Source organism: Eulemur rufifrons, chromosome 15, assembly GCF_041146395.1.
Source record: "Eulemur rufifrons isolate Redbay chromosome 15, OSU_ERuf_1, whole genome shotgun sequence".
NCBI classification, from domain to species: domain Eukaryota; kingdom Metazoa; phylum Chordata; class Mammalia; order Primates; family Lemuridae; genus Eulemur; species Eulemur rufifrons.
In genome coordinates this window covers 75,799,266-76,087,623 of record NC_090997.1, presented here as the reverse complement: position 1 = coordinate 76,087,623, position 288,358 = coordinate 75,799,266, and the positions used below count along the sequence as shown (strand labels likewise).

Sequence of the window (288,358 nt, the reverse complement as noted above, 5' to 3'; positions counted from 1 at the left end):
CACATTCAATGGCATTTGAGACCCAGCCATCGATGACTACAGGGGCAATGCCTTCCACAGGGGCACAGGGCTAGAAACCTGCTCCTAGAAATCCTGGTCAGGGGAACACTAGAACTCCTCATGTAGGATCCTCCACAATCTAAGCCCCATAGATTCTATCATTATATTCAACTTTTATGAAGATTTTATGAAAAAGATGGATAATTTGTTCTCCAACTCTGTTGAAATCCTAAGTCACATTGCTATGGACTAAATGTTTGTGTCTATTCCCCAAATTCACACAATGAACTCCAAATGCAATGGTATTTGGAGATGGGAGTCTGTGGGAGGTAATTAGGTTATGATAGTGGAGATTTCATGAATAGAATTAGTACCCTTACAAGAAGAGACATGAGGAAGATGATCTTTGCTCTCTGCCATGTGAGGACACAATAATGTGCAAACCAGGAAGAGGTCTTCACCAGACACCAGATCTGTCAGCCCCCGGATCTTGGACTTTCCAGCCTCCAGAACTGTGAGAAATAAATTTTTGCTGTTTAAGCCACCCAGTCTTTGGTATTCTGTTATAGCAGCCTGAACTGAACTAAGACACACATATAAAGTGTAATTGTTTTTGATTATTTTTATCTACTCAGAGGATACTATTTTCCAGATGAGATCTTGGCACCAAGTTTAAATTTAAAATCCAATGTTTCAACTCAATAAAAATGTAGTGAACACCTACCATACTTAAGACATTCTGTTAGGTGCTATGGAGTACATGAAGACAAGAACACAAGCATGTGACTTTCAGAAATAACAGTGATTTCTTTGCAAAATATAAGTGCTGAAAAAATTATCAGGCCCACACCGTGCTATGCTCAATGTTGGAGCTTCCACATTCTTATGAGGATCAGATGCAGAGACACGTGTTGCATGACCTTATGCTGAAGAATAGGATTAGTTCATCTTCAGAGCTCCCCAGAAACAGAAAATCCCCACTGAGGTTTCAAGCAAAGCAGATTCCACTCCAACTGAAAGGAACAATGAGGTAAATATTTTTATAAGCTGGGCCCCCAGTAGATGCTGTTAGATATATCACAGTGGTGCTCAAAGTGGTTCTTACATCGGCACTGAGTTAGATGCAGGTAACTAAGGAGACAAAGACACCAGGAGGTGCTCTGGTCACACAGCTGGTTAGCACTGGGTTGGGATTGGAAGTCAGATTCTCAAAATTTGGTGGCACCAGCACTAGTATCATCTGAGAACTTAGAAATGCAAATCTCAGGCTCCATCCAAGACCTACTCTGGGTTGGGGCCTAGCAATCTGTGTTATAAAAAAAACTTTCCAGATGATTCTGATACATGCTAAAGTTTGAGAACCATTAATATACCATGACATGGAGGAGATTTTAGTTGAGACTTGATTTTCTGAACCTGTTCTGATGCTATAACTCAACACTAAAAACCAATTATAGTATGGCTTCTAATCCCATATTCTTCTCCCCAACTCTTAGAAGAGTTCACTTTTGCTTCTGAGAAGAAAAGCAAAACCATTTTCTCCCTCACTGATCAGCATGCCAGCTTTTATTCTTAGAACCATGCCTGCATGGAATTATCTGAAAAGATCTCAAAGATCTTTAATATTCTACCAACATATGAGAAAATAAACCACTGAAAATGTGTCAATGCCTTTTTTTTTTTTTTTTTGGCTTAACTTTTCTGTGATTGAGTTACTACAATTCACAGAATTTTGTAATCCTGAGCTCTATGGACTTATAAGAGATCTACTAAAAAGGTCATAAACTCTAAGCAATTTGGTAAATGAAAAAAGAATAAAAAGAATTTAAGCTACGACACGAATGCCAGTGGCCCAAGTGGCTTGTGATTAAAACATGACATTGACTTTTCATGATTTTTACAGCTAATTAGAAAGACTTATCAACATCCAAGAGAAGCCCTCCAGAGGAAACAGGGCTGCATGCAGTGATTAATGTTAACCAGTTTCCACTCCAAGTGGAAATCTACCACACTCCAAAGGTTCATGTATGGTAAGGAGAAGGACGATGGCTTCCAAAAGAACGAATGGATCAGAGTTGAGGACATAATAAGGCCATATATGACACTCATTTGCCTGCTTCTTCCATGCATTCTTCATGACCAGCTAAAGTCCCATCAACTCCGCAAAGCCTCCCTCCCTGGCCTTTCATTTCCTACAATCCAAATCAGGTGGTCTTCCTGGCACAGTATAGTCCTGAACTAGCATAGTGGTTGGGAATCAGACCAGTCACTTAGTAGGTGTACGGGGTTAGGCAAGCTCTTAATCTCTCTATACCTCAGTTTCCCCATCTTTAAAAATATCATGAATAATACTAACATCATAGTAGTTGCTTTGTTTTGTTTTAATGATTAAATGAGATAACACAGATAAGATGCCTATAAGTAAATGTTGAATAAATGGTGCTATTACATTGTCATTATTGTTCAAATTTGGTTTATGTGAGATGGTGTCACTAACTAGAATGTCGTTTCCTGGAAAATAAGCAGTGTAGCTTTGTGACTTTTTTTATAAAAAAAAAAGGAGGAAGGGGGAAAGGGAGGGGAGGAGAGAAAACCATTCAAAACTCTCCCACCAGTTGGCTGATTCCTGGAATTATGTTTATGGAGCTTTCTTTATTCCTTTATTTTAGGTTTCTGATCTCATGAGTCCATCTGGTTTTGCAAACATCTTATCCCTTAGGATGAATGTGAGATCTGAAAGTCACTTTTTATTCAAATTCGGAGAAAGAAAATATGTAAGAGTATCAGGAATATGGGAGAGGGCAAAAAGACGAAAAACAAGAGAAGAGGGTGTCCATGAAGTAAAGACAGGCTGGAGTACTTTCAAAGTTCTCTGAACTCTGCCCACTTGCAGTAAACTGGAAGCTACTATGGGAACCAACTTGTCTCTTAATCCTGATACGAGGAGTCCCAGAGAGAAATCCAAATAAGTGAAAGTTCCTTAGTTCTCTGATGGAAAGCACCTCTCCATCACTGTCTCCAGACACTTCTCTCTTTTTCCTGCAGTTAGCTTCTATTCAGAGAACTCAGAAAAGGAAAGGTAGCCCAGGGCTACTACTTAATGTATCATCTGTGTGTTTGATCTTATTTTGATTCACATCATTCTTCTATTGAGGGACCCTCTATCTGCCCCAAAACCTCCCCAAAGGATCAATTAGAAAGTAGCTATATCTTAACTCCTCATTTGACTCTTCAAAAATAAAGGTGATTTTAATAGAGCATTTCTGACAAATCCTTTTTTGTTTCAATAAAATTAGTAAGAAACCTCCTTCATCTACAGAAACCAAAGGTATCACTTTGTCAATCTCTCACCTCCTGTCCACAGTTACAGCCCTCAAAAACAGAAGGAAAATTGTTTCTCCAAAGTCTCCAATAACCAGAGAAGATGATGCATCTGAAGGCTGGCAGGTCCTAGATGACAAGTTCAGGAAACAGAGACATCCAACTGGCAGCAGCACTGGAGAGTTGCCAACATGAAGCTATTAACAAAAGGGAGGTAAGGTAACAGGCAGCTTCACAGCTTGACGGCTATCTCTAAGTGCAGGGCTCGGACAAGAGTCTAAGCCACTAAACCAGCAAGCATACCAGGTAGAATCCAATATTGGAGTTTTGTTGTTTTGTATGAGAAGTTTACTTCATTTAAGAAAAATAAAACTAGGTAGAAACCAGACATACTCAAATGATTATTGTTTTGGGGATATTTTCAGAATTCTCCCAAAAACAGTAAAAGTAAAGCAAGGCACAGTCAATAGATGTTTGATATTTTGGTGGTTGTTCACAGCTCTGTTTCTCTGGTGTCATGGACAACATGACTGCTCCTAAGGAACTTCCTATCCCTGATCACAAAGTCCCAGGCCATTGGTGTATTGCTGCTTTAGCATGCTGCCTAACATCTACAGCCTAGTTCAGCTGTGTTAGAGCAAAGCAAAGGAAGAGAGGAAGGTACCTTATTCACTGAGCATCTTCTCAGTTTGGGGCTCATAGACCCCCTTTATTCTTTCAATCATCATGAAACCAAAATGATTGGATTTCCTCAGCTTGAAGGTGTATAACTTGATACCATAAATTATGATGACTCCAAGTTCTCACTCCCAAAATTAGCAGACTCTTGTCTTTTCCTGGAGTCACCTTCTCATGTGTCCAAGAATCCCCAAACATGCTGACTGACCTCCTGCATTAGTCCTGGCCCATCTCACAGGCCAGAAACACTGATGGGCCTCGAGCCTAGACAACTCCACAACTGTTGGCCCAGAGGTTGGTTTCTACAGAAACCAATGCCAGGCTGCTATCATGGCCCACAATTCCTGGAGTTCACCTGAGCATGGTAGACCTGGAATATTGTCACCCACAAAGAAGAAATAAGTCTTTTGGGGATTCACTTAAGTAAAATTGGAAAGAAAAGAAAAAGATGAAATGAAGCAAACCTTCCAGTCAAAATTCTAACAGATGTTTTTGTGGGACTTGACAAGGTGATTTTAAAATTTATAGGAAAATGCAGTGAGTTAAAAATAACTAAGATACTCTCAAATAAAAAAGAAAAGGAAAGAAAAGGAAAGGTAGGATGATTTGCTTATACAGATATAAAATAGCAAATCACATTCCAAAGTTATGGTGATTAAAATAGTGTGGTATTGGCACAAAAATGTTCAATTATATTGATAGAATAAGAAAGCAAGCCCCCAAACAAACCCATGCATAAACTGGTACTGATTTATGCCAAAGGTGGCGCTGCAGAGCAGGGAGGCAGGATGACATTGACCTCCCTGACTCACAGCACGTGCTAAAACCACTTCCAAGTGGGCCATAGATCTACACGTGAAAATCAAAACGACGAACTTTCTAGAAAATATAGGAGATTATATATAACTTCATGATCCGGGTCAGGAAAATACAGTATTTCTTAAACAGGACACATAAAGTTCTTAACATAAAGGAAAAAAAAATGTTTAATTTAACTACAACGAAAATGAAAACGTCTGCTTATCAGACAGTACTATTAAATGAGTAAAAAGCTACAAATGGAAGAAAGGGTCATATGCAGAATATTTTTTTAAAACTCCTAGGAAACAATTAAAAAAGGTAGGCAACCCAATAGAAAAATGAGCCAAAGACTTTAAAAGACACGTCACAAAGAAGAAATCCAAACGGCCTATGAACGTGTGAAGAGGTGCTCATCTGCCTCAGGAATCAGGAAAACAAAATAAAATTACAAGTGATAAGTGATGGTTACACAATTCCGTGGATATACCAAATCTACTGAATTGTACACTTTAAATGAGTGAATTGTATAGCATGGAAATTACACCTCAGTAAAGCTGTTATTAAATTTCTTAAAAAACACAAGCAAAATTAGTGTACACCTACCAAAGTGACTAAAATTAAAAAGATCGTGTTGGTGAGAATGTGGAGCAATTAAAATTCTTAACCACTCCCGGTGGGAGTGTAAATTGGTACAACCACTTTGGAAAATAATTTGGCATAACCTGTTGCAGTAGGAAATATGGATATTTATGATCTAACAAGTCATCTCTGAGGTATAAACCCAACCAAACACATGTATATATTCACCAAGACACATGTAAAAGAATGTTCACAGCAGTATTACTGTGAATGCCAAAAATTATAAATAACCTAAATGTCCATCATCACTAGAATTGATGAAAACCATAAACTATAGTAGATTCACACAGAACACTACACAGCACAGAACATAAATAAACTTTAGCTAGATGCAACAATACAGATGAATCTTACGAAACTCCTGCACAACATAAGCAACTAAACTATGTCTAAAGATGCCCTCTTAGGTAGTAACACTATAAAGTCAAGATATTGATTACATTCAGCAGACACAGGTGACTGTGTTTGGGAAGTGGCACTTTGGCAATACTGTATTCTATTTCTTCATCTAAGTGGTGGTTACACGAGATTTACTTTGCGATAATTTATTGAGCAATATACTTACCTTATATGCATTTTATTGTATCTGATGTATTTTGCAAAATAATTCAAAAAAAAAAATAAAGTCATGAAAGAAGTTGTTCAGGCCCCCAGCATCCCAGTCCTCAAGCCATTCACCCTCATTCTTTACCAAGGCTAGTGAAGCCAATGTCCTGGCTGGCTGGGTGCATGGCACTCAGCCAACCCTCATCCCTGCTGTGCCTTGTGCCTTGCCCACTGCCCGGCCCTCAGGACAGGTCTAACAATTCATCTAGGGCTCACCAGCATCTCTAGGCAAGAGAATGGAGTATCCTGACTGCAAGATTGTAACTTAGTCCATGTTAGAGACTCCATGTTCATGTCTCCCCAAAATTCCTGTTAGAACCTGAACCCCCAATGGGATGATATTTAGAGGAGGACCTTTGAGAGGCAATTAGGTTTAGATGAGGTCATGAGTATGAAGACCCCATGAGGAGATTAGTGTCCCTATAAAAGAGAAAAAGATCAGAGCTTTGTCCCTCCGCCCTCTTCTCTCTCCTCTCCTCTGTCTACATACATGCACCAAGGAAGGCCATGTGAGAACACAATTAGGAAGAGAGCCCTCACCAAGAACCCAACCATGCTGGCACCCTAATCTCAGATGTCCAGCCTCTAGAACGGTGAGAAATAAATGTTTGTTGTTTAAGCCACTCAGTCTATGGTATTCTGTTGTAGCAGCCCAAACTGACTGAGACAGTCACATCCAAACAGCCGGGGCAAGATGAATTCTGGCCCCAGAGCACCCTATCACACCGTGGCCTGGGGGTAGAGGCTAGCTTTGGTCCTGGCCTACAAAGTGAGTTTCTTCCAGAGAGCTTCCCTGCTCATCTACTTTTATATCTGGCCTTGATCACTGCTCCTCCCTCCAGCCCTCAAACAAGGGAAAGGGTCTGAACCCTACTAGGTTTCCCTAGGAAGCCTCCACTCCCATATAAACGTAAATGGCTGTGCAGGCACCCAGAGTCTTCCCAACTTGTCCAGCAGCATCTGAGCTCCACCTGTCTACAGAGTCAGAGCATTTGTCTCAACGTTTCCTTTTCTACCCACGATAAAATAGGTACGATTATCTTCTTTGTACACATAAGGGACAACTCCAGAGAAAGAAAGCAACTTGCCCATGACTACACAGCTAAAGAATAATAATAACATAATTTCTGTTATTAGGTATTACCTATCGAATATTTGCTATGTGTCAGGCACTGTTCTAAACACTTTGCATGTATTCATTTTCTAATTCTTCCAACAACTCTATGAGATAGGTACTTCTACTGCTCCCATTTCACAATTAAGAAAATTGAGGCACAGAGAGACTAAGTAATTTTCTCAAGGTGTTATAATTAGTGAACGGAGGAGTGAAGAAATGAACCAAGCTTGCCTAACCACAAACTTTAGCCAGCAGTTGCCCAGAATTAAAGGGGGAGTTATTTGATTTTCAAGTCTGGACTCTCCAGATGTACCAGGAGCAGGTCACTGTCAGTGGAGGAAACACAAAGGGGACATCCTACCTGTTGCCTGAAGGAACGCCTCCATGTGGCCATGGGACCAGTGACAGGAGTTGTGCAGCCTTCTCCCAGTGTCCAGGCTTGGGGACACTGCAATAGAACAAGATTATTTGACCAATTATCTTCTTTTCTTTACACTACTCTAGCTAACATACTCCATTTTTAGTAAGTAGTCTTGATGTTCTTAAGATTTTACTTACTTAACAATTAAAAAAAAAAGCTTCAGGCTGGGCGCGGTGGCTCACGCCTGTAATCCTAGCACTCTGGGAGGCCGAGGCGGGTGGATCGCTCGAGGTCAGGAGTTCGAGACCAGCCTGAGCAAGAGTGAGACCCCTTCTCTACTAAAAATAGAAAGAAAGTATATGGACAACTAAAATATATATATAGAAAAAATTAGCCGGGCCTGGTGGCGCATGCCTGTAGTCCCAGCTACTCGGGAGGCTGAGGCAGGAGGATCGCTTAAGTCCAGGAGTGTGAGGTTGCTGTGAGCTGGGCTGACGCCACGGCACTCACTCTAGCCTGGGCAACAGAGCGAGACTCTGTCTCAAAAAAAAAAAAAAAAAAAGCTTCAAATTTGGTTCTTTGGTTTTTTGGGCTACTTTTCATAGGCAATCAGTTCACATTTTCATGAGTGATCTCCAGCTTTAGGAACTACTCTTCTCTTTTCTCTCTCCTCGGTATTGTCTTGGTCCTCTAGTGTAAGCCATGGCTCTATACAGCTCCGCTGCTACAGATCTCAGCAATGAATCTGAATGTTCCTAGACTCAGGGCAGGAGCCCCATCCTGGCCTGGGGGATCAGCCTACACTTCTGAAGTTGAAGCAATTTCTGTTCTAGTTTCAAGTAATTAGAGCTAATTATTCTTTTTAACTATCCCTGTTCTGGACTGAAGGTACTAACTAAACAAACATAAAACTAGGCTGCTAAACAAATGATTGAGAGGTGGAACATAAGATAAAAACCACCTCTAGTAGGAACAATTTACTATCACAGATTTTTAAAGGAAATAGTGACTTTAGGATAAAGACAGAGTTAACCACCAATTTAAAGGGATCATTAGCCCAGAAGCCTGGCACTCACTCCCCTGCTTCTGGGCCTAATTTACATGAATTTTATTTTATTTTTTATTTATTTACATATATATATATATATATATATATATATATATATATTTTTTTTTTTTGCCTCCAGAAACCATGTTTCTGACCGGTGTTTGCTCTCAAAATAGAATTTGCACTTTGTGGTTAATCGAATGTTACTATCTTGCCAGAAATTGTCACAGTTATTGACACAGTTTCAAAAGACTGTCCCTAATCTTCAATTTGACAGTTATTGTATCTTGGAGACAAATTAAGTTTTTCCTACGAGACTGCCTTTCTAGCTTCAGAATGCAAGTCAATCAGCAAATGTGACTTAATGGCTCCTGCCTCAATTTCCCTTATGCAGCCTCAATCCAGGTGCCCACAGCTCTGAGCTCCCGTGGCAGTCGTGTATTACATTTAACTAATTTCCATTTTGAGAATAGAAGGGACTAATCCTTCTAGAGCTGTTTACAAGTTCTTAAAAGGGATCCACAGAGCTATAATTTAATCCAGGATATCAGTCAGCGCACAGACAGATTTGCAGAGACCCCTGGGCTGCCCTTAGACGCACCAGAGGTCAAGGGTCCCAAATTGTTGCATGTGTCCTTTATCCCTCCACTGCATGCCCACCTCTGCCCACCAGTCAGTGCCAGCATTCAGCCCTCACCACCCCCTTCTCCCTCTCTCCCCGTGTGCTCACGAGCCCACCACCTCTCCTGACTCCTCCTCTCCGAAGGTTGCCGACATCTAGCTCTTTCTCATCCACTGAGTAATGGCATCTGCAGGAATGACATATCAAATAATATTGCAGGACACAGCCAAGCAGTGGCATGGTCTTGCTCCCGAGGTCCCTCCTGGGCCCTCCTCCATATTCTGATCCAGCATCCCCCCCACTACTCCTACTCCTACATCTCCGACCTCAGTTCCACTCTGAGGACACATTCAAGTCCAAGACCAGAAGCCTCGGATCCTCCCAGCTTTCTGCCCTGAGCTGTAAAAGCTTTTGCTCACCGACTGTTTATATTTCCTTGGCTTGGAGTGATTTCCAAAGTCATTAAGAACAACAACTTCTGTCTAGAGACCTTTGTCTCTCGGCTCCTGATCAGCAGCAGCAGCCAGCTTCATCTACAAGAGTGATGGAAACAGACAATCTCAGACCAATCTGCATTTTCACGATCCCCAGGGGATTCATCTGCACGTCCAAATTTGAAAAGCCCTGGTCTAGAAGATAGAAATGTCTGTTATAACACAAAGTTTGATTTATTCTTTTTTTAAATCTCCAACTGTAAGACTTCTTTACAATATCAAACAGAACTGTTACGGAAATATTTTCTTAATTTAAGTTCCATTGAATTTGATAATTAAAAATAAAAACTAACAAGATTTTTCCCACATTCTTAGGGAAATTTAGTATTTCTATACTATTTCTGCATACCACAAAAAGGTTTAGTCTAGATATCTAAACCTTAACACATCTTCCCATATTAATTTATGCACAAAGCCCGCTAGGTCTCTAATTTATTTTTAGCTAAAAATAACCTTTTCCTTTTATTATGTTATAAAAGAAAAACAGGTTTTTTAAAAGAAAAATCAGAAAATATATATCATTGGAATAAAAATAAATCAATAAATCAAAACTACTCAGAGATAACTATTGTAACACATTGAAGTAATACTTCCATGTATATGTAACATTATTATAAATAACAGATTACAACATGTGATCACATGTTACATACCTTTCTTATTTATCTATTATGAAACATCCAATAAATATTAATTTTCAATATTATTTAATGGCCAAAGAGTATTGATTATTTAGGACATTAGCCAATGTTTCACCAGGATCCATCTCTTTTTTTTTCCCAAAGACATTTTGGAATTATCATAGGAGGTATATGCTCGTTTTTCTTGAGCCTTGATTCAAGTGATTTTTTTATAAGGCAGTATTATATATTCATTTAATTAATCTGTATCACCTTCAGTTCTTTAAGTTCACTAATCAAAAAAGAAATACATTTATGGGAAAGGTGCGTGAATTTTTATGCAGCTCTATAAATAGATAAAACTAAAACCTGTCAAATAAGTAATATCCTTTGATAGTAAGTAGATTGGCCTGTCCGAATACTACTGTTTTCCATGTGCTAGAATGATAAGTTATACACGTGTTCTTTCTTGTCCCAGGGAAATTTTTAACTCACTTAGGACCAAAGTCCTAAGTGCAGAAACTAAAACATGCTGAGATTAAGTTTGAAGTTGCCACAAAAGTATGGATTACCTATGTCCTGGTGATTATTAATCAGTATGAATCTTTTCAAAGATATACACATATATAATAAACTATAGCAAGATAAGGGAGAAAAATTATAAATAAAAGTTGAAAAACCTTAAAATCACTTATAGGGGGCTATGGAACACAATAAAAGCAATGAAACAAAGTATAAAGTTGTCATGATACTAAAGTGCCCTCCCTCTTCATTAAGAACAAAATGGTTATTTTTCCATGACATGAACCGTGTTTACTTTGCTCAGCTGAGGTTTTATGGTTTGAATCAACAGAAAGGGACGTTGGCTACCTTAAGCAAATAAAAATGGAATATATCATAGGCATATGGAATAGCAGCAGGAAAACAAACCTGAAGAGCCCGGTCTTGGGCAGGATGTCATCCAGAGGCTTCAGGATCTAGGTGGCAAATTGTCCTTTCAACTACTGTGATAGAACAAATGAACTTGGGTCTCTGTCAGAGAGTGTCCACTTGGAGCCATTTTGGTTACATGCCAACTCCTTGGAGGAGCCACTGGAGGAGGAAGGACTGGAAGGACTGTGAGTGAGAGTGCCACCAAACTGAAGGCTTCTAACAAGCGGGGTGCCATTACCAAACGAAGGAGAAAGCGGTATCTGCGCAGGTAAGACCAACAGCTGCTCACAACGGCCACTATTTTCTAAGTGTTGTCACTAAGCTCTGGTTAAGGCAGCAAGAAAGATGCCGGCATATTCAAATGTTTACAGGTGTCACTAACTAAGAGAATTGACTGATCCTTAGTTCATGCTGAGAATTGTCAAGCAAGTAGAAAATAAGGAAGCCTGTGAATTAAAACAATCAATTTGCTTATAGGCACAATAAATGGTTTCAGAGAAAGCATGCCTTTTTTGCTTAAATAAACAATTGATTAATCTTGATTGCAAAAGTTTTAGAACTCTGTTAATGACTTTAGTTATCATCTTTGCCAGCACACAATAGTTGTAATATATGCGGTATCTTGTTTTGAGTTTGGAGACACGTTTCTCAAATTTTAACGTCCATATAAACCACCTGGGGATCTTGTTAACAAGCAGGTCCTGATGCGGCAGGGCTGAGTGGGGCCTGAGAATCAGCATTTTAACAAGCTCTGGGGCGATGCTGATGATGCCGTTCTCCAGACAACACTCTGAATAGCAAAGCGCTGGAGGACTGAGACTCCCCTCCTGTGCGGATCTGTGATTGTCCCTTTACCTCATATAGTCCCCTCATGCAGCCACTGTACTTCTCACCGGCATTTCCAGTAATAAAAGGACACTTACCTTTTGGCATCTCTTAGAAAGTTTTGGTGGGGAAGGAGGTTGAAACTGCCCACTACAATGACTTTTGTGGATTTTCTTTATCCAAGTGATCCCATGTCCCTGAGCACAAAAACTACACAAAGCATTTGTTCTCTGATCTGAAAGCAAACAACAAGTAGTCTATGTTTCATCCTCAAAATGCTGCTAGACTCAGAAATCTAATATATGGACTTGCCCCCTAGTCCTTCAAACGGGGCATTATCTGTCATCAGAGTTGGGGGATTCATTTCTCAGTCAAAAGAAAAAAGGAGAAACTTTGCAACTAAGCTATTGTGTGCCTGCTGGACAGAGCCCAGGCCTTGTCCTTACCTCTGGCAGTGACTAGCCACATCCTGTGAGCAGGGCCAACCCAGACTCTCTGGGTGCTGTGATGCTCTTTGATCTGCACCTTGTCACAGATGCTGTGAGTGACAGAACCGACTGTGAATGGCCTATTCTCTCTGGAGAGAGGCAGAGGGGACAATGCTCTTAGAGTGCTCTTGGTCTCACTTGCCTAGAGGAGAGATGGGCGGACATCACAGACCCCCTGGGCTTTCACTTCTCTGGTGGACGAGCCAGAGAGCCAGTGATAAGATAAAAATATAAAAGAAACAGCAGATGCCAGATTCTGAGGCAAAACAGTATTTTTAGAGGCTGTAATAGAGTAGTTAATCCTTAGGAGAAAATAATTCCTCATTGTTTACATTTGAGTTCTTGACCCAAGGTCCTGAATTTAAGAAGTATAATATTATAAAAATACTGCAACCAGGTCTAGGTTAGGTCTACAGCATGAAGAAAGGAAGAAGAAAACAGAACCTACTCCTGAAAAGTTACAGTGGTGCTTTTTAAATAACTCTATAGGGCCTATATAATCTTTCCCCGGTTCTTGATGATCTTTGTCAGTTCATTTTCACTACAATGCTGGAGTGTGGAGGACTTGTCAAAACATCCTGGTCACTAGAAACAGTTCTTAACACATTTCCATTGACTGTGATTTTTTCCTTCCTTTCCTCCAGATAAATCCTCTGAATATTTTCTCGGAGCTATTTTTAGACATGATAACATGCAGTTCCATATCAATGGAAGCCTTAGAGTTTTGAGACAGGAGGATTTAATTCGATACAACCAGACACTATGATTAGGTATTAACAACAGCAAGATGAATAGGCCTTATTCTGGGTCCTTATCCTGGAGAAACCTATCATCTGGAGGAGATGAGAGCTAACAGCTATTGAGAGTAGAGCCTAAAGGTCAGAAGCACAGATCTCATCAGCCAGATGTGGGTTCAAATCCTACCTCCAACATTACTCACCATTAAACAGCTCCAGTTGCTTACGCTCTGTGAATTTCAGTTTCCTCATCTGTGAAATAGATATAACAACTTCTACAGCATAAAATGGGTTTGGAAATTAAACATCACATAGAAAGCACAATGTCAGATATTTAGCATATACTAGCAATTATTAACATAAGCACTGCAGCTAATTGAATCTGCTCGCTCCCAGCCTCCACCTTCTGTCCACAAACTGCTTTTCCTACTGTTCCTGTTTTGTTCTGCTAATGAAAGCTGCCATAGATACTCCTTTTAGCCAATGATGCCTGGTGCAAAAAAATATTGGGAGAATAAGGAGGAGCATCCTGAACAGTGTGATTTGCTCTTGGTTTGTACCACCTCTGGGATCTTTCTGGGTCCAGGATCTTAGAAGAAAACAGAAGCAAAAATCTAGTAACTAACTCAATTTATAGCAGAGCTGTTATTTGTCCTGACCTTGGCCATCAACAGGGAGACTGAGTATTCCAATAAAGAGAGCAAAGGAGCCAATTTGTTCTTCCATTCAGTTTCTTGAAGGGCACAAGAGAACAACCTCAAGACCAAGGCAGGCTCTTAGGTGTATGTGAGGTGCAGTAACCAGCTCAGTCATCTCCATGAGCCCTGTCCTTTTGCCATACCTCTAGGGAGACAGAGCTGCCTAGCTAAGCCCCTCAATCATTGCCTGCTCTTTAGCAAAGATGGTCTAATAGAAGACTCTGAAGACCAAGGCAATAGGGAGGTAATCTCTTAGGCCATTAGGTCCTGACCTGGGTCCCTTGAGTTCCACTAGTATCAAAACACTAAAACCATCTCACGTGCAGATGGTGAGTTTGACTGACTGAAGGCAATCGTGTAGATGAGACACTTTCTGTGGCTTTCTGAGGACTAATTGCTGCCTAGGCAGAAGCATTTTAGCTATTTTAATTGTTACCAAACCTATTACAAAGCTGCTGGTGTCAGTGAATTTTTTTTTTTTTTAGTCTATTTTAAATGTGTACGTTTAATAAATCTGCCTTTAACACACACAGCACAGTGTCTGTATGCATAGCCTCATTCAGAAATCAAGTCCAAAGTCTAAATCCAAGGTCCTTTGTGACATGAGCCATGACACACGGGCCTCCTGGTGCATCCCATACAAGGCCCTAGTGGTTATTCCCCTGCTTCCTTCTTGATCACTACACTGATTAAATAGGTGGTTTTCCTTTTTTCAGTAGTAGGTATCGAGAGTGCTCTACTCAACTGCATCATTTGTTGGGCTGAAGAGCAACTTCAATAAGCTGTGTCGGCCTCCATAACTTTTCCAGATACTTCCGAGCAGCCATTTAGAGCAGTGAGCGTACTGTTGAGGCTCCATGAATTCGCTCTCCTGAGATCTGGACTGCTAAGTGCGGTGGAGCGTTGGGCTGGGGGCCAGGGAGAAAAGCAGTCAAACTGGGCTTGTTCATGAAGAATTTGTGGTTCTTCCAGTGCCCTGACACTGGTGAGTGAATGGAAAATCAGACACCGGTCACAGGAAATAGCACAGAACATGACAAAGGGTTTCTTTTGTTTCTGTTCTGGTCAGAGGAAACTAAAGAATCTGGCCACCCTATGCTTTGGGAGGCAATCTGGAATAGCTATGCTTGAAGATGTCCAATTCTGAGTTAAAAGTAGGAGATATTATAGTTTCTTCTTTGTAATTAGACATTTGAAAGAGCATTGTAATACATGCATACCTGTCCACAAGGGAAAGCACAGGTCTAGAAGACCTCAAGTTTTGGTCAGACTTGCAAAATCCTTGTGCATTACGAAAAATGGTACCTGAAATATGAATCAAGGAACCCTGAGCGTTTTCAACATTCCAGAGACCAGCAATCAAGGAAAGGTATGTTATTTCATCTTTGAATCATGAATACCTAGAGTTTCTTTTTTTTTTTTTTATGTTCAAATTGTCAGTGAATTTTAAGAAACTTGCTTAACCAAGCCTTTTGGTTCATTGGATAGTATGATTTCTCCAGAATTACAGTGTTCAGAGCTCTGACTTATATTCAACACTGACCAGAAAGCCACCAATCCCCACCCAGTGGGGTACTCCAAGCTTCTCCAGAGATCCCCTAATAAAGCAGTTAATAGAATCAGGGCCTCTGCCCAGATATTGCAATATAATTCACCAACACCCTCTTCAAACAGTATCTGATTTTTCCCTACCGCAGAAGATAAGTCACCTCAAAGATAACCTGAGACATAAGAATTAATTCCCAGCATCAGAAAGTCAAGATGACCCTAGACACCATCAGACAGTCACCTGTGGAGCCACCTTTACTTCTTGCCATAAAGGACTGGGGAGAGGAAAGAGGGAGACAGGAGAGCTGCAGAGGCTTTTTAACTTTGAACACTCCCCAAAACTCCTAGGGCTTTGCTTAGGCCGCTTTTTAAAGGAAAAACAATGCACAGAACAAGTTTATGACTTATTGAGCCTCTGCAAAGAAATAATTGTCACTTAGAAAAGGAAGAAAACTACAAAGGGCATAAGCTTAGGGTTCCTTTGATAAAACTGCACCTGAGTTCACTGAATAGAAGGACGTCGATCCCTTCCACAGCTCCTGCACCATGAAAGACGCAGTGGGCCTGACCCAGGGCTCCTATCTCGCCAGACACAGCTCTGGGGCCAGGTGCAGGCGCACAGAAGTGAAAGCCTCGTTATCTCTGCTCCTTGCTCCCTATCTTCTGTGGATAAAAAAGGGCTCCAGCCCCCGGCTATCAGGCCGGAGTCCCCTCACACAGGCACATTCAACTGCACATCAGAGTCTGCATTCCTTCCCCAGGCACAGCTTCCTCTGAAGTAAATGGCACTCTTTGCCTCGAGGAGGATGGTGACATCTGTCCCGAAGCAATAGCCCCACAGCAGTCTGTACTGCCTCCCAACTCACACACCTTGACCGTATCTTTACTTGATTGGAAACCACTCTACAAACCAGAAAGGAATCAAGTAGCCCAGGAAATAAGCTTCAGCTGACCCCAGAGGTGGCGGATCAGGCGTCTATAAAAGGAGTCGTATTCTTTGCTTAGTTATGCACCTAAGAGAGGCTACTGCTTCTGGCTAGGTGCTGGGAAAATTTAAGACAGGATTTCAAAACTGACAGGAAATAAATTTACTTTTTATCCTTCCCTATTGGGCCCAATAGCCTCCCCACATGTCTGCAGTAGAAGCTTTGAAATCAAATAAAAGGGCTTCTTGGGCAACATCTTGGACAATTCAACTCCTTACCATAATTCAACTCCTTAGCTTTAGGCTCTAGGTTTTCTCTTCTTTCTCTTTATAACCCTTATAAATTTTTCAAAATGCATTTATACACATCATCTCAATAGAGTCTCATTCCAAGGGACATATCTAAGGAAAGATTATTATTCTTATGTTAACAGCAAGAAATAAGACACAGATGAATTCAGAGCTGTCCTAGTAAGGCTGGGATGGCCTCTAACTCCTGGTCCTTTGTTCTTGCCATTGTTTGATGGCTCACATTGGGACCATTCTGTACTGATTGGCACTGAGCTAAGCCAGCTGTGACAGTGGGCGTCACAAGGCAGGGAGCTGGGGGCTGAGGGACCCGCTGGGAGGGAGAAGAGAGAGAGAGGGAAACTTTTCATTGGGCACACACTTTTGAACTGGTTTGAATTTGAAACCATGCATATTTATTGCCTACTCAAAAAATTTAAGTGAAAATTTAAAAAACGAACTGTAGCACTTTATTAAACACTGAGGAAGCATGAAAAAGATGGCTGTAGAACTTTATAGGAGGAAACATGAACATTTAAAGAAAATGGTTTAGGCATGAAAAGAAATAATATACACTAAAGGAGAAAAACTTTTCAGTTCCTTTAAGATTGAATGTCATAACCTACCTGCCTCCCCTACTGTTCCCAGCCTCACTCAGTATCTCATCCAGACAACAATATATTGAAAGCGGTATAGTCTTGCTTTTTGTTTGGTTTTGCTTTTTTTTTTTTTTTTTAAGTGCCAGAGTTTGAGAATCAGAATAAATGTGATTTTTTAAAAAAACAACTTAACAAAAATTAGTTTAGCCAAAGACTATGCATAGCTCTTTGGCCTAAGAAATGCACCTTTTGTTCATCTCTTGTGCCCACAGTGGTTGGCAGTTGGCATATGCCAGGCGAGAAGTAAATGGTGAAGGAGAAGCAGGCAGGGAGTGAGACAGGGGAGGGGACCAGAAGGACCACAAACAAGGACTAGAGGATTCCATCCCACCCATTAGTCACAGGTTCTTAAAAGGTTATCAGCATAGGGTGACTCAAAAAGGGCTGGTTGCTCTCAGTAGGCCCCTTCAGGAAGAGATGGGAAAGAGAAGTGCTGGCAGTTCTGAGCCATTGTCTTCCAGGGAGTGCTCTGTGTCTTAGCAGACAGCACAGTGGGCTCCAAGGCGAAGTTCTCAAACAGACAACAGTGCTTGACTCACAAACCATTTTTTATCTATGACAGATTCCTTGAGGTTGATCAGTAAAATATTCTTTGTGAATATACTGGGGTTTCAAACTCATGACACTTCAACAGCTCATTTGTCTTGGCGTGGAGAAGCTGCTCCCTGAGACAGTGTTTCTGTTTTTCCTTGGAGATAAGGACAAACACGAGCTGGCAGCCCACAATCTTTATTTTCATCAGCTTGCTCTTCCGCAGGCCTCCACCGTCAGCACTGTGTGAAGAGCGAAGTCAATAAAAATCATCTCCCTCGGTGCAGGAGGCCAACTCGAGACTGTTTCTTGGCTCTGGGGCAAGTATCTGTCAGTCTGGGTCAGGGAGGTTTCTGCTGCATTTATCTGGGAAATCTCTTACACAGGATAACTGGGGACCTAAGGAGGCTTCATAGGTGGAGAAACTGAGGCTCCAGGCAGCCTCAACTATGTGGCTTGCCCAGCACAGAAGAGGTCATTAACGGAGACCTAAACCAAAGAAGAAACAGACCCTAGAGCAAAGGCAAAGACAAACTCCCTGTCCACAGGTAATTAGGCGTTAAGTCAAGGAAGTCAAGCCTTTCAGCCTAGGACACCATTTTGAAAGAAGTTAAAATTTCCTGAAGAGCCTTGACATCACCACAGGGGATGGAACATCGCAGGGAGTGAGCTGCTCCCAGGGTCAAGTCCAGATTCTATAGCACAGTAACAAGTCCTTTTTTTTTTTTTTTTTTTTTTTGAGACAGAGTCTCACTCTGTTGCCCAGGCTAGAGTGAGTGCCGTGGCGTCAGCCTCGCTCACAGCAACCTCAAACTCCTGGGCTCAAGAGATCCTACTGCCTCAGCCTCCCGAGTAGCTGGGACTACAGGCATGTGCCACCATGCCCGGCTAATTTTTTCTATATATATATTTAGCTGTCTATATAATTTCTTTCTATTTTTAGTAGAGATGGGGTCTCGCTCTTGCTCAGGCTGGTCTCGAACTCCTGAGCTCAAACGATCCGCTCACCTCAGCCTCCCAGAGTGCTAGGATTACAGGCGTGAGCCACCTCACCTGGCCAACAAGTCCTTTATGATCTGGCCCTCATGGCCTCCCTAGCTTCATTGCTCCTCTTCGGCCAGCACATATAGCTCCTGGCATAACAGCCACTTGAATTGTTACCCAAATACGCTTTTCCCAATACTGTTCCCTCTTCATGGAATCCGCCTCCCTCCCCTCACCCCTGACATTATTTAGCAACTTTTAGTCCTCCTTCAGGAGTTTGTTTAGATGTCATCTTCTCTCTGAAGTTTTTCTTGACCCAATCTTCTCCCACATCTATGTTTTAAAATGTAGGTTCTATTATTATTCAGGTATGGTGAGACCAACAGATTAGAAGACAATTGCCATTGAAAAGATAGTTTGTTCCTTGCAGTTCCCAAGAGGAGGGCACATGCTCATGGCACCATGGAGGGCACCATGCAGGACCATGGAAGTCCCAGTGTCTTTCGGGAGGCAAGGGGAGTGAGGGGGAAATGTGGGCAAGAGCCTTTATCGTGGTCTCCATAGGGAAAGGTGAGGCTGGGTAAGTAGGCATAGGATTAGCTAGCTGGGATAATTTCGGCAGGCTCTGAGGTGTAGGGGCTGTCCCTAGTTGCCTGGTACCTGGCCCTAGAGTGATTAGGTTGGGGAAATAGTGGCCTGAAGTATAAAAGCTGAATAGAGGGGGTGATGGGGTATGTGGGCTCTAGTCTGGTTAGTTTATATAAAAGACACTCAAAGGCAGGTGAATCCTTTATCTCTAGAAATTGGCTGGCCCTGGGAAAAGCAGCAAAACCCCAGATGTCAAAACATCAGAATCATGTGACAATTCACTCTGCCATTGTCGAAGTGGTTAGGTGCTGCTCTGATCCTCACCCTGGGCTCACCCTAGAGGAAGACCGACCACACTATTTTAATTGACTACTTACCTCTTTGTTTCCCACCACCCCAACCTCCAGATCATAAGCTCATTGAAAACAGGGACTCTGTCTTATTTGTTGTTGAGAGTGGCAGCAAATCACATGGAGATCAACTTGGGCTCCAAGGCCCAGCTCTGGGTCCCGATACATGAGCTGATGTCTCCTCCTGTAGGGCAGGAGGGAGTCTCCTGGGGCACTTACACCTGGTAGAAATGGGTCAGATCTTCCCCAAAAGCCCGATTCATGACACAGCACCATAGTTTTGCCCCTCTTTCCTGAGGAACCCACCTACGACCATGTAGGGTCTTCTCCTTGGGTTCAGAAAGCCAGACTGGAGGCAAAAGCAAGGTTCTACTCTGTTCAGGTTCTTGAACTATTTCTCAAAAACTGAGACAGAAAACAAGCTAACAAACGCAAGATCAAAAACTATTTTATTCATTATGTTGTTCCAAAAGATAAGACTGTAGAATTAAATGTCCAGGGACCTCATGACATTCCTGGCAGCATTTCTGCGTGGTTTTTAACCAGTCAGTGTAATCCAAATTAGTAGGAGCTTCAGAAAAGGCTTTTGGCTAGTCCACAGCTGGAAAGAGGTTGTCATGAACTCTGCCAAATGCATATGAATATATAAAAAGGGGGGCAGAGGGAAATTGGGATTTTTTTTGGCCCAGCATTTTTTTAATAAATGAAAAAACAAACGAAACCCCAAATTTAATTAAAATTTTCCTCATATTCTGGCCTCCCCTGTAATTTTTATGTTGTTACCCAAAAGCCATTATGTAGTTATTTAAATAAGAGAAAGGAAGGGGGAGGATTTTTAATTTTAAAGGATAAAGAGAGGAGAGGAAAACCCTTTGGGTTTTTCTTTGTCCACATCCTGAGCCCAAACAGTAGTGGTCTGTGTATTTCTTTAGCAGGTTTTTCTTAGAGGCAACTAATAACAGCTTATCAGTTTCTTTAAGTCCTTCCTAACTCTTTGATGTAGCACACTAACTTATACAACAAACGCAGTACTTCCACCCATCCAGTTCAGGTAGAAACACATCACCCAAAGCCAGTGTTCTCAGCAGCTTCAAGTGAGACAATGGAGTAATTTCATCTCGTTAAGTAATTCTAGTATAAGTTTCTTGTAATAAACTTGGAATTGCCTGATCCAATCTCATGAGTACTGGGTCATGTCAATTCTCTTTGCCAAACACACATATCATGCAGACGGGAAAAGAAATGCCACAGACAGAATCTTAGAATTACACAGTGTATCTTAACTCAGTGGTTATCTGTCCCGTACAAGGATCTTCCACTCCTCACATAAGCAGCCTGTCTGTTCCCGCAGTGCTCTCTGTATCTTGCTGCACTTGATACATTGCCAGGATCATCTATCTCTACAACTGCTGAAGGTTCCAAGCTTCTTCAGGGCAGGAATTATCATTCCCTATCTTTGACCCTGTAAGTGCCTAGCATGCCAGAGTGGACTAAATGTGTATTGAATGAATGGATAGATGAGTAACATGTCTCCCATCTGTCTCTACTCTTCCATTCCCACTCTAAGTTCATATTCTCACCTGGACTATTCATTTACCTCCTGGCCTGTCTCAAATACATCCTACAGCCCTTTGCCAGAATCACATTTCTAAAACATCACTCCCTGTTCTCAAATCTTTAGTCCCATGCTCACTTTCCATTGTCTACAATTACTGCTACAAATTCCCTGGACTGACATGCCTTGGACTGACTTTCACAATCTGACCTCAGCCTACCTTTTCCAAGGTTCTCTCCCACCATCAAACACACAAACCTTCCCTCCAGTCAGTCTGGTGCACCTATCGTCTCCTGACCTTGACTTGCACGTTGTCACATCTGAACTTTCCTCCCACTGTTCCTACACCCCCCAACCTTAAATGCATGTCTTTCCCCTCTCTACTTAACTGAATTTTTAAAAATTTCTAATGGTCCAGCTTAAACACCACATCTTCTGTGAAACCTTTATTAAATATCCCACTCTAAAGAAAATTATCCTACTTTCGAGCTCTACTGAAGCTTCTCCTGAGTACCTACTTCATCCTGCCTTGTATTAACTAGCTTTTTGCACACAGGCCTCATCACCCCAACCAGACTGTAAATTCCTTTGGGGTTATTTACACCCATGTGTGGAACTCCCCTGCGTATCAACCAATCAAACAATCACCAATAGATAAGACTTACAACATGTATTGCAGGAAAAAGGTAGTATAATATATAACTAATACAGAGGAACAACAGTTGCCATTGAAATAATGTAGAAAAAAATAGCACTTTTGGGAATCCAAAAAATATATAAAGAGAGAAAAAAATAAAAATAACAAATTAACTAGAATATTTATTTGCCTGCTTCAACATCAATGATAAAGCATATCAGGTAAAGTGGTTCTTTTCAACCAGATGTTACAGCTCCCTGTTGGGTGCTGGTTTTAGAAAAGCTGCTCAGCCTGAGGCTCAAGCTACTGGTAATCTCTGCATCAGAAATGTGGAGTGGTTTACTTAGTGCCCTGTATATGACAGTGGATGTGTTGCTATATCCATTACAACGACAGATCCAGGCAATAACGATGGCAATCTGGTGATGGCTCAATCAACAGCTTGATTCTAGTTGGTATCATCAGAGAATAAGACTTCACAATGGATATCTACATAAGTGATCCAGATAGTTCTATCAGCAGCTACAATTTGTTCCACTGTTCAAAGCTCCTGTGAAAGGGTGTCTTTAATCCACCAATCTGTAGTTTCCCAAGTGGCAGATCAAGCCATAGATCATTAGTAACAACCTAACAATCAGTAAAAACATAACAAGGTTCATCAAGAGAGTATCGGCTGGAACTATGAGAACAGCATTGAGTTCTATCCACTGCACAGACCAACTACATCCATTTTCAGTTCTGCATACCTGGCACTGAGGTTGAGCAGCCATAGCAATTCATTCACACGCCACTGGTTTTCAGCTTAGCCAATCTGTTAATGAAATAGGCAACAGACATTTAGAGGAATATCCTAAATGCAACCTATGTTTTTAAACCCCCTAAATGTAACCTTTATGAAATGAAGGTGCCACTGAGGCAGGGGCTTTGTTTCAGGCAGTGGTCCAAGGTACCACTGGGGCTGAGCCTGCTGCATTCTTGCCTATAACAATTCTATTTCACAAGCCAGGCTTGTTGGACCTTCCCACCTTGGATATCATGCATCTGTTTGATCCATTCCAAAAAGGGAATATCAGGCTGGACAGCTCAGGTGTTCAGATTTGACAAGAGCCCAGTAGAAAGTTAATACACAGTTTTTCAGAAGGGGTGTACCTAGTCATGTCAAGGAGTCCAGTCATCCAAAACTCCAAGGGTACCTCTGGATGGGGATGGAGGGGCTGCCTCCATTTACCAGGGGCTCTCACCAGCAAAATCATTAGTCATTGGAGATTCTGTAGCTCAAAGTGATCATTAGGGTTGTGTGGCCTCAAAGATACTAGCACTTATCTAAATGGGGCTCTTTCTGGTTAGAAGAATCCCCTCTGGCACTTATGGGGCAAGAAAGTTCAAGCATATAACAGGTCAATTCCTACTATATATTCAGAAGCAGAAGGAACAATAATACATTGAATTGGTTCAATGGGAAATACTCACAAGGTCATGTTAGCTTCCCTTTCTTACTCTGAACCTTGCCCAAACCCCATCAGTTGAATTTCAGTGTCCCCTTTCCCCACAGAACTGAGTAAGATGGTGAAGTGGGCACCTGTATCCAACAGAGCTATAAAAGTTTGAGTCTGTCCCTTTCTTCCCCAAAGTCTCCCAGCATAACTCAGATGGGCACATTTGGCCTTTGGTCCTCCTTTGGGACAAGGAGACCTTGGCCCCATCCCTAGCCATCGTTCTCCTTAAAGAAGTTGCCATCAGGTTAAAGATGGAGGGAGAAAGCGAGGGTGGGGGTGGGGACTCCATGCTAGTATGCAAGGCTTTACATCTACTTTTAATTTTCAGTAGTATAGTAGCTGCTTGCAGGTCAAACAAATGAAATTCCGATGATTTTGGTCCCAAAAGCAAAGCAAGACCATCTGACTATCTATTTGAGCTTTGGGGAACCCTCTGTCTCAGCAATGGACACATTGCCTGCAGGCTGGGGCCACGGGTTTGTACACTTTGGCTGACTCTAGCTTGACTCACAGATTGACTTTTTTTAGGAGTTCATCTTAATTAGTAGTATCTGCCCCATTACCAAGAAACATCTCTTAAGTTCTTACCTCGTTTTAACATAAAAGAACACTTTTCTAAGGTGGTGAGGCTGACTGCAAGAATTCATCTAGAATTCTCTGGGCCAGTTTCTCATTCTCCAGTAGGCCATCTTTACTGGCATACTGAACTCAATCCAGGGCAGTAAAGAACCAAATACTCGGGCCTGTAGTCCCAGCTACTCGGGAGGCTGAGACAGGAGGATCGCTTGAGCTCAGGAGTTTGAGGTTGCTGTGAGCTAGGCTAACGCCACGGCACTCACTCTAGCCTGGGCAACAGAGTGAGACTCTGTCTCAAAAAAAAAAAAAAAAAGAACCAAATACCTGTCAATACCTCATCATCCCTTCCTACAGTATCTTGTTTCAGGGTTATTTCCTTGAGGGGCCAAAGCTCCCAGATAGCAGCCAAGACCTTGAAAGAAAAATCCTTTACTATTATCTCTGAATGGATTTAAGGTTGGCAGCACAGACTGCCAGAAGATGCTAATAGACCAACTGTTGCCATTCTTGCAACAAGATATGGCATCCTGGCATATCTCCCAAGCAAAACAGCCAAAGTTCTAATAATTCACCCAGTTTCTGCCTACAAAGGTTGCACATTTCCCTCTTTTGTGCTTAGAGTATGTGTGTCTATGTGACTATCACCTAAACAGAACTTGCAGCCCACCCAGGATGTATTTTAATACTAATTGTTACAGTGAGATGGACTCGAAGCTACCTGGCAGATGGGTGAGGAAACTCCTCTCCCCCACCCATAAAAGCGTTAGCCAAAACCAAGGGACCATTTGGTAGCTCTCTCTGGATCTATCTTCCTGAGACTTGGCCTGCAACCATTGCCTCATTTGCTCCTCATTAACAGGCAACAAAGTTGAGGACCATGTATCACAAGGCAGACCTTGAAATTTGGTCAACACGTTTGCTAAAAATTCCTATGGACTTCCTTTAAATCCCATTAATGGGCCACAAAGCCCTCATCCTCTTCCAGAAAGCCATGTCTCTGGCAGCATCCTATCCTCATTACCAAAAACTGTCAAGAACTGTGAAGGGTCTGAGATTTTGCTCTGTGGCAAACTAAGTTATCCTGCCACTTTCATGGACACTAGTAAAAGACATGAGACTCCTGGGTCACATCTAATACAAAGAACTTTATTATTCATGGTACAGCAAGCAGCATGATAATCAGCATATTTTTAATCAGTTCTTCCTTATACCCAAGTCCCAGAGGAGTGACCTGGATGGGCCTAGATGGGTGCCTGTACATACAGTGGGTTGCATTACATGGAAGAAACCTTGAGCTTAGGGAACCCAAATCTTTTATAATGGGCAGTAAGCATGCCTTTTACTCTGGAGGTAAGACACCATTTTCCAAGGCAGTATGCTAACTTGACCTCTGCTCCAGAGTAAAGGGGGAGGGGGAGATAAGGGAGGGGAAGACACTATCTCTATTTTCCAAGGTTGCTCACTATACAAACATCCTCAAAAAGGCAGTCCAGGACAAAGGAAGTCCAGTGCCTTGATTAGAAAGACATACAGAAATGCAAGAGATCTATGGATAATTGCTTCTCAATGGGTATAAATTGTAAAAAAAAAAAAAAAAAAAATTGAAAAAAATGCACAAGAAGTTTTGCTGTTTGTGCTGGAATAACTCAGATTTGTGGTAAAATAGTCCACGATTTATACACAAATAGTAAGGGACTCTTAACAGATTTTTAAAGCTTCCCAATAACAACTCTGACCATCTTGATCCTCTTCACCAACTTACAACACATCAGATAAAATATTTTGGCAATCCATCAAAGCACAACTCCAATATCATAAGTATCATTTACATTTTCAGTTTTAATTTTCTCCTCAGCCTTTTTTTCTTTTCTTTTAATTTGACTAACTTCACACATAAGTCCAGCTAATCTTCACTGCTGAATGTTAGCCAAAATAGAGTTCTTCTGATAAATCCTCCAGAGAGAGTCGGGGGGCTTGATTAAAGGAGAGATTTTAAAGTCAGAGAGGTCAAAGCAGATTCCTTTTTGGGCAATTCAGTTTGGCATGACCGTGATATGATTATCTTAGTAAGAACTTTCAAATTCTAGGACAAAAATATACTAAGCACATCCTAAGATCCCAAAAAATAGGGCTAGCAGTTACAGAAGGGAAGCTGGCTTATCTTAACATTCATCTAGTAAGCCCCATTTTGTTCCATGACTCAGGCTTCCTAAGAAACTGCCATGACAATTAAACCTCCAGCCCCCTAAGAGCCTGTCTACAATGGCTTACAAAGGAAGGGATAAGAGCCAAATTCCAGGTTGGCCTCAGTTATGTCTAAATGTCAATTTGCTTATCCCACACAGTGAAACATATGAACATCCTGAGGCAGACCTCTTTTAAAGGAATAGGGTCACGTTCCTAGTAAGTTTTTTCACCCCAAAGGATAGACAGGAATGTGCTGTCTCTATGATTCTATGGCCAGATAGAATCATGGATGTGTTTATCATTCCATTATAATTCTTCACACTCTAGACCTTATGTTCTCAAACCACTCTGTTTTAGAGAAGATCTCAATGTTTTAGTGAAGTACAGACACCATCAGTCTAGTGTTATTGTGTCCATGTGTATGTTCTGGATTAAGGCACTTTTTTTTGTTTGGATTATAAACCACATTACTTGATAAATATCTGAGAAAAATGGGAGTGTGTGAGTTGGAAATGAAAGTAGACTGCACTTATTCTATGAATACAATCCTTCTAAGAAAAAAGATTCTTCCAAGTGTTTAGTTTGCTAAATAACTTTATAATAGAGCAGGACCATATTCTTGCAAAAAGAGCCAAGGTTCTTATTTTGGAATAATTTATTCTCTTTTGGTCAAACAGATCAACAATAAGGCCATCAATTTCCTTGGCAACACCCACCTCCATTCCCACCCCTACACTGCATTAATGAATTTATTTATTTATGCCCTGTTTTATCTACAAAGGATTTTTTTTCCTATTAGAACTATTAACATCAACTTAGTTCCATTATGCTTTTTCAAGGGAGATTTATTAAAATGGTATGGAAAGATCATGTCTCAAAAAAGTCACCTTCAATTTTCAACAAAGAAACATTATGTTTTATTCCATATCTCTTTGGGTAAGCACTACTTGATAATATTTCCAGCATAAGATGTCAGCAGTTCTTGTAACACCAAATGACTAAGACCTTTTATTTAAGAGCCAGATTTGCTTATATTGGCTTCTAGATAACACAACCTTAACATCTAATTTCCTGATGTTAAAAAAAAAGTCAAATCCCTGCTTCTTTAATTTATGAGCATGAAATATATTACCTTAAAAGCTATTTCCACATCTCAAACTTTTAAAGTATATTTTTTTACCCAATAAAATAAACACACCCACTACAATGTATCCAGTGATGTTAACTCATGCTCTACTTGCCCTTACCAAACTTGAAATACGGTTTTTTAGTTACAATCATTATTCTTCTTAAGTATGTAGGGAATCTCAATTTTTGAGTAATTTTTCTCAACAAGGATATAGTGGCAACACTGACTTACCTCCCAGAGCTTAAAACAGTTTGAAAATGTTTTATCGTTCAATCCTTATATTTAAAAAGTTAGTCATAAGGCAGTTGGTGGCAAGCCAGCCCAAAGCTGGGTCACCCTGGGCAGGAAGTGGCTGAGAAAATTGTAGCAGGTTTTCAACTTTTTAAAAATCTGCTGGCCATTTTGGCTAAACACACCAAAGACCACCTACTCCACTCTTCCTTCTCAGCTATCACAGCAAAAAAGCACTCACCAGAACGGATAGGAAGGAGGCACTTCAATGAAACACCATCAAGGTAACTGTCTGGATGTTATGGATATTTAATATATGCCAGAAACAAAATTATACATTTTGTCATATTACAAACATTAAATAAGCCAGTCCACAGACCACTGAGGGTTCCCTCACAGATGACACTGTAAATTCAAACTACAGGACTATCTGACATGCAGACATTTTGCTAGGACTAGGTGGTATTCCTGCTGGTAAGTGCATGAGGAGTACAGCAGTAGCACATAAAACTAAAGCAATCCTGGAAATGATCTGCTGTAACTTATGCAGAAAGTAATAAGATCCCACTGCCAGAAAAGAAAGTCTCTCTTTTTAAAATAAGAGGGCTTGAGACCTATGCTCTCAAATCAAAATTAGTTGAAAGTGATCAGGTTTCTTTTTCATTTCTGAGTACCAACTTTAAAATAACTACACAACTTTACACTCTGAGCCTAGTGCCATTCCAGGAATGGGAAAGTGAACTTACTGGTAAATATGAAAATAAGCCTCACAATCAGAAGAATTAAAGTTTAGAAGACCTCAACTAGTAGTAATAAGAAACAATTTGAAATTGTTTTTAAAGCGTTAGATAATTTTTAAGGACAAAGTGACTAAAATTAATGTTGCAACTTTCCAGAATTATTTGGACTAATTTTTGTGACAACCCCAAAAGGGGGCTAAGCTCTCATATTCCAAATTGAGTCAGATACAAAGTTTCAAACTTAACCCCCATATAACCTCAAAAAATTTAAAATAAATGGTTTATCACAGAAATACTGAAAATAAATCACCCTTGAATACTTTTAGATTTTCCCCATTGTACCACAAATCACATCAAGAAACCCAAACAAAATAATCACTGAAATGTTTGAGTTCTGCTGCTGAAATCCAGAGCTGCAAGACAAGAAAAGGAGAGAGAGGGACGCAGATAGCCTGATATCTCTTTGCTTGGGCAGCACTGGGCTTCTGGAGGTGCTAAGCCATGCACGTTAATATCGTGAGTCCATAAAAATCAGCAGTAACACTAAAATAATAATAATAACATAAATAAAATAGGCTCTGGTTAGAGAGAGTGGATCCATTTACTGCTGCCCTGCTGAGGTACATTTGACCACCGAAGGCAGGAAAGCTATTAGCATCCTGAATTAATGGGTGTAGTGGTTTTCAAACAAGATATTTTCATGATGGACACAATGTAGACTCAGCAAAGTTTCTCCTTCAAGAAAAATATAGCTTCTATTTCAAAGAGCACTGATTAGGCTTAATACCATTAGGAAACCATCAAGGTTTTGTGTTGTTGTTACTGCTTTTAACTATCAGTTACTTTCTAAACCAAAAATTGTGGGTAGTTAACTTGAGCAACAGTCAAGGTTTAGGAATGCAGGAGCAAATCCAAGGTACAGACGAGCTTCAGATGTGGACAGGCCTTAACGAGTTTGGAATCTTTTTAGGTCGGCAGGTCTTCGCCTTTCCGATCATCACCATTACCATTATTACTTCCTTGTCTGCAATGTCAAAATAAAAATCCATTTCCCTCTTCACATCCCCCCTGGTAAAGCACTACATACTGCATAATTTTAGAAATCCTCAATGAGGTTTATTAGTGGCAAAGTAAATCAAGTATAATCAAAAGCCAAATTAAACAAATCCACCTAATGAATAAATTCTTAACCATTATTAACTGCTTATAGCATATCCAGCAGATATGTTTAAAAAGTCAACAATATTAATTCCTGTTGTAGATTATTTGTAAAAAATATAACTGTTTGAGTCGATCCCCATTAATACTTGAAAGTACAAATATAAATTAAATAAGGTTCAAAAAACTTTATAACACATATAACAAAATAGTTTATAAAACAAAGATAACTTTAAAAGAATTGCTCGATTTACTTTGTAGCATTTATTTTTTTATATAAAATATTTTAAAACAGTACATGTTTTCTGGATCACACATGAAAGTTAACATCCAGATGTCTTTTCTATCAAATACTTATTCTTTCTTCATTGTCAAAAATCTTAATTTTCATTCCTGGCTGGATTTTTCTTCCTTGGCAATTCTTTTTGTTACTCCACTGAAATATTTTTCACGGAAGGAATTATGACCTTGGTATGGCAGAAAATGATCACTCAGTAGATGTGAATACTGGTCCCGGTTCTGTTTGGTTGGAAGATACAAAATACAAAGATGTTAGAGTTGTTTCTTTAGTTAGCCTGCAGCCAAAGCATTCATTTACTCTAAGCAAAATCTCACCCTCTGGTACACATCTTTATTACTTGAATTAGAAATACACAATCATTTTTTTTGTTTGTTTGTCTCATATTGATTTTTGAATGTACTTTTTTTTTTATTTCAGCATATTACGGGGGTACAAATGTTCAAGTTATGTATATTGCCCTTGCCCCACCCAAGTCAGAGCTTCAAGCATGTCCATCCCCCAGATGCTGTGCACCGCACCCATTAGGTGTATATATACCCATCCCCTCCCCCGACATCTGCCCGATACCCAGTGAATATTATTAGTATATACGCACTTAAGTATTGATCAGTTAACAATTTGATGCTGAGTACATGTGGTGCTTGTTTTCCCATTCTTGGGATACTTCACTTAGTAGAATGGGTTCCAGCTCTATTCAGGATAATACAAGAGGTGCTAGATCACCATTGTTTTTTGTGGCTGAGTAGAACTCCATGGTATACATATACCACATTTTATTAATCCACTCATGTATTGATGGGCACTTGGGTTGTTTCCACATCTTTGCAATTGTGAATTGTGCTGCTATAAACATTGTAGTGCAGATTTTTTTTATAGAATGTCTTTTGTTCTTTTGGGTAGATGCCCAGTAATGGGATTGCTGGATCAAATGGTAGTTCTACCTGTATCTCTTTGAGGTATTTCCATATTGCTTTCCACAGAGTTTGGGTAGATGCCCAGTAATGGGATTGTTGGATCAAATGGTAGTTCTACCTGTATCTCTTTGAGGTATTTCCATATTGCTTTCCACAGAGGTTGTACTAGTTTCCAGTCCCACCAGCAGTGTATGAGTGTTGCTATCTCTCCGCATCCACGCCAACATTTATTGTTTTGAGACTTTTTGATAAAGGCCATTCTCACTGGGGATAAGTGATATCTCATTGTGGTTTTGATTTGCATTTTCCTGATAATTAGAGATGTTGAGCATTTTTTCATATGTTTGTCAGCCATTAGACTATCTTCTTTTGAAAAGTTTCTGTTCATGTCCTTTGCCCACTTTTTGATAGGGTTGTTTGATTTTTTTCTTGCTGATTTTCACTTTACATCCACATCATGCTTGGATATCCAAAGTGCTTTCACTTACTTTACTTCATTTGATCCTCACAACAACCCTCTCTGCAGAGAGGACAAAAAACTTTTTGTAGTTCGAGAGAACAAAGAGAATTGTTCCAGGTAGCATAGTTAGGACTATAGCTTTCTTCTGATTCTTAGTTCAGCACACACTGAAATCATCTGTAGCTATGGATAAGAATTATCAAACGAGGAACCTTCTACTCAAGAAAAAGTTGTAACCCAACAAATGATTGCATTTGTATGATATCAAACACGCACAAAAAACTGTTTGGGGGTCTACCCATATTCAGTTAATGAAATAAACAATTCCTGACAACTTTAAATAATCATAGTAGATTAATCATGTAGATGAGTATAAAGGCTAAATAAGAGATTTCTATACTTTCATACTTCACAGACAACTAAGGACTAGTGCTCAGGTTGATATACTTAATGGAAATATCAGTCTGAGTTCGAATGTCAAACATATTTTGACCTAGGAAATTGAGGTTCTTGGCAGGTAACACTGACATCAGCATCTCATCTAATTTCACTAACCATTCCAAATTGTGAAAAAATCTAATTTGAACTAAAAATCTCACTTCCCATGTACTCTTGTAAATTCATATTCAATTACACATGGACTCATGTGATTTTTTTTTTTTTTGGAGACAGGGTCTTGCTCTGTCACCTAGGCTGGAGTACAGTGGAGGGATCGTAGCTCTCTGCTACATCAAACTCCTGGGCTAAAAGTGATCCTCTTGCCTCAGGCTCCTGAGTAGCTAGGACTACAGGCATACGCCATAACACCCAGTTAATTTTTGTAGAGATTATTTTTTCTAGAGATAGGGTCTCCCTGTTGCCCAGGCTAGTCTTGAATTCCTGGCCTCAAGAGATCCTCCTGCCTCAGCCTTCCAAAGAATGTGATTTTGAGAATAGACATGAAGACTCAATCAGAAAACATGAACCCTAATTTTTATATTGATTTCAGTATTAAAATGGTAGCTAAAAATAAAATAAAAATATATCTAGAAGATAATCATCTTCAAAATATTTTGTATTTTTGCTTATTCCTAGGTGAAATAAGTATCTTCATTCTTTCTCATATTTAACATTATCAAAAATCTAGTTTTAGCCAAAATAATGTCAGCAGCTCATTTGTTTATTCAGAAACTATTTTTGTCACACATATTTTTAAAAAATCACACAAAAAAACCCAAATAATTAAAAATTATTAAACATGCCCAGATTTCCTGATTTATCAAAAATAAGTAGGTGGCTACTTAAATTTTATGGCACTATGTATATTACAGTTCCAAATTCCTGCAAGCACATGAAAACATATCAATGGTTACTAACTTCAGACAATACACAATCCCCAAAAGATAAATTTTATAGAGTCAATCCACAGATATACAACTAAAGATATCAAATGAAAGGCAATATTTACTGGATACTTATTACAGACCAAAAATAATAGTAAATGCTTTATATGCACTGTTTAATAAAACTCACTGGCTGTGAGAGATAACTACACTATTATCCCCATTTTACAGATGAGGAATTATTTAAGAGTACAGGTCCAGGATAACACACCTGGTCAGTGGCACAGCCAGAATTTGAGAGCACAGATCTGTCCAACTCCAGAAACTGCACTCTTAATGACAAGGTAATGAGGTTTTCTCCAGAAGAGCTAACTTTTTCCCCAGCTCCAGAAGCAGGAGGAGCTCTGAGAATAAACAGGTGATGGACTAAGGCTTCGACGACTGAGTGGCCCATCAAGAAAGGAACAGAACTAGATATGGAGAATTATTAATATAGTTCTATTAACTGGGAGGATATATTCCAATGACACAAAATTGTCATGTCAAGGGGATGCTGAGGGATATCAAAATCCTAGGACTGGCTGGCCACGGTGGCTCACGCCTATAATCCTAGCACTTTGGGAGGCCAAAGCAGGAGGATCACTTGAGGCCAGGAGTTCAAGATCAGCCTGAGCAACATAACGAGACCTTGTCTTTAGAAAAATTAGCCGGGCATGGTGGCACATGCCTGTAGTCCCAGCTACTGGGGAGGCTGACGCAGGAGGATCACTTGAGCCCAGGAGTTTCAGGCTGCAGTGAGCTACGATGACGCCACTGCACTCTAGCCCAGGCAACACAGCGAGACCCTGTCTCAAAACAAACAAACAAACAAAAAAAACCAAGAAAACCCTAGGCGTACAGCTGACTTCACAGGGGGAGTCAAATTTGGTCCACATCTCAGGACTATACCAGGAAAACAGCAACAGAGAACAACATTCCAGCATTTAAACTCGACTTCTTCATTTCTGCTTTCATCAAGTCTGACTAAAGTCACTGGAAAAGAAGGAACATGCCATTATCTACTCCTCCAGGTATTCTAAATTCTGTCCTTATGTCAATTAAGGTCCCTAGAAAGTTTGTCTACTTCCCGAGCTACATTAATTCTGGCAGAAATGTTTTTCCTTGGTTCCAGTAAATATTTTAAAGCTGTGTCCAAATGCTGTCATCTCTGCTGCTGCCATACTTCTCCTCACAGTTCATGGCATCGTTCTCCACCCGGTCATCAAAACCAGAAACCCGGGTCAAATCCTTCTTCCTCCTTTTCTCACATTTGCCTCTTCTCGCAGTTCTAAAATCTTAGCCTCTGTATCCTAAATCTATTTCTCTTCACCCCCTAACTCTAGTACTTTAATCTAGGCCTTCCTCATCGCTCTTCTTTTTTCCCTAAATGGCCAGTTGCCTTACGTTCAGAGGTTCCTTCTCCAGTCTGTTCTCCATACTGAAACCAAACTCAGTTCATTAAAATGCAAACTTAATATGCTAGCCCCTTGGCTAAAATCTAAATGAGTTTAAATTTTCCCCAAATCTCAGACTTTTCCCTTAACATTTGGGAGTTAGATTCAATTACATATCAGTTTGCTGAATGACATCTCACTTTCCTCTCCTGTACAAGAGAAATCAGAACACAGTCAGGCAATAAAGTCCTTCCCTGGCCTGCCCTCCTGTTCTCTACTCTTCCCATGGCCCCTCTAGGCCAGATCACTCCCCCTCAGAAGGCACTGTGGATGACTTCACGGACTATCCTAGAGCTGCAGTAGTGAGGAGGATGAGGTAGGAGAGAAATGTGTGATTCCAGCACACTGCCTCAGGCCTAGCTGCTAGTGTGCCTGGCTGACCCAAGCTGCTATTACGCAGCTCACAAGAGGGAGGTGTATGTATGGGTCTGGTGCTGGACTGCCCCCTTCCTACAAAATCAATTGTCTTCTGACTGTGAAACAGAACATTTATAACAGAAATTCTGGAAAACCCAGAAGCTCCAAATCCCTTGTGCAGCCAGAGATCCACCAAGAGCCAGTCTATCACCCTGCAGCACAAGTCCTGTTTCACGGTAAACCAGACACTCCAGGGACTGTGGCTACTAGTTTCACATAAGTGAAAAAGCCATAGTTCATAAAATGTTCCTCAGAAACTTTTGGTATATCTATGGTCTAACACATATCATCACATACAATCATATACATAAATATCACATACCTACGAACAAGACACATTTAAAAAATACACAGTCCATATGACTATACTACACACAGCATTCAGAATTTACGATGTCTTAATGCTGAAGAAAATGGCAAACTTAAATTTTTGTTTTCTCTTTTCTCTCTCCCTCTCTTTCATCCTATCTTTAGTTTAGTTTGCCAGGGCCTACACTTGAGATGTTGATATTCAACTCTACATATTTTTCATCACCTTTTCATGGCTCTTCTCTATTCACATTCCCAGCCCATCTCAACCAGGAATATCTGCAGTGTTTTTTTTTTCCAACTCAGTATCTCAAAGGCCAAAGTGTTTTGTTTTGTTTTGTTTTGAACTCAGTATCTAAAGGCCAAAGTGTTTATTTAAAAGGAGAAGAGTATCCTTAAGCAACACAATCTTTGATCTCACTCACTCAAGTTTGCCCCAGTGTTTGAGTCTTGGTTTCTCTAACATTTCCAAGTCTGTCTACCACTATCCATCATGATACCATCTATGTATCATAAAACCTGAGTTCTGCCAATTTTTAGTAAGCAAGAAATACTTGATGGAAAATAAAAATACACAAAGAGTTAGGACATGCCAAGAGAGAATACTATGGTGATAAAAGATTACAGACCACCTTTCTCAAATTTAACTATTGGTAGTAATTAAGGAGATATACATAAAATATTATACTAAGACTGCTGATTATATTAATAACACCATTTTTTATAACCAGAAGTTAAGAATTTCTGTAGGAAAATTTGTGCTAGCCATAAATGGCTACATAAGGGAAATATACAGCTTTCAGACCTATCATTTATCCTTACAAGACAATCAGCAATTGTAAATTTTACAAGAAATAAAGTGTAATTCAAGAAAGAAATTAATATATATTTGCTACCAACTATATGTTTTACATAAGTTATTTAATTTTCTGCATCTTTTCACTGCAGATTATTATCTAAATTTTGCAGATAGGGAAACAGAGGCTAAAAGAGTTTAAATAAGCTACCAATGTCACACAGCTAGTAATAGCATTGCCAGAATCGTAGCCTAAATCAGACTTCAAAGCTCATGCTTTTTCCATTATGCGTCTTTTTTTTTTTTTAAGTAGAAATTACATCAAAACAATAGCTAAAGAGTTAATTTCCCACATGGTGGATTAGTGGGTCATTCAAATGGAGTTTGACATTTAGAGGACATTCCTCACTGAACAGCAACGTTATGGTAGCACATATTTCAGATCTAAACTTTTACACAGAACCCCTTTAACCACTGTCCCACCCAACCAATTTCCTGTCCTATCAGTACTGCTAATTCTAAACATAAACCACTCGAGGAATTTTAACACACTTGCCAAAGAAACCAAAGGAAGGCTTACAAATTGGTAGTTTACTTTTATGTGTACACTACCCTCTGCTGGCTGGAACAGACAAATCCTTCTTTATAGTATTTCCTGATGGGGATTGAAAGAGTTTACAGCAGAGTAGACCATACATCTCGCAGGCGCTGTTGCTCTAGCTATTTGTGAGTCCTAACTGTTGTAAACATCTAGAGTCACACAGCTCCAACATGACCAGGATGGCCTTTTCTGCAAGGAACTTCAGCATTTATTCATACCATTTCATTTTTAAAGAATGAAATAGAAACACACAAATACATATTCACCTCAGTGATTCTAAAGTTCATCATTACCATATGTGTTCACCTAAAATTATAAATTACTCTCTGGAACAACAAAGAAAAAAGTACACGAACTTACCTTATTCAAGTTAATCTTTAATTATTTTTACAACTAACTGTACATCAAAAATACAGTATTAAATAGAACAAAAAAGACTAAAAGAAGAGCACTTCAGTCACTTATAATTTAATAAATTTTAATCTAAAGAGGAATTAATGCTCAAGCAAAGAAAAAAACTGTATAGCTGCATGTTCTGTAGTAACATTTGAAACTGCCATTTTAAATGGAACTAATGATACTCTGGATTGTGCTGTGAGATTACATATATTAAAAAATGTTCCTTAAACTGAGCAGCATAAACAGCTCAAACTTTAACAGAACTAAAGATTATTCATTGAGACCTCCACTTAAGTAAAACCATCCTAATTATTGCCTTTTTCCAGAAATGTGTTATTCTCTTTTATTACTTCCTCCTTAAATAAAGGGAAGGTGTTATGATTTACCACAGTATTTCAATTTGGCTGCTTTTTTGGTTTGCTTCTCATGAGAAATGAGGCCTCGGGATCATAGGATTAAAATGTGTCTGTCCACTGATTTTTGAAGAGTAATGTCAGGGTAATGATAAAATTCATTGTATTTCCAAACAGAAGACTTTGGGCTGGCAATGACTATCTGTTCCTACTCATCCTTCAATGGATGATTTAAATACTGTTGAATATGGCTATTTTTATTCTAGAAAGGCCCAAAGTAATCACAGAGAAGTGACTATTCTTTCCATAAGTATTTATTGAGTGGTGAGCGAAAGATTCAAAGTCTGCGAATTCAGACTGCCATACAGAGCTTGTATGGCAATGGGAAAGACAGACATTAAACAATATACACCCAAACATATAAACTGAGATTAAACACTGGTAAGAAAAGGGTACCATAAGAATATAAGGAGAAACCTATTTAGAGGGGGCGAAGGGAGAAAACAGGAAAGGCTTGCCTAAGGAAGTGACATTTATCTGAAACCTAAAGGATGAATTAAACTTACTCATAAAAAGAGAGGGGAAGAAAACATTCCAAGGACAGGAAACACAATGTGAGAAGACCCTGAGACTAGAAAGAGGTAAGTCCATTCTGGGACGTGAAAGACCAGTTAAGGCTTGGCAAACGAAAGGTGACACAAAATGAAATTGGAGACAGGCGAGGAGTAGATCAGGTTGGCCTGGAGGTTTTATGAAGGATTCTGAATTTTATCCTAAACTCCACAGAAAGTCATTGATAAGAGCTAAGCAGGGGAGTTTCATTATCTATTTACATTCTGAAAGCCACTCTGGCCACTGTGTAGGAAATGGAATGGAGGAAGAAACTACAGAAGCAGGGAGACTATTGCAGTAGTCAGGAAAGTGACACTGCACCGTGGTCCTTGGAGCAAGGGCAGGGAATAAAAATATATGCAAGAAAACTATCATCCACTCAGTTGTTCCAAGGCAGATTTCTGAAAAGTCATCCTTAACTCCTATCTCCCTCACCCCAGTTATCCAGGTCACCCAGTCCTGCCATGTCTACCTCCCCCAAAACTCTCAAGCCCATCATGCCCTCTACAATCTCCACTTCCACTTTTCTTGGTTTACAGCCTCATCACCCTTGCATGATCATGCCAGGAGCCTCCTCACTGGTATCACAGATATCTTTCCACAACTCAAATTCACCTACATATTGAGGCTAGGGTGAAAGTCATAGAACATGAACTTCTGCCACTCTCCTCACTGACATTCCTCATGGATTTGCCTTCTCCAATACAATAAACTTAAAACTCTTGGGTACATAAGGCCCTTCATCACTGGGCATCCCTTTGTTTAGTTTTCCAGGTCATCTCCAGCTGTTCTTCCCACAAATACTTAGTATCCCAGTCATGGTGGAATGCCTAGAGCTCCCTGCGTGTACCACAGCCCCTCTCATGCCTCTGTACCTTGCTTCAAATGTTGGCTTCCCAACCAAATTACTCACCTCTCTTGCCTAAAGCACCATCTACTCTGGTTGGTGCTTTCCTCTCACAGATCACTACAGAACACATTATGCTATTAATAGAATGGTTTGGGTGACTATATTACTCTTGATGTACAAGTTCTCTATGGATAAGCACAAAGCATTATTAATCTGTTCAGCCTTAACACCTGAAACAAATGGTCCCATAAACATGATGAGTGATGACAACCATGCCTTTCTCCTCAGGGAACAGGTAATCAAGTCAGGGAAAGAAAGTATATAAAAGTAGGAAAAGTTCACAAATGTAAAAATTTTTAAATAACAGCTTTCTTTCCTATTTCTCATAGCACTTTTTCTAAAATTTCACCTGTCCACAAATTCGTACATTAATATTGGTTTATTCATTCTCAACAAAAACTTACATCCTTCTTTACAAAGAAAACAGCAGTCATCAGATCTGAATTTCCTCAACTCCCTGCCCCCCACCCCGCCCCGTGCCCGTCCTTTACTACAAATGGCTCCTACTTGCCTAATTCTAAAGCCTCATTTTTTCATATCACTCCCTATACACATTCCGGCCAAAGCCAGAAATCTCTCTCATACTGTCCCTTTACTGCTACGAGTTAATTTTATAGAATCCTTGAAACTTCAGCAAATACCTAAGGATGATCACTGATTTATAAAATTACTGTTCTTTAAAAACAAGGATCTCCCCTTTCTAGGAGATGAAGTTGCAGAGCCCTATAGTCATTCAGCAGAAAACCAAATGGCTTCTATTTTAATTGTAGGTCAGGTTGAATCTGTCCTTTTAGTCACTGACAGTTCCTGATAATGAGATAATGATTTCTTCTACCTCACTAGTATTAACCTTAAGTCATTTATATTCTCAAAGTGACAGTAGTTTATACGAAACAGCAGTTTCATTGCAAACACTTGAGTACAAATGGCTTATGAAACTTACTCTGTGATAAGTGGAAAAACAATGATGTTGTCACTATAGTGAAAGCCGCAAAACTGGTGTTGTTCATCTAATTTTATCAGGAAAGATTTTAGGATTCACGAAACAGATTAAAGCTATGATATACATTGTTAAATAAGGTGCAAGGAAGAAGGCAAAGAGATGGAAGAGAAAAATGGGGTAGATTTACTTCCTTGTAATCAGCAGAGAGTGAAATGAAATGTAAATGACAGTGCTGAATATAATGGGCCTCAGTTCAGCTTCAGGGTAATTACCCATGTCCGGCTTTTGTTTAAAAATCTTGCTCTCCTTATCAAAGCTTCCCACTGTTCTACATCTGGTACTGGACAGTAGCTATAGAAACCACTTGTGCTAAAGTTATACAACTATAAACAGCACTAGGCCATTCCTAAACCAAGGACAAGCAGGTCACAAGTCTGGCATCCAATACTATTAAGAGAAACCTCTAGCATTATTCTTAAGGGGGGAACAAGGTACCAGTGAAAATCTTCATCCGTAAGTTAGGTATTTACATATAATCTATACTTTTAAAAAATTTTATTATTGTGCAAGATATTAAGTTACCTAAAGTCATGACAGTATTTTAATATATTAAAATTTTCATATCTAGAGTTCTGAAAATGAGTGGTAATTAATGATTGAACTTTGACATCTGGCACTCAGCACATAATTTCTGTCTAATTATAAAAAAAGCATTATAGATATTCGTGCTTATCATGATGACATAGAAGTATTAGCACTTTCTATATGCCATCTACTAAAATCTATAACTTTATAAAATTCAAAACTTAATCTCAAATATTAAAAGAATACAAAGTCTATGCACTGGATAAAAATTTAATGACAACTTATTAGTTACTGCATTTAATATTTAATTAAAACTAAGAAGAATCTTGCTTACCTTCTTAAGTATTATTGCGAAGGATGAGTAATAGACCAAAACACGTACTCTCTCACTTTAATTTGGGAACTATTCCTCTCCTAGTGACTTTTTAACATCTTCATAATCCATTAAAAGAAACATTAATAAAAATGTATATGCATTTATATAAATATCAAAAACAGGCAAAATGATTTGGCTTAGGGATGAATACAGTAGTGGTAATATTACAAAGGAAATCAAGAAAATGATTACCATAAAAGTCAGAATAGTGACCATAAGCACACCTTCAGGGGAAGTGCTTATGGTCAGAAATGGTCTCAAAAGGAAGGGTGCTTCTGGGGTGCTACATTTCTCTATAATCTTGACCTTGGTGGTGGTACATGGATATTCACTTTATAGTTATTCATTAAACTGTACATTTATGTTTTGGGTAAAAAAAAATACATGTTAAAATCTTTAGGTTGAATTCTTGGAGGGTCATGGAGTGGGAAGAGCATATAAATTCATGTTTACATTTTAAAAACATCAGAAAGACAATTCTAAGTTAAATAACCATATGATAAATAAAGAAAAATACAAAAAAAAAATGAGAAAAATCTGTTGCTCATACAAGAATTATAAAAGAAGTTCCACATGATTATACTGACTCCACATAGAAACTTTACATTTCCCTAAACCATTCATACTTTGGAATCCTTGAATCATACTTATATTTTGTAATTGACCTATGCCTAAGATTCTCTGGCACTAGGAATTTAAAGACTGCTTTACTATAAAAGTTTAAAAACATGAGCAGAAGACACATGCTCTCTCTGCCTTCAGAGAACTGCTTGTTCCTGTAAATAAAATAGTCGTATCTAAACAGCAACATAAGTTTCAAGATCCAGATATCTTAAATGATTGCCTTCCTGGAGCTGTTGGGGAATAGACTTTTGCTTTTTCTTGGTTTACCAGAAACAATAACTTAAAACAGTTATGATATCATCAATTTAAAAAATCCACTTTGTTTGGCAAAATCATTTAGTTGCAGACATGTAAAAGAAAAAGTCAAATGATGATCCTCCAAGATTTAAATTCAAGAAAAAATACCATCAACAGCAAAAGCAAATTCATTTGGAACTAACTAGATCACATGAACCTGAAAACTGAATTCAAGCAGCATGACATGTAGAATCATCAGGCTCCTGTCTATTTCTATGAGCCTTTTTCAAATACATGAAGTTAAAACCTAACTTATAGATAATACAAATTTGTTTCCTTCTGACTTGCTATGCAAAGTAATTTTTAAAAGGTCTTCTTTCTCTTTCTCACTTTCTCTCTCTTTCTCACACACACACACCTCCACACACACTTTGATGGTAATAAATATTGGATTGTAGTAAGACCTAGACTGAATTTATGTACAATTAGCATGTTCTTATTTAGTGTCACCCTACCTTATTTTTCTCAGCAATACATTACATATCATCTATATCCTACCATTTACATGTTTTAAATACTTCATACTTAATCTCTAATCTTTCATAGTTCTAATCAAAAGGGAAATATCCCCAGTCCTGGCAACAGACAGGCAAAAAAATCAGATAATACATCAGAAGGAAAAGTCAATCAGAAGGGACTACCTTTAATTCAAATAGCTGTCAAAGAAAAACACAACTAACAACATTAATCCTGAGAAAGGATAACGCATAATGGAAATAGGCATCAGTATTATGTCAGCAAAACATGACAGTTTATGATTAGCAACACTAATATTTTAATATGTAAACCACTTCTCATAAAGCCCAATTTTTCCACTTCAAGACATGCATAAGTCATTTTCTCAAGTGGGAACTCAGTGTCTATTCTCTCCCTTACTCATTTAAAAAATACTGTTATAGTGTTGATGGTTAGTCTGTCCTTCACAGCTTCAAAATCTTTCAGTCCTTTAGTCAAAACCCTCACTTTTGGCCACACTCCATTCTGATTAATGCATTCATCAGCTTCATGTTACTGGACCCTTTCATTCAATCCAAAATAAAAAATTACATAAACTTTCATCACCTCCCACTGTGACCTTCTAATATTTCTTCTTTTAAATCATCTGAACTATACTGGGTAGCTATAAAAAATGACAACTAATTTACAAAATATTATAACTTTAGTCTAAATTAATAGCCATTGAATATCTAAAATTAAACTTACCTATACTTCAGTACTTCTCAAACCACTAGGAGTATAAGGTAGCGGGTCAGGTAAACAAGCCACAAAATAAAGAAGGCACATTATGGCCCATTTAATGCAATGGTGATTTAAAATAATTTTTTATAGTTAATCAAGTATCTATTATGGAGTAGACTATAAAAGTTGCATGAAGTTTTAAAAAAGATTTCAAGGTAATTTTGAAAAGAGCTACTTAGGGTACTCTTTCATTTGTCCATATACACTCTGGTAGAAAAGGTTGAAAGAGTATTGTTTTAGGGGACTTTCATTGAAGACACAACTATTATATTCTTATCTGTCCTGGACAACTCTGGGGATCAGCATTTTTATCCCATAAATTTTCTATGAGAAAAATGTTTTGTAGAAGTAACCACTGTGACCACAACCATATACAGCAGCATCAACTACATGTTATGTCAAGAGACAAAATGAGTTCTAGGAAAACAAACCACACTCTACCATGGCCGCATGAGCAACACTTGCTGAACAAAATAGGACAAGGAAATACTATCTTTAAAAGAAGCTAGTAATATGCTACTCAGGAATATTTACCTTTTAATCTTGGCACACTCTAAAGATAGAAATTTATTTTGGTAGAGAGACAACATGATGGAGAAAGGACACAGAATTTCAAGTACAAGGTGGAGTTTTGATCTCAACTCTGTCACTTACTATTTAAGCCTAGGCCACCTCCTCGTCTCTAAAATGGGGAAAGCGTTAATAATAAGGTCAAATAAATAGGAACATTTTGTAAACAATAAAGCATTTTAAAATTTTATGTATCATTTACTTAGCTTTCAGAATATAGCAACAAGGAATAATGCAAAAAACCTAGCTCTTCTTACCAGGTATCTTCGCAATTTTAACATGGTTATCAAGAATTTTCTTCTTTACTATTTATGCACAATAAGCAAGTCTAAAAGCTGTGGCCAATAATGCAAGAATACAAAATTTTATAAAACATCCATATTCTGCAGACAATTTTTGTTACAACTTATGTTTACATTCTAAAAGGAGAGAGAGAGAGCACTTTATAACAACATACCAAGTGGGCCAAAAGTTATGCTGAAGTTAAACCTAACAAGTGACAAATCAAAAATGAAGAGACACAGTATACAAAAGTGTAAAAATCTAAAATTAATAGTCTTGCATTGCCAAAATCAACAATGCTGAACAAGCCAGAGAATAATTTGTTAGACGCGTGTGAGAACTGTTTGACAATTTTATGTCATCACTTGCATTATAAAGGACTGGGATCTTCCTGCAATTATATACACTCCTCTCCATACAAACAAAAGGTATAAATGAAGTAATTAATTAAAAACCAAACATGATTAATTTAACATGACAAAGTATTTTCAGTTATAGTAAATGTCATACTAGTTAAAATTCACTAATTAAACTTGATCTTATAAAATGAAGACCATTTCAAAAAATTATTTGAGCATCAGGCTTTTCCTTGTTTTTTAAAATCAATTTGAAAAGGACAGAGGTAAAATGATAAAAGGAAACTAGACAAAAATTAACACTGCCTTTATAGGTTTAAAAATACCAAAGGTGAATTCCCTTGTTTATCATTTTAATACAGGACAAAAATTCTCAAAAGCCTATTTTTTACTTGAGTTGCAAATAAATTTGCTTAGAGAAATATTATACATCAGAAAAAAATACTGGCCTTTTTAAACAAATAAAACTCAGAGGAAAGCACCTATGAAATTTAGTCCACAATGGGCCTTAATTTTTTCATTTTTCCATTAAAATAGAATGCCTGATTTATTATGAGGCTTGATTAATTTTAGAGTCTTTTCTCCACCTCTTCCTCCTAATTCTTTGGAATACTATTTATGTAGGCCACACAATAAAGAATGCTAATGACATTTACTCTATATCATGACTTAAAATTACAAACTCTACAGGGAAATATTTCTGTGTTTTACATGTAATACATGTGTACCTGGCATATAAATGTTAGTTACTATTATTACTTACTCATATGATTCCATTAAATGCTATGATTTCTAAGAGCTGCAACAGTACTATCTGAATTATCAAATGCCTCACTTTCCTCAAAATATTAAAGATAGACATATACAGGAGAAGTGATGAAGAGAGGAGGGGGAAAAAAACATACTCTAACATACAACAGAAGCCTTTTATTTAACATGATAGATATTGGTAATGGTTACTGTTATGGGCTGACTTATGACTTATGTTATGTCCCACCCTAAAATTCATATGTTGAGGGCTTAACCCTCAATGTGACTGCGTTTGGAGATAGGGCCTTTAAAGAGGTAATTATAGTTAAATGAGGTCTAAGGGTACAGATAAATCCAATAAGATTGGTGTCCTTATAAAAAGAGGAAGAGACACCAAAAAGTGCAGATACACAGAGGAAAGGCCATGTGAAAACGAGAAAGCAGAAGATGCCTGCAAGTCAGAAAGAGAGGTCTCACCAGAAACCAACCCTACTGACACTTTGATCTTGAACTTCTAGTCTCCAGATCTACAAGAAAATAAATTTCTGTTATATTTAAGCCACCCAGACTGTGGCATTCTGTTATGGCAGCCTGAGTAGACTAATATGGTTACTTAATTGAAAAAGCCAGTAAGAGCAGGAAAAAATTAAAATGCTTAAACTTATTTTAACTTAAAAAACTATATATTCATTTGACAATCTTTTGATGTAGAATGAAGACCTATAAAGATTTCCAGTTTTGGCACTTACAAAGAAATCTGGGTACAAAAAACCAGATTAAAATTAACTTTTTTCCAACTCACTTGTTATTCAAGACTCTATTTTAGCAACTCACTTTATTCTTTCTAAAGCGGTCAACTTAGTTTTTACAGAAATGACAACTTTAGTCTTAGACTCATATTTCACTGGTCTAACTAGTATTTAACTAGATTATAAAATTACCATAACAAATATAACTGGCATACACAGCTCTGAGAACAGCATAACTGATTCTTGGTAAACAGACAATTCAGCTTAGGTACAGAATTACTCTATGTAGATACAGCAGAGACCAAGTAACTTGCCAGCTAAAAGTATTCAGCGTATTATAGGCATCAGACAGTGTGTTATAGAGCAGGAATGGCCAGCACGGTTTCATCAAGAGAGTTTGAAATAGATGTTAGATAAGAGGGCTTCTATGTACCACATGAATGTTGGTTATTCAAAATTGTCACTTTGGAAGGTTGTCATTGTGTCTAACAATTTAGAAACCACTTGTGGAATTTCTGAATATGCAACGTTTTAAATGTTTAATGGTAAATCATCATCCTTGGAACAGGATTTAATTTCCAAAAACAAAACAACTTTCATTTAGTGACCTGTCTAGTACAAAATGTGAGCAGCAAAGTCTAATAATATCATTTGAAGAAAAGTGTTACTATAAAGCAAAATAACTGTTCAAATGAACATATTCCTTTAAAAGTAAATCTAAAAGATAAGTTTCAAGAAAATGCTGAATAATTATGAAAGAAATAGAATGATACAAAGATGCCATTCCAAGGATATCAGACATTTGAATATAAGTCTCTAGTACTATTGCTTTAAAAATGACTACCATACATTCTCATTTTAATTATATCACATATACCTATACATCTGTGTGTGTATGTATACGTATACCTCCATATACATATATAGTAGACACCAGTCAACTAATATATACGTAAAGGTTAGCTTCCTGAAATGCCCTGATAGTGAAGCCTGATTACTGAGGACAGTTTATGTCACACTGAAAATTCTGAATATTATTCAGTAATAAAAATGAGTCACTAGAAAATTTTGCCTAAGGCAATTATAACACAATGAATGCAGTGTTTAGGAAGATTCATTCAACAGATAAAACTAGAGGTGTGAAGGAGAGAGATCATTGAGGAGGCTGTCAGCATAAACCAGGTGTATGGTAATACAGGTCTAAATTAGAGACAGCAAATGGAAATAAAAATAAAGAACAAAAACAAGACTGATTTAAAATAATATATGCAAAAGGCACTGAACAAATACTAGTTTTCATTACTGTGAAAGAATCTATAAGGTGTAAATTAGATGAAAACAAGTCAAATCCAGACCAAAGGTGGGTATGACAAAACCTTCAGATATCACCACCTTTCTTTTGCTTGTCCTAAAGATCCAAGGCAAGGATGGGGCTTGTTCAAGTTTCCAGTGAACTTGGGAGAGCTTTAGTTGTCAATCCAGAAAAGTACAGCTCAAAGAACATTTTGTAGATTTAATTAAGCTCCACTATGAGGCGTTATTCATAATCAATTCTGATCTTGACATGAAATAACAGATGTTTTGTTCTTTCCTCTCAAGCTTAAATGAAATGTGTGTGTGTGTGTCTGTGTGTGTATAAGAGAGAAAGAGAGAGAGAACACATGTTGGGCCCTAACAGATGGGGGAAATTTACTTTCTCCCTAATATAAAGCAACATACTCTCTTCTTTATAGTCTGAAATTATGTACTATTTGATTTCTACTTCTGGAGAAAAATGGTAAGTAGGAGATTGCTAATTAGACAATAGTTGTTTAACTAAGAGTACTGTTTTATAACTGAGTTAGCAACAAGTATGTCAAATAAAGTCTGGGAAGTTAGGGTCCACTTCTATTTCTACTCTTCTACCTAACTTCTATGTCCAACTCCTACCCTCCAACCCCAACCAAATGCCACAAACCTCTTCAACTTCTGCCTCTTCTTGAATTCATTTGTAATTTTTTAAAAATCAAAGACTAACATTTCCAAACTCCGTCACTGGAAAACTATTTAGAAAAATACACTTTGGATTCTTTCAGAATTTATCTAAAAATACTAGGGAAATTTACCTCAAATTTCTTCACCTTTTCCATTGTGATCAAGCGCCTTGATGTGTGACTGGAAAGCTTCTGCTCACAGTTGCTAATGAGTTCCAGGCAAGGGTGCCAGGGCACCATCTCTTCAGTGTACCTGAGGAGAGAACAGCTGACTGTTACGAACACTTACGTGTGCTGCCCACACAGAATCATCATGGGGCCATCTGGTGTGGGGCGGGACATCCTCCACTATATGCTGTACCATTTTTTTTTTCCATATATGCTAACTGTTCATATACTTTATAAACAATCTACCTGTACTTTAACAAAGTATTTTAATTTTACCACATCTAAATGTGCAGCTTAATTTTTTACCTGTAGAATGAGAGGGAAGGGAGAGGTAGAGGGAGGGAAGGAGGGAGGGGAAAAGAGAGAGAGAAATAATACAAGTGTGTTTTATTGAAGAATGCCAAACATTTAAACCACAAAAATACAGATACTTCCACCCCACAGAATCCCACAAGAGTAGATAAGACAGACAGAAATATACTCTACAACACCCCTTGACATTTATGAGGGACAGATTCATCTGCAGATTTTTATAAATTCTCAAAGTATAAAGTCCACTATAGCATATACTTTCCCCTATAAGATGAAGTGCCCTTGCAAAATTTTAATGACATCTTGAGACCACTATTAAGTTTGCAAATACAAGACTAAAGTTATTTGTAAAATCGTTCAACTAAACTACATCTAAAGTAAACACTACAGATTACATCAGTCCTTTGGTCATACTGACCAGGAAATAAAACTGAAGCTATGACAATGAGTGGTAGAGACTGCTGCTGTACAGCACATGGAGATGAGGACACTAGAAAGCAGGACAGGTAGGTACAGTAGTTCAGAACCTAGCATCTGACAGGTTGTTGACATCAATCTTGGTAGAAGAAACAGGTGACAGATTTGGGGGAAAGAGCTATGGAACAGAATCTGGAAGAACAGCAGAGGACGGGGGTCACTAGGTATAGGTACCTTTAAAAATGCTGTGATTGCCAGTTTTTATTTTCCCTTTGCAAATCTTTATGCCTTTTTGGGAAGTCTGCATACATTTATTATATGGGCATCTTAAGCCTCTGGTCCAAAATGGGAAAGGTGCTGATTAGTTCTTCATGTAAAGGACCATGATTTTAGATAGCTGTTCTAATGCATCAACATTGTCTTCACCATCACTCTTCTACTGACAGTTCTAGGTCCCTCTGACCTTGGATGAGCTCCCCGTCATTACCTCAACCACATTCTCAAAACCTTCATCACCCACTTACCAAGCAACATTCATAATGCACTTCACTTTATTATCAGTGGAAGGAATTTTCTTGAAGTCATGCTCTGCCTCCTTCCTTAGAGCTGTCCAACAAGTAATGACCACTTCAGATTTCACCTCGTCTAATAATTCTTTAATGTTCACTATATAGCCAGAAACATTATATTTCTTATAACATTAGTTAACATCAGATTTGGAATCTTCATGCAAAGCATTTATGATATGAAGGAACTCATTCTACACCAAGGTTGAGACAAAAATAAAAAGGGGTAACAGAGAGAGGATATACTCTTGACCTTAAGCTTGCAAACAGCAGGATGTATGGTTGTCTGAAACAATGTTTGTCAAACTTAGTAATGTACCCTTTTTTTAAAGAAAAAAAAAACTTTTATTTTCTGGTAGATTGACTTAAAGTATTATTCTTAAAATGTCATTTAAATACGTACAAACATATATTAGAAATTTCTTATTCTTATATCCTAATATAACTATAAAACCCAAAACAAATTTATAAATCAAATCCAAAAGTACAAAACCAATACAATTTTTTTTTTTTTTTGAGACAGAGTCTCGCTCTGTTGCCCAGGCTAGAGTGAGTGCCATGGCGTCAGCCTAGCTCACAGCAAGCTCAAACTCCTGGGCTTAAGTGATCCTACTGCCTCAGCCTCCCGAGTAGCTAGGACTACAGGCAATGTGCCACCATGCCCGGCCAATTTTTTCTTTATATATTTTTAGTTGGCCAGATAATTTCTTTCTATTTTTAGTAGACACAAGGTCTCGCTATTGCTCAGGCTGGTCTCGAACTCCTGACCTTGAGTGATCCACCTACCTCGGCCTCCCAGAGTGCTAGGATTATAGGCATGAGCCACCGTGCCAGGCCACCAATACAATTTTAATTAACATCTGTGACATGAATGATGCTAAACTACTGAAATTAAATTGCTGTGTTTGGCTTAACAGCAGAAAAACATATTTACATGTTTTATGTTATCTTTTCAACTCAATCTTTGATTTTAAGCATAAAGGAACATCTTATCAGTAATCATTATCATTAACAAACTTATTTTTAACCACTAATCTATTATATTAGCAAGCCAATCAATTTAACAGTATTCTCCCAAAATACTATACTAAAAAAAAGATAGCAGTTAAAAAATTATTCACTGTATATATACCAATATATTTCATACCAGTGGACTGTCTGCAAACTGTTAAGTAGAAGATATAAATCTGTACTTTGCCTGAACTATAATGGTGATATAGAATCCTATCTTAATTTCCTGTTTTCATTACTATCTCTCTACAATCCAAGTTGTCTATCATAAAACTAAATGAGCCAGAGTAGGCAAATCCAGAGAGATAGCAAAGTGATCGCCAGAGGCAGGAGGGGTGGTGATTGCTAATCTTTATGGGGTACTTTTGGGGGATGATGAAAACATCCTGGAATTAGATAGTGGTGATGGTTGCACAACTCTGTGGATACACTAAAAACCATGGAGTTGTATAATTTAAAAAGGGTGAATTTGAATTTCAAGGTATACAAATTATCTCTCAATTTGTTCCAAAAAAGCAAAAACAGTTGTGTGTATAGGCCCCTAGGTTTTTCATGAATCAATTTTTAAAGTCACTCATTTTTTCTGTGTGTCTTCATGTCTCAAGCACTTTCCAAATGTCACTAGAATTTCATCTTCCATACAAGAAACAGATTTTACATTGATTTGAACACTTACTGAAAACAGCTTAAGGAATCACGTTTTCCTGTTTCTTAGATAAAAGATGAAAAACATGTTCTCTTTACTGATCTGAGCCACCACCAAGTTCATTTTACTACAGTTAAAATTTATCCCCAAATCCTACTTTGGGTCACATTATTAGGTATCTTTGTCATCTTTTTAAAAAAATTTAATTGACAAATTATAATTATATATATTTATGGTGTATAATGTGATGTTTTGATATAGGTAAGTCATCACCTTTATCATTAACACTAGCAGTTGGATTTCTATTAAAGGTCATCGTTCACAAAGAAACACAGTTCCTAAGCACTTCAAGAGTTATCTATGTGTGTGTAATGAAATTAGATAACAAGCCTATATGGATATCTGGAACCTGGGCAAACAGTTACATTTACTCAGTAGCTTAGCAACTCCTATGAAATCAAACACACATGTGTTGGATTTATGCCCTGTCCATATGAATATAACACAGATCTTCAGGGTCGTTTGCAAGGAGTCAAAATTGTGACTAGTAAACCCACAAATGCCAACAGTCTACAGTAATCGTATGTGGTAAGTCTCTATGAGTGGTAACAACAAACCACTATGAGAGCACAGAGGAAGAACTGATTAATTCTGCTGAGAAGGGTCTGAGAAAGTGTCAGAGAAGTGGTGACAATTACGCCAGACCTTGAAAGATGACTACAGTTTCACCAGATGAGGAAAGAAGAACGGGCATCGCAAGCAATGGGGAAAAAATAAACAAAGGTGAAAAGATAAAGTACACAGAGTATCTTGATGCTGACAAAAAACCTGATATACTAGAGTGGAAACAGTCTAGACTAGAAGAAAAACAGCAGAAGTCTGTGAGTAGCAGTTTCGTCACTGCAATTTAAATTATCAGTGAGAAAGTCCTTTTTTAATCAACAGCTCTAACAATTTTTCACATATCACTAAGCTTCTAGGCAGTATTTTGTTTTTATTATATCTTAAACTTTTCAATAGGTCCTGAGTTTAAATAATACCTGAACTTGGTTATAATGTGTAATTCTTATTTTTAAACTTGAATCATACAATAGGATTTGGCTGTGTAAATAAAATTCAGTAGTAGATCTGAAAGCCTACATTCACTACACTGAAAACACAGAAGTCTTAAAATTAAACTGTCCTAAGGCACAATTTTACATTGAATTCCTTTTTAATTCCTGGTCCAACAAAAAGCTACATTTTCAATAAAACATAATTCTAAACTGTTTAATTCAGAAGCAAGAACATTATTTCAAACTTTTACAGATGGCTTTAGTCTTAAATTCATCTTGATACTTATTATTTTAAAAAGACTAAAGATATTGAATAATATATACTACAAAAGTGGAAATAGTTCATTTCTCTAGCATAAACTCAAGACAGACTAAGTTCACTAATAAGTTAACAATTAATAAGAATTAGTAATTCATTAAGAAGATCACTAGGCTTAAGGAGAGGAGAAGACACAACCGAGGTCTAGTAATGAATATCAGAGGATGTGAAAATAACTCTCTCCAAGGATAAATAGGTCAGGGACGTAAATGCCACAGTAGTCTTTCCATGTGTGTTAACCACATACCTGTAAGAAATCTATTCCTCAAGAAAACATCTAAGACAAAAAAAACAATTGATAAAATGTGTCTCCCTTTTCTACTTCTAAAACATCCCTTTTGTTATTTGTATTTGGAAATTTCTCCTTGTCCAAAATTAGTAAAATAGAGAAGTTACTGAAGAAATATCCAGTGGCTATTTCATAAAGTCTTTAGAAATGTGTTTAAAGTACCTATAATTTTACTTTTTAAAAAGGAATCATAAAAGAACTCCAAAAATAATTCTTAACCACATATAATTTCAGTTGTAATTAAATAATAAGCTACAAAGTAGTGAACAGTCAGATATGTTAGAAGGTAAGGAAGTGCACAACAACTAATGAGCATATTTCAAAAGCACAGAAGAGCCAGCTCAAAGAGATTCCCACTAGTCAAATCTGGGGCAATTTTAGCAACAAAATAAATAATGATAGTAATAAATTACAGCCCAATGGATAATAAAAGAATCCATGACTCCATACCACTATAAATAAATAAATGAATAAATAAATGGAGGAGAAAGGAAAGCTCTTCCTTACAGAATGCCAGCTTACAAATGCAGAAGGAGTGATGGAACGGAAAATTCATCATTTGGCAACCACTAGAGTAGTGGTTACCAACAATGGAGTCATCAATGTGAGTAGTAGTTTGATGAAAAACACAGTATCAGTGTAATCTTGGAATATCTCCCCATAAAATACAAATCAAAGAGGAAAATAGTGATTTGGAGTGGAAAAACCTGACAGAGAACAACATGACCAGATGATCAAGGTTAACATCACCAGTAGAGGTCACTTTGAGTGCCCCACGATGTACTGCATGAAAATCATTTTTGCAGTATTCTTACCAAAAAAGCATTAGTTCAGTCTGGTCATAGGGGAAATATCAGCTAGACCCTGGTTGGGGGTCAGCCCTCAGAATATAAGCTACATACATACCCTCTAAAACTGTTGAGGACATAAAAGATAAGGAAAGACTGAGGAGTATTCCAGACTGGAGGAGACCAAAAGATAAGATAGATGAATGCACAACATTTTCCTGGATGGATTGCAATTGGTAAAATTTGAATGGGGTCCGTGATCTGGATGGCAATATTGTCACCAGTGCTGATTTCCAGACTTGGAGGGTTGATAGTGGTTAGACAGGAATGTTCTTTTTTCTGAGAAATACAATGGAGTATATAGGGGTAACGGTATCACACCTGCAGCTTCTCAATTGGTTTCAAAAAGATTAGTGATAATGGATATGTGTGGGGGGTGGGGGGACATAGGGGCATATATATATTAATATTTGGAATATCTGGATGAGCATAGAAATGGGAGGTTTTGTACTGTATTTGAAATTTTTCTGTAAGTTTGAAGTTATTTCAGGATAAATTTTTTAAATTTTTAGCCCTGTTACTTGAATTAAAACAAAAACTATATAGCTTGCTGCTGAAATTCCGTTTGTCTAAGGCAGGAACCATTTTTGCATAGAAATGAATAAATATGCTCTTCTCTAAAAGTGTTAATAAAATCCCACCTATCGTTTCGCATATCAGGTATACGAGATCTGGCAGGATGTTGAATTAAGTGAGCATAGCACTGGGAATAAGGAAACCAATTAGCTAGCTAGCTTTTAATTTTAGATTAGTCATTTCATTCCTTGGAATTAATTTTCCCCATTCTAAAATGAAGAGGTTAAATGAGATCATCACTGACAACAAAACAAACCCAGTGTTAAGGGATTTAGGCACCAATGTATATTGTCTTGTCAGTTGATAAATACATAACTAAAGTCAGGCCATGATAACTTCTAATACAACATTTGTAAAATAAATAACAAAACCAACATAGCTTCCAACTGCTAAGGAACCAACTATCATTGTGAAAAACAGACGAGGTATCACTGTTTTTTGTAGAATGCTTTTTGTATAATTATATATAATAAATAGGAATTAAAATAATTTTATAAAAAATATTTCTATGGCAGATTGAAGAAATAACCAAATTTTGAGCTTGGTATCATCTTTCAAATCTAAAAATCTCAAATTGTTCAAATCTTTTGTCTTTCACTATTGATGTACATAGCTCTGCTTATACTTAACAGTTATTAAATAATAAAACCCAAACCAGTAACATTGAACATAATCAGGGCTTTAAATATATGCATAGCTTTTATTTTATTTTATTTTTTTTTTGTTGAGACAGAGTCTCACTTTGTTGCCCAGGCTAGAGTGAGTGCCGTGGCGTCAGCTTAGCTCACAGCAACCTCAAACTCCTGGGCTTAAGCGATCCTACTGCCTCAGCCTCCCGAGTAGCTGGGACTACAGGCATGCGCCACTATGCCCGGCTAATTTTTTCTGTATAGATTTTTAGTTGTCCATATAATGTCTTTCTATTTTTAGTAGAGACGGGGTCTCGCTCTTGCTCAGGCTGGTCTCGAACTCCTGACCTCGAGCGATCCACCCGCCTCGGCCTCCCAGAGTGCTAGGATTACAGGCGTGAGCCACCACGCCCGGCCCATAGCTTTTATTTTGGTCTAAGTTTTTAAAAAAGATGTACTTCACTTAAGATAATTATAATAGCCAATATATACTAAAGCTAGGATTAGAAGGTAGTAGATCCATGAATCACTCAGCTAAGTTGCTGAAAATTACCTATGTTTGTAGACTGGCAAAATAGCTACTGAACAGCTGTGATAAACAGGCACTGAGCTAAGTCTGGGTTGGCAACAGGGGTTGGCAAACTTTTCCTGTAAAGGGGCAGAGAGTAAATATTATACACTTTTGGGGGCCATATACTGTATGTTTCTATCACATATTCTTTTATGTGTATGTCTGTGTGTTTTTTAACAACTCCTTAAAACTGTAAAAACCAGTCTTAGCTCAAGGGCCTTACGAAAACAGGCTGAGGACCATATTTGGCCCACAGGTTATGGTTTACCAACCTCTGACAGCAAATAAAAAAGTCAAAACAATTCAGTCAATAAGAGGAAGGAGATGATTTTATATACATATGAAGGTAAACAAAACTATCACACATTAAATACAATGATACCCTGAACACAATTAGAGATAAAAAAAGAAAATTCTGCTAGATATGTAAACATTGTAAGAAAAATGAAATTTAAAATAAAATTAAGATTACATACTCTGGTGTATACACTGGTAACCAATAGACTAGTCTTCCACCTAATACCAGGGTCTCAGCTGCAAAGTTTAACAGGTCGAAATACATATCACTCAGATGATAACTCAAGGAAACAGGAACATGGCTTTCTGGACTACACAAAGAAAGCAAAATTTCAAAATCAGTGAAAAATTTTAAGACTGTTTAAGTTAACTAAAGAAGCAACATGCTTCTCAAAGTTCTAGCGCACCATATTTTTAAATTTCACTTACCATTTTTCTATCCCCTTTGATATTTCCTTTTGTGAACCTGTTCTTCTTGTAGATTCTCTGATACCATATGGAGCTAGACAGAAAACACAGGTAACACAAATGGTCAAAAGTCACCAAATCACCAGTGAAGGGCAGATATATATCATGTGCCTTCAGATGTGACACCCTGAGAACACAACATCACCTATGTATTATTCCAACTGAGAATACAAAGCATAAAAAGTTGGGGGAGGGGCAAATGTCTTCAAATATGTCAATGTCAATGTTTGTACCCCCATAATATCCTGAATTTAAAAAACAAAGTCAATGTCATAAAAGACACGGAGAAGTCTATGGAAATGTTACAAACCAAAGGAGGCCTAAAAGATATCATTGCTAAATGCAGTATCTGACTCTAGAGTGGATGCTGTACCAGAGAGAAAATATATGCTATAAAAGATATTACTGAGTTAACTGACAAAACTGAATGACAAACTATAGACTAAAGTATTCTATGGATTTACTGAAACTGCTAATTGTACTTTGGCTCTCTAAGAAATTCCTAAGAATTTCTCTATTCTTAGGAAATACACACTGAAGTGTAAGGGTAAAAGGCCAACATGAATGCCACTTACTCTCAAGCTGATCAGAAGAAAAAATTACTTATTTTATATAAATAAAGATACAGAGTGGGAGAGCAAATAGTAAAGCAAACTGTTAATTTTTAAAAATCACCCAATTTTCATAAATTATATTCACACTGACATTGTAATGCCTTGGTAATTTTTCTTTTGTTAGATTTGAAATCATTTAAGTTACCAAAGAACTGAAGAGGGCTGAGATAGAAAGGCTCAACTCTGCCACGTTCTATAGATTTACTGTCAAATATTATAAAAAGGGCAGATCTATTCTTAGATAGGCTGCCTAAAAAGTTCAAAACTTCATGAGGCATGGGAAAACAAGTTCTCATGCACATTCCTGAAACTCAGTGGGTTCACAAGCCCAGTGGTTCACAGAACACCAAATTTCTTGTAACTCTAGAAAGGAGACGCCAGGGAAAATAGGCACTACAAAAACACAAATGCTTACACATAGAAAAATGTGTGATATCTGAAACTCTTTTCTTTGAAATTTAATAGCAAACTGCAAGTGACATTTTAGCTCTAGTTGGTATACTAATAACCAATTACAGTCATTATAAAAACAAATATATGCCTCAAAAAAATAAGTTGAAGGGGAAAACAGATGACAAGTTCTATAGATATAAAAATAGATGGCAAGTCAATATATTTGCTTAAAAAAACAAAACAATAAACCATTAATGATTTAGTTAAGTTGGTAACCTGCCCTACGTTCATAATTTTTTTCTTCTCACTATATGAAGAAGTTGAGGGTGGGAGGAAGACCAACACAAGTTGGCATTGTGCGTATATGTTGACAAATTTTGTACTTGAAATAGAAATGACTTTAGGAAACCAATCCTACTAATCCTACTTCTACTTTTGTATAAAAATAAACTTACGATCAGTGATAATTGCATCAAAATAGGTGCCCTTCCTCCAGGAAGGTTTAGATGCATCTGACACCAGGACATCAAGGTAGTATTTCTCTAAACCATACTGACGAAGGTTTGCCCTAATATTTTCATCTGGTCCTCTCCATTTCTGGTTTTTCCTACTGGCCTTTCCTGAAGGGAAAGAATAAGGAAGATAGGAAAATATAAGATGGAACAGCATTCTTACTTCCTGTTGTTAGCTAAAAGTAATGTTTTAACTCATCTAAACCTATATTTACTCAAATAAAATTTGCTTTCATTTAAAATCTTAATTTATGTATACACATAAACAATTATTTTATTTCAACTTATTATAAAAATATATTTTGAACAAGAAAGTACTGATGTCTAACCGATCTTGTTCTGTCACCTTTCAAGTAAAACTGCCTTACAACACTCACTCAATACTTTCTGAGTACAAAGCATTTAGCAGTAAGATACAGAGTTGAATAGAACCTGGCCCCTTTCCTCTGGCAGGAAACAGTCCTGTATAGATACAGTGATGAATCAGATAAATGAAATAGAAATGAAGAGAGCTAACTTGAGGAATGTAGTGGCTATCACCATGAAGAAAGGAGGCAAAACAGAGACATTATTAATGAAGAAACATTAAAGTGGGGACTGAGGGAAGGCTAAAGAAGTTCAAAAGTTTCTAATTTTAGAAGACGTGATAGTTTAGGATGATAATACCAGCGATTAAAATCAGAGAACCAGGAGGAAAAACAAGCATAGGAAAAAAGATGAGATTCAAGTGTGATATATCAATCTTGATATACCTTGAGGTACCTGTGGAACATTCAGAAAGAGACACCCAGCAGGTAGTTGAAGGCTGGAATATATATGCTTGGGAGATATCAATATATAAACTTAAGTTGAATCCATATGAATGAATGACAGTTCTTATTAACCTAGGTGGTAGTTACATAAGTGTTTGCTCTATAATTATTCTTATATGTTATATACTCTTCTGTATTATGATCAACTTCACAAGAAAAAAATCAAAAGAAGAATGACATGACTCTGAACAACAAGCACTGTGATGGGAGAAGGGGTCAAAGACAGATGCTTGGAAAAAACAGTAAGTAAACAGAGATCAGAGAAAGTTGCAAGGTCTTTATGAGACTAAGATGAAACAGTCCCAAATAAATGAGACCGCTGTCTAGGAAATCAAGAGAGGTCTTTTGAAGGTCAACATTGCCAAATGCTGCAGATCTGTGGCCTTAGTAAGTGTTTTCAGCAGAACAGTAGGCACAGAAGCTGGAAAATAATGAGTAGAGGAGAGAGTGAGAGATGAAGAGGAAATAGCAAGTTAATACTAGTTTTTCAAGAAGCAGTTTGGCAAAAAAAAAACAAACAAACAGAAAAACAAAGTGATATCTGGAGGGGCCTATAGGATTGATAGAAAAAGTTTTATACTTTTAAAACCAGAGAAACTTGAGACTATTTTAGAATACAGTAAGAGATTAGAAGTATAGGAAACAGGCCGGGTGCGGGTGGCTCATGCCTATAATCCTAGCACTCTGGGAGGCTGAGGCAGGAGGATTGCTTGAGTTCAGGAGTTTGAGACCAGCCTGAGCAAGAGTGAGACCCCATCTCTACCTAGGAGGCTGAAGCAGGAGGATCACTTGAGCCCAGGAATTGGAGGTTGCATGCAGTGAGCTATGATGATGCTGAGGTGACACAGCAAGACTATCTCCCCTCCCCCCAAAAAAAAAAAAAAATGTAGGAAACAGAGAGCATACCTAACAGCATCTTGGATAAGCTCTGAAGAGACTCTACCTCAATCAGAATTCTACCCAAGTAGACTGAAGGTTATAACTTTTTAAACATAACTTTAATAAATAAAAATTCAAGTAACTTATACAAATCAATTTCCTTAAAGGAAATATACTGCTTCTAAAAGCCAAGTGAAATAATTCTTCTTAGCATTTTGTCTACTTTAACATATTACAGATAAAGAATATCCTTTTCTGGTTAGCCTATTTATGTAAATCTAATAAACTATAACTCATTTTCTTCCTAAGAAATATTACTAAATTCTTTATAGTCAAGGTAGGAAAAAACGTCATCAGTACAATATATCAAATTGCTTCAGGAAAACAAAATATACTACTAATATCATAAATTCACACCCATATAATAACTTATACTGGGTGAAGAAAAGGAAAGGAATGTTTTGAGGGCTGATTCAAGTTACTATAATGGAATACCACCATAAACACAAATAATCTCAAAACCATCAATAAAAACTTGACATTTTTAATACCATTAAGCTATAAGAAAATACTTTTTCAGTTTGATTCAATTCCGTCCAATCACACATCATTATTGACGTTTCTAGAATTTAAAATATTTTCCAAAATTACCTTAAAAGCAAAGCAGATGCTTGTTTCAAGTACCCTTAGTCTAAGGCAGAATCTTTAAAGTTACTGTCAGCTTTAAATGTTTCAAAGATGTTTCGGTCAGTTATGAAATTAAAAACATATATGGTACCTCAAAGACTGGTTAATCTAATATACACAGAATGTATAATTATTGAATAAAATATTGATAGCAATCTTTAAATATAAACTCTATATGTTTTATTAACATGTACATGCTGATTACAAAATGGCCATATCTCTCTCCTACTTCTTCTCTCCCAACCCTTAAGCTCCCAAAAATATAGTTGGCCTACTTCGTTTTTTTTTTTTTTTTTACCTTCCTACTAAGTCTACAAACACCTCTGAGGGGGAGGGCCTTTTCTTATTCATTTTTGTGTTCCTTCAGGAAATCATTTTGTTCACACTGGATGACTTCACAAAATGCAGATACCCAATGAAGTCTTGAAAAAATAAGCAAAATTACATTACAATTTGTATTTTAACATTAAAATAACATCATATAAAACTACAGTTGACCCTTGAACAATGCAGTAGTTACGGGTGCTGACCTGCTGTGCAGTCAAAAACCTACATAGAACTTGTGATTCCCCAAAAACTTAACTACTAATAGCTTATTGTTATATTTACTATAGGTAGTAAAAATATATTTACTATTTATTAAGTGGAAATGGATTATCATAAAGGTCTTCACCCTCATCTTCACACTGAGTAGGCTGAGGAGGAGGAGAAAGAGGAAGGGTTGGTCTTGCTGCTTTAGGGGCAACAGAAGTGAAAGAAAATCCAAATATAAGTGGACCTTGTTGTTCTAGGGTCACCTGTGTTTTATTATTTAATCTCCTTTTCGCTCCTGTTTTTTTTCAGAGACAGGATCTCCCTATGTTGCCCAGGCTAGACCCCAACTCTGGGCTCAAACAATCCTCCTGCCTCAATCTCCAGAGTATATATTTTATTATTTTAAAGGCATTGGTATAACAGCAAAGACTATAACACTGTCTATAACCTCTACTCACCTAAACCGTGAACCGTGTTGTAGTCTATGTCTGTCCCATATACATATGCACCAAAATGAGCAGAAGCTATCAGGAGGCCACCTGAAAAATCACATAATTATGACCTGTTAACCAGAAAGTCCCAGACTCCTGTTTCTTCCTGTAATTAATTTGATCCAGTTTTACAAACTAGCTACAGGCAGAGTACCCTGGAATGACACTGATCCTGGCCATATTTAGCAAGCCTCAGAACTGAAAAAAACAAATCCCCTAAGCTATATTCATTAAATTGGTCACAAGGTAGGTAATTAATATATGTCCTGGCATCATTACTTTAAACAGTACTACTTAGGGAAAATTATTTTTTTTAGTCAAAATAATGTATATTTAGACATTTTCTTCTTATTTTGAGAGGCCTATACAAAAGTATCTTGCTTCTTTCTTAAAAATGAGCACACAACTCTGCTTACACAAAGAGCTGGCAATAAATAAACTCTTACAATTGGGCTCCATTCCCACTGAATCACAGTTTCACATAACTAAAGAGGGCATAATTAATAAGAAAGACATTAGCTCTTACAGAAGTTAAAATATTAGGACATATTTTAACTTTTGTAAGTGTTAACTATTTTATTCTACAGTTACTCCTGTAACCAACCAAGTATCTCCTGTTTTAAACTGTAAATATAAATTTCTGAATTACAATTAACCATACACAAAAATAATTAGTACAATTATTGGTGCTTAATTAGTGCTGTGACCAAAGTAAAAACAATTATCCCAATAAAATTTGACAAAGTAATTTGACAGATGTGACCAGCTCACACATGAAGGAAAACCCTTCAGATTAAAAGGGTTTGCAATATTAAAACTCTAAAGATTAAAATAGCAATTACACTCTTTAAAATAAAAGGTAATGGTATTTTTAAATTGTTTAAGAAAAAAATTTTACAAAGTTAAATAAATTTTTAATAATTGTACTTTTCATTAAATTTCACTTTGTTTAATCATTCAAATTAAAAGGCTTTTAGTGCTTGGGTAAGTCCTAATTAGCTACACTGTAGAAAGGTCTGCCAGTCAAGTTGAAATAATAAATATATTCTTAGACTATAAAATATGCACAGACTTGGCCAAGTAAAAAAAAACTAGGGCTCTTTCCTTACATCCTTTTGAAACCTAATCTCTAAAATTAAGATGGGTAGTGCCTCCAGAGGGTCAAGATCTATAAATTAATGGTGTTCCTTCCATAGCCATTTAAAACATAGTCTGGTAACATGTACTTAAAAATACTTTGCTCATGAATATATTGCAACTTACTAGTTCCTATGGGAGCCCATGAAGAACAGAAATGGAAGACTAAAAGTACAGCAGAAACCAAAACCTAGGTCCTCTCATAATAACTACAAAAAGCATTTATGTGAGAGGGAAGGTTAAAAAAAAAAAAGTCCTCATAACTTTTGCTTTGGAAATGGAACAGTCCATATTTAGGAAAGGCAGTGTATGTGATGACTTCAAATAGTCACAAAGTCACTTCACCCAAATTATGAGGAATTACTACAATTCTGCCAATTAAGGCAGATACTCACCTAGAAGAACTAGTTGTCAAGGGGAACAGAAAAGCTTTCCTGTGCTTCCTTAAACAGAACCTTATCCATTTGGTTAGAGTGAGTTTTGAGAAGACCCAATTTACAGTACACTGCTGAAAGGAGATGAATAATCTGTTAGACTGCATCTGATAGTCAACTTTGTGCCTTTTAAGCTTTTAATTTTTAAAAATAAAATCATAATAAATTAGCTTCTTTGAACTGGTCACTGGGTAATCAATGTTAGTCATCTAGTTGTTCTTTTGATTAAACTGATGCACTTTTTGCATTTAGTTATACCTCAGCTTGAGTTTTCTTGAAAGCTTTTTGGTTGAAAAAGTGGTGCTACAAAAGGAGGGTGAAGTGTCAAGAAGGCAGGTAATGTGACTCACTCATTTCTTTTTATGCCATCAAAAGTAAAAATGTGCGGGTGGATAGCTCGAGGTCAGGAGTTCGAGATCAGCCTGAGCAAGAGCGAGACCCTGTCTCTACTAAAAATAGAAAGAAATTATATGGACAACTAAAAATATATAGAAAAAATTAGCCGGGCATGGTGGCGCATGCCTGTAGTCCCAGCTACTCGGGAGACTGAGGCAGTAGGATCGCTTAAGCCCAGGAGTTTGAGGTTGCTGTGAGCTAGGCTGACGCCACGGCACTCACTCTAGCCCGGGCAACAGAGCGAGACTCTGTCTCAAAAAAAAAAAAAAAAAAAAAAGTAAAAATGCAGCACATGGGATCTAGACCCGTAACTCAGTGTTTCAAATTCTTGTCACTTAAATAGTAACCACTTTAAGGGCAGGGTAATATCTCACAGGCAAAAGGATACAATAATAAGTAGAATTTATTCTATGATATGGAAACTCATGATTTTTATCTTTAGAGAGCTAAGTGGAAAGCTTTGCAAATGTGGAGAAATGAGAGACTGGGCTTTGGTTTTGCTGAGAGAAAGGGAGAAAAGGAAGAAAAATGGCAATAGTATTTCATCCATTTTTTCCTTTTTTAAAAAAGAACTCTACTTAAATAAATTAAACTAGCAGCCTGAGCAAAAGAATACTGCTAAAAAATAGAAATCCTGCTAGACAAACTATGAGACCCAGGAAGAGGGGACTACAAAGAGTACTAGAAAAAAATGGGAAGCGAGGATATTACACAGACCTACAGAGATCCATTAACTCACTCTCCCAGCTTTCTCTTTTCCTCCCCTAGGTCTCCTCCGAGAACCAGGACAGTCAGTTTCCCAGCTCCTGACTCCTGTGTCTACTATTGTGCAAGGACAAAATTTCCAAAGGAGATATACTCCTTTCCTTACACCTATAGGTGACCTGAAGGGAGACAACGTCAAGGAATATACATTAGTCTCCTGGGTGCATTCTCATTACTAGAGGAGCTGACTCACTTGAGAAAGGGCATGAGAAGGAATCAGAGAGCTAAGGCTGCAGAGCTCTAAATTACCTAAGGCAATCAGCATACACTAGTACCAATTATTTTAACTATAAACAAAGAATTAGCCTTGTACAATATTAAGCTTCAATTTCCCTGCCTGCTCCTATAATTTGCCAATAGTTGTAAATTATGACTATCTTGGAAATCAGCCAAAAAAGGGACTAGAAAATAAATTCATGGCCAAATTCTTCAACATCACCATTTAATATTAGCTATATCTAAAAACTTTCACCAAAAAAGCATCTAAGTTTTTATCAAGATGATAATTAAAAAATAATAATGATAGCCATTACAGTTCACTGAATCTCCACCATGTGTCAGGCAACTTCCTAGGAATATTATATACATATATTATTACCTCACTTAATTCTCACAATATATTACTATCACCATTTTACAAATAATGGAATTGAGACCCAGACAAGTTAAGAATCTTGCCCAAATTCATATAGTAATTTGTGAAGATTTAATTCACTCTATTTGTTCTTGCCTTTATACCATACTACCTCCTTTGGAGTCAGCACCAATGGAAGTAAATATACGTTAACTCACCAAATAGATAAACAAAAGGAAGATTTGTTACTAAACAAATTATATGAAGTAAGTAAAGCTGTGCACTCAGTTAATGGCAGTTGTACACCATTCACAAGTCTTATACCATATCACAAGCAGGGCTGTGCCATTTGTATTCAATAAATTCATGCTGATCATTCCTTTAGCCAAACTCCTATGTAAGCAGTAATAATTTCTAAGTACTGAGAGCTGATCGAATAGGAAAGTGGAAATACACAACTTTAAAAAAATCTTACTAAAATGAAAATCAATGTATTTGCTAAACTAAAAAGGAAAGTGTGTTTCTGCAGCTCATGTAGTTCCAAACAACTTAGATAGCAAACTATCTAAAAGAAAAAGGAAAGGAATTTAGGCAGGAAAAGATTATATCTCTCCTTTCAATTTCCCAGAAGCTTTCTACCCTACTCACAAGACATGAGTAGTCAGTGAGTAATACATTTGGGAAACTACATACATTTCAGTTTTGTACCTTGAAAATGGAAAAGGGATTAGATACACCTGAATTAAAAAAAATACAAAAAGGAAACTGCAAGAAAAAACATCAAATACTTTGATAAAAACTATGGCCATGGAGGAGGGCAAACGGCTATGTATTTCTCCAATCCTTCAGAAGGTACTACCCATCAATGAGGCAAAAGGCCCGAGAGAGGATAAACGGTGCTTAAGACTGTGTCTATTCACAATTACTGGTTATTACCAGTTTTACAACAAAAGTATCAAAAACTGATTAATGCCTTAAAGTTATGCTTAAACTACAAACACAAGTTATGAAAATGTATTTTAGCAGCATCTTTGCAAAGATCCTCCTCTCATATATGAACAGTCAGATGATCAAAATACGCAACCACTGTGAGGAGCTGTCCTAATATAAATAGAAGCGGGTCTCCTTACCACTCACCACACTAAAGATTTGCACTGACTTCTGTGAAGTTGGAATTACATATATAGCCAGCCTCATCTACATCAATGGAAAGAAATGTTACCTATACTGGCAACTCTATTTTTAAACTCTATGGTCTAGTCTATGCATGTGTGTACATATTAATCATTTTGTTCATGCATGTATTCTTCTCACTTCACTGAAAAAGTTTTTAAAGTCTAAGAACAAGATTAAGGATTAATAAAGGCATTAGCATTTAGAAAAAGTTAGATCCATTCTTCACATTATATGAAAAAATAATCTCAGCTGGCTCACGCCTGTAATACTAACACTTTTGGAGGCCGAGACAGGAGGATTCCTTGAGGCCAGGAGCTCAAGACCAGCCTGAGCAAGAGCAAGATCCTGTCTCTACAAAAAACTAGAAAAATTAGCCAGGCATGTTGGCATGTGCCTATAGTCCCAGCTACTTGGGAGGCTGAGGCAGAAGGATCACTTGAGCCCAGGAGTTTGAGGTTGCAGTGGGCTATGATGAGACCACCGCACCCTAGTCTGGGTGACAGAGCAAGACCCTGTCTCAAAGAAAAAAAAGAAAAAAGAAAAAGAAAACAATCTCCAAATGGACCAGAGATCTAAAAGGAAAAAACAAAACTACAAAAGTACTAAAAGAAAACATAGCTGAACTCCTTGGGTATAAGGAAAAATTTGCATGGCAAAAAGCAATTACTAGCAAAGTCAAAAAATAAATGACAAGCTGGGAGAAAATATTTGCAACATATATCACAAGGAAAAAAAGGGGGTGAGGGAATAATGTCCTTTACTTACAAAGGACCTTTAAAAATGAAGAGGAAAAAACCAAAAGTTGTATAGCAAATGGGCAAAAGACATGATAGACAATTCAAAAAAAAAGTCATAAAAATGGCCCTTAAAATATAAAAGTTGTTAGACTTCACTCATCATAAAAGAAAGACAAATGAACATTACATTGAGATGCCATTTTTCACCCAATAAATTCGCAAAACTTCAAAAGTTTGACCATATATATTCTGCTAGTGAGACTGTGGGAAAACAGGGACTCTCCTATACTGGCAGGAATCCAAAATAGTATCCTGAAGAGGAATTTGGCAATATGTAACAACTACCTGTGCATATACTCTTCAACTCAGCAATCCTACTTCTAGAAATTTACCCTAGTGCTGTATCTCCAACATTACAAAGGTATGTATTCATATGGTTATTCATTGCAAGCATGATTTCTAACTATAAATTATTGGAAAGTACCAACATACAAGTATAGGAGATTGTTTGAATAAATTACAGTATATACACCCATGGAGCAAAAGTATAAAAAAGAACAATGTCTATGAACTGACAGGCAGGGATTTCCAAGAAATACCATTAAGTTAAAAAAGCAAAGCTAAAGCCAGCGTATACAGTATGCTACCTTTTGCATAAGAAAGAAGTGAAAATAAAAAAATGTATATATCTGCTTATCATTAGAAAAAGAAAGATAGGAAGAATCAACTAGAAAATGATGAAGTTCGTCACCTATTAGAGATGGGGGAACAGGATGGAAGGGATATAAAAGGAAGTGGCACTCCTCTGAGTTCACCTTCTGGTGTAGTTCTGACTTTTGAAAGCAAGTTAATCTTAAATATAGTTAAAAATAAAAGTAAATCAACAAGGAATGTTGAGGCAGGAGATAAAAATCTAAAACTGGCCAGGTGCAGTGGCTCACGCTTGTAATCCTAGCACTTCGGGAGGCCAACGCAGGAGGATCACTTGAGACTGGGAGTTCAAGACCTGTCTAAGCAACATAGTGAGACCACGTCTCCACAAAAAAAATAGAAAAATTATTTTTCTATGGAAAATAGGGCTATGATGGTGCACACCTATAGTTCTAGCTACTCAGGAGGCTGAGGCAGAAAGATTACTTGAACTCAGGTGTATGAAGTTGCAGTGAGCTATGATGATGCCACTGTACTCTAGCCTGAGTAAACAGAGCAAGGCCTTGTTTTGAAAAACAACAACAACAAACTAAAACTGAAGGAAAACTGGAACAAATAAACCCAACAGAATTTTAAAGGAAAGGGAAAAGAGGCAAGCACAGTATTTGACTTTATTTCTCCTTAGGATAGAGAACTGAAAATACATCCTAAACTCTTTTTAACAGGATTTTTTGGAAACAGATGAGCAAAGCAATTTGAAACTATTTTAGAAATATTATAGGAATGAGCAAAAGAGTAAATGTGTTGATGTTGATAGGAACCAGGGTCCTTATTGTGGAAGAAGATGTATATAAATATGGTATGGGATAGGCAAAAAGAAATCCATAAAGTTAGACTGTAATTTGTAGTATATGTGCAAATTCACAATTTCTAAAATATTTGCATACACTCATATGTGCACATATACACACAGTAGTAGGAATACATGCATGTGTACTTGCATATGCACTTATACACATTTTGTATATATACACATATATATATGTTTCCTGGCTTGTCCACTGAGAGGGTCTAGAACCCAGATCTTGGTCTCTAATACCACCTCCCTACTAAAAGAAAGAAGGCTTCCTTGGAGAAATGACTGATGCCACAGCTTGAACAAGTAGAAGAGAAGTCAGAAAGTAAGGAAGTGCTCTAAACAAAATACAGATCCAATGTGAAAGGGCTCTCACTGGGCAAATCTGGGACAATTTGTGCAACCAAATAATTAACGAACATAATCAATTATAGGCCAACGGGGGGGGGAAAGCAGGAACCACTTGTTTATATGAATAATAAGTAGATAAATAAATATGTGGAAGAGAAGAAAGGGCTCTTGCTTACAACACAATAATGAGTATTAACTGGTAACTATAGAGGGAGTGCTAGAATTAGAAAATTATCCCTTTGAAACCATCAAAGTAAAGACTGGTTCAGGCAAGAATCATCAATGGACACCCTGACAGAGGTGAGGGGGGTTTGGATAAGGAACAAAATATTAACATAGTCTTAATGTGTCTCCCTACAGATTGCTTAACAACTGCAAGGGAAAAAAAAAACAGTAATCATACAGTGGAAAAATCAAATACAACCTTGACTAGCCAATCAAAATTATCATTACCAGTGAGGGGTAGAGAGCTATCGTATATATACCATGAGGATACAAAATCACCAATTTTGTCCACCTGGGAATGTTCAACCTACATCAAATCATGAGGATACATCAAATCATGAGGAAACATCAAACAACCCAAAATAAGAAACAAACATTCTAGATAAAAAATAAAGGGAGGAGAGATAGCATTCTTCAAAAGTACAAATTTAATTTAAAAAAAAAGTCTTTGCCTATGTTCCAAATGGAAGAGATCAAAGAAACACTAACAATAAAATATAACACCTGATCCTACACCAGAAAGGGAAAAAGATGCTATCAATGACATCATGGGGCCAACTGACAAAATTAGAATATGAATATAAATATTAAAGTAGTGTATTAATACATTTACTAACATTGAAAACTATACTGTGGTTATATAAGAAAATACATCACTCTTAAGAAACAAGTATTTGAGGAGTAAAGGGAGATGATGGATGTAACTCTCAAATGATACAGCAAAGAAAATATTATGTATATAAATATAAATAGAACAAATGATAAAGCAAATGAGGCCAAACATTAATAATAGCTTAAGCTGGGTTAAAGATACATGGACATTCTTTGTTCTGTTTTTATTCCTGTAACTTTCTATAAGTGTAGCATTATTTCCAATAAAAAGTTTAAAATGTGGGGGGAGACATTCAGGATAATGAGGATGGGAAAGAAAAGATAGTATGTTGGGATGGACGGTATGGAGACACTAGTAGAGTGGGAGAAGAATGACTCACAAATGAATTAATTCAACAGCAACAAACACAAGAAATCGTTTCATCAGCTAGAAATCTCAACCTTGATACTACTTCCTCCTAATCCTGTGTGGTCATATTCCTCAAGTTAGGGTATGGTCTAATAGCTGGCTGGCAGATCCTAAAACAGAGAGAGGCAGCTCCATGACAGCAGTTAGGAGAATGAGCTCTAGAGCTGGACTGCTTGAGTCTGAATCCTATGAAACATATATGGCTGCATAATCTTAGCCAAGCCACTTAACCTCTCTCAGTGCCATAATCTCATCAAGAAAATTTTTAAAAGTATCTCCATGCTAGTTGTTATAAGAATTAAATTAGATAGTAATATTGGAGTACATAGCATAGTACCTGACACATTTACTATTCAACAAATGTTAGCTTTGCATCATCAATGCTTAAAGGGAAATATGGCTATAGGGAGAGGCTCCGACCACAAACTAAGCCACAATGGGTTAGGCCAGACAAACCTAACTGTGAGTACTCCCTGGGTGTCATATGGGCAAGATCAAGCAAAATGAGCTGAAGGAGGGAAAAACATCTTCAGAGTCAGATGAAATAAACTTGGCGTTTTAGGACTTCCACACAAAGTTAATTACAAGGGCATCCCAATCAAGTGCACACAGAATCAAGCTCATTGCCACAGTGGCTTCTAGCCCATATTTCATCACTTTTCTTATTTTCATACCTATTTATAAACCTCCACAAACCAAATCAAAAACAGAATACATTATTTTTCCATCTAAATATATGGTTATTAACTTAAAAGGATGAACCCATTTTTTTTTATCTTATTCCAATCTCTCTTCCCCACCAAGGGTTTTCCTATCCATATAAACTATACAGCTTTACAACATTTCTACAATGTGTAATATTGAAAGTTCTGCTATTTAAAAAATTAGATGTATGCTCCCCCCTAGTGGTTTACTTGGAATAATACCCACAAAATTCTATCTGCATAATCACTGCAGTAGCAAAAGTGTTAAACACTGGCTATTTATTACACAAGTATGTGGTTGTCTCTTAGCCACTATCCAGTGATAATCAAAAGATTATTCTGTACATTTAACCTTTTAGCAAAAATATTGCTATGGGCTTCACTAATACAAAAGCAACATCTCTATACTAGCTTAACAGTTAAATAAAAATACCTGTTCCAACAAATGGATCAAAGACAATATCATTTGCTTTCACTTTTCCATGGTTAGCCATGATGAATGATAAGCCAGCATCCATGCTTGTGTTTCCAATAAAGAGTCTCTTTTTGACACTGTATGACTCAATAAGCTCTCTCTGTCCATCTGCAATCTAGATCAGAGACATTTCTCCAGTTAGTATAACCATACAGATTTGAGATAATCCTTCACAATAAAACCACAGTATCTTGCTGACAAGAATTTCTTTCGACTACCACTCTAAACTTGTTCCTTGAAAATAATGTGCTTGTGGTCGTTATGTACAAAACTTTTTATTTCTTAATGTCTTTCCATTTACTTTGTGTTTCCAAACCAAATATGAATTGAATTTGAATGCAATTATTCCAGGGGTTAGTAAGTAGTAAACTTTGCCCATTTCTTTTTTCTCCTAAATAACAATAGTCTCTAACATAAGTCACAGCTTCCATTCACTCACTCACAGCCTTAGAGAAATGGGCAGAAGTGCTCTACGGTAATTCTATTTATACTCAGAATGGAAGACCTAGATTGGAGATCTCCACAAATGAGACCCCTCAACTATCACAGCATTCTGCCTTTTCTCTGCTTTATCAAAAAAGCAGTCCAGATATCTGAAAAGTCTTGTTTTAATATTTCCGGGTACATCACACACCCTCCCTCAGCCCTGTATCTAACAATCTAGCAAGCCTCTTGTACTTCATAGGAAGCTCTGGGGGAAAAAAAAGCCTATGAACATAATCATGTACTCTAACTGATTTTAATCCATACAGTAGTTCTGACTCTTCAGCTGCTTTAAAGTTCTACATACAAAGAGTCAAAAACAAAGACCTAACATTTAGCTTTTAAAGAAACAAACTAAAATAAGTAGAAAGAATACTTGCTTACCCATCTACCAAAATAAATATTATGTGGATTCTCAGGGATGCGATTTGGGTCCAAACCATAATCCTCCAAAATAGAGAATATATGTTGTGGCTTCTTTAAATTCACTTTTCCTTCAAATGGCAGAAACTCAAGTGCCTAAAAAATAAAAGTAATTCTAATGTTCTATAAAAATTTACAAAGAAAAATAGTGCTCATCTAATAATATCTACCTTGTAAGTTTAATGTCAGCATTAAATGAGATAAAACATGAAAAACACTTAGCACAAAATATGGTACAAAATAAGCACTTAACAGACATTAGGTATTCTTATTATCAACAATGGCTAGACTACATTAATCCTGTAGGTTTTTTGTTTTTGATAAATTCACTTACATCTATTCGTTTGACTTTTTCTTCTTGTGTCAATGTTTTATTAAATGTGTGAATCTTTATTTTATATGTAGAGTCTGAATGTAGAAATGGAACCTAAAAGAAAAGCAAATTAGTTTTTTAAGCTTAATAATTCTACGGAGTCTGCACGTATCCCAATATAAAACTACATTTCACTACGTACCATCTTCTCCACAGGGTAATTTTTAAGAGAACTGTACAGCTCTTCAGGAGATTTTCCATGACCCCATAGCTCAAATATAGACCTAGAAAATAAATGATTATTACTGACTTCCGGAAAGAGCTCAATGCACACAGTAATACATGACAGTTATTTTATTAGTTTGTTGCACCCACTCCACTAAAACAATTATCATCTATGTTTTCTAAGCTATAGATGAAAAATCTGTATCCTGGAAACAAATATATCTTAAATCCAAACCACACAGAGAAATTGAGGAAATTCAATATAAGTCAGGAGTTTTCCAAGTTTTCATCATATTTTTATACTATAACAAATGATGCTATAAAATCACTTAGTTATTTTAATGAAATGGGTAATAAGCCTGCAGAAAATCCAATTTTCCCCTGTGTCTTCTCCATAAAACAAAAAGAACAATGATCAGACTAAAATGTTACTATAATATTAATATTTAGCTATGATTTAGTAACATTTAATAACTAAGTGACTCAAAATATTGAGATCTAACAAGGTAAGTACCCAGGTGCTTGCTATGTTTTTCACTTTTTGTGTTATGCTCAACATATTTCACGTTAAAAATAATTAAAATGAACTTTCAATCCCTAAACTACCACAGAAAAAGTTAAATTTAAGTTAGCTTTGAATCTAAAAAAGTCTATTTCCTTCTAGTACAACTGATGTTACAATTAGATCATGAATTTTATCCTTTGAAAACAAATTCCTCCTTTTCTATCTACTGAATTTATAGAGAGAAGGCCTCTGCAGTAATAGCACTCTTACTTAGCTATCATTGAAGGTATACCTCAGTTACACGAAATATACAGAGAATAAAAAGCAACCAAAGAAATGATTATGTAAGTATTATACAATTATTAATCATACCTTAATCAAATATATGCATCAGAAAATAAGAGCTTTGAAAGAAGTATACAAGTTCTCAGTACTCAAGTAGCTATCTTAAACCTAATAAGCTAGACCTTTGGAATTCAGACACCTCTTAGAGCCATAAATTTTAATATGTAAATCTGAAATAGTAATTATTCAAAGGGTGTTTTTTAGTTATGTTTCTGTTTTCTAGTCATTTTTATTTAATAAGACTTATTAACAAGTTTCAGTTTAAGAGATTAGATTTAGAGCTCCAGGTAGTTCTCAACAGGATGAAGTTAACTAAATATGGGACTGTATCCAATTTAATAATAACAGCAATTACATATGACAATATAAAGCATTACTAACCATGTTAACAAAACTAGATAGATGTAAATTTGTATTGGCATTGCGTTATCAAATATAATTTCTAAGGAAAAGAAAGTTTTCAGCAATCTGCCAAAATGTTCAGGAAAAAAAGCAGCTCAAAGATAACACAAGCTGTTCCATCTTTAAGACGTTAGTTGAAAATGCAGTTTAGTTTTCAAATCTGATGACCGAAAATTTTCCAATAGTGGAAAAAAAAAAGAAATGAAAGAAAAGGAAAAAAAAAGAGCACATACCAATGATAACATCCAGAAACACTCAGGATAAATGATCAACATCATTACATTAATTCATACCAAGATGTGATATTATCAGAATTCCTTTCTCTAACAAATAAAACAGTAAAATATATTTCATGCCAGTCTCCACTTTTTGTCATCTTACACGTCACAAAATGCTCATCCAAATAAAAACCAACTATAAGAAAAGTATTTTCAATACTCTGGTTACAATTAAATGTGGCATATATCCTATGTAAGAACATAGCATTTACATCTCATACTATACTGCTGCGAATAGGGAAGTTTAAAAAAATTATTCTAAAGTGTTTCTGCATTTCCCCCACTGAGATCTCTCACCCTCAGGTTCAGCAGATAAGTCTCCTCTGTTCCCCCACCGCCACCCAGTGGCAGGAGCTTGTAACTGCAACCTAAACTGAGCTCCCAGTACGTGTTCACTCACACAGGAGAACGTAAGTTTCTCTTACTTTGCACACACTGTCCGTTTCATTAAGTTTCTTGCAATTTCTTCAGAGGGAATGCTAAGAATCCAAAATGGTGACTGAAAGAAATAACATACAACTTAATTCTAAGTGGCTACATGGCTTCATATGCTTTTATTCAAGATATGAATAAGGAGAAATTCCAATTTCTACTTTCATGTAAGAATACTTGATTAAGATAATATAGTACAATTAAATTTAAATTTAGGGATTTTTATAGTCAAACTACACCAAAGGAAAAATACAAAATTAACCCTAAATTTAAATTTAATTTGCTGATACTTTCATTTATAGAGTCATTTATAAAAGTGTTCTTAGATTGTACTATATTATCCTAATTTGATTTTTTGCTATGGGAGCAACTTTTATTTTAGTTAAAGTCAGATCAAATATTCTTACATCCATGGTAAGTAACACTACAATAGGAAAAAAAGTACATTAAAAAAAAAAAACTGCAAGGCAGTATCCACAAATTATAAATCATGTCAAGGAGGAAGAACTGTGAATGATTTTTTTTTCTAGTTTCCAAACTTCTCTAATATACTGACAAACTACAAATACAAAATATAAATCTCATAAACTCACAATCTTACACAATGAACAATATCAAATTTTAAAATGTTTCCCAATATAAGTCCAAAATTCAGCTAAATTCTAAATTCTCATTCTAAATACACATCAACAGAAGCCAGCCCTTTTTTCAGTAAAAGGACAGATAAAAATTATGGTACAACTGTTCAATTAAAAACTAATCAAATAAATGAATATTAGAAATATTTTCCAAAACCACATTTTTTTCAAAATAATCCTTTTTACTCCAGTGTCTTTAGAAACAAATACAAGTAAGCACACAAATATGAATTTAAAATAAGCACTTCTCTTCAAATCCAAGGTTCTAATTATAAATATACATATCATCTAATGAAAACTCAACTTACCTTTCCATAAGTTTCCTGACTGCTAGTGAACTGACCTCCAAAAAGTGAAAGCAAAGACTTTATTTCCTATATTGAAAATATTATAGAAAGAATACATTTTAACACAGGTGTAAGATTATTAAAAAATTTTTAAAAAGTGGGCTGATGATCTACCTAAGGCATTTAAGTTTCAACATCAGATAATTATGATTCAGGGTTCTGAAAAACTTTAATAGTAATAACCATGGTTAAACAATTTCTGAGAAATTTTAGATAACAGGAGAGTTGCCAAAGACTTCATCGGAAGAGTCCTGATTTTGAAAAGGGAAAAAATAGGTTACAGAAACTACAGATTAGTAAATCTGACAAGTGATCAATAAAAATGAAATGACTAATTAAACAGATGATTTGAGGATGCTTGGAAATAAATAAATAGGGAGCATCACTTGGATTTAACAAATACATTAACTTAAACTCCCCTTCTTTCTGGATGAAGTTACAGAACTAGAAAGCAAACTAACTCAGTAGATACTTTAAAAGTGTCATGCATGCAAACTTAAAATCTGTTCAGATAGTGTGTGTATATATATATTTGAAGCCATCACTTTATATTGATAAACACAAGATGACTATACAAATTTTATGATTTGTACTACCAACAAATTATCTCCTTAAATAACATAAAGAAAGTAGAATCCCACTCCTCTGTGTAGGTCTTATGGAGGAAGCAACCCAATAATAAGTAAATATCCCCACTATTGGCTGCTGACAACCCTCTTTCCTCCCAACCAGAGGAGTCTTTATTTTAATACCAAGCCCACCATGAGCCACAGCCATTAAAATTTAAATATATACCCAGACCAGGAAGTTCCCCACTCCAAGATCACTTTATATTAAAGTGTGTTGCAGAATCAGCTTTACATTTAATACATCCAACCATAACCAAGTTAAAACACCCAAGTTTGCTGGCTGCATCTGAAATACACTGTTAAAAATCAGCAACAGGTTAGAACACAAAGATCCTAAAAGTGATGGATTATCAGAAGTTGTATGGCATAGCATTAGTTCTACTACCCAAAACTTAAGCAACCACTTAAAATTGAGTATAAGTATGATAACCTCAGTTTCAAATTTAAAAGCAAAACATGTTTCAACTACTCCATCACCAACTTGGCAAAGCAAAACATAAGATTTTCATTAATTGTATGGCAAATTCACTTTCCAGTTAAGAATCTTCCTACATTAGGAACAAAAGAGAATTTATATTGAGCATTGGATATACAAATGTGGCATGATCTGGGGCACATGTGATACATTAACTCCCATGAACTTTTCAGTTATTTCCGCCACTCACTTTTTCAGCCATTTAGGTTATTTCAGGACCAGCAGTAAAATCCAGGTGTCTAAACTTTACTTTTAGTACAATAAGACAGCTGCTAACTAAAATTGGCCCTAATTAAACTCTATCAGAGGTAAAATTGGACCACACATTTCTAATCTCACATTTTAATTCACAAAGGCAGCTTCTCATTACAGCTTTGTTGCCTACCAGTTTTATTACAGTAGATGGGCCCAAACGTACAGACTGTCTGTCCTTTTAACTGCCTTCCTCAGAAGGGATCCTATTTCACTCAACTCAACACATTAAGCAACTAATACGAGCTACATACAAATAAACACATATCTATCCTCAGGAGCTTAAGGTCTAGGAGAAATAAAACATTTAACCTCACAACTGAAGGATGTGAAACAGTACATGTTCTTAAAGAAGTAAAAGCAAAAAAGTATTAGAGTACAAGAGAGGAAAAGATTACTTCAGTTTTAGAAGGGATGTTTCATGGTGACTTAAGCCCTGAAAAACAGGAAGAATCTAAATCAATGACAGAGGACTTCCACTTCCAGGGATGGCAAACTAGGTAATTCAGATTAAGCCTCCTGCTAAGAAGAGCTAGAAAAGCTGGACATCTACTTGAAGGCACAGAAAAATATCAAGAATTACCAAACCACAATCCAGGGCAGAACAGAAATTCCGAGGTGGAGCCACTTTTTCCCTAAGACATTTATCAATTCCAAAAGCAGATATGAGAGTAAACAGCCCTTCTGACAACCTGATGGAGAGAAACAAAAAAAAATGATAGGGCCACACATGGGGGACAAAGGAGACTTGATAAACCACCCAATTCAGATTAGGATCCCAAAAAGCTACAGAGCCTAGGGAGTATGTGGGAATCGGAACACAAACAGAGTTCAATGCCTGAAAATGAGTTAAAGTGATCCTAGATTACTCATGCTCCTATGTGGTCCTATCTTCTTCAAGAAGATGCATATCATCCTAGGCCTTAAATTATTTCTTCAAATACATTTTCAAATACAGCATCTGGCACACATTTCAAAAATAACCCAGAACACATATGAAAAAGAACCAAAAGAAACAATAAACAATAGAAACAGACCAACAGGACCGCTTTTATCAGCCACAAACTTTAACATAACTATGCTTTCTATACTGAAGGGGGTAAAAGACAAAAATTAAGAATTTCATCAGAGGAGGAAAAACTACAAAAAGGAAATTACAGATCTGAAAAAGAATCATGTGGAAAATATAAACCTAAAATAAATACATAGATAAATCTAAATGAATATTGACTATTTAAAGTCAATAGATCAAAGAATGAAAGAGGAAAGACTCCAACCAGACTAACGGGAGCACGGAAAGTAAAGGTCAAAACAGGAAAATGGAGGGCATCGTTCAGGGACTAATGGGGAGTGAGTTGTAGCAGCAATAAGGACTCGGGGGAAGTGGGAGAATGAAGAGAACCATGCAGTGGTGGAGTGGTGGGCCTTGAATGCCAGACTAAGGAGTTGTATACATGGGACAATGAGGACATTAAACAAACTGAGCTTCTGGAAGATTAAACTGGCACTAGGGTAATACAGTAAGAATTTAAGTGGCAAGAACTGGTAAAATCACCACGTGCTAGGGATATGATTCTGGAGAGCACAGCCTAGTCACTCCATTCTCACTGCATTACCTTACTTCAGGCACTCACCCTCCTTGGCTTCTACCAAGTCTCACTCTAGTATAAGTCTACAGTCACAACTCCCACCCCCAACACACACCCCTACTGGTCTGTGGCCTGTAAAGAAAGGGCCACACAGCATGAGGTGAGTAGCAGGTGAGCTGAGCAGAGGGCCAGCAGTCAAGCTTCATTTGTATTTACAGCTGCTCCCCGTCACTCGCATCACTGCATAAGCTCTGCCCTGTCAGATCAGTGGTGGCATTAGATTCTCACAGGAGTGCAAACCCTTACCGTAAACTGCACATACAAGGGATCTAAGTTGCCTGCTCCTGATGAGAATCTAATGCCTAATGATCTGAGGCAGAGCTGAGGTGGTGATGCTAGCACTGGGGAGCGGCTGCACATACAGATTATCATTAGCAGAGAGGTTTGACTGCACAATAAATGTAATGAGCTAAGTCATGCTGAACAGTCCCCCGCCCCTAGGTCCATGGAAAAATTGTCTTCCACAAAACTGGTTCCTGGTGCCAAAAAGGTTGGGGATTGCTGCTCTAAGTGGTATCTTTTCTCTGGTACTCCAGGATTATCATTCTAAAACACAACTGATCTGTCACTTCTTGGCAAAAAAAAAAAAAAAGTCAGTGGCTCCCCATTAAATCTAAAACAAAATCCAAACTCTTTGGAATGATATCAAAAAACTCCCAAATCTGGATCCTACCACCTCTTTAGTCTCACTGCCCACTACTTCATCCTCTGTTGCCAAGCCTCCCAAATTGCCAACCAACCACGCCTCTGTGCCTTTAAGCCTACTTTTGTTTCTCAAAGAAGTGGGCTTTCCTGTCCCCTTCACTAATAGAACATCTTCTTTATCAATTAAGACTTAATTAAGGCCGGGCACAGTGGCTCACACCTAGCACTCTGGGAAGCCAAGGCAGGAGGATCCCTTGAGGTCAGGAGTTCAAGACCAGCTCTGAGCAAGAGCAAGACCCTGTCTCTACTAAAAATAGAAAGAAATTATCTGGACAGCTAAAATTATATACACAGAAAAAATTAGCCAGGCATGGTGGTGCATGCCTGTAGTCCCAGCTACTCAGGAGGCTGAGGTAGAAGGATTGCTTAAGCCCAGGAGTTTGAGGTTGCTGAGAGCTAGGCTGATGCCATGGCACTCTAGCCCAGGCAATAGAGCGAGACTCTGTCTCAAAAAAAAAAAAAAAAAAAATTAATTAAAAATGATTTCCTCCATGAAACTCAAAACATTAATAGTGAATCAATGCTACAATCTTCTTTCATACTCCTTAGGCCAATGAGTTGAGCAATACTGAAGAAAATCACAGAATCTTTGCACAATTATCATATAAATATGTGATCTCCACTTTCAGCTTTGCTCTAATACCTGTATTCTTCTCTACTCAATGGTTTTACTTGGCCTTGACAACTCTCTCCTTTGCTTTCAATGACTATTTTAAATTCTGCCATTTTTCTCAATTTCCCCATTCAACTGCTGGCCTACTATCTCTCAAGAAATAACTTCAACTCATCTGTTACCTAGAAAACAGGCCCTCAGGCAACTACCCCATACCCATCCAAACTCTCCTTTGACCAATCTCCCCTTCTATTGAAAGGGTAACACCTCCCACTGTGCTCTTATATCCATTCTTCCCTTCCCTACAGCCTATAAACACACTCAAGCTCAATCTCTCTGTGGAAGGAGTCCCCCCTAGACCCTAGGTCCCCCTCAAACCGTTAACCAATCTGTTACTTTCCCTTCTATGCTCTAATTAAGAGCAGTCTACTGTATCTCCCCGAGTCAGAGCTTCAAGCGTGTCCATTCCGCAGACAGTGCGCATTGCACTCATCATGTAGTTATACCCCCACCCTTCGGATGGATTAGATTCCCCTTCTATATGCTCTCATATGCTCCTGTGCATCTCTCTATCATTGCATTTAACAACATTATTTTATAATTCTGCGATATGTGCCTGCTCAGCTGTTAGTCTAAACAGTAAGCTCCTTCAAGGAAGACGCTGTTTTTGTCATCGTTATATCCCTAGCGTCCACACATTCGATTACAGGCACACTGAAAATGTTTCTTGAATGAATAAATAAAACACTCTTCCCAACTTCTCTATCATCTAATTCCCACCACCAACCCCTCCACCGAGTTTGACTCGCACATTCTGAGTTAAAACACTACACTGCATTTCTGTCAGATGTCTCTATCCTCCGCTAGACGAAAAGCTCCTGGAGTGAGAGGACCCGTCATATGCAACTGCCTGACTCCGGTACTTGGCGCGCAGACATAGGAATGAATGAAAATGCTTAGCCAGACTTCTCTCTCACACATCCTCTGCCAAGCTCACCCCGCCCAACTGGCCAAAGGATTGCACTGGGGACGCGTGATCTGCCCCGACAAGCACAGATCTCGGAATCCCAGCATCGTCAAGCTCTGCAGGTCACTTCCACCCCCACACCAACTCCACTCCGCTGTCCTCTCCGGTCGGAAGTTGCAGAGGGCGCTACGGGCTCACCGGCAGGCGGAACTCCAGGTGCTCCTGCGCCATGAGCAGCAGATACCTGTTTAGGGTGCACGGCAGCGCCATTGCAGCTGCCCGCCGTGCGCCTGCGCGGCCCGCGCGAGGGCCCACCCTCTTCTCTAAAGAGGCAAGTCTCCGCGGAGACGGAGCCTTAGGACCGGAAACGGAAGCTCGGCGAAGCGAATCCTGTCCCATCGTTCTTCGCGCCCGGAGCCTGAACCCGGGTCGCAGTTGGAGGTGTTCCCTTATCTGCCACGTAGGGGTCTTCAAGAACGAGTAGCTCGTGTGAGCGGCTGCATTGTTTTCAGGACCAGGTTGCGATAAAACATTATAGTTCCTAGTGATCCTTCCACCTGGAATGTGCTTTCAACTTTCTCTACAACTCTTTATATCTGGACTGAAATTTTACCTTTTCCGTGTAGACTTCAACCATCCCAGGTTTCAGGGACTGACTTCTCTGGACCACTCATTTAACATTTAGTATGCTTTTTGTATTTTTGCGACAATTTTTCAAAAGCACATGCCATATACGCCAATTAGAACAAGCTCTTGAGGACCGAGATAATCTCTCATGGTTGACTCTATGCTAACAGAAACCCAAACAGTATCTTTTTCAAAGTAAGTCCGCAAGAAATATTAGGTTGTGTTATTTGTTAGACTCACACGATCAATCAATCCACAGCCAACTGTAAATTAGAGCCATCGATGAAAGTTGTTTCTAACCATTCACACCAGCACAGATTTCACAGTAACAGATAGTTTATAAAACATATTTTCATTGGATATTCTATGTATATATGCTATTGCTTTTGAGAGTACTGAGCCCTTTGCCATGTTGAGACATATTTCTTTTGATTCCACTGTGATATTGCACAAAGTTCAAAAAAGTAAGTATCCGACATATCTCCAGCACCATGTGCCAGGAACATAATTGATGCTTGTAGTTAGTTATTAAGAACATAGGCTGTGGTGTCAATCTTAGATTCAAACCTCAGTTCCATCATTTACATGCTCTTTTTCTTTTTCTTTCTTTCTTTCTTTTTTTTTTTTTTTTTTTTTTTGAGACAGTCTCACTCTCTTGACTGGGCTAGAGTGCCGTGGCATCAGCCTAGCTCACAGCAACCTCAAATTCCTGGGCTCAAGTGATCCTCCTGCCTCAGCCTCCCAGGTAGCTGGGACTACAGGCACGTGCCACCATGCCCGGCTAATTTTTTTCTTTTTAGTTATTTGGCTAATTTCTATTTTTAGTAGAGATGGGGTCTCACTCTTACTCAGGCTGGTCTCGAACTCCTGAGCTCAAGCAGTCCTCCCACCTCAGCCTCCCAGAGTGCTAGGATTACAGGCATGAGCCACCGTGCCCAGCCTCTACCTACATGCTCTTAAGCAAATTTTTTAATCTCTCTGAGCCTCAGTTTTCTTATCAAAAATAGAATAATATCATTTATGGAAAAGGATTGTTAAAAGGATTAGGTGGAATAATGTTTATGAGCTTTTAATATAACACCTGGCATATTGAGTGGGGTAATAAATGGCATTTAGGGAAGACATTTTTCTTCTCTTAAAAAATCGTATGAGAATTCCTATTGGCAAAAGATCTGCCTTTGTTAGGAAAATGTCTTAAGTCCATTTGAGGTGAGTCTCTGAAGAGCATAGAAGTCTCTTGGTCCCAAGGCATCAGAAAGGAGATAAAAGTACTCTGTGAGATAAGAAAAAGTTGTTTACTCTTTGAGAAGAGAAGCCAAGGTGGGATAGAAACCAATGAAATGTTAGGAGAAAGATGGTGCAGTGCAGAACTTGTCAAATCTTCAGGTAAAATTACCAAACGTGAAATTTTGATGGGGCAACTTTTTAGGGAATATCAAAAAGTTGCTGATTTTCATGCATGGATTAATAAGATGCTGTGTAGGGACAGAAAATCAGACAACAGGGCCTAGGAAACTCGGAATTAGGTTTCTCTGATTTTTCACCTGGGATCCTTTGCTGTAAGGATCAGGACTAAATCTATACTCAATCTTCACTCAGGAAATAAGCAGAAGAGCATCTACATCAAGAATCTCAAACTGGCCAGGCGCGGTGGCTCACGCCTGTAATCCTAGCACTCTGGGAGGCCGAGGTGGGTGGATCGTTTGAGCTCAGGAGTTCGAGACCAGCCTGAGCAAGAGCAAGACCCCATCTCTACTAAAAATAGAAAGAAATTATATGGACAGCTAAAAATATATATAGAAAAAATTAGCCGGGCATGGTGGTGCATGCCTGTAGTCCCAGCTACTTGGGAGGTTGAGACAGGAGGATTCCTTGAGCTCAGGAGTTTGAGGTTGCTGTGAGCTAGGCTGACGCCACGGCACTCACTCTAGCCTGGGCAACAGAGTGAGACTGTCTAAAAAAAAAAAAGAATCTCAAACTGTTGGATACATGGTCTGGGAAAGTAGAGATTAACCCTGTGCAGGCCACTAGGGTTAGTGTGGAACTACTCTGAAATCAATTAAATTGCCTTCCAGAGACTCACAGCCAGACCTATTCAAAATTTTTGAATTTAGTAGAATGGTTAAGGAGCAGCAGGAGAGTCAGGACTTTGGAAGTTGGTAGTCAAACTAGCATCTAGAGACTTGCAATTTTTTTTTTTTTTTTAATTTGTACTGTAAGGAACAAGGAGGTTCATGGTCTGATTTCTGGGAAGTGATCTAAAGCCCCATCCATGTTCCATCTTTCTAGGACAGACCTTTTAAGAGACTTGGCTCCTTCTGTGAGGTGGCTATTGTACAAGGACTAAAGCCTCTGGTGTAAGCCACCTATTATTAAAAAACCAGAGGCCATTCCTGGGAAGTAAGAACATGGAATTGGAAAAGATAATTTTGAGCTTTGGTTATAACATGCCACTTCAGTGTTGAGGCTAGTAGGAAATAATCAGAGAAATGAATTCGGACTTAAGTAGCTTGAGTTGATTTAAGTATGACTCAGCTCCTTGAGGTCAAATTTCCAACAAGCAAGATCTCTAGAAGTGGAGAAAAGTAGATCTTATTCTCTGGTCAAAAGGCTGCCCCAAACAAACCTGAAGCCCTAGTTGCAAACTATGCCCTCTACTTTGGTATCTGTGAAGGAGGTTCTGTGCTTAGAAAAATGTGAAAGAAAACAGGCTAGAGATTCAGCATTCTCTCCCTAGGCATCTGCAAACTCTAATGCTGCTATGATTCAAATAATCAAGGGCCATACATTTCCAGGCAAACATAAGATGGCTGCCAGATTGAGCTAAACCAGAAGAGAACTTGCCTCATATCTCAGCAAGTGGCTGAAATACAAAGTTTTCTGAAAGGATCCTAACCTAGGGCCTGCCAAAATTGCCTCTCTGGACCAGTCCTTAGTTTGATTCTTTTGTTTGCAATGACATCAAGATTGCAAGATACCAAAAAGGTTTCATTCTTCTTTTACTCTGCTCCAAATACAGGGCCAAGCCAGACCTGGATTTATCCACTCTGCTCCAGGCTTCAGCTTTGCAGCTTCTGAGGCTTTGCAGCTTCTGAGGCTTTGCATGTCTTTGAATGGGACCCCATTTATTACTTTCCTTGGCAGAAGGTGTGAACCAGAGATAATAAAGGATCACAGCACATTGCCTCATTTGAGCCAGGTCTTTCATCCCCCCTTCCTCCCTCCCTTCCTCCTTCCCTTTTTCTTTCCTAAAATATAAGAAGCAAGAATTATTTCTAAACAAAGAACGGCTTCTGGCAAATAATTTGCAAATATTACATTCTCACTTAAAGTAGGTATGCAGCTTACCTTCTAGATGCTTGTTTAATCACACAGATTCTTATTTAAGCACAATTCCCAGTAATCCCCATCTCTTGCCCCTACTTGCTTTCTATTAGTAGGAAAATTATATGTATCATAGAACATGGCAGGTCCCATAAAAGGGATTTTCTTGAGAGTGTAGCCCCAGAAGGAATTTCATTCAATACCACAGAACACAGATTCTCAAAATTACCTGCACATTGGAATTACCTGAGGAGTTTATTGAAATACTGAGGCCTGGACTCTATCCTGAGATTCAAATTTAATTTGGGGTATGGCCTGGACATAAAGATTTTTAAAAGCTCCTCAGTTGTTGATTTTAATGAGCAGCCAAATTTAAGAATCACTATGGCAGGAATTATCAAAGTGTGGTCCTAGGAGAGAGAGCACCAATATCAACCCAGAAACCATTTAGAAATGCAAAATCCTCCCCCACCTCCAAACCTACTGAAGCAGAAATTCTGGGGGTAGGTCTAGCAGTTGGTTTTAAAGAAGCCCACCAAGTGGTTCTGAAGCACACTAAGGTTTAAGAATAACTGCCTGGGAAAAAGAGGGATGGATAGATGGGCTCTGAATCCCAGGAGGCCTGGGTAACACAGATAAATAGCGTATTTTGTTGTCTTCTTACCCATCTTTGGGGAGAGAATTTACGTGATAAATTTGCAAAGTGCTGCAAATATTTTTCTCAGAGGAACATGTAACAAGAAGAAAATATTTCTCTCTTGCCAACTGGGTTGAGAATCTTGAGGGAACCTCTTTAGCTGAGAAATTATCTAAAATAAGGCTACTTAAGTTGGGTGATTTCCTGTGGGTCAAGCATGTAGGCTAAAACTAAGGCTTCAGAGAAAATTAAAACAAGTCTAATGAGAAAATAAGATAAATGTGTTCCAAAGGTAAGCCGAGAAGCAGTAGAGGAAAAGAGAGAGTCAGCAAGATGGCAGGAGCTATATGATAGCCGTATAAACGTTTGGTTATTAAATGCTTGAAGTGCCTGGTGTGGGTGGTTTCTTCTGAAACACAAAAAAGTTTCACACTTGAGTGTTATTGGTCATGGATACTGCCATGAAGGACATAGGCTAGGAAGATCCAGCTGACCTCTAAATTATACTTTTGGGGTTTGAAAGTTGACTGAAATCAGAGTCTTCCATCATATTTTGATTTGTTATGGTAACATTTTAAAGGACTCAAGGATTAAAATATATTTTCTGTATTTTAATATGAATGATATGAATTAGTCACTGGGCTAAGCCAATGGGAATACAAAGATAAATTTAAAAATTGATCCTCCAGTTCCAAAGGAGCTCAAAATCCAGTGGCAAGAGATATCCTATTACATCTTGGCTAGACTGTATAAGGTCTATGCTAGGAAAATGAAATACCATGGACTGAAGCTGAAGAAACAATATTTCTGCAGTCGGGGATGGGAAGTATCAGAGAAAACTTCACAGAGGAAGTGACATTTGAACTTGGACTTAAGGGTGAACAGATTTTCAAAGGTGTGCTCAGTTTAGCTGTAGTAGTAAAAATGGCTAGCATATTGGGTACAAGTGCAGGAAATAAAGCTGAAAAAGCTGATGAATAATCTTGAGATTAAATGGTGAGCAAGAAAATTTCATGATCAATTAAGCAATTTAGTCAGTTATTTAGAAAGAACTCTGATGAAGGCTATGTTAGAAAGGGAGCAACTAGAGGCATGGAGTCTAGTCAAGAGATTGTAGCAACATTCAAGGCAAGAGAAGATGAGTGTCTGAAAAGGTAGAGACACTGGGCACCGAGAGGAATGAACTGATTTTTGTTTCAGATCCCTTCAAGGTGACACCTGGTGCCTAAACTTTTTGTGTGTATCTGAGGGCAAAGTATTTAGGATCTATGGGCCTGACAGAAGACAGGCATACATATACTGTTTATCCAAAGTGTAAATATTGAGAAGAGACAGTAGGGTGGAAAAGGACAAAAGCAGGGAGATAGTGAGGAAGCTACTCCTATAATCTAGATGAGAGATGATGATGATGACTTGGCCAAGATGACAAGAAGTGGTGAGACATGCTCAAATTCTGAGTAAATTTTGAAGGTACTACTGACAAGATATGAAGTGTGAGAGACAGGAGGCAAGGATGACTCCAAGATTTGTGGCCTGAGTAACAAAAGATTAGATTTGCCATTAAAAGATGGGGAAAACTGAGAAGAATGGATTGGGGAGGAGGAATATTTTAAGCTTGAGATACCTATTTTATATGAGTAGAAAATATACTTACTCAAAAAATATTTGGCTTAGAGATTGGTCTAATTAATGCACCATTGTTGATTATGGATCCATCTCTACCTATGGTGATTTTAAATAACTAATCATACAATGAGGATCTCATTCTCCTTCATCAAAGGTGAACTTAAATATTTTCAGTAAGTTTGATTTAAGCTGAATCAGAGATCTGTTTTTTTGTATTTATACTTCTAAAATAAAAGCTGATTCATAAACAGATAAATCAACAAGTATTAGCTTCAATTCAGTGACTTGGAGTACTTCTACCTAGTATACACTAAAAAATTAATAAAAGTTGGCCAGGCACGGCGGCTCATGCCTGTAATCCTAGCACTCTGGGAGGACAAGGCAGGAGGATCGCTCGAGGTCAGGAGTTCCAGACCAGCCTGAGCAAGAGTAAGACTCCGTCTCTACTAAAAATAGAAAGAAATTATCTGGACAACTAAAAATATATATAGAAAAAGTTAGCCAGGCATGGTGTTGCGTGCCTGTAGTCCCAGCTATTTGAGAGGCTGAGGCAGAAGGATTGCTTGAGCCCAGGAGTTTGAGGTTGCTGTGAACTAGGCTGACGCTATGGCACTCTAGCCTGGGCAACAGAGTGAGACTCTGTCTCAAAAAAAAAAATTAATAAAAGTTGTAGGCATCAAGTAGATGACTTTTTGACATCAAAATCTATATGAGCCAATAATAAAGACTGTGCTCTTAACCTTAAATTCTTTATATGAAAGAAGTGTGTTTACACTTCTCTATAGTGTGAACCTTTCATGCTTTGTAATCAACCAATTTATCAAACACTTTTCATTTGAACTTCTGTTTTTAGTGCTATTAAAAAAGTCCAGACAGGCAAATCTGACATATTTTTCCATTTTTATTTCACTTTCTTCTAGCTAAGTAAGCACAGTTTGAAATGGCTCATCATAAAAATTTTACGATTACATAATTACATAAATAGTATCACAACATGCATAAACAACACTCTCAATACCACTTTAAACATTTTAAGACAGGTTATGAATTAGCTTTGTTTTGAACTAGTGTTATAGATAGCTAGGGAGTTACCAAATTTGTAGACTACTGAAAAGGCTAAGTGGATTTTAATTGTAGTAATTTGATTATTAATTTTTATAAATAAAAGACAACCTCCACTAAAAATGTGTTTCCAAAGGTTTTCTAACAAAGAAAAACTTATATGAGAGGATATCAACCTACATAAATTGGATCAATTGGCTAACCACATTTTTGAAGAGGTTCATAAAGCATTTGAGAATTCCTTAAATACTTTACACGTTATTGTTATAATGTTGTCACTTATATCATTGCAAGTTCACACAGTAAAAGACTCAAAGTTTGAATCTGTTGAAAATTCCTTCCCTGAGGTTAGTCATATTCTGATTTATAGAAACTTGTAACTGTTAATCTGTGTAGGTGGCTCAGTAAGCTATATCACAAAGCAGTGCTGGAGAGCCTCTAAATCAAATTTTGAGAGCCCAAAACTCCTACTTCCAAATCCCTCTCTTCATCTTCAGTGAATGAGATGAAATTTGGACATTTATGTCAATTGTAAAGTAAATAATAAGGGAAGCAGAACTCAAGGAAAGTACGTGTGGGTTTCTTAGCCTACACCGTCACAGTCTACTAGCCTAACATTCAGTCTTGAATACTCAGTTCTACTGCTACCTGCTCTTAGAAGTGTTTCCCCCTCCACAGTTTCTTCTGTGGACATTATGGCACTTAACACATTAAATTCCAGTTACTGATTTTGTCTGACCCTGTATTAGCAATTGCAGGCAGACTTTCCATTTTCATTTCTTTATTTCCTGATCCTGCCAGTGTCTGGTACACATTAAATGTTTAACACAATGTTTGCTAAATGAATAAATTAATGAACAAATGAAACAATATTGATTCCAGATGTTGTAACTAAGCGTTGCGGTATTTTGTTACTTAAAACTATATTTAATGTCATGCCAAAAAAAAAAGAAAACTAGTAATCTCAGCTTATTTCCAACAATACATTAATCCTTATGTTCATTTATATTCATGTACATGTTACTATTGTACACTGGCACAATGTAGGATTAGCTTTCAGTACCTACTCTTCATTCACATTCACTATTGTGACTGTAGATTAGCACCACAAGACAATTCCTAAAGAAATATGCCTCTTCAAATGATTTATCAATAATATTAACATTGTATTATTAAAATAATATTCTTATCTAAGCCTATCTATCTCTACTTTCAAATAAGGCTCTTTTCATGATAAAAGCTAAGTCTTTTAAACCACTTCTTATTCTAATTTCCTTTTGGGGAAAAAAAAAATGCCATAAAGCAACAGTTTCTGCTAGCTTTAATACATTAGAACCACTTTTTGTTTCTTCCCCTTTATGTTATTACAGGCAAAATTCCATTACAGTGACTTCTGATAGCCAATTTGGTTGTTGTTGTAAACTCACTGTTAGAAATTACATATATTATGTAGTTTTCAGGGCCAATTTATTGAAAAGATACAAGGCTTCAAGAAGTGAAGACCAGCATCTGAAATTTGAATAAAAAGTGACATATATATAATTCTTTCCATCTGCAAGATCAGAGATCACTGTGTAGTATGGTATTCTTTATTTTGAAAATTTATGTTTAAAACTGTAGAACTGTCAAGAAATAGCTAAATTCTTTTTCTCCTTCACAGTAATAAAAGTTCCAAAAATGTACTTTCTATGGAATTTTATTCTTCATAAATAAATCACTATTATAATTGATGATTTACTGAGACATGAAAATATTTTGACTTTTTAAAAAATACAGAACCCTTCTCAATTAACAGAATTTGTTTTAAATGGGATTTTATCTATAGCATCATATACATAAAATCCTTAGACAAATAACCATTAAATCAAAGAAGTGAGTGACAAAGTATTCATATAACTAGATCACAGATCTCAGGAAAAAGATATTAAGAAAAGATTTAAGGCTACTCACTAACAGCCTCCCATAAAACACAACAAACCTTAAAATTGCAATTATACTCCAAAGGGACCAAAATATTAGTTAATATTGAGCCAAGATTAGGGAAATCTTCCACTGTTGATATTTTCATGTCCTCAGTTTTTCAATCAAATGGTCAGCCTGTAATTAAAAAATACACACACACTTTTTTATTTCTAGATATTATAGTCTCTATCAAATAATTGTACTGGCATCCCTAGTATAATAAGCCACATCAGAAAATCTAGGTGCTACATACTCTGTTCCTAAAAATATCTTACAAAAATCTCTCAGTATAATAGTTTTATAAATTATAGTAAAGGTATTCTACATTGTATATGAATAGGCTGATCATTAACTACATTGAAAAATCCATTAAAAAGTTTCAGTAAGATAAGGAAAATAAATATAATACTAAAGTTTTAAAAAGTAAAGCAGATATGGAGGAACCTTAAATGCGTATTACTAAATGAAAGGAGCCAATCTGAAAAGGCTACATACTGTATGATTCCAACTATACGACATTCTGGAAAAGGCAAAACTACAAAGACATGAAAAAGATCAGTGTCTGCCAGGAGTTAGAGGAGAGGGAGAGATGAATAGGCATAGCACAGAAGATTTTTAGGGCAGTGAACTATTCTGTATGATACTATCCTGGTGGATACACATCATTATACATTTGTCAAAACCCACAGAATGTACAACCAAGAAGGACTCTTAAGGTAAACTATGGACCCTGAGTGATAACAATTTATCATCGTAGGTTCATCAATTGTAACAAATGTACTACTGTGGTATAGGATGTAATAGTGCAGAAATTGTGCATGTGTGGGAGAAGGGGGTACATAGAAACTCTGTACTTTCCACTCAATTTTGCTGCGAACCTAAATGTATTCTAAAAAAGAAAGTCTATTTTTTAAAAAAAAGTAAACTAAAGTCTTCAAGTTACATCATTTCTGAGTTTTTCTCAATCCTATATAATCTAGAACATTATATAAAAGTTGGAATAAACTTCTATATCTTTCTCTTGATTTTTTTCAAAGTCTCATAATATATACTAACAAAGTCCAAGATTTTAAGAGTTCCAATTCCCAGGTTGAACCATGAATGCATCTCATAATTTTGTACATTCATGTTTTCTAACTAAAGTCTTTCATGTAAGAAATACAGTTAAAAACATTACAAAAATGTATTTTCATTAATTTTTTATTTAAAAATGGCCAATAAGCAAATGAAAAAATGTTCAATGTCTCTAATTATCAGGAAAATGTAAATCAAAACCACAATGAGCTATCACTTAACTCCAGTGAGAATGGCTTTTATCAAAAAGTCCCAAAACAACAGATGCTGGTAGGGAGGTGAAGAGAAAGGAACACGTATACACTGTTGGTGGGACTGCAAACTAGTACAACCTCTATGGAAAGTAGTATGGAGATACCTCAGAAAACTGAAAGCAGACCTACCATTTGATCCAGCAATCCCACTACTGGGTATTTACCCAACGGAAAAAAAAGTCATTTTATAAAAAAAAGACATTTGCACTCTAATGTTTAGAGCAGCACAATTCACAGTTGCAAAGATGTGGAAACAACCCAAGTGCCCATAGATACATTAGTGGATTAATAAAACGTGGTATATGTATACTATGGAGTATTATTCAGCTATAAAAAAGATTAGTGAACTAAGGCCTTTTGTAACAACCTGGATGGAACTGAGACCATCCTTTTAAGTCAAGTATCACAAGAATGGAAAAACAAAAACCACATGAACTCACTAATAAATCAGAACTAATAGATCAACACTCATATGCACATATGGTAGTAAAATTCAATGGAAATCAAGTAGGTGGGAGGGAGGAAGGGAAAATGGGAGAATTCACACCTAATGGGTACAATGCACACTGTCGGGGTGATGGACACACTTATAACTTTGACTTAATCTGTACAAAAGCAATTTATGTAACCAAAACATTTGTACTCCCATAATACTCTGAAATTTTTTAAAATTTTAAAAATTTTAAAAAAGAAAAAAAATTACAAAAATGTATTTTCATTAATTTTTTATTAAAAAGGTATAGATCTTATAGAAAATTAGAAATACAAATAGGAAAAAAATCCCTTTTCCATTACACTGACTTTTTTTTTTTTTTTTTTTTTTTTTTGTTGTTGTTGTTGTTGTTGTTGAGACAGAGTCTCACTTTGTTGCCCAGGCTAGAGTGAGTGCCGTGGCGTCAGCCTAGCTCACAGCAACCTCAAACTCCTGGGCTTAAGCGATCCTACTGCCTCAGCCTCCCGAGTAGCTGGGACTACAGGCATGCGCCACTATGCCCGGCTAATTTTTTCTATATAGATTTTTAGGTGTCCATATAATGTCTTTCTATTTTTAGTAGAGACGGGGTCTCGCTCAGGCTGGTCTCGAACTCCTGACCTTGAGCAATCCACCCGCCTCGGCCTCCCAGAGTGCTAGGATTACAGGCGTGAGCCACCACGCCCGGCCTACACTGACTTTTTAAAGAAACCAAATCAGCTATCCTACAGAATGTCCCACTTTTTAAATTTCAAATACATACACACATATATACACATATACATATATATATACCTTAAATATATATTATTTAAATAAAACCCTCTGGACAAGTTGAAGAGAGGGGTGATATGTTTGAAATATGAAGTTTCTAGAAATCAGATACTTTTTCAATTCTTCTGTACTATGACTAGAATAAGGGTAATTCATTAACTAATGGTAAATAAATACCAACTGATGATTATTCACATACAGCAATTACAGGTCACCTTACCATCATGGACACATAAAGGAACAGCCTAATAAATTACTGGTCAAGTGGCCCTGGAGAGACCGGAGTCACTTAATAACTAAGGCTTAACTTTCAGACCACAGGGATATAAACAGCTGAAGTCTATTCCACTTTTGCCTTAGCAAAGCATAATTCTGCAATATTTTAGGCTCAAAGCTTCATCCTCAGATCTAGCAGTTGATGCCACTACTATAGCCCTTTGCTAAGGTGTTTAAACTGACTATCAAAAAATATAAACACTCAATTTCCACAATGATGTTGATGATTATGATCACAGAGGCAGCAGGTAACATTTATTGAGTAATTACTATTTGCAAGATACTGTCTTAACTGCTTTACACATAAATTATCTCATCAACTCTTTTAAGGAATGTAACTTTTACACCCTTCAAGTAAGCAACGGAGCCAGAATTTAAATCCAGATCTAACTCCATAGTTTCAACTCTGAATACTATGGTTCTTCTATATCATATCCCCTGCTTGCAATGGGGGACACTTACTCATAGCTTCTCTTGCTACAGATCTGATGACCTAGAAAATCCCACAAATTAAAAATATCATTTTGGGTATGTGCAAACAGTATGTTAAAACAGGTGATCAAGCCTATAAGAGCTGTGGGTGCCTACTACTGCCAAGAAAAGAAAAACTACAACAGAAAGGACAATATTTTAAATACTTACTGTAATAAACCAATAGGAATTGACTCTATAAACCAATCTGGATAAGAAGCCAAGCTGATTGACTGGTGCCAGAACATGCAGGTGCAAGTGGGAAATGGAACAGAATGGTGGCAGATGGAAACCCATCCTAAAACAGAAAGGTAAGAGATGATTGAAAAATCAATTCTACAATAGTTTAAAGCCATTTTTCAGATGAAAATACAGAAATATTAAAGATATCCAAAACAGGTATCTAAGGCAGACATATTATTACTCACGAATCTCTTTTACAGTTTTTCTTTATCTACTTCAGAGTGTTCAGACACCTCCTCTTCCTTGCATGCTGAAGTTCACAGTAAAATAAACTTATCATCAAGGAAGGCCTTAATAATATGCCTCAGTATAATCCTTAAGAATTCTGAGTTGGCGTAATGTCTTATCACTTCAGTCCTTATCATATTAAGCTTTAATTCTCCTAAAATATCCTCCAGCAATGAACTTAAAAAAATCACTGGACATCAAGTAGTAGTGTTCCTTTATTCCAAGACGTAGCCAGTAGATGGCATGCTTTTTCCTTTAGGAAAGTGCTCAGGCATTTCCTTACCAATCAACATTTCAGTAGTGAGATTAATTATGTCATCATAAAAAAACTTTATCATCACTTAAGTTTCTTGCTTAATACTGAAAATAAGTTAAATAATAATTATTCATAACTACTTTATAAAAATTTCTAAGAAGATTCCTTTAAATAGTAAAAAAAAAAAAAAAGTTTTAAAAATATGATTTAACCTCTTAAAAATCAGTTTACAATCAGTTTTATAAGTCCAGCTATGCTGAGTGGAGCAAGGTACACCTGTAACAATAATCAAAGCCTAGAAATATTTCCCTGTTCAAACTAAAAGTGAGTGGGAGTGTGGAAAGAAGGCACAGAAGAAGTGCTATATTGCAGCTGTGATCCTCTGGGACTAACCGTGCGGAGTCAGTCAGATATGCCGTACGTACTGAAAAGCTTCCACCACTACCTAGAAGAGGAGACTAGATTTTCCTTCTGTGAAACAGCCATATAATGTAGAATCAAGTTATCTAGAAGCTAGAAGCAACTCACTGCTTCACCCAACCCTTTCATTTTAAAGATGGAGAAAAGCCAAGTTCCAAAAAGTTTAAGATACTTCCCAAGGACACAAAGTTAGTCAGTGGTAGAGTTGGGATTGAACTCGGCTCTTGACTCCTTTTCCAACGTTCATTCTTTTAATGAGCACTCCTATCACTAGGAAAAGAATGTGCTGCTTGTGGCCAAAGGGTCTCAAACACCATCAGTTCCTTGTCATTATCATACTTGGATAATGTTTAGCAGTTTTCAGAGCATTTTCACACACATAATCTCATTTGAGCCTATAAGCAGGCAGAGCAGGTATTATCTTGGAGAGGTTAAATGACTTGTCTAACACAGCCAGTATAAGTAAAGTACACAAGTAGCATGGACAGCATTAGAATTCAGTTCTATTCTGAATTTCAGCTCAAAAGTGCTAGAAGTAATCTCCACTATATCTGCCTTGGTCACAGAAGCAAAGTTAGAAATATTTTAAAAAGAAAAACATTACTTAGATTAATTAAAACAGTTGACAAATTGAATATCATGTGCTTTTGCTCAGACATTGTTGGATGCCAGAGTTCAGTAGATGAATTCAAGTTAATTTCCTACTAGAAGTATAATAATGTATTTTTAAATAACATGAAAGTTTTTCTAAGAAAATTCAACTTACAATTTTATAGGAATGCTCATATTGAACAAAGAAAAGTAGACTTGTAACTATTTTGTCTACTTACTGCACATATATATTAATACTTGTTTGGCTGGGTGCGGCGGTTCATGCCTGTAATCCTAGCACTCTGGGAGGCCAAGGTGGGAGGATCGCTCGAGGTCAGGAGTTCGAGACCAGCCTGAGCAAGAGCAAGACCCCATCTCTACTAAAAACAGAAAGAAATTATCTGGACAACTAAAAATATATAGAGAAAAGTTAGCCGGGCATGGTGGTACATGCCTGTAGTCCCAGCTACTCAGGAGGCTGAGGCAGGAGGATTGCTTGAGCCTAGGAGTTTGAGGTTGCTGTGAGCTAGGCTGATGCCACGGCACTCTAGCCTGGACAACAGAGTGAGACTCTGTCTCAAAAAAAAAAAAAAAAAAAAAAACTTGTTTATCCAAACTGTAAGCAGAGATTATTGGAAGTTATTGAGACATGAGAGGAAGAAATTTTATTAAATTTATACTACCAATGAACTATATTCTCACTTTTAGGAAAACTGTATTTAAACCACAAACTCTGACACTGCTCCTTCCATTTTCCATGAAACATTTCAAAACAGTTTATAATGTATAATATTTGGTTTCTATCTTGAAGTATTCATACCTCACATCTGTGAAGTCAGTGAAATCATTCATTTCAAGAATGGTTTTTCCAACAGTTACCATGCTCTCAACTGTAAAACAGGAAAGAAACTGCATTACTTGCTAGGAGACATTAAGTTCACTAAATTGCTACTAGTCTAATGTTTAGGCTCCTAGTCAAAAGTCTTATCAATGGGTAAACATTTAAAAGACACATTCAAATAGCTCTAGGTTACTGAGAAGTTTGCTGATTTTATCTACAACTGAAATGAAGTTTCAAATTGAGCCCCATTATCAGAAAATATCATAGATAGGCAGACTTTGGACAGCTGTTGAGAAGCATGATCAAGTGGCAATTTAGGACTTCTGGTTATACTGAGGACCAATTCTAATCATAAGGAGACTAAGCATTTAATTAAACAGAAATTGTTTAAATTAATAAGAAAGACAGGAAAACTCTGAATTTGTCTTTGAGCACAAATAAGGATATGATTTCCCTTCAAGTCAGCCTAGCCTTGACTAGCCAAACATTGTATGATGACTTTGGCTTCCAAACTCTATCTGCCTTTCATCTCTTAGTGCTTTATGGCCTACATATGGGAATAAAATTCCCCGTTAGAAAAATTTTGGTAACCCGGGATCTTCAAAGCACAATACCAAACCTTAGGCCTTCTTTGTTTCTGAATGGTGTAATCATGCATTTAAAAAGGGAAGAAGTAAAAGAATCTACAGAAGATGGTTGTTATAGCGAGGCTTATAAAATCATCATTAATGTTTAAGTCAGGCTTCCGCTGAGCGACTGTCAGACTTCCATGACTAGGCCAGTACCATATGGTTCTGATATACTGTATTTTTGTTACCAATCAATTCAAAATATTTTCTTCTTTGTTCTATTTATTTAGATGTTATTTAATTACTGTAATTCTACATTTCATTATTTTTCTAATTTAATTACATTGACTTCAGAAAACATACTTCGTAAGAGTTCAATCATTTGAAATGTTTTGAACCTTATTTTATTGCTCAGAATATGGTCAACCTTGGTAAACATATGCTTTTTAAAAAATGTATATTCTGTAGTTAGATGGAGTTCTATAAATGTCAATTATAGTAATGGTGCTTGATAGTGTTATTGAGCTCTTGCATATGCTTATTATTTCCCCAATTTTATAGACTGTATAAATATTAATTTACCTCTTATCATGAAAATATTCAAATATATACAAAAGCAGAGAGATGTATAATGAAATCCCAAATATCCCACCGGCTGCTTCAAAATTAGTGACATCTGATTTGAACAGTTATAAAAACTAGTTATAACAGCAGCCTCTATATTCTCTACAAACCCACTTCTAATTTGAAGATAAACTGAAAAATTCCCCAAAAGCTACAGTATGATCTCTAGGAAATAATTACAAGAATGAAAATAGGAACTTTTAATAAGAAAGAAGAAATGTTTCAATCATTCAGGTAAATCGAAGTTGGATCTGATCTTTATAAGCTCGAAAGCTACCCTCTAGTTATAAATTATATATGTGCTGAAATGTACTGACAGAACTTCAAATGACTAAAAAGTTTAGCAGTTCAGAATCAACAGTTTAAATACTGTTAGTTAATTCAGTAGCCTATCCACTAATGAACTACACATCAAGGTTTTACATCAAAGAGGTTACTCACCTTTTAAAAATCTGGCCCAATTTATCTGTCTTGTAAGGCTACTTTAAAGTATTAATCAAACTAATCTCAGATGCTGGTGAAAAAGGCTGTCAAAGCAGATTTGAAGTGAACTTAGAAATGTCTCAAAATGATAGGTGACAAGTCACAGATGGCATGAGTAGGAAAATGAGAATAATCCTGCAATAGACAAAATTCAGAATCTCCTTTTCAGAAGCTAAAAGTTCATCACTAAAATCTCATAATTAAATTTTGGTGCTAATTCATCTTTATAGGAGACTACAAGGCAAGCACCAACATGATTTCACTATCAAGCAATACAAGCTCATATGCCATATCATAACTTGTTTACAATTTTTCATAGCACCTTTCATTTCAAAGTCAGGAAAAGCCATCATTTAAAAAATCATAAAGAGGTATTATCTGTCAGAGATTTTAAAGATTAAATAGCATGATGTCTGGGATTTGCTTCAAATCCACTGTGGGAGAAGGTTAATGTATGAAAAAAAAATTGGCCATGAGTTAATAAATGTGGAAGTTGAGTGACAAATACATGGGAATTATACTATTTTCTTTATTTCTATGTAATTTAAAATTTTTTATAATGAACATTTCAGAAATTCATAATGTTCCTTTTATCATAATACCTGGATATACTTTTTCATCTTCACTGCCATCCCTGACGACAATTCAACATGATATATTAATATAATAATGAAGGATATTGCCATCATCTTACCCAGTTCTATATGATCTTTGTTTAGATCTTTGCAGTTTCCAATATGCTTCTTTGGCACTACAAGATAATGATGAGGTGCTGCTGGTCTGATATCTTTGAAGCAAACTAGGTCTTCATTCTAAAGGAAAAACATATTTGTTAGTGAATTTTTAAAAAGAATTTCCCAATGCTGTCTGGCATGACTTAAACAACATAAATCTGTCTGATAGGGAAATGGTACTTACGTTACAACTAAGCCCTACTGGGCAATTTTATAATTATGCATTAAGTTTATAATGCTTTCTTCATGAGATGCTCATTTATTCTAGAGCATAAAAAGATATATGAAGTCAATTTTAAGAAAACAATTATGAGTGAAGTTCATTAAAACTCCATTACCGGCCAGGCGTAGTGGCTCACGCTTATAATCCTAACACTCTGGGAGGCCAAGGCAGGAGGATTGCTTGAGGTCAGGAGTTCGAGACCAGCCTGAGCAAGAGCAAGACCCCATCTCTACTAAAAATAGAAGGAAATTATCTGGACAACTAAAAATATATAGAGAAAAAAAAAATTAGCTGGGCATGGTGGCGCATGCCTGTAGTCCCAGCTACTCGGGAAGCTGAGGCAGAAGGATTGCTTAAGCCCAGGAGTTTGAGGTTGCTAAAAGCTAGGCTGACACCACAGCACTCTAGCCCAGGCAACAGAGCAAGACTCTGTCTCAAAAAAAAAAAAAAAAAACCACTTCATTACAAATAATCCCAGAATTTTTTATTTCATTATACATTTCTCAATCCCTACCCTAAACTAAGGTTTTTTTTACTCTTAATATGTACTTTTAGACTATAGAATTACAGCAAGATAGATAAATTCCTTTTTACATTTAACTTTTTTCCCAAAGTGGCATTTTCCTCAGTTATAACAAGAACGTCAGCAAACAAATACATATCCAGGGATTACATTTTTAAACATTTTTAAAGCAATTACAAATACATACTTTTCTTTATGTTTACTTGCCACTTTACAGCATTAAAAAGACTTTGAAATGCTAAAACAAACTCCAGTATATTGTAATAATTTATGGGCTCAATCCATTACATGTATGGCATCAGCTTTCTGGTTTACCTTACTCTACATAGTAATGCACCAAAAAAAAAGAGAGAGAGAGAGAGAAAAGGACTTTCTTTTTATTTCTAATTATGTGGTGAATTACATTTATAGATTTGCGTATGTTGAACCATCCCTGTATCTCTGGGATGAAGCCCACTTGGTTGCAATGGATTATTTTTTTCATGAGCAGCTGAATTCAGTTGGCTAGATTTTATTGAGAATTTTTGTATCTATATTCATAAGGGATATTGGTCTATAGCTTTCTTTTTTAGTTGAGTCCTTTCCTGCCTTTGGTATCAAGGTGATGTTGGCTTTGTAGAATGTGTTAGAAAGGATTACTTCCTTCTCTATGTTGTAGAATAATTTCTGCAGGACAGGTACCAGTTCTTCTTTGTAGGTACTCTCAACAGATGCAGAAAAAGCATTTGATGAAATTTAGCACCCTTTTATGATAAGAACATTTAACAAAATAGGCACTGACGGGACTTACCTCAAAATGGTAAAAGCAACATACAACAAACCCATAGCCAACATCATACTTAACAGGGAAAAATTGAAAACATTTCTGCTTAGAACTGGAACCAGACAAAGTTGCCCTCTATCACCACTTCTATTCAACATAGTGCTGGAAGTCTTAGCCAGAGCAACCAGACAAGAGAAGGAAATCAAGGGTATCCAAATGGGGGGACGGGGGGGGGGGGGGGGGAGAAGAGGTCCAACTATCACTCTTTGCTGATGATATGATGTTATATCTATTATAGAAAACCCCAAACATTCTGCCAAGAGACTGCTGGAATTGATAAATACATTCACCAAAGTTTCAGTTTATAAAATCAATGTACACAAGTCAGTAGCATTCATAAACACCAACAACAGTCAAGCTGAGAAGCAAATCAAAGACTCAATACCTTTCACAATAGCAACAAAGAAAATAAAATACCTAGGAATGTATTTAACTAAGGAGGTGAAAGACCTCTAAGAGGAGAACTATAAAACACTGAGGAAGGAAATAGCAGAGGACGTTAACAGATGGAAAACTAAACCATGCTTATGGAGCGACAGAATTAATATCATTAAAATGTCTATACTACCCAAAATGATCTACAGATTTAACGTAATCCCCATTAAAATACCAACATCATTTTTCACGGATCTAGAAAAAAATCATTCTATGCTTCGTATAGAACCAGAGAAGACCACTTATAGCCAAAGTGACTTAAGCAAAAAGAACAAATTGGGAGGCATCAATTTACCAGACTTCAAGCTATACTACAAGGTTATAGTAACCAAAATAGCATGCATGGTACTGGCACAAGAACACAGACATAGACCAGTGGAACAGGACTGAGAACCCACGTATAAAACCATCTTCATATTGCCACCTGACCTTTGACAAAGAAAAGAAAAACATACACTGGGTAAAATAATTCCTATTCAATAAATGGTGCTGGGAAAATTGGATAGCCACATGTAGAAGACTGAAACAGGATCCACACCTCTCACCACTCACAAAAATCAACTTATGATGGATAACAGACTTAAACCTAAGGCATGAAACCATAAGAATTCTAGAAGAAAATGTTAGAAAAACTCTTATATAAAACATAGGCCTAGGCAAAGAATTTATGAAGAAGACCTCAAAAGCAATCACAGCAAAAACAAAAATAAATAAATGAGACCTGATCAAATTAAAAAGCTTCTGCACAACCAAGGAAAACTATCATTAGAGCAAATACACAACCTACAGAATGGGAGAAAATAATTGCATGCTATACATCCGTTAAAGGGGTAATAACTAGAATCTATATAGAACTCAGAAATATCAGCAAAAAAATCAACCCCATTAAAAAGTGGGCAAAAAAAAAAAAAAAAAAACAGGAACAGAAACTTTTCAAAACAAGATAGACTAACTGCCAAGAAACATGAAAAAATGTTCAACATCTCTAATCACCAGGGAAATGCAAATCAAAACCACAGTGAGGTATCACTTAACTCCAGTGAGAATGACTTTTATCAAAAAATCCCAAAACAACAAATGTTGGTGTGCATGTGGAGAGATAAGAACACTCATACAGTGCTGGTGGGACTGCAAACTAGTACAACCTCTATGGAAAGTCATATGGAGATACCTCAAAGAACTAAAGCTACAACTACCACTTGATTAAGCAATCCCACTACTGGTTATTTACCCAAACGAAAAAAAGACATTCTGTTAAAAAGACATCTGCACTAGAATGTTCATAGCAGCACAATTCACAATTGCAAAGATGTGAAAACAACCCAAGTGCCCATCAATACATGAGTAGATTAATAAAATGTGGTATATGTATGCCATGGAGTACTACTGAGCCACAAAAAAATGGTGTACTAATACCTCTCTTATTATCCTGGATGGAGCTGGAACCCATTCTTCTAAGTGAGATATCACAAGAATGGAAAAACAAATACTACATGTACTCACCATTAAATTGGTACTAGTTGATCAACACTTATGTGCACATATGGAAGTAACATTCATCAGGTGTCAGGCAGGTGGGGGGGTGTGGGTAAACTCACACTTAATGGGTGCAGTGGTTGCATGGGATGGGCACACTTGTAGCTCTGACTCAGGCAGTGCAAAGGCATTTATGTAACCAAAGCATTTGTACCCTTGTAATAGTCTGAAATTTAAAAATAATAATAATTTAAAAAAGAAAAGGAATGAAGGAAGTCTTTCAACTTATTAACTTTTGGGTTTCAAATTTTTCCAAGAGAAAATCTGTGCTCCCTAAATAACCTTATTCAATGTCTTATATAAAAGTATAAAGTAAAAACTAAATAAAATCAACATTAATAAGTATAATTTTCCTCAGAAAAATTCCCTAAGTGCAAGATTACTCATTAATTTTCCATCCCAACAGCCAAAATTCTATTCAAACAAGGGCCTCAAAACCATTCCCGTATTTTTGGTTATCATAAGATAACAAACATGATAATTATACAAATTTTAATGCATTTTTATTATGGTTTTTCTGCCTGGTAGTTGTTAGGTTTGTTCTGGGTGAGAACCCGAAAAATATCATAAAGCCTGTGAAACAAAAGATGCAGGAATTTGGAGAGTCCAAGGTTATAAATCTAACTTTGGCCACAGACAGCTGCAGCCACACAGGCATTCCTATACCCCCTGATAAGGAAAAAGATTCCCCCCTCCCCTATCTCTACAGGGGTTACTCACTCCCCTCGGGAAAAACCCTCTATAAAACCCAAGGCTTTTCCCTCCCTCAGCGTGGACACTCTTTGGCCTTCACCCATCTGCACACAGATGCTCAAAATAAAACAGCATTTTGCTACACATAAGACTTCGTGTGCCACCCTCTCTGCTCCAGACCTAACAGTAGTGAAATTAAATATTGATGTCCACAGAATGTATCAGAAAAGGAAATGTCAAGGACCACAGTGTTTTTAATTATTTAAAGTTTTTTCTATTTTTTCTTTAATGCTTCCAGCTGAGAAACAGTTAATATTGGGGGTCAAAGCTAGCACAACAAAACTGCCACAATCATACTGCCAAGATTGGTTCATAACACAACAATGTTATACATTTTTATTTCCCCTCAATTAAGGCATTAATTTTTAAAAATCCAGAAGTAAGTCTTTCTGGTACAGAATACGTCCTGGTTAGAATTAGTTTGAGATGATATAGCTGAATTTTACTCCATAGCAGGAGTAAAGTAAAACTTCTTTAGATTAACAGTACTAGTAAGTGCCAGTCTAAAGGATAACCAGAGAAAAGCTAAAGAAGCTCTTAAAAATCTGCTGTCTCATGCTCCATGACTTAGCTATAAGAATGAACCAAAATGCTTAGTTCTCTGTCTTCCAATCCCTATTTTGAAAGGTTTTGTTTACTAAATGTCACATATAAATAATTTTCTCAATTCCAATTAATAAAAACTACCAATCAACATAACTGTCATCACCAGCAATAGATAACATCCTGTTAAAAACAAAGAAACTTGATGTTTTATTTAGCCTATACTGTGATTGAATTAGATTTCCACTAAGCTTTCTAAAATATTGAAACTAGCTCTCTTACGTCACCCTTTCTTCCATTCCTACTATTGACCCAGCCATCATTTAGATCGCTCATTTTAAGAAAGATGATCCTCCTACTCCAAAGATACACTGGCAAAAAATATGAAATGATACATGTATAAGGCTATTAATTTGCAGCATGATTTATGATAGCAAAAAACTGTAAATAAACCAAATGTCCATAAATCATCTGGGAGACTAGTTGAAGAAATTGTGGTAAATCCACACAATGGAGTATTGTGTAGCTATAAAAAGGAATGAGGAATTTCTTTATATACTTATGAAATTATTTTTATGATATACTCAAGCTAAAAAAGAAATACCAAGGAGGGGAGTGGCTTGGCTATCTTTTGTGCGCAAGGAGGAATAAGAGGCTGGGCGTGGTGGTTCATGCCTATATTCCTAGCACTTTGGGAGGGCAAGGCGAGATAATCACTTGAGCCCAGGAGTTTGAGACCAGCCTGAGCAAGAAACCCTACCTCTACAGAAAATAGAAAAACTAGCCGGGCATGGTGACACACGCCTGTAGTCCCAGCTACTCAGGAGGCTGAGGCAGGAGGATCACTTGAGCCCAGGAGTTGGAGGTTGCAGTGAGCTTTGTTGATGCCACTGCACTCTAGCCTGGGTGACAGAGCAAGACCCTGGCTCATAATTCCAATAGCCCTCATTACAGTCTTTTGTTATATTATTAAGGCACTTTATGGCTCAGAAGCAGGCCTCAGAAAAAAGAATCTCTCTCTCTGACCTCCTGCTCTCTTTTCACTTGCCGGAGGCAGGACTCTAATCTTCCCCTGACTTTCTAGTTGCAGGTCATAGACTCCCATTTCAGAAAGGATCCTGCCCCATACCCTGGAGGAAGGAATGCTGCACAGAAAGGCCAAGAAGAATCTGAAAAGACAGGCCTTGCTGGGTTTCCCCACTCAGTCTACCAGTATTAGAGCATACTCTTTTTGTCCAATCACATTTATACACAGTTGTCAATCATGCCTATTCAATGAAGACTCCATAAAAACCCCAAGAGGACAAAGTTCAGAAAGCTTCCGGATAGCTGAACATGTGGAGGTTCCTGGAGAGTGGCGCACACAGGGAGGGCATGAAAACTCTGCGCCCTTCCCCGATACTTCGCCCTATGCATCTCTTCATCTGTATCCTTTGTAATATCCTTTATAAAAAATTGGTAAACCTAAGTGTTTCCCTGAGTTCTATGAGGCACTCTAGCAAATTAATTGAACACAAAGAGAGGGAGGGTTATGGAATTCCCAACTTGAAGCTGGTCAGTTAGAAGTTCTGGAGGCCCAGACTTGCAACTGGTGGGAAGGGGGGGAGCAATCTTGGGTACTGAGCCCTCAATCTGTGGGATCTGATGCTATCTCCAGGTAGATAGTGTCGGAACTGAATTGGAGGACGCTCAGCTGGTGTCTGCTGCAGAACTGATTGCTAGCTTAGCGTGTGGGGGTCTGGGTCATATAAGTCTTCTGTGTTCATTGTTGTTATTAAGAGAATAGAAAAAGCACAGTTTTGTATTTTGCCCATTGACAATGAAGTATTGTATGTATTCACCCTGTGCCCCTATTTAGGGTATAAATTAAATCTCATTTCCTCTGTAAAAATGTTCCCAGGCTCTTTTTGCTCTGAGAATGTTCCTAATAAAGAAAAAATCCTGACTGTTGGCTGTGATAGAAGTCTGGACAGTCCCACACCCTTTTGATGACTATTTTTATTTTTTTTATTTTTAATTATTATGGGTACATAATAGTTGTATATCTTTATGGGGTCCACACAATGAGTTTGGGGGGGCTTTTTCTCATATGATGTTTTGATATAGGCATACAATGCGAATTAATCTAATTAGGGCAATTAGGGTATCCATCACCTCAGGCATTTAACATTTCTTTGTATTAAGAACATTCCAATTCCACTCTTTTAGTTATTTTAAAGTATACCCTAACTTACTGTTGATTATAGTCACTTTGTTGTGCTATCAAATACTGTTCATTCTATCTATCTAACTATATTTTTGCATCCATTAACCATCCCCACTTTATCTCCCCATCCATAATACCTTTCCCAGCCTCTGGTAATCATCATTCTACTCTCCGTCTCTATAAGATCAATTGTTTTTAATATTTAGCTCCCACATATGAATAAGAACATGCAAGATTTGTCTTTCTGTGCTTGGCTTATTTCACTTAACATATTGTGCAAGTATTCTCTCCAGTTTCATCCACGTTGTTGCAAATGACAGGATTTCATTCTTTTGGGGGGTTATATAATATTCCATTGTGTGTGTATATGTACCACAATATCTTTATCCATTTATCCACTGATGGACACTTAGGTTGATTCCATATTTTGGCTGTTGTAAATAGTGCTGCAATAAACTTAGGAGTGCAGATAGCTTTTTGATGTACTGAATTTCCCTCCTTTGGATATATACCCAGCAGTGGGATTGCTGGGTCCTGTAGTAGTTCTATTTTTAGTTTTTTAAGGAACCTCAATATTGTTTTCCATAGTGCTTGCACTAAGTTACATTCCCACCAACAGTGTACAAGTGTTCCCCTTTCTCCACATCCTCGCCAGCATTTGTAATTGCCTGTCTTTTTTGATAAAATCCATTTTAAGTGGGGTCATTTTATCTCATAAACAGTTTTGATTTGTATTTCTCTGATGACTAATGATGTTGAGCATTTTTTCATATACCTATTGGTCATGTGTATGTCTTTTGGGAAATGTCTATTCAGATCCTCTGCGCATTTTTTAATTGAATCATTTGATTTTTTCCTATCGAGTTGTTGGAGCTCCTTATATAATCTAGTTATTAATCCCTTGTCAAATGGGTAGTTTGCAAATATTTTCTCCCATTCTGTGGCTTGTCTCTACACCTTGTTAATTGTTTCTTTTGCTGTACAGAAGCTTTTAAACTTGATGTGATCCCATTTGTCCAATTTTATTTTGTTTGTCTGTGCTTTAGGGGTATTACTCAAGAAGTCCTTGCACAGACCAATGTCCTGAAACATTTCCCCAGTGTTTTCTTTTAGTAGTTTCATAGTTTCAGGTCTTAGATTTGAGTTTTTATTTCGATTTGACTTTTGTAAATGGCAAGAGATAAGGATCTAGTTTCATTCTACATATGGATATCCAGTTTTCCCAGCACCATTTATTAAAGAGACTGTCCTTTCCCCACTGTATGTTCTTGGCACCATAAATTCACTATAGATGTGTGGATTTATTTCTGGATTCTTTATTCTGTTACATTGGTCTATATGTCTGTTTTTATGCCAGTACCATGCTTTTTGGGTTACCACAGCTCTGTAGTATAATTTGAAGTCAGGTAATATGATGCTTCCAGTTTTGTTCTTTTTTCTCAGGATGACTGTGGCTATTCTGGGACTTTTGTGGTTATATATAAATTTTTAGGATTATTTTTTCTATTTCTGTGAAGAATGTCACTGGTACTTTGACGGGGATTGCACTGAATCTGTAGATTGTTTTGGGCAGTATGGACATTTTAACAATATTGAGTCTTCCCATTCATAAGCATGGAATATCTTTCCATTTTTTGTGTGATGACTATTTTTAAAAAAGCTTTGCACAGCTACTAGTATTTATTTTCTATTAGTTTTCTCTTCAATGTTGGAATTGCAGTATGCAAAATTTAAAAGGAGCTTCTAGGGATATACTAAATATTGAACTCTGTGAGTTAAAAAATGCACTTTACCTCTCTTTAGTCTAATTTTATATTTAGTAAAATAAAGAGTGACTGAAGAGCTAGGTTCCTTCTTACTCTATGGGTCTGTCCAACAGTGGCCTGCAGACAGACAACTGATATTCTTTCACCCTGCCAGGTGCTATCTTTACTTCCTTCCCCTATTCAGCACAGATTCCATGTTCTATCACTGTAGCCACTCTCTTGCCATAAATTCTTAATTTTGTCACATTGCACATCTATAATACCCACATGGCAAGACCACAACCCTCGGTCAACACAACTGTCTACTTTGTCTGATCCTAGACTTACGCTGGTAGAGGGGGGGAAAGTCACTGGTATGACCTAATTGAATGTCTTCAACCGCAACCAACACTCATCACTGTACAGCAATCCTTATGTCTCCCTAATCCTCTCTACTGGCCTTCAGAAGAGCCACTTCAAACTTCTGACTTCTAAATAACCACGTAATAGTTTCTTCACCTCCTTCAAGACTTCACTCAAATGTCACCTTCTTAATGCAGCTTTTCCTGACCAAAATTTTAACCTGCAATCCCCTCTTCTTTGTTTTTCACCATCTACTAAACTATACATTTTATTGTTATTTTGATTATTGTTTATTTTCTGTAACTAGAATGTAAGCTCCATAACAGCAGGGAGTTCTATATGTCCTATTTACTACTGTATCCCAATGCTTCCAACAGTGCCTGCCACACAGACTCATTGAAATACTGAGTGAGGAATGAGTGAATGAGTTTCCTCCTTCCAGGTACAAAGTTCTACCCCCGGGCCATTTTAAACCTCTCTGCATGGGCATCTTCCATAAGGATTTGAATGCACCACAGTGTTCACTGTTTTATTAACAAAAAGTTTTCTCTTAACCCGCAACTCCTCCTGTTGCTACTATTCTCTTTACTTTCCCCTTAGATTGCCAAATTTCTGTGACAGTTGTCTATATTTCCTGTCTTTCCTTCCCCTGGTTCTTCTCAATCAACTGCTCTCTGCCTTTTGCCTCACCACTGCACTGAACTGCTCTCCTCAAGGTTAAAGATCATCACTTCGGGAACAAAACCAGTCCTGATCTAACTTGACCTCTCTGCAAGCACATTAAGAAGGTACTACTGATAATTGCTGACAATTCCTTTCTTCTTGATATACTCCTTTTTCTTAGCTTTCCAAGCCTTACTCTATTTCTCTATTTCTTCTCTGTTCCCTTTTCAGGTCCTCTTCCTCTGCTTGTCCCTATGATATTAGGGTTCTTTAGAGTTCTATACAGGCCTCACGTCACTTTTTACTCACATGTACTTCCTGAGTGATCTTTTCAATTTCCATCTATAAACTGACAGTTCCTGTAAGAGATACAGGTCTCTTCAGAATGCTTGAGTATGCAACCATTTAAAGGACATTTCTATTTAGATGCCTCACACTCACCTCAAACTCCACAATTCCAAAACTGAACTCATCACTCTGCTACTTCCCACTACCCCCCTGACCGTCGGTTCTCCTCCCATGTTCCCAATCTTAATTAAATGGTACTACCACTATACTACCAGTTTACCCTAGCCAGAAACCTGGAAGTCATCTTTGACTTCTCCCTCTTTCTCTTCCTCATTCTCCTACATCTAAATCAGGGTTTTTCAACCTTGACACTATTGACATTTGGGGGCCATATAATTCTTTGTTTTGGGGGGTGGGGCTGTCCTGTGTAGTACAATGTTAACAGCAAACCTGGCCTCTGTCCACTAGGTGCCAGTAGCACCTCCCCCTTCCCCAAAGTTGTTACAAACAAGAGTATCTCAAGACTGCCAAATATTCCCTGGGAGGGCAAAATTGCCCCCATTTGAGACTACTGATCTGTATCTACCCATACGTCCTGTTTCACCTCCTAAATACTTTATCTCTTAAATTGATCCATTTTTCTTCATCCCCACTACCACATTCTTATTTCAGGCCATCATCAGGCTAGATTACTCAAATAGTCACCTAACAGACTAGTCCTCTCTAAATTATTCTCCACAATGCTGCCAGAATGACCTTTCAAAGATCAAACCCCTTCATATGACTCTTCAACCCCTTCCTCCCAACTGACCAATAAACATTTTAGAGCTTCTCTTTGCTCTCCAGATAAAGACAGAAGTCCTTAACATGAATTTCAACACACTTTATAATCTGTCCCCTTGTTTACCTGTCCAGCCTCATCTTTCACCACTCATCCCCTCAAACTCTACGCTCCAGTTAGACAATTTCTCCTATGGTACAAACTGAACCTCTGGAGGGTCTCTCTACCTGGGACATTGTTCTCTTCCTCTCCTCACCTGGTCATCTCCTACTTATTTCTTCATGTCTCATTTCCTCTAGAAAGCCTTCCCTAACCCCTCAAATCTGGGTTAGATGCCCCTCCCAGGAGCTTACAAAATACTGTAAAACCACCTAAGCACAGTACAGGGCATTGTGATTGGCTGCTTCCTCTGTATTCATTCTACTCTTTAGATTATAAAATCTGGACATGGACTGTCCTTTATCTTGCTCACTACTGAATCTCCAAAACAAGGTGCTTAGAAGGAATTTTATTTATTTTTAATGAAAGAATGATTACTACAAAAGACAACTTTTGGAGCTGATTCTCTCAAAAGGTTATTTATGGACAAGGAGAACTAGCAGAACAAAGTGGGAACCGGATAATTTGTTTAAAAATATCTGGGCAGGCCGGGCACAGGTGGCTCACACCTGTTATTCTAGTATTCTGGAAGGCCAGTGAGGGAGGATCGCCTGAGCCCAGGAGTTCAAGACTAGCCTGAGCAAGAGTGAAACCCCATCTCTACAAAAAAAATAGAAAAATTAGCCAGGCATGTTGGTGTGCATCTGTAGTTCCAGCTACTTGGGAGGCTGAGGCAGGATCCCCTGAGGTCAGAAGTTTGAGGTTGCTGTGAGCCATGATGGTGCAATATATAGGCAAAGTCTTAGTGCTCTGAAAGTTTCCACACATCCCAACTGACAGTGGAAATCAGAGGCAATTAAGTCAAAGTTCGACTTCAGATCCACTCCCCTCAGCCTAATGTCAGCCAATCTAACAAACAGCTTTTCACAATTACCATTAACTATTGTCTACTAATTTTCTCTTCCGTATCAGTATTAGAGTATGCATAATTTACAATCAGTATCTAGAAGCGGGGGAAGGTGGAGAATCCCTTCTATAAAAGCAGAAGCCACAGACTGCTATTTTATGCGAAGACCCTTGGTACCTGCACAGACAGGCGGAGATATTTAGCTCTATCACTATCTTTTCTCCCCTCTGAACAGCAGAGATACTCCGGGAAACACTCCTCGGCCCCTGAGAAAAATTCCGTCGTTAGCAGTAAGATACCCTGCAGAGTGGGGCGCCGGCGGGGGTATCCCCAGCTTCCCCCAGCCCCTTCCACACAGGACAGCCCTGCCTCGGCCAGCTCTGAGTGGCGATCGGGATCCTCCCCACCCCGGTCCACACCGGCCGCACGTCGCTGCCCACCTCACAGGGTAGGAGTTGGGTGCCAGGTTCCTGCCGCCTCACGATCCGGCAGAACACGCATTTGCTGTCGTAGTCGTCCGGTGTCTCTGCGACGTCTTTGGAGGTCTCCATTGAGGGCACCGTAGGTTCTTTTGTGGCCGTTGCCTCACAATCTGGGGTCAGGTCAGAGCCGCCGCTCATCTGCTTCTGCGCCATCGCACCCGTCCCCCGCGGCCTAGAACCTCGGCTTCTCCAGCACTACTGGGCCGGCGGAGGACCCGCCTCCAGCTCCCGCACTGCCGCCGTTTTACCTCGAGGCGTCGCCCCTGCCCTATCGCTGGATCGTGCCGCAGGCTTATGTGCGCACGCGCTGAGCCCGGAGGCCCGCAGTGGTAAGCGGTGGTGGGCCGCGAAGCCGGCTGCCACAAGGGGGCGCGCGACGGCGCCTCTGGGAGTCACCCCGCCCCGCGCGCCTCGTTGGTAATGACGCAGAACGTCCGCCAAAACGCAAAGCGCGCCGTGCGTCCGGGTGTCGTCACCGGGGCGGGGTAACGTCTGGCTTAGTGGTGCCCATCGGGTATTCCGTAGAACCTTTCTCCAAAGCCTGTCGTATAACATGTCCCAATATTGTATCATGCTGTAGTTTAAAAAATTTAAAAAACCTTTTAAGGTTCGGTTTTAAGAATTCGTAGGTTTTAAGAGAATGCGGAAAACCTCTAGAACGTTGTTTTCAGCATAGATCATGTTTGGCACTTTGTGTATGCATTTTCAGCTATGATAATTTTAGGAGTTTAAGCTCAAAATGTCCCAAACTGAACTTAACATCTCTGTTGACTTTTCTTTGTTGTTTAACAGCACCAGATACATCAAAATAGCGACCTTTCTTATCTCACATTCCTCATGTATAAGTAAATGTAGAGTCCTGTAATTGACAGTCTGAAATATTCCAGAAATTCAATGCCAGTGCCTCATTAAGCCTCACCTGGACCACTGCAATGACCTTTTAACTTATTTCTCTTTTTTTTTTGTCCGTAAATAAAGTTTTATTGGAGCACATTTTTTTTCTTTATTTCAGCATATTATGGGGGTACAAATGTTTAGGTTACATATATTGCCCTTGCCCCACCCCAGTCAGAGGCTCAAGCGTGTCCATTCCCCAGATGGTGCACCCTACACCCATTAGGTGTGTAAATACCTATCATCTCCACCCCCCTCCCATCTGCCTGACACCTGAGGAATGTTATTACTATATGTGCACTTAGGTGTTGATCAGTTAAAACCAGTTTGATGGTGAGTACATGTGGTGCTTATTTTTCCATTCTTGGGATACTTCACTTAGTAGAATGGGTTCCAGCTCTATCCAGGCTAATGCAAGAGGTGCTATATCACCATTGTTTTTTGTGGCTGAGTAGAACTCCATGGTATACATATACCACATTAATCCACTCATGTATGGAGCAGTTGGGTTGTTTCCACATCTTTGCAATTGTGAATTGTGTTGCTATAAACGTTCTAGTGCAGATGTCTTTTTTATAGAATGTCTTTTATTCTTTTGAGTAGATGCCCAGTAGTGGGATTGTTGGATCAAATGGTACTTCTACTTGTATCTCTTTGAGCTGTCTCTATATTGCTTTCCACAGAGGTTATACTAGTTTGCAGTCCCACCAGCAGTTTATGAGTGTTGCTATCTCTCTGCAACCATGCCAACATTTATTGTTTTGGGACTTTTTGGTAAAGGCCATTCTCACTGGAGATAAGTGATATCTCATTGTGGTTTGTTTGTTTGTTTGGTTTTGGTTTTTATTTTTATTTTTTTTTTTATTTTTTGAGACAGAGTCTGACTCTGTTGCTCAGGTTAGAGTGCCGTGGTGTAGGCCTAGCTGACAGCAACCTCAAACTCCTGGGCACAAGTGCTCCTCCTGCCTCAGCCTCCCGAGTCGCTGGGACTACAGGCATGAGCCACCATGCCCAACTAATTTTTTTATATATATATATTTTTAGCTGTCCATATAATTTCTTTCCATTTTTAATAGAGATGGGGGTCTCACTCTTGCTCAGGCTGGTCTCGAACTCCTGAGCTCAAACAATCTGCCCGCCTCAGCCTCCCAGAGTGCTAGGATTACAGGCATGAGCTACCACGCCCGGCCCTCATTGTGGTTTTGATTTGCATTTTCCTGATGATTAGAGATGTTGAGCATTTTTTCATATGTTTGTTAGCCATTAGCCTATCTTCTTTTGAAAAGTTTCTGTTCATGTCCTTTGTCCACTTTTTGTAGGGTTGATTTTTTTCTTGCTGATTTTCCTGAGTTTTATATAGATTCTAGTTATCAGCCCTTTATCGGATATGTAACATGCGAATATTTTCTCCTATTCTGTAGGTTGTCTGTTCTTGTGATAGTTTCCTTGGCTGCACAGAAGCTTTTTAATTTCATCAGGTCCCATTTATTTATTTTTGTTGTTGCTGTGATTGCCTTTGGGGGCCTTCTTCATAAATTCTTTGCCTAGGCCAATGTCTATAAGAGTTTTTCCTACATTTTCTTCTAGAATTCTTATAGTTTCACGTGTTAGGTTTAAGTCTGTTATTAACTTATTTCTTGATTTTCTTGTCACTAAGACAAAACTGTTTAGCAACTATCATGCCCAAGAAAAAATTCCAGTTCCTTAGCTTGGTATTCATGGTGGACTCTGATTTGACTTCAGTATTTCAATTTATAATACTTGGCACTTGCCAAGCACCTAAAATATGCAATGTAATTGTCAAAACGAGCAAGGTTGGCTTTATAATCCCCACTCTGGAGATGAAGAACTCAAAAAGACTTGCCCAGTACCACACAACTGATTTGTGACAGAGTTTTGATAAAGGTTTATCTAACTCCAGAACCCACCAAGAACTCCTTTTTTAACACTGAAAATTTTCTTGGACTAGATTATTATAGTAGTTGTACCCTTGGTATTTGTTGACTTAGAAAATACATAATAACAAAGTCCTATTGTGAATTCAGTAATGTTTTTAAATGAATTTATGCTGCAGTAATAAAAAGTAGTTATACATTTTTTGAATAGTGGTACATAAACATGCAAGAAATTTTTCATTCCTTTTGTAGTTGGCCGGTAGTTTGGGTGACCACTATAATAGCTTTACATCCTCTCAGCAGCCTAAGGCAGAGTTCAAAATCAATACATTAGACTTTGCCAAATTTAAGCATTCACTATTTCCATGTCTGTACTACACCTTCACATCACACTGTTCCTTCCAAAATATTCTTGTTTCCATCTCATCACATCCAAATTCCACCTTCCAAGCCACTCCTCAAATGCTACCTCCTTCATGAAATTTTCTCTAATTAACCAAACTGGAATAAGCATTTCCTCTTGTGAATTCATATAGCAGTTTTTCATTACTTCTCTTATAGAACATATCACTTTGTATCTTTAGCTATTCATGTTTATATTTTTCCTGCTAGAAATTGTTTCTTGACAATAAGAATGGGTGTCTTTGAATGTCCCATAATGCCAAGTACAGGGCTTTACATGCAGGTAGACATTTAACAATTGTCTAATGAACCAAAGAATGATTAGGAGTTAGGCCACTGCATGAGAGTGTTCAGGTTTCACACTGAATAAGGACACCAGAAATTAGAGTGTGCTAATTCACATCATAGACATATATTAATTTATAGAAAGCAGACAGGCCTGGACATTCAAGTCCTGGAGCAATGGAGAGCTGACTCCTATAAAAACTTACACTGAGGGCAGCCTTTGACAGAGCTGACAGTGGAGATTTGTGGTCCCCACAGGGCTTTCCACAAGGGATTTATCAAAGATGTTCATGAAGACTCCCTCACAGTTGTTTTTGAAAATAATTGGCAACCAGAACGCCAGGTTCCATTTGATGAAGTTAGATGCCCACCACCACCTGATATAAAAAAAGGAATCAGTGAAGGAGTTGAAGCAGATTTATATTCAAGGGCAAATGACCAAGAACCATGTGGATGGTGGTTGGCTAAAGTTTAGATGACGAAAGGAGAATTTTATGTCTGAATATGCTGCTTGTGATGCTACTTACAATGAAACAGTCACATTTGAACAACTTTGGCCTGTCAATCAAAATAAAACTGTCAAATAAATATCTTCTTTAAACACACAGTGGACGATCCTGAGGATTTGAGAGAGGCACGTGCTAGTGAAAATGCTCATAAAAATTTTAAGAAATCATAGGAGCATGCAGAATTTTTTACCGTCCAGACACTACACAGCTATTAATTATATTGTGAAGCAACTGTGAAGAGAGTAAATATTTTGTGACATGCCATATTTGTGAAATATTCATACAAAGTTGATGCTTATGTCCAGAAATGAAGAGGCCACTAAGCATTTATAATGCACAAAACAACTTGCAATAGCTTTTTATGAGGATTTTGTTGTGAGAGAAGATTCAATGGATCTGGCGATAGGAACACATGGTAGTAATATACAGCAAGCTAGGAAGGATCCTGGAGTTACCCCTATTGAGCTAGATGAAAATACTGGAACACTTAGGATTCATAGAGAGAGTGATGATGCTGTAAAGGCTAGAGGTTTCTTGGAATTTGTGGAGGACTTTATTTGGGTTCTTAGGAATCTTGTTGGAAAAGAAATTGGGAAAAATGGCAAAGTTATTCAAGAAATGTGGCTAAATCTGGTGTGATTTGGGTGAGAATTGAAGGAGACAATGAAAATAAACCTCCTAGAGAAGATAGGATGGTTCCATTTGTATTTGTTGGCAGTAAAGAAAACATTGAAAATGTGCAAGTTTTTTTAGAATATCATATTGCTTATCTAAAGGAAGTAGAACAGCTAAGAATGGAACACCTACAGATTGGTATGAGTTTCAGACCTTCTTCCACCAGAGGGCCTGAAAAAGAGACAGGATATGCCACTGATGAAAGTACATGTCTTCTGTACAAGGCTCCAGGTCTTATAGTAAAAGAGGTAAAGGTCGCTTGGGCCCTAATTACACCTCCAGTTATGGTACAAATTCTGAGCTAAACCCTCTGAAACAGATTCTGAGCATAAAGATGAACTGAGTGATTGATCATTGGCAGGAGAAGATGATCAAGACAGCCAACATCACCATGACAGCAGGAGACACCTAGGAGGAAGAGGCAGAATCATTTCAGGGGGTCAAGATCGTGGTGGACCATGTGATGGCAAATCCTCCATCAGTTCTGTGCTTAAAGTTCCAGACAGCAATCCATGCAGCTTACTTGATAACACAGAATCAGATCAGACTGCAGACATTGATGCCAGTCTCATAAATGAAGGACTGACGAAGATGCTGTTCTGATGGATGAAATGACTAAAGCAGCTTCCGTTAATGGAAATGGGCTAGGCAAAAGATGTAGTTGAAGAGCGTGGTCCTTCAGAATATGCAAAAAATGGCCCAATGACTGCTTCTGGCAATGAAATTTATAAGCTACGGCGTACCCCAGGAGAAGAAAAGATTGATACCTTAAAAGAAGAAAACACTCAAGAAATAGCAGTCTTGTATGGTGTTTCATAAGCTGAAGAAGTTCCTAGTTTACAGTTCTTTAACATTACATTTACAATAGTGCTTGTTCAAGCTTGCCAAAGAGAGAATATGGATCGCCAGTCTTTACATCACACTTTCAGTTCCTCCATTGGAATTCAGAAAGGGAAGAGATCCTGAAGAAATCGTATGTTAAACATACTTTGACACCTACTCTGTTATAAAATATATCATCGGATGTGCCTTGAGAATAGTATATGTAACATTTTAAAAAGTTTCTGGCTCTGGAAAAAATTTACATTTAGTGCATATGGCACATACACTCAGGAGACCATTCATCCACATACTGGCACACATGTGCACAAGTTGCATCTGTCCTGAATGCATTCCTAGTGACACTTGAGATTGCTTCTCTCACTTACCTTGCACTTTGAAAGGCTTCCTTCTCATTCCCCAACTTTCAACTTGATATAATTGGCTACTATGTAAGTCAGGGGAGCAACACCAAGTATTTGAAAATTGTATAGAGGATGTGGCCTGTGTGGGAGTAGGCAAAAGAAGAGGCACTCGTGTGCACAGGCAGGGCTGCTGCCAGTGGGGGTTCTGAATAACTCCCCTGGGGAACAGCCATTCAGGTTGTGTGACAATATCAACTTGTGAAATGGAGTGCTGTTTTCTGATTTCACAGGAGTACCATAGGGGCTGCTGCTTCAGAGCAGGCTCTAGGGTCAGACATTTCTACATCGTACCATCTGTGAAAACTTGGGTGAAGTTATTTATCTTTCTGGGCTGAGACACAAAAGTTATTTACCTTCCTGTGCTGAGGCTTTCTGTTTTTTCATCTATAAAATGAGGATGATGGGAATAATAATGATGCTAATGCATGATTGTGTTGCATGTAAAATGATACATCACCTTATTTGAAAATAATTTAGGATATGGATGTAAGTCTCATTACTATTATCAGTAGCAAACACTTAAGAGCCAACTTTGAATACTGCTTTTCCTGTCATTGACTGATCCATTTCTCTGCTCCTCTTTGCAATGAAACTCCTCAAAAACATTGTCTATTTGCTAACCAAACCCTGTCTCCTATTCTCTCTTACACTGTCTCCTATCATGTTTTCATTGCCACCACTCCACCCAAACTACTCTTGTCAAGGTCACCAGTGACCATGTCACTAAATCTAATGATCATTTCTCAGTCCTCATCTTTTCAGCCACAATTGGTCATTCCCTCCCCCTTGATAAACTTTTCTTCTCTTGGTTTCCAGGACACCACACTTTCTTGGCTGTTCCTTCTCAGTCTCCTGTGCTGCTTTCTCTTCTTCCAAACCTCTCTCATTGTTGAAGTTTCTTTCCTCTTCTGCTTGGTCACTCACTCACTCCCTTGGTCATCTCACACAGTCCATGGCTTTAAACACTTGTCATGACTCCAAAATTTAAATCTCTGGTAAAGACTTTACCCCTGAACTTCAGACTTGAATATCCAACTGCCTACTCAACCACCCCATACACATGTCTAACACATGTTATAAATGTATCTGAAACTGAGTTACTATGGGGAGAGTGCTCCTCCCCTCCCCGCCACCAAAACCTGCTACCATCTCAGTTGAGCGAAAATCCATTCTTCCAACTACTCAGGACAAAAACTTTGAAATCATACCTGTTGCTTCTCTTTAACTTCTCATATCCAATTCATCAGGAAATTCTTTCACATACATCCAGGATCTGATGTTATCACTACTGTCACCCTTGACTGAGCCACTATCACCTCTTACATGAATTATTTCAATAACTTGCTAATTAGTCTCCCTGCTTCCAGCCTTACCCTCCAATCCCCTGTTACTGTCTGGTCTCAACACAGCAGCTAAATTGATCCTTTTAAAATGCAAGCCAGATCATGTCACTCCTCTGCTCAATATCCTCCAATGGTTCCCTATCCCATTGAGAGTAAAAGCTAAAGTACTTACCTGTGAGGCCCAACGTGTGCCACCTGCCCAACCCTTTACATCCTGACATCAGCTGCCACCAATATTTCCACTGCTTACCCTGCTCCTGCCACACTGAACTCCTCGTTACTTGTATGGGCCAGGCATGCTTCTACATTTGAGCTTGGACCCTGGCTGTCCCTCTGCTTGGAACACTCTTTCTACCACCAGTTATGTGGATCATTCCTCTTACCTCTTTCAAATCTGTCAAAGGTAAACACAGCTGGGCATTAGTTAAAGTAGCGAATACAGGTTTGTTTTTTTTTTAACTGTTCTTTTATTTTATTTTTTTCTTGCCTCCCTCTCCTCCAAAACTGTTCTTTTTTTATTATTATTTTATTTCAGCATATTATGGGGGTACATAAGTTTAGGTTATGTATATTGCCCTTGCCTACCCGCCCCCCCAGCTCCGAGTCAGAGTTTCAAGCGTGTCCATCCCCCAGACAGTGCGCATCGCACTCATTATGTATGTATACACCCACCGGTTTTATTCAGTAACTACTGACAGTAACAGGTAGAGCTGAGCTCCATTCTGATTTGTGCAGAGGTGATTGGGGGGTTCAAGAAGAGTCGCAGAAGTGAAAAATTACAAAGGGTTGATCAGTGTAAATATGATTAGGCCCTCTGTGTCTGCTAGGTGGCAATTATCAAAATTAGCGTCTGTCCTCCCACAGAGACTGGAAGACAGAGGCCTCATCTCTCCTGATGATTACATTGCAAAGGAATGGCTTTCAGGTCCTTGAGAAAGACTCTTCTGCATTGCAGGAGATACAGATTCACAATTATAAGCCCTTTTTAGTAAATGCTCTAGGAAAAGAAGGCCACTGTTATGGGTTGTTGAAAACAAACAGTAAATTCTCCTGGCAGCAGTGGGCTTTCTAAAGCAGGCATTTGCTGGAGTCACCTTAGGGACATGGCTTTATGCTGCTAGAAGCCATGCTACAGTATGGTGGTCTCAATGTAGAGGTTTGGGCATAGTCATTACATGCCAAGAGTTCTGCAGTTCTCAAGTCTTGTCTGCACTGTTTCTTCCTCAATGAGGTCAACTCTGACTGCTCTTGCAACCTACCCCCTCACTCTCACCCCCAGTACTCCCTTCCCCTTTAACCTTTTCTATTTTTTCCATTGCATGCATTACTTTCTACATATTTAAATTTAAATATTTCATATGATACAGTAATATGTATTATATATATTTAACCACTACATATCAACTTAGTATACTCATTCATTATTGTGTGCTTCAATTCTATTGAATGTGATCTCTTGCCAGGAATTTTTATCTTTTGAGTCTGTTTCGTTTATCAATGTATCCCAAGTGACTTTATGTAGAGTGTGAGATTCAGAGAGTAGTCAAGGACAACTCCAAGTTTCTTAGTCTGAAAACTGGAAGGTTGAAGCTGCTGTTTTCCAAGATGGGGAACTCTGTGGAAAGAGCAGTTTTGGAGGAGCAGGGAAGATCAGGCATTCAGTTCTGGCATGTTAATTTGAGATTCCGTATCACTCTGTTTAGGCTAAGTTTGTTGGAGTAAACAACTCCAAAAATATTCATGCCTTAAAGCAAAAAGGTTTATTTCTTGCTGACATTTGTGTCCATTGCAGGCCAGCTGTGGCTTTGTAGACTTCATCTCATGACCCAGGCTGAAGGAGCAGCCTGCAACTGGAATATTTCTGGTGTCAGGGCAGAGGGAAGAAATAGTATAGTAGAGTCAAGTGATGGCTTTTATGGCTTCTCCAAATGGCTGATGTCACCTGTACTCACATGTCATTGACCAAAGCCAGTTGCACAGCCAACCCTGACATTGTTGGAACAGGATAAATACAATTCTAGCACTGGAAAAGGCAACAAATATTTTGAACAATAATACATTCTACTACAAATGCCTATTTGGTACATCTAAGTGTCCATATCATTAGCAATTGGGCATATGAGCCTGAAGTTCAAGAGAGAAATCCAGGCTGCATTTAGAGTCTTCAGCATATAGTACCATATTTACATTCATGAAATTAGAAGAGATCACCCAGGGAGTAAGTATAAGTAGAAAAAGAGAAAAGTTCCAAGGACGGAACTGGGAGCACTCTAGCATTTTGAAATCAGAGAAATGAGAAGTAAGAAATTATCAGACACGACTGAGAAAAAGTTGTTTTGTGAGACAGGAGAAGAACCAGGAGAGAGTAATGTCTTGAAGGCAAAGCAAAGGGTATTTAAAATAGGAGGAAGGATCAACTATGTCAAAAGCTGCTAATAAGGTGCAAAAGAGGAGGACTGGGAATTGAGTGGAGGTCTTTGGGAAAGCTGGTAAAAGTAGTTTTAGTGTTGAGGTTGGTGAGAAAGCATAATTCTAATTGGTTTACACAAGAATGATATAAAGAAATTTAAGGCAGCAAGTATGAACAGACCAAAGAATTTATTCCCAAGAGAAAAGAGTAGGTACACAAAGGATATCAGAGATCATGAGCTCCACTGATAAAGACCAGAAGAGGCAGAGATGATGGAATGGCTAAGCAACGTGACTGTTACCAACTCCAAGTAAATACGTACCATTCAAGTTCACCTACTCGAGTGTCTCCATTCCTTGCAACCCTGAGGAAGGTGAACTAACTCACCGTTCTTACCCCACCAATTTTCTAACTTCACCTTTATCACATTTTTAATTCTTATACACTTGCTTCAGCTTCCAAGCTTTATATTCTGATGTATTGACTCCTCTATTCATGTACTATTAAATAATTCTATTATTATATATGCTGTTTTTATCTTATACCTGGGACAGATACTTCCTAAATGCTCCTGTAAGGTTCCTGTACTTTTTTCCATTAGAATGCAAGTGCTCCGTGGGTGAAATGTGGCCTTCTTTATCATAACATCCAGCCTAATATCTGGCACACGGTAGGCATTGGGAAAACATTAATTGCTTGAATGGATGGGTGGATTGTACACATTAGAAAATGGAGGGTGAAATCTCATTTTCTCAGTGGCATCACTGGTGGCATAACTGTTGGTATTGTCCTTTCAAGTTCAACTTTTATATTTGTGGGTTCTAATTTTTCTCCTTGGTGCCAAATGAATAATTCTCTTCTTATTGCTGCTTCAGGTATCAGATAATATCAGTCTTCTAGGTGGAACTGTTCCTGGTAAGCTGCCATGAACCTAAGAGGCTGCTTTGGATCAGGGCCCAACCCAATTGACAACCAAATCCTTTCTCAAGAGCATCCCAGGGCATCTTCTCTCAGTAGGAAGCTGCCAGCTGAGTAGTACCCTTAGGAGAGGACAATGGGTCCTTTTAGCACAAGGGATTAGCTCATAAAGGATGTTGGAACAATGCCACCATTTCAGGGGAAAAAAAAATAGATCTCTTTATATCATGCACTCAAACACACATCTGATGAAATTAAATATTTAAATTTAAAAAATGAAACCAAAGAAATGTAATGGATTTTTAAAAATGTAGATGAACATTTACTTTGTCTGGGGGGTAGAAAGGAAAGAGCCTTTCTAAGTGCTCAAAATGGATTCCATAAAATAAATTACTGATTGATGTAAAATAGCATTTTTATAGTATCTATACATACCAAAAACTACTTGAAAGACATATGCCAGTTTAGGTAAAAATATTTGCAACATGCATGAGAAATAGGATTAATAATCCTAATATAGGAAGAGTTCTCACAAAACATTTAGAAAGAGTGGAAAACCCCAATAGAAAAATAAGCAGCTGATCTGAAAGTAATTCATGGAAGGAAAAAGTACAGACAAAAAACATGAAAAATACATTCAGCCTTACTAGAAATCAAAGAAGTCGCAGTTAAGTAACAATGAAATAACATTTTCCACTATCACATTAGCAAAGGTTCCTTTACATAATAGCATTCAGTATTGTCAGGGTCATACATACTGCAGTGATGCACTCTACATTGCTGATGACATAACGAAAGAGTTTCAGGAGTGAGAGTGGTAGGAGACTGCTCATGGGAAGTACAAAGCTTTATGAGGGTCAGAGAACTGGAAGTGGGGGGCAGCCTGAGACTCTGACGCTTCCTGGGTAAAGAGAAAATTGAAACAAACAGAAGAGAACTTCAACTGACTCCCTCCAGAATGATGACTCATTTACTTGGCCTTCCTGATTGTTACCAAAGATAACAGCCTGTGCTCTCATCAAAGCTAATTCCTCCACTTATGTGCTACATCCCATATGAGGAGGGGTCCTGCTCACTCAAGAACACCACTCCAGAAATTCTCATTATGTCCTACATCATCAATTTTATTCTTTTTACTGGATCATTACTGTCCACCTACAAACATGCTATAATTTGTTCTACCCTAAAAAAATAAAATGAAACTTTCTTTTGAGCCCACTTTTCCCATCAAGACCTGTCCCAGGTGTTGCTCTTTGCAGGAAATCTTCTTGAAAGATGTGTCTGTACTAGCTCTCTCCAATTTCTTTCCTTCAGTTCTCCCTTAAACTCATTCTTCTGTCAAGCTTTTGCTCCATCCCAACTGCTCTTAGAGGTGGTAGGTAACCTCCACATTGTCAAATTCAGTGGTCAATTCTCAGTCCTTTTCTTACTTGACCTATTAGCAGCATTTGGCACATTTCATTACTACCTCTCTCCTTGATACACCTTCTTCATTTGTTTTCAGGTCACTTTAATTCTCCTAGTTTTATTTCTTCCTCCTAGGTGAGCTTTTTCTCCCTTCCCTTGTTTGTATCTTCCCTGTAAACTCTTAGTGTTGGAGTGTTCTAGGGCTCAGTCCTTGTTTTCTCTCTCTACAGTTACTTCTTTGATTTCATCTGGTTTCAAAGCTCTTAACGTCGATATGCCCATGACTCCTACATTCTAACTCTCTTCATTCCTTTCTCCAAATCTCAATCCAGATGCATACTTGATTTTTCGATTTAGTGATTAAGTAACTTGCCCAATGTCATCCCATTAGTCAATGACAGAGCTGGAACCCAAACCCAAGCAATCTGACAGGAGCCTGTGCTCTTAACCACTGTCGTATGATACATGAATATATTAAATATATTACAAGACAGTATGTCTAGTATGACTCCATGTTTATTAACTATATATAAGGATTTATAAGCAAATGCCTGGAAAAATATATTAGCACTATGATCTCTGGATGGATAAATTATGGCTTGATTTTTTTCCTTCTTTTCATTTATCTGTAAATTTTTTCTTCTTTTTGTTTATCTGTATATTGTACATCTTCAACAATGAGAATATATTACTTATGTCACAAAGAAAACATCCTGATTTTTTAAATTCAGGATTCCAAATAAACTTCATTCCCTTTAATAACTCCCTGCTTCATAAATGATCTCATTCTATAAATTTTTGAGTTGTTCAACCCTGACATCAGAAGATACAGGGCAGGCCGGGCGCGGTGGCTCACGCCTGTAATCCTAGCTCTCTGGGAGGCCGAGGTGGGCGGATCGTTTGAGCTCAGGAGTTCGAGACCAGCTCTGAGCAAGAGCGAGACCCCACCTCTAAAAATAGAAAGAAATTATATGGACAGCTAAAAATATATATAGAAAAAATTAGCCGGGCATGGTGGTGCATGCCTGTAGTCCCAGCTACTCGGGAGGCTGAGACAGGAGGATCGCTTGAGCCCAGGAGTTTGAGGTTGCTGTGAGCTAGGCTGACGCCACGGCACTCACTCTAGCCTGGGCAACAGAGTGAGACTCTGTCTCAAAAAAAAAAAAAAAAAAAAAAAAAAAAAGAAGATACAGGGCATTTTCAAGCAGATTTCTTGGTATTTCTGGCAGGGGTGGACAATAGAGCTGCGATGACCACATGTGTGATACAGTGTCGTGTTTCTTTCCATTGTACAGTGAGGATGTGGAAAGCACGTTAGTGGGTTTGTCCTAATTTGATAAAATATCCTTTTGACAATAGGCATCGCTTTTTCTACATCCGAAAGAGAAATTTCCTAAATATGAATACAAAGACCTTCCCTGGCTTATGTTTAGTAAATTGGAATAACTTTTTGCTATTTCACCAGCATCTCAAGAATATTAGATTTTTCCAAAGGTAACAGAAAAACAAGCATTAAAACATTCTCTCTCCTTAAGAAAAACAAGAATAAAGGAAATACTAAAGACTAAAGAGGCTGTTGCCTGCTACTAAATATTGCATGTCTATTGGCCTCCTTCTCTTGGAGTGATTGTGAAATGTCTGGGCAAAGAAAGGGGAGGGAGGAGTGCTTGTGGGTGGAAAAAGAGAGAAAATTTCCAGTTTCTGATTATTAAACTGCCTTACTTAGAGCTCTCTTTGAACAAATATTGGCAGGTGGCCCAAAGTTCCAATGCTGGCTGTTTGAGGTTTGCTAAAGGACTTGAAGGGAAGTCCTGTCCTGTTGTCAAGTGGAAACTGTGTAAATCATCTGTAATGGAGAGAATGACAAAAGAAAAACTCTGCTATTTCTGCTATTTCCTTGATAAATTGCTTTGTTTACCTGTCTCCAGAATACAATGCAGCCACTTTTGCCTTTTTCATAATGCTTTCTCAAAAGCCAGGTCTTCAAACAAAGCATTGAAAGTAATTCCTTTTTTAAAAAAAAAAAAATCAGTAATAAAGTATATCTGGACTTTGTATTTCTGATAAATAATTCAGCATAAAGAAAGTTTAATGTGACTAACACCATAATAACTCTAACTTAACCTTGGCATTTTACAATTTTCTAAGGCACTTTCATATACATAGATTAATTTGATTCTTACGACAACTTGGAGAAGAGGATATTATTACCTCTATTTTAGAAATGGAGAAAATGAGACACAGGAAGATGAATTGACGTGATGGATGATGGAGGGGTCTGTCTTGCAAGCCTTTTAGTAGCACTGAAGGCACTTCTCATCTCCCCAGAAGCAACAGGAAACAGCTACTATATAAATCAGCAGACCTCCTACATCTTGAAGTTAATGTAAATTTTGTTGTCAAATTCACCCTTGTACTTCCTCATAACCTCAACGCCAATACATCTCATCCACACCACTCACCCTTGTTCTTCTTAGTTACCCTAAAAGTAAAAATTTCTCTTTACTCATACCCAAACTTTCCTATGCTTATTTTCCCCCAACTTTTTTCCACCACTAATCTCCTTTGAAACTCTTTCTACTGTAAAAAAAAAAAAAAAAACCCACAATTTCAGTGTAAACACTCTAATCTATATCCTCAACATCCTTACAGAACCATACCTTCACCTCCTTTCCTTAACTGAAACCTGGCTTTCCCCCGAGGACATCAATTCCCTTGAGCCTTGCTTGGCAAGCAAAAACTGCTTGCTCTCCCCACCTCCCAACACGCCGAGAGAGATTTGGAAGCAGGGTTGGCATTCCCCTGGCTTCTAACTGCCAGTTCCAGGTGATTCCACTACTACCTATATATTAATAACTTCCCACCATCTGCCCTCTTTTGAGTCTCATGCTATAGCATGAAGCTCGATCATCATCATTTACCAGCTTCTAGATCACTCTCAGATTCACAGAGAGCTTCAGCACCTGGCTCCCAAATATTGCCAAAGTCCATTATCTCAGACAACTTCCATGGCCATGATTCACAGCTTCTCAAACACCTGGATTTCATTGCCCTTTGCCTCCATTTCTCTTTAACACAACTTGCCCCTGTGGCAAAATCCTCACTTTACGTTCACCCAGATTCTCTGAAACCTGATTCACTGTTCTGCAAACACCTGTCCCAGCAACAGTCATACTCTTCTGACTTGATCTTGCTTACTTCAACTCTTTCAGCCACTCTCCCATCTTTACTTCCTTCCCTACCAGCATATTCCAAAGGCCCATCAATTCCCTGAGTTTCTTCTGTGCACCCATCAGATGACAGCTTCCCTCTTTGTGCTGTATTCCCAACTTACTTGCTGTTCCCTGTGGTTATCCTGGTGGTTCACGACATAGGTCGGGGAGTTACATGTCCTAAATTTGAAGCCCATTTCTACCATTTAGTAGTGATTCCACCTTGAACAAATCATTTAATGTTTTAGGGTTTACATTTCCTCAATTGGAAAATCATAATAGTAGTACCTTTCTCATGACCATCAAATTATTATGAAGATTGAGATAATATATGTAAACTGCATAGAATAATACCTAGCACATAAGTGCTCAGTAAATGCTTGCTATTATTACAACCAAGCTGCTTGATGCTGCATCTAAAAAAAAAATCACCTAACCAAATTGATAAGTGCAAATACATGCCCAAACCTTCAAAGCAAAACACAAACTGACAAAAATCCTTTCCTTAGATATTGCCAGTTTAAGGGAAGCTCTTGAGAAAATACCCTTGTAGGTCCTGAGACCCTCTAATACCATCACGTTAACTATTTGTCCTCCTCATCAGAAGTATATAAAATTACAAACTGACTAATGTCTATTATTAACATTATTAAGGCAGGAACAGAGAAGATATCATGTTACCTCTTCCAGGAAGATGGACTTAAAAAAAAATGGATATAAGACATGAAGAGACATCTAACAGAAGAAAAAACATGAATGGTTAAGAAACATAGTTAAAGATGCTAATCCTCATTAGTAATCAGGGAAATGAAAATGAAAAACCACAGTGAAATAACATAACACACCCTTGAGATTGGCAAAAACTATGAAGTCTAACGATGTCAGGTGTTGAACGGAATACTCTGATGGGCATGTGAATGGTGCAATCATTTTGCCAAACATTGTGATGTTATTTCACAAAGTCAAACATTCACATAACTCCAGAAAGCATGGAAATGAAAGCAACTCTATCCACTGACAGGAGAATGGATAAATAGTAGTATAGAGGTATGTTCACAGAGAGGAATATCACACATACACACACACATATGCACAAATGAAATATGTCTCCAAAACAACATGATTCTTAAAAACAATATTGAAGGAAAAGGAAAAGAGTATGTTTCTAACAAGGATATGTATATAGTATAGTGATACCTTACATATATCAATCTATTTAATTCTCATAACATCTGTTTAAGGTAGGTACTATTACTCTTATTTTATAGATGAGGAAACTAAGGGAGAGAGAGTTTAGGTAGTTTTTGCTAACAAGTGGAGGTGCCAGGATCTAGCTAACATTTATTACATGCTTGCTTACACAGTACCAGACACTGTGATACTTTGTCTAAATTATCTATTTTATAAAAAATGCTTTTTATAGTCGGGCGTGGTGGCTCATGCCTGTAATCCTAGCACTCTGGGAGGCCGAGGCAGGAGGATTGCTTTAGGTCAGGAGTTCGAGGCCAGCCTGAGCAAGAGCGAGACCCTGTCTCTACTAAAAATACAAAAAATTAATAGAAAAATTAGCCAGGTGTGGTGGCACATGCCTGTAGTTCCAGTTACTTGGGAGGCTGAGGCAGGAGAATTGCTTGAGCCCGGGAGTTGGAGATTGCAGTGAGCTATGATGACACCACTGCACTCTAGCCCGAGATTCTGTCTCAAAAAAAAAAAAATGCTTTTTATAAAATGTCCCTCTTGATTTTTTTTTGCCTGATAAATCTTTCTTCCTAAATCAACACAAGTTAGGACTAGAGAATCTAGTTAATCACATGCCTTTGCACTCTTCTCCCAACTTCATCACCTAACTGCAAAATTAATTCAGACTTTGATCTTCATTTAAATGGTCTTCTGAACCATTTTCCAAGTATGATATTTGGAAACCCAGAATGTGATTCAATGCCAATGCCCTAAAGCCCTGAGGCCCTAGAACTGTCAGTCTACATTTTTTAGAATGCTAATAACTAAGAGACCTGAAAATGAAGAAATTCTTCTCCAGGGACACCATCCCCTAGCAATTTCTTCCCCAGCCTTGTACTTATACCCCTAAAACCCAAAGGGAAGAACTCTAGCAGCTAGAGAGAGAATCACTCGTTCCTGAATCACAGTAGTCCATCTCAAGAATGTGCTTGTAAATTTGTGATTCAGCATTGTGTAGGGGACAAGGGAGGAGAGCTAGGAATCCAAACTCTGCGTTGTAGTCCCAGCTTCTGCCACTTAGCTGTGGAACATTGGACAAACCCATTAACTTCTCTGGGGCTCATTTCCTTCAGTTATGCACTTCAGTTCTATTACATTTGACAAGTATTTACTGAACCGAAGCCTCCTATGTGCCCTGCACCCTGTCAGGCTTTGGGGATATAAAGACATGGTTGGCCAGAGAGGAGCTCCCAGCCATCCAGGAGCTTTCATTCTAGTGCGGAGGACTGTGGATGATGGTGCCTGAGGTGGTTAAGCAGAATGTGGGTAACCAAGTGGTAGAGATACGGTAAAGACGAGACAATACCAGAGCACCACTGTGGTTAAGAGGTCAGCTCTGGGGCAGACATAACTAAAGATGTCCTGGCAGTAACCCTCATTAGCTCTGTGACTTCAGGCAAGTTACCTAACCTCCTGCAGAATCAGTTTCTTCATCTCTAAAACACAAATAATAATCGTACTGTCTTCATTTTGAGGATCAAATAAGACAATGCTTATAAAAAAGGAGGGTGGATAGTCATGCTAAATAAATGTTACCTGTCCTTCTCCTCCTCCTCTTCATCACTATTTTTAGTATATAAATTGTTCCTCAGCAAGGCATCGTGACAGGGTCTGGAGATCTAGGTGAAGTCTGTCCATCAACCTAGCTTAGCCCAAGCTTACTCACCAGAGGATGTTACTTAAGGTGAACACTCAGTTTGTGCCCTAAGACCTTTCCTGAAAATGTTGGCGTGTGCTAAAGGAATAAGAGGCCAGTGCAAAGTGCAAGTGATTTTGAGAAGATTATTTCTAAATGTTTTGAAGTAGGAGGGGGGTGTCATTTAGTATAGAATAAGAGGATGCATTCTAGATAAGGTGGAAGATGGCATTAATACATAATTTTGGGACGTATTTAAGTGAGAAGTGAAAATCATGCTGAACAAATGGGACTTGATCTAAAAAATTATGATCCAGAAGTTACAAAGGATTGATAAATCTAACTACAAAGAAATTGTAATAAAAAAACTCATAATGAAAAAAGCACATGTTTTAAAAATATAAACTAAATATTTGCAATATATATGAGACAAAGGGCTAATTTTGTGAACATACAAAGAGCATATACAAACCAGTAAGACAATGATGGAATAACTCAATAGAAAAATAGATAAGGCTCATGAATAGACTGTTCAGGAAAAGAAGACGTATAAATAGGAAATACATATGAAAACATGTTCAACACCATTAATGATTAAAGAATAAAAATTAAAATAAGATACCATTTGGGCAAAGAATAAAAAGATTGACATAACCAGTATTGGTGAGGGTGTGAGGTAACTGACATGGTCATACACAGTTGGTATAAACTAGTGTAACTTTTGAGGAGAAATTAATAATATCTTTTAAAATAAAAAAGTACACTCTGACTCACTGATAAAAATTATCCTACAAATACACAATTCATAAATGCACAAAGTTCTAGATACAAGAATGTCCACTAAGAACTGTAATAGCCAAAAAGACTCCATTAATGAAGACTGTTTAAACAATAGACCTATGCAATGAAGAATGAGGTAAATCTACATATATTGATAGAAAATGTTGTTCACAATATATTGTTAAATTAAAAAGCCAAACTGAAGAAGAGTATATAAAGTATGCTTCTGTGTACATGAGTATGTATAGTATGCTTCTGTTTATAGGTGTAAATAAACTTATATATGCACTGAAATGCGCTTGAAGAAAATACAAGAAACTTTGTTACCTCTAGAAATGTAGGGAAGGAAATATTTGCATTTTATTGAATTCTCTTCTGTACCATTTGAAAACTTTGCCATGAACATGTTCACTTTTTTAATTAAAAAAAGGAAACCAAACCTTAGTTAAAAATATCACAACAGCAAATGAGAGCCATTGTAATATGTCTGAAAATAATTTTAAAAAGAAAATAAGTTGCTATCTTAGAAGATGAACTTTGCAACTGTTATATCATTGTATCAACAGAAAAAGGAATTCCTCCATTATTCTATTTATCTAACACTTAGTAGTGCTTACGTTCTGCCAAGCACTATTTTAAGTGCATTAATCATAATTATTATACAATCATGGGAGGCATTATTATCCCCATGTTTCAGATAAAGAAATTGAAGCATATAGAGATTAAACAACTTAACCAAGGTCACACAGCTAGTAGGCTCTAGAGCTGAGATTCAACCCAGGACATCTGGCTCTCGAGAATCCATACTTTAAGCACTATGTTTTGTTGTCTCTTGAAGTCTTTAGAAATTTTGGTCTCCACCTGGGTCTAACTAGATACCTGCTAAAAGGGGCCCATTTCATATACTCCCAGCTCTCTCTAGGACACTTCCAGGTCAAATCTATCTACTTTTCTGACCCTTTGGAGGATTTAATTGGGAAACAAAATACCATAAGAGAACAAGACTGGGTCCTGTTGGATATGGAGTAATACTGGGGCCTTTTAATAGCTCTCAAGGTCAACACAATACTTCAACATATCTTTGTTGAAATATTCTTATTGTTAACTGGAATCTTTGAGGACAAGAGGGCTGATCTCAGTCAACTGTTAGGTAACATGGCTGATCCATCAGCTGGTGGAGAGTGAGGTTAAGCCAAGATATAGTGTGGAGGTTAAAGGCTGAATTGTTTGGCTGAATTCCAATGTTTTCAAAATAACATCAAGGTGAGGATTTTTTTTAGTAGCAGAGGCACAAGAAGACATACTTTATCACTTAAGCTTGTTGACAGTGAACATGTTTTTTCCTGTGGGTGTTCCTTGTTTAGCATTTTCCTCAAGGGTTATGTCGAGCTAGATCAGAGTTACTTTTTCTAACCCTAGAAGTGGAGGGGTTGATCAAATGATGGGCCCTCAATGATGGGTAAATATGACATTAAGGTTATCTAATAGTCTCTTTCCTATGGGTTTTGGTTGTTTTCTATTCTAACAGGTAGCTACTGAACACTTTTTCCATGTGCAGGCAGGTACATGCAGCTCGCTGGCATCTCAGCTGGCAAACTTGGTAAAGATGATGGTTAATTAAATAGCACCATGTGTGGCATTCTAGGAGGTTCCTTTATTCCTGATGGTTCTGAGACTGGATGCACAATTCTGTGTAACGAATGAGTTGTTTTTTCTCTTATGTGGTCCATTATGCGTTATGCATGGGCACCTGGTAAGGGATACAGCACCATACCAGGGCTGCCATGAGCAGTGGAATGTCTAGTATAGGAACAAAACATGTGCTGATGGCCAGGAAAACTTTGTGCAAGACAAAGCCTGGGCACTAGAAGAGGCTTTCATTAGCTTTGGTTAGAGGTGGGGATCAATAATCCTATACAGAATCCAATTTTTCAGTAAGGAAAGACTCTCAGCTGTCTGGTCACTTTATAAGCTGACTACCTAAACAGTGAGAGATACACTATATAACCTAAGGCTTAGGTGGTACCAAGCTGTTTGAAGATCCATGATGGCATAGACAAATCAAAATGCTTAGAACTACAGGGTCTCTTCTGTTAAAGGAGTCATAGTCTGATTTAATTGCTGATGAAAATGTGATTCAGTACTAACTTCTTGATCTAGAGCTGTGCTGTTCAATATGGTAGCCACTGGTCACATATGGCTATTTCAATTTCAATAAATTAAAATTTAATCATTTATTAGCTCCTCAATCAGCCAGGGCACATTTCAAGTGTTCAACATTAATATGATAACTAGTGGCTGTCACAAAGGACAGTGAAAATTCATGGAACATTTCCATCATCGTAGCATGTTCTTTTGGGCAGCACTAATCTAAAAGACAAACAAAAAGTTCCCAAAGATACTCCATTAAGAAACATCTTGATGACTTGATTGACCGTACCAGGGAGGCCATGTCTAATTTTTATTCTGAACCACTAGAGATTTGAAATACAAAGAAAGGGAGTAACACCTTAGAGTTTGGTGTGAATTGCAAAGCTTAATGCACGTTCTGTTAGGGGATCACAATGGATAATGTGTGTTAGGGCTTCCCCTTAATGAGAAAGAGTATGTGACCTGATTGGGCAGAAGGAAGTGGTCAAAGGCACCTTTGATACTTACACAAGGCGTAAATGTGACTGTCCCTATCTTGGGTTTTCTGGAATTTCCCTTGGCTTCTGACCTCCTTACCTTCCTCTATCTGGTTAAGTTTATAAAAACAGGTTAGGCATCCTAAGAAAAACATGAGTCTCAACTCCCCTTTCTGATGTAAGAGATTCTCAATGCCTTCCTCAAAAAAGGAGCAGTTCTTTTGTTAGTCCTGTTTCTGTGTCTCTAAAACTTTAAAGAGGATTCAAAGAAAGGGAAATCCAATTAAGAGCAGACATCCTTCTCATATTAGCTCATGGTGTCCCTGGTGGCTTGTAGCAAGGGCAAATATCGAAATCAACTGAGTCTGAAGAAACAGCTTCCCATCCAAGTCCTTTAATATAGACTTAGAAATGAGAAATTAAGAAGCAATGATGACTGCTTGGGGTCCTCATCTTTAGGGGCTAGGTGACAGGATGCCAAAGGAAATTTATCAGAGGGTGAGGTGTCCATCATGGAAATTAGGAAGGAGGTTAAGACACATATTAAAAGGAGGAGGTCATTCTTCATAGGACAGCCGAAAGGATTAGAACAGACAAGAAGCTGGTAGATAGAGCCAAGAGTTATGTCTAGGAGGTATCACAAGAGCAGTTTCCATGAACTGATGAGAATAGGAGAGTGGCTACAGGGAATGAAGAAGTTTCCAGGGCAGCAATGAAAACATGAGCACTGGACCTTGTTTAGTCTTGGATATTTCATCATCCTCTCAGAAAAGTAAAAACTCTAGTACCCAATAAATACGTGTGGCTATTTAAATTTAAATGAATTACCATTCATGATGAATGAATTCTCAGGAAAGAAAATCACACTGAATGCATAAATTCCTTTATTGAAAATATTGGGATAGCACTGCATTACATATAGTCAATATCCATAAATCCACATTTCTGATTGGACAATACTGTTTTAAATAGAGAACACAACATCTGGATATGCTCTCACAATGTAGTATTAATATCATGGACTAAACTAGGTCAGAGTGAACTATATGCAAAATGACCACTTTGTTTATTAATAGCATATGGTTGCAAATGGCGCAAATGGTAAATGTGATCATCTTGAGACATTCCTGATATCTCACACCAACACAATTAACGAGCAGATGTAAGGTGAAACTGCCAATATGTTGTTAATTAAGAGTTCTCAGTAGGAGAACGTGGGTGAAAAGTACACCTAGGATAGAGATTTAAAATTTTATACCATTCATTTAAACTTGCATGGAATGTGAGTGGAGTACAATTGTTGGTCTGACAGGAGGCCACCAGATAATTTTAGACTTTTATAAATAGTCTAAAATAGAATAATCTAAAAGAAATATTCTATAAATTTTTAAGATGCAGATATGCAAGTACTATTTTTTTAAATAACTTTTCCTGTTAAAGATTACTAGGGAAGTAATTTATGACAGACCACATCTCAGCTTTGGCTAATATTTGAAATTTTTTTCCACTAGCAGTCTTTGGCTTTCATAAAAGGCTGGAAATCAATAATATTGGTTAAGTTTTTTAACAAGGCTTTATTATTATTTTCAATAAAACATGTTTTATGATGTGAAAATGGGTTTATATTTTAAAATAGGTTTTCTTTGTTATTCCAATTTTGGTATGAATGAATTTCTTTGTATTGTTTTTTTCTCAAACAAGTCTAGAAACCAAGACAATTGGTCCAATTTGACATTTTTCGTCTGATTTTAAAAGTGCAGAAACTAAAACACTCGGTCCCTTTTAAAACAGAGGCCTGCTCATTAATGTAAAAGCTTGGGAAAGTTATGCAAAAAACACTATGAAAATAACGTTTTTGTTATTAACACATAATTTTATAAGAAGCAAAACATTTTCATTTCAAAAGCAGGGCTTTTTCTAAGTCTAGTTTCATAAAGGTTATCCATTTTTATAAATATCAACTTAAGACTGTGAGAAATGGTGTATTCTTCCTTACACAAATACGTTCAGGGTAAGTAACTAAAAATGTGCCTTTTAACGACTAAATGGCCTATAATAGTCAAATCAATGAACATTGGTGATAAGTTTTTAAAAATTCAGAATTATACACTCATATGTATGTACATATACATATACATATATGCTACTTAAGACCTATCACCCTAAACAATCAGGGCAAAAAAAATTCAATATAAAACTATATAAATCAAACAGATTTGTTCCCAAAACACAGCACAAAATGTATACATTTCTTTATTTCAAGATTTGACACATTAAAAGAAAAAACTGCCAACACATTTCAGACAATATACTAGAAATAATAAATAAAACAGTTTTTTTTAAAAAAAAAATCATATATTCCCTTTTAAGTGCTGTGCACTTTCAGTTTTTCTAAATGAGACTAACCTTTTCCATGGCAAACAATAGCTATCCATTTTGGTAATGAAAATTATGCCGATAAATACACAAGGCATGTATATATTTCCACAGTATCTTTTTTTCACAGTTACCAAAAATAAAAATTGCATTCAACTCATACATCTATAAAGACTCTGATTCCCCACTGTATGGACTTGAAGGAAGTGGAAGTACAGTCTTTCAACAATCTAGATTTCAAATTTCTTTCTTCAGTGTCTGCCCTCCACGCATACCTTTCAGAATCTTTCTGCAATGTGATCATGCTCTGAGACGATGGCAGAAAGAAAGCATTAGGGTGGGATGAGGCAGCCTCAGCTGGGACTTTGTCTTCCAGCCAGCTTTGGGAGGGCTGATCTAACCCAGTCTTTTTAATGTTGTATTTTAAGGCAGTCTGAATTTCACTCAAATGTCCATACCTCTAGGTCCTGAACTATGAAGTCTTCCTTTTTGGAAAGAATATCATTATTGAAAGTGCTGCAAGAATTGCTTCGTCCATGGTATAAATCAGCATCTAGCCATAAACCAAATCGTCCCCTGAAAATGTTAAAAAAAAGAAAAAAAAAAGCTTAAAAACACTTAAATCTTATGTGGCACACTTTCTGTCTTCTCTTGCCCCATCTTTTTTCCTTTATGTGATAGACCAGCAAAATTCTAAACCACTTGTAAAACAAAGGGTATATACTACCTTTATTTCATTTAAGTGACCTGTCTTCCTAAAAGACAAGCGGTAGTACTCCCTCATTTAGACATATAAATAAATAAATTTGTCTTTGACTCTTAGTGTCATGTGCTAGACCACTGTCCTAATTCATCTAAGCATATGGGATAGCTAAAATAATCTGACACCAAGGTTTCAGTTACCTGGGTCATTGAAACAGACCCACTCAGGTCAGGTGGTAAAACAACAACAACAACAACAATAAAAACCTTACCCTCCACCACCAAGTTCTAAAGAACTTATGTCTCCATTGATAAAATATGAGTTTTCTCCACTCCACTTAAAGACCTTGGGGCAGAAACACAAAACAGAGCACAGTCGTTAATCAGGAGAATGAGCAAAGAGGCAATATCAAATAACATCTCTATGTAAAAGGCAACCACTTTACTGACTGAAGAAGCTCCTGATGGCCAGACCTGGCCCACACCGGAATGGGATCTCCAAAGGCACTATATGAAGTAGGAAAGACCTTTCAGGCACATGCTGGCTCTGACCTGCAACCCCTCCTTGGAACCCAGATTGAGCAACTCCAAAGGTCAGGGACCCTAGTTTCTGTATTACAGTCATGAAGGAGTGACCCAGGTTGGAGAGAGTCCAGATGAGGTTACAGGACAGGGGGCTGCCCCAACACCCACCCCCTCACCCTCTGCTGACATTGTGACATTGGGAAGTTGGATATTTCTCACATCTAGGTACCTTGAAATTAGGGCTAAATGTGTAGAGAAAAGTTTCTCCTGTGCCATAATAGTGGTCACTGAACTTGAAAGGATGAGTTGCATATGCTCCAAAAATCTGTCAAAAGAAAACAGAAATGTTACCTATGTTCAAACCCTAAACCTCCTGAACAAAGACCTTCTGAAATATTTTTGACACATTCTTGTTCTGAGACCTTGTTATTCCTCTTTCAGCAAAAATTATTACTAAATTGAAGCTCTTAAATAAAACAGACCACCAACAAAAGAATAAACAAAATATGTCCAGCTCTAATTGGAACCCAAGTGGCCAGGCTTCCTGGTGCGTGAAAAATCCATCAGACGAAACTCAGAGAACTTATTTGTCAAAAGCCAACAATTTGTTCCAATTTTAAAAGACTTCCAAAGTCCACTATGGAGACAGATTTCCTTTAGTGAATACAGACGACATGCTGGAAATATTAAACAACAAGATGCATCTTGGACACAGAAATGAGTGCTTGGGACAACAGAGTCACATCTCGTATGTGTTTTTTAAGTGGCATGACAGCCAGGCATTTCCCCAAAGAAAATGAACTTTCCTTCCTATTGATGTCTAACAATGAGTTATAATATGCTTATTAAAACTATATCCTTAATGTGACTGCTCCAATATATCTTAGTTCTAAATGACTTAAAAAAAAATGACAACTCCGTAATACTGTGGCCTTGAAAGGTGATTTAGATGTGTTTAGATCAATGATTTTTTACTTTTTCTTGTTGGGGGGTGGAAAAAGAGCCAAGTTACGTTGAGAGCAGCATTTTCAGAATGTGTACACCCACTGCCTCTGCATTCCATCCTCTGTTCAGATCCTGAGCACACTGGCAGGGGTGAGGACGTTTTGTAAACGTCCCTAGGTGATTCGGATATACCTTCTCCAAATACCACTTGAGAAACATTGCTTAAAATGAAGGTTATCTGAAAAATGTCTTACCATTTTTCATAAATTATTTTAACTGGATGACAATCTCTATGCTCTCTTCCTCACCAATTACACTCAGTTTCTGACTACCTGCAACACTAACGCTATATATTAGGTAGAGCAGAAGCCTAGAAACTTTTAAAAACCAATATTCTTTATACTTCCTAGTACCAAACCTTTCCCTAGAGTTGCCAAGAACAGAGAAGCACAAAACAGTAACATCTTTTCCCCTTTTCCCCTTCTTATGGTGATCTTTCAGTAAAAGAACTAAAATATAACTGAGATAGGAATTTTTAAAAGCCTGGTGTTAAAATATGACAAAAGGGGCAATGGCCGTAGGTGGAAGAAAGTGGGTCCCTCTCCGATTGATCAATAGGAAAAGTCATCCTTAACTCTCACCCTCCACAGAATTCTAAATAATTATTTTCTTTCTTAGCTAAAAATTTTCCTAATTATCATGGAAATCCATTTAAGGAGTAGGGACTGAATAATATTAAGGAATTACTGTTAATTTTGCTAGGTTTATGGCATTGTAATTATGTAAGAAAATGTCTGTTTTCTTTTTTTCCTTTTTCTATTAATTAATTTACAAAGAAATTGTATGAAACAATAAATATTTAATAATGGTTATTACTGTTCAGCCTATACCATATAAAATGCAGTATATTTAGCAATAACATAACAAAAGAATCCAAAGGAATAGAGGAAGAATCATCAGAAATGATAAAAAGGAGGTTAATATAAGAAAACATATAAATGTATATCTGCTCTCCTTTCCTCTCTCAACTCCTTTAGTAGACATACAAAATTATATAAAGTAGTAATCAATTTATCATTGGGTTTGTAATACATGTAGAGATAATATGTATAACAATAGTACTATAAACAGTAGAAAGACTCAATAGTGGAATAGGGGAATATTGGGGAAATATTTCCATACCTCACTGGAATCAAGTTGGTAATCTGGCTCTACTAATTACCTGATGATTGCTCTCATGTTTTCAACAGTGCCTAGTGGTATAAATTACTCCACAGTCTGATCTGATTAAATTTAGATCCCTTTGCAGGGGTAGTTTCTTAAGCTAGACTATGAAGTTTATCCCGACTCCAGGAAGGCTCTCCTTGGCTGTCTCTTTTCCTGGTTCTTGCTGGTAAACTAGATGGTCTACAGTTTAGCTTGTTGTTGTCACAGCTACAAGCTTCCTCGTAAATATTTACTACAAAAATTCTCATTGTTTTCTAGAGTGCCCTTTGGCTTGAACTCCCCCATACTTGTCTACATAAAGTCAGTTCCTTAGGGAAGAGCTTCAGAGCCCTGTGATATGACATACAGCCTGCCTCTTCCCTTGGGAAAAATCTCTAAACCATCGCCCCTGACAGTGGCAGCAGCCTCTGGCCTTGGCTTGCCTCACCTGGTGTGAAACTTCAGCTATATGAGTGGGGACTGAGTGGAGGAAGAAGGTCTATCTCCAGGCCACACTTGCCTGGATTTTAGCCTCTGAAACACAGATTTTGGTTGGGGATAAGAAATGCTGGGGACCTGCACCTAGACGGGGGTATACCACAGCCCTTGACTGGCAGCTATTGGGGGAGAGGGAACTTGACCTTCTTGGCCACACGTGCCCAGAGTGGACCCACCATCAGTCTGAGCTGGGGGTTGCAGAAGAGAGAGGGTTGTGCCTCAAGTGCAACAGAATCGCACTGTTATTACTGAGATTTATTAGATTTTCTTGAATAAATCTTTCTTTACTTGCTATATGCCCTTAGGACAATTTCCAGAGACTTTAAGTGATGGTTGTTCTTATAATTTCTACCAGCTAGGGTTCTTTCACTGGAGAGTGAATCTGCAGAGCTCCTCATTGCTGCTAATCTACATATTATAATATCTTTATTAGAATTTCATGTAATCCATACTCAGAATAAATTTATAAGTCTACCATGTTCTTAAACACAGCAAAGCCACATTCTCCACTTGGGAATAGTCAGGGTGCGAAAGCAGAGTTAGTGTCCAAGTGTCCTTAAACAGGGTACGTGATTCAGTAAGACTCCACCCGCTGACAAATAGTGTAACCTTCCGTTGTAGGCCTCCTTTACAAATCTGCTGACAGGAAGCTTGTTGAAACTGCTTCATCAACACCTGTTCTGTGTGGATCATCACATTCCCTAACAAGTTTGACATCTTTGGTAAACAAATAGGAGAACTAATCTATACTTAGGGTGAGGGTCTGTATGTGTGGTCTACGACAATCTCGCCATACCTCATCCAAAACATAGCACCCAACTTCTGATCCATTTCACTAATAAGTAATTCCATTTTAAACCGTTTGTTATTTTAATATTTTATATTGATTCTACCCACTATTCAGCTTGGTTCATTATTAAACAAAATGTCACAATCAGGAAATAATTATAGTAACACTGATATCAGCTAAACTCCGCCCTGCAACTCTTAAGCTACAATAATACTGCAATAAAATCACAAAGATCACCATTGAGAAAGAGTGTCTTCAGTATCCCCATCTCTCCCCTAATTTTTCCTATGACAACAAAGTTCTATTTCCCCTAAAGTGATCCCACTTACGGCTGATTTCGAGGTGGACATGTTGTCAATATAGAAATTCTGTGCTTCCCAGCAAGCTCTCAATGCCTAACAGTGCCCAGCAAATAACAGGCACTCAGTAGACACTTGCTGAATGGATGAATAAACTAATGAATGGTTGTTTAGTAAAACCTGCTTCAATGCCAGAAAGTAGGAAAGGACAGCATCCACATTTTAAAATCTTAAAGGAATTTCTTCTTAAAATAACACAGATCAAAGTGAAAGATATGAAGAGCAGACTTGAATGATGCCTGCCTTTTGTGATGTAAGAGCCTGACTGGGTAGTACCTGGAGGAAACCTAGACAGATTCTACTCACAGTCCAAGCTGATTTGAGGGAAGAAGTAACAGTGTGGGGTAGACAGGGGTAGTATCTAGATTTTAGCAGTGCCTCCAACAAAGACCAACTATAACATAGGCGAAGGTGCCGTCAGGAATAGTGCAGTAGGTTCTCTGCTGTTTCTTAACAGTTGGGTCCCTCCGGCACAGCACGCCATGGCCTTGACTGGCTTTGCATCACGGCCACCATGCGGGCAAGGCCTCTGAGCACCACTTCAGCTACCTGGTGAAGTTCTCGTATGGCACCGGAACTTACTTCTGCTACTATCTCCAAATCCAGATTTGACTTTTCCCCAACTTTTCCAGCTTTAGGCTGTAGGATATCATTATACTTTCCTAGTCCATGGTGAGCATAGGGGGAAAAATCCTTAGAAAATGACTGTATTTATAAATATGCTTCATTTTGTTTTTAGGGATGATTCTGAAATATGTAAGAGTGAAATGACATAATGATTGGGATTTCCTTCAAAATACTTCAGCAAAGAAAAAACAAAGATAAAAAAAAAAGATAGATGTCTAGCTGGTGTTAATGTGTGATAATAAAAAAAAAGACAAAAAAAAAAAGGAAAAAAAAAGATAGATGAAGCAAGTGGCAAAATCCTACTAACTGTGGAGTCTGGGTGATAGGAGTTCATTAAACTAGCCTCGCTCCTGTTTGGTGGATTTGAAAAATCATCATTAAAAAATGCTGTTTATGAGAGGAACAGGTCTCACCTGATTATCCATATCTTTGATGACCAACAGGACAGGACTGTCTAGTGATGCCGATTTCCGATAGAGAGTTTTCAAGCTGGTCCCGTGCTCTAAAGTGCTATAGGCCAGTCTCCATGGATACCCTTGCACCCTTGCTGGAAGGCGCCGGGCCAGCTATGAATCCAAAGAAGGAGATGTAAATCGACGGTTCATGCATGAAGCACCTGTGAACTTGTGGTATAAAACGAGTGCCTGCATCTCAAACTCAAAATCATATACTTACCTATTGCTCCCCTTTACTGTGGCACACATTTGCCACTATAAACCAAGAAAGAGAGAGGAAAATCATTGCTTGCTAGTGTTCACCTTGGCAGGGATGCTGCCCAGAGGATGTTTCCCCACTCAGGGACCTGACTGTGGGGTCCTTATGCCAGTATACATTTGGAGACACAGATCAAGCTGGACAGAGTGCTATTAACTAGACACATGCTCTTCCTTCCCACTTCAACTTGACTTTCACCAATCAGTTCATATTTCTCCAATTGTTCTTTCTCAAGCCTCACAGGCTCAGAGCTGCTACTGCCAAATGCAGCTTCCCACAGAAATGGGAGCAAGAAAACACAGGTATTTTATGCTAGAAGTCAGATGTAGTCTGTCCTCATCACACCTGTATCTTTCACCTACATCAATGTTTAGCTTTAAACATGGCTGCCACAAACACCAATAACATATGTCTCTTCAAAAATATTATCGAAGGACGCTATGAAGCTCTAAGTCTTCAGAGTGTGTAAAATCAGCTCTAGTGTCAGCGTGAAGCCCGTCTCTGTAACTGCTTGGTCAAATCTCTGGGCCTTCTTGGGCCTTCCCTGGCTCATCTGTAAACTGAGGGAGCTGAACTTCATGATTCTTTAAGGTCTCTGAAATTCACGTTTCTAAGCTAACTGATGAGAGAAGTGCAAAAGATTCCTTAATAAGTTTCAAATAAACACACATTATAACAGTATTTCATAGTATTCAAGTAACAGATTTTCAGGAAATATAAAGGCAATTATAGAAAAAGAGAAATTCTTCCTAGAGACAGGTATTTTTCATAAAGCAAGTAAGATGTATTTGCTTTGTTACTTTTATTGAGCCCCATAAATGACATCCATTGGAACTTTGCGATAATCACTAGGATAGATTGGGATCCTTTTTAAGTGCATTAGGACTATGATAGGACACTTAAAACAATTTTTTTTTTTCAGATAAGAAATGGGTTTCCCTTCAGGTTTGAGAGAAGGATGCTAACAGCTGACCAAGCCCTCCCGCTCCTAAGAAGGCAGTGGGGAAAGACACTGTAGCTTCTCAGAAGCAGAGCAGAGGGCACCGGCCTCGGGTGGGCTGCTGGCCTTCCACCTTGCGCACGTGACTCACTCCTCAGCCTCAGTGAGAAAAGCAAATGCAGTCAGGGATGGGAAATACGCTTCCAGGCTTGGAAGACCCCCGTCCTCAGTCCCGGGAGCACCCACCTGCTCTATGTGCATGTTCTCCAGCAGCGCGCTGTGGGGCTGCAGGATGGGCAGCACCTCGTCCTCCTCGTCTTCATAGTAGCTGCACGTGCTCTTCCTGCGCTTTGCCTCCTCGACGGTGATGATCTGAAATGAGAACACACACAAGCCAAGAACAATAACATATTTGCTTTTCCCCTAACTGCTAAGAAAACTACCTCAGGTATGCAACTGCCTGAAAAGGTGGCGCTTTGGTGGCAGGAGATAATAATAAATTGAACAGGACTTTGGGGAAACGGCTAGGGTTTCAATTTCAGAGCAGATGCAGAATTTAAGGCAGTTCTGCTGAGGCATTGAGTATGTATACATTAAAGTCATGAGTCTTCCAGTTTTACTATTGCTGCTGATGGCGCGCTCATCGCGAACAGTGTATAGCTCCACAAGCAGCTTATACCTTGGAAATGTCCTAAATTATTCTCCCCTAGCCTACATCCAAATTTGAATTTGTAAAGGACTAATCAGAGACCAATCAGTAAGTCTTCTATAAACAGGGAGTTTCGGATGAAAAGGACAGTTTTTAATCAAGATTCCTGTTTTCTTTCTAGGTTGTGCAAACAATTCTGATAGAAATAATGAATGATAACAGCAATCAGGAGCAACAATGCAAAGAAACACAAAGCTTTAGTCCAAATTATGACTGGGTTACTATTCTTTATGTACAGGTCAGAAATGATCAAAATATTTTTCCCTTATAAAATGAGAAGGCTTATATTATATATAACATTTATTATTTTATTACAGCCATGCTTATGAACTATTGATACCAAAAAGTCATGCTTACCTTAAAATCCATTTTTTGTCAGATTTTATTCTGATTCAGAATAAATCACTGAATTATTTGAAATTGAAGGATATATATTAGGCTTCTAAGCCTTTTAACTAAGATCAAGTAAAGGATTATATTAGACAACTAATTCATCAAAATTCCTGGGTACCAGTATTAATTACTTTTATATTATAGAGAGAAAACATTTAAGACACATTAGTAAAAGTTATCAGACAGTTAACAACTCAATTTCTAAAATGTACAATGACAGATATTAATGCAAAGTACCCCCTGCAGTCTGAGCCAGATTTACAGGCAAGAAAATTAAGTGTATAAATGTTACCATCTTCTCGAGGAGTGTTTATGTATCTAAGAATTGCAACTATCAAAGACTCACAAATCCAGCATTACATGTATTAAATAAAGTACCACATTTTTGGCAAACTCTGCATTTATCACAAATACAAAATGAGGCTGTGGAATAAAAAAAAACCCAAATATATGGATTTCTGTCTCCAAGGGGAAGGGGTGACAATACCACATCCATCTCCACAATGAATGAAATACCTGCTCTGGTTGAAATATCAGCACAATCCTATGTAATCAGAACAAATTTCCAGACATACTGAGTGGCAGATCACTGAGAATTCACCAGTGCCTTCTCAGCCCTCAGGGACACACTCCAACATACCTTCACAAAAGGCTCTTGCTCAGGTCTGGCACAATAGAAAATCTGGATGTCCAGGGGCAACCTTCGGCCTCTCATGGCGAGCAGCGAGAAGTGTGGTTTGCTCTCTAATGAGGAACAAGTTTGTCTCTATCTGTCTCCGCACCGCGGTTATTTGTGGCCACGCTGAGCTACCACTGTTTTTTCAGTATCTAGTTTCCTGCACGATTGAGTTTCTGTTTCCCTTAGGAGAAGTTCAACATCTCTACAGGAACACACCCAAATTAGGATTTAGAGCAAACACACTTCCTGCCAGGCATAGTTGTGAGACTGTAAAATGACACTTTCACCTTTGAAACGGTGGTTTCCTAACACTACAATAAAACCTCATTTTTTTTTTTGGTTTTTTTTTTTTTTTTTTTTTTCCTTTTCCATCTTGTACTTTCTTCCTAATTGTCCCCCAGCTAACCCAGCTTTTCTGGTCCTGCCTTTTCTGAATTCCTCCCCCCACCCCCCAGCACTTTCTTTAAGGCTAAATCCCCATTGTAAATGTTATATTATGTTTCCTAGGATCAGTTTGAATCTCAAAGGAAGGATGAAAAGGAGTCTTTAAGGGAGGTAGTTTCCTTATAGTTAAAACAATGGCATTTCACTTCAGTACCTTGTCATGTTTATTTTAGAGTGTGAGAGACTTCAAAGAATGGGAGGATGGTTTATGTGAGGCTGTGAAAGGTGTCATCTTAGGTGCAGTTTTACAAAATAGCTGGCTACATAACATTTATCTTTTTACATTTTAGAATTAGTCTTAATGACTAATAAGCATAATGAATCCTCCTCTACTTCTTGGATCAGGTATCAGGGGGTTCTAAAGAAACGTAGATCACCACTAGATCAATTTTCAGTGAACCTTCTGGAACTCTTCCAGATCTGAAGTGGCTTTTCCGTCTTGGGGACTGATAAGGGGATTGGATCAAAGTGCTACTGGGTAACTCCTCCTGGGGTCAGTTATAAAGAGGACTCTGGCAGATAATTAGAGACCAGTCCCAGGTCAGCCAGAATCGACTCCCAATGCAAGCGCCTGGGCACACACTGGAGCAGAGTGCCCAGGAGACAGTGCTCTCTCCCGGCCTGGCCAACGTTTATTGAGTACTTCCTATATGACGGTGGGGGTCAGGTATTTTACCAGGCACAGGGACATATAGCATTCCACAGTTTCCAGGGGGTGAGGAGACAAGCAGAGAGACAATTATAAATAAATGGATGCCACTCCATGTAATACAGACGCTAAAAGCTGTAGTAGGAGCTCAGAAGAGCTTGGGGTCAGCTGGGGAGTTTGGAGGTAGCTTATTCAGAGAAGGTGGTGCTTCGGTTTGAAAGCAGAGGGTGGAGTGTAGGGAGCTGTTCCAGGTGAACGGCACAGAAGGAATATAGAGAAGCATTCTAGGTTTACTACTGCTGGGGAATCAAAAGCAAGGGAAGCAGAGAAGAGGGAGACAGATGAGGCTGAGGAGGGGGCAAGAGTAGAGAAAATGAAGAACTTTGATGCCACGCAAGGTCTTAGAACTTGTCCTATAGGTCAGTGTTTCTAAAATATGGCTGTCCTTCAAAATCATCTAGGAACTTTAAAAAAATAGAGACTCCAACATTCTTCCTCCAGATCTACTGAATTAAATGTCTCTAGTGATAAGAGTATAGGATTCAGTTTTTTAAAAATCTGAGGTGGTTATTCTAATGATTGGCCAGGTAGGTGACAATTGATATAGGCAATGAGGGGCCACTGAAAATTGTAAGTAAGGAGTGTATGAGCATGCTTGTATATTTTTGTTTTTTATTTAAGATACAGGGTCTCACTCTGTCGCCCAGGCTGGAGTACAGTGGCTTGATCACAGCTCACTGCAGCCTCAAATGCCTGGGCTAAACCCATCCTCCTGCCCCAGCTTCCCAAGTAGCTGGGACTACAGATGTGTGCCACCACACCTGGCTAATTTTTCTTATTTTTAGTAAAGACAGTGTTTTGCTATGTTGCCTAAGCTGGTTTTGAACTCCTGGCCTCAAGTGATCCTCCTGCCTTGGCCTCCTAGAGTGCTGGGATTATCGGAGCAAGCCACCACATCTGGCCTGCTTGTGTATTTTAATGATAGCACAGTCTATATAAATGTCCTTTCAACATAATGAAGAAAATATTAGAAATCATTAAATATGCTATAAAAAACTATTAAAAATATCATGTATCATATATCAAAAAATCAACTGTAGATTTAGTAAGAGTTTAAATAAATACTGCAAGTCCACTTATACGTAAAAGCACTAGAAGGAAAAACATACATAAAAAACATGAGCGAAATTAAAACACAAATAGCAAACTAGGAAAAATCTGTCAAAAATAAAAAAGACAAAGAATTAATATCCTTAATCATAAAGAGCTCAAAGAATGTAATGAAACTATTAAGACTCCTTTAGGAAAATGGGCAAACAAAATGAGTAGATATCACAAAGAATAAACACAAAAGGCTAATATATATTTATATTCACTCTATCCTCAATAGTATCAAAAAGATAAAAATTAAATTATATCATTTCTCACCTTCCAAATTAGCAAACATTTTTAGAAAGGAACAATAGCAATAATATTTTCTCTTGATAGAAGCACAAAAGGGCATTCCTCACAGTGCTGGCAAGTCAACCTGGCATTATATAAAAAAATTAGAAGCCTTAAAAAATTAGTACCAGGTAAGTTCACTTCTAGGAAACTAAGGGAATAACAAGGGGTATGGATCGCTCCATCCTTGTGAAAAGCCTGAACCAATGCAATGATTCCCCAAAGCGGAGAACTGTTAAGTAAATTATAACGCAGATCAAAAATACTATGCAATTTAAAACAAGGCTCTGAAAAATCTTTAATAATATGTCAGGTGAGAAAAGCCAGATATAAAACTATAGTTAGAGAATAACCCCATTTTGCAAAAATGAAAATTGAAGGAAGTGTGCAAAAGTTTTAAACTTTGTTAGATATTATTTTTAAATTTTCTGCATTGTACTTTTCTAGCATTTCCAAATTTCCTATAATACATAGGTATTACTTTTATAAAATGAGAAAATAAAGCTTATTTAAGGATCTTGCCTATGGGAAGACAAACTGGTGGCTGTGGTGGGACTAGAGGTGCCCTTGGGATCCAGAGGGAGGGTGCAGGGAGACTGACCAGGGCAGTGGTGGTGGAGGGGAGCGGAGGCCCCCACCCCACTTACGATCACAATCAACAAGGTTCTGACTGACTAGACACAATGAAGGAGAAGAATCTGGGTTAATATCTAGGTTTCTGGCTTGGGCACCATTAATAAAGACGGGGATACATGAGGAGAAGCAAGTTTGGAGGAAAGACGATAAATTCTTTTGGACATGCTGAGGATCAGACACCTGTTAGGTACAAGATTTCCTTGCCCACCCCCAAAGGAGGAGCAACGCTGTGATGGGAACTGGCTTTCCTGTAAGGCTAGGGAGCAGAGCTTCCTCCTGAATAGGAGGGAGCTTGGCCAGCATTCTTCTCCTCATTGCACCTTTGGACTCTTGTCCTCCACGTTGACAGAAAGTAGGCATGAGGTGGTCTGGACAGTGTAGTCACCTCTCTCCAGCTATCTTGTCTTCCCATGTGTCATAAGCATTGGCCAGAGCACTAGAAGCTTGGGACAGGCCAACCCATTGCTTCCTCCTTCACCATCTCTTCTCCTCCTCCTCTTCCACTAAAGGTCTAGGGACTATCTTCCAGAAGAACTTGACCTCTCATTCTTCTTAGCAGCTGGGCCCGAGAAGGCCTGGGGAGCCTGCCCAACCCCACTCTCCCCACCTCTAGATTCTGAGCAGACCTCTCTCACTCTGCACACCCCTTCAGCCCTTTTTTTTCTGGTGTAGGTACATGTGTCCTCTTCTCCCACTGAAGTTATCAAGAGCCAAGATACAAGTCTAAGATTCGTGGGAAGAGCAGAACAGGCCTTAAGAGAACAGCTGTGGCTCAAGATATTCAGGCCCACCTGATCAACAAAGGATCGCATCCCCCATTGGTCTAAACCTTCTCTCTGGAACTCTCTATCGGGGTGAAAGGCCACAGCCTCAGTGAGAAAATGCACCTTTTCTGGCTTTGCTTCTTCTGTGCCCATATTTCAGGGGGACCTCTTGGGCAGGGATGATTAGGATAGGACATGATATTCTTGTGTCCCCTGGCTAGAACCCCAATGTCACACTATCTTTGCCTCACAGAGACTTCCAGCAGGGTGTGTGGGGCATCTGTGAGCCCTAGAGGAGCAGCTCGGGAGAAAGGTATGTGGCAGAGGCAGATGTGGGGTCAGCAGCATGAACCACGAGAGCTGAGGTGCTCAGCTAAGGAAGATGTAACAAACAAGAAGAGAAGAGAGCCAGGGACAGACTCCTAGGGAACACCACAAGAAAAAGGACAAGCAAAGTAGATTCAAAAAGACTAGCCAGAGACAGGAGGAAAAAGAGACCAAAAAAAAATTGATATAAAAAAGCTAAGAGAGGGGAAGCTGAATAGGCAGGATTAAATATCTTCAAACAAAGGTCTCAAGCAAGGTGCTTATGCACTGTGGGGAGACAAACACGTAAGCAAATAAACGCTGGGCAACTTACTGCAGAGCCATGAACAACAGGCTAGGGAGGATAGAAGCAAGCTGGCCGGAAGGCATCACAGAATTGACAAATGAGCGGGACCTTGAAGAATGATAGGAATTTGCCAGGGAAAGGTCTGTGCCTGCTCGGGCACACATTCAGGCCAGGAGAGAGAGGATGAGAAAGCACGATGTGAAAGGACTGGCATTCCAAAGAGATCAGACCTAAGGCCTCGCTGCCCCTGCTCGCTCTCATCTGGCCAGGCTCCAGCCCTGGAAGAACCCGACTGAGGCATCTAATACCAGGCTGGGAGTACTGCTGGAGAAAAATCACCCCACTCTGCGGCCTGGTGCCACAGTAAGTGGACGGGGTCAGACCCCATGGGGACCTTCAGCATCAGGCAGCCATCCTGTCATAGTTCCTCACTTAGCATTTTTCCTAGTATCCATAGTTGCTATTTCACACCTTCTCTATATTCCTCTAATGCCCCCTTCACTTCTAGGAGTTGCATCTTCCTTCTGCTTCAGAGAAAATAGAAATAATCAGATGAGAAGGGCTACGATTACCAGCACTGAATCTACATCTTATTTGCATACATCCTATTCTCCCTTTTTCCTGATCACCTAAGGCCAACCCTGCCCTGCCCCCCACATTCCAGGTGGATTATTCCCTCCCTCATTCCCTATCTTCCACACCTACTCTGTCCTTTCCTTTGAGGTCCTCTAAAATGGTAAAATCTCTGTCACTAGGGAAAAAACCCTCTCCCAACCTCACCTCTTCTCCTAGCTTACCATATTATCTCATTTTTCTTCTCCAAAACCAAATGGAGTTGTTTGCTCCCATTTACTAGCTCTACTTACCCCCTGCTCATTCTTTGAACCACTGACATCTAAAATGTGGCCCTGCCACTTCAATGAAACTTCTTTTTGTTAAAGTCACTAGCTACCTCCTTGGTTTTAAATCCAAAAACCACATCTCAGTTCTTACCTTTTGACTTCTCTGCAGCATTAGCCATTTCTGACCAACGATGCCCTTCTTGGAGCATTTTCTTCCCTTGGCTTCTAAGACATGAATTTCCTTGCTTCCCTCCCCCTGTGCTGCTGCTCCTTCTCAGTCATCTTCACAGGCCCTGCTTCCTTTGTTTGGCCCTTTAATGCTTCAGGGCTCTGGTCTGAGCGGTGTTTTGTTCCCAGGCTACATACTCTCCTGGAATGACCTCCTCTGTACCCATAACCTCAATTTTGCTAATGATTTCCAAAAATACTATCTTCAGATCTTTTTCCTATGCTTTATTTTCAGTTGCCTCTTGGACATTCCACAGGCACCTCAAACTCAGATGAAAACCAGAATACAGAGATTTTTCTGCTGAATCTAATCCCCTTGCTATGCTCCTTATCTCAGTGACAGGCAGGTACCACGATCACTCCAGATCCCACCCTAAAAACCAAGAGCTCGATCTTGACCCCTTACTCTCCACATCTGATTACTCACAAAGTCCTGCATATTCCACCTTCTATCTATCTTTCAAAGGCACCCAATTTTTTCTATCGTCACTGCCATTCTTTCCGCAACCTTTATCTCTCAATGTTGATTACTGCCATAGCCTCCTAATGGGTCTTTAAGCCTCAAGCGTTGTCCAACCCCAATCTATTGAACATCTGTCACCCAGACAGAGCTCTCTAAAATGCATGTCATGTGTACTTCTCCTGCTCAAAACAGCCTTTCTACTGCCCTTAAGAAGTGGTCATTAGGTCCTTCATGATCTGCCCTTGCTTACTTCTCCCACTTCATTTCTTGCCACTCCCTCAGCCTTGTACTCTATGCTCTAGCCACACTGAAACCAGACATGTCTCCATGTCCCACTCCCTCCCCAACTACACATACTCCCTCTTCTGATCTCAGCTCAGATCACTCCTTCTGGGAAGCTCCCCTGATCCCCCTGGCTTGGTTCAGGTGAGTGACTACATGTTCCTATTGCACCTGACACTTCACTTACAGTGGCAATTATTTCATTATATTTTAATGATTTACCTATATTCGTTGATGTGAAACTCTACTTATCCATTATGCTTCTAGCGGGGAAAGGGCTTGGTAAGTGCTCAGAAAAAATTATCAAGTGAGTTTCAGGCCAAGAAAAGGAGCTTGAATTTTTTCCAGTAGGTAAAGAAGACCCAGCAACATTTGTTAAACAGGGGAGTGATATGTCTCAACTATAAATATCATGAGGTCAGGGACAATCCTTATTGTGTTTATCACTGTATCCAAAGCACCTAGCATAGCATTTGGCACTCAGTAGACACTCAAATATTCACTGAATGAACAGATGAATGAAGTCTTTCTGGAAAGATTACCGGAGCTAAGATGGAGAGGATGGATTGGAATGGGAAGGGTCAATGTGGTGAAATCAGTTAGCGAGATGTGGCAAACAAGATCAAGTAAAGCAGTTTCAGTGAGGAAAGATTACAGAGAAGACGTAAGAAACATTCCTGAGAAAGCATTAGGAAAAACTGGGGGCAATTTAGATGTGAAGATAAGGGAAAGAGAACAGTTGATGATGCAAACCTTTCTAGTTTGGGTGATAGGGGACTGATGCAACCATTAACCAAAACGAAGAAATTAGCCGGGCATGGTGGTGCATGTCCGTAGTCCCAGCTACTCGGGAGGCTGAGGCAGGAGGATGGCTAGAGCCCAGGAGTTTGAGGTTGCCGTGCGCGGGGCTGACACCATGGCACTCTAGCCCAGGCAACAGAGCAAGACTCTATCTCAAAAAATAAATAAATAAAATAAAAAAATTAAAAAAAAAAACAAAAACAAAATGAAGATGATATGGGGCAAAACAGAACCCTGAGGACAGGTGTGTTAGACACGATCCCTGACCACAGGTGGATGTCCTGAGTCTGTACGTGGGTTAAGCATGCAAGAGGGGACGGAGGCTGAGAAAGCAGAAAAAGACTTAAGAATGGTCAGCAATCAAGTGCTCACTGAGGCCTCTCTAGAAGTGATGGAGAATAAGAACAGAAATCTGGGGGCAGAAAATATTTAAGAAGGCAAGGGAAAGGAGTAGAAAGAAATGGTCAGAGGGAGTTAGGGGAAGCTGGAGCATGGTGCTATGCAAGCCAAGTGGGTAAGAGTGTTTAGAGCTGGGGTGAGGCCAACTGTGTCAAATGCAGAGGAAATTCACACAGATTAAAGACGGTGACCTTAGACGGTGATTTCAATGGTGACTGGAGAACATGCTGAGCTGCAAGGTGATGAGGACTAAAGGGCAGGTGAGAAATTGGAGACAAGGAATAGGAACTAGTTTTTTCAAGAAGTTTGATGGTGGTAGAAAGGAGGGGGACAGGAAAGAACCTGGAAAGAGATTAAGGATGAAGGGAAGTTTCTTCCTTTAAAAAAAATCTTTACCATAACCTGGTAAAACAGAAGGAGCCAGGAAGGAAGGAGAGAACAATGACACACAAAAGGACAGTAGTAACTGGTAAGAATCAGCCTTAATGAGGGGAAAGATAAACCCCTCTCTGAGCCAAAAATGAGGGGTTCAATAACAGCTAAATTAAGAAATGCAGAAGAAGGAAGGTGAGGGTAATCTTGTCCAGTGGTGGCTTCTTTGCAAAATGAAGGAAAGGCCAACCTCTGGGATTCATGGAAGATGAAGTGGGCCAGAGAGCATAAGAACAACAGTAAGAGGTTAGGAAATGGAGGTGACTAGAAGTATGTAAAAGGATTATCAGAAATCATGTATTTGCAAAGCCACCATTCTCCCTGCCAGACAGCTTTTCTCCAGCAATGCTTGGCTGCCTGGTAGCAGAGAAAGTGTGAGGGTGGATCCATCCAGGACGGCAGGCAGGCTAGATGGATGCAGCGGACAGAAGTGGGGCTGAGCACTCGTGACTCCTGGTAAGGGTGTCCCTCAATTCATTATATCTGTCTAAGCTGGGAAAGAAGAAATGCTATGTGGGGTCCAGGAAAGAAGCAGAACAGCAAGGAGTCAAGAAACCAGACACCAGAGAGATCCATGAGGATGGAGAACAGGCTTAATGTCAGGAAAGAGGAGCAGACATATTTGTCCTTTTCTCGTCTTCCAACTTCCCAGTTCTGCAAGCCTATTAAGTATCCAGCCTATCTTAGCCGTCATCATATTTCCAGGGCCTTCCCCAAAAGGAGTACTTGATACAAGCTTGCCTGATTGGATGAAGGGAACTGGGATTTGGCAAATTATAGCCTGTCAGCCAAATCCGGCTCACCATCTGTTTTTGAATAGCACATGAGCTAAGAAGGTCTTTTCATGTTTTTAAGTAATTGAAAAAAATTTAACAATACTTTGTGACATATAATAACTGTATGAAATAGAACACAGCCATGCCCATTCGTTTATATGTTGTCTTTAGTTGCTTTTGCTCTACAATGGCAGTGAGTAGTTATGACAGTGATTACACGGCCTACAAAGCCAAAAATATTTATTGTCTGGCCCTTCACCAAAAACATGTGCTAATCTCAGAACCAAGATGGAGTTATGAGTGAGAATATAGGTGGATCCATCTAGTGTAGTCAGAACGAACTGTGTGCATGGTGGTGGTGTCTTTCTGAAACACATAACTAGCTTCAAACACAAGAATAAAGTTACTTCTCCATAATTTCACCGTGCACAAGGACTCTAATTTCTTACTAACCAGTTACTTGGAATCTGAACATGAGTCTCTTTCAACTGCACACTGTACTTTAGGGACACGACAGCCCAATCCCAAGTGCTCACCTCCCAGCTCTTGGTTGTCGGCTCGCTGAAGAAGTTGTCGATCATATTCAGTTCTTCCTTTTCCACCACCACAAAGCCTTGCTCTTTGGCATCTTTCCCATAGACATCAGGAGACCACTGAACAAAGAACGTGTACAAATGATCCACCCTGAAAAACACATTTGTGATAGGCATTAACACCAAGCCCACTTTCCTGACAGACACTAGTAGGGACTTGGGTACAAAAACCACCTTTCCCCTGCTTGGCAAATCCATTTTGCTAATTGGGAAATTTCGCACTCTCAAGATTATCTCTGTGAGTGGCCTTCCAAACTCAGACAAATAAAAGCCAACAAATCAAAGCAGAAGTCCACAGGCACCAAGAAACTGTTCAAACTGTCCTTCAATCTGAGGGAAGGATCAAGAGATGGGACATAAAACTGAAAACCACAATGAATGTTTTTTCCTCATTAAGTCTTCATTTATTGGATAATTGTGATCATTGTGAACAAAATGTAGAACTGAAGCTTTACCTGGGAATAAAGAGAAATAGTACCCAATGGGTCTTTGTGTATATCAAAGTACTATTAGATTATAATTTTAATAAAATATCTTTGATAACTAGAAAGTGTCAGAAATAATACCAGCTACTCTTTTAATATTAGAAAGAGACCCCAGTTTCATCGACATAGGAATGTACTTTGCTTCCAATTTCTCTGTTCTCTTACATATATTTACTGTATGAAGGTTCTGAAGCATCTCTCCAGGCTTAATCAACGGAAATATGTATAGTTCCTGAGCAGAGAGTGGGAGCTCTTGGTTCCAGCACCTGCAATATCCCCCAAGGTATGACAGTCACAAGCCCTCTGACCTTAGATTCTGCACCATATAACCGTCACAATAGGGGAAAGGGCAGTGAGTAGGATCAAATGATTCTTAAAGTCTCTTCTAAATACAAAATAATAATTCCAATCTGAGGCTACCGTTTTGGACAAAGCTAACTTATCATTAATTTTAAAATTTATAATTATGTAACAATATTACAACAAGACTAAAACAAAAATAGAAGTATTGCACACAAGTCTGATATTCCAATAGATCAAACTGGTTTTAGGTTTCCATATTCCTATTTGTTCTTGTCCACATGTATACACAGTTTATACACAGTTTTCTTTTCATTGCAGTTAGAACCAAGACATTAAGTGTCTGTGGTATGTAACACTACATAATACATGTTTACCATGTTGCTAGTCTTTGCACTCATTTTTTTTTGTACTCATTTTTAACATCCACATTTCATGAAATGAATAAGCACAATTAGTCTGTATTCCTATATTGTCAGGATATTTAGCTTGTTTCTATTTCTTTGATTATATGAATGGTGTTGCAATGAATATCTATACAATCTATGCCTGTTACCATCACTTGAATTATTTCCTCAAGATCAGTTCCCAGAAAAGGGATTACTGGGCCAGAGGACATGATTTTACAGATCATGATTTATCTTGCCCAACTGCTTTTGAAAACTGGCTAGTTTACTATGACATCAGCACTGTAGTTTGTGTCTAAGTTTCATTAACAACCTTATTCTTTGAAAAAACAAAAAGAACTTAATATATATAAGTTTTACCCACCTCACTTTGCCTTTCTTTGAGTGCTAAGGGTTTGAACATTTTCAGTGTTTTCTTTCTGGTTGCAGCTTTTCTTTTGTGAATTGGCTCTTTTTGATTTGTGGCGTCAATGTTTTTCTTTTTAATTTCTGGGAGCCTTTATGTAATGCGAACATTAACCACTATCAAATGGGTTTCCAAGCTGTTGTTTCCCTTTTTATATTAATCATGTCTTTCCCCCCATAGTAGAGAACTACCAATATTCATATACTTTAAAGATATATTTCATTTTAGATTTCTCATCCCACAAAAGGTGTGTATCAGTGTATATATTAATATTTCTATTAAAAAATAAATATAGATACTGATAGATGCTATGATTACACATAGATATGATGGTTACGTTTCAACTTGGTGAGGCAAAGGTACCCAGTTTTTGGTCAAACACCAGCTTATATGTTGTTGTGAAGGTATTTTAAAGATATAATTAACATTTAAATCAGTAGACTTTGAGTAAAGCAGATCACCCTCCATAATATGGGTGGGCCTCACCCAATCAGCTGAAGGCTTTAAGAGAAAAAGACTGAGTCCATTGATTAGAGGTATTAGATAATATATAAGGAGAAAAAAAAAAAGAAAAAGTCTGAGGTTCCTTAAGGAAGAAGGAATTCTGCCTTCAGACTTTCTTCAAACTTGATACTGCAACATCAACTCTTCCCCAGTCTCCAGCCTGACAGCTTGCCCTGATAATTCCAGACTTGCCAGCCCTCACAACTACATGAGCCATTACCTTAAAATAAATCCATCTCTACATATAATACACGTCCTATTGGTTCTGTTTCTCTGGAGAACCTTGACTAATCCAATGGACTATTATGAAAGGCTACAAAAGAAACTGATCAAAATGGTTACCTCTGGGGAATAGAATGAAGTGGGAAAAAGATATTTTATATCATATATATCTTTCTTTAAATTATTTTAACATTTGGAATAGGCAGTACATTTATATCATTCAAACATCAAAATTCTTTTTTTTTTTTTTTTTTTGAGACAGAGTCTCACTCTGTTGCCAGGGTTAGAATGCCCTGGCATCAGCCTAGCTCACAGCAACCTCAAACACCTGGGCTCAAGCAATCCTCCTGCCTCAGCCTCCCAAGAAGCTGGGTCTCCAGAAATGTACCACCATGTCCGGCTAATTTTTTCTATATATTTTTAGTTGTCCGGTTAATTTCTTTCTAGTTTTTAGTAGAGACGTGGTCTCGCTCTTGCTCAGGCTGGTCTCGAACTCCTGACCTCAAGCGATCCTCCCGCCTTGGCCTCCCAGAGTGCTAGGATTACAGGCATGAGCCACCGCGCCCAGCCCAAAATTCTATTTTAAAAGGCACACAATGAGACATTTAAGCCCATAAATGACCACTTCATTCATTCATGTATTTGTAGTACTATTTAGTAGATATATAAATCTATATCTGTTTTGTCTTCCCTTTATTATTATTCTCTACCTTGCTTTTTCACATAACAATATAGCCTAGATATCTTTCCTTACCAGTATATAGACAGCTTCCTCATTCTTTTCTTTCGTAGCTACATGGTACTTTACTAAGTGAATTTACCATAATTTATGTAACCATTCTCTGTAGTTAGACACAGTTGTTTCCGAGATTTTGCTGTGAGGAATTAACCTTGTACATGAGTCATTTCACATGTATACAGGTGTAGCCACAGGACATAGTCCCAGAAGTGGAACTGCATTGTCAAAGGAATAATTCATTTATCATTTTGATATATAACACCATTGTTCTGTAGGAGGATTATTTTTGCCCTCCCACCAGCAATATATATCTTTTTTGAACCTCTGAACTGTTTTTACCAGGTAGTATGAACATCCCTATCAAAAACTAACTTCAAAAGTCTGAAATAAATCACCACTCCAGAGAGGTCTGTTAAGTATACAATTTTAACTCTCAGTTTTTTTAATAGTTAAAAGTTTAGTTCATCCTAAATGGATTTTGGAGTAGAGTTAAGAACCAAATATGCCTCACTCTAAATTTTGGAAAAGGAAACACTTATTATGTGCATATCCACATTGGATAAAATCCACGGGCACAAATGGCTTCCTAATACTTGTTGCTAGCTTCCTTGTGAGTAAAGGAAAAGCAGTCCCTCCTACCTGGGAGCCAGCTGGTACTACCAGTCAGGCCTCAGTGTTGCCAGGAGCTGGCCTAGCATTCAGGGCTATGCCTGGTGTTCTCCTATTGAATATAACTTCATAAAACACAAACATCAAACAAGGCCACTCTGTGACAATGATGAATCATGACAAAAACAAGACTACTCTGTAATCATATCTGAAAACATGCAAACACACGAATGTTGTCTAGCCACAAAAATAACCAAACATCCCCCTAATCTGGATAATATGAATGATTATGTTTCTTTACCAATTATAGCATTAGTCTCTCTAGTCTTCCCTCCTAGATAAGATCTAATAAAATAGCCAATCATAAAATTACTTCTACTTCCTGACAGCATCCCATTTAGGGGACAGTCCTGCTTCCTCAAGTCCTCCCCTACCACTAACCAAAGTCCTCTAACTCCTCTCTAACACCCTCTTACTCTAACACTGTAGGGTCCATGGTTCCCTACAGTGTGTGTTCTCCCTTATGGCAAGCAGTCAACCCAACTTGTTCAACTGCAGGTGTGTTCCTGGTGGTCTCTGCCTAATGGGCACTGCTTCCTTTGAAAACAGTTCCTGTGCACTCACTATGTGCCAAGGACCCTGTTTTCATGGAGCTTACCTTCTGGAATATTAGAACTGCATGTTGGATATTAATTAAATCAATGAATTCTCCTTAGATATAAGGGAATGAGGGCTCTGAAGTCAACCATCAGGATCACAGCCAGAGCTGGATCTCCCGAGGTGGCAATCAGGGTTCTTTCTTCCACACTACAAAGCTCTTCCCTCATTCCACATTGATTTCTGGACCATTTCCCAGTTTATTTCCTAGTTATGACATAATACACATTTTTATCACTTTTTGGACCCACTTTCCATGAGGCACTTGCTCATTTGTCTTCTAACATCTTACCCTCGTTGGGGAATTTGTCATACAAGCATAAACACTGAGTGAAGAAGGATATGTTCTGAGAAATGTTAGCAGCTCATGCTGTTGTGTAATTTTATGCAAGACTGCAACAGAATGAGAAATGAGTTGCAGATGTGGAGTTAAGGTTTCGTTTCTCCTTAGGCATTAAAAGAAAATGTAAAGTGTGAAAAGATCAATGAAGATTTTAGGGAGAGAACCTATCTATCTTAGCAATTGCCAGTCATTTCCCTTTCTGGTGACAGACATTAAGTTGCTCAGGGAGACCATTTGAACTATCCTGTTTAATTATGCAGATGTAAGTAGAACTTATTATTCTGAGGTGGGGGGGATATATTAAAAATGACTGGGCATTCCTTGCTTGATGAAGACAACTAGTTCCTACAACCAATTGGGAAGGTGGATGAGGTGGAAGATCGGAGAGAGGGAAGATTTGTATAAGGTCCAAAGGATTTCCCAAGGAGGAACTGAATGTCCAGTATCTTTTCTTTTGAAGTTCAGCATTATTAGAGCTTCCACAATGATTTAAGGTGGTCCTAACTGAGATAAGGCCACAGGAAAAGACAACACCCCTTTCTTCATCTCAGTGTTCCTGAAGGGAAACTCTCCAGTGGGGTTGGGGGCAGTGGTTGGGTCTTTCCATAATCATTTTAGAAGCAGCCACCTTTGGGCATGGTGTGCTGCTGATTCTGCAACTTAGACCAAGCCTTGCCCTGTGGGCATGCTATGGTAGGAAATGCTGCCCATGTATATGTGTGGGTGGCTTACGAGCTGTAATAAGTGCAGGTGGATAGGAAAGGGGTGGAGTGGGCTGCTTAATTTTGGCATGAAGCACTCTTGGCTGCCAGTGCATTTTCTTTAGAAGAAATGTCTCAGCCGAAGGCAGGAATCTGGGGTGACCAGGTAATGGGCGTATCCCAAGAATATTCTTTGGGATTGCTGCGTTTTCAGTGAGTGGTAGGTAAACCAAGGCACTGGGTCTGTCTGTGCCCAGCGTGGCCTAACGTGCAGCAGGCAATGACAGGTCAAGAGAGGCAGGGCTGGTCCTTTTAGCTGACTAAGCACTGGGCTTCTGGGGACATAGCACATGAGGAAGGTCTCTAGAGAAGAGGGAAAGGCATTCTCAAAATATCACACAATAGAGGCCTAGAGTCACAAACATTTTAACACCAAACAGAGAAGCAACCTTATGTTTTAACCAATGCTGGTGCAATATAACACACCCGCTTCCTAAAAAGAAAAGCTGTGATACTCTGCCTCAAGGATCTTAAACTGCACAATAACTCTATGAGCCATGTATTATCGTGCCCAATTGAAAGGACAGGGAAACTGAAGCTCAGAAAGATTGAATAATGTGCCCATCACCCCATCCCTGGAAATATTCCAGCCATCCCAAGCTGGCTTTTTTTTTTTTTTTTAAATAAATACTAAACTCCAAGAGCGCAGGTACATTTTTATATCTGTCCATAGTCAGATGTCTCATATCATAGTACAGGTCAATTACTTCCTCAGCTTTGGGTTTTATTAACGAAGCTGAAGTAGTATTAGCGAGATGTCCCATGTGGCCCTTAGGGTACGGGAGGCCCAGCCCCTGTTTCTGCTCCTTCCGCTGGCGGACTCCTGGCACTGCCCGTCAGGCCCAGTCAGCGCTGCGCTCCGTGCTTGGGGGGGCATAGAGGGGCAACAGCCCTGAACACCTGCCCCCTGCTCAGGCCATGGGCTCTGTCTCTGCAGCCAACAGTCACCCCTACCTTGGGAAGCCTCAGGGGAGGTTCTGCAATGGGGCGTCCAGATGGGAAATGTTCGTGACATTTCCTCCACATGTCAGGGCACTAGCACACCCCGACTTCCCTCAACAGGAGCTTCCCGCAGAGCACTCCCTCATTCTCTCACGCAGAGAGGACCCTCATGCCATGCCTCTGAGGGAAAAGTAGAAGGAAGGAAGAATAAAAATGGCCTGTCCCTGAGAGAATATTAAGATTCTTGTAGAATCAATTTGCTTAAGTTCCAAGGCCCCTGGAGACCACATGGAAGCCATCAATGTCCCTCTTCCCAGCGTACTTCTGCTCCACTCTCTATCTTCTGTTTATGTTATTTTTACTATTTAAGTGGGGAGGGAGAGGATGTGACTTCATCTTTTTTTCCTTCTAGATTAGAAGTGCCTTAAGTTTATTTCACCTAATTCTTGGAAGGCTACTTTTTGGCTAACTGGGCTTTCCTAGTGTTTAGTTTCCAGAACTCAGCCCTGTCTTCTGGAAACAGACTTCAAGTCCTGAAATTCCCCTAATTGTCCCCCTGCCTTTCATCTCGCCCACTCTTTCCTCCTGGCTCTACCAGTTCTCGCCCACCTTGACCTCTGCTCCTCTGCTTTCCCCAGCTTAGGTGCCCCCTGGATTCACACACTTCTGGGCCGACCTTTCCAACTCACCAGCACCCCCTAGAAGCCCACAGCGGTGAGCCTTCTGTACCTGCCCTTGCAAACACCCTCTCACACAAACAGAAACACAACCATCTTTATAACCCGACTTGGGATGATGAATGTTGCTGGGTTTGCTTATCCATGTTTAAGGGGTTCATAACCAATCAAAGGCACCTACCCTTGGCTGGGAAAAAGCCTCTCTCGGTACAGCTCCATAACTCACCTGTAACTCCTTTCCTATTCCACATAGCAGCTATTCTAGACCTCCCCTTTCTCAGCTCCAACCCCACTCTCCTACCTGCCCCTCTCTGAATGGAGATTCTACTCGGTACCATTCTTAGAATGTGCCCCCCTCTACCATCTTTCTTAGCAACCTTTTCTTCAGAAGAAGTAACTTCTCTCACCTCCTTTCCGCACTTTTGATATTCCCACTCCTTGGTGAATCTCCTCCATGATTTCCACTCACCACGCTCATCCTTTCCATATCTCTAACTCCTTCTAGATCCATAAATCTGTTTGCATTTCCTCATCCTTAAAAAATAAGTTTCTGGATTTTGTTTCTTCCTAAAGTTCCTTCCCATGCCTCACTTTCCCTTCAGAGTGTATTGTTAACATTTGGGTTAACAGATCTTCCAACTCCTTTTCATTTCTCAATTCTTCTATTCTGATTTTATTCACCATTTTGTATATACCTTTTGTTAAATCAAACCTGGCTCAGATGCTTTCTGGGAAAGGGCAGAATTTTAAAATCTTGTTCCTTCCCTCATCCCTTTAGTAAAGCTGATTTTCTCAAAAGTCACCAACTGTGAAAATCAGCCTTATCTCAGCCATCATTGGTCTTGTCCTCTGAAAGCCTGTTGATGGCTTTTTTGGCACTTCCTCAATGACTAATCCTGTGGTCTGGATGAATCACTGAGATTCTCTGGGCCTCAGATGCTTCCACACCATCCAGGGCCTCCTGCGAGCCAGCACAGTACCTTACCAGTAATTACAGCCACTGTGGCTGCTCACTGCTCCTGAAGCAGTGGGTGTGGAACACCCAGGAGCAGAGAACTGGGTCAGGTACTGGGTCCTGGGAAACTAATACTGAAGGAGGAAGCAGAAGTGGTCCTGGGAGGAGGCCAAGGAGAAATGGCAGAGAGGTGGAAGTAATCTTATCAAATGCAAACCTGATCACGTCACCAAGCTGTGTGAAATCCTTCCCATGTCTCTCCCTACAGGTTCTAGAATAAATTCAAACTCCTTATGGCTGCCTGGGAGCTTCGTTTTGTGCCGCTCTCCAAAATGCACTCTCTGTTCCAGCCATTGTTCTGGTATCTGTGCCAACATCCATTTTGGCTGTGCTCACACTGCTGCTTTCTTTTTTAAAGTAAGAGTGATGAAAAAGGTGTGCCCAGTGGAGAAGCATCTAAGGTTGGGGTTGGGGAACGCTTCCCAGGGGCCATGGTTAAACTGGGTGTTGAGGGAGACAGAAAAGTCCAATACAGGAGGAAGGGGGAATGGCATTCTACCAGAGGGAACCCCTGCAGAGACTTGAAGAGTGGGGGGATGCTGTGATGAGGTCAAAGTGGACACGGCAGAGAAAAAGGACAATGCAGTTGGGTCACTGGGGATCTCTGACAGAGAGTCTGCAATGGGGACAGGGCTGCTGAGATGCAGGAGACCTAGGCTCTGCCTCAGAGTGCTCAGGTGGTGGGGAGTAAACAAAAAAATCCTAATACAGACATTTGGTGAGCATCTGAGCTGGGATGTCTGTGTTGAACAGGAACTCAACAGGCAGGGGAGGAATTCCTGACGGGAGGAATGAAAAAGCAAGACTTATCCTTTGCTTTAATGGTAAGGCAGGAGATGAGAAGGAAGAAGCCAGAGGGGGTGGGTCACTGAGTCACAGAAAGTCCCAAGCATAAGATAAAGTGCTTGGACCTCATTCTGAGAACACCGATTCCTGGAGTGTGGCAGGGGCAGCCCCAGTGTCTTTAGAGGGTACAAAGAACATATCTGAAGAGCTATGTATGTATTGAAAGGCTGTAGTAATAAATACAACCAGCATATGTTGTATTTCTGATCTTACAGATATTACTGCTTGGAAAAAGACTAAGTTAAAAAAAATGATGGTTTGATTTAAATCCTTTAAAGACAACTACGAAGCACAGATGGTGTACAGATCTAGGGATACCTGTGAAGGAAAGCAGGTGTGTGAGCAGTGGAAGCCTGAGAGGCACTCTGTAGACCCTGGGAAGCAATGCCCACAGCTCCAGCAGGGACAAGGCATGGCCAGATCTGAGGTTGAGAAAGACTGCTATGGAGCCAAGTAGGGAAGACCAGGAAGAGATAGGACCAAATAGAAATAATGACTTTGTTGTTATGGCTACAAAATCGACCCAAGCAGGAGAGGATCAAGGCCAGATCCCAGGCGAGGGAAAGGGCATGGGGAGAAACCTGCCATATACACTTCACCAGGCACAAAACCAGCCTATCCGGTAACAGTTAATATCCAAACCTGGCACTTGGACTTTGCTTGGGTTTTCTGTTTAATGACAAATTTGGGCTAAATCAGATTTCTTCATAAACCTCAAAGGTCTTTATCTTCAACACAAGTCTCCTTTAGGGATTCACCCCAAAGGAGACACCATATTCAAGTTACAAGTTCCCATTCAGCAGATAAAGTCATCATCTCTAAAGAAGAAATTCACAGAAGGTAAATGATACAGGTTCTCGGAAGGCAGCACTTTACTCAGAAGCAACAAAGCACTGCGGGTTGATGTAACAGCAGCAGCAGCAACAACTTTCACTTACTGTATGAACAAGCTCATTTATTCTCATTATAACCCTACCAGGTAGGAACTATTATGATCATTTGTATTTAATGGAGGAAGAAACAGATGGTTTGCACAGATTAACTGAGTCAAGGTCACACAGCATGTTAGGGGTGCACCCAGGCCAGTTCACGGTCTTAATATGCTTCACCACTTCCTTTAGGGTCAGTCCCACTGACCTGATGTTTCTAGTTCATAAAAGTCTGTCACTGACAAAGCCACAGGGCTTAAGGGATAGAAAACCTAATGAAAAATCTAAGAATTGATCTTTGGAACAAAACATTATTCTACTATTCACACCTTAGGTGTATGGACTTTAGGTGTAATTACAATCTATTTTATTGAACAAGAGTCACTGCAAGTTACGGTGGGATTTAATTTACTGTTGCTTCCCCCATGACACATTTTTTTTTTTTTAAACATAGCTGTGAGATAAAGTTTAAAAAGCACACATTTCTAAGTCAAAGACCTGAGTTCCCAAGCTGGAAGGAACTAGCTGGAGGCTTTGGGGAAGTTCCTTAATCTCTCTGAGCTTCTAAAATGAAGATAAAGAAAACCTAGCTCCTCTTATCTGTGTCAGGAGCATTAAATATACAAGGAAGTTCATTCTACTTTTGGACAGATCTTACAGAAAGTCCCTTCTAAGTGACGATCTAAAATCTTGCCACCACATAAACCAACAAACTTGATCAATATTAGCCAGAAGCAGTTAAGGCATTGTTGTTTTGTCAAAGGCTGCTTGACTGGTAGGAAAAGAAATTAGGTGTACACACAGCAGAATATAACCCCTGAACTACTCACTTGACTTAAAATTTGTAAGTAGGAACCATTCGACAATTTAATAATGATTACATTAAAGACACACTGCAGAGTATATTGTGGCACAGAGATTGGGAAATACTTAAAGAGGACATGTAAGGAAAGGGAAGAAGAAAGGATGTGGCCTAAAAAGTACTGAAATCCATGTGTCTGCAGTCCCATTGGCTACTTGCATTGTCGACTATAAACTGAAGCATTCACATGCACTTCTGTAGAAAACCTCTGGAAACATCGTTCTGAATACAGCTGCAGAGACCTTAAGATGGCAGACTAGAAGCAGCCTGTGAACACGCTACCCTCAAGGAAAGGAGTGCAAATTGCAGGCAGAGGCCTACCTATGGATAGTTCTGGAAAGGAACACTGACATCAGAGAAGCAAGGCAGGACACTAAGAGCGAAGGAGAAGGGGATCCGGCGATATGTTCAACAAGATTGAAGGGATCTGTGGGGAGGCATGTACACACGGGGAAGATTAGGCGACTGCGCTCACCCCACAGGCACTGTGGCCGAGTTGTGACAGGGCTCCCCTCGCCCCTACAGGCCTCTGTCCGGACAGAATGGACCCAGGGAGCTGCCTAGAGTCTGTGCAGTCATTGTACCGGAGAAAGCGTTCAGTAAGCATCTGCTGGCAGCCAATCCCGGGATGCCACAGCTGACGCCATCCCCAGGTCTGCACTGGACTCAGCTTTGCAGCAGTAGCCTTCACATCACCCCCACGGAGCAGGGAAGGGAGTGAACCGAGCAAAGGCTCCTCTGAGCCGTACCCTGTGACTGGAGGCCAATGGCACCTCCTCAATAGCGCAGCAGGATCTGGGCAGAGGAGTTGCTGTGGGCGCTACAGGCCCCAACCTGGGAAGCTCTGGGTGACTGCTTCAGCGGGACCTGGTCAGGGGTGGGGTGGGAGAACGCCACGGTCTGCTGGAACCGACACCCGCCTGCATTGGCATCTGCAGTCCCAGAGCCTGCGGAACAGCCTGCCGCCTGTGCAGACCTGTCTCTGTCCCCAGGTGGAAACAGCCAGCCACTCATGGGCCCCTGCTTCCAGCCCTGATGTTGTGCTTCTGGCTCTTTCCCAGTCCCAGTTCTGAGGCTCTGGTGCGGAAGCCTGAGGTTCCTCCCCTGTGGCCCCAGAGCTCTCACCAGGCACAGGACACATGGGCAAAGTCCCCATGATTCCAGTGCTGCACCTGGACCCCAAGAACCCACCCTTGAGTCTTCACCACTGCTGCAGGGCCGGTGGAACCGACCCAATGTCCAGTGCCCCACCAGGGAGCCCCCAGCCTCAAGCTGACATCATACGGGGACTTGGTTCAAGCAAACACCCACAGCCCAGAAACCCACAAACCACTGCCTAGATAGCTTTACCCAGCTGCCATGTCACCTTTGTGAGGAGACCCGGGCAGAGCAATCCCCACAATGCCAGCCTCCGTGGAGAGGGTCTCACCCAGCCCCCAACTCGAACTTCCGACCCGGGGAATAACCCAACACGCAGCACAAAGATTATCCAGCACAGGCTTGAACAGTGGCAATCACAGGTGAGCAGGTCAAATCAAGGGAGTGCACAGGCCCCTCCCTTGCTGCATCAACATTCCAGAGTAGGAAAAAGGCGCCATCTAGGGATCTCCCATGCTACTAATTAAGCAGGAGAGTTCCCAGCAAAGAACAGTTGCCCAGCAAACCTATAAGCCCTGGAGCATGAAAAGAGGTTTCAGATAAAAAAACAGCAAAAGAACCCTAGCAACATGAAAAAAACAAAAACAAAAACAAAAAAACACAACAGTTCAACACCCCTAAGGGCTCACAATGGAGCTACAGTAGTGGACTCCAACCACAAGGAAATTGCCGAAATGACATAAATGGAATTCAGAATATGGATGGCAAATAGGATGAATGGAATTGAAGAGAAAGCTGAAAACCAACAAAAAGAAGCCAAAGAATATTTCAGGAAATCAATGAAAAAGTCACTGAAGAGCTAGACAACATAAGCAAGGATATAGTAGAACTTAATGAAAGCGTCGTTTAGGGAATTTCAAAACACAGCAGAAAGCTTCAGCAACAGACTAAACCAAGGAGAAGAAAGAATCTCAGAGCTTGAAGACAAGGCTCTAGAGCTAACCCAGTCATTCAAAGAGGCAGAGAAGAGAATAAAACAGGCTAAGCAAGCACTTAGAGAGATATGAGATTATAAGAAGTAAACTAACATATGAATGATAGGTATCCCTGAGGGAGAAGAAAGAGTTAAAAGCATGGAAAATCTATTCAAGGGAATTATTGAGGAAAACTTTGCTGATATCACCAGAGATCCAGACACGCAGATAGAAGACGACGGTCATCATACACCAGGAAGATTCATAGCAAATAGCACATCTCCAAGACACATGAATACAGCTACAGAAGGCCAGTAGGCAAAGCATTCTTTACTACAGAGGTTGCTGCTAGAAAACTATTAAAACTTTTAAATAAATCTAGTCTCAATGGCCTAGATAGAAGTCCTTATGTGAAATAGGTAATTTTCCTTGCTATGTAAGGTCTCTTCCAGTTTCAATGTTCTACATCTCCAAATTAAACCAACAGTTAGTAATGCCCTGCCTTGTATAATGTCCATTTTTAAAGGTTCTTAGGATGTCTATGAAAAGAAAACATTACTTATGACACACCAAACCAACTAACTGCTTTTGTTTGGATCTAATGTACAACAATGTGACTACAGTTAGCAATATTATATTTTATGCAGATACTTGAAATTTGCTAATAAGTATTCTTACCACACACACTAAAAAAGAAAATAGAAACTATGTGTGGTGATGAATATGTTAACTAGCTTGTGGTTTATATTTCACAAAGCATATACATATGTAATCATCAGGTTGTACACCTCAAATATATATATCATTTTTAATTGTCCATTATACTTCAATAAAGCTTGAAAAAAAATGCACTTCTCTGTTGTGGTTCACCAAAAATAATAGGAAAGCTCTTTTGAGAATCACTGCTCAAAACAACAGTTGGAGTCATAAAAAGGATCACTCAAAAATAGGTAAAAATTTAAAGTTTATATTAATATCAATGCCAGAGGCCTCAGGCTGGCAGCCCATAGCCTGGACCCAGCAGTGGATATGTTCTCTTTGGTCTGCTCACTATTTATTTTATTTTATTTTTTTATTTTTTGGAGACAGAGTCTCGCTCTGTTGTGAGTGCCATGGCGTCAGCCTAGCTCACAGCAACCTCAAACTCCTGGGCTCAAGCAATCCTTCTGCCTCAGCCTCCCGAGTAGCTGGGACTACAGGCATGCGCCACCATGCCCAGCTAATTGTTTTCTATATATTTTTAGTTGTCCAGCTAATTTCTTTCTATTTTTAGTAGAGACAGGGTCTTGCTCTTGCTCAGGCTGGTCTCGAACTCCTGAGCTCAAACGATCCACCCGCCTCGGCCTCCCAAGTGCTAGCATTACAGGTGTGAGCCACCACACCGGGCCTGCTCACTATTTTTTTTTTAATTAATAGTGGCCAACACTAAAAAAGTTGGTGAGATTTGACACATATAATTCATATTTCAGCTTCCCTTGAAAAAGATCAGAAGATCTAGCAACACCAGGCCCACGTTCCCATTCCTACGAGCTACAGAGGTCCACAGCAGCTGTTGCATAGAGCGAGGGCTCTGTAATTAACCCTGGCCCCAAGCTTCCTTCATCCTCATTCCACAGCCTGGCCCCTGAAGGCATTGAGGTTTGCAAAAATTACTGTTTCCACATACTTACTCCCAGACAGTGTGTGCAGCACCCATGGGCAGGGGCTAATTAGCCTGCGGTAGAAATGGTTCCCCAGCTACACTCCAAAGCTGCGGTCTCAAAGCTCGCTCCACCACCAAAAGCACAGCCGCCACTGTGAAGAGCTCACTCACAAAGGAGGTTATTTTTTTCATGAGCTTAGGTCTGGCTAAAGAGTCAATGATTAACTTGAGGCTTATTCTAAAGTTACTGAAGGGCGGCTGCTTAATAAGGTGTTTTTGGAAGGTGAAGAATTTCTAGAATTTTAAGTTGATGAAACAAAACGCAGAATGACCAGGAAAGGAATGAGGAACAGGCAGTATCACTTCAAAATACTTTAAGGTATTTCTAAAAAAATAGAAGTGAGAATATGTATATAAATGACTAATAATCATATATTTGTTCAGTGGTTTTCCAAAATTCATATTAAATAGGAAGAGAAAAAGATAATTCCTTTAGCAATTGTTTTGGAGACCTTTTGGGATCTTTCCCTTACTGGTGACATTCTCACCTTAAAACATCACTATGAGATTACATATAGCAGGACACAACGGTGCACGGTACTTAAAAATCACAAGGTTTGTGTTCTGAAATACACCTGGGTTGGCTGAGTAGGACCTAAGTTGTTCCAGAAAGTATAGTACTTAGAAAACGTTCAACACTATGGTCTTCTTGGCACTGACAGTCATTAAAGATTCCAATTTAGTCCTGATCTCATTAAAAGCAAGGTGACTTTTGATCAGAAAATTTCACATTAACTATGGTTAAAGATTAATTTCTTTAATCCATCCTTTATTCTCTAAGAAAGGTGCTGTTAAGAGCATTTTGCTCAGTCTTCATGACAGTCTTGAACATCTTCCCATTGTAAAATGAGTTTAATAGGAGAATCAATTTTCTTTATGATTTTGTCCCTCATTATAAACGTAATGCAAGCTCATTAAACACATGCAGTAGAATATTTAATGGCACAGAAAGACATTCTTTTAAGTAAAAGCAATTTACATGTACCGGATATATATGGTCTATATAGTATTATTAATCCATGCATGTAAGAAAGGCTAAAAGGCTACACAAATAAAATGAATTGTAGCTAGCTCTGTGTAACAAAATCATGAGATTTTTATTTAGTCATTATTACTTTTCTATATTTTTTAAACATTATATAAAATCTCTACATTATTTTAGTTATGAGGAATAAGTTTTTATCTATTAGTTTATAGGCTCATTTATTCATGCATCCATCTGACTAACATTTAAGAATATTTATTATATACTAGACTCTCAGTTGTTTGTAGGACACAATGTCACAATACTTGGTCCCTGCCCTCAAGAAATGTAAAGTCCAGCAGGAAAAAGCCACAGGTAATCCACAGCTGTAGACGAGTGTAGGTAGTAAGTTCCAGGACAGAGGTGGGAGTTCAGAGGAGGGGCATGGAAACGAGACACGGAAAGTCTCTTAGAGGAGATGTTTGACCCAATATGTGTACTTAGGTGATGGAGGTTATGGGGGAAGAAGTCAAGCATCCCAAGGTAGCCATCCGGTGAGTGGGATTTACATTCTTAAAGTGGAAACATGGTCAGTGGTCCACAGAAAGGCTGGAATGGAAGCAAGAGATCCGAGAGATGTTAAAAGGAATGGGCTAGCTATGGTGACAGGCTGACATGGGGAGGTGGCTAAGAAGCAAGATGATGCCCACATTTTGGCTGCAGAGACCAAATGGATAAATTTACTATGGTGAAAATAAGAAACCTAGTTTAGGGCATTAGTCTTAAGTTTTTTGATTCATGGACGATTCAAATACTGAAGATTAGTAGGTATACGTGTGTTTGGGGCTTAGTAGAAAGTTTTAGACTAAAGAGAGCTGGAAATAATTGAAATATTAGAGAGAATTAGATTACTGGGTGTAGGCAATTGTGAGAAAGACAGTCATTAAAAGGGTAACATTTAAAGAGGAAGTAAGCTGAACTCAGTGGCTCATGCCTGTAATCTCAGCACTCTGGGAGGCCAAGGCAGGAGGATCACTTGAGCCCAGGAGTTCAAGACCACCCTGGGCAACATAGCAAGACCCTGTCTCTAAAACAAAATTTAAAAATTAGCCTGGTGTGGTGCGTGCACCTGTATTCCCAGCTACTTGGGAGGCTGAGGCAAGAGGATCACTTGAGTCCTCAGGAGTCTGAGGTTGCAGTGAGCTATGATCACATACTGTACTCCAGCCTGGATGAAAGAGAGAGACCCTGTCTCTAAAAACAAATAAAAAATAAAAAATAAAGAGGAAGCAGAAGAAGGAAAAGAATGGGAAGGAATGATAGAGATAAGGAAAAGGGGTATCAAAGAAACAAGGGAGACAGTCAATGTGGTATTAAAGGAAAATAAGAACAAGATAATGCCCTTTTGTTTATCACAATATGAAGGATGCCTAAGAGATTCTAGGGTCCTAACCCAAAACCTAAGTAGCAGAGGATTTAGGGAAGGACCTGGGTACGTGTATGTTTAATGGCTCCTGGAAGGTTTTATTACACAGCTAAGCTTGGCACCCACTGAGCTAAGCCACAAATTCTTTGTTAATTCCATCCACCTTTATAACTGTGAAACTGAATATATCCCTCCACAGGCTTTAATCTCCAACATTTCTGAATTTAGAAACTAAGACTAATTGTTCCTACATGAAGAGAAGGTGCCGGACTCTGATTCTTCCTTCTAGTGACAATGTGTTATTCACCAGGCAAGGTATGTTAGAAAAAGACTATACTTGCCAGCCCAGTCAGAGATCATTGCAGGGTGTATTGTTTTGGGAAACATAGCAAGACCCTGTCTCAAAAAAGAATCATAATACTTAGATTTCCCAGCATCTGGGGAAAAGACTACTCTTACGCTGGTGAGTATATAAATGGCCACACACTTTCATGTGCAACATGTACTTAAAACCTTAAACATATCCTTTGATTTGGTAAGACTGACATTGCAAAAAAAAAAAAAAAAAGATATAATATTGCTTCATAATGGCCAAGAAATTCAAAACAACCCAATATCCAAAGTAAAGGCATGATTAAATCAATCAGAAATCATCATGGTGGTGATAATTATATTGTTGTTTTTGTTGGAGACAGGTCTCACTGTCTCCCAGGCTGGAGTGCAGTGGCACGATCATAGCTCATTATAACCTCAAATTCCTGGGCTCGAGCGATCCTCCTCCCTCAACCTCCCTAATAGCTAGGACTAGGTGCACCACCACACCTGGCTAAATTTTAAAATTTTTTTGTAGAGACAGGGTCTCGCTATGTTGCCCAGACTGATCTTGAACTCCTGGCCTCAGGTGATCCTACTTTCTTGGCCTCCCAGAGTGCTGGGATTACAGGCGTGAGTCACTGAGCCCTGCCATATATTGTTTATACACATATAATGACATAGCATATGATGTGGAAAATATGCACAACATATTAAGTGGAAAAAAAACTGAGTGCAGAATAGATTCTGCTCCCACCTCCTCTTGACTTATTTGTATGTCAAGTGTTGCTAAAATTATCTTGACATCATTATTTTAACTTAAAAAAAATTTAAGTACCCATGGGCTTTCCCTCTCCTTCTCCCCCTTCCCTCTCTTATTAGTTTACTCATTATACAAATCACACTAACCAATTAATTCAGCTTGGCTTAAACATTTATGCATGACTTGGCAAATTCTACATATTAAATAATTCCTGCTATTTGATACTATTTCCAACTTAATTTATTTTAAAAGCTGGATAATATAAAATGAATTATTATAAAAAATTTTACAGATTAAAAGGCTATATATAATTAGAAAAAAGATAATATTTTTAATTTGAACAGGCATTACTGGCTCATTCTAAACAAGGAAATAATCACTTTAGTATTGAGAAAGGGAAAAAAAGACTATGATACTATTATTTTTATATAGAACAGTAATCAAAGCCATGGAATAGTATCATATATTAAGTCTGTAGAAAGTGGAACTATTTTCAATAGCTTTTCATAAGGTCCTCAGGGTAGGGTCCCAGTCTTATTTATCTAGAACTAGCCCAGTGCCTGCCAGGGAGTATGCATTCAATAACTGTGCAGATATGATCTAATTACTTAATACTTACAATGGCCCATTTTTCAATTAAGAAACTATGCTTCAAGGGGATAAAGCATCTCATTCAAGGGCCCACACTTCCTAGAGATTCTCATTCACATCTGCCTGATCCTGGGGGTCTTATTCTGGGGCCCGTTACTACGGCCCAAGAATCCACACCTCTTCCAGGGCAGGGGACAGTACTGTCATCTCTTGTATCTCAGATAGCTCCTAGCGGAGGCTTATGCAAAGTCAAATGCTTGTCAGTATTAACAACTTTATTGTTTGTCCATTCTCTATCATTTTAGGATTACCCTTCCAGATAACAGCGTTGCTCCTAAAGGAATGATTTATTTTTATATATAAATAATTACTGATTAATAAGAAAGTTAAAAATGTTTTAATGAAATTTTTTGCAGAAAGGGTTTTAAGAAATTAGGGTTTAGTAAAAGAAACAAAGTATATACAGATAAATAAATATTGTGAATATGATCAAGTATAATAAAGTTTTAAGTAGCCAAATCCCTAAATTATTTAGCTATTGTGGCTCATAACCACTTTCAGAATGGTCCATAGGCCCAGGTCTAATACCTGACCAGTGGTTTTCAATGTGAAATGATTCTGTCCTACAGAGGATATTTGGCAATGTCTGGAGACACTTTTGCTCACCACGACTGTGGAGGTACTACTTGCAGCTAGTGGGTAGAGGCCATAGGTATTGCAAAACATCCTGTAATTCACAGGACATCCCCCCACCACAAAGAATTATGCAGCCCAAAATGTCAATAGTGCCAAGGTTGAGAAATCCTGTACTAGATGATTAAAACATGGTGGAATTATCTACTGTCCTCAGGCTTAAATTAGCACCAAGAATAAGAGCAGGAAGAGCTGGGATCTCCCAGGTTTATAAGTGGAGTTCTAGAAACTGCAAATCTCCCAAGCACACTACTGTCACCTTCAGCTGATTCAAGAGAAGTACGTGATTCTGCAAGTTGCAATGGAGATAGAGAGGGCTTAAGGCTGACATGCACTTAATCCCCGGCGAATCTGAGTTTCAAGGAGCAGTGTACAGGTGTGCAAGAAGAAACTGCCAGCTTTCCTAGATTCACAGAGAGTCTATATCTTCTCACAACTTCTACCAAGGTAAATAAAACTATTATATATTTTGGCAGTTTTTAACTACTTCACATTTCTAATTTCTAGTATCTAAAATTTAATAAGAATTGCTGCAGGAAAAAACACCCACAAAGACCAAAGGAGACAGACAAAGACTATGCAAGGTTTCCATCATTGCTGTGACTACCCTCTGCCCTCCCCATTTTCTTACTTGGTAGACTATTCATTCAATGATGGAGTTAAGGAAGCCACAGAGCACACTGTAAACAAAGAAGGAATGGTTTTGTAGAATCAACTTCTTAGTAATAACAAAAAAAGGAGAAAGTAGACATTTAAAGAAAGTACTAGGAACAACAGATAGGAACAGTGAAACATACATTTTTGAAGTTCTGTCAACATCAAAATATGGTTTTCCTGTGACAAGGAGCTTTCGTCTATTGACTGAGTCAGAGAGCACTGCCTAACGAGAACAAGTTGCTACATCCATAAGGTGTATGAGAGGACACTATAACCTAGGAAGGAACCACTGCCAGGGTAGTTTCACTGTGCTGCTGAAACTCCAATGGATACATGAATCTATTAAACAGAAAGGCAAATATTATAGAAATGTTCAGTTTGGTATAGCAAGGGAATTCATAAGTTATCATGACAGTAAGAATACATGACACTTCTTAGCTCCCACTTAAGGACTTCTATTGAGACTTAAGTCCTGAAGAATTTCATGAATTGGAAACAAATATAAACTTATTTCTTATTGTGGAGGTCTTGGTGGGAATTCTATAGGACTGCGCCATCTTTCCCCTCATAAGCTAAAATGTGGGGTCCTTTAGGGCAGGTAGACATGGAAGTACGTAAAGGAACAATTACAGCAAAATTTCCCAACACCTGTACACAAAAAAACTATCGTTAATAAAACACAGCGTGATATAAGGCCTCCAAGAAAACCTGTGGCTAATAATTAGTGTAAGAAAGAAAACTAAGTATTCCAGGTTATTTACTATCCAAGGACAAATAAGTCATGGACACTATGAAATACATATAATGGCATTCAACAAGTGACCTACTTTAAAAATCTCACAAAAGCCACTTGCATAAGAAGTCAACGAGAAGTACTATTTCAGCATTAAGGATTTCTTCTGGGTTAAAGAATGACAGTAAAATAATTTTATGTGTGTGACTGGTTCAATTATTCTATAAGAGTCCTTGGTGCACACAGTCCCATTAAAGATAATGAAATTGAAAAAAAAAAATTTCTTATAGTATAAACAATACATTTTCCCAGAGAAAAAGTGATATCTGATAGATAATTTTTCTGATAGATGACAAAAGTCTACACAACCCACAATGTGGCTGATAGTGCTTTGTTTTCCTCACCTAGAAAATCAGGAATTGGCCTAAATCTCTAAGGTACTATTCAGCCGTGAAATTCTAATTCTAGGACTCCAATTTTAACAGAACTTCAGAAATTTGCATTGCTTCTGTTGAAACATTTTATAATAGTAATAAAAGACGCACATCTTCCCCCCCCCCCCCGCCCACACCAGTATCCCTAGTTTAAAGTTTCCGTGAAATACTATGGCAGTTGTATGCACAGGTAAAAGAAGGAGTATATTACATAAACGCAAAACAAATTATGCTTAATGTCCATGTCAATGTGGGCTTGTGCCTAAGACAGGGAAAAGCTATTAGCAAATTCATTAATAAAAATCCTGTTATTTTTCACATTAAATTATAATTTATTAAAATGAGACAACTCTCTCAATGAGAATTATCATTCTAGGTAGGAATCCGCCAGCAGGTATGTCCTTACTTGGAATTTAGTTTTGCTTTATAGAGAATTCATGTGAAGGAAGCCTGCTGAGCGTATTTGTTCTTGGCAAGCGTGTTAGCCTAGGTCTGCCCAGATGATCAGGTCTGATGACTAGTTAGGAAAAGGCAAGCTACACGGGGTTAAAAATTTTGAAAACTAATTGCAAGGCCTTTATAAAGACATTTTTATGCTACCACATATATAAAAGAAAAACAATTATTGTCCAAAGAGAATATTTCTTAATTATTTTTATTATAAAGACATCCTCAGTGATGTACCGCTGAATAATTTCTATGCCACTATCCCTGCTATCGTAGATTGTTACATAAACAATACAGTATTTTAACAATTTAAAAATATTATACAAATCTCCCCAGAGGTATACAGCCCCTTGAACCCACCTAGGAGATTCCATGTCACATTTCTCTGCTGCTGAGTCACAAATACTCCCTCCATAAAGCCAAAGAATCTTTCATTCCCCAGAGTTACAGGCACTTAAAAAATGACAATCCTGCCTCTTTACTGCACTTAGCAGGGTTTGGATCTGTTCCATGGTATTCCTTTATCCTCAACGGAAGAGCAGGTCCGATTACTCACACTTGACAATATCAACATCATCCTTCATTTAAAGATCAACTGGGTAGAAAGTTACGAAAGTGGTTCAGCACACAGTACTTATGATAACCTCATGTTTGTCATATTAAAACCACCCGTTAGCAGAAAGCCACTCAAATAATATCCTAGAAATTCTAAAATCTACAATTCAGAGAAGGCTCTTATTCAAAAATAAAATGAAGTATTTTAAGATAAAGAATATCAAATGCAATTAGACTCTAACCGATCAACAGATTTCCCAGTGCAGCCCGTGCTCACCTCTCCCGAGGAACGGCAAACCAGTACTCGGGCTGCTTTCTTCGCTTGCCGTACTGCTGGACCATGGCTGCCGTGTGGGTGGCAAAGGACTTTCTCATCGGTTTTCCCACCTTGATGCACAGGAACATGGGTGGGGTCTTGCTTTTTTCTTCTTTTGAAGGAAGTATATCTGAATCACACATGAAGAAACCTTCCTCAATATTGACAATGTTGGTGACAGAACTTTTCAACTTACAAAGAACAGTGTCCAATCTTCTCTCAGTCAAAACATATGGTAGAAATATCATACATCATATTATAACTAATAAAATTTTTAGACTTTCTTTAGCACAAAAACGAAGACTCTGGATGTTTCAGGTTGGACTATATCACATGAGATGCTACATACTAAAAATAAGCATAAAAACCAACAGAATAGCAAATAATGGAGAATTGTGACAATCCACCAGAATGTACATTAATGAATGGTACTGAGGACCCAATTACACCAGAATGCAATTCAGTTTAGAACAGAAATCTCTTCAAGAAACATTTTAAATCCCTTTAGATTTGGAAATTCAAAGTAAGAAAGGAAAACTTACTTGGAAGATTTTTTAAAAAGTACACTACTTTTGAAGTAAAACTCGAAAAATCTACGTAATAGTTCAAGTTCCTAAAGTAGGGTATCACATCTTGCAAATTTCCCCCCAATTATTAATACCATTAGTAAGGATACATTCTATCGAGAAAATACTGTTCTCAAACTATTTTGGTATTACATGTATCAGTTTTAGAAAGGCAGTTATATAACAGAATACAAAGACATTAAAGAAAAACAGCTTACCTTCAATGGGTACTTGAATTCTCTTTAATAGCCATAACTGAATTTCCGATTTATTATCTGTTTGCATGCCTTGACAGCTGTTGTCCAGAGTAGATTCCAGAGGGGAGTCTAGAGACTCTTTAATCACATTTTCTTCTGTAGAAGAGTCCAGTTTCATTGGAAGGGGCTCTCCCTCTTTTACCCAGGTTTTATCTGGCTCTCTATTGCCCTCAATTGAGGGATCACCCGCCTGAGAAAGAGAACTACTAAGGGTGATGTCTATTCCCTCTGGTTCAATACTTTTGCCATCACTTAATTCTGCCTTCTGCAAATTTTCAGACAACTGTGACCCTTCTTTGTTCTTCTGAAGGTAGTATTCAATAAGTTTCACTTTATCTAGATCTTCATGTATGTTCAGTGTGTTTTCCACCTGGCTTTCTGGGGAACCAGACTGCTTGTCCACTTCTGGCATTATGTCTTGCTTCTCACAGGCTTCTAAATCTAGGGCCCCCTTCAGTTCAGCATCATTCCCTGTTCCTGCAGAGTTCAAGGCTGACTGCACCTGCATCTCCATAGCAGAATTAATTCTTTGTGACTCAGCCTTCTTTAGCTCCTCTGGGTCAAGAGAAAGGCACTCCCTCAAGGTGTCTCTTTTGTTCACTCCACTATCAGTTTGAGAAGAAAGTTCTTCCAAGTCCACGAAGTCATCATCTTCCCCTAAAAGGGAGTTTTCTTTGGCTGAAGATTCAAATGTAGCATGAGTGTCAGAAGGCTCCTTGCTGAGCTTAGTCACTATGGGAGAGTCGCTAGTTGTCTCCCTAGAAGATTCCAGTGTCTTTAATTTTTCTGACACAGAGCTGCCTGAGGGCTTCATATGTGTATATTCTATTGATTTCTCCAAAGGTTCTGTTGATTTGGAATCTGAAGTAATGGTTCTCTCTCCACTCTGCTGTCGTTTTTCCTTGTTGATGGATTTGAACTTACTGAACGGGTTGATGTCCTTTTCTGAAGCCAGGTCTTCCCATTCTCCAGGCCTGTACAGAGGACAAAGATCCTGAGGTAGGTCACTGTTGGGGGAAAAATGGTGGGTGCACATGGAATGTTAAAAATAAAATCAAAAACAAAATGGAGGAAAGGCAAAAAACAAAACTAAAACCCAACCAAAAACCAAAACATAAATATACCATAACATAAATTTATGTTTAAATGATTTCAGAATAAGAAAATAAAATCAAGAAATTAACTTCAAAATGAAACATAAATCAACTAAAAGAAATGGTAAAAGAATGAACCATGAGAGTTGCACATTCCTACTAGAAGCACACAATGGTTTTGGAAGTTATGCATGACCATGGAGATGTTACTCACAAGGTTTTTATATATGAAATCTTAATAATAGTGTTTCTGATTTTCATGAAGGAAAGGACAAAGGAGAGGAAATACTTTAGTACCAAAGTCTAAAGCTTTTCCTTTTTATAAAATAGTATAGAAAATACTACATTAACTCTGAAAGGCTCACTGACTTAGTAGCTACTCATTTAACTGCTCTATACAAAGTAACTGACCTTGAACCCTGATTTTGGGTTTCATGGCTTAGGATCTGATGTTCCAATCACAGATACCCCTCTGCTCCCAAAGGAGGTGCAGGAAAAAGCTTCCACTATTACTGTGAATATATAGCAGTTGCTCCATTTTACAGTTTAAAAATGTGTAGAAAAGTAAATCTTATCAAAAAAGCTCCTATGTATAAAACTTAGTTTAAATTTCTTAATTAAACATCTCTTTTATTTTATAACAATATCATTTTACTTTATGAAAATAGGGCAACTGGTTTATCCGCTAAAGCATACTGTCCCGGGATTTAGTTAATTATTTTTCCTTAACAATAGATGCTTTACTACCCAGATTTGAATTACACAAAAACATTGGTTAAACATGTTCTTCTGAGCTTAAAATAAATAGTCAAGAAACATATACTTTTAAAAATATGACTGGAAATATCTTAAGCGACCCTGTATTTCGACTTACCACAACCAATAGCAGTGCCACTATGGGGTTAAAAACGCAGTGATATAAAAACACTTTTAAAAAAATAACACTTTCAATTTCAGAAATAATTGTATTTTCTAAAAAGGCTAGATCATCTTTAAGTAATACTTTATCTATTATTCTGGCTTTCTGGTTATGACAAGAAAGCAACAAAGTACCAGGCAGTTTTGAAGTTATAAGAAGACCGTCTTCCCAAAGTTATATAAATCACTTGAATGGAAAGGTCCATGCTTTTTCCAATAGAAAGTAAAAGCCTACATAATTGCTTGGCTCTAATAAATGCTTAAAAAAGCTTCTTTAATTCATAATTCATTTCAATTCAATGAGCATTCATTGAGCCCCTAAGTGCTATATTATAAAATACAATTGTGACAGAGCCTCCGTTCTGCAGGAACCTGCCTATACAAAATGTTCTGCCCAATGCGAGCATCCTAGGATACACTAAAGATGCTTCAATCCTAGAGTCAAGTAAGTTATTATAATGCAGCATAATCTCCACATTGAAAGTCAAAATTTAATTTGGCATAGTCAAAGCTGTAAGAAGTCCTGCAACAAAGAAACCCAGCTCTCCACATGCTTACTTAATAAGTAAAACTTTCTTCCTAAACATCCAAGCCCCTTTCTCAACTCCTCCTTCCCTACCTAGCTTGACCCCCACAAAAAATTAGCCTCCTAAATTACCTTGTCCACCCCTCCCTTCCTGTTCTTCTACCTAATCCAAGCTGCCAATACCCTACTTGGGATTAATTTAACCACCTGCTTTTTCTGCATTGCAACTGCCAGGCACAGCTGGGGCAAAGCACATAACTGCTTTGCCCCAAAGCAAAGCATCAACTGGCTCTATTGTTAATTAATGTTGTCCAGACTTAGCCAGGCACCTAATGATGATCAATAACTCCTTTGGTTGTTTCCTTCCTACTCTGTGGCAGCTGGAGTTACAAAACGTCTTGCACACACAAACACACAATACAAAACTTGAAGGTGAGGAGAGATTTTATAAACACCACAATCTTTTTTTTTTCTTTTTTTTGAGACAGAGTCTCTCTCTGTTACCCAGGCTGGAGTGTAGTGGTGCTAATGTAGCTCACTGCAGCCTCAACCTCCCAGGCTTAGCCTCCTGAGTAGCTGGAACTACAGGCATGGACCATCAAACGCAGAGAATTTTTTAATTATTTTTTGTAGATACAGGGTCTTTCTATGTTTCCCAGACAGGTCTTGAACTCCTGGCCTCAAGTGATCTTTCCACCTTAGCCTCCCAAGGTGCTGAGGTTACAGGTGTGAGCCACCGTGCCTGGCCCGCACACAGACTTTCAAAAACCATTTGCACACTGCAGCCTGATAATTTGCACTTAAAATTTTACCATTAAACTTTTAGGAATGATGACATTTTAAGCAATTTTAAACTTTCTTTAGCAACTCTAAGCAAATTTAAACTTTCTGAATTCTGAAGACAATACAAAGGTTATGTCACACTGATTCCACTCACATATTCTTGTTCATTAGACTAAAAATCCTTAATATACCTGCATCCAGGGCAGGAATCAATGCACAACCCTGAAATAATTTCAACAAACTGGAAGCCAATTCCCAACTCCTCTCTCTTCCTGCAGTCACAGCATTATCCCTGAATTCTGGATCATTAAACATAATATCACACTGAGGAGAAAAAATTTTTAAAGATGTATCTTCCCTTTCTATAAACCCCCAGGTATTCTGTGTCTGCATTAGTTCCCTAGACATCTTCCCTTCTTTTCACGTGAGTCCCAAGGGCAAATGACAGTAAAAATCAGATTATCCCTATAATCGATTCCCTAAGCTTTCTTAACTCTTTCTTCATGGAGAGCTTCTCTCTCTCTCTCTCTCCCCCTCTCTCTCTCTCTCTCTTTTTTTTTTTTTACAATAAACCCAGCATTATAAGGCAAAAGTAATCGGGACTAACGTAATATTCATCTATACTTCAGAGAAAAAGCCAAGTAGTATTACTCCCCCTTTGCACCATGGAGGTGGTGGGAGGTGGCTGCTACGCTGTCCACTCAAACCCCAATCCATGCAGGATTAAGGGAGGACATGAGGCAGGAAGACTGCCTTTCGTAGAATTTAAGTGAAGACAAATACAACTCTCCTTAATTAAACCCAAAAGAAACTATTATTCACTCATTGGTGATCAGACTAAAATTCATTCAGAGAAATTCCATTGCTTCTTTCATAAATTTATTAAGAACATGTAATTGCTTTTCAGAAAAATAAGCCAACAGAACACCATTTTTACCTGCTGGCTTCTTTGCTTTTCTCTTTTATGTTCAACTTTCCCCTATCATTGACTTTCCATTTCTTCTCATTTTTCTATTTCTTGTATTTATTGCACAAATCATCCATCTTCAAATTTACCTCTACGCAATCCCTCGATCCTGCAAATGCCCTCATTTTTTAACTGCATCTAATTCTCTTGATACCCCTTTTATTCTGGTAAACAAAGAAATGTCTCTTACGATGGCAAGGCATCTTTGATCTTCATGTGAGAAATGTCATTGTAGAGGGCAATGGAGACAACCTCTTCCATGGGGCAGATGAGGCCGTACTCTTCACACCCATTTTCGATAACCAAGGGATCAGACTTATGAGGGTCAAACATGATGTTGTTAGGAGTGACAATCATCACGCCTCCAACCACACCCTGCAGGAGAAAGCACAGGACAGAATCACTCCAGGGAGAAATGCTTTCAGCAACTACCACAGAAGCATTAATTGACTCACATTGCCATTCCATTGACTGTGAACCACAGTATCCCACGTGACAATCATGTCCCCTATATGAGGGCTGGAAGACCAGGCTGAAGAAATGCAATGCTGGGTGCTGGGTGGACAGGCAGAGAAAACAGACTTGCCTTGCTGTGGCAATCAACCAAGCTCAATTCTAGTACAGCTGCTCCAACAGCACAATCGCAGAGCAATTCTGGTTCACACATGCGTGTCTCAGATGTCCTAGTTCTCTATAAAATGAGAGGGGCTGTCCCAAGCGCTTTCCAGATCAAGACCATGGGGCTTTACAATTCACTTAGCAAGTCTTCACGGGGTGTCTAACAAGAGCCTGGCACTGTGCTAAGGGAGCAGCTGTCTCAGAATCATGGTGTCAAAGAATAGTCTCAATATTCTTCTCTAAAATGTTTACAAAGCCCACGTCCAGCAAAATTCAACCTCAATAGGAATACGAAATTTTTGCAGCCAGAGTGAATATAGCTGATCTATGGAAAGTAAAAACATAAAGCAATACCTTGGTGGGCTCTTAAAAGTCTAAAGCTTGGTCAGATTACATTACAGACCTTAATGGCCACAGGGATATTATCTACCATGGACAGAAGGATACAAATGACTCCCTTAAGGCAGATAATTTATTTTGGTACCTTTAATGAGTCTAGTGATCATCTTTGTGAAAACTTTTGTAGATCCAGTAATCTCATTACTGGGTATCTACACAAAGGAAATGAAATCAGTATCTCAAAGAGATATCTGCACTCCCATATTTATTGCAGCATTATTCACAATAGCCAAGATATGGAATCAACCTAAATGTGCATCAATGGATAAATGGATAAAGAAAATGTTATACACGTATACAATGGAATATTATTGAGCCATTAAAAAAAGAAAACCTGTCATTTGCCACAACATGGATGAACTTAGAAAACCTTAAGTGAAATAAACCAGGCACACAAAGACAAATACTGCATGTTCTCACTCCACATGGAATCTAAAAAAGTTGATCTCATAGAAGGAGAGAGTAGAATGGTGGTTACCAGAGCCATGGGTGGTTAGAAGGAAGGGAGAGACGGGGAGATACTGGTCGAAGGCTATGTAATTACAGTTAGGAAGAATAAAATACTGTTCAGAATAGGCAAATACATAGATACATGAAGTAGATAAGTGATTGCCCGTGTCTGGGATGTGGGGGTGTGGAGAGGGTAGGTGGTGAGGGGATAGAAATGGGGAATGACTGCTAATGGTTATAGAGTTTCTTTTTTGGGTGATGAAAATGTTCTAAAATTGATTGTGGTGATGATTTTACAACTATGTGAACAAACTAAAAACCATTGGATTGTACACTTTAAATGGGTGAACTGTATGATATGTGAATTATATCTCAATAAAGCTCTCTTGTAAAAAAAAGTTTTGTATTTTAAGTATTACTTATTCTTGTTTGCAAAAGTTAGAAATGCAGATCAATGCATATTTCCCTATTATCTGAAACCTGATATGAAGTGTCTGCTGTGACCACAGGATTCACTTGATATCAACGTAGCCCCATCTTCAGAGGCTCACTAAAAGTTGCATTTGTTCTTTGTGAAGAGAAAAAAAAAAAAACCACCAACAACCAAAAAACTAAATAGCAGATATTAACACTAGCATCGTTAATAGCAAACAAAGGTTAAGAGCTTACCATTTTCCAGTTTAGATGCGGAACGCTTAACATGAATTATCTCTTTTAATTATCACACCCTATTAATTTTTTATTGTTCCTATTCTATAGATGAAGAAAATGGAAGCTTAGGAAATTTAAATACCTTGCCCATGGTCTCAGAGTTAGTGAGTGGTAGAGCTGGAATTTAAATTCAATGAGTCTGACTCCAGTGTTTGCTATTAAACATATACTACAATGTCTCCCTAACAATTCATAGGCCAAGAACTCAAAGGCAAAGTGATAAATCCAAGGTCACAAAGAATCACATTTCCACTCAATGATCATGTTTCCCTCAATAAGTAAAATGCCAGGCATCCAACAGAGGAAAACTAATAGGTGCTTGAAACTTTGGGTAAGATATTTTAATTTCAAGGTAGCCTCCCTTCCATTAATTTGCAAACTCATTTAGTTTTCCACAGAGTCCAAGAAAAGGAAATAAATTACATAGCTATATACCTTTCCATCAGTGAAATATCGACAGTTCATTTTTAAAAATTTCACCACGCCCGGCTCATCTTCTTCAGAAGTAGATGATAAGACTCTTTCAATGGGTTTTAAGGCCTTTCGTGCTAAGTCAGCATCCTTAAGAAAGCAAAAATTTCCAAAGTCAAAATTTTTCAGAACAAATTATGTGTATAAATCAAGCCACATAAGATCCCTGTGAGTATACTGTTTGTATTTAACTTGAACATTAAAAAAGGCAGTGTCCTTCTTCCTTTAAAAATATCACAAATATAACAATAGATATCCAAATAAAACTAAGATTTTTTTAAAAAAACAAGGGCATATGTATGAACCCCTAAAACTGCCTAACGAAATGTCTTAAGAACATAAGCTCAATGAAAGGCTTCATATGAGACTCTTAATTCAAATTCTCTATGAAAAAAAAAAGGAGTGCAAATAAACTATCTATCTATTTCCTTGGGAATTTAACTTCATACTTTTACAGAGGCATGCATTTTTGCCTTTGAGACCTTAAATGTTAACAGGTTTCTCGTGAAGAGGATGCACTTCATTCTCTAATTACCTAACCCCAACTAATTTCAGATGTAAACTTGTAAAAAAATAACATGTTGAATTCTGCAACTCACAAAAAATCTCTCTGATAAAAATGAACTTCAGCACATGAAGCGTGTAACATACATACCGGCAGTTTATCATATTCTGCATCTGATGAAGAAGGAGAGACAGTAGCACCAGGACTGGATGACGATAGCCTTAAGGTACTGGAAGGAAAGTTGGCATCTGGCACAAAAAGGACCTGAGAATGGGAAAGAAGAGATGAAGTCCCAAGAATCAGGCAAACCACTGGCCAATGTTCAGTGAAGTCATTCTCTGCTCAGTTTAATGCATGACTAAGACTCTGTAGGCTTTCACAAAACTCACAATCAACGTGGGGTCTTCTAGACTAACCCATGAAACAGTAACTCAGCAATCTGAATGTGTTCAGTGCAAAGGGTGTGGAACACGTTTGTGGACACTGCAGGAGCTCAGAAAAGCGGAGAACAAGGTGGGTCAGTATTCTGGGCAGGCCACATGAACCAAGCAGGTCCCAGTGAAGCCTTGAAGAATAAGTAGAAATTACATGGGAGGGTGCGAGAGCCCTCCAGGCAAGGTGACTAACAGCATAAGGGAATTGAGGAGAGAGAAGCATGTTATGCTTCTAAACATAATACCTATGTCAGTAGAAATGGAACCAATCCGGGCTTGCTAACTCTAAACAGGCCCTAAGTTCTAAAGTAGTAAGGTTTTCATATGAGAAACTGTACAAAGTAACATCAATACAATAATCTCAATACTTTCTCTTCTATCAGTGTCTGGGTTATCTAAACATAAAAACAGGTCAAGAGCATTGGCTCAGGCCTTTAATCCCAGCACTCTTGGGAGGCTGAGGTGGGAGGATCACTTGAGGCCAGGAGTTTGAGACCAGCCTGAGCAACATAGGGAGGACCCGTCTCTACAGAAAATAAAAAAATTAGCCGGGAACTGTGGTGCATGCCAATAGTCCCAGCTATTTGGGAGGCTGAAGCAGGAGGATCTCTTGAGTTCAGGAGTTTGAGGTTACAGTGATCTATGATGATGCCACTGCACTTTAGCTGGGGTGACAGGGTGAGACTCTGTCAGAAACAATAAATAAATAAAAATAGAAAGCCCCCCCCAAATGCACAAAATAACCCTCTTCTGGAAAATATTCTGGTTCTCAAAATGTTATTATAATCCTGTCAGTTAACACCCTTTTAATGAGACATGCTACATTTTGGTGTATGTCAAATATAATCTTAAAATGATGACCTTTAATGTTATAAGACAGAATTCAGAGCTAATCACATAACTGATCACTGATCAACACTATTATTCACTGTCTCCCATCCTTCCAGCCATATTTTTGCTTTAACTTTCGTTATTTAACTCTCACTTCGATCCTGAAAAAAATTGAGACAATAAAAGACACAGTATGATAAAGGTGGGAAAATCAAAGTCAAGTGGACATAAGGTGAGGACTGATTACTACTGAAAATAAATGCTCCAGAATCACTAAACATTGAGAAGTGGTCCCTAAAACTGGCTCTGAGTTTCCACATGATCAATGCAAAGAGATGGACATCAATTGTGAGCAGAATTCAATTTCCATAACATAAGAAAAAACAGTTTCTCCTCCCCATGTACTCTCATAAAAAGGAGTGTCCCACAATGAACTATTTGTCCTTGATGACACACTAACAGTAAATACAACAACCAGCTTTGGAGGACTGTTCTTGATAACATCTTTAATATGGATCAATGGCAAATGCCCAATTTTGGAGTTCTCTAAAAACAATTTACAAAGGAGTAACATTATGTGGTTTTGGTGTACAGCTCTTATTTACCTTACATAGCTAAACTGGAGAAATGAATGGACAACATTTTTCCCAAGCAACTCTTCATTAATATTTTTTTGCACCTGAACTGCTGGAAAGTACTAGACAACACAGACTGATATTCTATGGTCTGACACAGTCTAAATGTTGAATCTAAGGGCCATTCCTTTGCTTAAACAGCTACCTGCGCAGTAGGTAGAGGTGAGTAGCAGTCAGAACGTGTGCTACCTCAGCATGGAGGTGAGCCTGGATCCTGGGGAGTGCTGAAGGTTTCCTGTTGCCTTCAGAAAATAATTCTGGGTTTGCTCCAACACCAGCAAATGTGGTTTTGAGGTCCTAAAATTCTTTACTATAAAACAAGGCTGTCATTTTAGCCTAGGAAAAAATTTTAAGCATCTGTAGCCAAGGTATCCTGTGAACATGAAAACATCTTAAAGTATATATCCACAGCATAATTTTTGAGTGTGCTCAAGATAAAGTACTTGTAAAAGTCCATTTTGTGTATATGTCCTCAAATTTGATGTAAGTATCGAGAACTAAGAGCCAAACTCAGGACCTTCTGAAGAACATTTTATGCCTCAGTTATTTTTTTCTTCAGTGTATCTGATCTTGTTTTTTGTCTTCTGATGTAACGCGAAGTCTAGAATAAGATTTTAGTTCAATAAACTCTCAGGTAACCTCCTCTTAAAATCACTCTTATGTGAAGTCGCTGACCCGGCCAGACCAGTTTTCTTTTCTATCTCAAGATGATCATCAAATCAGTCTCCAGAAGGATGAGTCTCACATTTTCTGAAACCAGAGCATATCAAACTGGTTTTGATTTATCAGATCTACTGAGACTGAGATGAGAGGGATACCTACTCCTTCTGGCACCAAAATAGAGTATTTTATAACCCTTGAAATCAAAAGGTCATCTGCAGTTTTTGAAAGGCCCTCAATTTGTTTCACTCTTCTTAATCCCTTATCTTTGCCAGCAAAAATCATGAGTATAGATGGGTCCAAAGACAGCTAACAGCACATACCTATTTAACTCTGTAAGGGCTGGATACCACAACAAAGGCTAGAAGGGACATCTCAGATAATAAGGCCCAACTTCTAATTTAAGAGATTAGGAAACTGAGATACAAAAAAGGAAGTGACTTGCCAGGTCATGTAACTAATACAAAGCCAAATGGAAACAAAGCTTTGGGGCTCCTTTTCCTAGTGTTTTCCCCATTACAGTAGGCATATTAAAACAGCCCTTATATTCTTATCAGCTACTGGACCTTAATCTAGCACGAATCAACTATTTTGTTAATGGACATAGTATAAAGAATCACCCTAAATTATTTTACTAAATTCCAGTGACTACAGTCTTTTGCCTTTAATCAGTGAATTTAAGCCCAGTTCAACAATGAAAGAGATTAAAGTCTGTTAGTTATCCTAGAGATGAAAACTGATTAATTTTTTAAAAGTTTTAATGCAGATCTCCCACACACACACACACATTACCTGGTGCTGGCAGTATACTAATTTCTCCTTTTGACAAGAACATAAATACCAAAAATACTATAGTACAAACTGGCCAACTTGTGACCCTGTTGCCTTCATGTGCTGCCCTTGAAAGAAATGCAAAGAATAACATCATCACTGTCTGAATGAAGTGGTGCTTAAAAGTAGCATTATCTATTCTGAAAGAATTAAATGTCATTATAATGCAGAGATGCAGGAAGATGCCCTAGTAAGTTAACAATGGAACACAAATGTGCTCATGGCAACCAAGTACTTCTATGGAGGGGACTGGAAACTTGGCCTCAGCTAAGTTCCTTCAGTGACTGAGCCGTTTAAATTTACTGGCTGAACGTGGTTTAAAGTGGAGATACAAGAGTATCTTGTCATGTAGAAGGTATTTTTAACAAAGTTTACTGGATTAACCTAGAGTGGCAAAGTTATACAATTTGGCAAATCCATTCAGTTTAACAAATAAAGTACAGTCACATATCACTTTATGATGGGGATATGTTCTGAAAAATATCGTTAGGTGATTTTGTGATTGTTTGACATCATAGGCTGTACTTATACAACCTAGATGGTACAGCCTACTACACACCTAGTCTATATGCTATAGCCTATTGCTCCTTACTATAAGCCTGTATAGCATGTTACCATACTGAATATTGCAGGCAACTGTAACACAATGATAAGTATTTGTGTATCTAAACATAGAAAAAGGACAGTAAAAATACAGTCATCTTATGTGGTCCATCATTGACTGAAACATCATTATGCAGTGTATGACTGTACTAAAAACATGGGAAAAAAACAGGATGGCCTTTTGTGGACAGTCCTGCTGAATATGCCTTTCTTTGACCAGGTTGACCATTCTTGTCATGGTATCAAATGGAGACAAAAACCTCAAAAATTCTGCCTACATTAAAATAAAACAATGGTCACAATTTATCCCAGAGGAATGGACTAAGTTGAAACTTGCAATTCTGAATTAAACAGTCTGAGAATATCTGTTATATTCAACAGGAAAGAAAAGTCACATTAATTTAGAACTTCTCTTGATACTCTAGGAAACACCTATTACATAAACGAACAATAGCCATAACAAGCTGTATTAATCATTTACAAAGTATTCATCTCTGAACAGTTCATAAGAATTAGGATGCTTTCAGAAGTCTTGGATCTAAAGGAGAGGAAAGATTGAACATAATCCTGTGATGCTAACAGTGAGGCATTAAAAATGGCAATAAAAGATACATGTGAAATTCTAAAGTCATATTTAACAAGAAAATAATTACCTGGCCTGGAACAATAGTATGTGTGAAAAGTTTATTCAGTTCCACTAATTTATTGGGAGTGATGTTAAACTTCAGTGCTATGGAGTTTAGGGTATCCTGGATTCCAGCCTAGAATAATCAAACAAATACGAGTCAATATATAAAGCAAACAGCAACTCTTTTTGATAGATAACAATCTATTCACAATATGAGGAAATGAAAAAGTAATAGTTCCATACAGATAGACTATGAAAAATAGTGAATACATTCTCAATTCTTAATAAAATCACTTAAAATCAAAGTCTTAAATGCAGTTCATTACTGGGCTCCTTCATCTGCAAATTTCACTGTCCACTAATGGAGTTCTAATTTTACTTGGGCACAGCTTAGGTGTACAGAGTAGAGTTCCAGAGGTATAATACAAAACTGTGAGAAGAAAAGAAAGAAGACATACACACCCATCGGGGAAGTGGGGCTACCTCCTCTCTTGTGATTTCTATCATTTGTCTGTGTCCCGTCACTGCACTATAAGCTGCTGGACAGTGGCCTGTTAACAGCTGTTTTTCCCTGTGCTCAGCACAGTGCCTGGCACATAGAGGGCACTCAAATAGCTGACAAATGAATACTGTGGAAAGCAAGGAAATCTGAAAGACATTCAGATTAGCTACCAATAATTGTTCACTGTCATTAAAACGATAATTTTCCATGGTCAGCCAAATTAGTGTTATTCTCTAAAAACTATAAAACCTGTGACTTACGTTCCTTCTATGTAGAGAAGGAGTAGGAATAGAGGGCAGCAAGAAGATGAGAAACTTCACAGTAAAATAGCTCCACCCAGAAAGAAGTTGGCTTCCTGCGGTCATGTCAGTGACACAGGATGAAGTCCTTGTCCAGAGCCACCAGGCAGACTTGCCAATGGGAGGTCACTTTGATGAATGTCACTGGGAAGGTCCCATCTAGAGCCCTGGGTCAAGACTGGTGGCTGACTCTGTAAGCAGAACTAGCTCCACCAGGTGAGCCTTGAATTATGCAGAGATTTGAGGAAGCAGAAGGAAGGTGGGGACTGGTAACAGGGTAGAGATTAGAAGTAGAATTAAACCCATCACTGCCCTCCATATCGAAAGCTCACCTACCAGACGAACTGCCTCAGACTACTCAGAGTTTACAGTTACAGATTACTCTGAAACAGCCTCATAGCTTTTCTAGAACAAGTTAGGAGATATATATGTATATATGTATATTTTTTTAAATCACTTAAAGTTTAAGTAAGCAACATATGACCCTATCTCTACCCTAGGCAAAATCTATACAATGGTGAACAAAAAGGGGTCTGGTGTCTCTCCATGGATATATAAATTAAGGCACGAGATACACATTAAAATAAGAATCACACTAATGAATCAATAACATTAAACAGATAAATTATGTAAAGGAACATTGATTCTATGAGAGTATAAAAAGAAGGGATCTGGCCTAGACTTGCTGGATAGTCACAAAAGGTAGGAATGAACACAGAGAGTAAAGGGAAGAAGATATCAAGGATAAGCATCTGCACTGCATAAATGTATGGATGATGAAGCCATTGCTTCTTGAGAAAGGACCAAGCACGGAGGAATAGGTGGACATGTTGAGTAGTCAACTGAATATGTGGCTTTGGAACTTAGAAAGGATGACTGGGATGGAGACCTAAAATTGGTAGTCACTGTCATATCAAAGATAAAGTCATCGGTTTGTTTGGAGGTTCTAGCAGTGGAGCACAGTTACTAGAATATCCTTAACGGAACAAGAGTCCTCCTCTACTGAGGAAGGTCATCCTCTTCATCACAGCTTCAGCGGGGAGACACATGGAGCAAAAAGCAAAGAAGGGGACACCTGCTGGGTCAGCCAGATTGGCCTATGCAACACTGGTGATCAAAAGGATGACAGATGTTTCTGGCAGATCACCCTCCTCACATTCTCAAGTCATTGGTTTACAAAAGATTGCCAGAGTAGAAAGTATGGAGAGAAAAGAAATGACCTAGAACCAGTCTTAAGAAGCTTCATTATTTAATGGGTACACAAGAGTAAAGCAGCTGAGAGGCAGAATGTGTCAGGGATAAACATTTCGTAAACCTTGTAGTATTAACAACATTCATACATCTTGTTTATACTTACAGTGTATTCCATAGTACCATGGGGCTTCTGAACCACCATCTTCTTCTCTTTTTTATCATGTGTTTTGTTTTGATTGTCATCTGAGGAATAAATTGTATATAAATGAATAATTTCATTTTTAAGAATTGAAGACAGGATAAATTTATATTATATGAAAACCTACTTTCAAGTCAAATAAGAAAAAAAAGACACTAATTAGATAAATGAATGAAGGGCACAAATAGACCATACTCACAGAAGCATATTATTCATCAATGAGCACCTGAATAAATAATTAACATTAGCTATAATTAAGTAAAAATGAGGTAATTTTTATAGTTATTAATAGTTCAAATGGTAATGTATAATGTTTATGAAGTTAGAGTAAATGAGTACAGTCATGGTATAAATGATGCATAATGTAAACCAGTACAGCCCTTTTAGAAAGTGATTTGGCAAATGTAGTATTAGCCATAGAAATGTTCATTCTCTAACTCAGTAATCCTTCTCCTAGAAATTTATCCTAAGTACAAATTCAAAAGAAAAAAAATTATATAACACAGCATATGGTTATGGCAATGTTATAATAATGAAAACTTGGAAACACTTATACATTCAATAATATATTAAGTTGGACCACAGATTTTGCTTTTTTAGGGGGTCGAAAATGGCCACTGGCATTTCTGGCAGCTGAATATGATATAACCGAATTGCTACGGTTAAATACATCTCAGCATACTAATCCATATATCAAAAACCATAGAAATACACTGCAGTAGACAAAAATTTAAGTGACAAAAAGAATATAAAATTGAATTAAGCATGAAAAGATGCTCCAACTTATATGTGATCTGAAAAATGCAACTTAAAACCATGTGTCATTTTATACCTATTAGCCTGGTAAAATCAGAAAGCTGCATAGTTCTAACATTGATAGATACGTGAACTGCTACTAGGAATGTACACTGGTTCAGTCATTCCAGAGAATTAAGGCTATACGGCTCACATGACCCAGCAGTTTAACTCACAGATACACATCTTCTCCCAAGAGGTACAGACTGTATGTACACCGTAAGTGACCTGCCTGAGGATGTTTATCACAGTGTTATCTGTGGCAGTGGTGAGCTAAAGTGTACGTAAAATGTGGTAGATAAACTCTGAGATTCCAGGCAGTAACTAGAAATAACAAGCCAGAAGTACACAAAACAAATTTACATCAAGACAAACAGAATGGGATGTATACATAAAGATATCATTTATGTACATTTAAAACAGATGGACATAAAAGAAGCACAAATATTTCTTAAGGGTACATAAAAGCCTATACGAATTGAACACAACAAAATGGTGTGAAATGGGGAGAGAAATGAGAAAAAAGGGAATTAATGGATAACATAAAGCCCAACTGAGACCAGCGATGATATGCCAGGATCCAAAAGGGGTGATAAACTCAGCCCTCTACAGCTGAGGTCCTACAAACACACACAAACATACAGAAATATATCAACGATATCATTCATCTACATAACAAAGATAGGCATACTAGATGCAGGTAATGAAAGGTAACACAGAAACATAAAAATAAAAGTTAATTCACATAGGACTTATCTGACTTTTTAATATTTCCTTTATATTATTTAAAATTTAAAAGGCCGGGCGCGGTGGCTCACGCCTGTAATCCTAGCACTCTGGGAGGCCGAGGTGGGCGGATCGTTTGAGCTCAGGAGTTCGAGACCAGCCTGAGCAAGAACGAGACCCCATCTCTACTAAAAATAGAAAGAAATTATATGGACAGCTAAAAATATATATAGAAAAAATTAGCCGGGCATGGTGGCTCATGCCTGTAGTCCCAGCTACTCAGGAGGCTGAGACAGGAGGATCGCTTGAGCTCAGGAGTTTGAGGTTGCTGTGAGCTAGGCTGACGCCACGGCACTCATTCTAGCCTGGGCAACAGAGTGAGACTCTGTCTCAAAAAAAAAAAAAAAAAAAATTTAAAACCAAGAGGAAAAAATACATTTAAATAGAAGCTGCCATTAGAATCCTGTTCTAGTCATCTATATGTTCAAATCAGATCCATTTGTAGAATCAGAGAAACCCCCAAAATTCCTCTAGTCTATAAAAAAAAGTGACGTCCCGAACTTTAGATGGCCATATCTAAATTCCTTCAGGAAGACAGGACTAATGACTGTGGATTTTAGATCTCCAGCTAAGGAGATTCTGCATAGCTTATTCAAAAACTCAATCACAATATTTTACAAATCTTATAACAAATGTAAAACTGCTTTGCAGAGTTCTTGGCAGGTAAGCAATAAAATGTTAACAATACTCTTCCTTCTTTTTTCCTTCTAAAGAATCCAAAAAATTTTAATTGTTTGCTTTTGCTTTGTTCACGTGGAAGATGAATACCCCAGACTAACATTCCCAGACATATTCTTCGCATGGTAACTTTTGGCATAAGGTTAAATGCTGTTCACTCCTTTTAATATCGCAGCTCCACTTTCTTTGCATACTTCTGCCCTTCTCGCTATCATCATAAACACCTGTCACTTTAGGTACTCTCGCTTTCAGAATAGTCTCTTTATATTCTTTCATAGTGGCTTCCTATTGTAAAGCCTACGGGATGCTTCTTCCTTCTTTCCGTAAGTGCACACCCTTCCATAAGCTGTAGTTATCTCTGGTCCCAATGGGGAACACTACTTTAAGCCACCAACATGTGGGAGTTTATATCTTGTCCTGCTGCAAAAACAAAAAATCTGTGCTGGCTGAACCTTTCAGGATAAATTTAACTACGTATGCTGGAATTAGTAAAAAATTAAATTACCTTCCATTGGTGCAGGTGGGTAGGCTAGAAAAATGTCAAGTTTGTAATATTACTAAAGGGAAAAAAAAATACCTTCCCTTCAGAGTCTAAGATTTTGAGATCTTGGAGGTAAATGACCATGATGTACCCATCTTTGAATGTCCTGTGCCTTAATATGATATCTGGTATATATGGTTGAATAAACTTCCTGGTATATAGCAATGAGCCCGATGTGTTTGACTGTAGGTAACACTTTTTTTTTCCTACTGATTTAATATCACACTGGGCAAATCATATGCACCCGTCAAAGCCACAAATCAAACATCATGTTTTACAGTCAGCTCAATATGGAAAGCAGAGAAGCAATTGGCAAATTATAAGGCTCTAATTTAATTGGCTTTATATCATTATAGCCCAAAGTAAGGTTTCACATTGCTTCCTAACTACTTTTTTGCAGTGAGTTGTAAAGATGGCCAATTATATGTCTCAACGCGTGAAGTCCTGAGTGTCTTACCAAGACGCATTCTGCAGCACACAGTCCGCAAAGCACTGGAGAGGTTTCTGGCCCTGGAGAGAGCCAGGAAGACACGTGAGCTGCCGCGGGAAAGGACCACTCTGCTGCGCTTCAGGACGGGGCTCCACCTCCAGCGTTTTAGGTGAGGACCCATGACCATCCCAAGGTTGTAGGTGTCTCTCAGTGACACTGACACTTCTACTTCCAGCTCCAGGCCTCCTCACAGGCCTTTATATCTGCCCAAATCCTGGCCCTCCCTCTGTTTACAGGAACCTGAAGCAAATGATCTAAAAGTATCTACTGCCAGAGGGGAAAGCTGGCCAGGTGCTCCTCAAGAAGCCACTCTGGCTGTATGAACAGCATTCAGGTCCAATAAGGAAGTACTTGTGACAAAACTGACAAAAACCCCAGAGGAATGAAACAAGCCCTTCAGCCTAGCCCACTTCACACTGCATAAATCCTGGAGGCGGGAGCTGGAATGAGGAACCTGCGTGGACCTCAACCCAAGTGCGTCTTGGTGCCCTGCCACCACCCTTCCCACCTGGCAAGAGGGCAAGAGGGCAAGAGGGCCTAGAGTGCCCGGCACACAGGCTCCTGGCTCCTGCATCTGAGAAGATCACAGACACAAGTGCACTGAAAGAAGACTCCTCTCTCCGTGTGCACTAGGACTAACAGAAGGTGCCATCCAGCAGGATGCCTGGGGCCTGGAGGGGTGTGATGGCCAGATGGGAAGGAACCCCTGGTAGTGGTGATCTCTGAAGAATAGAACCTGAGGAAGGCTTAGATTTAAGGAGTGAAAAAAACAATGGCAATAGAAGGGGGAAAAGCAATTAAAGAGATGAGAAAATGAATGTGAGGTCACAGAGGCCATGGAAAAACCTTAAAGGGAGGTGTTGTTGACACTGTCAGATGCTACACAGAGGCCCAGAGACGCAAACCTGGGATGGATAACTGGATGTCATACAGAGTTTCTGAAAGTGCAGGGAGCTCAAGACATGGTGTCAACCCTATTGGTGGGGGAGGGATGAGATCATCGGCTAAAACTAACAGGGTGAAGACAGACCTGGGGGAGTAAGAGGCAGTGAAATTTAGAAGAGTTACTATGGCAAAGATAAGGTTTCAATAGTGTGAACGTTAAGAAGCTACACAACAATAAGGGTTCACCCAGGGGTGGGGTCTCAACACCAGGGTGACAGTCACGTAAAGAGTAAGCAAATACACCACTGTAGTGGCCACCTGTAGAAGATGCAGGGAGCTAGACCAGTGGTGGGTGGGGGACAGAGAGATGCTGGAGGAGAGAACAGCATGGTAGATTAGTTTCCTACTGCTGCTGTAACAATCATCACAAATTTAGTGGCTCAAAAGTAAAAATTAACACAGATTTATTATGTGAATAATTCTGTAGGTTAGAAGTCTGGCATGGGTCTCACCGTTTTCCTTCTGGAGGCGCTAGGGGAGGATCGGTTGCCTTGCCTTTCCTGCCTCCCGGCAGCAGGCTGCTTTCCTTGGCTCAAGGCCCTTCTGCCATCTGCAGAGTCTCACACTGCCACTTGTCTAGCCCTCTCTCTCCTATCACCCTCTTTCACTTTTAAGGACCCTTGCGATTACACTGAGCCACCTTGATAACCCAAGCAGATCTCCTTAAGGTCGGCTGATTGGCAACCTCAATTCCATGTAGGACCCTGATGCACCTTTGCCATGTAACCTAACAGGTTTCAGGAGTTAGGCCATGGGCATCTTTGGGGGGCGATTACCCTGCCTACCACAAATAGAGAACAGATTTGCGAGAAAAGTCAAGAAAAGAGGTTGAGATTCAACGAGAGGATTTTTGAGGATTCAAGTAGTGATGTCAGATGTGGACAGAGAGTGTCCTGGGGGGTTTACGGAATTCAGGACTGGCTAGATATTCCGGATCTGAGCAAAACTGTCAAGAATGATTCAATACTAAGATCCTCCAAACCTGAGCACCTGGCTCCTGTCACAGACCACTGGGGAAAGGGTGAAGTCAGGACATTGGACAGGCTTCATGACGGTGCTTGAAAACAGAAACAGAAGAGTCACCTGTGCATTCCCTGGATCTTGACTCCATAATTTCTACAGATATAGGAAGGACAGAAAGAAACAGTATATAGCCTTTTTTCCCCCTGTTATTATCAATTACCTGAACAAGCACAAACAGAACTTTTGAAAATTATCAGGTTTTCAAATTATATCAGGACCAAATGGGTGCCGGGCTTACACTTATTGAGTCTATGTGTCTCCTTTCCTTATTCCTGGTGAACAATCAACTCTCCACCTTTCTCTATTATAAGGCTGTCTGCATGGGTTATGTGAGGCCAGCAGCACAGTACCTGTCACTACCTCATCTAAAGAGAGAGGACGGTTTCCATGGCATCCAATAGAGGCAAAAATTGTCTGTGTCTCTCTAGATTTTTCTCAGAAAGGGGTACTCTGATTTATGAACAGGAGAATCTGTTTCCAATGAGAGGCATGTCCCTATACTGGAAACTGATGCATTCAGCTATGACAGTTTGAAGATAACAACCACACAATCAGATCATGTGCCATCTCCTTTATGTCACCAAACATCTTTCTGATTACAATTTGCTTTAGGGCAAAATGAGCTGGGTTGGACTAGCAACCCTGACACATTTTCATAGCTATGTGACGTTAAGCAAGTTACTCGAAATCTTTGTGCATTGCTCTCTCATCTATAAAATGAATTACTATCTCATAATGTTGTTGAGAAAATTAGATGATGAATAAAGTGTTAATCTCAGAGTCTGGCACAGAGTAACTGAATCAAAAGCTGTTATTATTAATACTAATGTAGCCAACATAAGTAAATAGCAATTTCAACAGTGTTAAAAAAAATTATAAACCATGAGTAAAAAGGTTTCATTCCAGAAATACAGCAGTGATATAATATTCATGATTATTATAAATTGTTTAAAGGAGAAAAACCATGTCTGATCACTTTGATACATGCCCAAAAAGCATTTGATGACATTAAATAGCCAATATTGTATTTTTTAAAAGTACAAAATTAAAAAAAAACACACCCAACTGTTAGAAAACTTAGAGTGAACTTCCTTAACATGATGAAAAACTTTTAGTTATTTTTTGATATTCATTAGAAATATGCTTCTAAAAAAGCACTACAACACTAAAGAGTTTGTGTATGGGTGTGTGTGTGTATGTGTATATATATATGTATATGTGTATATATATATATATATATATCTCAAAAGCAACTTCCCCATAGAAATGAAACTGAATGATTTCATGATATCACTTCCAGGTCTGCAGTAGCTGGTTAATTATGGAACTAAAGACTGGTGAGCCCCTGCCCTCAGATTTATGGAAGAAAGATTCCAGGTGAGCAGAAGGAAAGATACCCCCAGACACTGCACAAGCTCCACCCTCTTCCTTTAGTTCCCATGGTGCAGTGGAAGGCGAGTGCCTGTGAACAATTCCAGCAAAGCTTTTAAGGCTTCTGGGCATGGTATCTACCTCGTCACTGAATTGCAACACAGAGGCTAAGCTTATGTGATCTGAGGCCAGACCACAAGCATTTAACGTCATAAAGAAAAAACTTTGCAGTGGAGATAAAAGCAGAAACACTACAAACATAATGGAGGTAGTCTGGAAACCTGCAGGATGAAGAGGGAATCCTTGCCATTCATTGGGCGCTACCTGGCACAGGCACAGAGCTGCAAAGCAACAACTGGGCACAAATGCACTACAGGCACCCACACGTGCATCAATGATCTCTTGAGAAATTGAGCACTACCCTAAACTCTCCTGAGGTGTACTTGTATAAACTGAGGTGAGCTTTTATATCAGAAACCAGAAGCAATTTTTTTAAAAGTAAAACACAACCAATATTACTTTATGGTTTATACCCAATCTTGCTCTGAAGTCTCCAGTCAAAGCAACAAGTAAGAGTTTTAAATACTAAAAAGATATAAAAATGTGATTAGCAGATGAATTTTCTACTATATAGAACCAACATTACCATAAAAATGTTAAGAATTCATAAAATTATTCAATCATACATAAGACTATCCAAAAATATTTTTAAAAGATAAGTGAGGCTAGGAACACCCTACTGATGTTAGTACACATGACTATAAAGCCACAGCAATCAAAACATTGTGGTGACACAAACTACAAATAGGAATTAAGTGTAAAATAAAAGTGCCATTCCAAATCAGTGAGAAAAGGCTGTTTTTTTCCCATAAATACCATGTAACTTCAGGTTAGACGGGAGGTTTTGGCATCACACAGATGTGAATGAGAGTTCTGGTCTGCCCCTTGCTCGGTGGGTGACCTTGGCAAGTGACTTTACTTAAGCAAAGACAGTTTCCCAGTGTGTAAAATGGGGGTGCTATGGACTCCAAAAAGTTACTGTCAACACTTGAAAGGCAATTCAGAAAAAGCACTCTGCAATGTGCAGAGTAAGGGCTCATGAACTCTAAGGATTATCAAACATTGGCTAAGATTTGGAGAAAAGTTTAGGGGGTTCTCAGATCAGTGTGGATGGATTAAAGATTTCATAATAAAAAATAAAGTCATAAATGTCTTTGAAGAAAATATAGGGCTTGTATTTGCTTCAAGAACCACCATTCTCTGCAGAGATGCAAACATCTCAAATTATTGTCCTGACAATGTAAAAAGTGCAATTAAAATATTCAATACTGTTATTTAGCATATTAAGGGTAACTTCTGGAAAATCTACATTATAAGCTGTTACAATAAAAAAAATGTGTCAGGGAAGAATGAACTTTGTACTCCATACGACCTTTGTATTTGAACCTCTGACACAGAGGAAGATGTCATACAGCCCGAATGGACTAAGACAATGGGCATACATGGGTTTGATTCATATGAAATTGGCTTTTATATTCTCTATATTTTCTTCTAAAGTGTAAATTTGCCCAGTTAGGTCCATTTTCTTATAAAAAGCCATTTTGAGAAGAGTATTTTGGAGGGTGGGAGAGCAGGTAGGAAGGAGAAGAGAAGGAACACCAAGCATGAGGAAGAGCAGAAAGAACCTATCGGGGAGGAGTGTCCCCTGTGGGCTAGATGCTTTATTTCACTCATCGTGATCACAGAGTTAGAGTCTTTCTCCCTTGTACCCTCCCCAGTTTACCTCTAATTTGACTTTTCAAAGCTTAAAAACACTGAGCATATTTAGTCTAATCTGCTTTCTTACTCTCGGCCCAAACCACATTTGGGCATTTCTCTTATAGTGAGATTTTTTCATAAGGCAAGCAGACAGAACAAGACAGATTAATCAGGGAACAAGATTTGTATTATGCAGACCACTACGGTTATAATGGGACCAGACTCTGAGCTCAAGCTTGTACGTAGCACGATAGGTTTTTTAAGACACAGCTGCTTGGTTCAGTGACTGTACCTTTCTGTTCCACCAATGACAAGAAAACGTGTGTTCACAGGGAGTGCTAGGGCTGAGAGAGGTCAGGGCAGGAGTGTCCCTTGTGCCAAAGCTGGTATAATCACAGTCAGGGGTGTTTGTTTCAGAGCTACTTAGCTGTAGACATTCCTACTTCCTAACTATCAGAATTTCTAAGGAAATATAACTGAAATTCTAGACTATAAATCCATTTTCCCCTTTGGAACATATTTTCTATAGAACAATGTTTACCACATTGTTGATATTTTGAGTTTTTGCAAACAGTATGGATAAAAATGTCACCAGTGATACTGTCGAAAATAGAGCAGAGAAGAGAGAAAAAGCAACAACAGTCTATGGAGGCCCAAGAATGGCCCAGAATCTCCTCTGGAGGCTTATGGAGCTTCCAAGTCATGAGAAATAGAAACTTCTCTCTACCCCATGTGTCTATTTTATGTCTCAGGTGTTCACTAACTGCTCAGAATGGCAACCAAGAAATTAGGTTGTTCAGACTATAAAATAGGAATAAATGCTGTGGGGCTGGAGGGTCTGCAGCATTTAATATTTGGACTTCCTCCTATTTAGGGTGCTTACTCTCTTTGCTCTCTTTCTACTTCCATTTCTCAGTATTTGTTAATCTAAGAATTATAAAACTAGTTAATTACTATGGAATTGGGAGGTGTCAGATCTTGGGTTTTAAGAATTATGGTACCTTTTATATTCATGCTTATGACCATAATTACAATGATCATGTAGTTTTAATTTTATGTTTAATTAGTTACAATGCTTGCTACCAATTCTTTCATAGAATGACTCACTTATTCTTCAGGCCTAGATTGTGACACATCTCAGACAAGAACATCCCTCCTCCTCCATAAATTTGTTTCAGGCAATCTATGACGCAAGAGGTATCTTTCTGAGATCTTGTATGTCCAAGAATGTTTGGTTGTTCTTTGAACCTGAAAACAACTTTCACCGCACAACTCTGAAAAAGATTTTAATTCCTCTGGTGTTCACTGCTATGGAGACTGACTCTCCTCTTTGCTCCTTTGTAGGTAACTTTTAAAAAAAAAATTTGTCTTTACAATTTACCCAGGACCTATAAACATCTGCTACAGTTTATCAAAGTGTTGAGTTTCCCTCTAAATTCTGCCTAAATATAATAAGCTCTTTTGATTTCTACACTTAAGTATGAGTTTCAGCTTACAACAGCATTCTTCTAATCTGATACTGCCTTTGATTACTGCATCTATTGTTTTGGCCTTTTCTCCAAGAACACCTTCGATTCTTAGAGAGTCTTCATTCACGCCTCCCATTTCTGTCACCTTCTCTCTTATCAGTTTCATTCCTTCAGCCACATTCCATGCACTCTGGGGATACCTTTCAGGTTTGTCCTGCTCATTGCCTAGGTGTTCACTGGTATGACATCACTAAAACATCAGTCTGACTGCCTTGATAGTCCCAAGAAGCACAGGCCTATTTCCATCCTAATAATCTCAATTTATGTTATGCTCAAATCCCTTAAACTCATTCTGCTTGATTAAAAAAAAAATATATTAGGTTCTTGACATCCTATTTCTCCATGAAAATCCATTTTAATTTTGGATTCTTTGATTCTTTGAGATCTAAAATACCAGAATGATCACTACTTTTAAACAGAAGGGCAAGCCCATTCTACATTTGTGACTTTACCTATTTGTGTTTGGAAATTAACTTATCAAAATAATATAACCTTGGCTTTCTGAACTTGCTATGTGCAACAAAGATTAACGATAGATATAAAATCTTCATACATGTGGTTACACAAAAACTCTAAGAAAAAGTAATCTGTGATGGAAAAGTGTCAGGATTGCTTTTGTGGGAAATAACTCAGTAGTTGTTTACTTCCATGTCGTGAAAAACAAAAATATATAGCAAAGGAAAAGGAGAGAGTTACATTTGTTTTTTCTTGGTAAATTTCTTTTGAATTCAGAAGGGGAACCTATGATTTAAGATGATTAATATAGACATCACAGATTTATTACTGAAAGCTAAATTCATTCTTTATAATGCAGAGGTTTTGTTTAAATAAATCTGACTATGATAATCACAAAACTAGCCATACTCCTATTGAAGTCCTTTGTGTTTGTTATTTTTATGACCTCACAATTATAATTTTCTTAAAATTTCTACTTTACTATACAGGATTCTTGGTATTAACCTTTTCTATTAGAACATTACACAGTCACAATAATGTATTTTATTCCAATTTAGGCTTGCCTACCTTATTTATAAAATGTCTCCATCACTTTCCAATCTTCTGACTGCATAATGTTTCAACTGAAGAACTTCCCTAAACTGAAATGTTACCCACGTTTGTAAAATTCCCATTCCTAGCCCCACGTTCTTAGAAGCAAAGAAGTGCACCATTCTAAGATTAAGGAAAATGCAATCCTTTAATATAAAAGTATCCTGTGATATAATTCATGCCAATTTAATATATTTTGATACTGTAATACAGACCAAACATTTTTTGACACATTTATAAACATCTCAACGTACCTGTATCAAATTTAAGTTAATAGCTAATGTTGAAAAATATATTAAGACATATTATTACCAAATAATTCCTTAAGAGTTTACATAAATAAGCAGGATAAATGAAAAAGGAGTCCTCTATTTACATGAGTAAATACAAACGCCAGCACAGACGGGTTAAGTTCACTTATTCTAGAAGCTTTTGTTGATGCTTATTATGTGCCAGGTGCTGCGCTAGGTGCTGGATCTAGATTTATCTGATGCCATCTGCTTCAATGTTATTACTACACTTCCTTTCTCCTACTCTCCCTTCAAAAACAAAACATTTTTAAAATCAGTACCATGTTGTTACAATCAGGCAATTCTAGTGACTCAATCATTCCATAACATCCTTTATCACTATCTTAAGTGTTGTGTTTTTCTAAGTGTCAGGAGATAGCAATGGATTATTACCCAAGGCTGAAGCGGGGCACAGACAAGCCTAATTCAACAAGTGCAAACATTTCCTTTTTAAAATATGCTTCTTTAGATCAGGCAGGTAATGTAATAGATGTGGAATAGATACCTACAAAAAGTAATTACTTTCTTGCACATTGCTTATAGAACTTTATATCTGTTTAATGTTTTTGCAAAGCCCTTGCTTTTATTCCGTTTTCTATATTTCCAGATTATTAATATTAAAAATAACTACACAATGTATAATATGCAAAAAAAGAAAAAAGAAAGAAAACAAACTCCCTTGCAATTTCTGTACCCAGAGAAAACGAATATCAACATATTGTTAAATATCCTTGTGGTCTTTTTCTCTATACATATATTGATTATCATTTGTTGTCCAGTAACGTTTCATTTTGACTCTCTCTGTGTTCCCTGGATTACTTTTTTTTTTTTACACATACAGATTCAGCTCACGCCTGTAAGTAGCAATTTGTGGGCCCTTCACCTGAAATCTAAGTCTCTCTAGACAAATTTACTTAGCATCTCAAAAACACCTCCAAACACAAATTCATTACCTTCCTTCCTCCTTGAGCTTCCTAGTTTGTCAGTTTTTTACTCTCTTCCCTTTCTCCCTCACACACTATGCTGGGCACCAAATATTGCCATTTCCATGAGCAAAATCTCTCCTCAGTGTGCCCTTTCCCGCAGCCGCAATGTCAGACCAGTCAGCCTGCCTTTGTCCTGTCACCTTCATGGCGGAGTTAATGGAAACAAAAACGTATAGCAAAGAAAAAATAGGGACTGCCATTTCTTATCGAAATTCTCCTCCACTGGCCCCCCAGAGGCTACAGGACAAAGTTCAAATCCTCAGCAGGCCAACAAGATCCTCCCATTTTCCTCTCTGTTCTCCCACCCTGACTAGCGCCACCAAAAGCAGCAGAGAACTGGACCTGACACCATCTGTAACTTGAGGTCTGATGCTCCCCCTGGTGGCAGAGAACAGCATCCCAGGCCGGGAGCCTGGGGAAAACACCAGGCAGACCCTGCGAGATCAAGCAAACCAGCCAGCCCGGATGGGAGTTGGTCACCCACATCAGATTTGGAAAAGGCCAAAGAATGCTGAATTCAATGGCCCACCCAGAGGTCTTATCAAAGCGCTGAATTCTCCTGAGGAAATGTCTCAAACGTCCAAACCAGTTGTTATCATTATCAGTCCTGAGAGGAGATGATATGCTATAAAGGCATTTCTTTAATTATTGCTACCAAATAAAATTACAAGATAATTCTTACCCAATGACTACACTGTCACCTATATACTTCCAGAATTTTCACGAAATTCAAACAAATAAAAAGAGAGTATTCATTCATCTATGTATTAATTCTTCCCTTCAACACACATTTAAAGAGCACGTGTAATGCTGCAGATACTACACAAAGCCAATGCTATAGGCTAAGTCACCCCTCCCTGTACATAGGGAATCAGATAAATCCATGATAACGATGCATAAGGGAAGTCTAACCTAGACAGGGACAGGGACAACTTCCCAGAAGGAATGACTGAGCCGATTTGGTTAAGCCAAGTAATAGCAGGTCTGGTAAAGAGTGAAGGGTATTGTTTTAGACTAGGCATTATACATTCAACAGAGTACACCACATTGGAAAGCTATCTGAATGCAGCAAGAAGTCAGGTGTAAAAGATGATGTGAAATGCAATTTTCCTTAACCCCCACCCCCTTCCTCTTTTTGGAAATAAGGACTAACACACAATACTTTAAATTTTAGGAAGAAACTTATTAACAACACAAGTCTCTTTCCATTGGTTAACGGTTATAGCTTTTCATAAAATACTGAATGGCTTGAGATTAAAAGCATCCATTAAGATATGTAATACATTATACAAGCATCTTAGCCCACTGTAATGCTACAAACCACGTGCTTTTGGCTGCAGCTAGCTCATCTGCCTGTGCAGGAGCCACGTCAGCAAGGCAGCACTCATTGCCAACTCAAGAGCAGTCCATTTTATATGTAGAGCACTGTTAGAAAGTGACATTAAGCATGGACACAAGATATGTCTCCCAGGAACTTTGGCACTAACTTAGAGACCAAGTTTAGGGCCCTCCAGAACCAGTCTCATTGCTCTGCTACATGACCACATTTCATACACTATATTTGCAGTATGTTCTCAGAGACCTCCCTCAATTTTCTCTCCCTTTGTCTAGCAGTCTTGAGTATACCATAACCTGTGTGCCAGCCATGTCAAGTCCTGACTACTGGTACCCTTTATTTATTTCATTTGTATTCACTTTGGAATATACTCCAGGCCTGTATGTGATAGGACAATAGGAGTGAGATGGATGATCCAAGTAAAGCTAGATATGCCAACTTCTGCTAATGCAGTTTCAGATTCAACAGCTATTCTGAGAAACTATATAACACTGTGGACTCATTTTAAGATTCCCTTTAACTAGAATTCCCAAGTGCTTGCTTTTTTTCTTTTTAACTGACAGATGCTAGGCCATGTCTCCTCCATTTTCTATTGCCAAAAAGTACAAGCATTTCTATCAATGTGTTCATGGATATGTCTATATATATGTTAAGGAAAATGCATATTTCCCACAAAGGGAAAGTGACCATTCATTAGATACATTTTTATTAGCATGCAATGTGTCCTAGGGACTGTGCTACATGCTGGGAACACAAAAGTGAACAAGACAACATTATTTCACTGTGATCCCTTTATGTGAGATTAGGTACATAAACCAAGGGCCCAGGGCATGTAGCAGCTGCTCAATAAACTGTTATTAGCATGCTCACTTATAACTTATAGTCTTTTAAAAATCTTCAGAGATTTTTAAAATGAAAATACTACAATAGTGCCAATACTCACCAATACTATAATATCTCTTTAGTTCTGTACGCCTGATCTCCTTTAACTGATTAGTTTTTCTCTTTTTTTTCTCCTCAGTAATATATTCCTCTTCCACAGCAATATTGCTCTTATCTTTTTCTAGAATGACTGTATTAGCATCTTCTTTTCCAGCATGAGTCCTTGTAGCTATAGCTGAGGCTGTTTCTGCATTTTGTTTGGCTTGTTTTTTCTTTTTCAATCTAGGAGTAAAGAAAAAAAGGAAAAACATTGGAGAAATGATTTGCTGGTAGGAATCATATTAATTTCATGCAGTTGGGCTTTGAAAACTAATTAACTGATAGAGGAAACACTTTCCTTATAATATTGTTCATTACATTTTCCTGTTATTTTTTCCTTTTCTAATCATTTACACATTCTTATGTGGCAATTTGTGGACTTTACCTTAATTTTATATCCTCAACACTATGTCTCAGAAAATTAAAAGAAAAGGCTCTAGGCCTAAGGAAAAATGAGATTCTTCTACAGGCTATTAAATGTTGAGTATTTTTTAAAATCAAGATATATAGTAACCTCACTAAAATGTCATGTTTGGAGGATTACATTTAAAAAAAAAAAAGTGCTTCTGGTTTTCAATGTTACATTTGGACCGATGGGCAAGCACATTTGTAAAAACAAGTCCTTTCTAAACAGCTCACACGCTGATTAGAAAGATTTGGCAAGGTGTGAACTGAATCAGGTCTGCATAACTCTTTTCCTTTATGCATATGACAATGGTACTGAAAAAAGGGCTCATTTTCCTGAGACAGAAAATGTTATAATGACAATATATAATTATCATTACGATTTCTAATAGTTGACTGATACATTGCTTAACTTTTGATGCTTTCTTTACTCCTGAGTCAAGGATGTGTAAGAGATGAAGTTTATCATAATTGACTGAAATCCAATGATTAAAAATATTTTCCAAATGATGCATCACTCTGTAATTAATTGATGCGTCACTCTGTACTTGCTAGTCCTTGAGAATGATTTTTGCCTTACCAAAAACATAAACTTTTTGAGAACAAGGATCTTGGCCTCTAATATATGTGGCACTCTGCTCACATGTAAATATTTTTTTCAATTAGGACCCTTTTCCCTGTGTCTAGATAGAAAGTTTCCAGGCATAGTTTTCTCTTACACATTTCTATTTCCTTTGCCCTCTTGAGCATCTATATAATTTGATGTTGGGCAATGGATAAGAAAATATTTGGGTAGAAAAATGAGACAACTGTAGGATAATACGGGAACTAAGGTTTGATTTTCTGCTGCACTGCTCTGTGATGTTGGATGAATCAATTTGACAGTCGAGAGAGGTCCCTCCCTGAGGCTATGACTCTTAAGAGAGATCTGACCTCAGCTAAGAGTCCAACTCCTTGAGCCTCAGTTTTCTTTTTTTTTTTTTTTTTTTGTTGAGACAGAGTCTCACTTTGTTGCCCAGGCTAGAGTGAGTGCCGTGGCGTCAGCTTAGCTCACAGCAACCTCAGACTCCTCGGCTTAAGCGATCCTACTGCCTCAGCCTCCCAAGTAGCTGGGACTACAGGCATGCGCCACCATGCCCGGCTAATTTTTTTCTATATAGATTTTTAGTTGTCCATATAATGTCTTTCTATTTTTAATAGAGACGGGGTCTCACTCTTGCTCAGGCTGGTCTCGAACTCCTGACCTTGAGCGATCCACCCGCCTCGGCCTCCCAGAGTGCTAGGATTACAGGCGTGAGCCACCGCGCCCGGCCAGCCTCAGTTTTCTGATACATTAAATGGTGATAATTGTACTTCCATAGCCATCTAACAGGGTCTTTTTTTGGGACTGAGATATCGTATGTCAACATGTAACACAAAACAATCAGAAACAGAAGTAGTAAAATATTCCCTGATACAATCATATACTGACATGACAACTAAGCATGGTAAGATATACAACATTCAGTTTCTGGGATAAGTTTCCACTATTCCAACAAGATATTTCAACTAGGCTGTTATTTACTGAACACTGAGCAGCCAGGTTCTTAGATTTTCATTTGCCAATAAATGAGTATATAGCCTAAGAGACAGGACAGCTAGAAAAAAGTCAAAGATGAATATACTCCCCATCTCTTAGTTTAGCTATCTTTTTATGTTTGCTTGTTTAAACAACAACTACAACAACAACAAAAAAATCACAAATCAAACAAAATTGGGGGACGGGGGTGGGGGGAGGGGATGGGTGCACACCTACATGATGAGTGCGATGTGCACTGTCTAGGGAATGGACACACTTGAAGCTCAGACTAAGGGGGATGGGGGGGCATGGGCAATATATATAACCTGAACTTCTGTACCCCCATAATGAGCTGAAATAAAAAAAAGAAAAAGAAAAAGAAAATAGGGAACTTTAAATTAACATTTATATTATAGTGGTATCATCAAACTGCTCGTAAAAAAAAGGGGGATTATTTTAAGTAAACATGTTTTTATTTTCTATCCTCAGATTTTGAACTGTTTTTCTGGTAAAAGAGTAGGTGGCTCTTTGCAAGGTTGAGTCAGATAATGCCCCTAAAAAAATAAAACTTTCTCTCCTGATCAAAATTCCTGTTTCAAGCAGAAATTAACATGCAGCAACCTAAATACCATACAGAGATCATCTCTATTTTACATAGGGAGGTTTGTTTATGCAAAGAGCTGATCTCCTTATCCAAAATGCTGGCTATGGATGCACTGATCTTGTTCTATATACTAGCTGATCAAAAATATGTTTAAGATGAACCCAATTGCCCCCTTCCAAAAATAATTCCTTCTAGGAGAAAAGAGATGTCAAAATTTAGTTCTATGCAGCCTGAGATACGCTGCTTCTTAATCTTTTGAATTTTTCCATTTTAAGTTGATTTAACTGTCCTCATTTCACTGTCCCCACGATAATTAAACTCACTCAGATCTAGGGCATGTGTTTTGATGAAGGCAGCACTGTTTGGGGACATCTCATTAGAGACTGATTTTCACACATGGAAATAACAAAATGGGATACATTGTTTTATTGTTTTATTCATTCTCCCCCCTCCTTTCCACACAGACCATTATTGTCAACACATACAGCCAACAGTAGTTGTTACTTCAGAAAAAATGCTACAAAATAGCAATACCAAACTAGCTTAACAGCAAACAGAGTATAATTTGATACTTTAGAAATTCTACAATCAGCTACATTTTTGTTTTGACTAGGGTACTCAGGGGAGTTTGTTTCTCTAGAGGTTATCCATAAAACTGGAACATTTCGATCTTGCAACCTGATATCAGATGTGTTTCTAGAAGCCCTCTGCAAAACCCTTCCTTCCAAGCATAGAAACACACTTTTAACACCTTTTCCAAAAGCAAATAACTGTCAACCTGATGAATGTGGTATAGTTAATGCTCTTCAAACAATCTTTTTTATGGCTTTTATTTTTTAAAGTTTCTCTTTTGTTTTTTCATTTATGTATCTATCTTGGTAAGACATTCTCATAATAACGATTTGTTATCACTAAATTAAGGTAAACTGGAAAAAAAGAAGTCTTGCAGAAAAATGAACTTCCTTTATTTCATTTAAACATTTTAATGACCCTAAATATATACTTATTTATATTATGGGGTAAAAAAAATACTTCACAAATCATCTTAAACAGATGAGTGATTGAACAATAATGAAATATATTTAATATTTGATTGCTGTGAGTACAAGTAAAAAAAAAAAACCACTCAAACCTTTATTTTGTTATGTTGCACTTGTCATTCTTTAAAATAGATCACAATTGCATAAAAGAAGTGTTTTCGACTCGAGCCTCTCCTACTACTATAAAGGACGCCTGTCACTTCTCTGTTCCCACTGGTCACATCAGCCTTTCACCATCTTTCTGCCTGGACTACTTTTTACAATATTATTTATTATTCTTGTTTTATTATGAAAATAATATGTGTTCCTGCCAGAAAATTTTCAAAATGCAGACAAGTACAAAGAATAAGACTTAAATTAAATGCAATGCTAACACTAAGAAGCAGTCATTGTTTGGGGGAGAGAATGTGAAAGTCAGTAGAAAAGGTAAATTGTTACCCTTCAGACCTTCTCCAAGGGCAGAAGAGTGAGGGACTGTGGCTCAACATGGTGACTTGAGCTTCCTATTTATATCTTTCCATAATGGAAGAGTAAAGGGATTTTTAATTCTGGACTCTCTTGGCTTATTTACATTAAAATGGGGCAGGCACTTGTAGAATACACACATACCCCATTTTTTCCCTAGTAGTGTCCCAGCCCAGAGTTAGACTGACTGAAGAAGTGAATAAGGTGATACTACTAAAGAACTCATTTTTAATAGCTGAATGAAAACTGGTTTTCTTCTGAAGCTTTTTCTTTTACTAAAGGAGAGAGGAGAGTTTGGGCACTGGCGGTACTGGTACTCAAAAGTCAGTGCCTTGGGCAAGTTTCTGAGTCTCTGTAAGAGGTCCCTTCTTGGCTCCCTAAGATCACTGGAAGGCAACACAAAAAGCCACCAAATGAGGAGGCTTTTGTTAGCACTTAGAGTGAACGCTTCAAGAAGGCAGGGATTTGTTTTGTTAAATGCTGTGCTCCCAGGGCTTGTGCATGGCACACATGGGGTGCTCAAGAAACATTTTTTAAATAAATGAATAGATAAACGAGTCTATGTTCTGATTTAGTTGAGATCTGCTCTCCTACAAACTTGTCATTTCATAGCTTTCTCTGATTAGCAGTGCGTTCTCAAAAATAAACTCCCATCTCCTCAATTCCGTACTTAATTTAAAAAGAAAATATATTAGCCACATATAATTAAAAATGTATTAAACTGCAGACTTCTTTATTTAATATTAAATTAGTGATTTTATATGACTCTTTCCTTAATTTTATAATTTGGGATCCATGTGTTTTTGAAAAAAGTGCCATAGACAAAAATATCTAGCATGGCACTGTTCAATATGGTAGCCACCAGCCAGTTGCATATGGTTATTAAATTTAAAACTAGATAAAAATTTAAAATTCAGTTCTTCAGTTATAAGAAAGACATTTCAAGACTCATGTGTGTGGGTATAAGCCTACCTAACATGTACAATGAACACTACTGGAGTGATGAGCACACTCGTAGCCCTGACTTAAGCATTATAGAAGCTATCCATGCAACCAAATATTTGTGCTCCCTTAATATTCTGAAATTAAAAAAAGACTCATGTGCTAGTAGATACTTTCTTGGACAACACACATAGAACTCTTCTATCATCATAGAAAATACTGGACAGTACTGGCCTAGAGCTACAATTAGCCTTAGTGCTATAGCAAGAGCCTAGATGGAAGGGTGAAGACAGTAATAATATTTAAAACTTAATGAGTATATGCACAGAATATGTTTATAAGAGTACACAAAAAAAACTGGTAAAAAAAAAAAAAAAGTTTCCAGAAAAAGAAAGTTATTGCTGGGGGTGGGGAGGATTAAGAAAAATTACCTCTCATTGTGTTTTAGTTTGTACCTTTGGAATTTCATACCATGTACAATAGGTGTTCAAAAAATTGTGTGCTTAGTCCATGAACTCTCTTTTCTACTATAAGAATAATTTAACACAGAAATATTGTCAAATTTTAACTGAATTTTACTTTTTCAAAAAATTACAATACTCTTGAAAGAGCTTTCTTCTAACAACTACTGAGTTGACTAAGGAACCAGGCCGCATACTAAGTACCTGACGTATATTACTCTAGTCTCAAAAAGCCCAATGAGGTAGGCAATTTTATCGCTATTTTACAGATAAGAAAAGGAAGGCTGAAGACAAGCCATTTCCCAAGGTCATAGGGCACAGTTTAGTTGAGGTTACAGCCAATTGCCACAGGGTCTCCCAGGAGCAACTTCTAAATATGTTATGTGGCATATATGTATATCTCGACTTTAAAATAAAATCCACTGGACTTTGGAAATTCTATGAACTATTTGGGGGCCTTACAATCTAGTGGGCTCCAACGGAGAGCGCCCTTACAGGAAGATTTGAACCCTCATCTAGGTTCTGGGCTTGGCTTTCTCTGTTATCAGCTTTGTGTGAACTTTGGAAATATGATAAACCCTCTGGGATTTCTAAGTAAACAAAAGCAAAAAGCGACATGATTTTCAAGGTCCTGCCTGGCTCTCACAGTTTATACTTGGCCGAGAAGATTAGGAAACGTGTTAGAACTGTTTTGATGTTAAAAAAAATTTTTTTTTTTAATCCAAACTAAACCTTCCCTGGAGTCCTGCACTTCCCTGTGTTCTCTAAGTTTCACTCTGATTACATTTTCCTGCCACTGCAGAACATCCAGCCCTGGGAAAGTCCAGAGGTCAAGACAGAGCACCATGCGTATACAAAGGCTATCAAAACAAAAACAAAAACCAAACCACTACCACCAATAACAAAAAAACACTGTTCTACAGTCAGGGGCTAATAGCTCCAGGGAAAAAAAAAGGGAAAATGTCAAAACTGACCAACCATGAGGGCAGAATAGTCCTCCTTAATACAAAATTTCTCCTTAAAATTACCTCTGTAGGGAAATAGAATACATCAAAGATGTATACATAACATTATTTCATGAAAAAAGTTGTAAAACAGTATTGTAGTATGACTCCATTTTTTGTGGGGAAAAAGAAAATAAAGTAACCCCCCCCCAAACCAACAACAATACATATAAATATACATGTGAGGTAGTATAGGAGGTGGACTATGGCTACCTGCCTGAGCCTTGAGCCAAAGCTTAAGTCTGCTTACAACACTGAACAAAAGCTTTGAAAATGATTTTAACACCCAGCTTCAATAGAAGGTAGCTGTGTTTTCTTTAACAGGACGTGGCAACCATTGGAGCAGGGGTCCACCGGCCCCAGTCAAAGCCAGCACAGACTGGTTACTGCTAAGATGAAATCCAAAGTTGACTGCTCATAGAACTTTTGCTTCATTTTAATCCTAAAAATCACACCCAAGGGTGGAGATTCTACATGCTAATAAGACATGCGATGTATGAAGAAGCATGATCGCCAGATGGGCAGCTGCCAGCAAAACTCTGCCCCTACGTGCTATAATTCCAATGCTGGCGTCAAACTTCTCTACCCTTTACAAGTTCCTCAGCCCTTTATGCAGAGAACCAGTCTGGTCACTCTTTAACCAGCACTGTTTCCCCTTTTGTTCAAGCAAAATCTTCCCCCTCATAAATCCTTGCTTGTATAAATTCCTTTTTCGTTCTAGTGCCAATTTCTATTGACTCAGGGACCAAGAACCGTGAGGTCAGTAACATACGTATGTAGGTTTGGTGGATATACGAGAAAATGGTTGGTCAATGGGAAGGGGAGAGAACTTTTACTTTATATTTACATAATTCAGTGTTGTTGAATTTTTTATACAGCAAGCATATAATATTACTTCTGTAATTCTAAGGCCAATAAACAACAGCAAAAATTAAATATCTGTAGCTATGGCAACATTTTGCTAAATCTCATTGGATGGTTTATTCTATCTCCTGAGCCCAGCTATCGCAGTGAGTTCCTGGACTGCAATCCTGCACCTCTTTTTTTTTTCCATCAGACAGAGCTGGCAAAGCTGGTCTATCTCCCTCAGAGGGACCTTCTCCTGGTTCTTGTTCTTGGCTGTTCTGGCTGTGATTTTGTCATTGTACTGTTCTGACCTTCAGAGTCTAGGCTGTTTTTTCCTGGTTGTCTAATTCTGACTTTTGTCACCGCCAGACTCAGGGAAAAGGGTGCTACAATGGAATGAGCTCAGCCTTTCAATAGAAACATTTGTGTTTGAATCCTCTTTTGTTCCTTGGGTGCATCCTTGAGCAAGTTACTAAATCTAAACCTCAAGTTCCTTGTCCTTGAAATAAAAATAATAGCCTTAAATGGGTTTTTGTGAAGATTAAAGTAAACAGTACACAGAAAACTTAACTTTTGTAACCTGTGCTTGGTTTACAGTAAGAGCTCAATGACCAAAAGTTACCAATATGTCATGCTGCTGTTGTTCTCACCTGGGGATTGCTAAGAATCCAAGTAAATGAGAGAACATATATAGGCACAACAAATATAACACAACAAAGAAGGTATCAGAAAAATATCAAATATTAATATGTGCTCACATTCTTTTTCTCATTATACATAAATTTGATTTAACTCTGCTATGAATTTAGTCAGCAGCTATTGACAAATAAACAAAGCTATGTATTATTTCCAGAAGAACATCACTTCTTGTATTTCATTTCGTTTTGTGATTTCATAAAGTTTGGATTTTCTATTGAAATTTTCCACTGAAAATCTCTAACTGTGATAACAATATATGCCAAATAAAATCAAACTTAAAGGCAGGGGGATAAAAATAGTTAAAACAGCAACTCAACAAAAATTCTCTCTTTGAATCATGGTCAAATAAAAACAAAAAATTTAGGAGTAATCCCTGCAAAAATCTATAGATGTACCTAATTCTAGTGTCATTCCTTGGGATGGAAATTCTTTTTTTCACCTTTTCTAATTGTGATAATGCAATTCCTCCCACTCCTAAAACTGAAATTCATTAGTTAAAATGAAAATATTCTGGTTTCAAAGAACTAAGTTAGAAAAAGAGGTCCTTTGGCTTTGAGTTCAACAACTAGCAATATATCCTCATACAAGTATATTTACACATAACGGAATTTCCCTTGGCCTCAAGGAACAACCACATTCTAATAATGGCCAATAAATAGAATGCCAATGAGTGGGAAACCAAAAAAATGCAATTTCCATTCTCTAGGATTTCCTTGTACTATTAAAACAGTGGTGGGGTCAGCATTCTTAGGGAAATCTGGTAACCAAAGTGCAGGTGGCAGAAATGTTCAAAAACAAATTCTCACTCTCTCAGAGGAGCCTTAGGGTGGGTTCACAGGAGACATTTCAGAGAACCTTACAAATTCCCCCCAGTACAAGATTACAATGACACCGCTGCAAAATGGATGCACTCTGTGTGGAATGTCTGCTTGTATTTATGAAACTAAACAGGCTTCTGTTGAATATATAGGAGGCCCCACGTGGGAGTCTGGTTCCCTTTTTTAAAAGTCAGGATGCTGAGGCACAACCTGAAAAAGTTATACGGGAATCAGTGGCGCAGACAACGGTAATATATATCTCAGCTATAAACTGAGAAAGGGAACCAGAAAAGAGAACTTGCTCCAGTAATAAGAGAATTGTGTTGTGCTAAGAGCAATCAGCAAAGTCCTAGAAATATGATATTTACATATTAGGAATTTTACTGCTTATCAACCAAGAATAAGCTGAAACAAAGCAACACAGAAATTAATCAAAATCTGCAAATAGAAATGTTAAGAAGTGACAAAGTATTTGGAAGTTGTTTATTCCCTTTTGTTTTACAACAGTATTGTGCATGTGGCCTATTTAACTTAATATAGTTAAGCTAACTGAATATGTTCGTTCCCTATGGCTGCTGTACCAAATTACCACAAACTTGGTGACTTAAAACAACACACATTTATTTATTCTCTTACACTTCTGGGGTTAGAAGTCTGAAATCAGAGTCACCAGGCTGAAATCAAGGTGTTGGCAGGGCCACCCTCCCCCTACAGGCTCTATTTTGCCTTCCTAGGTTCTAGAGCTGCATTCCTGGTAGCCCTTTCCTCCACCCTCAAAGCCAGCTATAGCACACTGCCTTTTCTCTGCAGTCAAATCTCCCTCTGCCTCCCTGCCACATGGACACTTGTGATTGCATGTAGGACCCACTCAGATAATCCAACATCCCCATCCCAATATCCTCAACCTAATCATATTTGCAAGATCCCTTTTGCCATAAAAGGTAACATTCTCAGATCCCTGGGGGATTAGGACCTGGATATTTTGGGGGGTCATTATTCAGGCTACCATGCTGGCTATTTTAGCTTTTATGTTAACAATAATCGTAAACTCAGCATCATATCACCGTAGTGCCTAGTTTCCAAGTTCAAATCATTACCGTGCTTATTCAATGTATTGTCTACGCTACTTGAAAAAGTTCACTGCTGGCAGTGACTAGCAATAAACCCATTTCTAAAGCAAAACCAAAAAGTTTTTTCAGGACTACCCTGAAAGCTCAAGTTGCAATGAGAATATTAGAGACATGACCTTTTGTTTTATGTTGGGTGACTCCAATACAGTCTCTTGGAGGTGGAGGTATTGGAAGGAAAACCTTAACAGGAAGGATTTCTATAGAGTTAAATCTCATTTTCATACCTAATTACTTCAATCTACACTGAAATCAGTTATTCACAGTTTATGATCCGTCACAAAGCCAGGGAAGTCTTCCAAAACATTTTTTTTCTTTTACTACAGCTCCTTAGCATGCCCAGAAATCCTTTTTCTTTCTTTTTTTCTTTTGTCAGTTAATTTTTTTTACTCAAAAACTGTTTTCTACTCAAAATGAATTGTATGCTCTGACTACGCAATGAATTTTATAGAAAACAGCCTTGGGATATATTTTAGTGACACATATTTTGCCATAACAGCCATGTATTTCAGTGACACAATTCTGGAGAAATAGCAAAAGTTTGTTTTCTTGAAGCCACTTTAGTCAAACAGGCAATTAAAGTATAGCTGCCTCAAAAAGTCTGAAGCAGAAATACAATGATGCCAGGGATTTTGTTCTCCAATTTTAATCTACCTTCCTGTTAAGTACTTAAACTATAGAGACATGGAAGAAAATGAAGACTAAAAAAAATACAATCTTAAAAATAATCAGTTTAGAACATAAATTCATGCTCTCTTAAAAGCCTAGTAAGTGAAACAAAGTTTATGATCAGCTGAAATGGCCTATGACAGAATTTGAATATGTTCTAGCTCAACTTCTCTCCCTCCTCCCAACTTTTAAAAATACATTCTTTTCATTTTAAATTGCTTTGTAATAATTTTAGTCACACATATACTTCCCTTTTATGATAATGTACTTTCAACATCATAAACTGGAAGTGGCCTCATAACTCATCCTGTCATGATAGGTACTTTCAGAAAGAATAATCCAGGATCAGGTATGAAATTTAAAAAATTATTTTGGCAGATGCTCTCAATTTAGTTGGTTTATATCCAGTATGTCCATTCAACATCTTACAAATATTTTTTCCAACTGACATACACTGGCCATTACCTTGGGAAGAAACACTGCTGCCATGGGGTAGGAGATTGGTAGTACCTACTCTGAAATTTTTCCCTTCTAAAACTAATGTAGAACTTTGAGTTTGGATAATTCATTCACATGTAAAGGTGAACCTGATAGATTATTGAAGAAAAATCTTGGCCTTGCTTTCATATTTCTGAGGGCCCATCTCCAGGGCAATAACTATCTGGTCACAAGACAGTCTTGGTCAAGCTCTTCAAAAAGCCTCATCAGTGGTCATCTCTCAAGCATATCAGTTTGCTCTTAATTAACTACAAAGAATACCTGTGGTATAATGAAAAGTATATACGGTCACATGTCACTTAACAAGGGGGATATGATCCGAGAAATGTATTGTTAGGTGATTTCGTCACTGTGTAGACATCACAGAGTGTGTTTACACAAACCTAGATGGTATAAGGTACTACACGCTTTGGCTACATGGTATGGTCTATTGCTCCTAAGATACAAACCTATATGGCATATTACTGAATACTATAGGCAACTGGAACACAATGGTAAGTATCTGTGTATCTAAACTTACTTAAACATAGAAAAGGTACAGTAAAAATACAATATAAAAGATTTTAAAAATGGTAAACCTGTATAGGGCACTTAACCATAAATGGAAATTGCTCTGGGTGAGTCAGTGAGTGAGTGACGAGTGAAAGTGAAGGCCTAAGACATTATTACACACTACTGGAGACTTTATAAACATCATACACTTAGCTACACTAAATTTATAAAAAAAAACATTTCTCTTTCTTCAATAATAAATTAACCTTAGCTTGCGGCAACATTTTTACTCTATTGACTTTTTAATTTTTTTAAACTTTTTGATTCTTTTTTAATAACACAGCTTAAAACACACATTGTACAGCGGTACAAAAAATGTTTTCTTTCTTTTTACTCTTTTTGTTATTTTCTTATTCAATAGAGATGGGCAAGGATCTTTTTATTCTTATTCTATAAACTTTTTCCTATTTTAAAAATTTTAATTTTTTTTTACATTTTAAACTTTTTTGTTAAAAACTAAGACACATTAGTCTAAGCCTACACAGGGTCAGGATCATCTATATTACTGTCTTCCACCTCCACAGCTTGTCCCACTGGGTCCCACTGGAAGGTCTTCAGGGGCAATAACATGCATGGAGCTGTCATCTCCTGCTGAAATATCTCCTGAAGGATCTGCCTGAGGCTGTTTTACAGTTAGCTTTTTTTATATATATAAGTAGAAGATGTATACTCTAAAATAACAAGAAGTAAACATATGAACAAGAAATATGGTTGTTTATTATCAAGTATTATGAACTGTACATGATTGTATGTGCTATAATTTCATATGAATGGCAATGCAGGTTTACACCAGCATCACCACAAACATGTGAGTACTCTTTGCACTAGGACGCTACCATAGCTACCACAGCTATGCTATCACTAGATGACAGGAATTCTTCAGCCCCGTTAGAATCTTATGGGACTACTGTATATGGGGTCAGTGATGGCCCTAAAATTGTTTAGCTGAGCATGACAGTATTTGGTCTTTGTCCCCTGGTTCCTGGCACAGACTTCCTAAATCACTTGGAATTTCTTGAGTGAAGAGAGTGCCTTTTGTATTCTAATGAGAGGACTCAAACCTGGGGAGGAGGGAGGTGCCTAGATAGCTTCACCGGAGCTCAAACCAGGATTAGGGGGTTGGAACTTTCAGCTCCAGTGCCTACTCTCTACCTGTGGGAAGTGGTGAGGGGCTGGAGATTGAGTTGATTCACCAATGGCCAGTGATTTATCAACCATACATTATGTAATGAAACCTCCAAAAATAAACAGTTAAAGGACAAGGTTCTGAGAATCAGAGAACACCAGACTCAGCCAGGTGAGGTGGCTCATGCCTGTAATCCTAGCACTCTGGGAGGCCGAGGCAGGAGGATCGTTCGAGGTCAGGAGTTTGAGACCAGCCTAAGCAAGAGTGAGACCTATCTCTACTAAAAAATAGAAAGAAATTATCTGGACAACTAAAAATATATAGAAAAAATTAGCCGGGCATGGTGGTGCATGCCTGTAGTCCCAGCTACTTACTTGGGAGGCTGAGGCAGAAGGATTGCTTAAGCCCAGGAGTTTGAGGTTGCTGTGAGCTAGGCTGATGCCACAGCACTCTAGCCAGAGCAAAAAGAGCGAGACTCTGTCTCAAAAAAAAAAAAAAAAAAGAGAACACCAAACTCTAGTGAAAGAAATAAAAATAATTCACCCCAAAATATACTTCTTTGACATATTTTGAGATGGCTGTTCAGAGGGCCTGCAGACAGAAGTAGCCCTGCAAAGCTGTCTTTTGTGGGAGAGATTTGCACCTGTGCAGAATCTGCGTGACGGCAGCCAGGCTCTCTCAGAGACCCTCCCTTGTCCAGCTCTAGGAAAGATTAACTGAGAGTCTGACACCTTGAAAGGCCTGAAAGAAACATTTACCATCCATCCTCTCTGAGGGCTGCTACCAGTGAGGTTTCATGTACATAACAAGACCACATTTACTAGCCAGGCCTCCTCCTCTCTCACTTCCATAACCTGTCTAGCCTGGATAACCTAATTTACCAAAATAACCTGGTTTGGGCCATGCTCAGAGCCCCCATTCTTTCTGTAACCTCAAGATGATACAGAAGCTTCTGTATCCCATTGAGGGCTCAGGTAATCACTCTGTGGTTCTCCCCTCCACCTTCGTGTACATGTTAATAAATGCACGTGCCTTCTCTTCTGCCTTTTGTAAGGTGATTTTTCAGCAACCCTTCACAGGGCAAAGGGGAAGTTTTTCCTTGGCCCCTACACTAGGTTCTGCCAGAGAATCAATCTGGTGCACAGTGGAGAAGATGGAAGTAAGACTGATAAAGATTTGTACAAAAACATGCAGTCTATCCTTTCCTCCAATGAGAGACAGATGACTGAATATCTGCTGGTATGAAGGTGCTGCTTAGCCCATGAGCACTTTTTAAAAATCCAAACGACCGAATGACGAGTATTTAAAATGGTGACATTTCACACACAGAAATATGGATTTCAGGTTCAGCTTGAAGAATCGGAAGCTGGAACAGCACTGATCTACAGCCCCACGTGGCAAAACAGGACGGGGCTGAGCAGCAGCAGCCTCCTTTCTTGGACAAGGCACGTGCCAGCCCGTCAGCGGCTCTTCCTTCCCCGTGATGCCCCAACACCCCAGGCTGGCAGTTACCGCTTATCATTCCCCCATTTACATCACCATGTTGGTCCTGAAGGTCCTTGTTTGCATTTTTTGGCTCTAGACAGCACAAAGTGTTATTCTTGGGTCAATTCAGATCATCAGAAAGCTGCAGTCTTACACCATATGGTGTTGGGCCACTGCGGAATGTCTTTCGCTGAGTCATGTACTGGCATCGTGCCCTCTCATTCCACCTACAGTTGCTGCAATAAATTGCTTCTCGGGGTTGTTAAAGACACTACTATTACATTTTTTGAGTTCCCATGTGAAATCCTATATCATTTTAGAGCTAAGGGGTAGAAGGGGGTTTGTCATCTGAGGAACTGGTGTTCTGTTCATGAATAGGGAGAAACACGGAAAGGAGTCCCTTTTTAACACCAAGCATGACTGTTCCGAGTCAGCCACACAACTAATGGCATGCAATTTAGTGTCCTCTTTTTCACGCCGATTTATATGTTCCCTGGTCTGTACTTTAAATAGTATTTTGAAATTTTTTAGAAGGCCAACAAAGAAAATACATTAACATATGGATGATCTCAGCCTCAATCCTTGTGCCACCTCCTGAGGGGAAGTCTGGGTTTGCTTTTTTCCCTTTCCCTGGTTCTGGGCTTATTAACACGGACATCAGAAATTAATTAGGAGGAAGAGAAAAGTCAAAAAGGACATAGAGGGACAGAAGAAATAGAAGAAAACAGACCTAAAGGGAAAGACAGGGAAAAAGTAAGGACATGAGGAAATACATTGGCTAGATGTGGAAAGAGCTTCTGGGGTAAGTTTCAAGAAGGAGAAAGTTTGGATAAGCAGCTAATAGCCATGTAAAAGGTAAAAGAGATGGAGAAAGGATTTTTACAAGTTTTACATGTATTCCTCTCTTGGATTTTTTCTGAGAGGTGAAGTAGGTTATTTTCAATTATTTCCTCTGGAATACTTATTTCTTTGAAGGTGACTTAATGCTAGGACCAGACAAAAACAAAGGCTGAATATTCGGAGGTTAAATACGTGTAGGTTTTCTAAGGTGCATTAAAGGAGGGGCATAAATGAACGAACAAAAATAAAAAATGAACAAACTTCAGTCCTAGAAAGATAAAGTAAGCTAACTGTAAGTTATCTATGTCACATTTCATAAATTGTTATAACCCTTGAATCTGACCATGTCATATAGAATAAAAGGGAGGAATATCTCAAGCGAAATCACCCTACATCCTTATAATAAGAGAAATCCAACTCCAGTCAACATCAACCTACTAATTTAATGAGTAATATAAGGTGTTTGGCAGGTGACAGCTATCCCAAGACCTAACAATTCCCCATCACATGAACATAAAGAGAACTGGAATTTCCTATCATGAAATCTTCTTCACACCTAGCATGTCACTTGGCACCTATTGGTGAAACCAACTTCATTACTTGAAATTAACTGAGTAATCAACCACTCTCTTCAGTAGCAGTCTTTACCAAAAAACTTTTGCTTTTACTTTGTTACACTTTCTTTTTTATGTTTTAATAGTTTTTGATAAAAAACAGAGTAATTTCTCATAGACTTGCGCTTGTTTACATAGTTTTAAATGTTCTGCTCTCAGACATTCCTTTCAATTTTGATACACATTATAAAACCCTCTTAAACATCTGTAATGTTGGAATAATAGTCATCCAAATTTCCTGTGGATTTCCGTCCTCCTGCATTAAGCCATAAGAAAACTCAGCTGGACTTTATTTTGGCTGAGCTAAAAGAAGGCTTCTAAAGGAAACCAAATGGAATAAAAAATATTTCATCAGATGGGGGAAAATAAATGTTTTTAACTATTATTGAGACTCTTTGCAGGGTGTATATGTGCTATAGTTCAAATAAAATTCAAATAAAAGAAAATTTCACTACTGTTTGCATGAATTACGTGAAGAACCTCCAATTATCCTCAGCAAAGCGTCCCTTAAAAAGATGGCCTCGATATTTAACCCATGTATACAATTTCACAATGGCATGGATAAAAACTAAAACTCAGCATTTATCAACTATTCAATGCTTAGCATGCCTACCATATATTTAAAAAAGCACTCTACCAATACTATTAATTCTTTTATATTTGGATATTGTTTTAGGGGAGTTGCGGTGTTAAACACTGACCTGTGTTTTCTGAATTCTATATAAAGCTGTCACAATGCTAAAAATTCTAAAACAGTTAAATAATAATTGGAAATGTAAAAATAATTGCCTAAACTAATACACAAATTATTTCTTCTATTTTGTTTTCTGAGAAGCATAAATCACAGAATCTCAGGTAGGAAAGTTCCTTAAAGGTCATCTCATCAAATCATCCATTCAATAAGGAATTAACCACTGTATTTACACTCCAGTGCCTAGAAACTCATCAAGACTCAATGTATGTCATTCTACTTTTTAAAAGCTTTAACTCACATTGCAGATACCTGCAGTAGATTTTTAGTTGGCCTCCTCACAGTCTATTCCTCCTTATTTTGGCATCAGGGCCCAATTCTCAATAAATATACCTTTCACTCTAATACCCCATCTGGGTAGGGCTCCACCCTGACGCAGGCCTGTCCAATTAAAGTACCGAGTCCCCAGCTGCCCGCTAGCTGCCCAGCTGCAGTGATTCCTCCAAAAACCAGCACCTGATCTAAGCTGGGCCAATCAGAGAGAGTCTCAGGACTTGTGTGACCTACTGGCAGACACTCGCTTTGCCTGCTGTTGCACAACAAGGGAGAGCCTGAGTTGGCAGTCTTTATCACTGAAGCCTGAGAAAGGAAGCTAAAAAAAATGGAAAGACTGAGATAGAGACAGAGTCATGATGACATTATTTGAGCCTCACATCCAGGCATTCCTGAGGTCAAATCTAATTCTGGACTTTTAATTTATGTGAACCAGTAATCCTCAAACTCCTTTTTCTCCTAAGCTAGTTTGATCTGTTTTCAGATACTTGACCCCAGAATGGAGAAAGAGGGTCCTGACTATTATGGAAATTTGCATAAGGAAGGTTGCACCATGTGAATAACCCCCAAATGTGGGACTGACTGGCTGAGCTGGAGTTGGATGGGTAGCTGGGAAGTTTGCAGCTGGGAAGCTGCCAGTAAAATGGACGGCTGTTGTATCATAAGAATAGATTGTGTCCCTATCCAGGATGCATTATTGGGAGACTTAAGGGAATTTTTAAAATTCTGGAATGAGTTTTCTACTTCTTTTAGCCTTCAGTGAGGTCTTACAAGAAACTAAACAAGCTTGGGATGTAACTGGTCTGCTGAAAGTAGAGGGAGATGAAAACACAATTCTAAGAGAAAACCTTTGTGACTTGCAGCAGTTAAGAGTCTGGTGACTTTGGTTAAACAGCAGCCTCTTAAGACCTCAATAACTCCTCTCTTCCAAGAAATCAGCTTACGTAATTTTTAAGGTATTTTCCAGGCTTAAATATCTACAAAAATGAACTATATAAATAAATAAGTCTAAGTCAAATGGAGAGATTATTCAGAGAACAAAAAATCTTCAGTTATTCTTTATGACTTTTTAAAGAATTTTCTTATATCTGCATAACTATACTATGTCCACGTGTATTTACTAAGTATTATTTATATGTTTAAGTCACTTTAAGTTTTCTCTAGTGATGATTTCAAAGATAAATATTTCATGAGAGCTTTCCATGGTTAAAACCAAACATTTGTTTTTATTTTAAAAAAACAAAAATAAGACACCCACATGTTTCTTTTAATACTCTCCCACTGTTTATCAAAGTACATCTTATTTTTAAAGATTCTTCATCCTTTCTTGATAATCCTAACTACCAAATGTTTTTGCATGCATTATGATTTTTAAAAAATAGTAAAAAACTTTACAGTTTAACCTGATAATTTTTTTAAAGGTCCATTACTATTTCTTAGAGGAAACACCACTGTAGAATCAATAAAGAGGAAGCAAGAAACAGAAGGGCCTTAAGCTAGTAGCCACTAGGTAATTTCTCTTCAGGAAGAAGTTAAGGGTAAAATTGAGTTTGGAGGGAGTGAGAGGAGGCTCAGGGACCTGTCTTAAAGGTGCATCTGCTAAGCAAGCTGACTCCTTTTATTAGGACTGCATGGCTTATTTGGGGTGGCATGTGGGAATGCTGATGGCAATGGCACGAGGTGGGGGGGGAGGAAGAGGATACAGCCCCCAAAGCACCTCTTGCCTCCACCCTGATTGAAACAAAGGACCAGTACCACTCATCTCTTCCAAGAGTTTCAGTTGTCTGCCTACTAGACTAAATATTTTATTTGTATGTCTGTGATCATAATTATAAGCACATTTGTCTTTCCTGGTTTCCATTTTTTAACTTCTCATTCTCTCTTTAATGAGGTTAAATTATACAATCACTTAATTTTACAAATCACCAAATTTCTGGGGTCAACAGTTTCACCCTGTGGTAGCACAAACTGGAACAGAAATTTTATTTTGAAAAAAAGTTTCATTAGGCACAATTTCTAGAAGTCAGAAAATAATTTCTGTAACATGCAAGAAAGAAAAGTATTTAGAACTCCCAGAAAGAAACTGAAACCAGTGACAGAATTTTGGTGGGCAGAACATGTGGCAGGGGAGAAAGAAGGCCCAGAGACCATGCCATGCTGAAACACAACTGTGTGACAATGTCCCACAGACCTGAAATCTGAACCAGCCCTGGCTGTGGAAAACAACAAGGGCCAGGTGAGAGATGCCAGCCCTTCACAAGTCCCGCCAAAGAACTTCCACTTGTAGCAACTCTTCCCCAGGAGATACACTTGATGCTGAGATTCACTATAGCTGGTCGTGAATTTTGAACTGCTTATGACCTGAAGCCGATATAAAACTGTGATGTCTGAGCATCCTTGGTATGTTATGCCCTCATGGAAAGCTCTTTACTGACCAATGACAAATGTGACTAGTTAAAACCAATCATCTGTGACCTTATGGACTCATTTTCCCTATCCAGAGTGCAAACTTCAATCCTTAAGTAGCATAACCAATGAACGGGTATGTGTTTTCTTGCTTGGCAAGTAATAAAACAAATTCAGTGCTTGTTCTGTTGATGTCTTAATAGTTAAAAAAGTAAAATACTCGGGGCCTCCCTGTCAAGAGGGATGTAAGCAACCAAAATTCAACCCGGTAGGGTTAGGTAGGTTTAGTGCACAAAATGACAACACGGTCGAGAATCGCCTAAAAATTACCATAACTATCACTCAAGAGGAACTTGCCCAGACACATGGTCAAGAAATTGATCCCCAATGGAAGAAACCTGAAATGATTCCCTAGTGCCTTTGAAGTTCTGGGTAAGAATCTTATAGATATGGGTCTTTAGTGACACTTCCTCTTATTTTCTAATTGATGATTGTGACTGTAAATCAAAAGGAAGATTTGGAAGTATACAGTACACAGTGTGCAAGAACTGATCCAAATGATTGGCTTCCCTCAAAGAATATAAGGAATCTCCCTCAGTATCCCAGTCACTGGAAATCACTTCCATGGGTCCATGCCTCTGCATTTTGTCTCCGCTCTTCCTTAAACTCCCCTCCGTCCTCATGGCAAACGTTTACTCACATCCAATGACAGCCCAATGCCACCTCTTTTATGACATCTAGGATTTTTCGACAGTCACTTCTTCTGCCCCATACCCTCAAGTACTTGGCAGTCACCTTGGATCCTGCACTTTGCCCATCACTACTACTTAAAAAGCATTCTGTTATGACACCAAACTCTGCATTCCTACAAGTGTTTGCTGAGGGAAAAGGATGCATGAGTATAATCTGGAGGCCAGAGACTACAAGGGAAATGCCCCGAGGAGGAGGATATGTTCTTCCAACACAAATTTTGTCAACTCCATCAAAAATGACCCAGTTGAAGAGGCAACACTGAAAACATCTTAAGAAACAAATGTGGCCCAATGAACTCGAGTTTTTAATGGTCATGCATGCAGGGGATGGCTAAAAGGCACATAATAGAGCTCAAACAAAAGCAAAAAGCAAATGACAGAAACCTGTAAGACCAACGATGGAAAGCAAAAGCTCAGAGTGAGCAGAAGTTTGCAAACAACGCAAAGGAAAGGCAACGAGGAAATTATAGGGCTGTGGAGAGGATAAAGTGGCAAGAAGCAATAGACCTACCGGGTAAAGTTAAATTATAAGAGAGAGAAAAGAGATCTAGCCCAAGCCTATTTTCCAGTTTTATCAAAGAGAATAAGCAGAAAACTAAAAAGGATGACGTATCCATGGCTAAGAAGAAAAGTGAAATCCAGGAAGAAGTCTCTAGTCCTGCATAAAGCAGCCCTCTGAGTTGCAGAATCATTACCAGTAATCTCTGAAGAATCACTGAGAAAGAAGATTGGAAGTAGAAAAAAAAAAAAAAACCAACCCCAAAACCTGGTTTTCAAAAGAAAAAAAAAATTTTCGAAATGACAAACTGAGCAGCTTGATACCAACTGTCAGAAAAATAAACTGACAGATCACAAATCATTTGTGATTACTTGAAAATGAATTATTGACTATTAGGAGGCAACGTAGGCATACTAAAATGAGTGAAGACACATGAACATAATTCTGTCTTTTGGTAGGGCTGCTGGATTTGGCATGTTGATGGGCCAGTCACAGAATGTTGCAGTATATCAAGATTTCACCAAGGCCCTTGAAAACATCTGCTGCTGCCATCTTGAGAATAAGATGGAAACAGCTGGGTTAGAGAATTTGGTTAAGTGAACTTAGAACAAATTAACTTACAGCAAACTGAAATACTTAAAGATAATTTCTTAATGTATTGATGGTACTGATATGCCATAATGCATAAAGCTTTCCAATTCAGCCTTTTTATCAACTACTTGTATAGGAATGTAGAAGAAATGCTATTCAAGTTGTATGTCTCATCCAAACTAGGAAGGATAGAAAACACGTTAAAAATCAGGCTTCAAAATTCCTAAGAAACTAGAATGGATGGAAAACAAACAAGGTAAAGTTAAAATTCCAATTCACAAGGAAAAACACTCCTTCCCTTCCCCTAGTGTGAGCATAACTATTGTCAACAAAACAATGAAATATGATGCTTTATTAGCAGAAATAAAGGACAATACGTGACATTCTTATAAATGAATTAATCAAGTCATATCAAGATGGGAAAACTCCATCTTAGGTGAAAAGATTTAGCAACTTAGGCTACTCACCCTAGAAAAGAGAAGGTTAAGAGAGAACATGATGTTGTCTTCAAACACATGCAACGATAACATATGAAAGAGGGATTTGATTTATTCTGTGTGGATCCTAAGTAACTAGGAATAAGCTAAGTTGAAAGGAAATTAACCAAAAATTAAAAAACAACTTTCTACTAACAAGAGTTTTTCAAACAAGAAATTGAGCAGCCTTGGGAGTCTCTAGGACATTATTATGGCCAGAAAAGTTCAAGTCCAGGCTGGAAAAAACCTATTTATCAGATGCAGTGGAGATTCCAGCCCTACTATGGTAGCCCAGATGACCTCTGTCTTTCAACTAAATGATTTTATGATTCTGAAGTTAGGCATGGTGCCTGTATAAAGGAGGTAAGTGGAAGAAGAAAAATAAGATATCAAGTTAACATGAACCTGATACTTATGAAAGAAAATGCTTATATCTTTGACTCAAACGGTACAAAAACAATTCATGTAACCAAAATGTTTGTACCCCCGTAATATTCTGAAACTAAAAAATATAAATATTAAAAAAAGTTTGTCAACTTACAACTAGGAGGGAAAAATTACAAGGATTGACTTTAAAGCATTCATAAGAACCTTAATTGTACCTTGGTTGTTTATATTTCCTTAAATCTTGCTCTAAATCATATACCAGCCTTATATACAATGTCATAGAACAGTAGAGAAATATTAAAAATATCCTATCCTTTACATTTTACAAATAAAATAAAGGATACCCAGACGCATTAAATTAAAAAAAAAGAAAGAAAGAAAGAAAATGCTGTCTTTTTTTTTTTTTTTAGGCATTTACCATACTTGTCTTTTTTTCCTAATCTCTCAATTACTTCTTCTAGGCCCCCAGGGCATCATCTAATTACTGTATCACCTGGTGCTTCTCACAACCCAAACCGTCTCTTAGAGGGGGGCTGAAGTTTCTCATATAATGTGCCTCTAAGACACTGTGAAACAGTGCACTAAAAAAAGGTTGTGGGGGCACTCAGAATTCTGAATGCAGGAAAAGAAATCTATCAGCTGTTATCAGAGCTACACAGACACAATGACTTCACTGCATGCTGTTTACTTGGAAACACAGGAACATAACTGCTAGTGGCTTCCTTTCTGTACAGAGAAGACGATGCTACAACACATACAACCGACTAGTCTCACAAACATGCTGTATATCAAGTCCCTACCGACATCATTGCCTAGGGCATTAAGATTAACATTCTTCATTTAAAACAGACAGGAATGATTAATGCTCACCTATAACAGAATTATACTGAGACACAAATATGTTAAAATCTAGTCACTTAAAGTTTATTTTATAATAAAAACTCATGTCTGTTAGGAAAAAAGTTAATACCACCAGCGTACGCTAATTCCTAGCACTGTACATCTCTTTCTTAAAATACTGTGCAAAAGTTCTACTCAAAAAACTGAAGCACTTAGGAGTTCTCCAACAATATTTAGATATATATTACAAAGAGGGCCTATTATAATAATTTGTTTACTAATGGTCATAACAATTTTTATGGAAAAATTTCTAAATTTTAAATTGTATTTTTAGAATTTAAATCTTCTAAAATTTCTATTTTTAGAAATTTTTCCATTTCAGGTAATGGCACCTCCATCCAAATTAATGTTTTCATTCAAGATATTGCAATTGAAAATTTTCTATTGTGGAACAGAATTATTCTAATTATTTTTACATTCTGTCTAGAATGTACTCTGGAGGCAGTAGTTAAGAATAAAACCTTTGGGCCAGGCACAATGGCTCACGCCTATAATCCTAGCACTCTGGGAGGCCCAGGTGGGAGGATTGCTTGAGCTCAGGAGTTCAAGACCAGCTTGAGCAAGAGTGATACCCCGTCTCTACTAAAAAAAAAAAAAAAAAAAAAAATAGAAAGCAATTAGCTGGACAACTAAAAATATATAGAAAAAGTTAGCCGGGCATGGTGGTGCATGCCTGTAGTCCCAGCTACTTGGGAGGCTGAGGCAGAAGGATTGCCTAAGCCCAGGAGTTTGAGGTTGCTGTGAGCTAGGCTGACACCACGGCACTCTAGCCAGGGCAAAAAGAGTGAGACTCTGTCTCAAAAAAAAAAAAAAAAAAGAATAAAGCCTTTGGAGCTGGAAGTAGGAAGAGATCCTGGCTCCATTACTTGCCACTGTGTAACTTGGGGAGTTACTAAACCACTCGAAGCCTGTTTTCTTACCTGCAAAAATGAGGAAACTAATACCACCTCCCTCAAGGGCTTCTTCTGAGAATTCAATGAGGTCATGTGTGTAAAGGTCCTGGCACAGAGTGAGCAATCAGCAGAAGAAAGTGCCATCAGTACACACAAGGGAAACTGTAAGATGTTACAGGCCCTACATGGCCAGGGCACCTGCAACCCAGCATGGCTCATCCGCTGCTGTCCTGCTTCACTAACATCCTCATGACATTACTTAAGAGTCAGCCTTCGAGCTGCCCTCCCTGAGCAATTCCTCTCTGATGGATCATCCCCACGAGCTGACAAACATGCTCTAATACCTCCTCTTTCTCCTTCTCCTTTAAAAACTCACCCTTCTGTGACCCCTCACATCTTCCTCCTGCCAAAGCCTGAATTTTTGGCTTCCCTTCCCAGCCAAGTTCCCAAAAGAATAGCCTAGAAGCTTGGTCTCCACTTCCTTATATCCAAGCACATCAAACTGGCTTCTCTTACCACTGCAATGAAACTGCTTTTATCCAATCAATCATCAGTGGCCTCCAAGTGGTCAATCTTAATGGATACTTTTCAGTCCTCATCTTAATTTATTTCTCAGCTGCTTGCAAACCTGCTGATCATTCTCTCCTCCTTGAAATGCTTTCTTCTCTTGGCTGCTGTGATTCTACCTCTTCTAGATTTCACCCTACTTCTCGGTCTGTATTAGACCACTAAACATTGGAGGTTCCCAATTCTGCTCCCCATTCCTTAGTTCTGTTGTCTTTTCACTTTACACTCTCTCCCTATATGATCTCATCCTTTCCCATGGCTTGGGCCAACAACGCTTAAATTTTCATCTCAGCCCAGACCCAGATGCACACACCCAACTGTGCATTTAGAGGTTCTGCTGGGATGTCTCATAAGCATCTCAAGCATAACATGTTCAAACTTAAATTCTTGAGATTCTCTCTCCAAACTATTATTTTTCCATTTCAGGTAATGGCACCTCCATCCATCTAGTTTTTCAATCCAAATTCCTAAACATGGCCAACAAGGCCCTGCATGACCTGCCCCAGCCTACCTCTTTACCCCTCTTGTGCACTTCTCCCTACAAAGCAGCCTGTTCAGGGCACACTTCCCATCTTGCACACCCAGGAAACCGCCATGCTTCTTGTCACTGTAAGACTTTTAATCTGAGTGTCTTCCCTACCAAGAATAGTCCCCTCCTTTCCTCTCTTCCCAGTCCTTCTCCTACACACACAGATTGCCTGGGAACTCTTGCTCATATCCAGGATCATTAAATGTCATCAATCTATGAGCAGTAAATGACCTTTCAATATCATTTTTCTCCAGAGGTCTTTCTTGAACATCACTCCTATCTAAAGTGGATCCTACCCTTCCAATTCTCTTTTATAACATCCTGTTATTTTCCCTTATAGTAAATACTGCAACTTATAATGGCATATGCATTTATGTTTTTCTTTATTTAATGTCTGCTATGGTCTGACTATCCATTCTAAAACTCCTCTTGAAATTTAATTGCCATTGTGATGGTATTAAGAGGTTGGACTACTAAGAGATGTTTAGGCCATGAGGGCTCTGCCCTCGTGAATGAATTAATATCATTATCTCAGGAATGGGCTTGTTATTACAAGAATGCATTGTTATAAAAGTGAATTCATCTCTTTGTTGCTGTCTTGCCTCTCACTCTCCCTTGTCCATCCACCTTCCACCACAGCATGACTAAGCCCAACTTGCTGGCACCATGCTCTTTGACTTCGAAGCCTCCAGAACCATGAATCAAATAAATTTCTGTTGATTATAAATTCCCCAGTCTGTGGTACTCTGTTACAGGAACATAAAACAGACTAAGACAACATTTTTGTGAAATGCACCCTCCATGTGGGCAAGGACCATATTTGTTTTGTTTACCACTCAACCCTCTGGGCTTAACAGGTGCAGGCATATAAGGTCGGTCCAAGACGCATGCAAATACTACATTTTACATCCAAAGATAAACATTATATGATGCTAATAAATTCTTACATTTGACTAAGTCAAAGAACTGGGAGAAGTATTAAGTATCTAGTTGCATCAAAATGGTCAAAATTAAAGGAAGATTTTCCCATGCATTGAAGGAAGAAGGTATATTAGATTCAGAACCCAATTAATTTTATAATTTTACATTTTCAATGATCTGTTAAGATAGTACAATTTCTTATAAATTGCACTTAAACATAAATATGTGTATTTATAAGTAATTTTATAATTTAAAATCCATATGCTCTTATAAAAGAAAAATATCTTTTTACATATATGTACATGTTTGTATATAACTTATTTTTAAAATTAAGATATATCTACTCTTATACAAAAATCCAGATTACTTAAGCTTAGAGTTGTGATTAAATTAAATTCCTCTCATTATCTAGTGAAAGCAGTTGACTTAGCACAGTGAAAGGAAAATACCCACACCCTACCCACCCCCAAAGGAAAAAAAAAGATGATGGAGCTATTGGAACGCAGATTGCTCAGTCCCCAATGACCTCACCAGCAGTGCTTCAATTATCTTCTGAAAATGAAATAACCAAATTACCGTTCAGCTTTCTGCTGTGCCAACAAAATTAATCCAAAATATCAAAGTTCATCTGCTCTATATTATATATTATGCAACTTCTAAAACAAAAGCTCTTCTAGCTCTAAATTGTGAAGGACAGGCACTATAGCTGTCATAATCAACAGTAACATATTCTTACATACAAAGGAAAAATTAATGGAATGATTAATGACTTAGCTCAAATCATCCATGACCGTGATTTAAATCACTCCACCTATTCAAAAGTGGGATCAATCAATTCTGATTCTATTTTACTTTGTACAACAGATGTGATCCTGAAAATACATGTGAAAATTGTATTTTAAAAAGCCATAGAGTGATTTAAAAATATGGAGTTTTAAAAATTTTTTTATTTTTAATTATTATGGGTACATGATAGTTATATATCTTTATAGGATAAGAAATATAGTTTTTCTTAGATTAGAAAAGAATATTTAAAACATGAATAACTTGCCTTTAACTTAACTGTTTGGTAAGTTCAAATGATATTTTGGCCATTTAGTCTGTCAAGTATTCCATGAATACACCAACAAACACCATTTTTAAATTGTATTGATGTAATTCATATTCTTGTGCTCTGGTTCTTCTATAAATTGACTTCATACTCTTCATTCTCCATACCTAAACAATTCTTGTCTCACAACCATCAAGATACATTTCTCTTTTCAGTCCATGATAACCCCCCTTAAAATCATTTTTGACTCTTCAAATGAAATCAGTTCACATTTCTAGTAATAAGAATTGATGAGAAAAGATCCCTTTCTCACTCTCCACCATCTTGTGCCTTAGCAGATGCTAAATCCTGTCTTGCTTTGGGAAGAAAGCCAGGAGTTCCCCCAATCCAATCAACTCATCTTCCTTTCTCGTCCCTAGAACACTTAGGTGCATGCTCTATGGTGTTGACACATCTGACTTTGCTTTATTTGGTGCTGAAACACATCTGTAAAACATGAACCACCTGTGCCTTGCTAGGTCTCCTTAAACCCAGCCTACTATCCTTTTCATTACCATTTTCATTTATGTGTGAAAAGCAAAAATGTTAAAACAAGTAGGCAAGGCTACTACATATTTGCTGGTATAATACGCCACAAAAATGGGTGCAGAAACAAAATGGAACCCTAACCATTTTGTTTATGCAAATTTTATTTGAAATAGTAAACAAAGGAAAAGAGAAGTGAAACTGTGTGAACAAATGCTCCGTGGCTCAAACGCCAGGTCATTGCTTTCACAACAGAAGTGCCCAAGCTGGGAGAATTTCAGCTGTTAGGACCTCCAACCCAGAATCCAGACAGGCAGAAATGTAAGAATTCTTGCCACATCCCAAAAATATAAAGTCAGGAGATTGCTGACTTTTCTTGCTAGAATGTAAGAACTTGCAAAGTTTCGTTTCCTTGGTAAAACAGAGCTTCCCTAGATTGTTCTAAAGTTCTTAAGAATAATTTTGTACTGAAAATCAAAAGACACTAGTTTAGTTCTTAAATACATTTAATCATTTTATCATTTAGATCAGTGAGTCCCACATATCCTTGTTTTGAGAACTCATAAGATTCTGTAAAATTCAATTCAACATAGCTTAATGAAGAATACAGATTAATGATTAAGAGGGTGGGCTGTGAGGTCAGGCATACCTGGGCTGATACCTAGATCTGCCACTGTATAGTTATGTGACCTTAGGCAAGTTACATGACATCTGTAAGGCTTAGCACCTTTATCTGTAATTAGGATGTTAACAGGACCTGCTTAATGGGGGTAATAACGAGATTACATGAGAAGGCAAATCAGTCTGTTAGTAGCCAATGTTCAGCAATGTCAGCTATCACTCACAGTGAATGACTGGTAGGTGCAGGGTACAAGGCTAGGTCCTGTGAGGAAGATAAAAAGAAAAAAGAGCCAATGACAGTAGGCAAATAAGGCACAGGAGATGGAAGTGTGAGAGTGTTACTAGGTGTATCTCCAGATAGACTGTGTTAAGGGTCCCAAGAGAAGGCATATGGAAGCCTAGCAATACCCTAGGAGTCCAGTGGCAGGGGAGGGCACATCTAGTTACGTGTGTTGGGGGGACAGAAATAAAATAGGAAAAGTGTCAAGGAGATAATGCTACAATTAAAGATGGGTTTTGACAGAGTGATGTGCACATAGCTGTGTATAAGAAGAGTACAGTGAAAGGCAGTTCTTTGTATACAGAAGGCAAAGTTCTAAGGGTGCAAAATGTAAAACATGTACAGAAAATCAAAGTAGCATATAAAGAGAGAAGTCCAGGAATGAGCCATACTGTGCAGAACCTCGAAGGCTAGAAAGAAGAAGTTAGGACACAGAAGTAACTTATCTGAGCTCTGCCCAGGAATACTGATACAGCAAGATCCACAGGAGGATATGCAGTTAGCATCAGACTTACGAGGGTGAAGATTGTTTGGAATTTTAAATGTGAGTTTTGGAGGAAAAGAAAAGAAAATTTAAACTAAAATCACCACCAGCTGAATTGCAAGTGTGAGCTATGAAGCTTCAGATCTGTGAGCACAAAGCATTTTCTGGTTCAGAACTCAATTTTCTCTTGCTGAAGAGTGGTTGTATCAGCAACACTGAAAGGTTTCAAACGCACGTGTGTCTTAGTTCTCACTACTAATAACCAAAATTCCACAGACTGGGTGTCTTAAACAGACAAACAAACATTCATTTTTCACAGCTTCAGAGGCTGGGAAGTACAAGACCTAGGTGCTGACCAATTTGGTTCCTGGAAAGGGCCCCCGTCCTGGTTTACAGAGGGCCTCCTTCTTGCTGTGTCTTCCCACAGTGGGGAGGGAGAGAGAGAGAGAAGCTTGTGCTTCTCTCTTGTGTCTCTTCTAATCCTATCATGAGGGCTCTACCCCCATAGCCTAATTATCTCCAAAAGGCCCCACCTCCAAATATCATCACGTTAGGGATTTAGAGTTTTCACATATGAATTTGGGGGGTCAGGTGGATTAAAAACATTATTCGGTTCATAGCAATGTGACAAAAGTTGTCTCAAACCAATAGTGTCAAGTTTAACACATTAAGTCCAAATTCAGGAGTAGTTCAGCTGTCAGCAACAGCATTAAAAAGTGTAGGGGTAGGGGGGATACCTTAAATCACTTTTCTTTCCCTGGAAGCTGTGTCTTGGAGTCTGAAGTCTTGGGTCTTTCATGAAGGCTGTGACCAGAGCATGTTTATGGACAAGTTTTAGGGGATACATAAATATATAAACTCCAGCAAATTTGCACAAAATGTGTGTCTAAGTATTTAGTCTTACTCTTTCTTATTTTCTCATTTATTCCTGAATACCTCATTTAGGGAGCATGTTTTCATATTAAAATGCATTAGTGCTGATTTTTGAAAGTATTATTCTAAAGATATTATATATTTTAATTCATTTAATCTTCTCAACAATCTTAAGAGGTAGGTAATATTATTAGTCCCATTTTGGAGAAAAGAAAACTATATCCAAGGACCCATAGCTGTTAAATAGTTCTACAGAGAAGAAACATACAAGAGGCTCAAAAGCACAAGTCTCCCAAGTTTCAGGATCACAATAGTTCCATCTGGGAGTTTGTTAGGTTACAACTTTATTAGTCTTGAACCAGGATTTGGAATGTCTGGATTGGTCTGGGATTTTAGGTTAAACAGAAACATGCTTGTGATTGATACTTGAAATGCGTTTAAGAGGAATGCACTATACTGTACTGTAAGACAATATTAATATATTAACAAAATAGGCACTTTATGCATGGCTGCTTTTGAACAATGTGTTAATGTGTGTTAGATGAATAATTTTTAAAAAATTCATTTTTCAATTATAAAAAAATCTCACTCCCAATTTACTAACAAGCAAAGAATGTTCTAAATCAATGAGTCCTTTTTATGATGGCCCACAGTAAAAATATAATTTTAAACTGATTTATGGTATACATACTTATAAATATTTAAAACAAAATTTTCATGAACAATTATTTAACTACATATAACACAATCTGATATTTTTAATTTCAGTCTAGCTTACTCTAGTCTAATCTATTCTGTTCCAGATTTAAAAATGCTGGTTCCTGTCCACTAAATTGATTTCATGATACCCGTATGGTTTGTAACCTATAGCTTGAAAAGCAGCATTCTACACGGAATTAAATCAAGTACCTCAGCTTGTTCCTTAAAAATGAAACAACAAGCCTGAGTCTAACTGTTAATGGCGAAATGTTTATAAGCTTTTTTTCAATCTCTAGAAAAAAGTTAATGATTTCCTGAAAACATTAGCAGAAGAGCCGCCTGGTCTGAACTCAACCAAGAAAATAGGAAACATAAGCCTTAAACAACATTACAGCTCATACAAGAGCTTAATTGGTAATAAGTAATATTGTCAAAAAAGGCACTAGCAGCTTTCTCATAGGAAATGGTTTTGAAATATTCTAAGATTAATAAAATTGCTGAATACTGAAATATTTGTAGTGATAAAAATTAATATTCACAAACCCTTTTATCCTACATAAAGCAGCTGTTTTAAATATTCTTAGTCTGCCAGTTGGTCAGCAAATATTTAACACTTGTTATATGCCAACCACTACTTAACAGGCACATTGAAAGAGCAACGAACTATTACAGAGTCTCCATCTTCCAGATGGCCACTTCGGGGGAGACTGTAAACACATAAACAAACAAGAGCTCTGGAGAGCACAGAAGAGAGTGTTCTTGGGCAGTGCTGTGGATGACCACAGGCACATAACACAAGAGTCACCTAGGACGGTTCTTCGAAATTGAAATTAAACATGGTTTCCAGTAAAGTCAACTAAAACATTCTACTTCCAAGCCCATAAACAATTTTCCTATTTAATCACATTATGATGCTAACAGCATCTTCCAATCCCCCTTTCAGACAAAATAACCATTAATACTTAATGCAATGTAAACTGAGACAACATGGAGTAAAAAAAAAAAAATCAGAAACACAGACACAGCAGACAGGGATTCAGGACTCAGACCCTCAATTTAAAAGCAAGCGATTTCAGGTAAGTTATTTAACCTCAACAACAGATTCATCACCTCCATTTATATCTACTCATAGGATCATTGTGAGGATAAAGTGAAAGAATGTTTGTGAAAGCACTTTGTAAAGTACCAATAAATGCTATTATTATTAGCTCTTATTAGAATCAGCAAGCATAGTGAAACTGATAGAACAAAATGACCAAATATTAAGAAGGTATAGAGTTAACATTTACCAAGTACTTAAAACTATTTATTTGCTTTTCATCAACACAATTAAAATGTGTGAATATCTGAATCCAACTGGTAGTAAGTTTCTCCTCAAATTTCAGACATACTAAGGATGGTCAAATCTCTAATGGCTCTTGGCCAGGAGGAAAAAACAACTTTACAGATTGTTAACTAAAGAAAGGGCAAGAGTTCATATCACACCACTCTAGCCATGTGGTATATTCATTCTTGGCACAGGAGTTCCACAAAGAGATGGCTCTTTTCTAGCGTTCAAAGACTGCCTCTATGGGGCTGGAGGCGGGGAGCATGCCCCACGTTCTCATCCAGTGCTGCAGATCAGCCAGCCAGACCCATCTCCGTGATGCCTTCCACTGGATCTTAGAATCTATTTGATCAAGAAGGCAAATGAAGGCTTTCTGTTCAAGTGTAGTTCTGCATTCATTTCTATTATGGGCAATTACTCTTTGTGGACAAGATGCAATCTTAAGAGAGCAAAGTGGACCACTGTAATGCAAAACCCTGACTTATACAGGTGGAGTATACAGACAGCAGGTTTCCTATTGCCTTGGTAGGTTAATACTCTGACCTTAACCATATTATGGATGGATCAAGTTGACAAGACATGTAGTATAAAAGTATGGGAGGTCTTCAAGTTATAAACAAGTTGTTTTTTAAAAGGTTAACTTATAAGTTAGATCTTTAGAACCCATTATGCATTTATCCAAATGAATTTGCAATAGTGTAAATTAATGTAACTTGTCAGGGCTGCTCATAGAAGTCTATACAACCCACACTGCGAGTAGCAGGAGGTCAGGTAACCTGTGTTTCACAGGCCCCATCTGTCTCTAAGGTGCTTACATGGCCTTGGGCAGCAATGCAGAGCATAAGCTCTAGATGGAGAAGGACAGAACTGAGTTCCAATCCTGTTTACCTACCTTCATCTTAGTGAAGTTACACAACCCCTTTGAATCAAAATTTCCACATCAGTTAAATCATATCTGGAAATGAACATTTTCTTTTTATTAGATGTTTGGTGTGAAGATAATCTGGATCAGTTTTCACAACCCTTTTTCATAATCAGGGCATGCATAAAGAGGATAATACTTATACTCAACCCTGAGGTAAGATACTAATCATAGCTAAAGGTGACCAGCCCAGGTCTCTGGCCATCCCAATCCCTGCCTGGCCCCTCCAAGGGCTGAGGGGGTCAGTATCTCTGGCATGCCTACCCGGGCCATGATAGTGTGTCCAGCAATACCAGCAGTGAGGCTCGGATTACCAATCAATACATATAAAATGTCCTGGTATGGGGCCAGCACATCATGGACACTTTCGCCTCCCCAGCTTAGGTTCCAACTGTTAAATAAAAGAGTAACTTAGATTTCTCAAAGGCCTTTGGACTATATATTAATAATTCTACTTTATGATGTTCCAGAACCTAACTGTGCTCATAAAAAAGTATCTTTGGGAAAATGTACTATTCCATTTTGGATTGTTGTACTTGCTCCTTCCTCCCTGATCTGAACAAGAGGAACAGCTCATGGGACAGGAGTGGGTATCAAGATGAGAACTGGGTGAAGCTAAAGGTGTAGGTAGGCAAAGAAGTAAGGTCAGGAATAATTTGTTATTAAAGGAATGTCTGAGTACTCACTATGCAAGGAACTCTTTATACATTACCTCAATATTCACAGCCATTTGGTTTCATTTTGTTTGAACAAGAAAGCTACGAAGTGTACTAGGGACACTTAATAAAAAAGGATATACAGTGGGTTTAAACATTGCCTCCCTGAAAAAGGGAATCAGTGACCAGCCGTTCAGCTCCAGGCTCCTTGCTGTGGCCCGTTCGGGCTTCTCCCCAGTTCTGGCTCCCCAGTTCCTTCTTCAAAACCATCTTGTTAGAGGGTTATTTTTAGCCACATTAAACGACTTGAAGAAATGTTAGGTAAAGGAAGTGTAGAAAACTTGCCCAAGGTTATATACTGGAGTGATTTGCAAACATTAAGTGTTCTGATGAATCAGAGGTTCAAGGTTGAAGAGTTGTCAGGGCAGAGGCTGGGGATGGGAGCTAGGTACATTCTACATGCCGCCTCCTGTATCACCGAGGCTGGTGACAGAGGAGGCAGGATCCTACTGCTGGGTCTGAAGGGGTGGGTAAGAGAAGAGAGCAGGTGGGAGTGGCAGGTCTGCTTTTCACGATAACCAGGGAATGGCAGAGGTGGGAAGCCAGCAACTAGAGGGAAGAGGCACGTGCATGAACACCACAAGGTCTGAAGAGTCTTTATCAGCCAGTGTTCACTCACAGGCCCTCTCAGACCTTATCGGAGGGAAAAAGTACACTTCCCACAAAACACCCCTTTGGGTTAACTACAAACATATCTTGGATGTCTTGAATTAACCTTTCATCCTGAAAAATATGCTTTCAAAGAATTTTCAAACAAACATACAGACAGCATAGAGGGACCTACACAAAAATCACAAACACCAAATAACGTCAAATGAGTGTAAAAGAAGAAAGCCCTGTGTGGCACTACTGAATAAATACCTGTGTTCTAACTACAGGGGAGGGAAGTAGGAGCAGAGGCAATAATGAATGACATTCACCCCAGAGGACAGTATAATTTGTATGGAGCACAAATAGCACAGGGAGTATAATTTGCTTTAATAATTCTGTTTTTCATTTGGTTTTCAAGATCTGTCAGGGATCAAGGCATTCACACACATACATAATATACTAAATTTGTGCATACAAATTATTTGCAAAAGCATGGGAAAAGATTTGACAAAGCTTTTCTAAAATAAACAAGTGGTATAAAACTATACTGAAGCTTCTGAAAACCAGGGAGACCAGGGTCAGGAGATCCTGAAGACTCATCAGGACTCATCCAGAATAAATTTGTCCAGCAGTGATACTAATCCACCCTTCTATGTAGAGTTACACAGGCATATTTCAAGATAAATTATGAGCCATGAAGGATTAGGTGACCCTCGAATCACTAATTTCAATCCAAAATTATGAACATAGGGCCTTTTATAAACTTACCTTTGATTTGATGTTAAATTTAGAGAGAGAGAAAGAGAGAGAGAGAGAGAGAAACATCAACAAAGGAGGTATGGCAAAGAATTATTTACCAAACACAGTGATACAATGTTTATGAAACCACATGATGAGATAACACACAAAGAAAACATTGATTACTTAATTACTCAGGAGAAAAAAGGTAAGGAGGAAGGAGGGAAACAGTTAAAAAGCAATTTTTAGGCTTTCAGATATACAACTGTGGTGGCAGGCAGAACATCAGGGCACATGTTCCTTTTGATTTCCTCTGAACACTGGTGGAGAGCCGTGTAAGGTGGTGTAATTTAGTTTAGAGAAAACTGTGATTGCATCAATTTGGCCTTACCCTTGGCCTGACTTTACATTTCTCCCCAGAGATCTCACTTGGACTGCCCGTAAGTACGCAGCTCCAGAGAAATCTGCCCTATGTTGTCAGAAACTGGCTTATAAGTAAGCTCTGTTGGTAATTATGATTTTGTCCATTTGAAAAGATTTATAACTTTGGCTGGATCTTTTCCAATTATGGGTTTTTGGGTTTCCTTTTGCTTTTAATAGCTTGATCATTTCTCGCTTCTACTGCACTGTAACATTGTAACAGCTAAACTACAGGTTTGTCAGTCTGTGTTCTCTCTCTTTCTCTCTCTTTTTTTCTCCCCCTTCCTCCCTTTCTCTCTCCTCATTTCCTAGTAACATATCATGTCATCTTACTGTTTTAATAACACCACTGATTTCTGTCCTAGTCCTACTGTCCCTATGTTCCAAGGTCATACTTAAGCATCTGGGGATATGTTTTTCTTTTCCTTGTTAGAATAGTTTTCAGAAGAGGTCAAAGTAAGCATGACAAATTTTACATTTCTGAGTTGAAAAAACTATGTTGTTCTTCCAGAACAGTTTTGGCTTGTATTCTCAGTCTAAGGTTCCCCTTACTCTACATTTTAGGATAAGAAGAGGTTAACATTGAGCAAGTTGTTCATGAACCAGCAGTTACTGTTCTTATTATAGGAATTGTTAGATAGATAGTGAGGGATTCCGGGTCTCCTAGGGACGAAAGTGGGAGCTTTGCCTTGGTGCAATTGCCCCACCCTAATCCTCTCCATACCTGGGGGAGGAGGAAATACCCTACGAATCTGCCAATCATAAATAACTTAGTGCACCAGCTGCAAAAGAATGCAGAGGATTCTCTAGCCCACGGGCCAAGCACCATAAGTACCATAGAGTCCGGAAACTGACCGAGAACAATCTATAGGCGTATGTTAAAACTCAGGTCATGTGACTCCCAACTGTCTAAAGTGGTTCCATGGTGACATCTGAGCCACAAGGGAGGTCCCAATCCAGGCACTATAAAACAGGACTATAAAACAAGACGCAGACCATAACCAGGCCCTTTTTCTTGTGCCCTTCCTTTTGCTCTCACTTTGCTGTGACAGTGGGTCCAGTCATCATCTGTGGCATATGTATCATGCATGCTCTGCAAACCTGTATCTGGCTATTGCCCTATAATCCTATCTTTCTCTCCTCAATAAGCCTCATTTTCGTGCTTGCCTTACTTCGGTGCAGCTGGTCATTATTCTGTCTGCCATGAGTGCGTCAAGAACTGACATTTTCACACTGAAACCTGACCTATTCAGTTTGGATTCAGTCTGAGAAGGCACTATAGCTTTTAAAATCACTACATAGTGCATCCATGGTGGGGGGAATCCCAGAAAAATTAACTCAAAATGGATCACAGACTTAAATATAAGACAGAATACTATAAAACCCTTAGGAAAGAAAATGGGGGAAAATCTTCAGAACCTAGAGATAGGCAAAGAGATGTTAGAATTGACACCAAAAGCACAATTCATAAAAGGAGAAATGGACAAGTGGAACCACATCAAAATTAAGAACTTTTGATGTGCAAAAGACTCTGTTACAAGGATGAAAAGACAAGCTACAGACTGGGAGAAAACGTTTGCAAAGCACATATCTGACCAAAAAAACCAAACAATTAGAAAATGGGGAAAAGACATGCAAAGGGATTTCACTGAAGAAGATATACAGATGGCTAATAAGCACATGAAAATATGTTCAACTTCACTAGCCATGAAGGAAATAGAAATTAAACCTGCAATGAGATACCACTACATACTTATCAGAATGGCTAAAATATTAATAAAAAATAGTGATAATACCAAGTGCTGGTGACAATGCAGAGAAACTGGATCACTTACACTTTGCTAATGGGAATGTACAATGGTACATTCTGGAAAATGGTTCCATTCTGGAAAAGAGTATGGCATTTTCTTACAAAACTAAACATATACCATTTGGTCCAGCAATCGTATGCTTGGACACTTATCTCAGAGAACTGAAAACTTATGTTCACACAAAACTTGTACACAAATGATCCTAGCAGTTGTGTAATAGCCCAAACTGGAAACAACTCACGTCCTTCAATGGATGAATGACTAGAAAGCTGTGGTACATCCATACCACGGAATGGTACTGAGCAATAAAAAGGAACAAGCTATTGATACATTTAACAGCTTCCACAGAGCTCAAGGCAATTATGCTGAGTGAAAAAAAGCTAAACAACAAAGGTTACACACTGTATGACTCCATTTATATAATATTCTTGAAATGACAAATTGTAGAAATTGAGAACACATTAGTGGTTGCCAGGGTGGCAAGTAGAGGGAGGGAGGGAGGGAGGTAAGTATAGCTACAAAAGGGCAGCATGTGGGATCCTTTCAATGGACTTGTTCTGTATCTCGACTGTGATGGTGGCCACACAAATCTACACATGTGGTGTAACTGCACAGAACTAAGCACATACAAATACACATACACAATGAGGGCTTGTAAACCTGGTGAAATCTGAATAAGGTTGGTAGACTGTATCAATGTCAATTTCCTAGTTGTGATATTACACTATAGTCTTGCAAGATGTTACCATTGGGGGAAACCAAACGAAGGATACAGGGTATCTCTTTACTACTCTTTCCAACTACATGTGCATCTACAATTATCTAAAAATAAAAAGTTATATAATTCTTGTTTATTATAAATATCCTATCTTTCTAATGTCTCATCCATTATATGCCTGATTTCTTCCTTTCTCAATCTTGTTACTCTCTGTAGTCCTAACAGCAGACAACATTTCACTAAAATTAGTACTTTAACTCTTGCTTTCCAAAACCCCTTATTCATGGTTTATTATTCCTAACTGGAGCATGCCCTTTGGAGATGGCTCTATGTTTGAATCCTGACTCTTATGCTGCATGAAATAGACAAAATACTTTCTGAGTCATAGTTACCACACTGGTAAAATGGGGATAAAGTAACCAATGCCATAGGTTTATTTTGAAGATATATAAAATAATAAATAAAGCACTTAGTACATGGTAGGTCCTTAAATTGTTTCCTTCCTGTTCCTATTAACAACCTAAAATCTACCTTAATTACTGCATAAAAACATCAACAGCAAACTTTGGTTTTAGTTCCCTGGCCTGTATTTAGAAAATAGATCTTTAATGAGCATAGATCGGGGGTTGGGGATACAATGAGGCTAAATTCAGTTCTTAAGAAGTACTTCAATTTAGGAGAGCCATAATGATCATTTTAAGACTATGTTTTCTCAGTTTGAAAACATTCTGGCTATCAAAATGACTTATAAATGTTTAGCATATCATTTGAGTGACTGCCAGATAGATGTTTAAATCTGTAAACAGTAACCAATCATATATTAGATTACGTCTACTCAGATATCAACAAATATGTGTATGAGTGTGTTTGCGTGTGTGTGTGTGTGTGTGCATGTGTATATATATAATGTTGGACAAGTTCAAGCCTTAAAAATGATACTGATTCCAAAATATAATTTTACCCATTTCACCTACCTACAAAAACATTTTTTAGTAATGGACTCCCCACAAGGTAATGAGCTTTAAATGTATCAGGTTTTTAGTTATAGCTCAACTAATTAAGCTACAGAACAGCAGGAGCTAAGCACTCAGAATTTTAAATTCAAGATAGGTTGTTAAACATAGGATTCAGAGCAATCTGCAGGTCAGTGCATAACAGCTGGCTTCTCTGAGCAGCACTGCCTGAGAGAACCGTCAAAGACAGAGAAGAACCAAATGTTATGTCTTTAACATAAATAAGAAAATGGACAAGGCAATGTATATTTAACTTCTACTAGTTACCCTCTCTGTTTATAAACAGTCACAAAACAAAAAAGGCCACGTAATACTTGAGGACAAAGTCCCTCAAATACATTTTTTTAAAGTGCTGATACAATTTTGCAAAGTGAATGCTTACCGAGCAAAATAACTTTGTTTCCGTTCCTTCTTCTCTTCCTTGGTATCCATAATACACAATCAAAAGTGCAAAGTATTTGAAAAAGTCCTTTTTTTCAATCAATGAGTCATAACCCTGTAATAGAAAATAACAAAGCAACTGTAAATTTAAGTGTTTAATGGCCAATATGAAGAATAAAGCAGAGCCGAGTTATATAGCCCAAAACAAGTGAAAGATAAACTTTAACCAGGAAATAGTCACATGAGTCAAATACAAAATGCAAATGCCCATGGCAGGGAGGGAGGTGAAAGAAAAACACAAAACTACAATTTGAATAGAGATGTTAAACTATGAAGTAAAAGGTTGATAGAAAACTGAAGTATTTTCCTCATAATTAGCAAACATTTTAAGACGTGCCAAAATGAAAACTTTCACTGACTTTGTGAGATTATAGCCTAGCTATGCAGACACTATCTAAAAAATTTTTTGAACTCATAATCAAGTAATTAATAATGCATATGTCTCATAGACAATAAAGTAAAATTGCTACTAGGTGTTTTACAAGAATGTTCTTTTTTAAAAAATAAAAATAACCTCAGCGCTCTATTTTATTTTCAGAAACATGCCAGCAAGTACATCCCACTTGAGCAAATGTGGAAACGAACGTACAAAGACTCAGGAAGCTATTTCTCAGAAACTGGTGGGGAGCCTGCAGCCTGGGGCCACATGTGGCCTTCTGGATCCATGAGTTCTGCCTTTTGACTGAATCTAAATTTTACAGAACAAATCCTTTTAATGAAGGGATTTGTTTGGATTCGGTTGAGGGGCGCTGCGCTTGGGGGGTCTGGAGGGCCACATCTTCCCCACCCTTTGGCCTGCGACCCTCACCTATGCCAGAAGTGGTTTAAACCTATCATAAAAGGTTGTTCCCGATCAATCTTCCTTAAATATCACTTTCATCACGCCACTCCCCCGGTCAAAAATGTCTACTGACCGCCCGATTCACCAATCAAAATTTTCCGCAGAGCACTAACACTCCTAATAATCTGTCCTTTCACCCCAAAGCAAAAGTATATTCACCAATCAATTTAAATCAAAAAAGCAAAGTGTGTTCACAATCAAAATTATCTACTAATTTATTTCAGTTCAATAAACAATTTAATCCACAATACATATTACACAAAAGGCACTGTGATAAGTACCAGAGAGCAAAGATAAATGAGACATGATATTTGCTCTAATGGTATTTACTGTCTTGCGGGGGAGACTGCTAGGATTTCAAGACAACGTGATAAGTTTTATTACGGAGGAGGCAAAGGGTGCCATTAGAGCCTACAAGAACACCTAATTAGCTCAATTTTGCCTTTCCACAATGTATATATTTCCAAATATCATGTTGAATACAAGGACAATGAAGACGCGGGAAGGATCAGGGTCATGGAAGACCTTGTATGCCACGCTAAGGAGCTTGAACTTAATCCTAGCTATGCACTGTGCAATGCCCACCCGCTTCACTGCACCTCGTCCGACATCACTGAGTGATCATGCTCAACTCAACAGCAGCACTTGCAGCAGCTACTACAAAATTAATCAGAGCTGGTTCATGAACTAAAGCCGATGTTTAAATCCCTGAAGTATATGAAAGGGAATCACCAAAGCGTTACCTTAACATGATGGAGTGTAGCATAATCAGATTGTAGAGGTAGAGGACGGACTTAAGAGGATTAAGGACAGGGCAAAGTAGACTTATTAGAAATTATAGTAAAACTAGTTTAGAGAGGAGGGCTCAAACCTAGGCAGCGATGGTTGACATAGAAATGGGGGGGTGAATTCAAGAAATACTTAGAAGGCAAATGAGTTGAGATTTGGTGACTCATTCAACATAGACAACATAGGGAAGGAAGGAATGAAGAATGCCCTCCAAGTTTCTGCTTCAGGGATTAGGTGGACTATGACATCAAAGATATGACACAATATCCATGAAGAGGGCAGACTATGTGTGGGATGAGGAGCGGAAGGAGATGAGAGATGAGTTTTGGACATGTTGCCTTGGAGATGCCTATGGGATAGTCAGCTGGAGACACTCACCAGACGTTTGATTACACGGGAAGCACAGAAGAGCAGTGAAGGCTATAGAAAAGGAATTAGAAATTATCAGCATATGGTTGCAGTTAGGAAAAAAAAGAAGAAAAAATACAATGGTGAGATCACCCTGGAAGCCTAACAACTATGCACACAGCACTGTATAGAAACAATGGGGGATACAGTCTTAACTCTTACCAGTTTCTCTCTCTCCGTGTCCCTGACATCGGCTTAACCCTCAAGGAGTTTATCATCCAATGGAGAAAATAAGACTGTGCAAATAACTAAATCATAGTGTAGTAACTTGGAGCTGTCCAATGAATGATACAAAGAACCCAAGAGATACAAAGCTCAGTTATGATGGAAGTGATAAAATAAACCTTTCAAGGTGGTTAGAATTCCTCCCTCCCTCCCTGCCTGCCTGCCTTCCTTTTCTTTCTGAGACAGGGTCTCACTCTGTCACCTTGGCTAGAGTACAGTGGTATCATCATAGCTCACTGCAACCTCAAACTCCTGGGCTCAGGTGATCCTCCTGCCTCGGCCTCCCAAGTAGCTGGGACTACAAGTGCACCCCACCATGCCCAGCTAATTTGTCTATTTTTTGCAGATACAGGATTTCACTCTTGCTCAGGCTAGTCTGGAACTCCTGGCCTCCGGCAATCCTGGTTAGGATTTCAATAGGTAAAGATGAGAGACAGGGCATTCCAGAAAGAGGAAGACCTTAGCAAAGCGATGGAAATGAAAAGGGCAAGGCACATTCAGGCAAGGAGGACAGAGTGGCTACCAGGTAGAAAAAGGGAACTAACCTTGATGCCTGGTTAGTCATTTAGTGCCCACCATAAGTCATTTATTTCATCATATTATCCGTATGTTCTCTCTTTTAATCCTTATAATCACATTATGAGTTGGGTATCCTTATTTACATTAAAGTGAGGCTGAGAGATGCTAATTAATTTCTCTAATTCTACAGCAGTAGCTGTGGTGGAGCAGGGATTTAAAGATTTAAATCCAGTTTGGTGCACACTCGTATCTTCCAAAAACCTTTGGAGCCAGAAAGCATTTGGAGATAAGCTATGACAATTAGTTTGGGATCAACAACGTTCAATGCCTCAGTTTAGACTCTGCAAGTTAAGATTAATGTAGCTGGTCACCAGAAGATGGCAGGGGGAAGGGTAACAGTTTCCTTATACTTCCCTAAATACCTGGCATGGGAGTAGGCAGAATATCCATATAAAAGCTAAGCAAAGAGTTAAATTAATCCAGAATTGGGGAATAACATCAATTATATGGCTGACCGATATAAATCCAAAGATTCCTCTCAAATCAAGAATTAAGTAGGGATAGGAGATAAAGACTCATTCCAGCCTCCCTCAGACTCCAGAAAGGATTAAAATCCCAGACTCTCTGCTCTGGGCCAGGTGGTTTATTTTAAAGTTCATCTCCTGCATGCCACAAATATGTAATGATCTTTATTAAGTTTCCCCTCATGAATAAAAATGAAGTCATAGCAATCTAATTGGAAAATTTTTATATTGCGAGCTGAGCCAGAAACTAATATTTGGTTCCAGAAGAAAAATATTAACAAAAATAAGCACAAGAGAAAAAGATTAAATGATCCAAGAACTGACATCTGGTGCTGCTGCGCCTGTTTAGAACTGGTAAAGCTTTTTTATTTTTCAGTATTCTACTAGATAAATGAAAAATATGCTAATCTTTGGTTTAAGTTTCTAGAAATTTTTATATTCCTTAAACAAGACAGATGCAGTCCCTTCAGGTTTAGACACACCAGCAGAAAGAGCTCAGCAGAGGATACCATAAAAGCGATTTGCACAGAGCACCACACAGCAGCCTTCATGCTTCAGTGCAGAACCAGAGATCCCTAAATCAATCTCTAATGGGAACTACATTTTCCATTATAAGTGGTTATAATGGGCTGCTTAAAAGCCCTTCATTCAATTAATGTTGACTTTCCCTCACATCAATACACTCTGGACTCATCCAAACACTGACTTAAAAGAGTATCCTGCACTTACGGTGTATTGCAGACCAAAAAGAATTTTATAAGAGAGCACAAGGTGAATCTTGCATCTAAATATTTCTTTTTTCACTCTTAAATCAGGATAGTCCATTTAAACCGAGATTCAGTTCATTATTCAAATAAAAATAGCACATACAAAATCCTTACCTCATAAGAGCTGTGTTGAAAACAAATTTTTTTTGTATCGCCAGCATAGTTTTCCCTATTTGAAATCAGGACACCATTTAAACAAAATTTAAGGAGAGAGCGAGCAGAGACTTCCCTAATTCCATCTAACCAGTGTGGACCCACGTAGCATAGTACGGCTTTTTGAATTCACATCTAACACACTGAGCTCCTTGAACGTTCATATATAACCAGTCAGGGCGAGAAACACCAGGGTATCCATGATGCCTGTCAACTGTTTTCCCAATAACATGTTTCCTAATACACAAATGAAAGAATGACAGGAACAAGCACTGAGGCTTGGTCACACTGCGTTTGGCCACTTAGGGAACAGACCAAACTGTACCTTTCTATGAAGACATTTCCTCCTAGAAAATACTTATACCAAACTATGACAGGTGTTCAGTCTCTCTCAAAGCCATACTGTCATCTAAGCAAAGGAAGGATATTCAAATTTTGGTGTTAACCAAGGTCAGAAATTTGAATACTCTCTTTAACAAGAGAGAAACCTGGGAAGAAGGGCATAGAGCCAGACATGAGCATGTGCCACAAACTTGAAAGGGAAGCAAACAGGAGACAACACCCCAAATAAACAAATATGTATCACAAAAACAATGCAACAGCAACAAAAAACAAAATGTAAGGGCAACAAAGTTTAAAAGTTATGCGTGAAGCAAGAGGATGATTAAGGACAGCTACCAATCTGCTACTTGGGAAACGGGAGGAAGTCTTCGGATGGCAAATGAATGAAGAACTAGTCAACTCTTTTTCCATTGTTCCTTGCCTAGGGAACTAAAATTTGATGTGGAAAAAAAATTAAATAAATGTGAGTTTCAGTGCTCTCTTACGTAAGACGAGTAAAGAGATAACATTAAAGCTCCTAGATACTCTAAATGAAGACTAATCTCTGGGCTAGATAGATCATTTTGTAAGTTCTCTCTAAGAAGAGGACATGCAAATGAGAATTCTAAAAAGTCACTGACAGTTCAGGAATTATAAGAGATTGGGAAATTCCAGAAGCATGAAAACAGTCAAATGCATTTTAATTTTCAACAAAAGTTAGAAAGGGGATTATGCAAATTACACATTGAAGGAAATCACCTAGGTCCCCAGGAAAACTTTAGAAATGATCATTAAAGGCAAGCTGGTAAGGACTTGAAAGAGGAAGCAGTGAACCCTGAAATCCAGAATGTTTCCAGAAAACAAACCATTCCACAGAACAACAAACAAGTGAATCCCTTTTTGGAACTTCTGCCACGGACCAAGTACTCTGCTGCAGATAATAAAAATGAAGACAGCATTCATAAGCCAGGAAGCTCAGGAAGAACACAACTGCAACCTATCAGCTGATAAAAGGGGAAGTGGCGAGTGCTCTGATATTGGGAACCACAGAGCACATCCAGGGAAGCAACTTACGCTGCCTGGTTACCCTGCCTCGAGGGGAAGGAGTGCCTGGGCAACATCACAAGTGATGCTAGCACAGGGCTATGAGGGAGGAGCAGGAGTGTCCCAGACCATGAATGCAGAGGAGGCTGGGCTCATCAGGCAGAATGAGGAGGTGCAAGCTGCTGGGAGGAATGTGTGGTGCTCAGGGAGTGATCTGCTATGGCAGGAGGGCAGGCTGGCGGAGGAGAGTGTGTTCGGGGAATGCTGGCTTAGTCAAATTACACTGACCTCATTTCCCTCTTCAACACAGCTATTACACTATTCCAGTGGATCAGGAAAATGAGGTAATAAACACAATGTAACTCTACTTAAAAGGCATTTGATAAATTTCTCTTGTCTGCTTATGGATAAGGTGGAGAATTGTGGGCTGCCTATGTAGATGGATGTTTGTTTCTACGGATGGATAAAAGAAATCATTGAACCACTGCACCAAGAGGTATTTGCTGACCGACTGACTAACCTCAGCTCAGAGCTGGGAGCTGACTTCCATCCTCAACCTGGAGGGAGGATGTTAATAGCTTAATGCAGCATCCTTTGTTGGGCCTTGTCCTCCTCAATAAATTTACCACTGACTTGAATGAAACTATGGAGGCCACCTTATCAGCCTTTTGGAGGGATAAATAACAGCCTGGATAACAGTATTAGGATTCAGAAACCCCTCAGCTGTCTGTAGAAAGGAGTCAATTATGAGGAGGAGGAATTTTCCTCATGAATCTCAGTTCTACTGGTTAGCTGTTAAGGAAGGAGCGAGGTAGAGCTTGGTCTTAATATGATTTGCAGTTTTAGATGACAATAAGATCCCTACACCCAGTGGTGTGATTCCACTGCATTAGTCCCACCCTTCAACAAAAACACTAGTGCAATCAACTCAGAATAAAAAGATTATGGTAGTCTGTAGCACCGTTTTTGACGATTACAATATATAAGAATTATTGCATTTAGCTTTGGATCTCACACTACAGGAAAAATATAGGGAAATTAGAGCAACCAGATGGTTAACTGACATAAAAGTAAATTTTAGCAATATTAGTCAAAGGAGTTGATCAGGCTTCGCTTGGAGAGAAGACTTGGGATTCAATGACAACTGTTTTTAAATATCTGAGGAATCTTTATCCAGTAGAGGATTTAGGCTTAATAGATCTTCAAGGGGTATGCCTAGGACCAGGCATTGGATACGGAGGGAGAGAGGCTGTGGTTCAGTATAAGAACTGACAGATATAAGGAGCTGCCTGCAGATAGAGTGGCTTCCTTATCGCCAAGAGGACTGACTCAAGCTAAGCGACCCCTCTGCGTGACTGCTGTAAAGGGACAGTTCCCAACTTTACCATACTCAACACCTCATCTAAACAAATGTATATGTCCTTTATAATAATGAAATTCACAGATAATGTAACTTACTTACATACTTAAATCTTATAAAATCAATGTAATGCCCAAAAGGAAAGTCATTAATAGGTATTTCAGTATGTAAATTCTCAGGCACAAGTTCATTAGAAGACATAATATGGATTCAGATAGATCCTGCAGAAGATGTATAATCCCTGAGTATAAAGGAAAAATCTTCATTTTCTCGGACTGTCGTACTCTTTGAAGGGCATTTGGCACCTCTGCTTCCATCTGCCTGCCTGCCAGTATGCACCTCCCATAACCCTGCCAACCAAAATGCACTGGGGGTGGGCACCACACCTGCTGAGAACCACTGCTGTGAGGAAAATCAAGCCCTTTGGGTAAACTAATATTTTAAATTAATTTGTAAATTAAATTTTTTAATTTAAAAATTCCTGTGAAGCTGAGATTTTATAAACTCTACACACCTGAGAAGTTCTCTGTTTTTAATACATTCTGTGTTTCATCTGAATAACACTTAACCGCCCATGTTATTAGGGCAAAGCAGCACTTTTACACCAAGACAGGCCTCCACCACCTACAAGGTATGTAGCGTTGGGCAAGTTATCCAATTTCACTAACCCTCAGTTTTCTTATCTGTTAAATGGCTGTTATAGAGATTTAATGTGTAAAGTCTGGTGCGCCATGGAACAGAAAATTCTATCCACTGAGATTTCAATGAATTCAAATATTCAACTGTTCATGAAATACTACCTTCAACAACACCTGGAGCGCTATATTCAAATGTGCCCCAAATAGAGAAACCATATAGTGAACTAACAAGCGAGGCAGAGCTAGTGAATACAAAGATGACAAAGTAACAACAATTAAATGTTTTTTGAACATTAACCATATACACCAAAGTTTGTGTTCAATACTGTTACACACACAGTTTAGTTATCTTTATGACTGCATGAGGGAGTTAATATTCTCAATCCTTTCAGATAAGGAGTCTGTTGTTTAGAAAGATTAAAGAATTTATTCAAGGTCAAGCAGCCATAAGAGTTACAGCCAGAATGATCAGCTCTGTCTGACCCCAAAGAACCACTCATCATGGCCTTTAAGGCTAAGCTGTCATCACACAGAATTTTCACATCAACTGCCTGGTTCTTTCTAGATTTAACCACAGTTAGAAAGAGGATGAATCCAGCTTTCTGGTCAATTGTCCTTTAGGATGTGAATACTGACCTGTATTCAGGTTAGCCATTACTATTCACACTAAATGCACTGCAGTGAATAAGTCAGTACATTCAATAAATATTTATCACACTGATTAGGTTTTTAAAGAGCTAACTGGAAAGTATATTGCCTTAATTCACTAAATTAAATGAATTACTCCTTAGGTTTTAAGAACAGAAGTAATGATATGTCCTTGAATATGCTTTTAGCAGTTCCCAGTTTTTTTTCTGTTTCTATTGTTTGAAATGTAATCTTCTGCCAGTCTAATTATTTCCCCACAGAAAAAAGAATTGGTAAATGCGAAGAATCAGAATTTGGAATTTTGATTAAAAAAATTTATGGATTTTAAATTACAAAAGTCATTTTTTTCTAAGCTCTAAAATTGTAGCTCCTTTTTAGATCTAAAAATTATAGTCCTATAAAATTTCTACCAAGACTTTTTAATGTATTGAATGCATTCATTCATTAATACTCATAAGGTATAAGAAGTCAGTTTTGAACAGTTCTACCTGTACACAAAGGCAGATGAGAAGGGAGAAATCTGCACTGTCATACAGAAAGTTACTGGAGGCAATGGAAACAGAACAGAGTACTCTGCTGATCTAATCTCCCAGCCATAGGACAAAACTTCCTCTTTTCTCACCAACAATCACTATTTACTGGGTACCTACTGCATGCATATGATTGCTCCTCACAAGAGCTGGAAAAAATCTGATGCCTGCATCACCCACAATGAGGTTTCTGGAGATACCTGCTACTGTTGCTCCAGCACTGGAGGGTCACTTCAGATGATCTCTAAGACAAATCTAAAAGTGGTAGGCTCCAAATGGCATCAATAAACAGGCAACAAGGAGAAAAAAGGATTGTTCTCAATTACTTCTGGAATTCATTTTAACACTATCAAACAGACCCATTCCTAAAATCATAGGGTCTCTGGCCCATTTGATTTTTTTTCCAGACATCTTCTAGCCCTGGCCCAAAAAGGGATTGTCCACACTGTTCTTCTGGAGTCTCTTTACAGGTACAAAACTCAATCTCATTCCCCAAAGCTTCACAGAGAATAGGTGCTGATGTGAATCCCTGTACCAGCACCCTGTGCTCACAGCAGATGGGTCCTGGTCTTCTACCGTGCCCCCCTCCTTCAATTCCAGGAGAGAAATAAACATGAGCAATATTTACTGATACCACTATTACTATTACTGCCATGATTAATAATTATTATTGTTTGGTGCCTCACCAAATAGGAAACTGTGAGACGGCACCTATTTGATGGATCTGAATTAAGAGTTAACTGATGAAAACAACAACAACAACAACAAAAACCCAAAATTTGATAAAAAAAAAAAAGCTATTAAAAATTAAATCGGATGTCTTTTCAAAAAATATATAGCACATGGATGGCAAACACTAGTTTTCAAGAATTAAATCTGAGTGTCTTCTGAGACTTTATCAGTAAGACACAAAGTTGACTCTACCAGGTAAATTGCCACTTAACTAAGGGAATGGCCATATGCTTCCTCTCTGTAGGTAAGATCTGCAATTAAATGCATCTTCAAACTATACTGGCATACACTCATACTTGTAAAAATGTGAAATAAAAAATAACTGACTTATTACTCTTTTTAATGTGCTTTCAGCATATTTATTCACATGGAGACTGTAAGTGGCAATAAGCAATTTACACTTACTCCTTAGTGCCTTGAAACATTTATGAGTAATTTTCTTCAATTCAGTAAGCATTTACTAAGAACCTGTTTTATGCCTACCACTGTACTATTTATCTAAAATCTATGAATATAAAAAGGACTCAATATGCTCTAGACAAACTTCCATTTTTGACAACGGGCATAACGTTTACATAAATAAAACAATCAGAAAAAAAGAGGGTATGAGATATTTACGCCAAATAAAATGTATGCTATACAGAGGAAGTGCTAATGGGAAGTGAGAAGACAGCCAGGTCACATGCCCCAGTGCTGTTAGGGAGAGTGTTAGAAGCAGGACATCTCCAAAAACCACCATTCATGGTTACATTTCAATAGTACTGCACAATCAACAATCACATCTGCAAACAGTTTTATCCTTAATGAAAATATTCTCCATTACAGCACACGCAAGAGGCCAGCAAGTAAGTCTACCAGATTCTGCCTCAGGTGTGTTGAATAAGAACGGACAGAGGCATGTACTGCTTTGGCTAACACTGCCTAAAATTCGGTAAATACACAAACTTGGGTTCAGGAACAAGCCATGGCAAAAAGTGTCTGAGGGGCAGGAAAAATGCCCAGTGTGCAATTGAATCAGCTTTCTGAAGTACTATGACTTCTTCTTGGAAAAAAATTATGTATATGATATTCAATTATAATTTTCCAGGAGACTGGGTTAAGAAACCAAGTCTATGGTTTAAATACTTTTTCTTTTAAAAGTTCGTAGAATTGCTTGTTACAAAAGTTCTTGCAGAGTTCAAAAGAAAAAGGGCTCTGGTAGATTGGATTGTTATTCTTAACTATTCACTCCTTTGCTCATTGTAGGAGAATTAAACAACCAAACCTCTTTGCTATGCAGCTTTGTGGTACTTTGCACTAGTACAGAGTATACATGGCCACCCAATTTGCCACATGACTTGTTTTTGACCAATAGGCTGTGAGGATTAATAGTGTTACTGATATTGACTTGAGGCACTTAAGAGACCTGGCAATTTTCTGCTCTCCACCAAATGAATATCCTCCAGGTAGCTGCTTTTCCTTCTTCAGCTTGGGACTCCGGATGACGGAAGACATGTGCAACAAACCTAAACCCCTACCTCAACTTTGGAGTTCAGCTCAGCCCTGCCAAGTTCAGCCCTGCCGAATCCAGCCAAAAGCAGCCAAACCACAGTCACCCTGCAGATCCATGAACATGAAATAAATATCTGTGGATAGAAGCCACTGAGGTTTGGAGGCTGTTATGCAGCATTATCTCTCACTCACACACAGACCCAGTACACCCTTACAAAAATCCCGATCCACAAATTATTTTGTGGAGTTTCACCAGGAAGATCAAAACCACGTAGTATATTTTACTGTCTACATAAATAATTCTACCTGCCTGGGATACAAAAGCCCAGAGACAGAAGCAGCCAATTGACACAAATAGCCGAGGAAGCTTCCTTTCCTTTCAGTTGTCATTCACCGCCTAACCAATGTGAATGGCTATAGAGTTTTAGTTTAGAAAGTATCACTTGACAAGCCACTGTGCATTGTCTTGGTATATTCATCTATTGACTTTGATATTACTTAGAGTTCTGGATTGAATTGTGTTACATTGAAAAAGATAAGTTGAAGTCATAATTCTAACTGCTCCAGAATGTGACCTTATTTGGAAACAGGGTCAATGCAGATATAATTAGTTAAGATGAGGTTACGCTGGAGTGGTGTGGGCCCCTAGTCCAACACAACTGGAATCCTTATAAGAAGATGGCCATGTGGAGACAGAGGCACAAAGGGAGAACGCCATGTGAAGGTGCAGGTGTAAGAAGCCACAAGCCAAGGAACTCCAAGGTTTGCCAACAAGCCACTAGAAGTTAGGAAGAGGCAAGGAACGTTTCCTCTACAGGCTTCCAAGGGAGTATGGCCTTGCTAACACCTTGATTGTGGACATTTAGCCTCCAAAACTGAGACGATAAATTTTTGTGGTCTTAAGCCACCTGGATTGTAGTACTTTGTCGTGGCAGCCCTAGGAAATTAATACACTGATTTTTAAACTCCTTCTATACACTATCACTGTTCCAAAGGGGTATTGCTCCAAAAACTTCTTTCCCACTTACTTTTCCACCATGACTATTCTGCCACATTCTTTTATAATTCAAAGGGCATGCAGGGCATGTCACTGAGAAAACTGGTAAATATTATTTCGAATAGTAGAGTAAAAAGCTCATCCAGTTAACATCTCTGCCCAGGAGATAATTCAAGGACAGCTCATTTAAGTACATAGACTAAGAACTGACCTGATTATCAAGGAAGTATTTTAACCTTCAAGGGGTTTTGAAATATTCTGGGAAGGCTGCATTGCCATGGACTATGCCACTCTCATCACACTTTCTTTAGCAATTTTAGACTAGGTTTTCCCACACACACTTATGCTATTTTGTGACATTATCTAATTAATTGTTCCGCCTGCCTACATTTCTTCCAATGAGACTACAAGCTCTCCAAAGGCAGGGAATGTGTCTTATGTTGTCCATCCATGCCAAGGTACACATGCCAACACATGTCACAACTCCTAGTTAAGGCCAGACACAGAATTCATGTTTAGTAAGTTGATTTTTAACTTGTTATGGCTAAAAAACAGAAACTGACTTCAGGTTATAAAACAACTTACTGTCTTGCCTTTAATTTAGATTAGGGGTCTTCACTTTTAAAAATAATATTTCGTATCAATAAAAGTATCTGAGCATAAAACCCTAATTTTTTACTTATAAAAACATGTCTTCTGCACTTACACCTTATAAGACATGTAACAAAAACAGAAGTCATGAAAAAATGATATAGACATTCTAACAATTTATTTTTATAACCTTATGGGGTACATGAACCCTGCTTTGTAAATCACTGGTCTAGACTATGAGAGCAGATATGTTAAAACATTTCCTGGGCTTTGGTCCTTTCCAGAAAATGCAAAATCTATGAACTTCTAAAACATTTACAAACTTTAATTACAGTCTCTGACAGATTCATGAAATGGTCTAGATCAAACAAGCAATATTTTAGAGTTGATGATAGAGTTGTTCTTACAACTAGGATTAATATGTATACTATGAAACGCCTATTATAAATGCATTTGCTAACTGTGGTGTTCTCTGCCATTGAACCCTTCAGTTTTTAGATTTTAGAAATGAAAATCTATTATCAGATTTTCAGGCAAATATCTGATAAGACTGAGAATACCAAATGATGTAACATTTTTATCTTGAAAATAAGGAAAAGAAAATGATGAGCAAAGGGGAAGATGAAGCAGAAAACTAAAAAATCATCTCTAAAAATGTAATCAACACAATAACATCCAATTTTCCTGTGTTCTACATGCATGTTATGTGGATAACACTGTGCTAGAAAACCGAAAGACATGCAGTAACATAAAACACAATCCCTGTAAGCTTACTGGAAGAACTAAGCAATAAAGCCAGCCAATATTTAGTTCATTTGTGGTACATATATTTAAGTGCCAAGAGAACTGAAATCAGAGTACAATAGATGGCTTGGAAAGTGTTCATGGAATTAAGTATCAACCTGGTGTGGAAGACTGAATTTAAATAAAGAAATGTGAAAGACAATTTCAGATAGAAAGGGCAGCAAAAGGCTTGGAGTCAGGAATTACCCTCTTGTGTGTAGCAGATTACTAAGGATTCTGATCCCACTGGAGAGCCAAGTTCATGCAAAGTCAGAGTGGGAGATGAGGTTGAATGCATGAATTGTGGAGAGGACATGGTACCATCATCACCCAAGCAGCATTCTCTGACTTAAACTTACCAGAGAAAGCCACCACCACTAAAATCTCATCCATTATTTCACTTGGTCTACTTATTCTTGAAGAAATAGACTGGAGGCTGATCTATACACAAAGCAAGAGAGCTAAATGCAAGAAAATACCAAGCAGATGATGTGTGGGTGAAGATTTTGAGGAAGTGAAACAGTAGCTTTGAAAGGAGGAAGAGAAAGTAAAATGTCAAAATAAATATGCATTTGGTAAAAAATAAGAATTCTATAATTATAATTTTTAATAATTATTATCATAATACATACAGATAACAAGAATGTGGAAAAAGAAAACAAATCACCTATGATCCCACCAAAGGGGAGAGAGTAATATTTTGTCACTTTCCTGCCTTCTATGCAAATGAATCTTAAAATCAAATTAGGATATTTTTATACATATAGTTTGGGTTTAACTCAGTTATAACCAATGTCTTCCATGTGATTATTGCTCAAAATCATTATTTTAATGGCTATTTTATCATATGTGCATACTACCACTTAAAAAATGACTCCACTGGCCGGGCGCGGTGGCTCACGCCTGTAATCCTAGCACTCTGGGAGGCCGAGGAGGGTGGATCGCTTGAGGTCAGGAGTTCAAGACCAGCCTGAGTAAGAGCAAGACCCCGTCTCTACTAAAAAATAGAAACAAATTATCTGGCCAACTAAAAATATATATAGAAAAAATTAGCCGGACATGGTGGTGCGTGCCTGTATTCCCAGCTACTAGGGAGGCTGAGGCAGAAGGATCGCTTAAGCCCAGGAGTTTGAGGTTGCTGTGAGCTAGGCTGACGCCACGGCACTTTAGCCAGGGCAACAGAGCAAGACTCTGTCTCAAAATAAATAAATAAATAAATAAAATAAAAAAATAATAAAATAAAATGATTCCATTGCCAGACTTTTCTCGAATTTTCACAATATTACCCTTGATAATAACTAATACTTATATAGTTGCTTACTCTGTGCCAGGCAGAGTTCCAAGTACTTTACATAAATTAATCTACCTAATTCTCTGTACAATGTAGGAGGTAGATACTATTATTATCTCATTTTGACAAATGAGAAAAATCAAAGTGTGGAGAAATTAACTTGCCTAAGTTCACATGGGTGGTAACTGGTAGAACAGGATTCCAAGCCATATATCTGGCTCCACCATGCCAGGTTTCTCTCAAAGATCATGAGCTCATCACTGAACTTCAGCCTCATCGTTGATTATTTCCTTAGGATACACTCAGAATAGAATCACTAATGCCAAGGGATTTCATGAGCTAAACTTGCCCTCTATCTAATATATACCAACATACCTTCTTACCATTAGTGAGATCTGATACAACTTCACTCTTGTCAGCATTTTTACTGACTTTTAAAATCTAATTATAATTTGCATTTCTTTGACGCAATGAAGTCAATATTTTTTCATGTCTTGGCCATCTTAAGCTTCTGTTTTGTGAATTTTGTATTCCTATTGTTACAATGCTTTTTAAAGAGTTAAGGAATGTTCAGTTGAAATTATTTTGGAAGGCTCTGTAATTCAAAATATCAAACAGTGTTGCTAACTAGTTGTTTCAGTGGGAGCCTACAGACAGGTAGTATCTTGGGGGAATCACCAGAAACTAGGAATGAGGGCTCAGCTGTAAATACCCGAGACCACAGGACTGAGCAGGCCCTCCCAACAGACTGATTAATAACCTGAAATTGTGATTTATACCATACAGCAGGTGCTACACTCACCCAGTGACTAGACTATTTATCACTACTACTTAGGGCACTCTCAATTCTAGGAATCAACATGCCTGGGGAAACAAATCAGTAAATCTAATGTTTGCATAGTGAGGTCAGAATTACAGAAGGAAAATGAAGGATATCCCACCTATGTAGTTATCTCACGAATTATTCCTATTCTACAGGGCATACCTGGTTAGTGATAAGAAAAACCCACAAGTTAGAAATTCCACATGAATAATGCTGAACAAACACTATTAAATTCTTACTCTCTAAATCCTGTTAATCAGTCATCAAAAGCAAATTGCCTCACATCAGGCACTATGCAGTAAACTAAGCACCTAACCTTTGATTACTTGGGTTGGAATTAAAAATATCTCATTTACACACTTTTTAGCCTGGGCCACTCTCTCCAAATGGTTCGTGTCATCTATTGGGGTCGATGTTGAATACTTTCAATTTCTTAAGAGTAATCTTTTTGCCTACTAGATCCCTAAACTTAAGTGACACCATAATTGGAGACATTAGCCCTATTTATGCACCAACTACAGAAGAAAACCCAGAGTTGGAGGCATAAAAGTGGCACTCTCCCACATGAGGGTCATAATAAATATTAAAGCTGTTTTTAATGAGTGTTAACAGAGAGAGAGAGAATTAGTAAAGCAAGCAAGGGCTGTTTAAGAAAATGGTATGGACATGTACAATTGGCCCTCAGTATCCATGGATTCCGCATCCATAGATTCAACCAAGGATCAAAAATATTTGGGGAAAAAAATGGATAGTTGAGTGTGTACTGAACATGTACAGACTTTTTTCTTGTCATTATTCCCTAAACAATACAGTATAACAACTACTTACACAGCATTGACTGTGTATTAAGTATTATAAGTAACCTAGAGATGATTTAAAATACAAAAGAGGATGAGCATAGGTTATATGCAAATACTATACCATTTAACATCAAGAACTTGAGCCGGTGGAGATTTTGGTACCCACAGGGGTTCTAGAACCAACTCCCTGAAGATACCAAGGGACAACTGACTTATATTGAGGTAGGGATGGGTAGGGGGAGAAGAGGGATGGTTAAATAAAAGCTTCAACCTTGTTTTGTTTTTGAGACAGAGTCTTGCTATGTTGCCCAGATTGTTCTCAAACTCCTTGCCTCAAGCAATCCTCCTGCCTCCTGCCTCCCACCTGTAGCTGAGACTACAGGTGCATGTTGGTTTTTTCTTTTTTTTCCTTAATCAATTGTACATACTACCCAAAATCATAGTTAATTTTTACTAGTAAGGCAATTTTGTTATTCATAAAAAATGCCTGTTCCTAGTATGGAAGCCTACTTGGGACTAATTACACTAAATTGCATGTGGAAGTCTCCATGAGTTTATAGAATTGCAACTAATAAAGGCCCCTAGAGATGACACCAGAACTGAGGGTGGCTTGCTCATGAAAACAAGAGGACAGAGTGTTCTAGGTAGACAGAACAGCATGGAGGAGAAAATTTATATTCTATGCATGTGCAGGAAGTAACAATCAATTTTGTATTGCTAAAACAGAGATTCTTAACTTGGGTCCATAAACAAGGACATGTAGGCAAATGGCGTGCGTGCGTGTGTCATGACACCTTGAACTTTCATCAGATTTTTTTAAAGGGCCATGAAATGGGGGAGGGGGGCTTAGCTAAGAATGATTGTGGGTCAAATGCATGGCAGGGAGGGGCAGCGTTAGGAGATGAATCCCTCAGGATCCAAGAGACCAGGCAAAGACGTGTGGATTTCTTCCTTGTATTATGGGAATCCTGTAGGAGGTTTGAAGAGGGAAGTTTAGAGGGAAGGCTGGTTGAGATGTGGAGGGCTGAAATGCAGAAGAAGGCAGAATGCAGGCAACAGTCCAAAGCATATAAGGAGCCAAACAAGGGCAGTGGAAATGGACAGGAGTGAATGAGAGTAGTAGTTAGGAAAGAAATGAACAGCCTCTATATTCATATCTACTTTTATATGCATAAAATGTCATTGGCAGATTCTCAATTAACCGGTAACAAAGAGGAAGAAGGAGGATGGGGGATGAGGAGAGGGAATGCTTGCATTGCATGCCCATTTGCACCTTTTGAATCTCTCGAGTGTATTACCTATTCTAAAAATAAATTTAAAAACAAGACATGGAGGTTATCAGAATGAGATGCCTCTATATAAAAACCTGTCCAGGCCTCTCTCCAAACCCCCTTCCTATGTTTTAAATTGCACTTTCGAATTCAGATTATTTTTATGTCAAGGGCTCCCAAGAGTGTACCAATGACTAACCCCTTAAGAAGGGCCAATCTCTCTGCTGACCCAGGTGATAAACATAACAAATTTAATTTGGCATCAAATAGATATAAATAATTATTTATCTGGCTAAATTAAACCAACTTAACAGTTATCAAAACACCAGAATAAAGAAAGCCTGATCAATTAACTCAGGGAGCCCAATCTTTTAAATATCATGGTAAATAAAAGAGGCTCAGAGAAGAAGAATCTATACCTGATTTATTAAAAGAAGGGTAAATCACATGACTCACTGATGTGAAGGTCAGATTGGTGATCCAGTGTAGACTGTTAAGCTAGTTTAAGCTAGACTTTGGCTAAAAATGACTTTTTAAATTATATAGAAACTCTTGTTCAACCTAAATACAGTATATAAGGCAGGTACTCCAGATATAATCAACAAATTGAATAGCTTTACCAACTCCAAATTAGTGATAGGTGGACATAAATTTAGGTAGTTAAAAAAATAAGAATTTAATTTTGTAAAACTAGATAACATTGCTTTCCATTTGGCTATATATACACACATATATATATAGATCAGCTCAGATACACTAAACTTGCATTACTTGTTCAAAATATTTATGTAACCAATTAAATTTGTTCACCAAAAACATACTGTGTCCAAAAGTCAATTCTGTGATGTTTTCATTTATTTGGTTTAATGTTTTACATTTTGCCTTGTTTGACAAAGGATGTGAGTCAGCTTAAAAGTTTAACTCAATAAAACGGGAAAATATAATTAGATAAACATCAGCATCAAGAAAAAAAAGATAGAACAGAAGAAGCTCAAGACCAAAGGGAAAGTTAGAACACCAATATTAGGTTACGGTCATCCGATCCCAGGTTTTTATGTGATTATTAAAATTGAGTTGCAAATTTGACTCTTCATTTCCTATTTGCCAAGTAGAAATATAACCAATTATCTGATTCTCAATTTGCATGATAAAGACACATTAATTGTTCAGGGCAAGTAAAGCTTTTCTTTGCCATCTAAAGCTAAATGGAATTTCTTGCAGTGGTCTTCAAACAGGAGCTGTAAAAAGGGACCATGATCTTAGCCAAATTAATATCATTTGACTGTATTACTAATATCCTTCAGTGTGAGCGCAATGGGCGGGGGTGAGGTGGGGGTGCAGGTGGGGTCAAGGATGCAAAACAGGGTAACCATGGTAAACAGCTTCTGAAAGATCATCCTAGGCTCCTGGTCTAACAGCTAGTATTGGAGGGGAATGGGCAGACGTCATGACCCTTGCTCACCAACCTCTGTAAACATCATTTCTCTCAATTAAGCTTCTGATCAAATTTATAAACAGGCAATTCATATTCTCCAGCAGGTGCAGCAACAAAGGCATTCTGTACCACTGTTACGGGGAAACCAATTATTCTTCAACTATATATTTGAAATTCAAGATTATATAAATTCACTTCTGTATATTTTCTGTGTTATTTTTTCCATAACCATAACAATTTTGATTCCAGCATATGTGAATTGAGTGAATCCTGTTAGATTGAAAAAAAAAAAATATTATGGGCTGTGATTTTAAAAAGGATGGTAAATGACATTTAGCAAAGAAGGGATAGGTTTCTAAAATAAAACCTTTAGGAAGATACAGAAAGATAAGATACAGAAAATTCAGGTCTTAGAATTTCATTCTAGTGGTGCATGTGGGTGCAGAGTGCTGGGGGCTCAGGCGGCAGGACCCAAAAAGTGAGTCATCCAATCGAAGAGGTACTGTGTATTTGGATGCAGGACACACAGAAGAGAAAAATGCCTCTTCAACTCTGAGATTAGGAATGAACTCTTATTTGACTGTGATTCCAAGGCCCAAAGTAATAGCACATTGTTAAATGTCAATTTCTGTTTGTCAAATGAACAAATAAGTGCTTATAAGAAACAAAGTAAAAAGTTTACTGTAACCATAGGGGAGGGCTCTTTTGGAAAATGTAAAGTGAGCAAGGAGGGCCATGTAAATAAACTGCTCCATACCCTTGATTACAAATTTAAGATGTGTAAAACATAATTATCTTTATCACATGCGGGAATTTTTGCTTTAACAAATTATAACAAATTAGATTTTTTTCATAAGTTCCCCCCCACTGTTGGTTCCTCTAATTTTACTACCCTTTACAGAAAAGTGTTATTTCCTCACCCATTTAGGAAGAACTCACCTGGGTTAGAGAAGCAATAGTAATAAATTATGGCTTACCATATTCTATGAAAGTAAGTCTTTTAAGTAATGTAAAGTGAGGATGAAGATGTATTGAAATGACAAAAAAAGAAAAACTGGGACCACTCCCAGATAATTTTAAACAGAGATTGAAAAGAAGTTAACACTGACTCATAAAATTTATATGACAGGAAAACAAAAATGAAATCAAAGCAGGAAATATCATAGTGCAAAAATAAAGCAAATAAAATATAAAGTGATGAACCTTGATTTTTTTTTCAAAATAACATAATATTTTAAAGCAGAAAGACACTGTATCTTCCAAACCCCTCATTTCACAACCACCCTGGTTGTCAAACTGATATGATTACATACTGAGAAAAACAGTTAAAAATGTGTATCTATACCATATATTTTGAATCATTTGAGAATCAAAGACACTTCTAAATGTTTTATTTTTACCTTTACCTGTAAGAAAATGCATTATAATTAGATTAAACCAGAAAAACTCAACTCTAAAACAAGTTAATATTTCACTTATTAACCAGATCACTGTTCCCTCTGAGTAACCTAGAATTTTCACTTAAAAAGGAATTGTACTTTTAAAATTGAAAGTTTAATTGAAATAGGTTTGATTACCAATGAGACTGGAAAATTTGCAAGCTTAGACATAAGATGAACTTAATAGTTGGGGAGAATTACCTCATTTAATAACACAGAAGGATACATATGGTCCTAAAAATGTCAAGATTCAAATATAAATGTTAAAATAATCGAGTTTGCCTATTTATGCAAAGAAATTTTTAAATCCAGTTAAATTTCACCAGCCACAGAACAAATACATTGTGATTCTAAATTGTCCTTTTTTAGATGAAGCTTGAAACACAGTTCATTTCTTCAACAAATAACTAATGAGCACCTATTATGCATCAATCGCAGGGGATTACAGGATTGAAAAAAACAAAGATTCTGTCCTCTTGGAGCTTATACTGATTCATTTCTCCAAATATCTAAACCTAAATGTGCTACTATAAAATGGGAGTTTACAATGATCCATCTTCCAGAACCCTAAACTTTATTGTTTAATATAAAATAAAAACTGACAGCCTGGGAAGAGATGATCTCACCAAAAGCTCTGATGGAGGAACTTTACACCTGGAGGGAAAAAAAAAAAAACAACTCATAACCAGTTTCTCAGAATACAAACCATAGCACTGAGTTGGAAGTTAGGCTGAGCGCAAGGCTGCCTCTGCTGGCTGACCGGGTGCATCCTTGCACTAGAATCTCAACTCTCGACACCTGTATCAAACTTGCCACTCAAAACACATCCCTTCACGTAAGCAGGAGCCTCCCAAGGAGGCAACACAAGAATACCCCAGCCTCATCGAACTCCTGAATAATTTCACTTCTATTAGGACCTTCTCTCAACTGGCCTTAAAACGTGGACAGCACCAGTTTGCACCATCAATTTCATATACCATGAGGACAGCTATGAAATACACAAAAATCCACGGTGACTTCTCTATGTCGCTAAAAGCAGCTTTGCCGGTCTACATGTTCTGGCTAGAAAGACAGGAAGAACGCATCTGCTAATCTCACCGAAAAAATGCAGTGATGTATTTCTACCTGAGCTGCTGAAAATCCAACGGTCTTCTCCCCAAATGAGCCACAGGCCAACCTGTCCCCCGCACCAGCCTGCACCCCACAGGCCTCCAGGAGGTGGGCGGGGAAGGGTCAAGCTCTCCTTCACCCTCTCCCCCGACCTCCAGCGCTCAAGAAAAGGTTTTCAGGTTAACAGGGGGCTGCGCCCAGCGCCATTAACACACCTCCGAGCGCTCCGCCTAGCCCCGGCGGGAGGCAAGTTTGGCCGGTCCTGGCCCCTGCCCGCGGCCTCTCCCGGCGGCAGCATCAGCTGCGGGCGGCGGCGAGAACCCGGCCCCGCCTTACCCACCTACCTAGAGGGCGGGGGCGCCGGCTCCGGGGGTCCGGGAGAGGAAGGTCGGGCTCACGCATTTCTGGGAGCGGTGGCCTCTGCTGCTGGGCGCAGGGGAGCGCATCCTCTCCGGTGGGAGGAAGGAGGGGTCGAGGGAGGATCGTGAGCCGAGGAGGAGCAAGGGGAGGAGGCAGGAGCGCCAAGGCGCGCTCCCGCGGGGCCCCGCGTCCCGAGCTGCTGGGTGCAGGCGCCGCCTGGATTTCTCAGGCCTCTCCCCACGCGCGACGTCTCGCCGCCTCTGCAGCTGCGCCCACGGTCAGGGCATCGGCTGCGACAGGCTCTCGGGCCCGGCCGAAGGCGGGGAGCTGCCGGTGGCGCGACGCGGTGCAGGCGCCCGCCTCTAGCTCCGCCCGGCCAGCGGCACACTCTGCGCCCCTCCGCGGCGGCGGGGGCCGGGGAGCTCGGGGGCTGGGCGCGGCGGCTCGGGCTGCAGCATCTTCCCTGCCCCCGCGGCCTCCGAGCTGAGCTGGAAGGCTGGGCACCCCGGCCACCCCCAGCTGCGGCAGCCTAGGTTGCCCCAGCACAGCCCTAGCCTGGGCCCGGCGGCTCCGCCCCGGAGAGCTGCGCGCGCGGCCTCCGCAGGCCTCGGCCCTTTGTGACGCCTCCCGAGCGCGAGCGCGTTGCTGCCCTGTCGCCGGCTGCCTGACAGCAGCACCTGGGCGGGTCGGCTTACCTTGCCCCCCGCCGCATCCCCTACAGCTGGCCAGCCTTGGCCCCCGCTCTTCGTGGGAAGTAAGGCTTTGAGAGCAGAGCTGGAGTTACAGCGTCTCCCCGAGCTGTAAAGCCCCTTGACTTTCCTTCCAGCTCGGGACCGCTGGCTACAATAAATTCATCCTTCTGTCCCTTCCGGCGTTGCGTTTAGCAAAGAGGCCCCCCATCTCCTCCCCCTCCCGTTCCCGGTACAACACCCTGGATGCTGCCAAATTGCAGTCATTACAGCAATAGGAACATAGCAATCGGGCCCTCCAGCCAACTCTTGGCAGAGACCCGACAGAACTTTGGCTAGGAAGGTTTGCATCAGCAGCGGGGCCTGTGCCTGTGAGCTTCCCATCCCCAGCTGGGTGTTGTTCCCTCTGCGGTCCCATGACCAGTACTGCAAGATGACTAGGAGGTTCTGGCCGTGGAGTTCACCCTTACACACAGAAAAAAAAAAAATCAAGGAAGAGCCTGCAGTGTGTCAGAGGCCATCCACACAGACACAATAGGTAGCGGCCTCCTGCGAGTTGTTGATGCCACTTAAGCTGTAACAGCCTCTCTGGAAGGCGGAGCAAAGCCTTCAACATTTCATTTGCAGATTGTCCTGTTATACTATGTTGCAAACGTGGAATAACCGCCCAATTCTGCACTGAGCATGTATAAATTTGGACCCCGGGTTTACATCTTTCTGGTTTGAATGTGAAGAATTAGGCTTTTTCTCTTTAAACATTGTGTTATTTGTAAGTTATTTAGCCTTTAAAAAGGGAAAATTAGGTTCCTAAAATATAAGGAGCTGATCTCGCTGTGTCATAAGAACACGATTGGAGATCTCCAGGGAAACTCAGCTTGTCTCACACTTCTTTGATGAGTGCTTTTATGATTGTGAAATCTAAGGTTATTAAAAATCAGGCAAAAGAAAAACATGTTTAATGGCAAGTACAAATTGTGGTTAAATAGCTAAGATTTTTTGAGATAGTTTTTTAAGCAAATTGGAGGTTGGGTGTGGGGCGATATGGGAGCTGCACTGCACTGGGGCAGGAAACATCAAGGGGCACGTGACTTGGCTGCTTCCTGAGACTCTCTGGTTGATCTCGAGCCCCACTTTATTTCCAAAAGATAACCATTATTGAGTGAGGACTGGAGTAGCTGCCCGGGCACCTGCAGCTGGAACCCTTCGACTCCCCGCGAAGCGCAGGCGGCCCCAGCGATGGGCCCGCGGCAGCGAGGTTCACCCAGTTTTGTGCAGACCTTGGAATAAGGTTCTCTTGCTGAGAAGTATCCTGTTACATTGTTTCTCCGAAAAGAATGGACCATATCAGAATGAAAAGAAGCTCTCTGTGCAGACTGCTCTCTGTGGAACCTTTGAAGACAATAAAATCATGTTTGATTCTATAGGCATCTTCTCTGGATCAAGCTATGGTGAAAAATGTTTTGGAAAGGCAAAAAACGACACAGTAGTAGCAGTTCCCAAAGTAATGAAGTCAATAGTACTAAGAGCAAGTCTGTAGGTTCTAGCCTTGGGGGTCTTTCACCATCCAGCACTGTGGCCAGCCTTGATACAGATTCTACCAAAAGCTCAGGACAAAGCAACAATAATTCAGATACCTGTGCAGAATTTCAAATAAAATATGTTGGTGCCATTGAGAAGCTGAAACTATCTGAGGGATAATGTCTGGAAGGTCCACTAGACCTCATAAATTACGTAGATGTTGCCCAGCAAGATGGAAAGTTGCCTTTTGTTCCTCTGGAGGAAGAATTTATTATGGGAGTTTCCAAGTACAGTATAAAAGTATCAACATCAGATCAGTATGATGTTTTGCACAGGCATACTCTATATTTAATCATCCGGATGGTGTGTTATGATGATGGTCTGGGGGCAGGAAAAAGCGTATTGGCTCTGAAGACCACAGATGCAATCAATGAAGAATACAGCCTATGGGTTCATCAGTGCGACAGCCTGGAACAAGCAATTTGCAAAGTTTTATCCTCTGCTTTTGACTCTGTGTTAACATCTGAGAAATCTTGAATTCTGCAATCAAGTGGAAGTCAACTTCATCTGGAAGTTCAGCTGTTTTCTAAACAGTTGTTTTCCATCTGTAATGCTGCACTATTATGGAAATATGCAATGAATCCTTGCACTAGATTTTCTGAAGAAAATGCAATGTATAAAATTGATCATTTGTTTTTATATTAAAATGTGTTGTATTATACAGTGAAAAAAGATAACTATTATTCATTATGTTTTGCCCCAAATTGAGAATCATTTGATTATAGGAATGTATATGTACATCTGTGATGTATAAGTAACAGATGAAGTCATTTAGGAGGAGAATTTGGCAGTTGCTTACTCTTTAACAAAATTTGTAAGTTTTGAATGTAGTCTCTACAGGAAATGTCCACTGAGTTTCAGTTCTTCAGTTTCCCATCCTTTCATTGCCATCTCCCTTTTGTTTTTCTATGGATCCCATGTTTTGTCAAGAAATAAATTAAGCAGTGATCTTTTTTTATTAGACAAAGAGATAAAGTAAGTATGTATTTTAGAAGTAGTGACCATCAATTATAAAATGTCAGTCTTTCAAAAACATTGCAAGTACTTTAAGAATTCCCTTCACTATCTTCTTGAACTCCTCTAGGGCTGTATGCTATATCATGTGCTTATTATAATGTTTTATTACAGTGAAAGTCCTGATATAATAAAGATCTCTTCTCCCTGGCTTAAGAGGAGAGGAATTTCCTCCTTACCGATTCTTTGCTCATTCTTTTTCATTAACTGAACATTTGCTGATTTACATAAGCCTTGACAGCATAGAGAAATCAGAATAAAGAAAACCATTTCCTTATCCCCTAGATCTGTGCTGTCCAATACTAGTCACATGTGGCCATTTAAATTTATTTAAATTATGGCTAGACTACCTTTTTTGGATAGCACAGAATGGAACATTTTCATTATTGCAGAACATTATTTTGGACAGCACTGCCCTAAATAAAAGATCACATATTAATTGGGAGATAAGCTATAATACATAAAATAACTTAGGAAATCTTAGTACAATATACATCAAACCTCATTAAAAATTGTATTTCTTAAGAACATGGTAATCTTTTAGAAGTCAAGCTCTGGCTTCAGACTGTAGTTCTACCACATGCTGACCTTGGGTAAATTACTTACCCTTGTCTAGCATGTAGCCATCAATAAAAGTTAGCCATTATTATAAGAATGTACTTTCTCTGTTGAAGGGTAGAGGCCATTATAGGACAATTTAGATGGAATTGTCATCTTACTTTTTCTGAAATAAACAACCCTTGTATGATGAGACTTTAGGGTCAATAAAGAGAAGCACAGATCCCTTCAGTTCTTAAATAAAGAAAAGAGGGGTCACTTCACTTCCTTTGCCCTTTGTTTGCTTCACTGGACCAGCGAGAGGCAAATAGATCTCTGAGTTCAGGCAACAGGTGTTCTCCCAAGTGACTTTCTGGAGGGTTTGGGTAGGCACCCCAGGGCTTAGAGAAGCATCACCAAAGATAACAACCATTCAAATGTCTTTGGTATTTTTCTTACCTATTTATCTAAAGATAGTTCTGTAATGAAATATGGCTAGTATTTCTGTTTCTAAACATAACACTGGTAACCTCTCATGAAACTGGAATTCTAGAAATATTAACAAATATTGCTCTAATACTTTGCCAAAAGGAACAGCTCCCTGGATAAGTAATGAGCTTTCAACCACAGGAAGTATTGAAACATCTTTGGAAGTTCTCTTTGCAGAGAAGATTTGGACATTGAGTTATGGGTTTAGGCTGCTAGCACCAAAAACTTTCACTCTTTCATGGTTGAACCTATCCTCCTTTCTCTAGTATGGAGAGAAACACCTCCTTCACCCGACTCGGGGTGGTAGAGACACAGGAGGTAAATACTGATAACATCTGTGGAGGCATATGCTTACTCATCCTGTACCTAAAGAGGCAGAAGAGAGTTTATTATTTAATAGTGTTGAAGGCAGTGGCTCATTTTCACAAACTAGAGTCATTGGTCCATTGGTTCAGTAAGATAGCATCTTGAGTTTTGAGAAGAATGTAAAAGGGTCCTTTTGTGGATAGATCTAGGTACAGTGCTTCACTTGGTTTGTTATAAATCTGAAGAGAAGGTGGAAATCACCTTGGCATTTGGAAGGAGGAGTCTACCAGAGTGTACGGAGATAGAATATTGGCACATATAGAAATGGATTGCTGCGTGGGTACTTGTCAGCACTACACACTTATGGTTATTTAGAGTAAGCCAATGAGTTTACCCTTTTATTCACAGCTAATTTTAAAATATCTGCCTTTGGACAGTTTCATCTTGTCTTATTTCTGCTAAAAATAGTCTGTTCAGTACCTGGAGAATTCAATATATATTTTTTACACTTTCTGAAAAATGTACTCAAACAAGCTGGTGCTAAGATATAATTTATAATTTTGAATTGAATCCCTAAACTGAAAGTGACATTAAGTGGTAGTTGTCGTTTGGATTGACATTGGTACAATCTTTTTTTGCCCATTTTTAAAAATTGATACAAAATAGAAGTACACAGTTTGGGGGTACATGTGATAATTTAATACATTCATATAATTTGTAAAAATCAAATCAGTGTTGTTGGTATATCCATCACTGTCACTATTTGTCTTTTATGTTAGAAGAACTATGTGAATTCTTCTATCTATTTTTAAATATACAGTAGATTACTGTAAACTATAGTCACCATACTGATCTAACACTAGGTCTTATTTCTAGTATCAAACCATATATTTGACATTGGTACAATCTTGAGAGCTTAGATTTCACCAGTCTTACACTCTTGGGGTGTGTGTGTGTGTGTGTGTGTGTGTGTGTATTTCGATGCAATTTTATCATATGGATAGATTTTTGTGTCACCACCACAATAAGATACAGAACTATCACACCACAAGGCTCCCACAAGCTACCCCTTTAGAATCACACCCATTTTCCTCCGCGTCATATCCCCAATGTCTGGTAACCAGTAATCTATTTCTATCTCTATAATTTCAAGAATGCTATATAAATGGAATCCTACGGTATGTAACCTTTTGGATTGGCTCCCCCCCCCCACCCACACACACACACACACACACACACACACACACTTGGCATAATTCCCTTGAGATTCATCCTAGTTATTATATGTATCAATAGTTCCTTCCTGGCCAGCTGCGGTGCTCTGCTGGCCACCCAGCGCCCCGCGTACCAGTTCGCCCAGCGTTGGCGGGGCGCCTCACCGCCCAGACTTCAACAGACCTCGCCAAAATGCCATCTCAAATGCAACATGCCATGGAAACCATGATGTTTACATTTCACAAATTTGCCGGGGATAAAGGCTACTTAACAAAGGATGACCTGAGAGTACTCATGGAAAAGGAGTTCCCTGGATTTTTGGAAAATCAAAAAGACCCTCAGGCCTTGGACAAAGTAATGAAGGACCTGGACCAGTGCCGAGATGGCAAAGTGGGCTTCCAGAGCTTCTTTTCCCTGATTGCAGGCCTCACCCTTGCGTGCAACGACTATTTTTTGTAGTACACATGAAGCAGAAGGAAAAGAAGTAGGTAGAACTCAGCAATTACTCTACCCTGATTGGTAAGAGTTCTCTCAAAAGATTGCTTAAGAAATCTGCCCCACAGCTTCTCCCTGTATAAGGATCTCGTGAGCAGATCAGGACTCTTAGAAAATGTACAAATAAAATCCAATACCCATTTGACAAGCAGAGAAAGAAAAGTTAATTAAAAGCCATTTGATATTGTTTGCATCCTCTTGCCCTCAATAAACAAAGTCCTTTTTTAGTTCCCAAAAAAAAAAAAAAAAAATAGTTCCTTCCTTTTACTGATAAATAGTCCATGGTACAGATATACCATAGTTTGTTTAATCATTCACCCATTAAAGGACATTTCAGTTCTTTCCAGTTTTTGGCCATTGTGAATAAAAGCTACTGCTATGAACATTCATTTGCTAGTTTTGTGTGAACATACATTTTCATTTCCTTGGGATAAGTGCCCAAGAATACATTTGCTGGGTCATATGGAAAATACAAATTTAGTTTTTTAAGAAACTACCAAACTATTTTACAGTGTGGCTGTACCATTTTATATTCCCTTCAGCATGTGTGTGTGACGAAAGATGGATTTTTATTCTATTAAATAAACTTATTATAGTGATACATTTCTTTTACTATACTGTAATTGCTTGGTTACTTGGTTATTACACTGTAATTGTTTGGTTATGTGAACCCCACCAGTCTAAGCTTTAAGATCAGAGATTCTGTTTTGTTTGCCTTGGTGTCCTTGGTACCCAACATAGTGCCTGACATATATTAGATTCAATAAATATTTGTTATATGAATGAACAAAAGAAGAATAGCTGAGTCAGGTTGAAATCAAACTGAAAAATAAATTATAACTATAGCTGAATTTGTATTGGATGCCATAATTTTTATTCCAATATATAAGAACATTTTCAAATCAGAAATTGGCGTTCTATAAGATGAATCACTTGTGGGCAAATTAATAAAAACTAAATGTTAAATCGTTGATCCAAGGTTATTTGTTGTAGTACTTTGGTAACAGCCACAGATTGGATACAATCAAAATACCAATGATATGGAACTTCTTTAATAAAATAGCCATATAATGGAATACTATGCAGTTGTCAAAAATAATGAGAAAACTCTTTATGTAAATAATGGACATCCTTCAAAAGATATTAATAAAAATGTTAGAGAAAAGTATATAGAGTATGCTACCATTTGTGTAAAAAATAAAACAAGAATTAAAGAAGAATAGATATATGCATGAAGATATGAATTCTCCCTAAGTTATTTTATAAAGTACAGGGTGCATACATGTAGGTCACATTGTGCTAGAAAGTAAAGAAGTGCTCAAAAATTTATAGGGATATGCCAAAAGAACACAGGAGCCAGCCTGAAGGGACTCCCTCTGGCCAAAATTTGGACAATTTAAGTATTAAATGAATAATGACAGCAATAAATTATATCACATCAAATAAAAATTCACAAAAACAGAAAAAGAATACAAGCCCAAGGTGATATATAAAAATTAAATAAAGAATAAAAGAGGGAGGAGAGGAGAGAAAGTTCTTCTTTATAGAAGAATGATAAAATTAAAATGTCACCATTTTGCAATCACTGTAGCAATAATTGATTCAGGCAAGGATCATTGGGGTATGACAAAACCACCGGGTAAAAGTTTGCTGAGGAACAGAACAGTCATATAGTCTCAAAGTATTACTTCATGTGTGACATTTGCTTTTTCCAATTATTTGTTAATTACAAATGTAAAAGGTACCTTTATAATGGAGAAACATGGCAGACACCTTAACCAAATGATCAAATTTACTGTATTAGTTTCCTGTTGCTGCTATAAAAGTTGCCACAGAATTAGTGGCTTAAAAAAACAGTAATTTATTATCTTACAGTTCTGTAGTTCGGAAGTCCAACATAGGTCTCACTGGGCTAAAACTGAGGTGTTGGCAGAGCTGCTTTCCTTCTGGAGGCTCTAGGGGAATCTGCCCTACCTTTTCCAGCTTCTAGGAACCATCTGCATTTTTTGGTTTGTGGTTCCCTTTCCTCCATTTTCAGAGGCAGTGGAGTCTTTTGCACATCACATAACTCTGACACTGGCTCTTCTACCTCCCTCTTTCACTCATGAGACCCCTTGTGATGACTTGGGCCCAACCAGCTAATCTAGGATAACCTCTTCCATCTCAGGATCCTGAACTTCATCACATCTGCAAAGTTCCTTTTGCCATGTTCACATATTCTGGGGACTAGGACAGGGATATCTTGGGGAGTGGGGGGAGCCAGGGAGGTGTATTATTCTGCCTACCACACTTTCCCATTACAGATAATTGGATAACTCTGGAATCAAGTGCATTCGGATATAGTGCACTGAGAGAGACACATCCCTTAGGATAGTTTTCCTGCAAAAAGAAATATTGAAGGACTTTCTGAAACTACTATTCTTTACTATTCAAAAAGGTCAATGTTGTAAAAGAAAAAGTTTGGGGGAACTGTTCCAGATAAAGGAAAGGGATTATTAGGACAAATGGAAATTTTGATTATTGACTATATAACAAATAACAATATGGATTTGCATTTAAATTTCCTGGCCAGGTGCGGTGGCTCGCACCTGTAATCCTAGCACTCTGGGAGGCTGAGGCGAGAGGATAGCTTGAGCTCAGGAGTCTAAGACCAGCCTGAGCAAGAGACCCCATCTCTACTAAAAGTAGAAAAATTAGCTGGTAATCGTGGCACATGCCTGTAGTCCCAGCTACTCCTGAGGCTGATGTGTCCTGTAGTCCCAGCTCCGGCTGAGGCAGGAGGATCGAGTGAGCCCAGGAGTTTGTGGCTGCAGTGAGCTACCATGACACCATTGCACTCTACCCAGGGCAACAGAGTGAGACTCTGTCTCAAACAAACGAAAAACCCAAAACTTAAATTTCCCGAGCATGATAATTATATTGCTTGTTCTTAGTAGATGTATGATAAAGTGTCTAGAAGAGTCACGTTGTCTGTAACTAACCTCAAATGGTTCAGAAAAAAATCGAGAGAAAGCAAACATGGAAAAATATTAACAATTGGTGAATCTAGATCAGTACTGTAAAATAGAAATATTAATATAATGTAAGCTTCATATATAATTCTAAATATTTCATTAGCTACATTTAAAAGTTAAAAAGGTGAAATTAATTTTAATATTGTATTTAACCCAATATCTCCAATTATTATAATTTTAAAATGTAATCAATGTAAGAAGTATTAATGAAGTATTTTACATTCTTTTTTTTTCATACGAAGGCTTAACATCCAGTGTATATTCAACACTTACAGAACATTTAGATTTGTACTAGTCACTTATTAGTGCACAATAGCCAAATGCTGGAGCTACTAAATTATGCAGCACAGGTCTAGATGAAAGGTATATGTGTGTTCATTGTCCTATAGTTGCAATTGCCTTTTGGTTTGACATGTTTCAAAATTAAAAGTTGGGAAAAAAGAACTAGATATTTGTTGTATATACATAGAATATATCCGGGAGGATACAGAAGAAACTGGTAACACTGGTTACCTCCGGGAAGAAGAAATGAGGAGGAAGGGGTAGGAACGAGAGAATGGTTTTCACTGTACCCTTTTGTACCTTGTGTAAAATATTGTGACTAAACCTATTAAAATTTAAACTAAAATCACTCTTAACGTAGTTGTTTTACCTTTTTATTCCAGAGTAGATACTCTAATGTTTAGGGTTGGTAACCACCCAATTGACAGGTAAGAGCTCCACCTACGGAACTTCGTTTCCTAAGATTTCTTGGTATAGGAAAGGAGTGTGTGTCCCATCTAAAATGTAACAGTTTAGAAATTTCTTCTGGTGATTTTTTCCATCTTTGCTCATTAATCTTAATAACTCCTTTTATTCTTCGAGTTTAAATATTATTAAATAATTTTAGATAAATTATATCAGTGATTCAAACTCCATCTCTGAGTTGCTTAAAACAAGAAACAATATCCAAGCACGGGCTCACCTAATTTTGTGGCAATGGATGAAAGCTGTAACTCACAGCGGTGCCGGATGTTGAGAGCAAGTTCATTACAAATTTATGTCTTACTTAAGATTCCTTCCATCTTGCAGAGGAGCTGACTCTCTTGGGTTCTATTTCTTCAACTGTAACGGCTGGCACTTTCGAAGTTGAATTATATCCCATTGCCTTCTGCATCTATTTTATGAGGGTTTCTGAACTGAGACTGGGCTGTAAATGCTCTTGACCCCTTTGGTAACTGCATCATTTCCTGGCCGTGTCCAGTATATTTAATACGCGGAGAAATGAAGCAATTGCTCAGAAAATAGCACTGTTTGAAAAATATGTGGGTAATAAATACCGAGTGTTTGAAGGATTAACCTGGGTTCCCGTGCGCATGCCCTGATTTCTCCTGGGCGTGCCACCCACAGCTGTCTCAGCTTCGTTAGGCTGAATATACCAGATAAGCGACACACAATCGCGTCCTGGGAGGCTGCGAGGCCCCTCACCGCCTGTACGTACAGGGCACGCGCTTTGTGCCCAGGACGTGTGAGGTGTCGCTCCGGCTCTCCGCGGGGAACTGCTCCCCGCCGGTGGCGAGCTGTCCTTAGATTTACTGAAATATTTAGTGGAACTTAACATTCACGTGACAGAGAAAGAAAGACGGAAAGTCAGAGAGAGAAGTTAGATGTGGAAAGAGCAGCTAAAATGATTAAGAAAATACTAAAGCAAATTATCAGGTTCTGGACAGGACTTTAACAATTGCCTAGGTGTAGAGAAAGATTTACCTGTTACGTATTTAGAATGAGAATTTCTGGACGTCTTTTCCAGCACTGCAGCTAAAGTGCATTAGATTTGGAGGGTACAGATTTTTCTCTAAGGAGTCATCGCGGAGCTCTGCGGGAAGCGCCGAGAGTTTCCTTCACTTTCAGGAACTAAATTTGGGGCTGAAACTTAGAGCAAGAGCAAAGTGGACGTGGCTTAGAGACGACAATCTACCCTCTAGTGGTCGGAAGAATTATGTTCATAGTTTTAAAGAATCAAATATACTTACGGAAGCCACTTTCCCAAGTTCCCTGGTGGTCTAGTGGTTAGGATTCGGCGCTCTCACCGCCGCGGCCCGGGTTCGATTCCCGGTCAGGGAAGAGTTCTTTTTGGTTTTCTTTCTTTCCCCTCCTCATGCCTTACAATCTAGAAAACTTGAGTTTTGTCTACTGTTGATTTGGTAGTTACTGGGTTTCTTCGATCATAAATATTTGATATATTTTTAAATTTTATTTAATGTAAGATTTAAAACGCCATACCTATTTACAAACATCATTTACAATCAATTAATCAACATAAAGATCCCTAATTCTAAAATGGCATTTTTCAGCCTTTAAAAATAATTTAGACTTGTTTACAATGATTTTTTTTTTTTACAGCCTTCATTCAACCTTTAGTTTGTTTAACCAATAAAAAAGGAAAATAGTTTTAGCAGGAATTATATCTACTTTGTATTATGCTTAGAGTCAATTTTTATTTTTTTTATATATTCAGATTATGTACTTTGTAGAGTATTCACCTATATTAGAGCCATTCCTATTCTGCTGTCCTTTATGAATATGAAATCTTTTTTTTTTTTTGAGATATGTGGTTGGTTAATTATTAAGTAGCTGGCTTATTACGTTTTCTTTTAATAACCCATTTAGTTAATTATTTTATCTGTTAAGTTTTACATTTTCTCTGAGAGATTCACACAAATATGGTACATTTCTTAAATACAGAGTGTCAGTTTCCAGTATATAAATCATATAGGCCCCTCAAAAATACACCTAAGTAGCAGTAGGTATTCTTACAGTCAGGGTAAAGTAGAATTCTGTGAGTTCCTCAAAAGAAAATATGGAAATATTGGAGTCAAAGAGAAGAAAAATGGTGTTACATAGACATTAACTTTTTTTATTTCTGAGATTTCTATACCATTCTAACCTTTGCCACTTTTTGAGCTATTGAGTTTTTTTGCCATTTCATTTTTAAAACAAAAACTTCATGACAGCATAGAAATGGAGTGAAAGCTTGACTACAACTTTCAATAAAATGAATTTGTTTTGCTTTCCTTTTAGCTGTGCTAAGACTGATTTGGAAGAGGAGAATGCTGAGTCTTAATTAATGATCCAGGAAGTGCATTGTGATAGGTGCCATAGGGTTGAGAAAAAAAGATGTGATCTTGGTGCTTAAGGAGTTTTCATTTCATTGGAGAATTAAGACAACAATATATTTGTTATTATTATAGACATTAACAAATTAATAGGCACCATTCATTGATTATTTGATCAGGCATGTCAAATAATCACAATGTGTGGTAAAGAAAGGGAGAAGGAAGTGAGCACTAGAATGAAAATAGAACTTGAAAACATTTATTGAGCTTTTTAAGATGCTGATCACTGAATTAGGTGCTTTACCCACAGCAATCAAATCAGTCTTTACAATATTATCCTTGTGTTGTGGTTTAGGAAACATAGATTCAGAAAGTTTATGTAACTCATTTAAAGTCACACAAGTATGTGAAGGAGCCAGGATCCCATTCTGGGTTTGCCTAACCCGAACCCTGTATTCTTTAACTCTCCCCACACTACAATACATTGTGTGGTGGCATTGTGAAGTCCTCTTTAGAGAAGTCATTACAAAGGGTGACTCATGGGGAGTGCTGCAGAGAAGCAAAGAGGAATGATATGACTTTGCAGGTGCTTTTTCAAGTGTATAATTGAATTCTACGCATTACAAGTTTGGAGACAGTTAATCCTAGTAGCTGTTTATTAGGGGTTACCAGATTCCATAGAAAAATGCAAAAAATTTTTATTAATAAATTTAATGACAATCACAAATGTATTTAATGCTTGCATTTATGGATAGGCAAGTAGATATGTGAAAGTGTTTTTTTCCTTTGGTACAATTTTTATTCATTTAAAAATAATCTTTGCCACATCTCCATGTAGATTATTATTTTATTGACTTAAAATGGTTCTTTGTTTTTCATCTTCTTGTTTTAATGAGTAGGCTGTAGGAAAAACATTTTTACATTAGTTACATAGAAGGACACCAATTTAAATTTAAACTATGGACCTAGTTGATCAATTAGCTTTTTTTCTGTTTATTATATTCCCTGAATTTCTGTACTATGTAGTACTTTTTATAGTTTTTCATTGTTTTGTGTAAGTTGTGCATTTGTAAATTCTCTGAGGCCAGAGTTTGTAACTTATACTTCTTCTGTGTCGCAAAGTGATAATCATATGATTGGTGGTCAAAAATTTTGTTGTTTTTTGGTCACCATAATTAGTTTGATCATTGAAGGCAATAAAATGATAGATAAGCCAAGAGCTCCGCAGAGGAGGGTAGGGTCTATGTTGTATTCATTTTTGTATCTTCCAGGCTATGATAGTACTTGGCATAAAGTAGCAATTCAAATGACTCTTGAGTGAATAAATGAAATAATGAGGCAAAAGACTGGAACTGGCACTTCTCAGAAGAAATGTGGGTAACCAATAAATCTTTAAGAACAGGATCAACCCTTTTATGATCAGAGAAACGCAAACTAAAACAAAAGAGATAGTAATAACATTTACACCCATCAAAGTGGCAAAAATGGAAAAATCTGACAATATCAAGTGTTGAAAAGAATGTAGAACAATAAAAGTCTTATACACTAATGGTGGGAGTCTACATTGGTACAATAAAATATATTGGAAAACATTTGGTATTATCTAGTAAAGTTGGAGGTTCCCATACCCAATTCAATCCCTGGGAAATCCTCGAAGGTGTGCACCAGGAGATGTGTATAAGAACGGTTGTAGCAGCACCATTCATAATGGACCCAAACTGAAAGCAACCTAAATGTCCATCAAGGGTATAGTGGCTAAAAATTGTGGTATAGTCATAAAATGCAATACTATAGGGTAGTAAAAAAAAAAAAATTGAATTGCATCTTCTCTATCAACATGATGAACCCCAGGAAAATAATGTTTAATTTAATAAGACAGTCAAATACAGTATGATCCCATTCTAGTAATACATGAAATTTTAAAATGCTAAATTAAAAATATTGTTTATTGATATACACATAGATAGTAAACTATAAATGAAGCTGGTTACTCCTGAAGAATGGAGAAACGGTTTGGAAAGAAGCACACAGGGAGCTTTTAAAGTACTGGCAAGTGCTAAGGTGGGTGGGTGGTTAGGTACACAGGTATTTACTAATTCTCACTCGATTATTTATACCTTATATGTATGTTATACTATTCCTTGATATCAATTCAATATTTAATTACAATAACAAATTAAAAGTATTGAGCAATAATGTTAACTCTTTGGGATTATGGCATGCAAGCAATATTTAGTTGAGCAAAATTCCACTCCCCTTTTAATCTCTATTGCCACAGTTTAAATGGTGCTTTTCTGAAGTAGGAAAGTTCCAGGCAAGTACAAAATGGTAAATGCAAAAATAAACCACAAGGTGGCATCCTGGTCTCGTGTCTCATTCTGATTCTTTGAGCCAAGTGGTGGTATTCACCTTTGAAACGTTGAGGATTTTTTTTTCTGTTAGTTTCTTTCTTGTAGTACAATCAATTGTTTTGGGTTTTACTTGTATATATAATGTGCTATTACAGTAAAGTTTTGGGGAAGCCATTCAAAGAAATTTAATGCAACAAGTATGCTGGTCCAGCATATGACGTTCATTCATTCATTACTCATTCACTTAGTCACGCATTCATGTATTTATTCATTTAACCAATGTCCACAAATATTTGTTAAGCTTCTTTTCTGTACCAGACAGACACAGGACAAAGAGGCCCTGGAGACTCAATGGTGAGCAAAAACATAGTCGCTATCATTTACTTTCAGAGTAGTGATGGAGACAGACAGTAATCATACAATCACACATTTAAATTATGACTGACAAATTCTGTGAAGGAAAACGGAGAAATATGAGGCTCACACAATTTGCAATGAGGTTTTGAATCAGCTGGGGATGTCAGTGGAATGATCCATTTGCTGAGATCTGAACAATGAAGATGAGTTAGTTACCTAGGTAAAAAGGAGAGAAAGGAACTTCCACACAGAAGGGACACGTGCAAGGCCTTGTAGCAGGAGGGAGTGAGGAGAAGAGCAGGAGCCGAAAGAAAGCCATGCGGGCTGGATGGCAAGTCAGAGGTGGCAGAGAGAGGTGAAGAGGGGCCTAAGAAGTGGGCAGGGGACAGACCTTGCATGGCCTTGTATTGAGGTTAAGGGATCTTTACACTAAGAGCATTAGGGAGCCACAGCAAGAAGGGTGTAGAAGCAGCTCAAAGCCTATGTCTGATCACTGGAGACTCAGTAGTTGCATCAGTACTGCACATATGAGAGATTCTGCCCTGAGTACTAGATAGCAGCACAACTCTGCTCACCTGTGTGTGATTAGCTTTTTGATAGTGGGGGACATCATTTAAAAATAATAATACAATTTCAATCTCAGCCACATGTATTAGATTTAAGATTTTTCTTTTAAGGGAACATGACTCCATTGTGTTTATTTTGAATCAGACTAAACACCATTGCTTTTGAAGACAGGAAACATAAAGTGTGCTGTCTTAACAAACAAATATACCTTTTTAGCTCATACACAAGAAAACTAAAAACCTTTGGCCACCTAAAATATAAATTATATGAAAAAGGTGTTAACTGTATGGTCACATTATCTCAGAAGGAGCCATGCATTGGAAATCAGGTGACCTGGTTCATGTGAGTGTGGGAAAGATTATCACACTTGGCTGGGCCTCAGTTTTTCTCATCTGCAAAATGAAGCACCTGTCTAGTTTATGTTCTTCTAACTTTGAAGTTCTGTAAATCTGAGAATATATTCATAAAAAGCAGTATGTATATGTTATTAATTTAATATAAAGAGAATGGATATTGGGAGACTACCTTGGTATGAACTTGAAAAAAGTGTGTGAGTGGGAAAGCAGAAGTTGTGTGTAAGACCAGATGAGACTTAATGCCAGCCAGGCACGGTGGTGCGTGCCTGTAAATCCCAGCTACATGGGAGGCTGAAGCAGGAAGATTGCTTGAGCCCAGGAGTTCTAGGCCAGCCGGGGCAACATAGTGAGACTGTGTCTCAAAAATAAAATAAAATCAAAAATAATAAAAGAAAACAAAAAATGGGACAATGTGCATCTTAAGACATTTTTAAGACACAAATTTGAATAAGCTGCACTACCACTTATTGATGGTATATACTATGTGCCAAGTCATATGAACATTATTTCATTTAATCCTCAGAAATCCTTGTGAATAGGTTTTTTTTTTAAAAGTCCATTTTACTAAGTAGAAAAAGCTTATGCAGATTCATTAATTTGTCCAAAATCACACAGCTACTATATCCCAAGATGTATCCAGACCTGTCTGATTTCAGAACCTGTCCTTAGTCATTATACTATTAATATTTATTATACTCTTTGAAGTGTTGAGATTTTTAAAAATGACTTACAAATATTGCATAGAATTATAAATATTGATTTCAAGTTATTTATAAGTGCTCTGTTGAATAAGTACCAAGAATTTTAATAAGCTCCTACATCTTAAGTAAAACTGCTTAACAGACATGATTTACATAATTAACCATGCATTATCCTAGATATGGCTGTGAAGATGCACTCTCATTAAGCAAACAACCTCCTTGTTAATATTTCTTTACCGTAGCAGTAGAGAATACACTTACAGACTTTCAACCCATAAGCTACACATTTAAAAATAACAATTAGGCAAATAATTTTCACCACTTCTCTCACTATGTCATATCCTGAAGACAAACAATTTGCGAACTTTATTTCTTCTTTTGTCTCAAGCTCCAGATACTGAGAGTAAAGAGGCTGTCTGCTGGATCTTGGTGTTTGGGGAAGTGGCTAAATGCATTCATATTGAATTATTGTTCCTGTGTTGTTTTGTCTGTGGCTCCACTCTTGGGAATCTTTGAGGTTTGAAGATCACATCAAAGAAGTAGCTCTGGTGTGAGAACCGGTCAGTGTGGCCAGATAATTCATGGGTTGTGTGCTGAGACCATTCCCATGATAGCCATGGTCAGGACGCACTTGGTGTTTTTCTGTTCTCTTGGTGCAGCACATATGCCTTAAGTTTGCTTAATGATTCAGCAGTGATAGACTCATGAAGATCTTTTCAATGGGTCCAATGGCCCCTCAGGCATCCTTATCACAGCAGTAAAAGATGTGTGTCACTATAGGCAATGCTTGGCCATACACTTATCTGATGGTCACCAGGTTGCACATGGTTTTTGTTTGTTTGTTTTGAGTTTTTTAGAGATAGGGGCTCACTATGTTTCCCAGGCTGGAGTGCAGTGGCTTTTCACAGGTGTGATCATGGTGCACTGCAGCCTCGAACTCCTGGGCTCAAGCGATCCTCCTGCTTCAGCTGCACGAGCAGCTGACACTACTGGCATGTGCCACCAGGCTTCAACTTGCACATGGGTTTTGGTGATGCTATTAAGACCATACTCTACCATTTGTGCTGTTCTAAGCTTATCTTTTTTGCTGTTAGAAAGATGTCAAAATAATAAAATAAATCTAATAGTGGCTGTTTGTGAGACAAAAGTGACTAGCTTAGTTCCCATTTAAGAGTGGCTGGTGACTGTGACAGAGAAATGTGTTATAATGTGAGTAAAATATGGTCTGTGTGCCTCTGTGTTTTGCCCTCCTGACTGCAAACACATCTCCATCATCTTGCCAGATCCCCAAAGAAGCCGTTTTAATGCAGCTGTGCTGGGACAGACTGGCTAGGACAAGGGAAAAAGCCAGCCACTGCTGGCCCAGGAGAAAGTCTACACAAACAGAGCTACACAAAGCTCCGGTCGTATTGTTTTGCTGAAAAAACAGTCTTTAGGTTCTCTGTAATTAAGGAAAAAGGTTAAAAAAGAAGTGCTGAAAGATCTAGGAAGCAGAGTTTTACAGTATGGTAAATAATATTCAGCTTGTTAGCTTATAATCAGGAAAGGAGGGGTTAACTCAATTAAGATACTCAGTTGTTTTTGGAGTTTATAATTTATCACCGCACTTATACAAGTGATACATTATGAATAATAGCCATTCTTCACAAAATACTTTTTTCTTCATGAGAAAATGTGACTTTGTTTTCATTGTGATGAAAACACAAAACTATTACAATGCAAACTTGATGCAAGAAACTTTAGAGGTAAGTGCCAAAGTTCTTCAACCTCTTTTTATCCCTAAAATAAGGCTTATAATGCATTCTCTTACACGCATGTAACACTTTATATGCATGAATCTCTTCGTTCCCACAGACGAACAGAACGACAACAGAAGTGGAGCAAACTGAATATTGATAGAAGGCTCAGAACATATAAGAAGGTCTCTGGCCTGAGATTTTAAAAAAATATATGCATATTTACTGTTAACTGCTATCAAAAACATTCTTAACTATAGGCCAAAGAGTTTTGGTTAGTTAAAAAGCCCTTCCTGCTAATGAGAATTGTTAAAGTTAGTGGGTTACTGGGCAGATCTTCACAGGCCAAATGAAGAATATTGTTTTATGGCATGATAGACCTGGGGTGTACAAACATTCAGAATAATCCAGCATTCTCTCTAAAAATAAAACAAACAAAAAAAAACCTCCTTATCTTTTACATCCAATGGAAGAATGGGGATGATTTTTTTTTCAAATTCTATTTACTTGGCACCTCGTCTTAACACTTCACCATTTTGCCTCACCTTTGTCAACCACGTTGAGTGAAATTACAGAATATTCTTTGGTAGCCGTTACATAGAGTAAATTCATTGATTAAGATAAAGCAGTTGTGACCTGATGGAAAGTTGACAAGTTAAAACTAGAGAACTGCCAAAATAACTTCTCTTATGTTGTAACATGGAATAACATGGGGTTATTCCTTTTTTCACTCTTTCATATGGTGGTTTTATGTTAACAGTACAGACAGATTTACTCTTGTCATTAGTCCAAAGTGGTCCCGGGCAGGTTGAAATCCTGCGGTAGTCCAAATGAGTCTGAGACCAAAAAAACCAACAGTGTCAAAACCCACAGCCTAAAGGTCAAAAATACGAATTTAAGTATCAGACAGGCCTAGGTTGAGTAGCAACTCAGCCTCCTAGGAATAGCCTTGGACAGTTAACCGCCTACTCTCCAATTCCTAACATGCAATTAAGTATAATAATATTATCGACTTTATAGGACAGTTATGAGGCTTAAATGAGGAAACAAATTTCAAACACTTAGCACAGAGAACAACTGAACAGTATTTGCAGTTAGTACACATTTGATTTTCTTTTTTAGACCCGCGTCTTACAGTGGGTGCTGGTTCTGACAGTTACAGCAGAGGACCCAATTCCCTGATCAGTGCCATTTCTTTCCTTGCCTTTGAAGTCAGAGGTGAGGAGCCATGGGAAAAAGCACCACCGGGTGCCTAGAGAAACATTTCCCATAAGCCTCTGGGCCCTCACTTGAGATTGTCTATGTAGGCACAGGGGTTTTCTTCTTTTTAAGATTTTCCATCCAAGTTCAAAGACTTATCCTTTCAAAGAATATGAGCTATAGTCGCAGTTTATGATGTCATGTTTGCTGTAAGGCTTTGTTGTAGTTGCTGAAATAATCACAACCTCAGCCATTGCTTAGATCTTAAAAGAATTATAAGGGGAAGTCAAGCTCCATTCTTAAGTAAAATGCAGCAGAATTACTAGGAGTAGTCCCACTGGGCAATAAAAAGAGGAGAAGTTTTAAAAATACATCTATCTTTAGATCATTAGGTTTACAAAGTCAGTCTTGATTCTTCAATTTGACTAGGACTGTGTCCTAATGAGATACTTTTAAAGTAAGCTAATTCAGCCACATTTTAATATATGTAAAACACTAGCTAGCCATGGGTTTCTAAAATTGCATTTATTATAAGTACAATATTGTGTTATTGTATTGCCTCAAATCCAAGATGCATTTTTTTTTTCCCATTTTTCTGGTAACTAGGCAGTTTTATGATTACTATGGAAAGTTATGTTGCAGTGGTTCTTTTTCCTTAAAAACTGATCTTCAACCAATAGTATATCTTACAACTGATGGAGTCTTAGACTTATGGGAATAAGGAATTCTAAAATTATACTGTTTTGTGATGATGTTACCTAAGATGATTACTCTTTGTGATAATTCAGAGATTGGCAAAAAGGAACAATTTGAATACATAAAAAAGATAACCCAAAAAGCTTCATTAAGTTTGATAATACATGTGCACAAGTGGATTATGAGAACCATCACTCTAGTTAACGTTTGGACTTTTTTATGTTTCAACATTACTTTAAAAGCCCATCAGAGTTCTTCAAATATGATAGGAAATATCATATTTGTAATAGCAAAAGATCTGAAGAAAAGCAAAAAGCTTCCCCTCATCAGCTCCCAGAAACCCCTTTCTTCACTGGCAGTGCACCTCCTTCCTTTGAGGGTCGCTGTGGAGGCAGCCATACCTATCACTGTCAGTCTGTAAGATTGGACTTTTACTTGCTATTGCATACCATTGAAAACATGACATACACAGTACAGTGCTGGGCACATAGTAGTTATTCAATAAATACCTTGTGGCTCACTGATGTGAAATACAAAACTGTGTTCTGATTAGGCATAGACGTAGCTTTTACCAGTTGGGGAAACTCAAATTTCTAAAAAAGTTCCCTTTTTCCTTTTATCCTACTAACAACACTTTGAGTTAATTTGGGGACTACCTTTTACACAAATAAAAGCCACCAGTAAATCAAACCCTAAAAGTTCTTTTTCCCTAAAACAATTTTAAAGGGCATAACTCCTTTAGTATTTTGGTAATGAACATGAAAATTACTATACACGTGGAACACCACCTTCAGAGAACACTTGGATCAGAGATGGCAAACTCAATGGTCAATTTAATATAAATAGTGAAGTGTAATGTTAAAAGCCGATGATGTGAAACATTGCATGGACCAATTAACTTGAAATGACTAAAATTACTGACAAATGATGACCTTTAAGAACACTTCCTATCAGCTATGTGTCCAGTTGACTTGAAAATATTTCAGTCAGTTAAATTGAAAAATAATAATCCATGTATAACTGGGAAGGGAAAAAAGGGGGTGGGGAGGAAAGGAATTTATCTTAAAATATTTAATCCAAGTTACAAAATTTCCTGATCTCTAAAACAGTTTACATTTCAAAAAAGAAGAAGTTCTCTGAAGACTGACACTACAATAGGCACTGAATCAGCTTTTTGATCATAAAATAAAATTTATATTCCTGTTATTCACAAATTATGATTAAAAAGCAAACTCCAAATACTACTAAATCCATTTTCTTATTTGCTACCTAATTCCACTAGAGTTATTGGAAGATATAAGAACCACAGGACTTAGAGACAGAAGAAATAAGATGATTTGGTTTTGCACATTTTTTTACCTATTTACAGACAGGAGAAATTAGATAAACTGTATGCTTGATTTTTCAAAACCAAAACAATATAAAAGCTTTCCCACTTCTTCCTTTGACAGAATTGAGAAGTATAATAAAAATACTCTTTTTCATTCTTTTCATGTCGTTTGGCCTAATACCTTTAAGAATTCTGTAATAGCTTATTTTAGGCTTCACTGAAGAGGGAGCAATACCCACAAAATTTCCACACCAACAAAAGAAAGTATCATTCAGGTACAGAGGATTTACCATCACGATGCAAACACATGCCTATCCTGTATGTATGTGATATTTAAAAATGCTACAAATGTTTTTGAGTTACAAAATGTATGACAAATTCTAGCTTATTATCCTATATTTGGTATTCATACTCTCATTTGGAAATCTTGTATTTGCATTTTCAAGAATCATGGTTAAGAATAAAAGTCAGAGGAAATCGAACACTTCTTGCCTCCAAATGTCTTACCTGCCTATGCTTAATTTGATTTATAAGGTCAGATAAATGTTATTTTCAAGCCAGCTGCGAATTGTATCAGTCAAATAATTTTGAAAGAGAGAAAGAAAAGCCATGGCTTAAATTATTAGCAAAGGAAGGCCTCACTTGAAATTCATGTCAACTTTTCATTCTGCAAAGCAATTCATCACATAAAAATAGTCAAAAAGGACTGCATTTAATTAGTGATATGTAAAGACTCTTGCATAGAAAAAGGTTACAAAGTAATGCAAAAAGGACTAGGTACAGTAATTTTAAAACAAATATTTAAAAGTATAATTTTGCATAATGTTTAACATTCTCATAATATTTATTGCTTTCTCCACACAGCAGAGAAATGAAGTGCATAATAATACATGCTGTGTCTCTTGTCTTTCAAACATAAAATCTCACGTGCTTGATTTCAATGTATTAAGAGATTATTTTGTCAAAAAAAATCAAAACCACAACACCATATGTAGCACTAGTCTATGGACAAAAATAATTTATGTACATCCCATTGCATACATTCATCTTGCTTTGGGATCAAATACAACCACTACCTTGACAAAGCATTTAAAAATCGTGGCCTTTCTCTTCCCAATGCTCTCTCCTTGTTTAATCACCTCCAGAAATGCAACTTCTCCCAAAAGGTGACAAGAATAGATGTTACACATTATCAGGAGAAAATGAAGAGGATAAATATGCAAAAATAGTCCAAATGAAACCGAATAAATTAATCCAAACTCTTATAAACTGGAGAGTTTTCAAGTTGGCATGAATCAAATCGCCTCCGGTGGACACATGGTAGGCAACTGCTGTTAGGTGCACTATATAAATGTAAGATTTCTATAAAGAAGCACCATATTTTGAGCCATCCAAAGAAAAAGTGCCTGGGGGCTTGCAGGCAGAGCAGAAATACTTGTTAATCTGAGCACTGATGGAATAATTGCTTATACCAATGCACTGCTAAATGTCACCACTTGGCAAGTCTGTAAAAAGGAAGCGAACTAAGATAAATCTAGCTCTTTCAACTTGGAAATTATTTTCAGTAATCCTTTTGACCAAAAAAAAAAACCTGTTGCTTTCAACTGAGTACTCTTCTCTGGCATTGAATTAAAATGTCTGCGGCCTATTGCAAGACTTCCGTCCCTTTCCTTTCTTAACCTAACTTCCACGCTCTTCTTTACTTGTGCAATGTTACATGTTCAGAAGAAAAGTTTCCTAGCTCAGGCACTTACGAAACATGAATTTTTTTCCCCCCATCTAGTTTCAAGAGGATTCTGTCAGGGCATTTTTCTTCCCCAATTCAGACATACTGATGCACTGCTGGATGGTACAGTCCATACATTTTCCAGGAAAATTCTAAATGGAAACGAGTGTGAAGTTTTCAAAAGTTGCTGATGTCAGTTACCGAGCTGCCTTAAACAAAAAACAAAAAAACCAAAAAAAAAAAAAAAAAAAGATAATACCACATTTCCACTCGTGAGGTTTGTGTCTCAAATAGCTTTATTGCTCCTTTGTGGATCTGTAGGCATCTGTATGGCTACCTTCAGGGTGCAGAGGTTTTAAGCTGACTCTGAAATGAAGGACAT

At 38.3% G+C, this 288,358-nt stretch overlaps 5 protein-coding genes, 1 non-coding gene and 2 pseudogenes across 8 annotated transcripts in view; 4 read left to right on the top strand and 4 right to left on the bottom strand.

The window, feature by feature from the left end:
- Window positions 1-29,908: 29,908 nt before the first annotated feature.
- Window positions 29,909-79,748, bottom strand: TRMT11 (tRNA methyltransferase 11 homolog). 2 transcript variants are annotated; one of them, XM_069488317.1, is made up of 13 exons: window positions 79,677-79,748; window positions 74,150-74,215; window positions 73,197-73,270; window positions 71,219-71,300; window positions 71,038-71,130; window positions 70,665-70,799; window positions 69,756-69,912; window positions 60,263-60,343; window positions 56,836-57,000; window positions 55,335-55,407; window positions 55,085-55,216; window positions 47,334-47,454; window positions 29,909-30,089 (listed from the first exon to the last, which is right to left on the bottom strand). In XM_069488317.1, the coding sequence occupies exons 1-13, from the start codon at window positions 79,746-79,748 to the stop codon at window positions 29,958-29,960; spliced, it is 1,383 nt and encodes a 460-aa protein (XP_069344418.1). In that variant the 3' UTR covers window positions 29,909-29,957. The 2 variants fall into 2 exon arrangements, with proteins under 2 accessions (XP_069344418.1, XP_069344419.1); XM_069488318.1 differs by having other exon boundaries at window positions 74,150-74,179.
- Window positions 79,749-88,423: 8,675 nt separating this feature from the next.
- HINT3 (histidine triad nucleotide binding protein 3) lies at window positions 88,424-109,596 on the bottom strand. Its single transcript, XM_069488046.1, has 5 exons — window positions 109,355-109,596; window positions 96,987-97,104; window positions 94,596-94,665; window positions 92,209-92,335; window positions 88,424-88,851 (listed from the first exon to the last, which is right to left on the bottom strand). Exons 1-5 carry the CDS (start codon window positions 109,547-109,549, stop codon window positions 88,819-88,821), a joined length of 543 nt encoding a protein of 180 aa, XP_069344147.1. The 5' UTR covers window positions 109,550-109,596; the 3' UTR covers window positions 88,424-88,818.
- A 3,736-nt stretch (window positions 109,597-113,332) lies between these two features.
- On the top strand, window positions 113,333-114,875 carry LOC138395518 (RNA-binding protein FXR1-like; annotated as a pseudogene).
- Window positions 114,876-133,268: 18,393 nt separating this feature from the next.
- NCOA7 (nuclear receptor coactivator 7) lies at window positions 133,269-265,027 on the bottom strand. 2 transcript variants are annotated; one of them, XM_069489139.1, is made up of 16 exons: window positions 264,509-265,027; window positions 242,576-242,689; window positions 203,669-203,889; window positions 189,115-189,194; window positions 186,982-187,089; window positions 182,485-182,598; window positions 181,794-181,919; window positions 179,371-179,555; window positions 174,854-175,899; window positions 174,031-174,199; window positions 151,644-151,791; window positions 140,801-140,926; window positions 139,314-139,466; window positions 134,705-134,800; window positions 134,223-134,296; window positions 133,269-133,824 (listed from the first exon to the last, which is right to left on the bottom strand). In XM_069489139.1, exons 2-16 carry the CDS (start codon window positions 242,623-242,625, stop codon window positions 133,689-133,691), a joined length of 2,832 nt encoding a protein of 943 aa, XP_069345240.1. In that variant the 5' UTR covers window positions 242,626-242,689; window positions 264,509-265,027; the 3' UTR covers window positions 133,269-133,688. The 2 variants fall into 2 exon arrangements, with proteins under 2 accessions (XP_069345240.1, XP_069345241.1); XM_069489140.1 differs by lacking the exons at window positions 151,644-151,791; window positions 174,031-174,199; window positions 174,854-175,899; ... (6 more) ...; window positions 242,576-242,689; window positions 264,509-265,027 and adding an exon at window positions 142,297-142,637.
- A 1,641-nt stretch (window positions 265,028-266,668) lies between these two features.
- LOC138395717 (integrin beta-1-binding protein 1 pseudogene) lies at window positions 266,669-267,268 on the top strand (annotated as a pseudogene).
- A 3,276-nt stretch (window positions 267,269-270,544) lies between these two features.
- Window positions 270,545-270,811, top strand: LOC138395842 (protein S100-A10-like). The gene has a single exon (XM_069488840.1). It carries the CDS (start codon window positions 270,545-270,547, stop codon window positions 270,809-270,811), a length of 267 nt encoding a protein of 88 aa, XP_069344941.1.
- Window positions 270,812-275,892: 5,081 nt separating this feature from the next.
- TRNAE-CUC (transfer RNA glutamic acid (anticodon CUC)) lies at window positions 275,893-275,964 on the top strand. The gene has a single exon. It is a non-coding gene; the product is annotated as a tRNA-Glu (tRNA).
- A 10,979-nt stretch (window positions 275,965-286,943) lies between these two features.
- Window positions 286,944-288,358, bottom strand: part of HEY2 (hes related family bHLH transcription factor with YRPW motif 2) — an 11,083-nt gene continuing 9,668 nt past the window's right edge. Inside the window, exon 5 of the mRNA XM_069488416.1 lies at window positions 286,944-288,358. This exon is cut by the window's right edge and continues 718 nt beyond it. The gene's annotated coding sequence lies outside the window, so the exon portion shown is untranslated.

Excerpts from the sequence above, each read along its gene's own strand:
- TRMT11 (XM_069488317.1), bottom strand. The coding sequence starts at position 79,748 with ATGGCGCTGCCGTGCACCCTAAACAGGTATCTGCTGCTCATGGCGCAG. Across the intron at positions 60,344-69,755 it reads TGATCCATTTGTTGGAACAG|GTGGCCTCCTGATAGCTTCT; the intron begins GTATTTTTATTT and ends GTGATTTTTCAG. Across the intron at positions 55,217-55,334 it reads TCAAAGGGGATAGAAAAATG|TCCAGAAAGCCATGTTCCTG; the intron begins GTAAGTGAAATT and ends TTCTTTGTGTAG.
- HINT3 (XM_069488046.1), bottom strand. The coding sequence starts at position 109,549 with ATGGCGCAGAAGCAGATGAGCGGCGGCTCTGACCTGACCCCAGATTGT. Across the intron at positions 94,666-96,986 it reads CAAAGATCATATAGAACTGG|TTGAGAGCATGGTAACTGTT; the intron begins GTAAGATGATGG and ends CCTGTTTTACAG. Across the intron at positions 92,336-94,595 it reads ACTGACTTCACAGATGTGAG|GATGGGTTTCCATCTGCCAC; the intron begins GTATGAATACTT and ends TTTCTGTTTTAG.
- NCOA7 (XM_069489139.1), bottom strand. The coding sequence starts at position 242,625 with ATGGATACCAAGGAAGAGAAGAAGGAACGGAAACAAAGTTATTTTGCT. Across the intron at positions 189,195-203,668 it reads AAAGAGATATTATAGTATTG|ATGACAATCAAAACAAAACA; the intron begins GTGAGTATTGGC and ends TTTATTCCTCAG. Across the intron at positions 174,200-174,853 it reads AATTCAAGTACCCATTGAAG|ATATACTTCCTTCAAAAGAA; the intron begins GTAAGCTGTTTT and ends TGTGTGATTCAG.
- LOC138395842 (XM_069488840.1), top strand. The coding sequence starts at position 270,545 with ATGCCATCTCAAATGCAACATGCCATGGAAACCATGATGTTTACATTT.